The sequence below is a fragment of the Corvus cornix genome, chromosome 23 (assembly GCF_000738735.6).
Source record: "Corvus cornix cornix isolate S_Up_H32 chromosome 23, ASM73873v5, whole genome shotgun sequence".
In the NCBI taxonomy this organism is placed as follows: Eukaryota; Metazoa; Chordata; class Aves; order Passeriformes; family Corvidae; genus Corvus; species Corvus cornix.
Window position 1 is genome coordinate 7,237,552 of NC_046352.1, and position 288,358 is coordinate 7,525,909.

Here is a 288,358-nt window from a genome sequence, read left to right on the forward strand (position 1 = left end):
CAATGAAAAGTTGTACCCCTGCTCTCCATTTTGTCTCTTCTTGTTTGCCTGGGAATGCTCCACGTGTGGAATAAACCCTCATAGCTGGAACCCTGTACAAAAGACCCTTCTCATTTCTTTTCCACTGATCGCTGCACCACCTCGAGTGTGTGTCTACGCCTTCGTTTGGCCCCAGCACCGAAGCGACTCCCCCCCCCCCCGGCTGGGGACGCTTTTGGAAGGTCGCGGCATTTCACCATCACATTCCGCCTGCGGCAGGGTATTTTCCATAAAATTAAATGGTGAAGTGTCAGGTTCAGTCAAAGGTCAATCTCCCTGAGATGTTCTTTCTGCCAAGTTGATAGATGTCAGCAGATGAACAGCAGATGGGACCCGGTATGGGAAGGAGCAGAGATGCCTCATGCTGGACTTTCCCCTGAGGTTACTGGGAGATGACATGGAGCTGCTGGGGATGTCTGCATGAATGGGGAGCACAGATGGATAGCACCACCTCCTTACCTGCTTCCTTGGGGGGCTGGGCCTGCTGGCTACAACAGAGACATCCACCACTGTTGGGGTTTTAAGAGGTCTAGTTTTTTTCTGTTAAAGGAATTTTCCCCCATTCTGTTACTAAGACGATAAATCGCTGGGTACTTAAGAAACAAAGAGCTGGGGGTGGGGTGTGCCTGGCTACTCTTTTGTTTCACCTGGGTGTGGGGTCAGTTGGGTCTTGGCGTTTGGAGAGAGAGGAGCTGCTGGTTCTTTTTTTCGGCCATTTTTCTTTCTGCTAGAAACAACGCCGGGATCCCAAAGCCGCCTTCCCTGCCCCGCTGGAGGTCGGGCTGTGGCTGCCCTGCCCTGCTGCTGCTTTGAGCCTTCGCTACGCTGTAGCCGTGCTTGCCCTGCCTGCCTGACCTCTGGGGGGTTCCCCATTTGGATACATCTTATCTGTCCTCCCGGATTTGTGCTCGTGCCTGCCGCTCCAGCCTGCCGTTCCAGCCTGCTGTTCCCGAGGATCCAGCCAGACACCAGGATCGGCTGCCCAGCGGTTTGTGAAGCCTTTGTTCCATCCTTCCCCGGGATCCCGGGGCACCGGTGCCGCGTGCTCCCCGAGCTCGCTCCGGAGCGCCCCCTGCAGCCGCGGGGGAACCATCGCACCTGCCCTGCTCACCGGGAGCCGCCAGCGCCCCTGCCGGCTGCGAGCGGAACTGCACCCGAGGGGAAAGGGCCTGACAGCCGAGAAGGCTGGCACTGGGTTTGTGATTGTTTGCTGTTACTGCCATAGTTATTGTTGTTTGTTGGACTGGTTATACATATAATAGTAAAGAACTGTTATTCCTATTTTCCCACATCTTTGCCTAAAAGCCCTTGATTTCCAAATTATAGTAACTTGGAGGGAAAGGGGTTACATCTGCCATTCCAAGGGAGGCTCCTGCCTTCCTTAGCAGACACCTGTCTTTCAAACCAAGACAACCACTGATGTCCAAAGGGAAATGGATCCTACCACCTTGTACCAACATCATTTTCATGACTGTGACTGCAGGAACCCCCTTGTTACCTTGGTCACTACTGACAGCCTCAGGTGTCTCTCAGGCCTTGTAATAGACTGGATGTGCTAGCAGCCAAGAACTCGCAGCTGCCCTGTTTACACTGTGGAGCAGAGCAACCCACCTTCCTGCCAGGGCCCCGCTGACTTCTCTGCCAACAGCACAGAAAAGGGTTCCAGAGAAGGAAGGGGAAAGCAGGACCCCCTCCATACACTCCAGCTTGGATTTTCCTATCCCCATTTTCCCCTTCGATTTCTCTCACCTCTGCTCTAAAGAGGAGGTTTATTGTCTGCATCTTAAAAGGGGGAGATACAGTGATCCTTACGAATGCCTTCCAACCTGAGATACTTCCTTATTACACCATCCTAGTCCCTCATACAGTTCTCTTTTCAAAGATCTCACCCCTCCTTTCCCCTGAGTGCAATTATTTGCTCTCTCTCATCATCCCCCCATTACCCTTCAATAACTCCCCCAATACCCTATACCCCCACTCAGCAGACACTGAGGACCCTACCCCAACCCAGACCCCTGACCTCCATCAATGCCTCCAAGCCCATCATTCTCCTTCTAAACTAGTGATCCTCTGGGAGTGTTGTTGGGTACCGTTGGCCTCAGTGTTGGGTGGGATCATGTCTGGGGTGAGGCTGTCCCAGGGGCTTGATCCTATTGATAATGGGGTGGCAAAGCCCAACACAAAGGCCACAAGCTTATTTAGAAGAAGCAGCACCTAAAGGGGGAGAGTCCTTGAGCTGAGATGTGGGTGAGATGTTCAGTCTTCTGACATATTTAGAGGACTTTCATGGCTAGAGAGGTCTCCAAGGGAGACTGCTCTCCTGGTTATCTTAGCCAATGGCATGGGGCAGAAACAACAAGGCACCAGGCATGGCAGACCATGTTACTGATAACTCTATGGTAGTGCTCAGGAAGCCAGAAGGGAGCCTTGACTCATCCAAGATGTCTCCTGGCACCAGCACTGCAGTGCGCTATGGATTTGGCCCCACATGCCTCTGCTTTCTCAGCAGGGCGAACAAGGGATTAGTTCTTTTCACAGCACATCATGAGACTCGCCCACCTGTGTAAAGCATTTTGGACTCTCTGTGCTCACAGCACTGTTTTTAGTATTTAATGAATGAGTCTTACAGTCAGTTAGGTTGTTAGGCTCCATGTGAGGGATCCAGTTTTCTTTTCCTGTTTTTTTTGATGTTTTTCATCAGTGCTGCTCTAAAAGCTAACTGAGGTCACTGGAACTCCAAAAGAAAGCAATAAAAAGGCCCTAAGGAGGATGATGTTCCTTGAGGTGTCTTTGTTGCCAAGAGAAACAATGCAGGAACACAGTCTATGTTGAGAACGCTCCTTGGTAATTCAAATTATTTAAAAATACAACTTAGATCACTAAACTGAAATTAGAGCTCATCAGATTTATGTTTATTATATTTACATTTCTGTTGACAAATATGCAAGTTTTGAGGTAGCAGAAAGTCACCAAAGTAGTTAATGTAAAATGACGATAAAAATGTGGAATAGTGAAGCGGACTCCTGGGGCAGTCTAAAAAATATTCCACTTGACTTGAAATAAAGTGTTTGCCTTTGAAGTATTTGTTGAACTAGTTAAAAAACAGTGATGGGATGAGTTCCTACAAATGCTTAATAGCCCAAGTCTTCAGGAGAGACTGTGGTCTTCCTTTATTTATGAGAGGATGTCAATTTTTTCCATGTCAGATAAGATAGGGGCACTCTTCCTCTCCTAGCAGAAGTGATTTCCATATTTCTCGTTTTCTTTGAAACAGTAGTTTTTCATTTATCTTCTGTTAACAGAAATTTTCCTGAGCTCCCAGACCTTGTTGGTCAGCCCCCTCTACAATCACAGTTCTTGCAGGGCATCCTGGCAGTACATTTTAGCAAGTACCTTTTGGGGAAGGAGATAAAAAAACCCAACCACTTTCTCACAGAATGGAGGCAGACATGATTTTTGATGGCCTACTCTACCTGAGCCTTGTTGTAACCTGTCTTTATAAATCAAATACTTGTCAGGAAACACCGGAGTTCCGTGCCTATGGATAACATCAGTACGTTGCAGGAAATGCAGGTTGCTAGACACTCTAAAATGCAAAATACTCTCTATTAGTCATGCAAAGCCTCAGTCACTTACTGAAGTACACAGGGTTTCCCTTCCCAGCTCACGTCAGCAGAATTAAATGACAGCTTCTCAAACAGCAAAACTCTTCACAGGATGGCTGCTCTTGTCATACCATGGCAATTCCATCAGTTCATGGTCCTCTTCTGGCAGATTTAGCAGTCAAAAGCAAGTCATTAGTTGTACTAGCTCTAGTGAGATCATCAGTGTAACTGTATCAGCTTCCACTGGGCTTTACTGTGCCATCTTCTGACTCATGCTCTAGCTGGGCAGTGAACAAAGGCTGAAATCCCTTTTGCCCAGCTTTATCGCTTTGCATTTCAGAGTGTTTATTCTCTCTAAATCAAACCTGTTTGGCTCCCTGAGCACAGAACAGGTTTCACAGGGATATTAGGCTCACAGGAATGGGGAGAGATGTGAGCCATGCATGGTAGAATTTGCAGTCTTTATTTTTTATTTCAAAATCTGACAGATCCTGTCCCAAAGATGAGGTGGGAATAAAGTCTAATTTGTGAATCCTGTGGAGACTGTGACATAAAAAAGGTGCTGCCTGTGTATCACTGCAGGGGCTTGGTGGTCATGTATGCCTGGCAGTGGGAATGTAAGTAGGTAGAGAGATGCAAACCTACAGGCTTGTGTGCTGTTTTAGGGTATCTAAGTGTTAAAAGTAATTTAGCATTAAGTTACCACTAAAAATCCACCCTGAATATGATGAACTGCCATGACAAAGGAAAACAAGTTTTGATTTCTCTTGCCATGACAAATGAAAAACAACCTTTGAATTCTTTTGAACCCTTTGCTGGGTCTTAAGACCCTCATCAGAGTAAAATTCAAGAGCTCTAACAAGTGGTGCAGCTATGGGTCTGAGTATTTCAGAAACATTGGAGGCTGGTTCATAGAATTCTAGAATCCTAGAATCTATAGTTCCTCCAGGTTGCTAAGAAGTCATTAGTAGGGCCAAGCAAACTCACTTTCTGTGGATGGTCTGGAATTATGTTTGCTCTTCAGTGTAGGAAATCAGCTTATACCTCTAAGCACTTACTGTGTCTGAGTCTGACATGTTGATCTAATTTTTTTGCTCAAAGGTAGTAATGAAGACTAAACTCCAGGAACAACAACTTGCCTAGGGCTTTTCTTATCTGTACTGAAACTTCCAAGCTCAGTTTCCAAATCTGAGCTCTCAACATGATATTGCTAGAAAACTCAAGTTACCTGCACTAGGAACTTTGTTTTTCTTCTCCCATATATCTCATGTAATTCACACACTGATCTTTTTCTGAAATGTTCTGTGGTCTATATGCTTTGCACAATCCTGTTTATTCCAAGTTGGTCTCTACAGCTTGAATATATTCTACAGCAATTTAAAGCAATACAGGAAAATATTATTTTTGGCAGCAAGTTCTCCCAGTCTTTTCCCGGAAGACTCTGGCATCCTACACCTTGGTGAAGAGCCAGGAAGTTCAGTTAGGAAAAGCTTTGTATCATGCGAAGTGGTAGCTCTGAGAGAAGGTTTCATCCTCTCTGATCTACTTGAGCCTCCCACACCTCCTTGCCTCACCAGGCAGTGTTTTCACACACAGGCTGCTCTGGCAAAATAGCAGCCAAAGGCAATGGGCACACTTACAGAAAGGGAAAGTTTGAACAGGCAGAACCAAAAATAGACTTCCTTGAAGTAGCCAAACACAAGGGCAGAAGCCTATGGAGCATCTGGGGGTTCCATCAATGGAGGTGTACAAAACTTGACTGGGTCCTTAGTGACCTGCTTTTTCTTCCAAGCTAGCTCTGCTCAAAGCATCCATACTGGGACCCCGGTTGCAGTCTTGTTTCCAGCCCTGCCTCTGGCTCCACCTCCTTTTGTTCCTGTTTGAAATAGAGGGATGGACCTTGGACATCATTCGCCACTTGCCATGTCTGTGACAAAGGACCCTGTTACCAGTAGACAGCCCTGCCCACTGTGGTCAGACCCTGTTGGTAAGGGGATGGCTGGCCTGTGCTGGAGTCACCTTCTGCTCCTGGCATGCTGGCCCTCAGAAAGCAGCATCTTCTCCAAAACCTGCAGCAAGCAGGCAGCCCAGAACTATGAAATCTGGTGAAGTGTCTATCTTGGATGTTGGAAACAGAAGAAGAAAACCCATGCTACTGTCACACTCTGCTAGCTCAAATGGCGGGTGATTGTATCAAGACAAATAACCATTTATCCTTTTTTTTTTCAGGTTGCTTTTTCCAAATGTGTAGGAAATCGTATTCTAAATAAACTACATTGAAAGAATAACTAGATTTAAACACCTAAGTGAGGTTTCTGCAGAGAAAGTAGAAATCCCTGGTATTTTGAGTATGAAAAAATGAACTTTCTTCCCACTAGGCAGTTCCTGATGCCTCCTGCACTCATCAGCATTCTGGAGATTATCTTTGGGTTCATGCTCCCCTTTAACCACCAGAAAAAAGAAAGCCTTTGCAAACAAAAACCCCCTTATTGTACATGCTTTGTTCCAGTCCCTGCATCCTGGTTTGAAAGACAAGTGTCTGCCAGGGGAGGCGGGAACCTCCATTGGAATGGAAAATATGACCCCCTTCCCTCTGAATTGCTATAACTTTGAAATTATGGGGCTTTCAGGCAAAGATATGGGAAAAGGAATACCAGTTCTTTACTAGTGTATATATATATATTATGCCCAAAGCTGTGATGGCTCTTTTGAAGAACAGGAGGAACGTAGTGGCTGCTGTTGCCTAACTGTTGCATGTCCTTGTTCTTCCCTTTAGCACTTCTGCACGTCATTCATGGTTCCATCTTGGTTTTGATCTTCCTTATAGTCTGGCCTTCATCTTCCTGTCTCAAAATATTCTCTTTCATTTTCTGTGGGAGGAAGAGACTAGTCCATTCCTGTATGTGGAAGAATCAGATATAAGTTATTGAATCTATTTGCTTGCAGATTGCCAGCGTGATGGATTTTAAGGAGAGAAACGCCCAGTGTGTCAGGCTTTTGGAAGCCTTGGCTCCATAAACAAAGGTGAGAACCTTATGTTAATAATGCTGTCAGGTGAACTAAAGCCCTCCAGTACCTGCTCCAAAGCACTCTGTGATGCTGCCACTTCATTTTGTACCATATAAGTATTTGGTCTGTGCCAGACTGGAAGAAGATAATGCATAATGACTAACTGATAGTTTGTCTTTAGAACATCTTGAAGTGACTTGCCAAGACTGCCATGCTATAATCACTTCTCTAGCATTTCCCAGCCTTTAGTCAATAGCTTGCTCTTCCCCTTATACTGCACAGCAGGACATGGAAAATCAATCGTGTTTCTCAAGAAACTCACCTTGAGAGACAGAGCCCCAAGAGCTAACTCTGTCCAAGGTCTCTGTAATTTACAGACTTCATGACTAGAAAAAAGTGATGACAATTTATTTTCACTTGGCAGCAAAGTCATCAAATATCCTGTTGTTTCATCTTGTGGCCCATTGTCAAAGGGAAAACTAAGCATGGTTGTGGACCCATGGTTAGTGTGGAGCTGTTCAATATTTTCCATTGAAGAGACTCTCTGGAGAGGAGGGTTCTAACCCTGCTGCCCAGACAGCCCCCTTGTGCATATGCAAAGAGAGAGGCAGCATCTCTGGTCCTGGCATGAGGTATAGCTGGCCTTCCTAAAGCATCACATCACAACCTTAGTCCAAGGGACAGGGTGCCTCAAACAGTGCTTCAAGAACAAGCTGTAAGACCTCCAGAAAAGCTGACTTAGTGCCAGTGGTTCATTGGGTGGAAAATGCTCAGTAAGACTGGTTCTGAGTGCTACTGTAGGTGAAAGGAGCACGTTCTCAGTTGAGCACTTGTGTTTTGCATTCTGTGTCATTTCCCATTTTCTCCTTGCAAGGTTTCAACGTTCCTGTTTTACTAATGCAAATACCCACTCAAAGCACTCATTGAGTTGGCTTTAATGAGCACTTTAATGAGCTGCTGAAAATTCAGGATTGCATTTGAAATGCTAACAAAAATGCCTGTCACTTTATTCCACAAACCTTAAAGGACTGTTTAATAGGTCATGTAATCACAGAATGAAAGGACCTGGAAGGGACCAGTTGTAACAGTTTGCTTGGGACTTCTTCCAGTTGGGACCTCTTGACAGGCTAATTCATCTATGTGGCCACTCACTCAAATGACAAAGGAAGTCTTTCACATATCCAAGCCAAAACCAGTGATTTTTGACTTTACAGTCTTCAGACTAACTTTAAAAGTGTATATTTAACTGTAAGTGCTATTATCAAAATGCTCTGGATGATCAATCTTTCCCTAGGAAATTCATGATATCACCTCTGTAATCCATTTGAGAACTTCTTTGAGTATGCTTGTAAAATTCCAAGAAAGAAAATAAGAGAACCACCAAGGACACCATTAGTCCTCCAACTATCCTATTTTCTGAGCATCAAGTGCAATACATTGACCCAGTGAGTATGTGAATAGGAGGATTTATATGCAGGGAGGAGTAGGAGGGTGTCTCTACCAGTAAGGAATATGACTATGGAGGCAGTGAGTGGCTAAACAGGACATCAGTTGAATGGTACTTTGCAAAGAAAGGGAGCATCAATTCCCACCTCTGTGACAGCTTGGATGTCAATCTCTGAAGAATCACAGAAAAGTTTCACCTGGTGAAACAGAGTCATTTGAAAAGAAACTTCAATTCCCTTTTCCCCTGGACAAAGGCAAACAAACCTGACTAAAGTTATAAAATAAAAACTTTTTAAAGTTATATAATTTCCAACAAGGTAGCAGATCAGTCTCCAGACAGGTGCAAGAAAAACCCAATCAGTTAGCTGATAACATCTTCCTAAGCTTCTTCTGGGTAGAAGCTCTCCAGGATCCTACAGTCTCCAGAACTGCAGGTATTCCCTCCATCCAGTCCTTCTTTCATATGATCCTTTTCCGCTTGTGCTAGGAAAACACTTGTCTAGTCTTACAGAGCTGCTCTAGAAGTTTTAGCAACTGGCAGCTCTGCAGGACTGCTGAAATAGTCATCTGTTAGACATAATAAATGCTGACGCACCAGCAGTGGATCAAGGCTCTTTCCAACCTGGCTAAGAGGCTTTTGCCCTTTAGTGATTGAAGTGTGAATGGACTAGCAAGGCAATGAAGCAACCAGGTCTGGACAGGTGCAAAATACATACTGGTTCAGAGATTCGTAATAGAAATATGAATGGGAATGTCTTGTGTGTGTGAAAGCATCAGGAGAAAACCAGGGTAAGGACCATGCAATAAAACTGGTTAGCACTGGGAAAGTGTCATTTGTATAAAAAAATAAATGCAGATGAGTTCAGCAGAGCACATGCACTCCTACAGCAGATAGATGACAAGGTACCACAGATCAAATACACATTTTCTCTTCCTGTTATGCTGACTGGGAGAGAGATGCTGGTCAAAAGATCTAAAATGAGGAAGAACAAAGAAAGGGCAGCAACTTTGGCTGAGATACTGTCTTGGTTTAAGACAATTTACAGGGTGGAGCCTGGGAAATGAGTTTTAGTTTTATTTTAATTTAGTTTTAACCACTCTCCTTTCACCAATAAGGAGAGATAAATGAGAGAAGATGTTAAGTTAAAAAATGACAGTTTACTAAAAACTAAAACAGCAACAACCAAGATAACAGCAATAACAACTAGGCACAAAGGTACTGAATCCTGTGGACTCTCTGAGAACAGAGAAAACAAGATGGCAGAGAAGGCCTGCCCCCCTCACGGAAGCCTTTGCAGCCGACCACTGGGACCGTGCACAAGGGCAAGACGGGGAGAAGCTCCGGTCACCTCAGCCTTCCCCCTGCGGTGCCAGTTTGCCCAGAGCTGGTGTTGTCTAGGACAGCTCTGGACCTGAACTGTCAATGTCTCTGCTTGTTTTCAGCCAGCTGGACCCAGCTGGTATCAGCGCTGCAGTTCTGAGTCGCTGCTGCACTGGGGGGAAAGAGAACAGACTCACCGGGCACCAAAAGTTGCAGTCCTGGCTCCGGCAGCTCCAGCTCAGCACTGTGGCTGTGTATTGCGAAGTTCCTTCTGAAACAGTTTAGGATCATGGAATGCAGTTTCTCGGAGATCTGTGCCAGACAACCTGCCACGGAGCTCGGGGAGAAGCAAAACAGGGCTTCTGCCTCCCTCTGAGAACCTGCCCTAGGCAACTCTCTTGGCAGCCCGGTGAGAATGAAAGTGAGAGCTCTGTGTGCCTGTTCCCATCTTGTAAAGGGACCCCCCCAAGCCCCTGCCCCTACAAACCTGGGGTAAAACCCTACAGTCCTGCTTCTGGCCCCTGAGTCCTAAAGGGACAGTAACACAAACTGCAGGGATTGACATAGAAGAAATATGGAATACAATACACATTTTTGGGGTCAACCAGGACAGATACATGGAGAGTGGAGTCAGGACAATAACTCTTAAAGGGTCCTTTGTGTGGGCACTGTGTTAGTGAGGTTGCATGGCAGAAAATAGAGGCCCTTTCTTGGCTATAGTAGAAAGTTTATCATCTGAGAAATCTAGAGATGATCTGGAGTCTGGGGGTTGCCCCACAAGCCAGGCAAAGGGGATGCTCTGCCTCACTCTGGTGACACTACAGAGGCAACTTGTCCTGTCTTCCTGAGCATTGTCCTTGCACACTAAGGCTTATTTATGAAACACCTCTGGGGTTGGTCTCTCCTGTGGCCACAGGTACCAGCCTCCGACACCAGATTTTCTCAGCCTTCATGGATGGCACAGAGCAAATCTTGTGCTCTCTCATGCTTTGAGGACTCTTATTCAGGTGCTCCAAGGCACCCTGTTCTGGGCAGTGGAAGCATGTGCATAACAGGGTCTTTCACAGCATGGGAGTCTGAGTTTTTTGAACTACCCTATTTCCCTTGCATCAAGGCTTGGACTGGACACTTGAAATGGAAAACTAAGCAGCAAATTCTTACAGTTCCTGAAACAGAGATAAATGGTTCTGTTGGAACAGAGCCCCAGCATGACAAGTGGTTTTTTTCTGACATTTTGAAACAGAAGCTTCTCTTTTTGACATTTTCAAAAGTACGGCTTTCCCTCTCCCCCCAGTTTTTGTGTTCAAATTTTCAATTTAAAATTTTAATTAAAAATCAGTGTGAGTGGAAGGCAAACTGTGTCAACAAAAATGGACAAATATGCCTCCCTGTACATCCTTCCCACCCCACCACTCCTGCAGGAGGCAAATACTGTATTTCAGATAAACCAGAATATTTTCTGTTGGTCCCAAAAGAAAACATTCTGGTTTTCCAAATAAAATTAAATCAAATATTAATCATAATGAATGCTGAAGCCACAATATCTGCATTCCCTCCTGTGCACAAGCAGATGCTTCAGAGAAAAGTGCAGGAACCTCTTTATAGCAGTGGTGCCCCAGCTCTACAAGACCAAACCATCTCCTTTTGGGCTGAATCTTGAAAGGGAGGGTCTCTAAAGAGCAATATGCAGCTTATCCCCATGAGCTCCACACAGCTGCATCTAGAAATCCCAGGAATGTTTTGGTGCTCCAGAACTTCTCTATTTCTTCAAACTGGTCCTCTCCCTACAGCTCTGTACACTGAGCTGTATTATTCTTAATCCACAGATTAAAGAGCGCACTACATACAACTGTTTGCATTTGCCTGCTGCAAAATTTCTCAATTCTACCTGGACCCTGCCGTCCTGTACCCCCAGAGCATGGTCACTGAGCCCCTCTAGAAGAGGGTTGGGCTGGGTGAGAGAAGCTGAAGCACTCAGGGAAATACAGCCCCATTCACACTGTCAGGATAAGGACCAAGGTATCCAGAGTTCTCCAAGTGAGACTTTTTCCAGTAAAAATTTTGCTGGTTAACTCAGTGTCAGCTGAGTCTTGCAGAGAAGGTTTCTAGCAGAGGCGAGTCCTGTGATGCAGCATTGAGTCTATATTTGTGCACAGATAGGAAAGTTCACCCACTCTATGTATAGAAAACCTAAATGTGTCATGTGTGTTAACTACTTTTTCTGTATGTGCTCACATACCCGCTGTGACAAATTTAGGCTGCGCTACAGAGCCATCCCTTCTCCAAGACTCATGCTGATGTCTGGTTCCCACAGTGGCTGCATTCCACAAGAGAGAAGAACCAACACAATCATTCCCCAAAGTGTGTCTACAACTAACCCTACATCACCCTCTATGAGTCACCATCACCCAGATCTCATCACACAAAAGACCATTTTTGACTGTGTGGTCAATCCAAGCATCTAACTGAAAATTCACCCCAGATGAAAGTCCAGCAGAACTTTTAAGGTGATTTTAAACTTTTGAGTAAACCTGGAGTATTTTTCTCAAGCCATAATAAAAGTTCAGCTTTATATACTGGAGTTATTTAGCTCTTTCACTTACACGAAGTTCATATGTCTAAGCAAATGTTGAATATTTTCCTTTAGAAAATTTTTGCACCAAAAACTTTACCAGTTTGTCTTCTTCTGGTCTTAGGATTTAGCCTGCATATTAAATGTAAGTAATGAGATATTATGTAAAATATAAAATTTAATCACCCTAATGATAACTTAAACAATAAGCAGATTTAATAAACAACATTTCTTAAAGCCTAATTTCATAAGCATTCCAGTGATCAGTTTTAAGTAGCTTTTCCCTTTCAGCTATTCAGCCACGTGACCACGCTGCCTTCTCTGCAGTGCTGGTGTAGTGCAGTTGCACAATACTGAGGGATTTCTTTACAGATGGATTTGTGGTGCAGCCAAGGGAGAGGGGGTGTTGCACTGGCATTGCTGCCAAATACAATACTCCTGGAATGACACCTTGCTGTTCAGTGAAGGTGCTCCTGACCTGCAGGGTCCAGCAGGCACAAGTCTATGACTGAGACTGAGAGTGAAGGGCAATCTACCAAGAACCCTGTGAAAGGAGCAGAAGGTATATTCCCTTTGTGGAAAAGTGGAAAATGAACAAGAGACCCATGGGAAGGTCCCAAATGTAACAATATTGGACTGGAGATGACTCCAGTGGTCATCTCGCCCAGCCCAGCATGCTGTCTCCAGCAGCAGATGCCACCAGCAGGACATGTGTGAGCCTGGGCACCTCCACTACTCCCCACTCGGCCCTCCAGCAGCTGCAAGTGTGGGACTGAAGAACGGACATGCCTCCCTCATCCTCCAGCAGCCACTCAGGGACCTGTTTCCCAAGAATTTACCCAGTCCTTCTCTGGACCTGCTGCTATCAGCAGCTCCCACGGCAACCCAGGGCAGCTCACAACCTGACCTGATGCTACCAGAATTCCTTGGTTGTCTTAAACCCATCTTTAGTGAGTTTCTGAGAGCTTTCAGTCCTGGTACAGCAGGGCTGGGTGAGAAACTCATCTCTCACGCATCCCCTGCCTTGAGGATGTTGTGAACATTGATCACACTACCTTCCTCAACAGTCCCCTCTTCAAACTGGATCCCCCAACCTTTTTAGCTTTTCCTTGCTGTAGTGGGTTGAACCTGAGTTGATGGACAGACTGTTAGACCAATAACACTTCTAATTTACATATGTAAACCACATGGAAAGGCAAGAATTTCCTTTCGTTCTAGCTCATCTGCCAGAAGGTTGGGGGGGCCTCTGAGCCTCTGGGCCCTGCCGGGCCAGGCTGGGGCCCCTGCCCCCACCTTTCCCAATGCCGCAGCATGGACCCTGGGTCGCTGGGGTGGGGAGAACTATCCCAGGGCTGCAGGCAGCTAAAACCAGCCATGGACTTCTACACAGCTAAATTCATCCATCGTGGCTTCCTGGGACCGGTGGGTCCCTTTCCTCTCCACACGCAGAGCTGGCAGAGCCAACAGGAGCCGGCGTAGCCTCCTGTCTGCAGCCAGCGCACTTCGCGCTGAAGAAGGCACTGTGCAGCCAGCAGCACAAAAGGAGCGAGGCTTTCTCCACCGTAAAGCCTGAACAAGAACACTCTTCAACATGGCGGCTTCAGAGTCAGAGAGGAAGAGAAAGTGAGTCACGTGAGACGAAGCTGAGCATGGCGACGGGAGAAAAGAGGGCGGTGTCGTGTTTCTCACGCGTAGCTTAAAAACCTTCTTTCATGCCGTGAGAAACTGTAATATCACAAACTGTTTGTCTCTTTAATCTATTTGATGTACATGGGGGGGATGGAGAATTTCCACCCGGCCTTTAAAGATGTGAAGAGTGCCTATGCCAGGCTACATAGAAGCAGTGAAAGGCTTTTAGAGACTTATGAAGAAGAAAGCCTTTGTGTTCAGGCCAAAATAACTCCTTAAAAAGACTAATAAACCCATGTGATGGCCCATGTCTGGCAGTGTGAAGGAACTGCGAGATTTTTCATGGGACAGATATTTTTTTTCCATGGCAGCAAGTTTCTGGGCAGGTCTGCTGCTGGTAGCAGTTTGGGAGCCACGTGAAGCAGAAGAAACCCTTTTTTTTTCCTTAAGCATAAGAAAGAGACTTTTCAAGAACTACAACACTGACTAAAATCCCATGTTCTGTTATCCTTTGTGCGATTTGGGTAAAAGGAGGGGGTGCTGGAAGAGAGGGGAGGTTTGCTTTAATTTTTTGTTATTTCTTTTTGCTTTTAATTTTGTTAGTAATAAACTTTTACTTTGTACAGCAGCTATTTAAGTTTGAACCTGTTTTCCCTCCCAATTCTCTAGTTTTCCTCAATATTTTCTTATTTTCCCCTTAGGAAAATAACAAATTTTGGGTGCTTGACGCTTAGCTGCGTCAAACCTCAACACTTGGAAGGCAGCTTCTCTCTCTCCTACAGCAGTTTGCCTCACCATTTTTGTTGGTTTGCACAACATTTCGGAGGTCCTCACCATCCACCATCAGTGTCACATTAGACTACTCATAGAGCTTAAACACAGTTACTTGCATTTTGTTTTATGGTATTTGCAGTCATATCTCTTAAAGGTGCAAAAGTTTTAAATCTTTAATAACATAAAAGGACAAAGCAAGCTTTTGAAGTTGCTGATATAAGTGATCACCTTAACCTTACTGGTGTTGGAATGCAATTTTCCCACCTCAGAAAGAGTAGGTTTTGTCTGAGAATCATTCCTGATGTAGGAATGACTGAGTGTGGTCCCTTGTGTTGGGAAATTCAAACTAAAGAGTGTGTCTTTGGAGCATCCAGAAGAACTCTGGGGAATTCTGCACTACAGGGTTGGAGCAGTGAGAAACTCTTGCTGTCTGGTACAGGCAGGCACACAGTTTGTCACCCATGGTAAGTAGGGTGACTGCAGAATGTGGGAAGCAGCTATTTCTCCAAACAGTTCCAAAATTGAAAGATCGACAACAAACAAAGATGGCAAGTGCTACAGCTATGTGTTGGAAAATGAGCGGCTGCTCATCACAGAACACCTTGTTTATCTTCCTGTTCCCCTTGTCTCTAACAAGCCACAGTGCTTTGTTAAAACACTTGTATAATCATTCCCAAGCACATCTAGTTCACAGACTTTCCAAACAGCTGAGTTGGTATGCTAGATGTGGACTTGGGACAAATCTTGGACTTGAAAATACTAATTTATAACAAAAGAAACCCAGCCCTACACAAAACTGAACTGAACTTTCTGAGGGAAAGGGACTGTTACTTTAGCCAGACCCAGAATCAATGTCAACCAAATGCACTAGTTCTATAAATGATGATACTTGGAAAAACCTATCAAGAGCTATAAATAAAGTTCTGAAGCCTGTACTGGGGAATCAACATGCTTGGATGCCTCTCTGAAATGTCCCCACGCTGATGCACATAGGGACTAGAGAGGTGGAATCAGAGGGTGTGTGCAGCTACAGGGCCATGAATTCTTGGGATCATGTAGAGATCATGGGATGGCTCATATGCCTGGAGTGCTGCAATGGATGGACAGAAGCTCCCTAGGAAGGTGTCCTGGGAAACCTGAAAAATGGGTATTGTATTCCATACCTGTGTTACATCATATGCCCAAGGTTGTTACTGCCCCTTTAAAACCCAGGGCCAGGAATGGAATTGCAAGTGCCAGGGTCCCTTTCAAAGTCAGTGACACTCAGGCAGAGCCTCCTTATCTTTGTTTTTTTTTTTAATCTTTTGTTCTTGCCAGGCTGCCAAGAGAGTTGCTTCTCCTTCTACAAAAAATTACGCAATGAAAAGCCAGTGTCCATAAAGGAGACGGAGGAGTCCTGCATCTTTATTCAAATAAAGGGAGAGAGTCCACCACAGCACGTGCAAGCACAGATTTCTCTCGGGATTTCAGAGGGCACAGCCTCCTTTTGTCCTAAGCTCCCGGCTGTATGTTCCCCTTTTCCTTTCCCCATTGGCGGAGGTACTAGGAAGGTACAGCCTTCCTGAACCTCCTACCACATATCCCCCCTTGAACCTGTCATTTTACCCCAAAGTTTGGAAACTCAGGCATGTGCAGACCCACTTGTCTGTTTCAGGAGCCAAGCTGTCTGGGCTCTGCAACAAACCTGCTGCTTGAAATTAATAGAGACATCAAGACCCATTTCAAGGACGTTAGCACCCATACCTTCACCCACAGAATTGTTTGTAAAGACATCAGCACACGTCTTTCCTATCATCCAAGACAATGCAGAAGCCTTCTTTTGTTTCTTTCTAAGCTCCGTGCTTGGCACAGCTCTCCAAGAAACTACATCTCACAATCCTAAACTGTCTCAGGGCATATTCCACAAATACCTGTCTGCAGCCACAGCTGCTGCCACCAGTCAGGCAGGGTGGGAGCTGCCATTTTTGGTGCCCAGATTTGATGCCAAGATTTGGTGCCCTCGTCCAGTGCAGTAACAACATGGAACTGCAGTACTGACACCAACTGGGTCCAGCCGGATGAAAAAGAAGCAGAGAAATTGACACTGCAGGTTCGGAGCTGCCCCAGTTCCCAGCTGCAGCTGCCATTGTCAGTGGAGCTGAGGCTGCCAGGAGAGACCCTGTCGCATGACATGGAGCAAATGGCTCAAGGGGCATTTGGCTGGTTTTGGACCGAGGTTCCTTTTTGTTTTGTTCTTGTTCCCTGTTGATTGCTGTTTGGGGGAAGATGGAGTTTTTGTAATTGCAGATGTCTGGTTTCTGTGTTGTTTTTTCTCTCTTTGTTCTCTTTCTCCACACGTGGTCAGGAGAGGGGGGCCTCTCTGCCATCTTGCCTTTGTCCCTTGGAACACATGGTCATCTCCAGAGGCCGCCATCTTGGAGAGGGGTTTTCTCTGTTTTCTCTGTTCCTGGGGAGTCCATGGGATTCAGCACATCTGTATCTGGTGGTTATTACTCTTATTTTGATTGTTTCTGCTTTGTTTTTTACTAAACTGTTACTTTTTCACTTACATCTTCTCACATTCGTCTCTCCCTATTGGTGAAATTAGAGTAGTTAAAACTAAAAGGGAAGGTAACACATTTTGGAGAATTTCACTGTAAATTGTCTTAAACCAAGAGAGAAGGATAGGCCAGAAAGGTGAGGACAGGATGTGAGAGGAGTGGGAAGGCAAGGAGCTCTGCCTGAGGATGGGTCAGAAGCAAGTTGAGAGCTTATGAGTCAGGTTTAGTGACCAGAGCAACATGAGTACTGTAGTAGTGTCTGTTAGAGACCTTGTGATCGAAATGAAGTAGATGAGACCTTTGAGCAACTGGAAGAAGCCTCACATTTGCAGACCATGGTGGTCAGTTTTGAGGATTCCTCTGCAACCAATCTTGCACTCTCACCTTCTGCCCACACATGAAGAAGACACCCATGTTTCCCCCCATTTGGGATGAATGTCATAGAATCAAAGAATGGTTTGGGTTGAATAGAACTTTACAGAATATCTTGTTCCAACCCGCAACCATGGACACCGTCCACTATCCCAGGTTGCTCCAAGCCCCATCCAACCTGGCCTGGGACACTTCCAGGGATGGGGCAGCCACAGCTTCTCTGGGCAGCCTGTGCCAGGGCCTCCCCACCCTCCCAGGGAACAATTTCTTCCCAATATCCCATCTAACCCTGCCCTCTGGCAGTGGGAAGCCATTCCCCCTTGTCCTATCGCTCCAGGCCCTTGTCCAAAGTCCCTCTCCAGCTCTCTTGGAGCCCCTTTAGGCACTGGAAGGGGCTCTCCCTGGAGCCTTCTCTTCTCCAGGCTGAACAACCCCAGCTCTCTCAGTCTGTCTCTAAACTGAAGAGAGAGGGATTTGACGAGTGGACTGTTAGATGGATAAGAAAGGGATTAGATGATCACATCCAGATAGTTGTGGTCAATGGCTCAGAGTCCCAATGGATATCAGTGATGAGTGGTGTCCCTCAAGAGTCTGTACTGGGACCAGTGTTATTTAATATTTTCATTAATGGCATAGAAGGATCAAGTGCACCCTCAGCTAATTTGCAGATGACACCAAGATGAGGGGTCCAGGTGACACACTTGAATGATGGGAGGTACTTGGAAAAGCTTGAGAAGTGGCCCATGGGAATCTCATGAGGTTAATAAGACCAAGTGTTTGTGCTGCAGCTGGGTTGGGGCAATCCTTGGTAGCAGTCCAGGCCAGGGGATGAACTGATCCAGAGGGGCCCTGCTAAGAAGAACGTGCGGGTGCTGGTGGATGAGAGACTGGACATGAGCTGGCCATGTGTGCTGGGACCCAGAAACCAACTGTATTGTGGCTGCATTCCCAGCAGCACGGTAGCAGGGTGAGGGAAGTGGTTCTCTACTCCACTCAGGTGAGACCCCCACCTGCAGTGCTGCCTTCAGCACAAGGAAGACACAGACCTGTTGGAGCAAGTCCAAAGGAGCCTACCAAGTTGATTAGAGGAATGGAATACCTTTCTTACAAGAAAAAAAGATGAGAGAATTAGGATTGTTCAGCCTGGAAAAGAAAGGGCCTGGGCGTGACCTAATTGCGACCTTCCAGTACCTAAATGGAGCTGACAAGACAGAGGGACCTTTTACAAAAGAGCATGCAGTGACAGGGCAAGGGGGAAAGGATTCAAACTAAAAGAGAGTAGATTAGATATTAGGAGGAAATTCTTTGCCATGAGGATGGTAAGGCACTGGAACAGTTTGCCCAGAGAAGTTGTGGCTGCTGCATCCCTGGAAATCTTCAATGCTAGGCTGGATGGAGCTCTGAGCTAATCTGGTGTAGCAAAAGATGTTCCTGCCCATGACATGGGGGTAGGAACTAGGTGATCTTAAAGATCCCTTCTAGCACAAACCATTTGTCTTAGGTTACAATGTAAGATATAACCAAAAGTATGTATTCTATCACCATCTTCATCAGCTGTTAAAACCAGGTGGGGCAGGGTTCTTTATCTCTTGCATGACTCATCTCTGATAACTCCCTCCAGGAAGATATCTTCTATTAATAGGCCATCAAGTCTCACTGCATGACTCATAGAATGACATCATCCCATTGTGAGATGCTCCACCCAGGGGGAGGAATCAAGCATTTCTACCTGGATATAATCTGAGGTTTGGAACACCACAAGCATTTTACTGGATTCCCAGAGGATAAGAGCTATGTAACCACCACTGGACTTTCAGAGGAAGATCAGACCCTTCTACAGGATCGCCGCTTCAACGGAACCACATCAATCAATAGGACTGCAGTCACCATTTAATCGGACTGCTACCACCACCCTGACCAGCAGGGTGTCAGGTCATATCCTGACTCTGTCCGTTTAAGGCAGTGTTTTCTGCCTTCATTTTAATTTTACTATTAAATTGTCATTCTGACTTGGGATCTCCTGTTGGTTTGTTTTTAAACTAGCACACCATTCTATGATTCTTTGATTTTGTCTCCACGGCAGAGGGGCTCTAGCCCTCAGAGCATCTTAGTGGCTTCCTCTGGACCTGTTCCATCAGGTCCGTGTTTTTCTTGTGTTGGGGGCTGCAAAGCTGGATGCAGCACAGCAGGTACCAGGGTCTCTCATCTAAAATGCCTGAGCCTGCAAAAGCAAGTTGTGGTGCTGAAGGAAAGCAGGACAGTGAAGGGATGCAGCTACCAGAAGCTGCACTGCATGAAGTGTTCAGTAGAAAGACAGGAGAGGCTGGGCTGTCCCAGTGTGGAACGAGCTGTTGCACAAGTAATCCCAGTGCTGAGCAGGGAACAGAGCCAGTGGGGAGCAATCAGAGAGGGACAAAATGACCTGAAAAGATGCTGCATGGCTGGGAAGACCACGTGACGCACTGCCAACAGTCTGCTCATCCTCTCAGACAACTTTGGCAGGTGTTGCCCACCTCCCCATGCTGGCTGCTGGAATGGGAATTGTTCTGGACCTTGTGCAGACAAATACAGCAGCTGGGACGACATGAATGTGGCATGGACATGGCTCCCTCAAAAAGGAAATATTATCCCAGGAGATGGATTGGCACCGCCAGCTGCAGGAAAACCTGGTACAGGGCCTGCTTCAACTGCTAACTCACTGTCCTGCTCCCATGAAACCACATCCTGTGGGAGCCACTATGGACTTTCCTTCCTTGCACATGATAGACCTACATATCCCAGAGTCTGCCAACATTATTACAGAATGACTGGATCTTCCAGAGCTACAAACTGCCTGTCTGCTCCTATACTGCCAGGCAGATGGGCCTCTGATTGGATGTGAAGCATTCAGTCCCACTGAGGGTAACATAGCAGAATCTGACTTATTTGGTCATAGGATGTTCTCTGCTATGGTAGAGCTGGATCTCATATCAAAGATGTCTTATCTTGCATACAAACATGCTCACAGGCAGATAGGATCAATTAAAGACGTGAAACAGCTTGCAAATCAGCTGGCTCCCAGTCTCTTCCAGCAAGTGAATCAGAGCACATGGACTCAAGATTCTCAAGATTGCATCAGGCATCTCTAGAAAACACAGCAAGTGCAGGCTAAGTTCTGCCCAAGAAACTAACTGATAATGGGGATGAGTGCCACCACGTTTGTGCTGAAAAAGCTCCAAAACATGAGAAAAACAGGCTGTTTGATTGGGATTTTCAGGAGCAGGAGGCTTTGATCTCATTAACTATTTCATGTGCCTTCCTGACTTTTCAGTTCTGTGAAACAGCCTGGAACTTGCCTGCTCAGGCTGTTAGAAGGATATGAATTACTGTCTCCAGGTTTCTAAATACCAAATGTTCCACACTGAAGTGGGGAATGAAACACTGGAAGAGGAAGCCAGTGAGGGTGTGGAGGCTCCATTCTTGAAGACATTAAGCATGAAGGGCCCTCAACAGCCCGAATTAATTTGAAAACTAATCCACCTTCAAAGCTGGTCCTGCTTTAGGGAGGTTGGTCGGACCAGGTAGTTTCCGAAAGTCTTGTAATACCCATATTACTCTATAATTCTGCAATTTATAAAAAAATAACAAAGAAAACTATAATGAATTGGTCATTCAGGTTTGAATCAAAGTCTCAAGGGGTTGCATATGGACAAAGCTGTGATGGATGTTGCTTTGTAATTTTTTTCCCCAGTAGTTCTTGCCGAAAGCATTGCCATCACTCACTGTTCTGTGCCAGAGCCTTCTCCACACAGGCCCTTCCTCACACAGCTTCCTCAGTTAAAGATATATGCGGCTCCCTCCTCGTGAAATTTAGCATATTTGACAAAATGTTGGCTTGCACCTCTCCCACTGACAAGAAAACTCAGTTAGAACTGCCTTTTAAAAGTGATTTTTTCTGGCATACTGAAGAGTGATTAAAATACAACATTTCTGTAAGTTGGTCATTGTATAATTAGAAGTTTAAAGTCAATGTATTTTTAATATAACAGATGCCATTATCTCCACCTTTCTGTTGAACAGTAGGAGGAAGGCTACACAACTACAAGAAGAAAATAAATGGGTTTTCAAGAACGTTCAGTGAATTGGATGTTACAAATTTCCCCTGCATTACAGTAGCTCAAACTCCCTGCCAAGTCATGACAACTCTTGGGATAAAACAAGGACAGTTCCACATCCACAAGCTGCACATTTCTACATGTTTTGTGGTTCACAAAGAGGAGAAAATCCTGTGCTTGCCTGGTGGGATTTTTGCCCACCAGGGAGAGTACACTGAGTGCCAGAACTCCTTCCATTACCAGATCTTGCCTCGAGCCAATGCTGGTTTGCTTCCCATTGGTGCAGCATGATCTCCTCTTCCAAACCCAGAGCTGCCCCTCTCATCTGTCATTACCTAACAGTGTTCCAGTTTGGGCAAATTTAGAAATATATCCTCTGAGAGAAGGCACAACCACCCCTCCCCCACCAGGTTCGGGAAAAAATAAATTTTCCTCGAAGGAAAGTGAAGAAGATAAAACTATTTATTTAACAAACATATGGGAAGGAAAATAATGTTAGATGGTAAAATCTTTCGCTGTAGAGGAAAAAAACCTGGGAAAGTGTTCGAGTGTCCTCCCTTTGGTCTCCTCGGAGCTGGGGCTTGGGCCGGGGCCAGGCCCTCTGTCCCCGGTGGAAAGTCCTCCCGATGTGCTCTGATGTTACAGCAATCAAGCAGTCCAGTAGAAAAGGGGAAAAATCCGGAATTCCAGAGAAGGAAATCCAAAGTCCAACTCTCAGTCTCTCTCCGGAGAACAAGAAACTGAAAACAACTGGCCAAAAACTGACTGGAAAGCAGCAAGCTGGGTGCTTCCTCCCTCCCCTGCCCCAGCTGGGGAAAAAAAAACCTGCTATCTTTTTGTAACCTTGAACGAGCTGCAAACTGCTTTGAGAAAGTTTTGCTCAGTTTTTTTTCCTTCCCCCTTTCAGGCTCAGTTTAGAGGCATAGAAAGGCACAAAAATTAATTTCTGGGCATAGGCAGCGATATGGGATACACATCATAAGGTCACCCCAAGACATTGCACCAGCTCAATTGAGACATGGCCTTTGACACCCCATGGCTGTTGATGGACTAAGGTATTGCATTTAAATAAAGGGTCATCATTGATAAATACATGGGACAAGATAATTAAAATCAGACCCCACAATGGCTCAGGAATCATACTTCAGGCAAACCCAAAATTTTTCTAGTTAAAAGTATTTTGGTTTTTTACTTATTAAAATAATTTTTAAATTAGTTATTGAAGAAGTTCTGAAAAAAAAAGGGGTACAAGTGGCTTCACAGGTGTCCTGGTTCCAGCCAGAACAGGGTTGATTTTTGCAGCAGCCAGAAGAGGCATGGCTGGCACCCTGGGGTTATTCTATACCACCTCACGTCATTATGGATGAGGGTCAAGGCAGAAATGCCGCACCCAGGGGTGGGTTCTCCCCACGCGTCTGGGGCCCAGACTCTGCTGAGAGTACCTTGAGCAGGGCACAGGCCTGCTGCTATTACGACCCTATTTCCTTAGAGAATGACCATCCTATGCAGATCCCTGAAATAATGAATAAATTACTTAAACAGTGATTTCTTACAGCAATCACCACTCTGTACTTTATTTCTGGAGCACTTTAGAGCAGGGCTATTAATTTGGCCTTGTAAACTCAGCCAGAGTCATGATGGTAGAAACAGCTGAAATATTAATTAATTCTTCCACTGTCATTATGAAAGTTCCCCTTCCGCATTCAGAGCATGAGAAAGAAGCTCCCCTGGCCCGTGTTGGAGTGGGAACCCCCCTGTGGGACACTGCGGGACCTCACAGTACCCAGGAAGTGCTGTAATACTTTGAGGGCTCATTCTGCCCACGGGCCCCTGTGACAATGTGGGGTCACATGGAACCAATGAGCCCTTATGACACTGTGGGCCATTGTGACAGGACAATATGCAGTGGGTATGAGGCAGGGACGGGCCCTTCTGGTCAGGCCAGTGGTGGAGGGAGCAGTCAGGATAGCACTGGTTCCACACAGTGAGCCCTAGCATGAGAATCATTCACCTCTCTTGTACACTGTTATTTAATATTATTGCTATTTCTGATCGCTTCTTATTTAATTGCTGTCTCTGGTAAATTGTTCTTATCACAACCTGTGATCTTTACCTTTTGTGCTTCCAATTCTCCTCTCCATCCCACTGCAGGGGAAGGGAGATGAAGAACGGGTCTGAAGATGTGAGTGGTGGAATGTTTAGTGGGAACTCTAAATTGGGGAATACCATTCCTAAACTACAGGGGAGAAGTCTTCTCCACTAGAATAATGGTGAAGTACCTGTGGAGGAGGTGCAGGGAGCAGGCACCACCTCCAGAGCCCTATTTGATGGTCCTTCTGTTGACCACAGGGCTGTTACATCTAACTTGTCTGCACTGTGTAGGATGCTGTGGCACTAGGACCTTCTAGATGACCAGAATTAAATTTTTAATGGAATTATAGCTATGGGAAACAATCACAGCCATGCCTTCTATTCATTTCCTTCTCTATCAAGCTCATAGGCTGATGGTTTCAGAGATGCTCTGGAGTTTGATATTTAACTTGAGCCGATCATCCCTTTCTTACCTCTATACTGGCAAAGAAAGGGCTTGCTCCAGGAACACGTTTGTGCTGTACAGGCAATGTTTCCCATTGGCAGCAGAGTGAATCATGAAGATTTTGTATGAGTGAGGCTCTGATGCACCCTAGGTTTTGAGAGTATGTGCAGAACATATTTTAAATGCTACTAGCCAAAAACAACTGAGATGTAGAAATTTTTTTCCTAGCTGCTCTTGGAGGGAACCCCATGAAATGCATAAGCCTTTGTGGTTTGTCACTCCAAAGCCAGGCAGAGTAAACATCTTGATATAAGGCATCACTTTGATAGAGGTTTATCACACAGATACATGATTCTTTACGGGATCTGTTTCTCATACCTTATGAAGCAGGTGGGGTTAATCTCATAATTACCAGAAGGACACATTAACCCTGTCCTCCTGAGGGCTGCTGAGTTGACTGCTTTTGAATGTCCAAGTGACCCCCTCAGATATATTTTTTTCTGCTGACAATAAACAAGACCAGACCATCTCAGACAGACACAACCAGCCCATGGATGCCTGTGGTGAGACCTTCTCCTGCACTGCTTCTCAGGGTCACCAATAGGAACAGGATAAGGACTATCTGCACCAAAAGGAAAAGCTTCTGTGTCTGGTTCTGCTCTGGCTCTTGACTGCAGTGCTGAAGTGAGCTAAGACACTGAGATGGAGTGCTTCCAGCTGGTGACTCAGCTCTCCCACCCACCCTCCCAGGCAGGCAGCTGTGCTGCCACGGGCGTTTGTGCTGTGGTAGCAGCAGCCCAGCAAGGACCGAGCTCTCTCCACTATTTGTGAAGCATGTGGGTTTTGCTCTTTGGGAAGCATCTTTGAACCCATCTGTCAGAAAGAAAAATGAAGGATTGCCCTGTGAAAGTGATTCTTGTAGGACATTCTTCAAACTGGAAATAGCTTGTTCTGTCTGTGTTTGGGTAAGCTGATGAGAAGCAGGTAGAGGGAAAGCTGGGCCAAGTGTTTGCCTGGGAGGGTGGTCTGTAGTTGTGAGGAAGGACACTGTCATGGCCTGGCATCTCCCAGACAGAAAGTACAACCTGAACTGCTCTCGTTCTATGAGTTACCACATACTGTTCAGTCACCTCCATGTCCCAGTGACCTCAGATGTGCATTCTTTTTTTTTCCTTAACTCTCTGCCTTGAATTAACCATTTCTCACTTTTACCATTCTTTTCAAATTGTATTGTCCAGCATTAGAGTCCATTTGAGTTTGTCATTCTTCTGGACTATTTGAAAAGAGAAAAAAATGTTTACGTTCCAGAAGAAGCTATTTATTAATGTAGGTGTACTATGAGAGTAGTACATAATTTCTCCTCTCCCTCCCCCCCCCAGTATTTTCAAAAGCTCCATGGACAGGAAAAGGAAGGAGTAATAGTTGAGCAATTTTTCCCCAGCTCCGCTACAGATGGTCAGTACAGAAATTGAGATCTTTCATCTCGTGGAGGAACTGTTTTCAGCTAAATATCCTATTTTCAGTGGTTATCAGTTACTTTACCCCTTACCTGCATTTAACACTGTGTTGACTGGACAAGGAACAGCAGACACATTCCATGTTGTCCTCCATTTGTATGGCAGCTTTTCCTCTTCCAAGGACTATAGAGAAGCTCACAATCATGAGAGGCTTCTCACACTGAAGTCACAGGTTTTTGCTAAGAACAGTGGTTTGTGCTCCTTGAGATCCAGACTGGATCTAAAGCCTGGAAGAGCAGCCCCTTTCTTCTTCTGGGAGGACATTTACTTTTCTCACTGAAGATCTCTTCATCCTCTAGATTTTGACAAGTCAAATCCTGGGTTCAGTTTTGGGCCCATCACAACAAGAAAGATGCTGAGGGACTAGAGCATGTCCAGGGAAGGAATGGAGCTGGGGAAGGGTCTGGAGCACCATGAGTGGCTGAGGGACCTGGCAAGGGGCTCAGCCTGGAGAAAAGGAGACTCAGGGGGCACCTTCTCACTCTCCACAACTCCCTGAAAGGAGGGTGCAACCAGATGGGGATCAGGCTCTGCTCCCAGGTAACAAGCATCTGGACCAGAGGAAATGGCCTCAAGTTGTGACAAGGGATGTTTAGATTGGATATCCTATTTCTTATATTGGATATTGTATTTCTTCACTGAAAGGGTGGTAAAGCATTGGAGCAGGCTGCTCAGGGCAGTGGTGGAATCACCATCCCTGGAGGGACTTAAAAGTTGTGTGTATGTTGCACTTGGGGACATGGGTAAGTGATGGCCTTGGCAGTGCTGGGGCAACAGCTGGACTTAATCTTAGAATCATAGAAGCATGGAATCATTAATCTCCTCAAAGAGCAAATATTTAGGGTAAACCTCGAGCTGCAAATGCAAAAGTGTAACTAGCTTATTAGAAATTCGGTAAAATACAGAATAAAATCCCCTATCTTAGAGAACTCTCACAATGTGTTTTATTGCAGTGGGAACACTGCTGCCACTGCAGCAGCATTTTTGCAGCAGAGACCTGTCATATACCTGCAGTGCCATTTACAGGTTTTTTTAAGTCTTGCTCTAGTCCTAGTGGTAATGTAACACCAAACATGCTGGTTTGCATTTTCTTGCTAATTGCTCCTCAGAGAAAAGTTTTCAGAGGCAAGCACAGCTGATTTCTAGAGCTGGTGGCACAACCTGTCCATCCCCACAGCTCCTATTTGCTTTAACACATCTGAAGTGACAGCTCCCTGCCTGCTTGGGAGAGCGAACCCTTCACACCTAGCACAGAGGCACAGCCCTTGTCTAACAGCAAGGGTGTCTTGACTCTCCTCTGGTTCACATATCCATAGATTTCAGAGAAGCTGCAGCTGAGAATGTCTCTGGAGTTCCTCACACCAAAGATTTATCTCCATCCCCCCTGGGCAGCACACTGTGAAATAACCTGAAAAATTCCCGTTCTGGAACTGTGATTCCTTGAAACGGAGCAGTATTCTGGCACGGGCATGGCTAGTTATAGGCTGGGATTTCTGCATGACTATGTCAGAATCTCTGCTATAATTATAAAAAACATATTTCAGGAGAAGAGGATGCTGACAAAGCAATTTCTACAGGTCCTTCACTCTCTGGGCCATTATTATTTAATAATATTTAACAGCATTAATACCTTCATTAAGGACATAGATGAAGGGATCAAGTGCACCCTCGGCAAACAGGCAGATGATACCAAGCTTAGTGGTGTGGTTGACACACCTGAAGGATGGGATGTCATACAGAGGCACCAGGACAAGCCTGAGAAGTGGCCCATAGGAATCTCACAAGGTTTAACAAGGTCAAGCGCAAGGTGCTGCACCTAGGTCGGAGCAACCCCTGGTATCAGCCCAGGCTGGGGATGAACAGACCAAGAGCAGCCCTGGGGTGAAACACTTGGGGTGCTGGGGGGTGAGAGTTGGCCCTGCCCTGGCTGTGTGTGCTGGGATCCACAAGTCCCCCCTGTTCTGGGCTGATCCCCCAGCACTGGGCAGCAGGGGATGGGGTGGGGGGGGAAGAGGGGGGTGAGGGCCCATCTGCAGAGCTGCCTCCAGCACTGGGGCCCTGCACAGGAAGGATATGGAGCTGTAGGAGTGAGTCCAGAGGAGGCCACCAAATTGATTTGAGGGCTGGAGTACCTCTTCTATAAGTGAAGGCTGAGAGAATTGGGATTGTTCAGTCTGGAAAAGAAAAGGCTCTAAGGTCACCTAATTGCAGCCTTCTGATACCTGAAGGGAGCTGACAAGAAACATGGGGAGAGACTATTTACAAGAGCATGTAGTGACAGGGCAAGTGAGAATGGGTTCAAACTGAAACAAAGGAGGTTTAGATTAGATTTTAGGAAGAAATTCTTCCCTGTAAGGCCCTGGCACAAGTTGCCCAGAGAAACTGTGGCTGCCTGCGGATCACTGGAAGTGTCCAAGGCCAGGTTGGATGGGGCTTGGAACAACCTGGTCTAGTGGGAGGTGTCCCTTCCATATTTTCCTTCACAGTTCATTTGGGATCCAAACAAACAGGAATGCTGAGAGGTGACCCAGGAACCCCAAGGAGAGCTGGATGGAAGCTCTGTAGATCTGGGAAGGGTCTGACTAGCCAAAATGTTTAGAATATATAAGAAATAGTTAAATATAAAGTTATAAATATAAAAAGTCCTGCAGGCAGAAGTTCTAGAAATAATCACATTTAGGAACTGATTGGCAGGAGGGGCTGGCCCAGGTCCCATCAGCAAGGCCCCTCAAAAAACATCCTGGAAATGGGAACACTCAGAGAGACTGTGAAACTGAGACTGGAGATGTGTTTTGTACTTGTTTTCTTAATAACTTTTAGACCTGTAAGTCTGATCCAAAACACTACTGGAGCAGTATTTCTTGGTAAGACCTGCCTTTCTCAGATGTCGCAGTGTGGGCTGATGGTAAGGTGCTGCAACCTTCCTGAAAGCGTCTCCTCAGGAAGCTGCGCAGCAAGGCCACCACACACACACACCCCACAAGTTCCAAGCAAGCCGACAACAAAAGAGGCAGGAAGGGTCTTCATATGGGGTTCCATGGGAGGAGCTTATTCCAGCCATGCAAAGGGGTCCAGGGACAAAGAACCAGGAATCAGGGAAGAGTCCAGGATTATATACGGGGCAGGGAGAGCATCAGGGACCAATAATCTGAGGGCACAGGGGCAGCACATAGGTGGGGTTAGGGTATGGGAGCCAATAGAGAAACAGTGGGGGAGGGGCAAAAGGAAAAGGGCCAATGGGAGAACGGGGGAGGGAGAACTTTCTGGATCAGGGACATATAGGGTAGAAAAGGGGCAGGGAGGCCAATCAGGGAAACAGAACTAGGGTATATTAACATAATTAAACAAATGGGATCGCCTTCTTTAGTCTTCGCAACTGGGAGGTAGCAGGCTCAGAGCTTTTCCTCCAGGGGACCTTCGAGGTGTCTTGATTGGTAGGCCCACCAGCCTCCACACCCAGATGCAGCAAGTTAATGTGGAAAGTTGCACATAAGCAGGTTTGAAGAAGCAGTAGGGAAGGGAGCTCAGAAGAATACTTCCCAGAGTTTTGAAGAATGGAGTTTTGGTTTGCTCTCAGCTGAGATTTAGAAAAGCTTTTCCCCTGGTGGAGGCAACCCAGCACGCCTTCTGCAGAGAAACACTCATGCCTCCAGCTAAATTTCGAAAGGCCTGTGAGACAGGCATAGGCCTCATAAAATGCAGGGATAATACAATAATAAAAAATTTATTTTTGTGGGTTTGAAGGATGGGTGGCATGGACAAGTGGCCTGGACAAGTCTGCACAAGTACCCAGTCTCCCCTTACCATGTCTCCTCTGGTACTAATTCCCTCTGGTGGTAATTCACATTAGTACGTTTTCACTCCTCACTGCAAAGCTCTCCCAATCCCTATCCAACTGCAAAGTCAAATCAAGACACTGGTGTTAACTAAAAGCCCAAGAAATAGCACAACCAACAGACCAGGGGGTGATAATAGAAAACTAAGCAGACTTTTCCACTGTAGTTGACAACCAAGGAAGGTTTGGTCAGGTACTACCTTCAGAGGAGTTGTATAATTGGAAGGCATCGTATCTGTCACCTCAGCTTGCCTGGAATATTGCTCTTTGTGTGTAGAACAAGAAAAGCATTCTACAGAGTAACTGTTAAAATAACTGTTCAGCAGAGAGCAAGAAACTGGGCGTGTGGTGTGTACTTAAGAGCAAGAAATCTCTGTGCTGCAGATTTTGAGGGAGCAATGGAAAGTGCAAAGTATAAGCCAGTGTATCTTTAATTCCCTGAATAATACCAACGTGATATTCTTCAGGATGTAGAGTATGAAATACAGTAATTGTGTATAGAAGCCAGTAATACAGCACGTTCCAGTGAGGGAGATGTTAATGAGAGGGTTCAGATGGTTCCTCAAACTGAGGAATTGCTCCTGAACATTTAATACAGCTTCTCACACACCAGACAGCTACAGGAGCAGACAGGAGATTTTCACCTGAACCATTACATCTACAGTGAGAAGAAGCAAGCAGAAAGCAGTGAGATGGCATGTCCCAATGCCACTGGTGGGTGTGTTCTTTCTTCCCTCAGATCTCTCTCTTCTCAAATGAATTGTTCTTGCTATGGGACTGCTCCCTAAACTCCACTTTGGAGCCAAAGCAGCTCTAACCTTCCTATTCTGTCCCAGCAAAACCTGCTGCACTGAGCCTTGCCCTCCTGCTCCATACTCTTCTCTCCTCTTTTCATGAACCTTTCTGGAAACTGGAAGAAGTACATTCAGTTTGGGACAGCAGAGGAGGTGAGGGAAAGTCCAGTATGCCCTAGACCCAACGTCAGCTGAGGCACAGTGTGACAGCACTCGCCGTCCCTGCCCAGACAGAGGGCATGGGTGCAGCCAGCATCACAGCAGGGTCGCCCATGTGGTGATGGCTCTGCAAGGAAGCACAAAGCAGAGAAGACAACTGGTATGGCAGATACTATGAAAGTATTATCACCAATCAAACAGTGGTGTTTGTGTCACATCTGTTTGGAATCACAATGTTACTATGACATCAGGAAAAAGCTCATGTCCACGGGCATCACAGAGTTTCTAACTCAGAGCTGTGGTCCAGCTGTCTCCATGCCAAAATCCCCTTTGCTTTGATGGCTGCAGCTTCACTCAAGGGAAACTTCCACCAGGAATCTTTTGCATCCCATGGAAGGAGAGTGGAGTGGTTATATCTGAAGAAACTGTGACTGTGGCTCCTCTCACATGGGCAGGAAAGAGCAATGGATTGGGCTTTTTCTACCATAGAGTAAGAGTCTGGCAGAGGAAGAGGAGGAACAGGATGAAGGTCCAACCCACCAACACTCCAGGCTAAGCAGCACATTGGCACCCTGTGGTTGAAACTCCACAGTGGAGACTTGCTCACTGCCTTGCACTGTTTTCCTGTGGCCAATGTTTGCTGGTAGCTCTGGATCAGAAAGACTGGGAGAAGCCCATTTGAGGTGGCAGTCCTAGCTTGATCCTCTTTGCTGTGATGCAAAGGATGGTTGGTGGGCTGAGGCCCTGGGGGGATGTCCCTCCCTTTGGTGCACAGCCCCCAGAGGGCACATTAAAGTAGTGGTGCAAAGGCAGAGTTCCAAAGGAAGATGGCTGTTGGTTTTCCTGTCCTTCTGCAGGGGAGGTGCTGGGGTCAGAGGCACTCCGGAGGATGCCCCAGTTGCACTGTGGAAGTGGTGGATGAAACTGGTGGGGTTTGTCCAGCCCAGTGCTCCCTTTAGCAGCAAACTCACTGGAAGGTGCAGTTAGCCAAACCCAATGAGGATCAGATCAGTCCGTTCCTGGGAGACTACTTCTTTCTGGCTTTCCAGGGTGACTCATTCAGACGGCTGCAATGTGGAGGCTTAAACCAAGTGATGATGTAAATTCTGCTTCATGAGGAAGGCTAAAAAAAGCTGAAAAAGAAAGAGAGCAGAACAAGACAAAATAAGGAAGCAAAGAGGGTGTGACTTCTCCCACAGCAAGGACCATGAATTACAATCTTTCTCAGGGAGAGGTGCTCTCTACAGAGCAGTAACCAGCAATATGCCAATGTGCTCATTTTAAAGGAAAGACTACTGGTAAGCCCTGTTCCTAGCTAGAAGCAGAAATCAAAAGAGAAAAATGAAGCACCACTCTAATTTTCTCTACTTTGTGCAACTTGTAAGGAAACTTGCTGTGAGTGAAAGCACTTCTAAGAGGATCCTTCCATTGTGAGAGCAGAAGTATCTTCAGCCAGCCAGGTAGCCACAGAGGAGATTTCCTGCAGCACAGAAGATCCAAAAAGTTTTAATAGTGAACATTTTCTACTAATGTAGCATATAGCCCGTTGACATTGAATATGTATGACTGAAGCCTCAGTATTCCCACAGAGAGGGAGGGATGGCTGATACCTAAGCCCCGAGGCAACTGCAGTGCCATTTCAGCTCACCCATTTCTCAGAAGATTTTTCCATCAAGGCGGCTGCTTGCACAGCAAGTAGCAGAAGGAAGTAAAATAAATAGAAAATATCCTCTGGACATTTGCCTGGGGATGGTCCACCAGCTCTACTTTGCTTTGTGCATTTTGCCTTGCTTTTGGACAATATTCACCTGTAAGTGATCAGAGAACTGCTGGGTCAGGTTCAGCTCAGCAATTGCAATTCTCTGAGAGTAACATCTGCAGACCTTGTTCTGGATCACGGTCCCCTTGTGCTTAACCCTTAAGCCACGTGAAACAATGCAGTGCTTACCTTCATGAGTGTGCTTGAGCAAAGAGGAGAAATTCACATTCCAGAGGTCAGTGCTATGCCAAGCTGCAGTTCATCTCCCAACCGGGAAATAGGAAGAACAGATGGAGTATTCTGAGTTTGGAATTGGTCCGGGTTTGGATCTGCTTCTTTGTCTCCAGGGTCTCTGGAATTTTCCTGAAGGAGCAGCCCTTTACTCTGCTGGGTGCTGCTCTTCAAGGGCTGTGCAGAGCCAGCTGCCCATCACAGGGCATCAGGCCCTGTCTGAGAAGCTGTGGGCCAAGTGGTTCTATTTCAAAGGCAAACTACACAGTATCTGCTTCTTTATTTGACATTTAAATGTTATTATAATGCTTAGCTCTTTCTTTTCTGCCATGCTTAGAAGTTTCTGAAGTATTTTTACCCAGTGCTATGAAAATGAACAATGTCTTTCTTCATCTGTTGAACTTCACAAGCAATGCATTTATCTATTCCAGCTGTCTGCTAGAATTTTAAAAAGTAAATTACTAAATTCCTTAAGCACTAAAGCTCCATTGTGAACTGCCTCATTATGGATGGGGGCACTTGCTATACTTTTCAGGAAAAAATTGGATCAGACCCAGGGGAAACATCCAAAATACCTTCCTTTAATGACAATGACAGATACTGAAGCAATTATTTTGAAAGCATGGAATCTAAATATGATATTAAACTGAAAGTAGCTCCATGATTATAAGAAGGGAGATAATAATAGTAAAAGCCTCTCACTAACATCCCTGAACAATAGCAAGTAGCTCAGACTCGGATGCTGATATTTGATACAAATATAACACAAAGGTCAATAAGCAGTATGTTGTCCTTATGTCAACATCCACCTCACAATAAAAACAACCCGATTACTCTGACAGTCCCTTTTTTCAGTAACCTAAACAAAGCTGTGCCTATCTCTAGGTGCAAGGGCTCTAGATGCCAGACAGCCCCAGGACAGTGTCCCAGTGGAGTCAGAAGCTCTCTGCTGGGTGGCAGTGCCATGCCTGGAGGTGACTGCTACGGTTCTGGAGGGACAGTTGCTGCTGCCACAGGCTGGTCCTGCTGTGGCTGGGCATATGTTTTTCCTTTAGTTTGCTTTTGATGGAGGGAAATTCTAAAATATATTCTAATTACAGGCACATTTCTAAGCATGTGGAGAGATAGCACTCAGCTGAGTCTTGCAGCATGGACTGAGAGAGAGGACTGATAACCCTCATTTTTGTTGCATGTTCTTCTGTGAGACATCTAGTGATGCGGAAGCACCATTTCCTCCTCAGCTTCAGCAAAAGTCTGGGCAGCTCTGTAGTTCTGGGAAGAAGCCTGGGCTACCAGTGGTCTATGTGTAGCCACACATGAGCATTCACCCATTCACTCAGCCATGAGCAGATGGGTGGCTTTGTGCTGAGGAGTTGCAAGGAGCCCTGGGAGAAGCAACTTGTACTCTGATGGAGGGGACTCGGACCAACTGCACTGGTCAGCCCGGCAGTGTGGAACAGTCTGAGCTGTGCAGTAAGCTCTCCCATCAGTAATACAGTCAATGAGCAGCATCTACTCCCTATACTGAGGAGGACACAGAACCTAGAGCTTATTTCATCTGCAGGCAGATGTCCCCAGGGCTGATGAACGATGTCATTTTTGGCTGGAAAAGGAGCTCTGAATGGCAAAAGGTAAGGGTCTAAAGTTTATGTAGAGGAGTATTGCTGGGACTGAACGGGACCATCTGAAATGGACCATTGGGCCATGCACAAATATTCTCTCATTATTTTTAATCTCTTACTGGGGCAAACAGTTTCTGCAGTGAAGACTTCTAGAGGGGCTTTCCAGGCTGCCTTTTTGCTGTGTAACACAGTTCTGTGCTCGCTGCACAAGCTCTGGCGTGCCCTCGGTCAGAGAGAGTCCAGCTGCGTTACTTCTGTGCGTCGCAGAAGCGACTTTGGCATCAGGAAAAGTGCTGCTGGCTGAGCTCGCTGGCTTCTTTGCAGAGGAGACACGGCAGGAGCTGATGATATCGGCTCACGTTAGTTCGGAGATAAAGGAAGAGAGAGAGGGTTCTGGTCTGGCTTCCCACAGGTTTATTGTCAGAAGTTTAGCAACCAGAACATGGCAATGATCTTAATCTGGGATCCCGCCGAGAGGCTTTTCCCTCAGTTTTATAGGGGGTTTGAAAACCGCGGTGAAAGGGGAAAACAACCAATGGGTTACAAGCCAGGGGGAGGATACAATTCAACAAGAGCCACTGGGGGAAACCGAGAGGCGGGAGTTATAGCAGAGAACCAGTGAACAACCGAGTAATCAAGAATTTTCCCGAACCGGGGGAGGTGGCTTGTACCCGGGCACCGCCCAGGGGGTGCAGCTTAGGCTTTTGAGCCGCCCCTGGACCCACCCTCTGAGTCTCCCTCTTCAGGAAACTCGATCCAGGGGATGGGCTGGGATTGATTGGCATCTCGCTGCCCCAGCCCCACAGTGGACTGGGTCATAGCAACAGCTGTGTGTGTCTTAGTTGGCCTTGGTTAGATTCTGAAAGGAATTAGCAGTCACTAATTCCCTAGAGCCAGGAAAGCAGGTGAGCTACTGCTTTTTCATTGCATATTCTGTATGGCCATTGTTAACAAATTAGTTTCTATAAAGTTTTCTTATCATGTAGTCCTTCAACAGCATTTCAATTTTGTCAGGGCCTCACTCAGTCATGCTTCCCACTTAGGCAGTCTCTTAAGGACTAGTTAAGCTGTGCCTGGAAACAGCTGGAAGTAGGTACCAAAAGAAAAGCCAACTCCCTACATTTCACACCATTCTCCAGTGCTTTTTCCATTTTACCCCCTGAAACCCTTACATATCTTCAACATTGGCTTGTAAAATCATTCCCCTGGCACACTGATCAGAGCCCTCCCAGCTGGAGTGGGAATGAGCACAGTCTGCATGGAAGTACGAGATGGACTCTCTAAAAGACAGCAAAAGAGATGCTGAAAATCTGCATCCCATCCCATTGCTTAACCAGGCAGAGGATCTAGGGACAAAGGACATGGAAATGGTTGAGGTAATCTGTTTGTTCAGCCCAGAGAAGACAAAAAAAAGATCTCATGGTTACTTGCAGGCACCTAATGGAAGGGAAGGTGGAGACAGACTATACCCACAGGTGCACATAAAAGGACAAGAAGCAATGGACACAAGCTGCAACACTGGGTATTTCAAGGAGATAATAGGAGAAAAATTAATTGTGGAGATAGTCAACCAGTGGAACAGCAGCCCAAAGGAGTTGTGGGCTCCTGATCCTTCATTTGAAGCTCAGCTGGACCAGGACCTGCACAATCAATCTGCTTAGAGTGGGAGGTGGGTTCAGAGCCCTCCAGATGTTTCTTCCTGTTTCTTCTTTATGATCTATATTTCATCTGATCAGATGGGTTTTATCCTCTCCCTTCTTTCATCTTCTTTTTCCAGTGTTATTTTGGACAGGATTTGGACGAGCACAAATAGTTTATTTTCTTTACTGTTCAGTTTGCCCACAAAAAAACACAGTGAGACAATGCCAAAAGCAAGGAAAAGAAGATGGAGCAGAAGTAACAAAAATCCATTCAAAATTTTGGACCAATGAAAAAAAAAAAAGACAGAAATCAAAACATAATAGCCAATAAAAAGCTTAGAAACACAAATTTTCAAAAATTTAATGAGATTTTGGAAAAAATGTCAAAAATTTATTTTTTCTAAATGTACAAAATGGAAGTTATTTTAAGAGATTTTTCCCTCAGTGTTGTTTTCTCCATATGGTTTCTAATCTGTAATTACCTATAAATTCACAAAATATGAGGCATTATTTATTATATCTACACATTTGGTTTTTCTCCTGACTAGAAACGAGACTAATTCTTCTAGGTGAATAATGAACCAGAAGATCTTTCATTCCCAGGCTGATCCTTCTCTTTTTCTACTCCAGTTTTTTGCCACTGAGAAAAATCAAATGTATGATTTTGAAATATGCATTAAAGACATGAACATTCCATTTGTTTTGATTTTTTTATCTGTTTTATCTCCTTCCTCTGCTATGTGCTATAATCCTCTATAACATCTTGCTGGCTGCTTGCCAGTTGTGCTTCTCTGGGATGTGTCAATGGGCCACTGGGATCACTGGTAGTTTGCCTTCACAGGAACTGCTTCCACAGGGAGACAACATTTCCCTTGTCTTTTTCACCCCCTGGTATCATATGACTGTAGCTCTTTATGAACCTCCACCCTCATAAATTTTCAGGTCTCAGCTGGATGGGGCTTTGCATAACCTGGTCTATAGCTTCTAGGCTTCCCAGCTTTGAGCAGGAGATTGGACTACAGACCTCCAGGGACCTCATTCAGTTATCCTATGATTTGACTTGTGTTTCCATATACAGAGACTATTTCAGTCTCTGACATTTATGAAAATAACACGAGAGCTGAGACACCACCACCACAGAGGACACATTGCCGCTGTTTGCCCATGTGCCTTGTCGCATTGCTGGCACCATCCCGCATGCTGCAGCTCTTTACTGGAAAGCAGGGGAACATGCACTTCCCATGGACTGCTTTTACTCATAGCTTTGGATATTTGAATTTCTCTTAGCAAAATACATTGTTAAGAAAATAATGGGAGTTGACAGGGACAAGTGCGTTTTTAAAAATAAAATCAAAGTGTATTGTGCTTCAGTATTTTTCCTTGTTCTTCTCTTTACACACTTAACTTCATAATAGCCTGTAAGGCAAGGGAAGGATGGCAATGAACAGATACATATCTATCACTTTTAATCAAGAATACAAATATTTATTCAGTAGCCTTCCCATTAATGAGAGCCTGGGGCAGATAGACATTTCCTCCACAGATGATTTGCCACAACATCAGAGCTGAACATCAGCCTAAAATCCAAGATTCTTGGCTGTTGCATGCAGGGATCACTGTTGTCATGAAAATCCACCAATGCCAGAGGTTTCTGTCCAAAAACGAGACGGAGGAGTCCTTCAACTTTATTCGAATAAAGGGAGAGAGTCCACCAGGGCACGTGCAAGCACAGATTTCTCTCGGGATTTCAGAGGGTGCAGCCTCCTTTGATCCTAAGCTCCCGGCCGCATGTTGCCCTCTTCCTTTCCCCATCGGCTGAGGTACCAAGAAGGTACAGCCTTCCTGAACCGCCTACCACATATCCCCCCTTGAACCTGTCATTTTACCCCAAAGTTCAGAAGTTCAGGCTTGTGCAGACCATTGTCTATTTGAGGAGCCAAGCTGTCTGGGAGCTGCAACAAAGCTGCTGCCCAAAGTCAGCAGAGATATTAAGGCCCATTTCAAAGATGTTAACACCCATACCTTCACCCATCAAATTATTTGTAAAGACATTAGTATACATCTTTCCTATCACTGTCAAAAGAAAAAAATGTTGACTCAGCCTATTTACAGCCGTTTCCTTACCTCAGCTGTGACTGATAATTGCTTTATGAGCACCGAGCCAGATGATTGCTTTATGAGACCCAGCCAGTGCTGGACAAGGCAAAATACCCATGCTGTGCATGGACATGTCGCACAGGCTCTGGGTACTCGTCTCTGTCAGTTCTCAACATCTCTTTCTGAGTGAAACTCACAGAACACCCCGTGCAATTTCTGTCCCACTGGCAGTGGGGTGCAAAGGATGTCCTGTTCTATTCCTAGACGGTTTTACTTGAGAGGAAGCAGTAATTGATTGCAATTACAGTTGGTGGCAGTTTTAATTTAAAAATAGACCAATTCAGTGAATCATGAATGCCTTGTCCCCAATTCCCAGTGGTCTGCAGCCTTCCCCTTTGGCTCTGAGCAGCCAGAAAACAAGCACTGAATCCTCCTGTTAAGAAATACATCTGGTACAGGTTGCTCTGTGTGCAGCTGCAGTGCCGGCTGCAGATTGAGCTCTTCGTGGGAGCCCAAGCCAAGAGGCCGTGAACTGTCAATCCTTTACATAACAAAGAGCATGAAGACGGGTGACGCCAGCCAGGTGAGGGACACTGGGATACACAGCAGAAGCGGGGGACTCAGGAGGAAGACTGTGAAGATATAAAGGCCCAGGGGTGCTTTGATCGGGGTCCGTTCTCGAAGATACCAGCTCGGGCTGTTTTTGTGTTACTGCACCGTGAATAAATGACTTTATGGAACAAGACTTCTGAGACTCTGTCATAGCAAACCTGGGGTGGAACCGATGAAGAAATGTGGCCTGACTGTGAGTGTGGGGGGTGTGGGGAGTCAAGCAGGACCCATCGGGTCACTGGAGCTGCTTCTGCGAAGGAGCTGTGGTCCCAGCAGTGAAAGTACCTGGCATTGGGGGTGTGACAGCCAGAGAGTCTCAGGAATGGTCAGACTGGGAAGTTTCCTTAACACTATTAACCTGGAAACAAAAGCCTGTATATCTTGGGAGTTCAGTATGGACACAAGACCCGACAGTCCATCTTCCCCTCAGCAGTGTAAACACTAGGAAACCCACGTAAGACTCTCAGGGTACAGTACAGGACCGTGGTACAGCCCTGACAGAGACAACTATCATGAAAAATTAAAATGCTGTGTACTACTCATGTGCCAGCATCTTTATAGCTGTTAATACAGCTATACATGTAAAACTGTTAATACAGTTTTATTCATACAGAATAAAACAAAGTTCATTTCCCAAACCCTCTTTTTCCAAGTTGTTTGTTCTGATGAACGGAGTCTCTTTACAAGATCTGTGAAATGTAAGCATCACAGTTCCTGGTTCAAGTTCAAACCGTTTAAAATACTTTCCAGTTCTTTAATATCCACTTTCCAAGTGTGAACATGAGAACATGAGGACATGGAACCTTAGCTAGATGTGTTTCATAGAGTGTGACATATATCACTTTGTTCCTGGGATAACAGATGCAGGTCAAATGGAAAAGCTCATGTGAATTTCACTAGATGGTTGGGATCAAAATGAGCAATTCCTCATTGACAGTGTGACATATATGTTTTCATTGTGGCCAGTACAAAGAACTTTGATGTTGGTTGTCTTTGCCTCATAAGAATCAACTGGCAGTTGCAGTTAACAGAAATCACAGGAGAGGGGCCCTGTCAGGAGTTTGCTCATGAATGTGCTCTCCTGCCATTAATCATTCAAAGCTGTTGCTATGCCAAGCAGTCCTTGAACTCTCCTTCCCCTGCCTGCAGTGCTGCCATGGATTACAAGGCTTGTTACAGATTAGGACACTTGCAGCTTGCCTCTGAATCCAGATATCTGCTCCCAGTCACTCAGTGAGCTGGTCTACACCATTCTGTCCCTGCCACACTCCTGACACTTCCCAGAGCTGTAAGGAACTCACACCTTTGATTGCTTCTCTCCTTTATGACAACTGGAAAATTTCCAGTGAGACAGTGTAATGGGCAGGAGCTGCCACTCTCCTTAGGTTCTAGATGGAATTTCCCTTGCTATGCTTTTGTCTGTTGCCTTTTCACTGTGCACAGCTGAGAAGAGCCTGGCTTCATCTTCCTTAACCCCATTAGTTAACTGAAGATTGCAGTTGGATCCCCCTTATCTTTTCCAAAATGAACATGCCAGGTCCTTCAGTCTCTCCTCACACAATGTCTGGTGAGCTGTCTTCAGCCCTGATGTCAGGACCATACACACTGTCCAGAAAAATGCTTCACTAAGTCAGTAGGAGAGCAATGCTGATAGAGAATTCCTCTCTCCTGTGGAAGAAAATTAATGTCTGTGTATAACAATTTTTTTTTTTAAATGTGTAAATAAGACCTCGTGGAGTTCAGTGAGCACACACAACTTCTTGGGAGCTGGCTGCCTTTCTCAGCCATATTGTGCATAAATAATCGTGCATAATCATGCATAATCAGATGGTTAAAACAGACTCAAGGAACTCTGGGGAAAGCAACTGCCAAGCACTTTGAGGCTCTGCTACAAGTTACCTCAGCAGTTATAACAGAGGTTTTGTATTTTGATTATGTACCAATTTCTGAGCATTTTTGTATTTGATAGAGAGAAAGTAAAGAGAGGAGCCTCGAAAGAAGGAAGAATTGACTAGGCTTTTGGTCCTGATCCTTTGCAAGACTGAGAATAAAGCTTTAAAGCCAAAACACACCTTCTGTAGGGAAGCAGTGCCTGAAGAATTCTCCATATGTCAGTGTCTAAGTGTGAGGTTTGGAATGTGACAAAAACGTGGAATTCAGAGGAAAATGACTCATGTGGGGAAAAAAGTACTGTGAGTTTCCTTCTTTTTTGGAATGTCTGGTCTTTAATTAAGTTTTTGATGATAAAGTAAAAGTAAGGTGACATCAAATATCAAAAAGCAAAGAGAATTCCTGAACCAAAAGAAGGGACCTCACATGATGCATCTGTCTTCCTCAGCCAAAGTAAGTTTCTGTGACAAGAAGCCAGTACATTTTGTTGCCTCAAAAAAGAGCTGGTTGGTTAATCATGAGGGTAAACTTCAAGGAAGGTCCTGCTGGATAAATAGAAATAGATATAAATTGGCAGCGGGCAAAATTAGACTGAAAACTAGGAAGGTATTTTGTATTAGTGTTCTCCCCACAGTTTAACAGTGAGCAAAAGCAGTTTTGAGGTATTCACTATAGTACTCAGGATGACATCAGCCTCCTCTTCCCTTCTCCAGTCTGGGCTTGGCAAGATCTACAAAGAGAAAAAGCAGTATCTCTGTTCATGTAAGCAATAGATCTGACTGTGGTGCATTCACAGGGAGTGATGCTGCTGATGAGGAAGGAGCTATTTTTACTTGAACATCATCAAGGTGCAGCCATTTTAATGTCATTTCCCATCTTCTGAGGAGGATTTATTCAGGTGATGGTTTTCATGCTGAATTCACTGGAATTGCTCAGTCCACTGTCCCTCCCATATGCTGGACAGTGAGACTGGGATACTTTCCAGCTCTTGGAAAAGCTACAACCAGGGCAGCAAAATAATTCTAGTCTCAGAGGTTTTGTCTCTACTTGTGCGGGTGGTGCTGGTTTTCAGTGTAACACAGCAGTCTTTTACCAGAACCAATTAGTTTGTGCCTATGCACAGTCCTACAGAAGCCTTCATTACTGACTGTCACCTCTCCTGCCAGCTCAAACAAGTAAAAACACTCCTCCAGCATTTCTGGAAAAGTTAATCATCATCCTACTTCCCTGGGGAGTCACAGTAGGGGAAGCAACATCACCCCAATGTATTTGATATTGAACTAGATCAGACCAGAGGAGGGCTCAGACCACAGATTGTGGGCTCACTTTGGGACAACTGGGATAGCAAATACCCTTAAGAAGGCAAGCATCAATTGTGTCTTTGATGGCCTTCCAGCTACACCAAGGAAGGAAACTGTTTCCCACACTGTGAAAATAATAAGTTTTCAGCCTTTCTTCTGCAGCAAGGGAATAAAAACCTGAGCCCTGTGAAATCAGACACCCAGGAGATGCACTTCACCACCTTAGAGCAATCAACAGTCTGGTCGATATGGTAAGGCATTCACTCAGGATTCTGAGGAATGAGGTTTGTACGTGCCTGTAACCCTTACTCCACCACTCCCCAGCCTGGGGACCCAAGGCTCAGCTGCATCGTAACTTTGGCTCAGGCTGCTGGGGAAATGTTTAAGCTGTGAGCAACAGCAGTGAGAAATTCTGAGAGTCAAACATGATAGGAAACAAAATTAGAGGTAGGACTGCTGAGATGGGCTCAATTGAAAAAGGAAAAATGAAATCAGCCTTGTGAAAGTTAAATAAGTGGATTAAAGGAAGAAATCTACTAAAAGCTGTGTATGAAATCCAGACCTTCACCCAGGACCCTGCCTCAGAGAGCACCAAGTGGATGCAAATTGCCTGAGCTCCACTGATGTACAGCTTCAACATCTCCAATACAGGGATCTATAGACTGAACATCACCAACATACTGCGTAACTGTGCCAACCATGCCAATGCATCTATGGGGTTTTTTTCCCCTGGAGTTAGGCCAAAGAGTAGACTTGTTTCAAAGACTCCTTTATCTGTAGATCTGCCTGTCTTACTGGTGCACATCTGTACCAGCTCTGGGCCTGTGCACGAATTCTGTCTGTGCACCGGCCCCATCAAAAATGAAGATACTGTATCTCAAAAAAGAGTAGTTGCATTATTTTTCTAAGCAGGACATTCAACACAGGATATTAACTACAATACTGATTTTGACCTTATAAAGCATGAGAGAAATGAGCTATAGCTCTTATTAGAGAGTATCTGGAGGATCAAAGTCAGAGGGAGAAGAATTTTCTTTTTTTTTTTTAATATCTGAAGACCAGTCTGCACCCCAAATTTTTCTCTGATTTTCCCAGTCAGCCTAGGGAAAGCCACCAGACACTTCCTTTTTCTGCATGGAATCACTGTTTCTGAAAAAAAAAGACATCTGTGAAGCCCTGGCATGGGAGAACAACAACATTACAGCAACTTTACTAATTTTTTTCTGTTCTAGGAAGAATCTATTCCCTGCCTGTGGCACGCAAACTCCCTTCCCCTGACGAGGGACTGCAGGGTAGCAGCAGCTGTCTTGGGGTGGCCACAGACCCTAGACCAGCCTGCACTCTATTGCAAAGTTCTGCAAGGTTCCATGGAGTATCTCTACCCCAAGGGTAGAAATTTATTCCTCAGTTGGAGATATAAAAGAGCCAACGTCTTTCCTTTCACATTGTATCATATCAAATACATTCCCACCCACGAAACAACACCCACATTGTTTGGAGAGGCATCTTCAGACTTTCAGAGAAAACCTGTTGTAGCTACCCTTGTCTCAGTGGGAAATTCTGGAGGCTCAAAAGATTTACCATGTGTCCTCTCCCAGCCTGGAAGCGAAGTGATGCTGCAAGGAATTATTATTTCTTGTATAAGATTCACACCATGTGGCTGCAGTTTAAAAAGCTCCTATTTTCCTCTCAGTCTCAAGTGAGGCTTTAGCTTTATGATTTACACCATACTCAACCTCTTCGGGTTCAAAACCGTGTTCTAAATCCTACATTGCAGTGGAGAATAGATAAAATGCTGCTGTTCTGGAAGCAGCCAACTATTTGAGTTGTTGAAGTCGGGACAAAACCCTCTAAGATATTTGGAAAGAACATGCCTTTTTTGAGACTGAGTTGAGGGCAGCTACAGCAGACTTGAGCTCAGGGTCAAAAACCATTTACTGAGACACTGTGGTGGAGAGGGCAGAGCCTGGCTATCAACAGTATTAAGTGTGCAAAAATAATGAGATTATCTGTATTTTGAAACTAATCTAATATGTACATTAGCTGCCAGAGGAAAATGGAGATAGCTGGCAATGGCTAATTTACAATCTATTTAAGGCCAAATTATGCTGCAAAGGGGCTGTGGCTTAAGCATTGCTGTTTCAAGACCTTGGAATCTGAATTACTTTTATGTTAAAGTTTTGTCTAGTGTGAACATAGTTACTGCTTCTCCGAAAAAAAGAAAAAAAGAACATTAATTTCTCATTAGTGACTAAAACTGTTAAAACCCACTACCTGCATAGCTTAAAAATGCTGGAATTAACACTGGGTCTTTTAGGTTTGGATGCAGGAGGCTGTGCTGCGAGGGGGTGCAAGCCCCAGGTCGGAGCAAAGCTGAAGCAGCAGTTGAGTCAAGCCCATCCAGGGGAGCTCTGAACCGTCCTCTATCCTTGGCCATCGGCGGGGCCTCTCCCGCCACTCTGGTCATCACCGTTATCCTGAGAGTTGTTGATCCTCGAATCAAGTGGAACCACCCGAGGGTCTCCGACCCCGCAGTCTGCCATAGCCACGTTCCACGGCACCGGGGACAAGGCCCAGGCTGGCGCAGTGGGGTCCCGTGCAGGGAACTCCCCGGAGGGGGGTGCCACCCCTCCCCCCCACACATCGGGCAGCGCTGGCCCAGAGCCCACCCCCGAGCCGGGACTGTCCGCGCAGGCGGCCGCGGGGGGCTGGGGTCGGCGGCGCTGGCGGCGCGGGGACCCTTGTTGCCCTGACCCACGGGCGGGCAGAGCACCGAGCACCCCAACACCGAGCGAGCCGCTGCCGCCACACTGACGAACGGCTGGGCCCCCGCGACGCGGAGGAGCGGTGGAGCGGAGCAGAGGAGCAGAGGGGAGGGGAGGGGAGGGGAGGAGAGCGGAGGAGCGGGACGCGGAGGAGCACGACGCGCAGCGCGGGCGCGACGAGCCCGGCCGGGGCCGCCGGTATTTAGGGCGGACGCTGCCGTAGCCGGGCGAGAGTGGGACGGCGGGGATAGCGGGTGAGTGCTGGCGATGCCGGGGCGATGCCGACGGGGCGGGCTCCCGCTGGCGCTTGGCCGGGCCGGGCGGGGGGCGCCCGCGGGGTCCCTGGCTGAAGTTGGTTCTCGGGGACAGAGTGCTGGGGGCTTCGCCACGGCGGCCCCGGAGGAAGCCCAGGGACCCACCGGCGGAGGAGGGGGAACGGGAGGCGGGGGTCGGGAGCTGGAGGCCGGGGCCTGCGGGGGCATCGCCCCGGCATCACCCGGCATCGCCCCGGCTCTGCGGGCGCCGGTGGATGGGGCGGACAGAGCTCCCTCGGCGGCATCGCCCTGCGGTGCCGCGGAGAGCGGGGACCCCCGCAGCGCCGGACACGGGCGACACAGGATTACTGAATGGTTTGGGTGGGAAGGGACCTTTAGAGGTCACCTAGTCCATTCCCCCAGCCACGAGATGCATCTTCAACCAAATCAGGTTGGTCAGAGCCCCGTCCAACCTGACCTTGAATGTTTCGAGCCACAACCTCTCTGGGCAGTCTGTAATGACCCTTTATGCCGTGTATCTGGGAGGGAAGATCACAGGCGATTTAGAGCTTTAAATGCTTATTGCATGTCTCTTACCCCAGGTACAGGGTACTATCATGTAAATGAAGTGACCACTTTAGAAGTGTAATTTTATGTGGATTGCCCTGGCGAAAGCTTTTAGTTACTTTTAGTGTTGTCCCATTATTATCCCCCACTTTCCTGGTTTGTATTCCACGAGTGACACAGCTGCCTGGTTTTTTCTTCACTCCTGCTTCAGGTATGGTGGTGGCCAAAGGTGACCTCCAATTAGGTGCTAGCGCAAAGACAGGAGTTGCCACTGTAATATTGTACCCTTGGAATCCTCACCTGTCCATGTGTATGTACCTGCTTGGATGCAAACCAGGCTTTTCAGGACAAAATGCCCTATTTTCTCACGTGGAGCCAGTGGACCACCTGTCACCTGTTGCATCAACGATGAATGTGAGCCACTTTTGGGATGAGCTTTGGTCCTGCAGCAAAGAGCAGGACCCAGCCAAGAACAAGGACTGCCAGCATTGCAGACAGGTATTTCCAGTATACTGCAGGCAGCAAGGCATGAAACTTGAACATGGACTTCAAGGAGAATAATGTTTCCCCAGAGGGACGGTCCCTTTCCCAGTTGAGAGCCTGATGTAAACCCCAGAAAAAGAAACTGCCTTTGCAAAATTGAGTGGACAACTGACTTTAGAGAGGTGGGATTACTCTGCCAGTAATTGTAACTTCCTCCTTGCAGGGACTGCTGCCAATAGAGTGTTAAACAGATTATTCCAGAAAGCAATGGCTGGGATCTGTGAGGTTTCTCAAGGCAAATTTGCTTTTGCTTTTCATATTGTCTTTAAAGTTAAGGCAGCATCATAACAAAGGATTTAGGATATACATCATACATACTTCTCAAGTATTAAAATTAGCAAATATCAAACAATTTATTGTTTTCCATGTGCCTTGTAACATTTTCTGGTTTTCACATTTACCCCCAGATCTGGATGATCTCAGAGTAGCATTCTCACCAGTCATCACTCATTCATTTTCTTCTGATGTATCACACTTCTGATGGGCTGGGAATCAAGCACATGCAGTGCAAGCATGTGTAAGTAAATGGCAGAGAATAAGGAAATTTTTTAAAAAATCAAACTCGTGGTGTGAACACTGCTGGTTTGCAGCTTACTTAGAAATCTGGGAAATGTATTTCTTGAGTTGAGACATGTCAAAATGCAGGAAGATGTGAAAGGCCTGGCTACTTTTGGTGTCTTAACACAGAGTAAGCATGATGGTAGTGTCCTGTCCTCACCTAAATGCAGAACAAAACTTAGTGACAAGTAACACTCACTTCTGGCATGTACACAGCAGGGCAGTGCAGTTGCAGCCATTTGCCTGGATAGAACTGTCCTACATAGAGCTCTGAAGAAAACCATCCAGATATCAAAAGTCAGCATGAAAATTGACTGGTTTTTCCTCTGTCTTTTGAGTAAAGATTCCTTTCTGTCTCTTGGTGATGCACTCAGAGATACATGTAAAGGAAGACATCCCTTGGTGTGCACACAAGCCATAATCCACCCTCTGTGATCCCCAGAGGAGCAGTGCTGAACTCAGCCAAGATGTTCCTTCCTGCCTGCTCCCAGCCTGCCCATTACTGACCCTATATGAGCACAGAGGCATTGTGCAGAAGGAATTTAGGTATTTTACTGCCTCTGAGCTCCATGAAATTGGGATGGCTAGGGGAGTTTATTCTAAAACACAGAAAAAAATAACCAGCATCATGGCTGTAGAGACTGTGGTCAGAGCAACAACTGTTCAGCTTCTTTGCCGAGGCTGCTAGAGCTGAAGAGTCATATAGGGGAGTGCTACTTCATAGTGCCTTACAAACGTTCAGGGACTAAAGGAACAAGCATTGTATGTCAGGGAACCCTGTGTCTGCATCCTAGAAGGTGAAGCTGAAGGCAGAGGAGTATACCAAAGATCAGAGTGTAGCAAGAGAGGAGGGTAGAGAACTGTTAGGGAGCAATGCTTACAAAGCCAGAGGCATGTGGAAAATGCTTGTGGGACTGATGCCCTAGTCTGTCAAGAGAACATTCTGGTGCAGTGATCTTACCTGCCACAGTCATGGCGAGTTCATTCCTTGTGTTCATGCTCTGACATGGTGGAGGCTGGGGCCTCTGGTGTCCCAATGACATCCACTGACAGTTGTTGTAAGCAACCGTGTCATTCCTCACCACTCTCTTCTTGAAAGCAGTAAAAATTCTCAGTGTTCCTCATCCCATGTGGAACACCACAGCACCACAATGCTGAGTCTTGAGCTAGTTTGAGACCTGAACTGTGATGTTCTGCAAAACTTTCACTGTCTTGGTTTTTTGTTCATTTTGAATTGGCTATGTTTACACCATATTGCAGTCAAAAAGTTCTGGTTTTCACCATTTTACATGGGGTAGGCTTCTCTCATTCCCTTTACTTTCCTGGTGCTTCACTGGTTATAGGAAATCACACTCCAAAAAGATCATTTGACCTGTCCTTGTGACTTTCTGAGATGGAAATGTCACAGTGTCCCTAAGCAATACTTTTTTTCACTACTCTTACTATCTCCAAAATTTTCCTAATGGCTCAGTCTTTCTTGCTGTAGTTAAGTCCCTCTCCTTTCAGTGATATTAGTCACAGCCACAGGGAACAGACTATTCCTTCCTGTTCTGCAGGCTTTCATGCATAGAAAGACTGTTGAACATCTCCCTCAGCTGTGTTCTTTCAGCCCAGACATCCCTATTCCCATGCAGTTTATTCCCATACATTTTCTTTCCTGATGATTCGTGCTGCTTGCTTCTGATTTCTTTCTGTGTGGTCTGTATCTTCTTGGGAACAGTGCCCAAAGCTGAATGCAAGGCTGCCATTTGGCTTTGTCCAAAATGAACAGAACAAGATCTATTCAAGGCCTTATTCCTAGTTACACACTTGCCAAGGTGTTTGCTATTTTGCCCTGGTACAATGTCACTGGTTCTGCTGACAGTGCACAGTGGTCTTACACTGTGCAGAGCTGTTGCTGAGCTGGTTACTCTCCATCACACAACAGGGGAACTGCTCATTTCTACCTGAAATACATACCTTGCACTTGTTCTTAAACTCAACTTTAACCTTAATCCTCTTCCCTAGTGTTCTGGGCTGGAACCCCAGCAGTGTCATTCCACTGGATGGAACACACCATCTACTTCATCACCCAAACCATTACTGAAAGTACCAACTACTGGGCCTCCTCGTTCCTATCACAGTAAAATTGCTAGTAGAATTGTAGAATTGCATGGTAGAATATGTTTCATCCTGCTTGTGTCTAGGTAAAATTCCTGTGTGTTCCTTCACACACCACCTGCAGCTGGAAGCCATTCAGGCAGAAGTTGTTCCCAATTTTTTCCTGAATTGTCTTCAGGACAGAGGATAAGAGGATGCAGGATGCTTCTTCCAAGAAGTGTAAATCATGTTTCTGCAAAAGTTCATTTATTTACTGGGTGAGGAAGTGCTGCAGGAGAAGCCTACTGAAGCTCTCTCATCCTCACTGCTGGCAATTTGGTACACTCTTAATTTAGTGTCTGTAGTTAGACAGACCAATTATGATCTATGATCACAGCTTGTATTTTTAAGGCATACCTGTTTATGTAAGTGCAAGCATTAGCACGTCAACTAATGCCTTTCAAATCCCTCTGCATGCAACCCTGTAAGATCCTTTCTGGAAAAAATGTAATTCTTGACTTCGGGACTGGACAAAAAGGTCAGGCAAGGAATAATGGCCGAAGCATAAAAGTGAAACTTGGTGCATATGGATAGCCCTGAACAAACCTTAGTGGGCCACTGTGCTCATGGATAAAATCTCATGGGAGTGGCTGTGCATACTGAAACTGAATTCAGTAAAGCATCAATAGAAGAGCCACAGAGCACAGTGAAGTGTGGAACCAAGCAAGGATGATTTGGATGAGACTTTGCAAGAACTTTTTCTTCTTTGCAGGTATTTCTAGCATTTATCATTATAGATTCCAGCTGATTTTAAAAATTCCAAGGTTTTAGCACTAAGGACTCTGAATGCACTGTCCTTTTCCAGAGCACTCAGTGTGAGCCTTATTCCCATTGCTCCATTGGATGAATGCTAACTTAAGAATAAAGGTATTAAAACATCATTAAACACTTGGAAAAGTCTCCAAGCCTGAAAACAGTCTAGGGATACTCTGTGGGAGTTTGTAACAGAGATTCTCCATTCTTTCTAGTACTTCAGGGCAGGTACTTGGGAGACCCCAGCTGATCTCCTGTCCCTGCTCAAGCTCTCCTGCTGTCCACCACTGCTTTCAGACTTCAGGCAAGGCTGATAGGCTCAAGTTAGGCTTTTACATGCTCGGGTCACTCCAGATGTCCTTTTCAGAAACTGGAAAGAAATGGGCACCACTAAACAGCTTCTAGAACAGAGGGGAAATGGAGTCTGAGATGAACAGCCACTCAGATGTGCCCGATCAAAGTTTCTATATCACTTAGCTCAGCCAGATCAGAGTCAGTGTCATTCTGCTTGTTCCCAGATCCCACCTTGCAGGCTCTTGGACACAGTTGGCGCTGCAATCTCGCACCCCACTGTATTTCTTTGGCCCTTAAAATTCCACTGAATAATAATGGGAGACAAAACATGAGAAGGAAAAAGTTAATTGGAGATTTTGCATGGTGGACGTCTGTCATCAGAGACTTTATGGCTGAGAGCTAAGTGCTCCAGCCCCTGCTCCCTCCAAAGAACTTACTGGTAACATACTGTAGAGTCTGTTTATGCAATGTAATATTTGCCAGAATCACTGCCCATTAAATCCCAGACTTTCTTTTTGATAAGTAATATTTAGTTATAAGGTGTAACAGCAATTGTAACCTGGTCATTAACAATGGGTTGGATCGTTAATACATGTTGGCAGTGTATAAATAAAGGTAAGAGAGGAAAAGTACCAATAATTTCTTAAAAGCTGAGCAAAAATAGAAGGTGGGGAGAAGAGAGCAAAGGCATTAAACATTGCTAATATTTGCTTGCCAATTACTACAATTGCTTATTTAAAATGAGAAATGTTTTGCATACAGTTTCTCATATACGATGTTGTTCTCTATATCAAATGAACAAAATAGGCATGCCTGATTTACTTGGAAATAGTCACAATGATCCTAGCAGACTAGACATCTAGCCATGCTGCATGAGCCGTGCTGAACACTTGCAGTGTCAGGTATACTTTTCCAGAAATATGAACTCTACCAGCTCCCCTCACTGGCAGTGAAGAGAGATGCTCAGCCCTAAAGGGCCCAACTGCTGCCAGGCTTGACCAGAAATTCTGGTGCAAACAGAATTTACATAGACTATACCTTTGATTTTTCAGTGCAATACGCTATAGTGTTGCCTGGTTTTCTCCCAGGAGCTGCATTCTGTTTTGGTTATGATCTCTGGATGGGCAGATTCCTAGAGCTAATTCTAAATGTATTTCATGTGGTTTGAACAGGGCTTTTGTCTTCAAGTTGGACTCCATACCTACTCTATGATGCATGCTTGAGTCAATTGTCCTAAATATGCAAGAACTTATTCAAAACTTGCTCCCTCTTTTGAGTTCTGCTCTAAAATGGGCCTTCAGAGGGGTTCCTCTTGGCCAGAGTGCCACCTCCTGTCCTGCGGGGGGCCTTCTGGCCACCTGCTGTTGGATCTCACTGGAAGCAGCTTCAGCATGACAGAATAGACTTGGTCTATTCTGTGGATTCTACATTTAAATGAAAAGTGAGAATCAGGTACAAAATGAATTTTCAGTAGTTTGCTGAACTTTAGCTCTGTTCTCAGCCATCCCTTCACAATTCTCCAGCTTCAAAAGAAGAAAATTAATTCCCAAATTCCTCTAACTTCAGTGTGAACTTAAAGGAAATGTGCAACTTATTAAAGGACATTTTAAGTAATTTTCCTTTTTATTTTCTATTCTATTTAGTGAAAGAGTAAATTCTGTATTTTTATTTCAACATACCTATTTTTGTACATATTATTTATCCCGCTCCAGCCCAGCTCTGCAGGGGTGCATCGAAGCCTTCTCCTTGCAGTCCAGCATCCTTAGAAAGTGTGTCAGCTGCACCATGAAATTATGGTCTGCAGGAATTGCCCCACTCTCCAGTAATTGCTGTGCTCCAGAAGGGACAGAAATGTGTTGGGACTTTGTTTGCCCTTGGGACTGAGCACCTCTGGTAATCTGGGCAATCTCTGCAGCTCTGTGCCCAGAGCCCATATGATGACTTGATCCTAAGGAGCTCCTGGTGCCACCCAGCCTTCTCCTGCCTGTCAACGTACCTGCCTTGGCACACCTGGTGCTCAGTTTTTTCTCATAGAGACCCTCCCCTGCCACCTTGTCCTTGCTCACTAACTGCGGAGCTGGAACACAAAGCACTTTTTCCTAAGAAGTACCTGGTTTTAAGTGAGGACCCTGAACTGTGAAGCAGTGCCAGTGCTATCACTAACAGCTAAAGTGTGTTCTCTTCTCACATTGCACATGACTTTGCTTCACATTCCAGACCCTGAGCTAAGCTTTCTGCTAAGTTAAATAGCACTGCAATGTCTGGAATTGTCTCTCCATTGAAATGCTCTTTCCTGTGATTAAGTGCTGCTTGCTGTGGTTGTATCATCACTGTCACATATCTTCAGCCTAGGGTCACTCTATGCCTTGGTTTCTCATCCTCACTGCATGGATCTATATCTGCCCCATCTTCCCTTGACTGAGCAACTGGCACACGATTTGGTGCAGTAGTGTAGTAGGACAATCCACAGGGACAGTAGTCTGGATAAACTATTGGGGACAGTAGCATGGATAAACCAAGGACAGGTGTGCCCTCCTTTGCTCTGTGCTGTTCCTGACTGCTCTTTATCAAGTCTTGCCTGCAAGCGCCCAACACAACACTGTGGCTTGCTCCGGCTTGGCATTGTATGTCACTCCTGCTGTGCTGTGAAAACCTCCCTCTGGTTGGCTGTGACATCACCTTCAATTTATTTCAGGCACTTTGAAGTGAAAAAATACCCACAGTCCATGGCCAAGAGCACCCGGTGAAGCCCAAGGAAAGATGGACCAAGCACAGTGCTGATGCAGCCAAGGCACCTGAGAGGATTGCAGTCCTGTGAAGTGTGGGTGACAAACCTGCCATGCCCCGCCTGGCGGGGCCGGAGGGCTGTCGTGGGCCGATGCCTCCGAAGCTGCGCACACAGCTGCCTGCAGGCGGCACTGCTGCCACGTGCAGTGACCCAGCCGCGCGTGGCACACACAGGAGGCAATTATGCTATTTTATCTCGAGGTGATAACATCACCGGTATTAAGGAAGCTTCCCTATCTGACCATCCAGGAGCCACTCTGGCAGTCACTCTTGCACCACTGGGTGCTTCGCAGCTACACCCCCACACTCACACAGTCAGACCTGGTTTCCTCACCAGCTCAACACCAGGTTTCCCATGGCAGAGTCTCAAATGTCTTGAAGGAGCTATCATCTACAAGAGCTCAACCTGCAGCTGGCACTGCAGCTGAGCCCTGAGCTACTGGCATTAAGTGTATTCCTCAACAACCAGGTTCTGCCCAGTGCTCCTCATTCTCCAGAGACCATGTGCATCCTGCCCAGGCAGCATGTCCCTTTGCTTTCAGAAAACATGCTGGATGGCCACTTCCTAGTCCTGGGCTCTGGTGCTTCAGGATATATCATGTCTGTGCATTTGTGTTCTGCTTTTCTTAATAGGCAGTTATGTGTATGACCTCGTACTTGACTTAATTTAATGACTGCTTGTCATTTAATGTTATTTTTCTTCAGTATCTGTAGTTTACACAAACTTAATTTCTTTTTCTTTTTAACAGGAAAACAATTTACCTCTATTCATCATTCTTTTGTTGAGTAAAAGGCAACTTCATTGAAATACTAAATGATTTGGAATATGTTAATTTTGTCCAGATGGTAACTCTTCCTGAGTACATGATAAATACCTGACTTGGAACATTTGTGTAAAACACTGATTCTTTTCCTTTGGTGATCACATTAGAGGAAAATATCATTTATTTATAAAAATTAATTCAGTAACTCAATATATGTTTGGTTTCAGTACAACTTTCTCCCATTGTTGGGTTGCTTGTTTGCTGATATTTTGAAGATTTATAATTTATTTGAACTCCAGACTGCAAATACCATGTTCCACATCAGTTTATTTTTTCCCTACAGTGACTGCAAGCTGGTGGAAGCAATAGAACTACTAATAGGCTTGTTCATGTACAGGTGGGTGGGTGAGGTGCAGTTCATTTTAGTTCACGTTGCTAGAATTGTTGTAACAGAGAGAAAAAGCTGATACAATATATGGGAAAGGCTTGATATCCCTTTTTTCAGTAACTGAAATCAAGGTTGGATCTGGCTTTGGTTTTTAGGTAATCCAGTCATTGTCTTTAATAGTGCTAATAAGTCTGTCTGGTGGTTTTGGTTTAGATTTTCTCCTGTGTGGGATGTGTGATCAGCCCAGCATTCAGGTAAGAGATTTCTTAGACTCTAAAAGTGAGAGCTCTGAAATGAGCTGTTACTGTGTCAGAGAGTTAAAGGGATGGTAAAGGTATGGAAAGAAAAAGATAAAGGAAATTCCTTACAGAGAAACGAGATTAACTTCAGCATCCCTATTCACTAAAGGGAAATTGGGGGATATTTACAAGTGGAACCTTTATTTCTGACCAAAGGGAACAACAAAAAAATTTTACTATCAGACAGTGCTCAGCTAGAGAGTTTGATGCAACTTGAAGCACAATGGTAGCAGCAGCTGGGGTCAGCCTCTACTTCAACCCCCTTTGTACCTGCCAACTGCAAGACAACCACTACATTGCTACTTCCCAAAGAGATCTGGGCAATTGCTGAGCTATAACCTGACATCTGTACCTATAGCCAGTTGGCAGAAATTACAACTATGTATTACTGTACACATAGTAAATATGGTGATTTGGGTAACAGTCAAAGTTCAGACTTCAGTAAAGTAAGTTATGCTTCACCAATCTGTTAAGTTAATTAAGAAAAGCTGGTGAGTATATGGAGTGAGTGAAGTCCAACTTATACAATTACTTAGACTCTCAAGAGACTTTGAGTGATTTGGACAGCCCACAAATAGTGTGGTGATGACATCTGACGATGAAACAAAGCTCTTTGGAGTATTAAAGACAAGGACTGACTGTGCAGAGTTGCAAAGAGCCTTAGTTAAAAAGTGGTAGAAGGAATACAATACTCACAACTGAGCAGACAGGGGAAAAAAGCTGATATTACCACTCCAGGTATTTGGAATTACATTAATTGGAACTGCTTTGTGGAAATGTAAGATCAGTGCTGTGCAATGATTCAAAAAGCAAAGTACTTCTCAGAAATCATTAGGAAATAAACTGGGAACAGAAAACACCATTATGCTGGAGTATAAATCTATGGTGTATCCATATCAACAGCTGTTTGGGGTTCTGGTCTCTCTCTCCAAAAAAAGGTATCGGTGTTGGGAAAGCATCAGAAAAAGGCAAAAGGGTTGAGCTGAATGTATGGACCATTGCCAGAGAGTGGTGACTGGATTTGATGGACTTCGGTCACTATAAACAGTTTTATGTTAAAAAATTCTTATAAATTGAACCTTTGCTCAGTATCACAAAATGGCCATTAGGAAAGGATTTTCCCTTCCTGGAAAAAAAAAAAAAATCAAGAAACTAATAGTCTAGTGTGAAATACAGGACTTTTCTATGTCCCCTTATTGGAAAAGTACACCTCAAAAGACAAAGCATGTCTGAAAATGTGACTCACAGAAGGTGATTGTGTGTAAAAAAATCAAACACACCAAACTGAAAAGTGTTGATTCTTGTATTAGGATTTAGGAGCTTAAGAGAGGCTGTTTGACTTCAGAGTGCTAATGTTTCATGTAGAATATATGCTCCTCTTGCTCCACAGATTCCTAACCAAGTTACTCTCCATTCTGTGTTGGATGGCATGAGTTGGTACCAGCGATGACTGAGAGAGGCACTTCTCTTCAATGGTTGGGAGGAGGCTGGCCTGGTGATTATCTTCTTGGAGAAGTTCAGTGTTTCTCCTTGTAGCCCTCATAGCACACTTCAAAGCCATTCATGACCCACATTCAGGATCTCTTTCAAGAAGGGTTGGGCTGGCATAATGTAAGTGAGATTCTGGTACTCATGGGTGAAAGTGAGTGAAAGGCCTGAAGGAAATCTGTCTTAGGATGTTTCCTTCAGGTTTGTGAAGACTTCAGGAAATCCAGTCCTGGTGAACCCAAGGAAAAACACGGAAAGCCTGTAGATTGCATACTGTGCTATAATGTGCACTAGTGCATTGGGGTCTGGTACCCAACACCTGACTTAAGCATTTGAAGACTAATTGTTGAAGGGAAAACCTGAATAGTCTGGAGAAATAAATGAAAATGGAGATCTGTACTTGAAGAAGTCTTGATTTGCAAATCTGGCAGAAATTATGTTTACAGAAGGAATCCAGAAGTACTGTTTTGTGTCTTAGGTACTCTACTAATAAAGTGTCCCTTGTAAATACCAAGAACATGACAGTCAGCAATTAGGGAGAAAAGGAAAATACTCTTGAGGGTAGCTTTATCCCAAGCAAAGGGGCATCAACTGCATGCCGAGATGTTTCTTTTCCATCTGTTATTCCAATTCCTTCAGTATTGATTTATTCAGCTTTGCAGAAGATTAGGTCAGGAAGGAGGTGTGAAAAAAAGATAATGAAGAGTGATTTAGTTTTCTTCAAGATGAAAAGCACCTAAATTCCCATCACTCTTTTCTGTTTTCATTGTACTGTTGTACTGTTTTCATTGCTGTACACCAGACTCATGTCTGGATGACATTTTGCTTTAACAATGATGTAATTGATGTGATGTGATGTGATGTGATGTGATGTGATGTGATGTGATGGAAAATCCTGCTTAGGAGACTACCTCATCTACTGTGTCAGCTGAAGTTTTCAACAAGTTCATATTTCTTCAGTGCTGGACCGAAGTATGAAAAATTCTATTTTATGAAGAAAAGTGAGCACCTTTCTTCATTGTTCCAGAAAGATTACACTGGAAAGTGAAATCAGAGCAGAGGATGACTCAGTACAACCATTCAGCACAGTTCTCTCTCCAGAGCTCAGCAAATAAATCATTGAATTTCACTGAAACACCTCTGTCTTGGGATGAAAGGACACTCTTAGGGCTGAAGATTTCACTGTCAGTCCTTCTGTCTGTTATAACTTTGGCAACAATCCTTGCAAATGTTTTTGTTGTTATTACAATTTTTCTGACTAGAAAGCTCCACACACCTGCGAATTACCTCATTGGCTCTTTGGCAGTGACTGATCTTTTAGTGTCTGTCCTCGTAATGCCTGTCAGCATTGCTTACACAGTCACCCATACGTGGGCCTTTGGCCAATTGCTGTGTGATATCTGGTTGTCATCAGACATCACGTGCTGCACAGCCTCCATCCTACACCTCTGTGTTATTGCACTGGACAGATACTGGGCTATCACAGATGCTTTGGAATACACCAAACGCCGGACTGCTGGCCGAGCAGCCCTCATGATTGCCGTGGTCTGGATGATATCTATTAGTATCTCTGTGCCACCGTTTTTCTGGAGGCAGGTGAAAGCTCATGAAGAAATTGCGAAGTGTACTGTAAACACCGATCAAATTTCCTACACAATTTATTCTACTTGTGGAGCTTTCTACATCCCAACTGTGCTCCTCCTGATATTGTATGGTAGAATTTATGTAGCAGCTCGATCCAGGATTCTGAAGCCACCCTCATTATATGGGAAACGTTTTACTACTGCACACCTGATTACTGGTTCTGCAGGGTCTTCCCTCTGCTCCATTAATGCTAGCCTCCATGAAGGGCATTCCCATTCAGGTGGATCCCCAATATTTATCAGTCATGTTAAAATAAAACTTGCAGATAGTGTGCTGGAAAGGAAAAGAATTTCTGCTGCAAGAGAAAGGAAAGCTACCAAAACTTTAGGCATTATTCTGGGAGCTTTCATTTTCTGCTGGCTGCCTTTTTTTGTTACATCCCTAGTCCTACCAATCTGCCAAGATGCCTGTTGGTTTCATCCCATCCTACTGGACTTTTTTACCTGGTTGGGTTACCTAAATTCGTTAATCAATCCAGTCATTTATACAGCTTTTAATGAAGAATTTAAACAGGCTTTCCAAAAACTAATACTTTTCAAAAAGTGTTCATCTTGAGACTCTCCTCTTGTGTAACTGACCCTTGTGCACTCTCACAGCCTACCTGAAACTTTCCATGCTTTTACTCCTAAGGAAAGGAGTGGTAATTGTCATCTCTGCTGCTACCCTGTTCTGTGCATGTAACTGCGAATTTCTTGCCAATTTGATACTTTCTGTTTGGGACTGTACATGCCATAGCAGAACTTGTCCATGGTCTCTGCAGTGATCATGTCTGTATATAAGATCAACAACCCATGAAATAAGCTTTGCAGCAAGGGAAGGTGTATGAACCAGGGAGCTGGTCTTGTGTGATGAGGTGACACATTATCCAGTTCTACCATGCTTTGTAGCCTAATGGGAGGAAATTGTGTGTGTATTTACAAGACCTTAGTATTTCTGCTGTATATTAACCATTTATGTAGGCTGAGAAAGTTTCTGGAGAGCAGGATCTGATACATATTTTCTATGGCATGTATCTTACCCATGTGAAGCTGATAAAACCTGTAACTTTTTCAGAAGATGTGTGACACAGCCTGACTATAATCAGCAGCACGGCAGAGAGGCATAGCACAGATACAAGTTATGTGGATATTTCACAAATGTTGCATTTGAAGCTATGCTTTTGGTGAACTGTAGAAAGAAGACAATTTATTTGAATTATTACACATTTTATCATGAATAGAAAAGCCAGTGCAGAAATACCACAAAATAAATAGTATGAAAATTATTGATCTTGTATTTCTGTCATTTAATTTTTTTGCATGCATAAACTGAAACAGGAGAATATAGTTAGTACCAGTGTGGAATGACTAGGACCTCATAAAATAGCCAGAAGGTTCACTCCTTGGTGACAAGATAGGGAAGTTAAAGAGGGGAGAATGAAGTGACACACCAAGGAAAACTTTCTTAGTAATTAAGGTTGTTGGGGTGGATGTGGCATCACTATCTCTGGAATTCTTTCAGTACCGGTCAAGCAAACTGCAGTCAAGGAATCATACTGTCAGGACCATCTGCTGGGGCTGCAGAGCAGGTCCCTTCTAACATGGGCTTCTCTGCCTCTGGGATTATTTCCCTGATTTGGCAGGTGGGAAGCTGGCACATGGAGGTCTTGGATGAAGTCTCAGACTTGGTGTGCTGAAGACAGCACACCAAGTGGTGCAGCCCAAATTTCATACAACATTTTAGTCTCTGGGCATTTTATGTCAGAACTGTGATGTCTACTGAATATGAGCCATGCATTGCTTTGAAAGTTACCCCATCATCCTTCTGACCGCCCTTCCATCTCTCAGCCTGCTCCAGTTCATCTCCACCATCCACTGCTGTGGCCATCCCAACACACTCCACCACAGCGCATGTCCACCACAGCGCATGTCCACCACAGCTTTCAGCCTCTCCTTTGCATTTGTAGCACAGCTTTGCAGCTTCTCCCAGTTGCTGGTGCCTCTGCTGAGGATGGACCATAAGTGATGCCCCAGGACGTGCTGCAGAGTCAGAAAGAGCAGTTGTGTGGTTATAGAACTGCAGGTCTCTCTCTCAACTGAGGGCATTTAAGGCTGCCCTGTTTGGGACATGGCTCCTCTACCCTCCCAAAACTGCACTGATATAGCTCTGTCAAACTTAAGAGATTTTGATGGTACCACTGCATGGCCATGTCCACACAGTCTGCTTCCAAAGTATGTGCAGACTGCCCACTGGCAGTGGAGGTTCTAGCCCGTGCTCACTCCTGAGCTGTGCTGGTGCATTGCCTGGGGACACGTGAGCTGACACAGGCCACAGCCCACAGGGGAAAGCCTGAACCATTAACCAGTGTAGACAACTGAATTCTTACACCCAAGACCAGTCCCTGGTACTGTTCAGTTTGCTGTTATAGCAGTATACAGCTTGGAGCTCCAGACTCCATTCTGGGCTGCCTGCATTCAGGCCACTCACAGTTGCTAGCACTGTGGGACAGACAGTATTGCACTACTTTACTGTCCAGTCTTTCTCTGGAGGTAGCTGAAGTATGGTGGCATCACAAAAGGTTAGTATAACCACCTCTACTAGAAAAATGGGATATACGGTCCCATATTGGGCCTGCAGCAGAGGATCTGTGTGACTACATGAATTTAGAGATACAACACCAGGATCCTGCAGGATCTTGTCACTCAAAGAACCATTTGTGGAGATTGGAGAAAACTCTTCCAGAGTAACATAGGACATTGCATAATCTACAACACTGTCATCTTCTAAATGAGACAGACGAACAGCCAATTCTTCCTCAGAAGTCATAGTGTGTTATTTTAGAATAATCATTTCTATCATGGTTGTTGGTGATACAGGTCTCCCTGGATAGTAGTGACCCATACCAGGTTTTGGTCAGCCATTGAGCTATGGCTTAAAGAGCAAATGTTTAAAGTTAGGCCTTATGCTCCTTGGTCCACATCACTTTGCATTGTCTACCAACTGGTAGAATTTGGAGGAGCCTTTCTGTTTGACATTTACACAGCAAGACAAGACTGCTTTTAAAAGGATCCAGCAGTCTGCCAGCAGTGGCTGAACCCAAGAACAAAGAGCACCCTAGAAGGTTTCCTGGAACTATATGTCATTAGATTTTGTATGAGAGTGCCCATATGACATGCCCTCACTCCCTCAGGAATCCTTTCCTGTCCTCCAGCAATTAAAGCTGGGAGACAGTCACCAGTCTGAAGAGTGCATAGTTTCAGAAGTCATGGGATTATCTCTGCAGACCTTTTTCTTTTGTTTTCTTTTGTTTTCTTCTTTTTTTTTTTCACTAAAGGCAAAGGTTTGGATATCTCTGAAGTTTTCACTCCTTTCCCCTGATACCTTTTTAATGCTGTCCATCCTGCCTGCACCCTGTGCTTTCTGGACGCCTTTGTCTATGGTGCTCTTCTGGCCTGAGGGGCTCAGGGTACAGGGAGAGTGTCACACAGCTCTAACTGCACAAACATATCTGTTTCAAGGCTTGAAAACAAAAGAAAAAGACCAAATTAAGGCGAAAGGATGAAGGACAAACCAAGTAAATTACAGAAAAGATCACAGAACACAGAATGAAGGTCTTGGTTCCTCAGGGACTTGAATAAGAGAATTAAACATGGTTTCTCTGCCTCCCTTCCAGCAGCACCAGCATAGGGCTGGTGATTTCTGCTTTGTACCAGCTTCTGCTGCAAGCTACAATCTAGCCTTCCCGCCATATGGCTTCATGCTGCCTGTGGCAGGGCTTGCCTTCAGCCAGGTCCCTTTTGAAGCACTGATTCTCTTCCTACCTCCTGTTTCACAACATCATGCTAGTAGTGAGCCCTTGGGTCACAGTGCTCCTGCAAAAACTTGGCAGCAAGACTGTCACTCAGTTGTCTAAATGATGCTGAATTTTGGCCCGCATTTCACTTAGGGAGCTTGTCCACAGTGTCGTTCAAGTGGCCTTATGCCTGGTTCTAACCTTGAAATCAGAGCTTGGAGCAGCTGATGCCACATCTCATTAGAAATACTGACACAGGCACTGAGAGCAAGTGTGTCAGTCCTTCCTCAGACTGGGGAACATGCAATACATAGAATCAGACTAATTCAGGTTGGAAGGGACCTTTCGACATCACTCATCCAAAATTCTACTCAAAGCAGGGCCATCAGAGATTTTCTCAGCCTTCCAAGAATAAGGTCGCAAAACCTTTCTGGGCAACCAGATCTAGTGCTTGACTGTCCTCATGGTGAAAAAGATTTTTCTTATATCTAGTCTGAGCAACTCTTTTTTTCAACTTATGTCTCCAACCAATAACTTCCTCCAGGCAAAACAGTCCCAGCTTTCTCAGCCTGTCTTTGTAGGGGAAAGTGTTCCACTCATCAACTTTGTGGTCTGCTCTGGACTTGCTCCAACAGTTCCATTCCTTTTTATGTTAGGGATTCCAGAACTGTATGCAGCACTCTGGGTGGGGTCTCACAAGAGCAGAGTAGAAGGGGAGAGCTCCCTCCTTTGACCTGCTGGCCATGCCCTTTCTGATGCAGCCCATTGGTTTCTGGGCTGGGAGCACTCAGTGCCAGCTCATGGTGAGTTTTTCATCAACCACCACCTCCAAGTTTTTCTCTGTAGGGCTGCTCAGTCACTTCTCCACCCAATCTATAGGTGTGAGTGAGATTGCTGCAACCCAGGTGCAGGACCTTGTACTTTGCTTTGTTGAACTTCATGAGGTTTGCATTGACCCTACCTCTCCAGCCTGTCCAGGTCCCTCTGGATGGCATCCCTTCCCTCCGGTGTGTTGACTGCACAACACAGCTCTGTGTCATCAGCAGATTCACTGAGGGTGCCATTTGATCCAACTGTCCATGTTGCCAACAAAAATACTGAACAGTATCATCCCAGACCTCTGAGGGACCTCACTCGTCACTGGTCTCCACATGGACAATGGGCCAGGGACCAAAAGTCTTTACCTGTGGCCATCCAGCCAGTTCTTTATCCATGGTGGTCTACCCATCAAATCCATGTCTCTCCAGTTTGGAGACAAGAATGTCATGCAAGACAGTGCCAAATGCTTTGCCTAAGTCCAGTTAGATCATGTCAGTTGCTCTGCCCATATACACCAGTGCTGTAGCCCCATGATAGAAGGTCACAATATTTGTCAGGCATGATTTCCCCTTTTTTAAGGCGTGTTGGCTGTGACCAATAACATCTTTGTTTTCCACGTGCTTTAGCATAGTTTCTAGCAGAATCTGCTCCATGATCTTGCCTGGCACAGATGTGAGACTGACACAGATGTGAGACTGACTGTTCTGTAGTTCCTGGAGTCTTTGCTTTCCCCTTTTTAACAATGGGGTTTGTATTTCCCCTTTTCCAATCATCAGGGACTTCATTGGACTGCCATGAAACCTGAAACCTTTTCACCCACCATCCTTCTTGTAACTCCTAGATCATAAGCTGACTTTCCCCAGCTCTATGATGGTTCCTAGCTTGAAATTGTTCCCCTATTTTTTGTCGTAGTTTAGGAATGGTATTCTCCAGTTTAGTACTTCCGCTAAAACCACATGCCACTTCCCCTCCTTGCTTCCATTTGGAGGCACAAAAGGCAAAGATCACAGGTTGAAAGAAGAACAATTTACTGGAAACAACAAAGAGATAAGAAAATGAACAAAAGCTTCTGACAATAAATAATACCAGACCATTCCATTCACTACGTTTACTCAACCAGAAGGAACCCCTTCTGCCTGGAAGAGAATCCCTTTCCCCCCACCCCCAGCAATGATGTGAGGTGGTGGTGAATAACATCTGGGCCCTAACCACACCCCTCCCAGCTACTGCAGAAAATGAATCCTGTCCTGGCCAAAACCAGGACATTATGCCCCCCTTGTTCTGTACTATCTACATCATGCTCAGATCTGACACCTTCTAACAATAGATAGATAGATAGATAGATAGATACAAAACCACAGGTATCATTTCCATAGTCAATAGCATCCCTCCAAGGTGTCTGTTGAGTTCATTTAGTCTATGGCTGTGGGTTCTATCAGTCCTAGATGTCTTCCAGGGCAGGAGAGCTGGTGTGCTGTTGGCTGGTTGCTGCATCAGGAATTCATGACTGGTGTATCTGGAGCACTCCATACTCATTGTCCATGGTAGTTACAGCACACAGTGTCATTCAGCAACCAATATTATATAATTCAACATTACAGACTGTTCTCACCCAAAATTCAAATCTCCTCGAGACCCACATCGTGTTTCCCTGTCCCTCTGCATTACCCACCAAGTGCATCCAGGTCACTGAGCAAAAAACAGTCTCACAGATGGGTTTGCCTTTGCTTGATGCAGAACTAATGCAAACTGTCTTCCCTAACACATTTCTAATATGCATCACAGGGACTTTATCTCCTTCTACACTGTGTAGAGGTTTTGTTTGGGCAAGGCCAGCTCGATTGGTAGAGCCTCTGGGGTTAACTAACCAGATGGCCTTCGCTAAATGTAGATCCCAATGTTTGCAGGTCCCACCACCCCCTTGCTTTCAGTGTGGTTTCTAACAGTCCACTGTACTGTTCAATTTTCCCAGAGACTGGTACCTGATAGGGAATGTGATACACCCACTCAATCCTGTGCTCTCCGACCCAGGTGTCTATGAGGCTGCTTTTGAAATGAGTCCCATTGTCTGACTCAATTCTTTCTGGGGTGCCATGCCACCACAGGACTTGCTTTTCAAGGCCCAGGTTGGTGTTCTGGGCAGTGCCGTGAGGCACAGGGTGCTTCTCCAGCCGTCCAGGGGTTGTTCCTGCCATTGTCAGCACATAGCACTTGCCTTGGAGGCTCTGTGGGAGTGTGATGTAATCGATCTGCCAGGCCTCCCCAGATTGATATTTCGACCATTGACACCCAGACCACAGAGGCTTTACTCTTTGGGCCCTGCTTGATCACAGCACGTTTCACAGCTATAGATAACCTGGGAGATGGTGTCTGTGGTTAAGTCCACTCCTTGATCACAAGCCTACCTATATGTTTCATCTCTTCCCTGATGATCTGAGGCATCTTGGGCCCACCAAGCCAGAAATGACTCACCCTTATGTTGCCAGTCCAGATCTACCTGAAAATTTTAATCTTGGCAGCCTGATACCCCTGTCCATTGTTGTGATGTTCTTCAGTAGCATGATTCTTGGGTACGTGTGCATCCACATGACAGACTTTCACAGCCATCTTCCCTACCCAGACAGCAATGTCTTGCCACATGTTGGCAGCCCAGATGGGTTTCCCTCTGCACTGCCAATTGGTCTTTTTTCATTGTTCCACCCACCCCTGCAGAGCATTTGCCACCATCCATGAGTCAGTATAGAACGTAGAGCAATGGCCATTTCTCCCATTCAGCAATATCCAAAGCCAGCTAGACAGCTTTCAGCTCTGCAACCTGACTCAATCCACCTTGTCCCTCAACAGCTTTTCGCCACGTGGGACTCCATAGGGCAGCATTCCATTTTCAGTGTAGTCCTACATTAGGCAGGAACTGTCAGAAAAGAGGGTGCATTGCTTGTCATTTTCTGATAGCTGATTATATGGTGGGGCTCATCAGCATGTGTCAATTTTTCATCTTCCTCTGATGATGATAGTCCAAAAGGTTCACCTTTGGGCCAGTTTGTGATGACTTCCAAGATCCCTGGGCAATTCACCTGCTCAGTGTGAAACATAAAATTACAGATCATGGTCCTGGAAGGGCCTTTGAGAGGGCTAGTCCATTCCCATTGCTCTGCCTGTATCAACTATGCTTTTTTTCTCTTCCCGTATTTCCTACTCTTGAAGATTTCCAATGATAAACAGAATGCCAAAATGCAGCATAGGAAGATGATCCACCACTCTTCTTTGACACTGTTTAGGTCAAGAGAAAACAAAGTAGGCTCTTTATTTGATTAGATTTTAGGTTAATTTTAAAAGGCATATGGTCTAATATTACACTATTCTTATTAGTAAATATTTGATAGAGTGCCTCAGCAACTTATACTGGAAAAAGTAGTGATATGGAACTGGCAGATGAAAACACTTGCTAGGGATCATAAATTAAAGATAAATAACACCCACAGCCTCTGAGTTGAAAGGAGGAGTCACAGAGATCAATGTCCATATTTACTGTGTTTTACAATGCTCTGTGAATTGCAGTCCAGAGCACACAAATGCATTTCACAGAAGGTATGTGAGGGCTGTGTGATTTCTCAGTGCCTCTCCAGTGAAGCTCTTGCAATATTGAGCACAAAGGTAAGTTAAAACATGTTATGTTTGTATAGAAGTACATATTGATATGTCCAAGAAGAGAGTTATTTCAATGATAGTGTGAAATTTATTGAAAACAGAAGAAATAGCTAAATATAAGTCAAAGCATATGTGTTCACTGCAGCACCCTGCAATTAAATTCCAGTGCAGATTATTCCTACAACCAGGGAAGAGGACGAGTGTCAGCAATGAGGAGTCACCATGACTGAAGAGTGGCAGGACAATGAAAGTGGAACATGATCACTCCTCCCAGGGCAAACCTGAACCTTGCTATGTGAAAGAAAGATGGTCACTGAAAGCCTGTGGGTTGAAGCAATCCCACCATGCTCACCAATCTGAAAACAGTTCCTTGTGAGGAGAGTACTAAGGAACAAATGCTATATATGTAAGACTACTAAAGTATATGAAGCCCTACTGATGAACAGATCACATCTTTACAAACAAACGTGCCAAAAAGTCCTCTTACTGTTTTGTATATGTAATCAGTCTATGACCTGATGGAAATGTTTTTGCAGAACACACTTTATAACACAGTGTCAGAATGCTTTCATTGACAATTTGATTTTTACCACCCTGATATTCTAATGCAAAAGGTATTTTGATACTGTGAAGATAAGATGGTTTGTATTTTCCGGTCTATTCTGTAGCAGTTAATGATGGATAGACAATTTCAAATTTTGAACTACTATGGAAACTACTTCTCGGTACCCTGCTTTTCTTTTTTGGGTTTACAACTCCCTCTGCAGTAAACCTTGCAAGTCCTTGAATGAATGTCAAGAGAGACAGCTGTAGCAACGATTCCCATGCAATTTACATTATGACAATTTGGCTACAGGTGCTCAGCACCTCTTGTCACTCACAGGTGAGGAATTCCCAACAGCTTCAGCAAAATTCATCCAACTTTTCTGAATTCTTTTTCAGTACAGCCAAGATGATTCACTTGAAAACACCAATGACTACACACATATTCCATACACTTCTGGTCAGTAACACAGATTGTGCATTTAGATTTCATCACTAGTGAAACAGAAGGAAATGTGAAGTTAAGAGCCCTTTCTTCCAGATTTCCTCTACGTCATCTTTTTCGCACACACGCTACCTCCAGCAGTTGTGTTTCCAGCACCTGTTACTGAGGAGGAGGTCCTCTTCCCCAGACCTGACCTACAACATATTGCAATTGCTCTCCCCAGTTTGGTGTTTGGTTTGCAGACTTGCTGAGAGTGCAAGACAGCTCATTGTCCAGGTCATTAATAAAGACATTAATCACTACTGACCTATCAGCATGCATCCCTGATGGATGTCCCTAGGAACTAGTTGCCAGTTGGACTTCATATTGTTGATATAAGCCCTTCAGCCCAACCACCAAGCCACTTCTTCATTCCCTTCACACTCCACTTATCCAGTCCAAATAACAGTCTACTTGTAGTCCAATTTGCCTGTAAGTAGACTGTGGGGATCATGTCAAAAACCTTGATAAAGGCAATGCTACAAATCAATCAATACAATATCAAGTGCCTTCCTGTTGGCAACACATGCTGTTGTTTTTTTTGTAGAAAGTAACCAGGTTGGTCAGGTAAATCCCTGCTGGCTCTTCCCAGTCACTTCTTTGTCCTTCATGTGCTTGGAAATAGTTTCCAGGAGGATGTGCTATCCAGTCTTCCCAGTGACTTGAGTTGAGGCTGACCAACCAGCTGAGTATTGCCTGAATCCTCCTTCTTGCCATTCTTGATGACAGGTGTTTGTCTTTTTTCAATCACCAGGAATGTTTCCCAATCACCATCATCTTTCAAAGATGACGGAATCCAGTCTTGAAATTATATTGGCAAGCACCCTTGGCATCCTTAAATGCACCCCTTCTGGCCCCATGTGTAGACCTAATTCAGCTGACATTTTTAAGATGTCCGCTCCAGGAAGAGGTGAAACATCCCCTCAAACCAACTGACTTTAATGACATTACTTTTATTACTTAGGTTGCAAGACTGAAATGAGACTTGTGTAGAAGAAGCTGTAGTGGAGATGTCTGATACATTCAGACAAACCCTACTCAGAGTGTGTGTAAATCCTGTTTATTATTTCCAGCAACTGCCACTCCCCATCCTGGTGTTCTTCAGGTGTGTCAGATTCTGGCTCCTTATGAAGCTGGTGAAGATGACATGAAAACCCTTGGTTTGAGGAGATGGTGTTCTCACTGTACTGCCATAGTGATGCCTTTTCCTGGTCTTAAAATCAAGAGTCAAACACGGTTAGAAGGGGAAAAGGGATTTTACCTTGGTATTTATTTTAAGGAACCTTAGGTCCTGGCACTAATTCCAGGTTGAATGCACCGAAATGCACCCCACAATGCACCCCCAAAAGATCTTGTGTAACATTACAGGTCTTACTAAATAGCATATCTATCAAAGATTCCCCAAGGAGAGGCTCGAGTGAGCCCCCCTCCCCAAGGAGCCTTCCCCTGGATGGTTCTATCTTAGCTTACAGAATGTGTTCTGGAGAGGACCTTGGGGTCTGGGGCACACTATCTCTTACCTACAAAGCTTCTAAAATGTTTAGTCTCCTAGCTAAACAAACAAGTCCAAGAATGTAGGCAAAAAGCACTAAGAATACAGAGACTGTAAAAAGGTATAACAGGGGTATAAAAGAAAAGGCAAAAAATCTTCATGGCATCAATAGCATATGCTTTCTGACTGGGAGGAAGATGGCAGCAGTACAACCTAACCAGACATCAACCCATTTCTTATGTGGCTGTTTGCTTCTCAGTGCCTTTGTTACCATACCTTGACATGGCTGCAGGCTTCTGTGGGGGCTAATGGTAGCACCTTGTTGATTCTAGGAACAAGTAACAGTTATACACACAAAAGCCCAAACCCAACAAAACTTACATTGCCATGTAGACTGCTGATAATGATGTGAGACTAGCAAGCCATGCAGCACTTCTGTCCACACAAGCATGATTCTGTTTCTTTTTTCCTGCTTGCTATGTTTAATAATGTTCCTAAACTCTGTGTGGCATCTAGCACAACCAAGGCTCCAGCTCTGTCAGGAGATGTTAGAAATTAATTCAACAAATATCAGGATCTTATCATGACTCTGATCTTCTAAATACTTAAAACCTGAACACCTGGAATCAGTTAATAACAGGAGAATCTCCACTTCTACTTTGCAGAGAGAAGCAAGAATCACTAGCTTAGAAAACAGTGGGCTAATTCAACTCACTAGAGGCAGAGAAGTATTCACTCTGAGTTAGTTTTCTGACAGTTTGATAAACAGAACAAATCCCAGAACTGGTACAGAAGAATCAGCACATGCACACAAGTAGTTTTAGGAGGGACACACAACTGCATGTAGCAGCAGCAACAAGATCAACTCAGACACCTCACTTAAATTCACCATACAAATGGAGGGAGTACAGAATAGCAAGAACACCTGAAGAATCAGTTTGGGGACTTCATGAACTGGAAGATGACTCAGATAGACATTTTTAATAACCATTGAGAAATCTGCTCTCTGTGAATTTGACTAATCCCTTTTGAATCTCGTGCCTCTGGTGTTCGTGGCATCCTAAGCCATCCACTTCTCATGTTATCAAGGTGTGCATAAGATGCATGAATTACATTTATTTGTTTAAAGCTACTACACCCATATGGATCCTCTGTTGTCAGACACACTGACAGTTTGTGTTGTTTCCCCATATTATTTGTGATTTTATTGCGTTTGTCATGTCCCCTTGCCCATCATCTCTGGTCACACCTGCCCACATTACTTACACCCTGCTCCCTTGGAACTAAACAGCCTTTCTATCATATACTGTAAGAAGAGGAGGACACAACTCTCTAGTCATAGTCTTCCAGGCAGGAGGAGATCACCACTTCCCTCCCAGCTTTAACCTATCCTGCTATCTATATCTGCCCACAAGCAGAGTGGTCTTCTCCAGCCCACTCTAGGCAATGGCACACCACCAGCAGTTTAACCTCCAGTGTGCTTCCTCCTCTACTCCCCTGTGCCTCTGCCTCCTCTTCCTGTTCCAGCCTCTTTGTAGTTTTCCCTCTTCCTGGTCCCTTTTACTGTTCAGGGTGAGTTGGGCTTCCCTACTTTGCTCCCATCTTTCCTGCCAGTTGGACATTTTTTGTCCAGCACCTTCCCAGCCCAGAAATGAGCCGGAACTGCCTCCTCACATTGAAGCATCCCTCATTCCACTTGTCCCTTTCTGTAATTTTGTCTGCAGCTTCCATTGACTGCACTAAGTCCCCATCAATAAAAACATTAAAGAAAAAAAAATTGCTTTCTCTTAGAGCAGAGGAGCTTCCTTAGTTTTCTTTGAAATAATTTCCTTTCCCTGGACAGAAATTTCTAAGTCTCTAACCTCACATCACTAAGCTTTTTTCTTCGAAATACCAGCCTGGGCAGTAGCAGACCTTGTTGTCACAGCCGCTGTACCACCAGCAGCAGCCATGCTGCTTCCACATGACACAGAGCAGGCAGGGTGTCTCCCACTTGGATCCAGAGATCTGACATTTGTCATTCCCTGGGTTTCCATTCACTCTCTTCCTCACACTGCAGACCACACTTGGCAGCTGGTTCAGTTGCCACCTTGGTGAAGGGCTTCTTTCTCTCCCTTTATCAGCTCAGCTCAGTTTGTTTCCCCTCACTTCCCTCCATCACTCATGCTGGGTGGGTCAGGACTTTACCTCATGCCATGTGCTTTCCCTCCAGCAGCAGTCCGCTGTGCCAATGCTGCTGGCATCTGGTGGCACAGGAGGCTGAGGAGTGTCCCTCACAGTCCTTGGTGAGCATTTGCTCTTGTTTGCACTACTGCTTGATGAGGACTCACCAAAGCCTGAGGCATGGTTGCAATGTTTATCTCTTGGAAGGATGGGTGCTGAGTTTCCAAAACCCAAAGCAGGGTGCCAGCACCACTGGTAGAAAACTTTTTCCCCAGATGTCCCCATAATGGCTGCTAAATGGCTCATTGGGTGCCAGGAAAGATCCTGCACAGCCTGCTGCAGCCAGCAGACCACAATGACCAGATAGTATGATTCACCAAATGGATTCATGTAGATGGTATGAAGGATACACCAAGGAGAGGGCCTGCCATGGGGATACACAGTTCCTCTTCTGTCTGTTCTCATCTCATCCTCTCCTGTTGCCCCCCAGAGCCCAAGTCCATCTCAGGGATGGACTTCCATCTTTGTAATGATAGCAGTTAAACTATGAATACTTTCAGCTGTTTTCACTGTGGAAACCAATGTGGACAGCAGCAAGGGAGATTATGCCTGAGGAAGGATTCCAAACACTTTTCTAACATGTCTTCAGGTTCTTCTTTAGTCAGAGGAGGCACCATTGTGATCCCTGGCAGCCACTGACAGAACTTTCTTCTCCTGTTTGTTTCATGCTTTTTTGAAACACTTGGGTACCTTTGATGCCAATATCATGCTGCAGCAATGAGTTTCACCATAAACCATATAAAAAAGTATCCAAGCGCAGCCCCATTCCTCTCCCAACTCAGCAAATCCAAGAAGCACATGGAAGACACTAGGCTCTAATGTACATAACTACTGGCAAGCTTGGAGCACTTGCTGAAATAAAAAACTACCTTTTTAAAATTCCATTTCACCTCCCAGTTATACCCAAACACACAATTGCTAGATGCGTATCAAGAGCTGGCTTTGTATTAGCAAACCTCCCTCATACCAGTTTGGAAATTTGAAGTAGCATCTCTAAAGTGGAGAACCAAAAACCACCGAATGCTGTTGCACTGCAGAGCAGCACATGGAGCATGTCTCTACTGCTTGCACTCTGGTGCACAGGTGGTGTCAGGAAAAGGCAAATGCTTTCCCCAGTGAGAACGACTACATAGCCCTTCTCAGTTTGCCTGCAAGCAAGGTATTGTTCATTCTGTATCTTCCTGTGAGCTTGGATTTTAGCTGCAGCCTAGAGAACTCACTCAGAAGTGTGGACATTTCATTGAGAACAAGTGTATTTCAGGCTGTGCTATGGAAACAGGATTAAAGAGTGATATATAAACTCAGTATCACAGCAAGGAAAATACTTTATCAAAAGTGTGACAAACCAGACCACCTGACACTTGAAGCATCTTCCTTTGGCGTGGTCTGAAATAAAACAGTGTTGTAGAGACAACTTTGGCTAAGAACTAGCCAAAGGGGACAATAGGTTCCGAGCCTGTCACGTTTCGCTGCCTGGCCGGGAGGCTGGAATTGCTCACTGGCCTCTGACCATGTCTGCTGTGGACTCAGCTGGGCAAGGGCAGCGCGATGATGTACAGAGCACCGTGTCACTTGCCCGGTCAGCAGTCCCGGGGCTCTGCTTACCGCTCAGGTACACCGGGAGCGACTTTTCCGGGTTAGAGTTGCAGGGGGTGTCTCTTGTCTCTGATCCCATCTCGGCATCCCCAGGCTTCAGATACCAGAGGTGGAACCAACCACACCTAGATTGACCACCAAGTCCCAAACTCTCCAAGAGATGGCACTAAAGGGGGGATGCGACGGGAGAGGAAGACAAAACCTCGCTGTTCTACCTGGCGCGGGCCTCTGCCCTGTTTTTAAAGAGCCGGGACCGGCACTGCCCGCCCCGACACCAAAGCCCCGAGGCAACAGTAGCCCCGGGCCAGGGCTAGAGAAGGCGTGGTGTGACGGGCTCTGGAGCACGAACCCACCGTCAAACCAGCCAGCGCCTGCGCTACGCAGCGTTCACGACACCCAACCCCGCCCAGTTCCTCCCTGGGGCCCTTCGGAAAATTTCCCCGCCCTGCCCCAAGCGCCTTCCGACCCCCCCAAAATGGCGGCCGGTCCCTCCCCGCCCTCTCCAGGGCCGTGAAATTGCACCGCGGCCGGGCCGGGCCGGGCCACCAGCTCCCGCCCCACTCCCGCTGACGTCAAGCACCGCCCGGTACCGCGTCCCTCCCCTCATTGTCAGCGCCCGCATCCGCCGCCCGAGTCCCGGAGCCCCTCGCGGGCTGCGGCTGTCCAAGCCCGGGCTGGGAGGGAGGGAAGCCTGGCCGCTCCTGCTGCCTAGGTAGGCAGAGGTGGGCGATGAAGGGGTGAAGGGCGGGGGGTGCCGCAGATCGGCGGGGCGGGGAGGAATTTGAGGCATCCGCTTTGTCTTTGACCACCGCCGCCTTCCCGTCCCTTCCCGTGCGGGCGAGCGGGTGCCTCAAGGCCGGGTTGCCCGCGGGTGGCGGCGGTGGCTGGGACCCCCTGTGGGCGACCTGGCCCTGAGGCGCCCGCCGGGGCCTCGGCTCCCGCTCGGAAATGGAGCCGCCGTCGGGCTCCTTCCGACGGGACCGGAACAGCCGCTTTCCTGAGCGGAGATCGGCTCCGTCCCCGCCCGGGAAGGGCACGGTCCCACCGGTCCTCGTTGTCGCGGGCTGCCCCTAAGGAAGGTCCTAAACCCATTGGCTGGGGCTTGGTGGAGTTGAGATTTTGGTGGTTTCCAGGCGCTTAAGGCATTTTCTGTGGATAACTATTTTTCTCCTTGCTGCAGCCACATGCTCCCTTTCCTGTTGCTTATTTTTCCTGAATTCCCCCTTCTTTGCCAGCCCGCCCACGTTTATAATATAATTAATAACGTTCTTTTATATATGTGCTTTTCTGATGCTCTGACTCTGTTAATCGCTTTAGTCTTCTTTGCTCCCCCGTCGTGAGGGAATTTATTGATGGAGCATTGTGAAACTTTTCTTTTCCTCTTTCGAAAATTTCTGAAACTTACCCCATTTGGCTTTGTCAGGTGTCCCATGTGAAGCCATTGGCACCGTAGACCTTTGCTGGTTGTCCTTGGTGATTGCGCTTTCATTGTAAATCTGCATTTTCCCCCCTTCTAATGCTACATCTGAAGCCTTTAAACCAATTAAATACAAGTTAAAGTGACCATCCCAAATAATCAGCACATTTGAGTTAGGTGCAGTGGGATTAGATTTTAATTGGTCCGTAAATTCTGTTAAAATGTTCAGCTGCTTTGTGCGTTGGGATCGTTGCTTATCAAGTCTCTCACCGAGAGCTGCTGGGGGTGGGTGAGCGCCGCAGTGATGAGAGTGGGAAGGGGGATTTTCACAACCTGGAATAGTCTGTGGCATTCCGTGTTTAGGGGAAAAAAATGCAGTAACTTACCACATGCCTACAGCCTCTTGGCAGAAGTATGCATCTGCTGACCTGCAGGACATTGAGGGGGGGCGTTGTTCCCCAGTGTTACAGTCTGTGCGAGTACAGAACCAACAGCTCTGTGCTCTGGTCAGTTTGTGCAGCCAGTAGCCAGCTGGCATATTTCAGCAGGGACAGCGTGCTCTGTGGCTGGTTTGTATCTGCGGCACTTGCAGAAGTGTAATTCCTCCATTGTATTGGCTCTGCAGCAGTAAGGACTGCACAAAACGGTCGTCACTGCCTGCCAGGCTGACACCCCCACCCTGGGGCTCCAGGAGGCCCGAGGGAGTGATAGTGGCGCAGGGGCCTGGCGTGCAAGACCCCTCCTGGGCGTGGGGCCCCCTTGCCAGCATCGAGCTTGGACGCCTGGGGCTGCTCAGGGCAGCCAGCCCTCTGTAACGCTGGAAGGAGGAGGAGGACATGGAGAGCTGATTGCTGTGTTTCTTTTGGACATGTGTCTGAAAGTTCCTGTGGGAAGAAATGAATTGAGGCAAGGGAGTGTGGGAGAAAAGCAGAATTTAAGCGAAGTCAGGTCCCCATTAACTAACCCCTGTGTCTCCTGGTCTGAGTAGTTCTTCAGCCTCAACTTCCTCATAATACTATGAAATGGTAAAGTTTCTGCACTCCTGGACAGGGCAATCTGACCGATGTTGACTTCTAGGAAGTAGAAATAAGTTACAACAGCATGGACTTTTCACCAGCCTTCTGGCTTTCTTTGTGTTCTGAAAATTGCCCAACTAAGTTACTGTTTTTCTTTATTTAATATGAGGCTAGGAATTGTAGGCAAAATAACTCTTGTTAAAAAAGAGAACTCTCAAATGTGGCTATTACAAGAAATGATAATATTTAAAAACCCGGTATGCCTTGCAGTCTAGACCACGTTATTTTGTATGTTCAAATGGGTTGGTGATTATATCTTTGAGCATGACCTTACCAGAGTATTGTTCCCAGACACTCTGAGGTTGTGCATGTCCTCCGTGAAACCTTTCCTTCCCCCTGTGGGCTGCAGCTGGTGAGGAACCAGAGGCCTCTTTCCTCATGGAAGTTTTTCAGGAAGTATGGCTGGCATTACTGAGCCAAATGACAAAAAAGGACAATTTCGATGCAATTGTTACACTAAAATGAAGCATATAATCTCTTTAGAAGGTAGTTTTGATTGGAAGATTTCCATGAGGGTGATGATTCGTAGCAGTAAGATGTTTTGCACTAATTAGTGGACAGCAGATCATGGGGGTCCTTAAAACGTGTTGGAATGGAGAACCTTTGTTGTGATGGTTATAGCATGGTTACTTACGTCTTCCTAAGTTGAAGGCCTGCTGTACACTTTTTGCCTTGGGTAATTGTTGTATTCACACATGTGAAGTAGAAAGCATGAATGTTTTCAAATACTTGGAGATAGCTGATGAGCAAGTGTTCTTTGCTAGCACTTCCTGCATTCCCAAAGCTGGTGGTTGGCTGTGTCCTTCCATACTTTTATTCTCTCTGCTTTCAGTGGGCTGAATCTTTGGAGGGCTTTAGTCCTTTAAAGTGATCTCCTCTTCCCTCCATAGCCACCAAAGGTGTGATTAATCTCCCTGTCCAAGCTCAGCTGTTTGCCAGGGTAACAGGGGCTGTCAGCCTTCTCCTGATGGCTACTGCAGCCACTCGCTGCACACATTGTGGACAGTCGCATCTCTCTGGATTTGAGGGTTTAGAGCTGGTGACAGAATCAGTTTGGTGGAAAACCCACAAACCATTTGCTCTTAACTGTCCAGATTTAGGAGCCTTCATAACCACCCTGACTGAGAAGGCATGCCAGGCATGCCATTCCTGTGAAGTCAGTGGGGTTTGGGTTGATTCAGCAGCCTGAAAACCAGTGCTTTTTGAAATGATCAAATATAAAGTGTGGCACTGGATGTTAGCCATCAGAATGTGGCAGTTTAGGCCTTAATGCTTTTGTGTCTCTGGTGGTGTCTTAGGTTTTGGCAGTGATGTTCCCTTGCTGAGGCCCTAATCTTGGCAGATAAGGGGTTGTAAGGATGCCTGAGCTCTGTGTTCTTTAACCCTCACCAGGGTGGAGTAAGATATGCAGGTGCAACACACAGCTTTACCTAAGTGTGACAGCAGCATGCACAGGAGCATGAATGCTATGCACAGGCAGTTTCTGTTTCCTTTTCTGTAAAAGAAAGCTGATTGTGGTGCTTTCTTGCAGTAGTTGTGTAGTGAATGTAACATTTGTATTCCTATTTGAATTTCTCATAGAAACACAGTCCAGAAAGGTGAATGCACCCTGTGAGTGATGGACTGGAAGGAGAGGGAGTGTTTAGAAAAAAAATTAGTTTTAATGTTATACTTAGCACTCAGCCTACTCCGCAGCCTTGTGTGCAATGAGAAGCTCTTCCCATAGTAGAGCCCTTTAGGATCCACACCAGTAACCCCAGGAATAAAATGGATCGTTTCTTTGCTGAGGAACAAAGTTGCCAATACACAAGTATAAGAACACATAAGCTGGTAAGTTTGTTTCTTTGTGACAGTGGGCGGATGAGAGCAGCTGCATGCTCTTGTCACGTTGGAGGAGAGACAGGAATTTTCACATCCTCTCCAGTCACTGATCTGGGAAGCGCTACATCAGTGCAGGTGGGCACTGTGCCTGGAAGAGGTGGGTTTGCCTTTCCTCTTGTCCTTACTGCTTTCTCCTCCAAGTGCCTTTTCTAGCCCTACCCCAGCTGACAAAAACCCCATGCAGCCATGTTCAGGGAGTTGATCTGGGTGAAAATTAACCATCAGCATCTCCCTCACTCCCTTTAGCCCTGCCTGTTTCCTAGCCTGGCTGGAGGGCTGCTTTACTCTGGCCAAGGGAGGGGAGCACGAGGCTAGAAGGAGGCAGGCGTGATGCAGGGCCACCTGAAAATGACTATAAAACTTAAGTTTGAGGATCTGGTCCAAAGTCTGTGAGGTCACTTGTGCAGTGATAGCATCCTTTGAGCACACTTAGTATTGCTGCCTGTGTTGAGATCTCTGTCACCACCATGCACCACCATCACAATGAGTTTGGACATGCTACCTTTGCAAAATTCCTGCCTGTGCAAAATGCTGCCCAGGTTTGGGCAGAGGAGTAGAGACATCATGTTTAGAGGACTTCGGTGGAAAATTTCCTACATTTATTAAGTCCCAATCTTTTTTGCCCTGTTTGTTAGAGCTTCATTGGATTGAGCAAACCTCAAATGTCTTCTTCGCAAAGTAACTTTAGAGTCCTATGATCTGGACTCTCAACAGCTGTATTGAACTTGGGCCAGCAAAGTGCACTGGTCTCACATGTGTAAATACTTTGTGTGAGCTGGAAACTTCTGTATGGCTGCTCCTTGGCCTGCTGCAGCATGATAGCTGTCATCCTGCCCTGCCCTGTCTGTCAGGGGACCAGCTGTCCACAACCCAGCCATGTCCACTATCTTCCCTTGGTGGCAGGCACAAGGCAGACTGGCCTGGTTCCATGGGCAAGTCCCACTTCTGGCAGGTGGGCTCCTGGGTGCTCTAGGATGAAGTAGTGGGAGACATGCACTGTCAAGTGGGGATACTTCCTCATCACTCCTCCTTGCTGTCTGCCCTGGTTTGTGAGGAATGTGGTGGTTTTGCTGCTTCAAGTCACAAAGGGGAAAGTGTAGGATTTAATGATCTTTAATCAGTACTGGGTGGACAAGCCCCTGCATTGTAAACATTTATAATTCTGAATTTACTTAGCTAATTGGTTTTTAAGTCATAGTTTGACCTGCTGTACTGCCCAGGCCATAGTATCAAACCTTACTTAGTATTGAATTAACTCATTAACTCAGCCGGTTTTGAGGTTTGTGATTTCAACTTGCAAACTTGATGCCTGGAGGGGGGGGAAGGGGGCATTGATCTAAATAAGATTTTTTTGCCACAAAACCCCATGTTTCTTGCTTGGATTTGTGATTGTTTGGCTCAGAAGTAGTAGGACAGATTTTATTCAGACCCCTTGCGAATAGTGTTGTGGCTATCCTTAAGTGTGCACTGCATGCCTCTGAGAAAGCAGAGCAGCAGGAGATGAGAACCAAGGCTTTCTTTATCCTGGTAGGATTCAGCTTTGGTGGTTAATATTACAAAACCACTGGAACTTGGGGCTCATGTGTCAGGCTGCGAAGTAGGAGAGGAAAGCATCTGTGGCTGTAAGCAGCTGATGTCAGAGGGCTACCTGACATGTGTCATGGCACAGCAGTCCTGTGGGGCAGCTGAGGAAGGTGCCTTCTGGTGACACACATCACCTCTGCTCCAGGACAGCAGCTCTCCCACTCTGGGAGCCAGTGGGCAACATATAGCAGGTCATCCCATTGACTGGTTCCCATCTCCTCTGAGGGTGCAGGAGCAGGTGACAGCAAGTATCCTGCACTGGAAGTGCAAGTGCTAAGGTAGGTAAAGGTGCTGTGGGAGCAAAAGAAGGGAGCATGTTGTTGTGTGACACAGTAGGGCCTGTTTTCCTACTTCTCATGTAAGTGTTGCAGTGTTCTAATTGACCTCTAAAAATGGTAGCTTCATCCTAAGCTGAAAATTTCTTTCTACATGACTGATCATGATGAGCATAAGCTCAAGCAACCCTTTAATTAGCTCAAGAATGTTTCTCTTTACCTTGAATGCTTACTTTTCACATTTTCCTCTGTTGCTGCATGCAATGCAGTGCTTGCAGAAAGGTAACTCTGGACTGTGCAGCAAAGACTCCTGACAGCATGGCTCTGCTGCCTGGTGTCATCAGCCCTGCCACCCGTACTGCATGCCGCACAGCTCTGTACAGATGGGAGTGACAGCTTTTGCTGCAATGCTGCACCCTCGTTATGTGTTGCAGCAAAATCTGTCAGACTTTTTCACATTGATTATCGAAATTGCTTTAATTTAAATTGCTTTTATATGCATTATCTGGGTCTTAAGGTTCAGCACTGGCTTGTGTCTTTCCCACTGGATTGGTTTAAAAATCACAGGATATGTTTCCAAAGCTGAAAGGAGGCTGCAGAAGCTACAAGGTTGTGCTGATCATCTGATTCCACTGCAGCACTTTCAGCTGCTTGTGCCTTTGAGGTGCCTGTGCCTCACGTGGGAGTGCAGTGGGTTACTTTAAAGGGAAAATCTGATGAAACTTCTTCAAGAACTTGTTGTTACATGTGATATCTTAGTGGAATTTACCGGAATGGAAAGGAGAGTCCTGACCTAGGATCTGGAACAGAGCTGCAAAACCATTAATTTCTCAGGTAGTGTGAATCATTTGGAAATATGTCTGTTTTTGCTGGAAAACAATAATTCCTGGATGATAACAAATACCTGCTAGTACTGCTTTGTGGTGAGAATTTGAACTTGAAGCAATTGAGAATTCGTAATGAAGCCTCTCACTCTTTTGTCTGCATCCCATTCTGTATAGCTGCTCTTCAAGATTGTTTTTAATGTTGTTGAATGTGACTAATGTCTTTGTATAAAGGTATCCTGTGTTGATGTTTCTGTGTGAGTTTCGGCTGTTAGTATATTGTAAACTGCCTGCATATGCTCTAAAACTCTCTGGATGTTACCTTTTTGCATTGGGCAGAGCATAGGAACAAGAAGCACAGTTTGGAATAGGTCTTTTCCTTTTTTCTGTAATCGCTGTCAGAGGTGCTGTGAAGGGGAGAGCGAGTATCAGCAGTGCTTTGGGAAAGCTGTGAAATTGTGTGTTTGAAGGTGACTGCAGAACAATGGTGCAGTGGAGCATTACCAGCTGTGGAGGTGGGGAACTCTTTTCCAGCAGTGATGGGAAGATGGGGAGGCTCCCTGAAGTGTAGACTCTGCAGAGTGTAGACCACATAGGCTGCTGGTAGCTGGTATGTAAGAGCTGGGCTGAGAGGCTGGCTTGAGGTGCAGGCAGAGTGAAACAGCAACTGCTGAGTGCAAGGAAACAGCTGTGCCCTGCTGACTGCCTTGATTGCCAGGTGGCACTCCTCGGGCCTGGGTCACCTGCCCCTCATTTCCCTCCTCGAGCAGCAGGAGTGGCAAGCCCCATTCTCTAGCTTGCTTTCTCTGGCTGTCTTACAACAAAAACATGATCCCAAATCCTTACACACAGATCAACTCCATTCACTTTCCTCTGCTCCCTACACTTTGAGCTGATTTGCAGAGCAGGGTGGGTTTTTTCTTTTTTCTCTTTTCTTCTTTTTTTTTTCCTTCCTTTTTTCTTTTTTAGTAATCTCTGCCCTGTGTGCCTCTAGTGACTGCTGTGACTGCAGGAGCATGTGGCTGAGAGTTCAGCACAGTCCTTGCTTTGGAGCGCAGCTGTGTGTGAGCTGGTGGGGCACAAAGATCATCTCGCCTCTGCAAAAGCAAGAATGGCAGCAGCAAGCTGGACAGGCTTAGCGAAGCATTGGCAGCATGGCAGTGACTGCATGTGAGGCAGATCAAGAGAAGGTTGTTCTCTTCTGTTCAGTACTGGTGAGATGGTGTCTGAAGCGTCGTGAGATTCAGGTGGATATTTCACTAGACCAGGTTGCCTAAAGCCCCATTCAACTTGACCTTGGTCACTTCCAGGGATGGGGCATCCACAGCTTCTTTGGGCAGCTTGTGCCAGTGACTTACCACCTTCACAGGGAAGAATTTCTTCCTAATATCTAGTCTTAACCTACTCTCTTTTAGTTTGAAACCATTGCCCACATCCCATCACTACAGTGCTTAGTAAAAAGTCTCTCTGTGTCTTTCTTATAAACCCTCCTTATATATTGAAATTATTTATATTTAAATATTGAAATATATTTATATATTGAAAGGCCACTGTAAGGTCTCCCCAGACTGAAGAACCCCAACTCTCTCAGCTCTTCTTCACAGAAGTATTACAGCCCTTGGACCTTTTTTTGTGGCCTCTTGTGAACCTGCTGTAGTCTTTCTGAGGATGCCAGGACTCCAGATGCAGTGCTCCAGGTGGGGTCTCATGAGAACAGAGCAGGAGAAACACTTCCCTTGACCTGCTGGCCATAATTTTTTTGGTGCAGCCAAGGACACTGCTGGCTTTCTAGGCTGCAAGCACACATTGCTGGGTCATGTCCAATTTTTTGTCCACCAGTACCCACAAGTCTATCTCTGCAGGGCTGCTCTCAATCCATTTATCTGCCAGTCTGGACTGATGCTGGGAATTGCCCTATTCCAGGTGCAGAAGTTGCAGCATGGTAAATTCTGACTGAACATAAAGGAAAATAATTTTCTTCTTGAGATTGTTCTGAGAGGAAACAGGGCCTGAGGGGTTGGGGGATTTCTGACGCTGGAGATTTTCACAACTTAATGCAGTCCTGAGCAACCTGCTCCAGTTTTGGATCCTAAGCCCGTTTGAAATTGGAGCTGCACTGGGGTTAACTTCATCCCCTTACTGCCAAGTAAGATGAGAGAGAAAATGTGAATTTCCTACTCTTTCTCTCCTCTGTAGAAAGGAGGAGCATGGTGGGGGAAGCAGTGTGGTCCTGTCTTAGTACAGCCACGCCAGTCCTTCCTTCCTATGAAACATCCTTCCTTCCTTCAGTCCAGGGAGTACAAGGGGAAAAAGGACATGTAAATAACAATGCAAGTGAGCACAGTTAGACAGCCATGCCCTGGAAGAGTGCTGGAGGGGATCCTCTGATGCCATTTTTGCCTTACGCTCTATTTCTCACTCTCCACTTCTTAAACATGCTGCAAGAAAATCATATCTTGCCCTCTTAGCTCTGATCTTCATTTAGGATAATATTCAGATAAATTAATGCTTGGCGGTAAGCCTGCAGGTTTCATCATTAGCATCTTGTGTAATGCTTGCAGGAATACATGTGTTCCAAGAGCAGTAGAATTTGTCTGTTGCCCATTAGTTGACAACCTTGGTTAACCAGTGGACTTAAAAGCAAATGCAGGCTGCCCTGTAGAACTGCCTCTTTCTTGTTAATACAAGGTATTTCAAGATGGTTAGTTTTTTAGCAGCATGAAGTGGAGGATTTGGAACAAAGCTTTCATGATTGTCGTGAGTTGAGTGCCGTCTTTAACCCTTTCATGCCCTATGGACAAGAGGCTGGTGGGAGATGGAAGAACTTTGAAGTTGGTGTTGTTATTCAGCCTTTTCTGTGGAAGAAGTATGGCTCAGGACCTTCCTGATGGAAATCCTGTCCCACACCTTTTATTCCAAAGAGCTTTTTAGCTGCCTCCTGAAGGAGGCAGCTGGATGCTGAGGATGATCTCTCTGAGAAGTTACGGCTGTTCTGCTGTTTCAGTGCCCCCCCCCGCCCCAGTCAAAGGAGACACTTTATCCCCAAGCACTGAGGAGACACTTTTCCCCGAGCAAATGGGGAATTACTGTGGCCCATTTTTGGAAAGAAGGAGCAGAGGCCAGGTATCCCTCCACTATCTCTTTCTGCATCCCAACAGTGACTGCTGAATGTCCCAGCCAGTTACCAGATCTTGGACCTCTAGGTTATGGAGAATATCAGATGCCCTCGCAGCTCTTCTCAGAGCAGAGTCTGTAGCGCAGGGCATGCAGCTGGTCTCTGCCTGCTAGGGCAATGAGGTGCCCTCACCTTTATGTCCTGCTTGCCCTCGTCCTGGCACAATGCTGTATGTCTGTGTGTGAAATGCCTGTTGTCATTTTGAGAGGCTCAGCCTGCAAGTGAACATATTCCAGCCATAAATTCATCAAGGCTTCCAAGTGGGCAGTTTTCAGTGGCACAGCTGCCCAGTGTCATAACACCATCTTGGCAGCTTGTCTTGGAGTCTCCCCATTGTCCATGGCGTGTTAATTTTGAGGTTAAAGTCCCCACAGCTACAAGCATGCTCTCACAAAGGCAGCATGTTCCTTAAAAGATCCAGACTGTGATCTGTTGTAAATGTTATTTTATTTACTTCTTTGTTACCTGAGGGTATTTTCAGCAATAAACTGAACACAAAGACTACTGTTAGGATCTTCCAATCCACCCAGCTGTCCTCAGTGAGCAAATCACATTTAAGAGTGATTTATAAGTCATTTATAAGTTCCTGAATACCTCCTTTCATTTGCCTTCTCACTTCCCAGTGAACAAAAAAGCTGCAGGTTGGGAGCTCAAAGGGAAGAAAAAAAGCCAGTTGTTATAAGGGAGTCCAAGATCACAATTAGTATTTTTGGTACAGCCAGGGGACAGAGTTACCAACTGTTTGTATTGGGCCACCTTGAAGGATCTAGAGATTACTGATGGTGTGTTGGTTAGCCAGCCAGCTTTCATTTACCTGGGCAAGTGGTTGTGAGATGCTGTACTCGTGGTCTGCCTAGTTCACATGATTTTGGGGAGAAATCACCCAGGCTTTGGCTGCACTGCCTGTGAGTCAGTGCCTGTGGTGCGTGGGTACCATGCTAATGGAAGGGCGTCCTGCTGAAGCATCATGCCTCGTCTTGCCTGCCTGCTGTCCTGGATGCTTGCTCAGTTCAGCTGTTGCTCCCACAGGGCAACCAAGTGGCTCTGGAAGAGACCCTTAGCTGGTGGTGGCACCTTGGTTTGGTAACAGCACCCAGTGTCTTGCTTCAGAGTGTGTAGATTTCATGAATTGCAGCCGAAAGGTTTGCCTCAAGCTGGAAGCATGCTGCTGGTGTAACCCAAGCCGCCAGCCTTTATGCCAGAGGCATTTGAAATGGCCGACAGATTCCTCCTGGGCTTTTCATGACAGTGATGTTAACCCTCCTGTTCCCCAGGCAGCTGAGCTGAGGTATGCTGCTAGTCTCTCCCACATCTCTAACAAATGCTTGTTCCAAAAGCTGCCGAGTGGCACAGCTGCAGTGAGCTCCAGCACACGCTTGAGCTGCTGCAGTGCTGCCCTGCCAACGTGCCTGCATGCCAGACACTGCAGCTCCCCTAACACGCAGCCCTACCACCAGGAGTTTACAGTTCAAGTCTAAACCCTGGTTTGCTCCAAGAGCAGCAGCAGTGGCACCTGTAACCTGAATCAGATTCCTTGGCTTCCTCAGGGGCCCCTCCACAAGTCTAATTGCAGACTTTGTTCAGCTCTGTGCATTTAGGCTGCAAGCACAGGGCAGGCCAGACTGCAGAGCATGCCTGCAGAAGTACTTCCATCCATCTGTCCCAGGGTAGGGTCCTGAAAAAGTGCCAGCAATTTAATCTTCTGCATCTGCACTAAGCAGGGCAAGTGGTGGATTTGCATGGGGGAAGCTGTGTCAGGTGTTAGCCAGGCAAGGGCAATCTTCTTGCAGATGAACCAAGGGGAACAACAGCTTGCCCTGAAGAGGGATCCCCTCAGTAAGAGCAACTCTACAGAGACTTGGGGTAAAACTTCTACTGATTTGGGAGATTTGTGATTATCATGTTTCTTTCTAGTGGTAGGGCTGTTCTGTTCAATGGGTGGATAGCAATGCTAATGATTTATAAAGTGGACCTACAAGACAGAAGTTAAAACTGGGCTTATGCTTGAATATTGAATTTGTTATCAGAGTAATTAGTCCTAGATTTCTGCTTAGAATTTTTGAGTTAAAGGGCTGTTAGTAAAGATTAATGGAAAATTAAAATCTAGACACGAAATATGAATGATGATTTTTATTTCAAGTCACATTTTATTTCCTTGTGCTACCATGCCATCAATCTGAGGGTCTGTGCAGTACCTGCTGGACCTGCTCAGAACAAAATCCTGTGTGCACGGAGCAGAAGGAAGTGCAGGGCAAGGTGTGCAAAGAGGACAGGGCACCTTTCCTGAAATGGAGCTAAAGTTGACTGTGTAAGCTGTTCCCAAAAGATGTTCCCTAAGGAGTGGGGACAATCCTAATCCATGGGTCACTGTCATCAGTGCTGCTTTATGTTTGTACAGTTCTTTGCATGGCTTGGCCTGGATCTTCCCAGACATCTTCTGGGGATGGCTCAGAAGTTAAGCAAGGTCTGTCATGTTTGGAGGCAAACCAGGTTTAAAAGGGCAGGGGTTGTTCCATGCCAGATGGCCTTGGCACAGAGGACAGACCTAAACCAGGCTCATGTACTGATACACGTGTACCCTAATGTTCGTTTTGGTCACTGATGACAGTGCAATCTCCAAGGCGCCATTCATCCACCTGGCCTTAACAAACTGGGATCAGGTGATCTGACAGTGCTACCCTCTTATATTTTTGTCTGTGGGGGATGCCTGAACATTTTTATATTGAATATACAGCTCTAGCAGACTACATTTTGGGTACACAGGTACTATCCAAGGAGATGGACTTCAAGCAGAGAGCTAAGCTAGGTTCTTTCCTCAAACCATACAAAGGTAGGTCTGGGTAGGGTCTTGAGGTCAGGCAGCTGGATTTCCCAGCATAGGAGAGCTGGGAGAGATGCCAAGGGGCTGCCCTGCTCACCTTTTCAGCGTCCTGTGATGGTGTGGCACAGCAGCTCTGCTGAGCACTTGGTGCTGAGTTTGTGCTCCATGCTGCAGGTGGCTGAGCCCTGCCTACAAGTGGGCTGTGAGTGGGACTTGGGAGTGAGCCAGCGCAGGCAGCTTGTGAGGAGAGCTGTGCCTCTGAGTACCTGTGACACTGTAGTTGCATCTTCAGCGCAGCACAGAGCTGCCTGCTGATGATGACTGATTCTTGGATAGCATGTCGATGGCCCAGTGATCCCTTTGTGTGGTCATATACTTCAGAGTGCAAACCAATAGCCAAGACCTGAAGACACTATCATGGCAGCAAGATCATCAGGAAAACAGAAATTACTTTACCTGCTGTGTACAGCTCTTAATGTGTCCACAGCATAACTTGCCACCTTCACACAAGATAGTCTTGTACATAGGTAAGAGAAAACTCTTACCTCTGCTTTCTGCTGTCAGTCCTCCTGTTCTCTGTCAAAATCCTTAATAAAGTCTTCCTTATGTCTGCTGCTTCTTCAGCTATTGAGTGTGACTCCATTTAACAACAGTTAGTTACCAGCAGCCATGAATTTGAATGTTGCAGTTCTTTCTCCATTTTCACAAACTTATGTTCTTCATACTTCAGACTCTACCTTTGTCTTTAGAGATGACAACCTCCTTAACCTGGGATCAGTCTCCTTTATCAGAGTTTAAGCTAGTTAGGATTATATGTTGCTCTTGATGATGAGCAGTCTTGTTCATTAAGGCTGGCACAAAACTCCCTGCTTAAAATAAGAAAAAAAAAGTTGAAAATTGGATTGTTAAATAATCTGTTGACAGCTCTGTCTTGGGTTGTGACAGGAGGTCAGAATATTCCTGCTGTGAAATTGTGTGTTGCTGCCTCCTTGCAGGGCCTCCACCTTCAGGCAAGTGTTGAGCCAAAGCACTTCTGAAACAGCAGATGCTGAACAACATGGAAGCAAGTATGAGCCGCCTGTGTCCAGCCCACAGCACATATTCAAACAGCCTAGCTGTGCACAGTCTTTTTGGGATTTAAAACACCGAGGACAGGAGTAGGTCACCTCAGTCACCTTGTGTGTTAGCTTTGGGATCAGAGGATTTAGCAGCAGACCTGGATGTTGGGTGTGCTTTGGCTTCACCTTGTAGCTCTGCTGCCTCCGGGAGTGTGCTGAGGGCTGATGTGGATGAGATGAACCCATTCTTTACTTGCTGTTGCGCAATGTGGTATCCAAGGTTTTTACGTCTTGTTGAAGTCATAAAGCAAAGCACAGTTGCTGCTACCCCTGGCCTGTTATCCATGAGGAGCCACTGTATGTGGTGTCCATGGCTGCCATAATTCTGGTTTCACCTAACTCCTACAAATCTAGATGGGTTTGACTTTCCTACACAAGGCCATTTTGTTTGTCCTGGATCAGACCACAAGTGTATCTAGCCCAGTATTTTTCCAGTGGCCAAGAGCAAGGCCCTAAGGAAGAGAGCAGAAACAGGGAAAAATTGCGGTAAGTCTGTTTTGTTTTAAGTTTCTCTGTGCTGTCTCAGTCTCCATCCTGGTGTGGCACAGGGACTTACAGAGTTGGATGTGGCTTCTGTACATTTACTAACCCTCCAAAAATGTCTGTTACTTTATATATTTGCCCCAAACCCATGGAAACTTCTAGTGTCCACAGTGTCCTGTGGCAGAGTCCAGCAGCTTATCTGCATGCCGTGAGGAGCAGCATCTCTCCATGTTTGTTGTGACTGCACAGAGGGAACAATTGATCATATCCGTTTTCTCCAAACTAATAATAATTTTATAGTTCTGTCATATTCTTCCTGAGTAATTTAATTTTTCGTGTTTGTAAGGGTATTTCTCGTCAGAAATCATACTTAAGATCATCTTTGTTGCTTATCTGTTCTAGCTGGCAGCAGAGGCTGAGATGGGACTGGAATTGCAAACAGCCTTGGAGATGCTGGCATGCCATGGGTTGATACACTGGCAAATTAATGTTCTCTTCTTGTGTTGCACTTATTTACTAGTAACTCATAGTATTAGACCTGGTTTTTGACCACTGTGGAACAATGAGCTGATAGTTTCCTGAATGGTTGAGGTAAGCTGAAAGCTTGTTATTTTACTTGTAAAATTAAGATGGTTTATTCCATGTCTGTAATTTAATGCTGATCTGATACTGAATGTCATCTGTCATTTCCCTGGTGAGACTTAGAAGGTCCTTCCATAGATTTTCAGAGCCTTTGCCTCTATAACTCAGCTAAGAGTGTCCTCGACTGCTTTCACTAATGTGGTAGATTACCGTGTAGATGTAGGGAGGCAGCGAGGGCAGTTCCCGCATTGCCAGAGTCATGTGTGGGCATTAGCTCTTTCAAGAAGCTGTGAGTTCAAAGCTGAAGTGCAAATTCAAAAAGCTTTCTTCTAAAATGCTTATGTAGGTGGGAACTAATAAGAGCTCTGACATTGTTTTCCTTAAGAAAGGCACCTGGCAGCTGTGGGCAATCAGACGTGTCACTGATGGAGAAAATGGTGCCTTCTTCTGCTTCTGCCTTCTGTGTTCCTGTGCTTCTCACTTTCACTCTTGTTCATACCTTGTACTACTTTGTGCTGGGACAAACATTTTTCTGTCCACTATTTCTTACCTTAATAAGGTTAGTTTTAACCTAGATAAATCCTGCATGAGTGCTTGGGATAGGGGTGTGTGAGTGTGCATAGCAAGAGGGAATATGCAGCTGGGAATAACATCTAGCTCAGCCAGCACATACTGCTCCAGAGCTGCAGTGTCAGGACAGTTTGGGACATCCTTGAACAAGTGGCAACAGACTCTTTAAATGACTGAAGCAGAGCAAAGCATGGGATTCCAGCTTGCAACACAAGCAAGGAAACTTGGGTTTTCATCAGAGCAGGGACCTCAGGAAAGAGAGCTTATAAACCTTATAACAGATGGGCAACAGAAGAAAGAGGACCTGTGAGAATCTTTGAACAAATACTATCAAAAGGTAGAGTATCAGTGATTGGGGCATGGACCCAGACCGGGCAGGGAATCTGAATCATTTCTTCAAAGGAATGAGCTGGTTTTATACACTTTTCTAAGGCGCAGTATTTCCTTACATGGTAATCCTCACTATGTGATCTATCCTGTGTTGCCACATCAGCAACACACTTCCTTCTATGGGATGATCACTCGCTGTTCACCCCTCCTTCAGCTCCTGGGAGGCTCCTCTCCATAGGGGTCTGCCGTGTGACACCTCCTCCCCCGGGTCCGGTGGAGACAAGCTTCTCTGTGCTGCCATGTGCTCTTTTGTGCTGCCATGTGCCTCTGCAGGCAGGTTTTACAGCTTGTAACTCAACTTTATTCCATCTCTTCCCACGGTAGACTAGCTCAAAAAACCTGAACAGTGCCAGCTTCCAGCTTCTTTCTAGAGTATTATCATATGGTCTCAGGGCCAGAGAGCCACTGCTCTGGCAACAGATTTATTTTGGTGGGATGTCCAAAACATGTTGAAAATAGACCATAGAAAAGAGCTGTGCAGCACTGCACCAGTCAGGGCTGCTGGGGAAGCCCAGTAGTGGTGGGTTGGGGTTCAGTGATGCCCTGTAGCCTTTTTAGGATGAATCAAATACACTGCTTTCGGAGTTGCTCCCTGACAGAAACGGGCAGCCTGGGCCCCTGCACTTTAGGGTGATTGGCAAAGCTGCTTTCTTCTGAAATGCAGTTAAACTGTGAGAACAGCAGCCTTGGTGGGCCAAGAGGAAATACAACTGGGGCATGGAGTACACGCTCTTACATTGGACACCGTAGCTAGGGCTGCATGGGTAGGGATGAAAGGTGCATCCCATTGTTTGCACTGTTGAATAGCACACTGGGAGGTGTTACGTGGTTGTTTTCTGCTTAAGATCCCCACGTGGGTTTGCCTTGCAGCCACATTGCTGCCTTGGCCTTAAGACACTGGTGCAGGTGTTCTGGGGCCTGTAGGCTTCCTTTTCCCAAAGGTCTGCTCTGTCTCAGCTTTTGAGATTTGCTGGAAGTTCTCTGAATTGCGTTTCTCTGCCCAAGCTGGGCAGGCACCCACACACAGGCTGGTTGCCGGCCTGTCCTTTCATTTCTGTCCAAGGCAGAAAATGGATGGATTGGGAACTGCAGCAGTCCAGGACAGGCAGTAGCTATGGCAACTCCCCAAGCTGTTCCTGTGATAGCTGTAAGGGAGCTGAAAAGCTTTCCTTTTAGCACTTACAAACTTCATTGAATTAATTCTTCCAGGGAGAAAGTCCAAGAGTAGCCAGTTGTCTGTGCTACAGAGTTCATGAGCTCATTTTTTTGGGAAGACCTCTGGGGCAATCCCAGTTTTCTGCAGGGTTTGTAGGGGTCTGCATGGAAACCTCTGAGTGGCTGAGCCAGTCTTTTAGCCAGAAAAACTCACAGCAATCAAAGGAGCGTTCCTGCAAAGCTGATTTGGACGTCCTACTCTGTTAGGAGAGTGGAATGTGCCCTGTATCAGACAGGATGCAGAGAAACACACAATAGTCTGTAATTTTCATGCCAACAGGGATGTGTTTGTAGCCATGTGGCTCTTGGGTATAACATTAGGAAGAATGTGAAAGTTGGAGCTGCCTATGCCTAATGAGCAAAATGATTCAGAGATGGTTATGAGTGCTTGAAATTAATAAGATTAAGTGTATTGTACCAGGCAGGCCTTTCCCAGCTCTGTAGATGTTGTTGGATGAAAAGCTGTGTGGGTTTATGCTTTTGGGTGTGTAGCCAGTTTGCAGTGTGGTACTTGTCAGATATGCAGTGTTAGTCTTGGTTCACCTGGACAGGTGTTTGTGACAGGACAATAAAAGGACCCAAGAAGATAATAAGAGCTCTGCTGGATGAGGGCAATGGCTGGAAATGGACTCCTAGAAAGGAGGAGAGGGGTAGGGAAGTGTGCAACCATGCTGATCAAAGGATTCTCCCAACCTCCAAGTTTTGTCTCAAGTGGCCTTGCTGAACTAGGAGTGGGTTCCTGTCCCTGTGTGAATGACCTTGAGGGATTTTTCTTCCACGAATGTATCTAATTGCTGCTTTATGAACCTGTGAGGACTTCTAGCTTTCATAACATTGTGCAGCAAGGAGTTCGCTAGTGTACCACTACATACAAGCAGAAGTAGGGCACTGAACAGAGTGAGCCCAACCAGAGACAAGCAGAAGGTAACAGGATGGGGCAAGGGGGTGAAAACACCGTCAGGAACTCAGATTGATGTTACTGGCCCAGCCTTCAGCACAAACGTGACAGAAGAGGGTGGAGGGAATAGTGTTGTGCTTGAAAGGTAAGATTTATGGTGGCCAGATGAAGAAGGTAGAAGAGCAAGTTCAGGAGTCAAGCTTATTAAAGTGATAGTGTGGAAGGTAAGTCTGAGAAGAGCTTTTACTATATGCTAAATATCTGGGAATAATGGCAGTTTGAGAAGCATAGAAGATGCAGTGATGCAGGAGAGAAGAAAAGGAACAGAGGAGAAGGCAGTGTAGGTCTGACAGAGGTGCCTGTCTCCTCAGCATCCTAGCTGTATCAATAGCCCAAACCAGATGTTGGAGAGGAACATGAAAATAATGAATATGAGTTTCCCTATTGTCTGCTTCCAGGGACTTCCTGAGTCATAGAACTTTGGGTTCTTTGCATTCAGTAATCTTTGAAATATTATTTCATTCATTTTTCTAACAATTTTCTGGATCTTGCTTGCTCTGAATCTTCCCTGTATCTTTTCAATTAGTCTGGGGCTTTCAGCTAGCCCGTGGGTGGCTCAGCTACCTTCACGATAGCACATATTATGGGGCTGAAGTGATGGTGACAGCCATGGCCCCTGAAGCTTTTTCAGTGCTGAGCTTGATGGAGATGGGAGGGAGGGATGGAGAGTGAAGGATGTTGGAGACCTCTGTGTGCAGTAATTGTTACAAAAGCACCACTGAGCTGGGGCTGCTTTTCCCATGCCATCTGCAGGATGCTGCCAAGTTTGTGACTCGCTGAAGAGATGCTTGCATAGTGTTTGTGAAATCAAATGTGACAGTAAAATCTGTTTCTGAGGACAGTACAAGTGGCAGCATGGGAAGAAATAAAACATCTTTCTCAGCTTTGATTCCAGTGTAGGATGGCACATAGGAGTAGCATGCTCAGGGGCTTTGAAAGTATCAATCAATTTCTGATCAAGAGCTCCAGAGCATGGGTAACATCTTCCTTGCCATGGGACTCCCAGGGCAAGGATGCCACTAGCAGCCCTCTCTTTGGCACTTGTGCAGGTTAACTAGGTTAACGTTCTGTATTGCTGAAAGGAAGATGCTGCACTTAGTCAGCAAATGCGCAGACCTGGTCTCAGTGAGCCCTTCCAGTGAGAGTCAAGCAGTGATTTCAAAAGGGGACCCAGAAGAGAGTGGCTTTGTAGAGGAAAGCAAAATCTCTGCTGTGCTGTGCACAGTAAAGCACAACTGCTCAAACCGCAGTGCTACTCAAAGCATCTGCTGTGAGCAACTGTGGGTGCCTTTATGTTCTGCTGCTTTTGCATTGTCCCTGCCAGCTCCATGTATAAAACTCGTTTCATATTGCAAGGAGAAGAGCAGTGCTGTGGAGTTCTCTGGGTGATCGGAGTGTTGAAGTAGGGTCAGTGTGACTCAGTGATGCACCAGATCCTCTCCTGCATCTGCAGAGCCTGCTGCAGTGTCTCACATTGCTGTGGATGCTATTTGGTGTCATAATTTGAGTTTCCTTGAAAGTTGTGGTTGCTGTGGTTATTTTTGGCTGCTGTCTCATTATTTCACATGTCTCTGTCTCATACTGTATTAGTCAATAGTCAATCCACTTCCAGATTGCTGAGCATTTTTCTGACTTTTAGAATTTCCTCTCCCACTAGATGCAGACATTTCTGGGACAGTTCATCCTTCAAAATATGTGCATCCCCAAAAATCACTTGGCATTCTGCCTTTGTGTTCAGTGGGGCCAGGGAGCCCCCGTCCCAATCCCATGTAAGCAAATACATCATCTGCCTTTTCAGCTGTCCCAGGAGGTTGTTAGATGCCTGCAGGTGGCATGCAGGGTTGATGTCACATAGGGGACTTTGGCTCTTGTTTAGTCTATCTTGTTTTATATCCTTTTTCTTTTCTTGAGTGTTTTTCTGCTGTTCTTGTGACTATGTGTCATTGTGTTAAGTCAAGAGCCAGGTGCTGGAAAGAGCTTGCAAAAGGCAAAATCATATTAAGAAAAACTTTCCTTCCTTCCCTCTTTAACTGACTGAAAGCTCTGGCCACAGTATTGCCATTTGCTGCAATTTGTGACACCCGTGTCCTTTTTCTATATAGATGGCAGAGAAATTTTACTTTACAAATGAAGAATGACATGCTGGACTCCTCCCAGACCATTTCACCCTGGCACAGGAAAGAAAAGTCCCACTGATGCTCTCACTACAATGAGCTGTGATACAAGCATGATTCATCAGCAGCGTTACTGTATGTGAGCGTGACATGTTCACGCTCCTTTGCATATGTATGCAATGCCAGAAGCCTTTTAATTAAAACTGCAGGTGTATGTGCACATGGGGCAGAATCCAACCAATACGCCTAACCTATACTTCAGGTGGAAAAGTATGCCTTAGAACAGAAGCATAGTTTCATCAGCTTCTTCTTGACCTGCTTGGCCATTGGGGACTGCTCAGAGGAATTTCCTTGCTACCACAGGTTTTGCTGATGTACATCCACAGAGCTGTCCTCATGGCTGAAGTGACTGTCAGCCACCTAATGCAATTTGAATACATAGTCTAGAGACCTGCGTTGCCTAAGGCTCCCTTTCCCTGGATGCGTCCAAACACTCCTAGCATTGTGTTCAGTGCAAAATACAGTTCCCATGGATATTCTGAGTAATAATTTAGCAGAAAATAGAACAGAGGGGATCTAAGTTCACCCCAGCATTTGAGGAAGTGGAGGGAGTAGTACCAGATATATGCTCCATCCATAAGAGCATGGACAACAGCCCTGCTCCAGTCCTCACCTGAAACTGGACCACCTGTCAGCTAAGGAATGCAAACCTCAGCCTATGTGGTTTCACAATGAAGAGGATCCCAAGGACTCGAACTCCAGTGAGGCAAATTGCTTTTCTATTCTCTGATTTTAGGTGTGCTTGAATCTATTGCTTTTCTATTGCCTGTAATGAGTGCTACTCCAGAGTCTAAGTGAATCCCTGGTGACTTCGAGAGCAAACAAATAAATCAGTAAAAAGAGGCTGCAGACTAAGCCATTAATAATTCTCATTCGTCTTTAGGACTGAGTAAAGCCAAATGTATCATATTTGATATCCCCCCCATCAATGAGGGATGTTGCATTATCAGTATAAAAGTGCAAGCAAAAAGATTAAAAAACCCAAAGATTAAATGCAAAATGTGCTTGTGAGAGGTATCAGTGTCTCCTAGTACTCAACAGACATTTAGGGCAGCTGGCTGCATTTTTATCTTTACATAACAGAGAGCACAGTAGGAGTCGGTTCCAACAGTTATTTTCCCTCATGAGTGTTTTGGGGACATCCTGAAACCAAGAGCTGTGGGTGCTTGTGGGACTCATCCCAACAACCAAATCAGAGCAAGGAAGATGATGTGTAGGGTAAGATGCTTCTGTGCATCTGGAGAGGCCTAAGGAACTCTGTCAGAGATGATGTGAGTAGGTCTCAGGTAGTAGTTATTTAATCACTGTTCCTGAAATAGATGATTCTTATCTCCCAATCCATAAAGTGTTTAGCTAACACTAACTGTTTCTAGCTGGAGGCTTTTTCCCTCTGTTCACAGCTGTGAACTGACTGTGTGTATTTTGTGCAGGCAAGATCAAGGGGAAGTTACATCCAATGGTGCTGCTAAAGAAACATTTTCGTAAAATTGTAGGTAACGAGCAAAAGTGGGTGTGCAGAAAAAATTAAACTAAGAACACGAAGGGTAGTTGAGAGTTAAGACTCTAGTAAATGTCTTGAACACTGAATTCTCACAGCTGTTTAACAGGATGCTGTAGCCAAAACCATGCAAAGTCAGAAGAGCCCTCAAAGGCAGTCTGTCTTAAACAGTGGGAGCAGGCAATTGATAATGCCAAATATAAATGTAGTTACGAGATACTCACACTTGTTGAGGAAGATCAGAAAACCCAATGACAAATCTGTGGGGAAAAGTAGAATCAGAATGAGTCATTTAAATAGTGAATCCTGGTAAATTCACTGTAGTGTTTGGTACTACATTACTGCTTTGAATTGGTTAAAATGTGTGAAATTGGGGTTTGACTCCATGTGCTCTAATAACGAACCTTTTAGATCAGACAGAATCTTTTTTCCCTGTAGGTAGTTACTGGCCACATATTTTGCCTTGGTATTTTATTTGAGTAACAGGTAGTTGGAGACTCCTCTGGCTTCCTACATACCTCATTTGAAGAACATTCTTTCAAGAACTGAAATCCAAAGGGATGCTATTGTGCCTCTTGGCTTAATGCAGGATTGCCCTTGTTGTTGAGGTGAAATCAGGTCTTAAAGTTTTAAAGAGTAAAGAAGCACACCTGACTGCTTTTCTGAGCTTTTCCAAAACTTGCTTTCAGTTCATGTTCTTGATGCATGGCCCCTGGAGAAAGAGTGGCATTGTCCCTGAGGGAGACAACTGCCATCTAGATACCTGTGCCTGAGCCCATGCCTGGGCTCCCTTTGTTGCCACTGGGGGAGGAGTTCTCTTCCTGTGGAAAGGCCTGTTTCCCTGGCAAGGTCAGGTGAAGACAGCTGAGCATATTTTTCTCTTTGAATCTAGAAGACTCTAGAGCATTCTGTAGGTATCTCTATATTAAGCAAAGTGAGATGCATCAGTCTTGGGTATATAAATATACAGTCCAGTACCACATACAAAATAATGTTATCCCTACTGTTGTACTTAGTATTTCCTCTGGTACAGCTAAGAGGAGCTGCCCTTGAGCTGCAGGAGTGCATCAGCTGCTGCTATGATCATTGAGCCTTTTCAGTGTGTTCAGGAATACAGCCTGCCAGAGTCCTTCATCAGACTTCACTGGTGACTCAGATTACATTTGCCACTGCCACAGTTTACTTGTTATTTATGAAAATTATCATCCTTTTTTCTTCCTGTGGTTTTTCTTGTTTTGGTTTGGTTTGTTGGTTGGTTGCTTGGTTTTGGGTGGGTTTATTTTATTGTTGTTTGTGGGGTTTTAAGTGTGGTTTTTTGGTGGGTTTGGGGTTTTTGTTTGGTTTTTGTTTTGTTTTGGATTTTTTGTTGGCTTGGGTTTTTGATTTTTTTTTTTTTTTTTTCCAAAAATTGTAGGGTAGACATAGGCTGAGAACTGCTCACTTTTCCAAAAGAGAGAGAAAGAGAGAAAAATATGAAGTCCATACATCTATATCAGATTGTTCAGTACATTTACAAGCTTTATCAGATTTATTTAAGAACTCCTGTTTAAATATCCACCAACAATATTAATTAGTGTTAGTAATTGTCCCAGTGTTTGAATCCTGTACTATTCCTTCTGATACTTTGATATCATTGACAGACTGGAGAAGAAGAGTCATGAGCAGCCAGAGTAGTTTAGGTTGGAAGTCCCCTTGAGTTCTCTGGTCCAAGCCCTAACTCAAATCATGACCTCAAAGCAGTCACTACCTAAGATAATATTTTGTGTTGGCCAATTCCCCTCAATCTTACGAATGTGCGCTTTATTTGTAATACTAATTTGATCTGGTTTTGTCTCTAAGCACTAGGGTTACTTCTGGCTATGCCAGGAAGTTAAAGGGCCTTCAGCTAGGAGGCTTGTTGTAGATTATTTCTCATATTGTTTGTAGAAGATGTTGCTTTACATCTCCTTCTCCTTATTAAACTAGTTAGATTGAGCCTCTTTCCTCTCTGGCAGTAAATCATGTCAGTGAGGGAGGTGCTGGGAAGTTGCAGAGCCATCTCTGGTACAGCTTTGAATACCTCCATGGTCAGAGGTCCCACAGCCTGTCTGGACTGTGTGGCAGTGTTAGACCAATGCCACATCCAACACCACACACCAGCCCTGTGCAGGTCTGTCTCCATCATGTTCTGGCTGTTGGGGAGGAGGTTGCTGTCACTTCCCAGCCAGTAGCTGGTGCTGGGTTAACCATGAACTCCCAGGTCAGATGCCTGGTAGGGACAGCGCTTTGTTTTCAGAGCACTGTGAAGCTGTTTGCTGTGGCCTTTCCTGTGCTGGTCAAGTGACATTTCTCATGGGGTTCTGCTGGGGTCTGAGCAGCCTTTCCTGCCTGCAGGCAGCTGCAGTGGCCTTGACTATGTGGACAGCATGAGGGAAGGTGGTCCAGGAGCCATGGTGGTAAGGGAGGGGACAGGCATGTGGCCAAGGCTGGGTGTACTGCTGTGCACAGGATGCCAAGGTTCCTCTCCAGGTACTGTTTGCGGTGCTCCTTTCAGGGGCTGGAAGAGCCTGAGACCAATCACGCAGGATGGTGGTTCCCCCACAGTGCAGGAGGTCCTTCAGGAGATGGGTCACAGGGTGCCCAGTGTGCACCAGGAAGGGCCCTCGTGGCATGCACGGCAGGTGCCTGTCCGCAGCCCAGGCTCCCCTGCCTGCCTGGAAATGGATCACCTCCAGCCCTCCTACCTCCCTTACTGGCCCTGTCTCCTCCCCACATCCTGCTCATCACTTCTTGGCACTGTGCAATAGGAAACTGCTGAGTGTTTCCTCTGCAGAGAGCTCCACAAAAATTCTGGAGGACAAGTCCTGTGCCAGAACAGACTGCCTGAGCAAGGATGCAGATCAAAGAGCTGCAGTCACCCTCCCTCCACTCAGGTTTGCAGTAGCCCTCACATGCTTTGGGCCGTGCCTCAGGCCCTGGACAGGAAGGCCCAGGACAGGACGGTGCTAATGCTGAGTGCCAGAGGGGGACTTCAGATCCTCCCAGTGGCCATTCTGGTCTGCCCAGGGGCCCCTTCCTGCTCCTCCCTCAAAGCACAGAGGGGCTGTTAAAAAATACCCTGTCAGCTCTGAACTGAGGTGGGAAGAGTTCACACTGAGTGTGTCAGAGTGCACTGATGTGTTCTAATCTCTGCTCATGCTCAGCAGCAGCAAGGAGAGGCGTAAGCAACTGCTGATCTCCTGGGTGGGTGAGTGGGTGGCAGCTGAGGGCAACAACAGCTTTTGAAATGGGAGGGAGAAACTTGAAACTCTGCTGGTAGAGTGTCCTTGGGATGTGACTACAGCCCGGGTAAAAATTTCTGCTGAGCAGCCTGAGATGCTGGAGAAATACTGGCAGTGTCAAATGGCAGCAGCTTCCAGTCCCCTCCATCTGCAAGCTAGCGTGGGAGGCTGGCCCCATCCTCAGTGGTTACCATATGGCTGGGGTTTGCCTTTTCCTAATTCTGTGTATGGTTCCTGAATCTTCATCACTAAGGTGTCTTCAGGAGATTGGTGCAGTGCTGGAAAGAGAGGTGTCTGCTGCGTAGGCATGTCCGTGTACAGGGACCTGAGTGCTGCATGAGAGTGACCCTCTACAGCCTGGGATCTCATACATGAGCAGCTGCACTGACTGTGGAGCACTGAGTGAGGATCCACTGGTGGTGCAGAAACCACCTGTGCAGACCACCAGACCACCTCCCTCCACCAGGAGGACGCTTCCTGCCCTCAGCTACAGGGACCAGGCTGCTTTTGGAAATCCTGTATAACCAAAGTAAATGGACTGTGGCTCTTCTCTGCAATTTCCTTTCACCTAATTTAGTACTCAGAAATGTGTTTAATTAAAAAGTTGTTTATATAAACGTTTATAGTTTAACTTAAACAGTGAATATATTCTGAGCTCTTATATTGATTTTGAGCCTTCTTTCTTTCAGGGTGAGATTGCCTCCACTCAAAGCAACAATAACATACCGGAAATACGCAAAGTATATACCGTTCACCCAGACTAAGAAAAGCTTTTTTCTAAAAGGAATAAAATAGCCATGGCAGAATGTACAGGTTACAAGGAAACCTCAAATCGGCACCTACGTTTCAAATTGCAGAGCCTTAGTCGCCGCCTTGATGAACTGGAGGAAGCAACTAAAAATCTGCAGAAGGCAGAGGATGAACTGCTTGACCTCCAGGACAAAGTTATCCAGGCAGAAGGCAGCAACTCCAGCATGCTGGCTGACATTGAAGCCCTGCGGAAAAGAGTGCTGAAGATTGAAGGCAAGGATGAAGAAATTAGGAAGGCTGAAGAGCTTTGCAGATTAATGAAAGAAAAACTTGAAGAGGAGGAGAGCCTCACTCGAGATCTGAAGTCAGAAATTGAACTCCTTCAGAGGAGAATGGCAGAGCTGGAGAAGCTGGAGGAGGCCTTCAGCAGGAGCAAGAATGACTGTACACAGCTGTGTCTTAGCCTCAATGAAGAAAAGAACTTGACCAAAAAGATATCTACAGAATTAGAAATACTTAGAGTGAAAGTGAAAGAACTGGAATCATCTGAGGACAGGCTGGATAAAAGTGAGCAGACCTTAACAGGTGAGTTAGAAAAGCTGAAATCCTTAGCCCTGAGCTTCATCACGGAAAGAAAACATTTTAACGAAAGAGAAAAGCAAAATGAAAAAATAATCCAGGAGCTAACACAGAAACTAGAACAAAACAATAAACTAAATAGGGCAGATCAAACTAGAAATGCATCCAACTTGCTAGAAAGGTCATCCAACAATCTCCTGGACAGAAATGATATGAGAATTGAAGATGACTTGAATTCTGCACTGCCTTCTAAGGAGACCAGGAGGAAGGGAAGTGTGGATTACTTGAAACATGTAGAAAATGAATCCAGGAATAAATCAGAAAACCAAAAGAATAAAAACCAGGAAGACAACAAAGTGAAAGATCTCACCCAAGAAATTGAGAAACTTAAAACTCAGATCAAACATTTTGAATCTTTAGAAGAAGAACTTAAAAAAGTGAGAGCCAAAAATAATGATCTGCAAGACAGTTACTTGAGTGAGCAGAATAAAAACAAACTCTTAACAGGTCAGCTAGAAGAAATAAAAATGCAAATAAAGAAACAGAAAGATCTGGAGAATGGAGAAGTTGAAAATGAAGATACAAGCTTTTCTAGCAGGGGAAAACATGACCGACCTAAATACAGAGGTGTCATGACTGATTTGACAGCTGCTAAGCACAAGCCAAGGGAGCTCTCACCGCAGCAACGCCGGGAAAGAGCACGGAACAGAGACTTCTCTGTCAGTAATGACAGTTACAGCCATGGTGGTAAGCAGGTACCCAGTCCAAACTTAATGAACAGAAAAGCAGGGAAAGCATCTGGTGCATCTGCGTTTTCAGACACTGCTGTCACAGATACAAGAAGACTGGAAGAGAAACCTTTAGTTTCCACTATTTCTTCTGGTCAGAAGGAAGGCTGCATCATGCAGAATGAGGGGAAGAGATCCAAAGAGCAGCCATCTGTCCTCAGCCGATATCCTCCTGCTGCACAAGAGCAGAGGTCTTGGAAAACACCTTCCAAACCTGTTGGTGACACAGGCCTGAGATCCAAGGCTGAAAAGCCATCTCAGGTGCTCCGTGGCAACTGCCAAAATGGTGATGACACACGGGATGAAAAGTCAAGCAAAGGAGAATCAATGGCTTCTTTGGCTGAGAAGCTGAAAACAAGTCAGGCTGAAGTTGCTGACTGCTTGGAGGACATGCAGCTTGCAAAGGGTAACCACACCTCTGCCAATGGCATGGCTTCAGCATACAGGTACCACATGTCCTCCAACGTGTCAGTCTCAGACTCGGCTGGCTCTAAAGTAGAAGCAGCGAGCACTTTTGCTGCATCACACAGACAGCCCTCAGAGGGGAGGGCTAAAAGGGCAGCAGTCTCCCAGGAAAAAGAAACTGCAGACACGTCACTTGAAAGTGTGAAGCTTTCAATGCTAACAAAGTGTTCCCATCACTCCAGGAGTCAGGAAGACATTCTGCAGATTCTCACAGGTCTTGATAAAGAAGACACAGAACAGTCTTCAAATTCAGCAACAGATCATGTAAAGATGGGTTTAAAAACTGACTCCAAAACCATCCAGAGTAACCAGGAAAAACTTAATTTAGATGAAGAATCAGGAAGAGGTAAAAAACCAACCACTCAGACAGATTCTGAGGCAAGAAAGAAAGTCAGTTCCAAGCAGTTCTCCAATTCTAGGGGAGTTTTTAGAGCATCACTTTTTGAAAATGACAAAAAAACTGTGAATGATGAAGACTCTACCCTGTGCATAAAACCATCAGATGCCAGCACTGGAGGATTGAAATCCAGAAGGTCATTCAGCCCAAGAGAAGCTCTAAGATCAAAAGCCATCATTAAGCCTGCAATTGTTGAGAAGGATATGAAGGCAGTCATGGGAGGGACTGTTTCAGAGGCAGAGTCAGAAAAACAGAAATCTGTTTTTAAAATGGTAACAAATAAAATGACAAGCAGTATCACAATCTTTCCTTCTGAGCCAACAGCTCCAAGGACAACTGCAGATATAGCAGCAAAGGAAAGGCATGTTACCACCAGCAACATCAGAGTTGCTTCAAATGAGCCTTCACCATCAATAACAAACAATCTCCCTTCACCCTTTGAGATCTCAATTAATAAAAGTGCTCTGAAATTATCTGAGACAGATAGAAGTGGAGAGGCAGCACCGAGGAGTAAAGCCGAAACAGTGGTCTCCAGAAGCAGCATTATGCTAAAGACTTCTGAACTCGTGGAGAGGAACAGTGAGACACCTTTGGAGACAATCAGCTGGAAGGGCCATGGCTCGTCAGATGCAGGTTCATCCGAAACAAAGCATGTCACTGTGAGAAGTTCCTGGAGAACAAGACAAGGACCACATTCCCTGGAGGACTCTCAAACCAAAGTGGAGAAAAGTGCAGCTTGCAGTGCCACAAACTTGTGTAGGTCCTCAGTGGACCTTTTGGAAGTGGAAGGGAATAGTTTGAAAACAGACTCCCTGGAGCAGACTTCATCAAGGACAAGTGCCACAGCTAATTCTTGGAGTGCCCCTGAACTGGGGTCCCGAAGGACCAAAAGTAATTTAAGTGCATCTGAACTGCTAACACGCAGGAACTATGCAAGTAATCCTACAGCAGCTGCTGCTTGGCAGCGGACCACACTACCTGTAAGTATCCTGTATTCAACACTCTTTCAGTTGATGAGGTTTTCTGAGTTGCCTGGTAGTTGTAGGATGCATGATTTGAAATTCTTACAGCTTATTTTCTAAGTGCTGTCTCTCCCAGCTCCTGCTATCTTCCTTCAGTGAATTCACAATTCACAGCACCCACAACCTTCTCATATGTGAATTACCAGATTTAGCCTTATTGAAATGAGATCCATCTGCTTGGGTCTTGTAAGGCCATATGAATAACTACATAGTAGCATCAGAGAAGACATAGTCATGGCTTAAGCAGGATGTGGTATGCTTTTCAGAGTGACTTTGTGTGGCACTTCAAATTTGGAGTAGCAATGAAAAAATGATGGAAATGAACAGATTTGCGTGGGGCTGTGCCTGAGGCAGAATTGTAGCTCTAATGGCAGTTGTAGAGATAGATAGAGCTCTTTTTGGTAAGAGTTTCATGGTTTCCTCATGTGAAACTAGACTGGTCTGGAAATGCTTCCTGGGCATCTCCTAAACAGATGGATGGTGGCTGGTAACACAAGGCTGCTCCCTCCTTGCTCTGTGTCAATATTTCACCTGAAAAGGAGCAAGAGCCACAAGGACAGCTGTCCTCTTTTCCTGTTCCTTTGACTGGTACCAGTGAGGGGAGTCCCTCAAAGCAGTGACACATGCTGACAACTGGTCTGGTGAGATGTGCTTGCCACTGGAGCTGCAGGCTCTGGCAGATTTCAAGTGAACTCAGTGGCAGCACATACCCTTGTGGCCATTAAACCCCACACTGGTTCGTGCTGCAGCTCCTGCCTCTGCTATTAATTTAGCACTACTTCGAGCAGCTGCTGCTATTGTGAGTCTGCAGGAGGAACCAGGCTGGATAATCTGACAGGGCTGGTGGCAGAGGGGATAGGTTCATAACTGAATGTAGTGGTTTGGCCCAAAATACTCATTACTGTTTATCTTCTGTGAGATAAGAATTAGGAGAAACGCAAAGCAGGCACCAAACTTGAAAGAATATAAAGAAGTTTATTAACAGACCTAAAAGAAGAAAAAAAAAATTTTACCACCTTCAGAACTCTCCTCCTCCCCCCACCTTCCTCCCTTCTCCCACTGACAATGTGAAAAGACAACCCTTAAGATGTTCAGTCTGTTACCACTTCCATAATAACCTTGTTCAGTCCATTTAGAAAGAGAAGTCTCTTCTTGCTCGTGCTATGAAAACAGTATCACAACGAGACAGCCGCCCACTTCCAAATATTGTTCAGTCCATTTAGGAAGAGGAGTCTCTCTGCCCGCATGTGAGTCCCTTCCCCCGACTTGCAGCTTTTCCCACAACTGCTTTCGAGGGTCCGCTCTTGAAGTTTTGTGGGGTACAATTTTAAGGTTGAGCCGTTCAGAAGCAAAAACAGAGGCCCTTCTCCTTCCCTGGGAGCAAAAGGTCTTCCTCATCTTCATTGTTAGGACTATCTCTGGGAGCATCTCTAGGAACTGAGGTTTTCTCCTTTCCCGTTTGGAGCAAAAGTCCTCATCTGGTCCATCTCTAGGAACTGAGGTTTTCTCCTTTCCCGTTTGGAGCAAAAGTCCTCATCTGGTTCATCTCTCCCTGTCCAAACTTCTCATGAAATTACAGCTGCGTCAGCATCTGCCTATCTCGGCGCAGGTGCTTTTGCTTACGAGTTGAACACTCCACCCCCCATATCTTCATGAAATTACAACAGGATACTCTGATATATCATAGCTTCACAACAGACTTTCAGCTTTAAGCATCTCCTCTCTCTCTTCCCTCAGGTTTTCAGCTCTTCACAGCACTAAAAGGGTTAATCTCACCTCAGCCTTGCAGCTGGAATGTCCCTTATCGCTGTTGGTTACCTGACCTCTGCCGGACAGAGGTGCAGACAGAGGTGCGGCTTTTGCTGAAATCTTGGCCGCAGTGGAGAGGGGGTGGTTCCGAGCCGCTCTGGCTGCCCACAGCCCTGTTGGGGGGGTCATCCTGGAGCCATGGCCTGGCCCGAGCAGGGCCTGGGCCAGGTCCGCTGGCCCCCGCATTGGACCTGCAGCCACCTGTCCCAGCGCCGGAAACGAGAGAGAGCTTGGGGGGGAGTTTGTCTGTTCTTAAGTGTGGATCACAGAGGCGGCCATAACTTTAAGTGGCTTAAAGAATTGTCCATATTCAAACTGGCCAGCTGATAGGTTCTATCAGGTCCCAGAGGAAGCTGTAAGCACCCCTTAGCAAGGACATCCCTTCCGGGACTATGCTTGCTAACCTATGACACTGAATGACTTCGGCATTGACAAAGATGAACTGGTGGAGATAGGCAAAGAGTTCGACATTTTCAAATCTTCTCTTCCACTTCTCTGGCTATGAGAAGCACAGAAGAATTTGCACTTAACTTTGCAGAGAGTGTGTTGCCTGGTGTTAGAAAGTACAGGCTGGCCTTCCAGCTACATTTGGAAACTGAGGATACATTCCCTCCCTGGCCAGGGTGGGTCACAGGCAATCTGTACTGCTCATTCATGAATCCAAGCAGAGCTGATACGATTGAAGTTGTCCTTCTGCGTAACAGCAGTTTATGTGCTTGGGAAATGAGAGATCCATTCCTAGGGTGTCCTTTATCCCAGGAGTTTCAATTCACAGTACCCACAACCTTGACTTTCACAACTGAAGCAGTCTCTGCTTACAACTGAGTTCATGTGTGGTTGGTTGCAGAGCCTTAAACAGTGGGCACTCAAGGATTTCTTTTCAGTCTTCCTCCTGGCAGCCCACCCAGGGCTGAGTGTAGCTCTGTAGTGTGTTCTGCAGGTGCTTTCCAGGTTGCTGTCAGATCAAAGTTGCCAGCTGTGCAGTGTACCTTCACAGCAGCTGAAGTGTACCTGACTGAGCAACCTGAGCTCTGCGTGGTCAACCCAAGTATATCCAGGGTTAGCTGGCTTCCAGCCTTGCCTGTGTCAGGAGAGCATATGAACTAACCATATGGTTAGTTCACACAGAACTGAGTTCGGGATCTCTCTGTGCATCATACTTTGCAATAAAATCACTCTTGGCACCACTCAGGCACAAACCTGACTTCTTGGTCATAGGTTGTGTACTTTTAGTTTGTAAATGAGGAGTATGACGTTAACCTGAAAGACTGCAGATACACAGATGTACTAGATACAGCAAATTGTATGCAACTTAAATTGTTGTATATGCCCTTGGAAAAAAGCCCTTTGAAGGGTATCTTCAAGCTTATAATATGCCTCGTATCGCAGCAGCTTGTTTCTGCTGGGATTTGTGTTTCAGTTAAAGATGTAGCTATTTTCTCTGGCAGAGCACTGGGCACTGAGCTGTCCTGTGAAGGTATCACTGTCACCTCTTTCCAGCTCCACTATCCACAGTCGGACATTGCCTTAAGAATCTTATTTGGGAAACACAGGATCCATGCTGTTTTTGCCAAAATCCATCTTTCTCTCTTCCATTGCAACCTTTCCTTTGTGTATTGCTGATGCGGGCAAATGTGTCTAATGAAGCTACAGGAGGTATCGACTCTTTGTAATGCAGCTCTATGCTGCAGAAGCAGCAGCTCGTTGGAATGCTGCTTTGGGAGTCCCAGGGAGCAGGAGCTGCTGATGCATGAGTGGGTGTTGCAGCCTGGGGACCAGCTCCCTCTGCTGCTGGCAGTCAGCCTTCTCGTGCTCCCTAAAGACCTGAGGCAGTGCAAGACCTCGAGCAGTCATTCTGTTAGGGTTCGTGTTCCGCATAGTGAAATCTGTATTTCTCTGGTGTGATGTTTGTTGAAAATTAGTGCAAATGTGCTGGCAGGCAGGGAGTAGATGAGCAGCAGCAATGTCAGATGAATGCATGGTTTTCTTATGCCTCTGACATTAATGTGACTGGAGCTGGGCTGTCCACTGGGCTGTCCGCTGCATAAATTTGGCAAAATCCTAAATGTTTGTCTTCAAGGGAAGCCATCATCCCTTCTTGTGATGGGCGCATTTGCTGGAGAAGTCTCCCAGGCAGTGTCCAGGGTTGTGCTGCCTCTTGCCTCTTTTCTCTCTTGCTTTGTGTGGTGCCTAAATTTGGGCATCTCTGGTGGGTTGATCCTCGCTGGATGCCAGGCTCCCACCAAAGCCCCTCTCTATCACTCCCCTCCATAACTGGACAGGAGAGAGAAAATAGAATGAAAGGTATCATGAGTGGAGATAAAGGCAGGGAGAGATCACTCACACATTACTGTCACCAGCAAGATGATAGACTGGACTCGGTGAAATCAATGGAATTTATTACCAGTCAAAATCAGAGCAGGATAGGATAACAAAAAGTAAAACAAATCTTAACAAACACCTTCCCCCTACCCCTCCCTCCTTCCAGTCTCTACCTCTTCACCCCCAGCAGTGCAGGGAGACAGGAATGGAGGTTGTGGTCTGTTCATAACATGTTGTTTCTGCTGCTGCTCAGGGAGAGGAGTCCTTCCTCTGCTTCAGCAGGGGATCCCTCCCACAGGAGACAGTTCTCCATGAACTCCAGTGTGAGTCGTCCCTATGGGCTATGGTTCTTTGTGAACTGCTTTGACATGGGTCACTTTTCCATGGGGTGCAGTCCCTCAGGAACAGGCTGCTCCAGTGTGGGTCCCCCAAGGGGTCACAAATCCTTCCAGTAAACCTGCTCCAGTGTGGGCTCTCTCTTTCCATGGGCCTGCAGGTCCCTGCCAGGAGCCTGTTCCAGAATGGTCTTCCCACAGGGTCACAGCTTTCTTTGGGGATCCACTTGCATGTGGGGCTCCTCCACAGGCTGCAGGTGGGTTTCAGTACTCCTGTGGACCTCCACAGGCTGCAGGGCACAGCCTGCTTCACCATGATCTTTACCACAGGCTGCAGGGGAATCTCAGCTCTGGCTCCTGGAACTCTTGCCTCACCTTGATGTCTGCAGAGCTGTTCCTTTCATATATTCTCACTTCTCTCTTCCCTTGCCACAATTACTTCTGTGCAATAACTTTTTTCCTTCTTAGTATGTTATCACAGAGATGCTGCTACCTTATCTGATTGTGTCAGCCTTGGCCAGTGGCAGGTCCATTTCAGAGCCGGCTGGCATTGGCTCTGAGGGATATGGAGGAAGTTTCTAGCAGCTTCTCACAGAAGGTAGCTTCCCCCACTCCCTACCAAAATCTTGCCATGCAAACCCAATTACAGTATCTATCACCAGTATCTATCACCATTTCACTCCCTCTGACTCCACACAGGCTTTTACTTAAGCAGTCAGCCACACGATATCAGTGGTTTCATCTTTCCTCAGTAATTTTGTCCAAGGGATCTGTTCTGTTTTGTGACTGTGCAGCCATAACTTGGGTTAAAATTACTGGATGGTTTTTGAGAAAAAATCTTTATGAAATAGCACATAAATAAGGCCATGCCAGAGCTGACCTGATGGTTTAAGCCCCTCCCTCCTTGCTAATGGGATCAAGCCCGCACCTTACACTGCAACCTGGGACGGACTCCAGTTCGTGACACCCCAGTGCTATTCCAGACCCTTCATAGACCCTGGATCCCAACCCTTTTTGTTTTCCTTCGTGCAGGATGAAAGCAAGGATTTTGTGTCCAGTTCCAGAAGGAAGCAGTACGGATCTTCTGAGTACCTCTTACAGGCTGACACTTCGGGGAGAAGGATAGCCACCAAGGTAGAGCTGCAGGACCCTGAATCCAACTTCCCTGCACCACCAGGTCTCCAGGGAGAGGAGCAGGTATGTGAGGGAAGGGTGTTACAAGGCAAGAAGCCAATATCTGAACTGACCTCCCAGTAACCTAACTTAGAGAAGTTGTCCAAAAAGTCTCCATTCTTGTAGGAGAAATCAAGTCTGAAGTTAGCACTTCCTAGGGGTGGGGTGGCTGCTGTATTTTCTGTTACAAACTTGTTTGCTTTATGGCTAAGAATATTCTCTGAGAACTAAGAGGCACTGCATCTAGTCATCCTCTGGTACATGAATGAATCAGGGATGGAAAAATAATTTGGAGAGACAAAAGCAGAGTCCCTGCTTCAGCTGGCAGCTGTACTACCAGAGTGTTTCTCTGCTGCTACACCCCTGCTGCTCTGCCCCTAAAACACATCTTTCTGGACACACTAAGGAGTGGAAAATGGCCTACATTATAATCATTATGACTTACTGCTTGAAATATGAAAAAAAATGTGTATTTCAGCCTCTTCACAGGGGGTTTCCTTCTGACGGTATAGGGGTCTAGGCAGACTTCTCAGGTGTACAGTCATGCTTAAGTCTGTACAAAAGACTTTCTTTTTTTCCTGGAATTCTCTCTTGGCCTGTTCAGCTGCCCAAAGCAAAGTGCATCTTTACATTTGTGGATCATCCATAGCAGGAGATATCTAAGACCCCAAACCTGTCACCAGTGTATTTCACTGGACATTGCTGAATCTTGCTATGAGAACAGCAGGACTGCAGGGAGGCAGCTGAGTTGCCCTACAGAGTCATACCTTATGGTGAGTGGTACAAAATTAAGATCCCAGAGGGCCATGGTCCCAGTTGAGCTTTACAGACTGGTGTTTAAGGAAAGGTAGTGTTTGCAGCAGAGAGTAGTGAACTGACACTGTCCTTTTTGGTAGCTGAGGAAAGAGGCAACCCAGCAATACTCTGTGTGGTCATCAAAAGGTATAACCCACAATTACATTCATCTGACCAGGTGCAGACTCCTGTATCTGAGGCTGTGCTGTGCTTCCTTTGCACAGACTGGGTCAACAGCAAATAAAAACTTTGGTAAAGTCATCCCCGTAACATGCAGACCATCATTTGGGTCTTCTGTCTTGCCCAGACCTCCACCGACTGTAGCAGGAGCTTGAATGTGACACAAGGTGTGCTCCAGCTCCTCTGTTGTCAGGTGTTTCTCACTTCCAAGACTCAGATGCTGTGTGTGGAGATGGGTACATTACAACATGAAAAAAGCTTACAGCCTCAGCCTACATGAGGCAGGGGCCAGGTCCCTTTGCTTTGGGCTTACTCCCAGCTGAGAGAGCCTCTGTCTTCCAAACTCATCCTGTCACTGCTCTCCCCCACCCCACCATGGGACTGTAATCCTGGTGGGATTTGGGATGGTTGCCAAGGGCAATTGCATTCCTTGTCTGCAGGGCAGAAATGCTCCAGGGACAGCTGCGGGGCATGGGCAGTCTGTGATCTTGCGGGTTGTCTCTTACAGGGTGCTTCCCGGGCCTGCCGGACATCTCGGAGATGAGCTGCATTCCCTTCTTCTCAGTGAACATGGTGAAGCAAGAGGCAGGATAGTACCAAGCTCACGGGCATCACACCTGTTTGTAACCTCTCCAGAGGCTTCAACTAGCCTGAAACCAGTTTTGTAATGCGATTTGAAAGGTACAGGAGCTTTACCAGTGAATTCTTTTTCATTATTGCTGAAGAGGCAGCTGCAGAGACTTTGCTCAGGGGACTCCCACTTGTCATCTCTGTACCTGCAATCTTAATCTTCCCTGTAGGATGATAGGTCTGTCTCCATATGGAAACTCTGACTACCTAGTCTCTCTGAACAATGGTACTCCTTGGACAAGAGAGAGCTTCTTGTTATTCACTTGCATTCACACAAGATCCCAGCAGTGTCCCTGTGACTACATCCACCAGCCCATGACAGCTGTCCACCACAATTGAAAGCTTTCAATTCATATGGAGAGCTTGCATTCTCCTAATACACCCTTGTTGGCTGGGGTAGTGGTCACCTCAGTACCTGTGTTTCCAGCACCCTTTGTCTCTAGGCAAGCGGAGACTGTTCCCCACTAGTTACTTTACACATTGAGAGGGAAGGAGAGCAGAAAATGTTGTTTAGAAGGAGTTGCTTCCCTATCACTGTCAGTCTCTGCAACAAGCTTTGCATATCTATTCATCACCAGTTGAGATCACCAAGAAGTCATCCACTGAGCCAAACCAACACAGCAGCAACACCTCCTGCTGCCTGGGACCAGGGTGTCATTTACCCAAAGCTTTATGTGTGTCACACTCTGAAGACAACAATTCTGTGGCTTGTGCAAGGCAGTTGAGCCCTAAGAGAAAAAGAAACAAGTGCTTTTCCTCATAGACAAGCAGAATGTCCTTGTTCCTTCCCAAAACAGGGTGGAGACAGATGCACTGGACCCTAAGCTGATCTACAGTAGCCTTGATCTGTGCTTCATCCCCCATCTGCCATGTCTGGAACCCAGGTATGGTCAGAGACTGCTTCAAACACAGAGGTGTTTGTCCCCATCAGTGTTGTCGGGCAGACATGGTCCCCACAGCTCCAGGAGGTGCTCAGGTGCTGGAGCAGCATCTGTCCTGAGCAAGGTGATTGCACAGACAGGACTTGGACAGTCCTTCCTTTCCATCTCATGCCCCAGCTGCTGGGCTGGCCCCTACACAAACACCACTGACTCCCCCCAGTGTTTCCTGCTGCCTGTCCCTCTCTGCAGTGGGACAAAGATAATGCTCTAGACAGAAAAGGTCCCTGATCTGTTTCAGAGGTGCTGTGGGAAGAGCTGCACTCCAATAGCTTTCATGTCTGAGTTGCACCCCACACTTGTTCCCATATCCCACCTCCAGAGGAGCAGCTACCACAGCCATCTGACTGCCTGTACTTCACCTTCCTGTGCCGTAGCTCCTCCCTGGTCTGGGAAATATACCCCTCAATTCTGAGAAGAAAATGAATTTAAAAAAAAATAGAGCTGGTTGCAAAATACCTGTGAAAACATTTATATAAAAGGGATATGTTTCAGTGACATGATTATTTTTTTTATAAAAATTGTTTGGAGGAAGGGAAAAATTATTTTTGAAAAAAAGTGTTTCTTTTTGAAATTTTAAAGATGTTTGCCCAAGTGTATATTTTTAGCCCTTCATTTTATTCTTTGACGTGTCATGACATATGTGTCAACTTGCATAACAAGATAAAAAGATAATGCTTTTAAATTAGTACTGAGTGGAAGCTCTAATAATCTTTAAATTATATTAAAATAAATTGTATCAGCTGCTCTCTCTTACCATTGACATAGCAGTGCTAGTAGAATGAGATAATGGGGAAAAAATTTTAAACTCAAACTCCAAATGAAAAATGAAAGAAAGTGAAATTCCAAAGCTAAATTCAGTCTTCTGAACTGCCTCCCCCTGCCCCATGTTTATCAGGAAGGATTGGAAATCCTTGTGGATTGTGCAGTCTGAAACTACAGTGGATGTAACAGTCCTGTGCAATGGCTGTATCCTTCCTGAGCATCGTGCTCTGCTCAGCACTCACTGTATGTCAGGTTCACCGCCACCATGCAAAACCAGATGGATTGCCTGAGCAGCAGCAACGTCCCTTGCCCCCGTGTGCCCTGCTCCCTGCCCACAGCAGATCTGGCCCCATAGCCTTCCCAGCAGTGCCCAGCTCAGCACTGCTCTGTGGGGCTGCTGACCCTGCCCACCACATGGTGCTGTCTCTGCCCCCCTTCTTTTTGTGTGCCCTTCCAAACTTAATCTGCTGCCTCAGCTTTAAGGCCCAAATGCCTTACGCAGTACCTGCTTGCTTAACCTGGGAGCAGCTGGGAGGCATCTTGGCATGTACCTGCCTCTTCACATGTCACAGGGATTCCCTGTGCACATTCCCAAACCTGCTGCTAAGCAGCTCTCCAGCTGTATAACCTGTACCAGTCGCAGTTGCTGTGGGAGGACCACTGCTGGGCATTGCTGTTCCACGTCCAGAAACCCAGCATGTTGTGGGGCTCCCCCTGCCCTAGGTCACTGCTGCCCAGGACTTGCGGCTTGTACAAACTGCTGGACAGCACATACATACCGAGGAGGACAAGGATCACTTCAGGCACTGACTGAATGTCTTTCCTCACAGTCCCAGCCCCATCCTGCTGCAGGACATGGGCCCACATACCACAGGACGTCCCTACACATCCACCAGCTTTCTCCTTCTCACGTTGTTGGCATGGATGTGGCTTAGCATGGTGCTCCCAAAGAACCTTCTAAGGGAAGTGGTTTCAGTCCTGGCAAGGAAATCTCTGCCATCCTTGTGATTCAACATTTGGGGTGAACGCAGGCTTCCCTGTGCCTACCCACAAAACACTGGCTTACCCCATCAGCTTTTCAATCCCACTGCTCACTCCAAAAACACAGCCTCATGTCTGAAGTGCAAGGGAAGAACCACCAGCAGCAATAGCTGTTGGGTTTTCTCCTTCTGTCAGTCGGGACCAGGATTTGCCTGAGCAACCGGAGGGCTTTACCCTGCTGCTCAGCTGGCTTAGCTCCAGCTATTGCCCCAGCAACACAGCGCTGCTGGCACTGTCTGCTGTCTTCAGGTGCTTCTCACAGATGATGTCTCTCCTTTCTCCAGCTGCCTCAGTTATTTGTTCAATATTTTACAGTAGAACTCCTGCTCTAGACTCAGTTTCACTGCTTGTAAATACTGGACACAGATGTCACTTGGTAACTGCACACTGGTTGTTTTTACTGTAGCTGAGACTAAATCTGAGAAAGAAAACCTTACCTAGATGGAAAGGGGCCATGCCCTCTAGTCAATGAGTGCAATAGGAGCTGATTGTATTATTAACCTTATAGCAATGACTTCAGGAAACACAATGTGTTTACTCAAATTGCACAATTTTTGGAACAGCTGTAAAATAGAGTATATGTGTAAATATTGCCATCACTGAAGAAGTATTTGTAATTTTAGCATATAAATATAACAGGCTTCTCAGTAGGCTTGATGATGCATAAGGCCATGCATCGAGCCCTTGGGTAATTCCAAAGTTGTAAATGTATTTGCTGTACAGAGGAAGTGTGTCAGTGTATGCTGGTCCCAAGGAACCCCAGCTGCTGGTCCCTTTTGGAGAGCCAGTGCTTTCCCCAGATGGGCTGGCTCCAGTCTGAGGGGCCAGCAGCTCGCTGCTTCATGGAATGGCTTCCTTCATGTCTGGAAACACTTCTGCAGCCTGCAGAGCTGCCTCTCCAGCTCCTTGGGAGGTGTGAGGGTAACAGCTTGGGCACGCGCCCAGTGGTGCTCTGCAGTGTAGCCCCGTGGCCCTCCTGCGGACAGGACCTCCAGCAAGGGAAAAGGGCAGGAAGCACAGGGCAGAGCAATGTGCCTTGGTGCTTCAAGAGACACTTGACACAAGCAATTTCCTAGCTACAGATGGAAGCAATAGTCACATTGGTGTCATCTCTAACATAGTAGACCTCATCTTTGCCACCCTTGCACACTGTTGAAGCAATCAGGCGCTGCTCTAGGCCAGCCTCCCGCAGGCTGTGCTGCGTGCAACAGAACACGAAGCCATTGTTCGCAGATGCCTCCAGTGATCAGAACCCAAGGCCCAAAGGATCATCCTCCTGGGCTGCCCTACATGCAGTGCTGGCTCCTGCTTTGGGGAAGCAGCATTCCAGGCTGCATGGAATGTATTTTTAAGAGAATAAATCTATTTTTTTGTATTTGTGAACATATATTTGGGTGGGGCAGCTTAGTTAGAAGACAAATAATGCAAGAAATCTTTTCATAATCACAGGTTCATCCAAGTTAAGCAGATTTTCCAGGGTTGCAGTATTGCCTTTTTCCCTAAAATAAACTTTGTGTCCAATAGAGCTATCAGCAGTATTCCACCCTCTTAAAACTTGCCCTGTCTCAGCATGCTGAGTAGAGGAAAGCCAGCGCTTTCCTTCCGAGGCTGCCCATGCAGTGGATACAGATGGTGCTCACCTCTTTCCAGTGACACAGTGCTCTTAGTCTGCATGCCAAATGTAAACACACACTTACCTGCATGTCTCTCCTGACTCAAACATTGTCAGTGCTACACTATATAACCAATAAACACTTTTTTTACATGGGTGTGATGTGGTGTTTACAGCTGAGCCCTGTTTACAGCAGCGCCCAATTGCTTGGGAGTGCTGCTGCCCCTGGGAGAGGCACTGAGGCAGCAGTGTGTGTGTGTGTGTGTGTGTGTGTGTGTGTGTGTGTGTGTGTGTGTGTGTGTTTGCATGTGCGTGTGCCTGCACGCTGCAGGATGGATTCAGTGCTGGAGCTGAGCACCTTGCACTTTGTTGAGTTCTGCCTTTGTTGAGACAGATCTCACACACCCATTCCAGGCTGCTTTTTAGGCAGGGATTGTGCATACACAGCACATCAAGTTGTACACAGCCACTCTCCACTGAGGCTAGCTGAGCTGGACATGGCATTGCTGAGAATGGGGGGAGGAAGGGCATTACTACAGAGTGAAACAAGTCACCACTTGGTTAGAGTTCTTTCACTCTGCAGTATTTATGTAATGGAACCAGGATACATTGGTCACCTCCCGGACAATGCTGGAGGATACAGAGGCAGTAAAAGTGACAAAGTCTCCTTCATGGTTTCCAGCTGTTTGCAATATGCAGGTAGTTAACACAGATACAATTAGCAGCTGTCACATACAGGATGAGCCTCTGTGACTATAATTTGAAATACATTGATTTTCAAGGGGTGCACCACATTTTATAGAAAAAATTCTTTGCCTTGTATCTGGTTTATTCTGGTTGCAAAACTGGACATGTTTTCAGAAGCTTTATAAAATGCATTATTATTATGGATGGACAGTTTAGGAGTCATCTGTAGCTGTCACTTGAGCTGCTGCTCCCTGGGTAGAGCTCATTAATGCAAGGTGAAGTCCTACAGAGACACCATCTGTTAAATATTTGTCTAAGAAAATTAAATTTGGCTTAGCTGAGCCCTTTCTGTCCCAGCTCACACAGGCAGCTACTGAACATCATTAAAGAGGTAGTTGTTTACCTGTAGCTATAACACTGCTGTGGCTGGCCTGCTAAGAGCAGCGGAGATCTGTAAATGTGTCAGTGGTGTTATTCTCCAAAGCTGCCACATCTGCTTTAAGTCTATTCCATGCAAACAGCTCTAGCCCATACCAGAGGGTTTCTTTGCATTGTGATTCAAGACCAGGCTCACCACTGCTACATGGGGACAATGTAGGATGTGTATTGGACCAGTGGTCACCCACCATGGCATTGCTGCTTAATAGCCAGAAAACCTCACTTTTTCCAAAACCTTTTTTTTTACTCTGATCTTTTTGATCAGTCACATATGCTTGCTTCAGTGGGTTTAGGTAGTCCTCCTGTTGCCTACAGATATACCCCCACTACTCCAGCTGCAAACCTCTTTGCTTCAGTCGCACCTGTGAGAAGGCTGCTGCTGTAAATCATCTTTATTGATGAGATGTTGAGCCAGACCTTGTGTGTTGCCCATGCCCAGCTCGTCAGTGCCTCCTGCCCTGGGTTCCTGATTAGCTGCTCACAGAAGGTCAAGCAGTGTTGCACATTTACCTCCAGAATCACATGCAGAGCTGCAGAGGCAGCTGGCAGCTCCCATTCACTCTGATTCCTGACCTTGTAAACAGCTGCTCAACACCATTACCACCACCCCAATCTGAACATGCCTAATCTTCAGAGCCCTGTAGAGAGGCAGGGAATGCCCAGCAGCTCTGGAGCCAGTCCCACTGACCTCTGGATGCTTTTAGTGTGCAGCATTGCTTCTCACTGGCACAGGGCAGACTGCCTGCCTGTATCCAGTCCCTCGTGTTCCCAGCAGCCTTCCTTGTGTCAGCTTCCTGGTGTTCTTATCATTGTTATCATCAGTAACATGCTTTTCAATCCAAGGGTCTGAAACCCAGACTCACTTCCCTTGCTTTCAGCAGTCGCATAGATGAACATACACAATTGTTTTCAAGTTCTTGTAGCAGAGGCTTACAAAATTGCGACAAATAATAAATCCAAATTATTCCCAGTCCAAATATTGATTCCAACCACCATCCTATGTGTTCTGAAGCTTCCTGCCACCTCCTCTGCTGGTTTCTTGGAATGCATTCCCACCACTTGTGGGACATGGACCCTTTCTCAAAGACGGGCCATAGAGAGGGCAAAGACAAATTACAGGCTAATCCCAAAACAGGTGGATATAATCGAGAATACAGGTGTCTGTCAGGGCAGGCCTATGCTATGTGAAGGGTTCTAGGAGCAGTGGATGTTTGCCATGAGCATGGACAAAGAGAGTCACCAGTTCTGGTGCAGGTTAAGGTAGAAGGTCACAGCCAGACAGCATTACCGCACCAGGAGCCAGCTCTGTGCTGATTTTCTTTCCGGGCAGAAAGATACAACCATAACAAAGGCATTTTACTTATGTTGCTACATCTGATGGCAGGTCTAAAGCAGGGATTTTCCAGGCTGGGCATGTCCTATCATTCCTCTCATCCCAGCTAGCATTGTGGGTTCTCCTGGCCCCTGTTAAGTTTTAAGGACAAGCATTGGCATTCCAGTTACATGTCCTGGGATGATTGTTTCCGTCTCCTTTGGGGTGTTTAACACACCACGAGGCATTCAGTGGTTTCATGTACTGCAACAAGTGGTCAGCAGTATACCACCAGGCACTACACACAGAGTTCACCTCAGGATACTGGAACACGGTTCAGTACCTTCCAACTTGAGCCCATCTCTGTCAGCAGATAGAAATAGCATCCTGTATCCCACACTGAGCTGCTGTTTACCACACCTGGTGACCAGCTACAGCTAATATGGGCATAGTCCTTCCCCAGCTCCTTCAACTGCCCAACTAAGCTGTTATATTGTTTCTAAGTTCAAGAGCTAATAACACATTAACATCTTGTACAAAAATAAGTGAGAGGTCCTCTGCTGATTTAGGGGTAGGTGAACCCCTTCTTTTAGGGTAAGGTTAAATTCATTTGGGCAAATCATTTGGGCTACTATTCTCTTTGCTACCACATTGTCATTAGGTCCTGGCTGTTGATGGCAGCCAGTACTGTCACCAGCAAGAGCATTAGGGCAACCCACAGCTCCCTGTCCTGTAAGAAAACAAAACCAGGCCTCAAACCTTCGAAACTGGGTTCAGAGTTAATCCATCGGGCATTAATGGGGTGGCTCTTCCCACTACCCTCTAGGGCTTGCCAGGACTCAAAAGCCTCTGGGGTTTGCAGGATCACAGACACAAAGACAGTAGACGGTGGTTTCAACAGGATGGGTTGTCCCACGTGTGTTACCAATGGGAATTGACCCCTTTGATTATCAGGTATGGAGGTGTCACCTGTCAGCAGCCCAGTAGGACAAAACTCTGCTGGGGAAATTATGAGAACCCAAAGATTTCAGTTATTGGCAATGATGTCTGGATGTCAGAAACACAAATCCCAACTGTGACACAGGACATCAGCATGACCTTTGACTAGGCCATTGTCTCACTCTGCTGTACTGCTGCTTGCCTGCTAGCCTGTCAAATTCTAGTAAACTCCCCGTATGAGAGCTCTGTGCCACCTTCACAACCATGAGTCTCTTTTCCCCAGGCAGCCAGAGCTGAGTTCAGGTGAACAGACATTTTTTGGCTACACCCATTATCTCCACTATATTTAAAGCTTTTCTTTGACAGTGTAATTCCTAATTCTCCACCTGCTTTTTATTTGGGCCCCTGTATCAATTCGAAATTCTAAGCATATTCACAGGGATGCTTGTGACATTCCTTATCAGCAGACTATTGGCAAAAATTCACAAAATAGATCAGGCAGCCTGAACCTCAGACTTCAGCTTCCCTTTCTTTTAACTCCTTCAGGTCCTGTCACAAAGATGCAAAAGGGTTAACGGCACATGGCTGGAAGAAGTGTCAACCCTGTCCTTCTGGCCCCTCATTGTTCCTTCTAACAGCTCTGCCCCTTGCCTGTAGGGCGTGTAAATTCAGTCAGGTGCTCCCAGTGCTTGGGCCTTTCCTGAGGGAGGGATCGTTCCTCCCCTGGGTGGGCTTCATCAGCTCTGACTCATCGAGGTGAGGCTGTTAGGAGCTGGGGACTTGCTCAGGGAGAGGTTTCCCACTGGCCTGTTGGGACCTCCTATTCTGCCAGCCCCACTGCCCATACCAGCCCTCTGACCTGTGGGTAACTGGGCTGTGCATCATCTGCCCAAGTCAGGGAAAGTGTGGGTGGAGGCCAAGTGGTTTGCTGATCATACTGTATGGCCTTGAATCCTTTCCCATGTCCAGCAGCCCTCTAACAAGAGATTTAAGGTGGTTGGGGTCCACTGGTATGGCTGTGGCACTCTTTTGTCCCCCTGCTGCCAGCTCCAGTACAGCTCTCACTTTAACAGTAACAGGCTCTCCTCTTTCCTTGCAGTCCTCATCCCCAGCCCAGTATGTTACTCAAGACATTATTCACTGGTCACTCTCTGGTCTGTCACTCAAAAACATTTCTGGACATTTCTGCAAAATCCACTCACTTCATCACTTAACATCTGATCTTACCCCCAGCAGCCTCCAAACTCTCCGAAGAAACATTCCATTTGTTTCCCCATGTCTGTGTGGGCATTTAGCCCACTGCTGACCAAATCCTGGTCCCACCCCTGGGGCTGCACAGATGGATGGGTGCCATAGGGATCCATGGACCATCCCATCTTAAGGGGTTGCACATCCCTTTCCTCCAGTTTAATCTCCTTCCAAACTATTTTTCAGGATCTGCCCAGGTGTTCCCATTCCACTCCTTGGGCTCTGCACCTGTGATTAATTTCATGATTTGGACAAAGCTGTGTTTTGTTGCTGGTGCCAGCACAATTTCCATCTTTTGTTCTAACAGATGTCTGCTCTCTTTCTCTTTTCAGTTCTCATTTAACACCTCTATCTCCAGCTGCTTCTTCAAGCTCCCCTGTGCCTGCATGATGCATGCCCGGGGATGCACATACAGCTCCTCTGCTTCTCCTATCTCCTTTGTTTCTTCGACATTATCTATTCTATATGATGCTGTGGGGGTCAAAACCCTTCTCCTTCAGCCTTTCCATTTCCAGAAGAGAGGCCCAGCACTGCCTCTATAAGAATTTGCAGCTGGCAAATTGGCAGGACATCAATAAAGATTTGTACAGGCTTACAAAACTGAGACAAATGATATAGTCAAACAAGACTTACTTTATAAACCAGTTAAACTAAATAAACCAATTAAAGCTCTGCCAACATTTGAATACAGATTCATTATGTCCAGTGGAATTCATATGATCTAAGAATGCTGAAGATATTACAAGGGTAACCCAGAACATGCTTTCACTCTCCCAAGCAGGCTACTGTCCTCGAGGGGCTCCTCTGGGCTGCATCCCAACCCCTGCGAAGTCCCCCAGCTGCTTTGCTATTGCTCTGAGAGCTGACTCAACTGGCAGGGCTTCACCTATAGCCCAGTCTGATCTGTGGTCAGATCTGATCATCTTAACCCTCCCAGACCGGGGTCAGACTTTCTGCCCCACACCACAACTGCCACACATGTGATAGGAGTCAGCTGGCACAGGGACTGTAAGCACCACACACCTGAAGCCAGCCACAACACAGCTGGTCAGTGGCAGGCATTGCTGGGAGAACTCAGTTCCTGCCGGACCAGCTGCACACTGCGCTCAACTTGAACCGGAATTCTGTGCAGTGTCATCAGGTTATGAAAACAAGGCTTAAGGATATGCAAACTCTTCAGTCCCCAAAGACTGTTCCACACTGTGCAAAGCTCACAGATGGCACCAAGTCAGGCACAGCAGCCACAGTTATTTCCCCTCCAAAACACCAAATAAAGCAGTTGTGTTCTTATCAGGTGGTAGCCTTGACTCCACAGGGAAGGGAAGGCCTGTTCCTTCTCAGCCCGCTACAGATTCAATCCAGCATCTGACAGGCCTCAGAAGCCTGGGTGAAGTGAGGGGGAAGGGTGGAGGACACTGACCTGCTGAAACAGTCAAGGCACAAGCAGGAACACAGCCTGGGCAGGAGGAAACAAATGAAAATATCAGAGGCTGAGGCTTTGCCATTACAGAGCTCAGCTGGGAGAATCACCTAACCTGGTCCAAGGCCTCTCTCGACTCACCTGCATGACCTCAGTTCCCAGCCACTCTTACGCCAAGAAGCATCAGGTAGCTCTTGCTGACAGACCATGGCCTCCCTATAACATGGAAACAAAGGCAAACACATCCCTCCAGCCCAAGGACCTCCCAATGGGCCAGACAAATACCTTCCATTGTCCTTAGCAATGCTTGTGTACTCAGGCACATGGGACTACCCTTCCCTTCTTTAAAAGCCCACCCCGGCAGCATGAGCCCTTTACTTCGGCAGCTGCTGTCAGAGAACATGCCCAACACGAACCCTTACTGATCCTGACTGGGGCCCAGCACTTCTCTCACCTTGGGCAATGCCTCTGCATACCTGGGGCTAATCACCGCCATCATGGTGCTGGGGAGAATAAACCAATATCCCTCTGACAAGGACAGACACAGGGTAAATCTTGGCATGTTGGCCTGTATCAAGAACAGTGTACCCAGCAGGGCCAGGGAAGGGACTCTGCCCCTGCACTCGGCCTTGGTGAGGCCACACCATGAGTACTGTGATCAGTTCTGGGCCCCTCACTTCCAAAAGGACATTTAGGTGCTGGAGCGTGAGCAGAGAAGGACAACAAGGCTTGTGAAGGCTCTAGAAAAACATGTCTTATGAAGAACTGGATTTGTTTAGCCTAGAGGAGGCTCAGGGGGATGACATCGCTCTCTACAACTCCCCAAGAGGTTGTAGTGAGGTGGGTGCTGGTCTCATCTGCTGTGCCTGCAGTGAGAGGACAGGAGGAAATGGCCTTAAGCTGAGACAGTGGAGATTCAGATGAAGTATTAGAAAAAATGTTCTCACTGTCAGGCACTGGAAAGAACTGCCCAAGGAGGTGGTGGAAGCACCACCCCTGGAGGTGTTCAAGAGGCATCGGGATCTGGCGCTGGGTGATGTTTTAGTGACTATGGGGTTACAGTGGCAGTGCTGGGTGGACAGTAGGGCTGGATGATGTTCCAGGTCTCTTCCAACTTTAATGTTTCTGTGAGTCTAAGCAATGAGATAAAACAAGGTAAGCTGAACATGACTCCTGGAAGGAGGTGAGGCTCAGACAAGACCACCCCTTACTGTTTCCTTCATGACATCTGCACTAGCTCCATGTTCTCAGGAGTTTTTCCAAGTGCTATCAGGCCTACCAAGACCTTACCAACTGCAGCCATTCCCATCCCAGACCAGATTCCAGGACGTCCTTTCAGGAGCAGCCTGGCTATCCTGCCTCTTCAAATGGTCTGGCTACCTCCGTAACTGGTGAGCTGCCAATAAATGGAGTTTCGTTTTCCTCAAAAGCTGCAGCATCTCAGCTGCTTCCAACAACAGGTAGTCTGCACACTTCAGCCATGAGGACCTGCAGGTCACACCCACCTGAATACCCTGAAACCCAAGTAAGCGATGTTCTAAATCCTTACCACTTCAACAGCCATGTTCCTTCCTGTGCTGACCCAAAACAAGCACAGGGTACTGCAGAGATAGGGAGATTGTGGCCCCTCTGGGCAGAGGGGCACACAGGAAACATCAGAGGGGGTGTGCAGTGCAAGGCTTAATGAAGGCAAATGGAGCACATGGAGTACTGCATCCATACTCAACTGCATCCTGCACCACTGACAGCTATAGAAAATGCTGGCTTCTGTTGTTGAGCACAGATTCAGGAGTTAGATACAGCCAGTGTAGCTGCAGTGATACCTGCTCAAACTTACCTCAGACCATGCAGAAGTGGCCTGACACTTGTCTGGAAAAGATGACTTTGGCTACATTAAAGTGAGGACTGTTTTATTTTCCAGTGGGACTGAAGTGCTTTTAAGAGTTTGACACTTTGCTAGAGCACACAGGATTTCATGACAGAGACAGCACCATCAGGAATTCTGCTAACCACTCCACAGATATGGAGACTCACATTGCACAGCACCCCACTTCTCAGATCCTCTTCTCATCTTAGTCAGAGAAGCCAAGAGCAGCTCAGTTGTTGCTGGATTTTAAAGGTCTGACGCATCTCTCATCCTGGAACAGGATTTCTCTGGAGAGCTGTGCTGATGGGCTTTTACGCGAACATAAGGCAGGGACTCTTGACTTTCAAATTACTCTCTATCTACTCTGTCACCCCCAGACACTCCTCCTCCATGCCCTACTGGACTTTCAAGTCCTGCCCCCCTTCAGTGGCATTTCTCTGACCAACCATCACAAAACTTTCTTGTCCCTGGAAGGCACAAAGATGAGTGGAGTTCTCATCAAGGACTCAAGTAGCAACATTTGCAAAGTTAAGAGACCTGGGGAACATAACACTGATTCAAATGGATTTGGGATAAAGGCTCTCCCCATGGCACCAAATCCAACTACTTCCAATGGGTTTAGTCCTTGACACCTCCAATCTGTCTCATTCCCAGCCCAATATCCCTGCCACATCAGAACCTCCCCTTTCTCATAGCTTGTTAAAAGGACTGGCTATCGAAATACCCCCTCACAGACCTCAACATCTAAGGAGAAAACAACCAGAAGACAACAGACATGGTGAGGAGGATGAATGGTCTCCAGCTGCGAAGAAGGATACACAAGAAAACAGTAGAAGGAACAATGACAGAGGATGGAGAGTCTGGCCAAAGGCAACAAAGCCAGAAACAAGCCAGGTCTGCAGTCGTGCTCGAGTGTGTGTATTTTCTTCAGGAAGAAGCAAGGGCAATGTAATTGGAGAGGGACAGGCATGGAACAAGAGGAGGCACCAGTCCTCTGGTGAAGGTGCAAAGAACAGAAGGTGCAAAGACAGAAGGAAGTTGGGACAGACTGCACATATGAAGACATGGGGTCAGAGAGTGAGAACAGAAGCAGCGAAAAGCAATAAAGTCCGTGTGAACAGAGACCATGGATAGGTGAGACAGACATAAACTGCAGAAACAGGATGAGAAAAGTTCAAAGAAATAAGTCTAATGCTAATAGGGAAAGGAAGAGAGGGAGAAAATAACTAAATGCTTACATAAAACTGCTCTGTGCAATGAAAGGCAGGCTCTATGTGCTGAATTATAAGGTGACTAGGTGGAAAAGCAGCCAAACCAAAGTTATTTTCAGAAGCATAATGGCAGCTGCAACATCATTCCATCAGCCTGGCAGAAACAAAGCCAAGAGGTAAAGAGTACACTCCTACACTGAGCAAAGAAATAGGTCCTTCAGCTAACTTACTGTCTAGGCAACTCTGTTTCTATATAAACAAGTACTAATATTTTTTCTTTTGTTGAAAGTATTTAATAAAACAGTATGCTTAGCATACTCAGTAATACCAGGTTACTCTCTACAGCAGGATGCAGATGATGTAGCAGCCAATGGACCATTTGGGAGAGGTGTGATTTGCTGTTACTGGTAGGCAAACAGTTGCCCCAAATTCTTGAATGCCAGACAGGACTAGAATTGATCAAAAATATTACTCTTCAAAACAAAACCATAAAAAAACCCCCACAAAGTTTACATACATTCTACACTAAGCTACTATTCGTAGCAACCAACTTCTAGAGGTCCTTGTGCAATTACCAAATTGTAAATATGCACATAGGTAGAAAAACCCCCCAAACCCCCTAAAAAACCTTCCAGCTATTTTGACTTTCAAGAAGTATCTGCAGAGTCAAAGTCCCTGACCAGCTTTGCAGTAAAGGATTCTGTTTACACTGTCCCTTCAAATAGCTCTAAGATTTTGTAAAAGGCTGCCAAGCCAAAGGTTTGGCAAGCTTCTGTAAGGCCATTCTCAGACAAGCATTGTACAGTAACTCAGGGCCCTCTCAGCAGACACTGCTACAAACTACTTGAGTATCTCCATCCCAGGGTCCACAACAGCAGCACTGTGGGCTTCACACTCCTCTTCTGATGCCTCCTGCTTCCCTCACATGCTGGCAGCCTGCTGGGGGGGCACGCCTGGCGTGGGCTGCCGTGGCAGTGTGTACATGGCCCCCAGGAACTGGTCTGCGATGCGGCCGGCTTCCCTCAGGCCGCTCAGCAATGCGCCGTGGACAGTCGCAGGGTAGTTGCGAATGGTGTGTTCACCCGCAAAGAACAGGCGAGGAATGGGCTGGGGAGCAAAGAACACTGTCAGGGTTTGCTCATGTTTTTTCAGATTCTGCAGCAAATGATACTTTAAGAATATTAAAAGTCCTCTAAGCACACCACAATCTCCATCATCATAAAGGTGGTGCACATTAAGAAAGTCCATATTGAACTTATTTTAACCTGTGTACAAATTACCAATAAAATAAAGCTCTATTCAATAAGCAATGTTTGCAGAGCCAGAGAAGCAGAAGAGGGTTATGTCCCAGCTGTATCGAAACAGCATTTATAAGCTGTAACCGTAACTCTACAGACAAACTGTCAAACGTGTCAAACACTGTCAACGTGTTTAGGAAGAATAATTTCTGATCCTGGAACATGAACTCTAGCATAGTAAACAAACAGAAAGTTCAATAATTCACTTAAATCAGCAGACTCTCTTTAAACTGAGACCTAAAACAACTACCCACACAATCATAAAAAGTGGGAGAAAAACAAATGTTCATGTATTACATTCTGCAGGGAATAATTTTATTCATAGCTGTGTGTACTAATGACTTGTATCATTAGAACAAGAACTCAAATAAAGCCAAAGCCACACAGCCTTTACTGGCAGTGCTTTCAAGAGTGGCTGCTGCTCTCAAACTTAATTCCCTCACCATGATCTGGAGATGACTCTTACCTTCATTGTGTTGGCCCCCCATTTGGGAAGAGACCTTTTGAGTCCTGTTCTTCTCATTCTGGCCTTTACCCTCTTTCAAATCACTACAACTCACTTACATATGGCAATGGACAACAAAAACATGGAGTATGAAACACAGGTATAACATTAAATACTCTGTTCAGACATAACCAAACTGGCTTTCTGAATAAAAACGCTCTTTTTTTAGCAAACAAATGACACCAAACCTCTGATGACAGAACTCATGGATGAAAAAATAATTCTTTTACAGGTTTTAATCATTCATCATAAGATGCCAGTGTCTAAACTTCTGTTTAGATATGTATGGAAATTACTCAGAAAAATCATTCTGTTTTGAGGTTTTTCTAAAAATAACTGGGGCATTTCTCACCTGCGGAGCACCTGGAATGGCTGGCCCTGGAGTAATCGGCTGAGCCATCAAATCATAGTCATTTCCAGAGGATCCAGCTGCTACATAGGAGTACGATCCCCGGGCCCACGGGTCAGCACGCCAGCGGGACACCACAGTCTCTTTAGGCTGAGACAAGACAGGAGCTTCAGTTGTTGAGACAGTGCAAATTCTACAGTTTATGACAAATACAAACAATGCAAATAGCAACGATATAAGGAAGAAGTGTTAATGATGGAACTCCACATTCATATTCTATGATAACACATACTAAGGTAAATCTTTGATGGCAATTCCTTAAGTCTTTCCAATATATTACTAGACCGTCCTGCATGTAGATCCTCAACTGGAACTCAGACTTTGTATAGCTGCATACGCCCGCTGTGTGTGTACTGTTTCCTCTGTTTCTTCTCCCATTATCAACATGACGACAACGCACTCTTCCTACTCCTTCAGCCCGAGCTGCTGCCTGTACTGACCTGGGGCACAGCGCTGCTGCCAAATATGCCTTTGAGAATGGCAAGGCACCGACCAACAATGACATCATCACTGATATTCTCCATGATCCCTGCTGCTTCTCCTGCTACCAAGGCCAACAAAATTGGTGCTGTGGGGGGGGCGGGTAGGAGAGAGAAAAAACAATTGAATTATTGAAATTGAACATTTTGATAACACAAGTTGGACTTGGATAGACACGGCTGTGCAGTTAAGCCATGAGGTTAGATACTACACAAATCCAACAAAAGTAGTCCTAAATTTTCCACCATCATGTCCATATAACAAAAAGAAAATGAATTTATATATGCCATGGTACTATTAAGAATTATAAAGAGAACTGATGTATTAAAAAGTAAATAAAAACATCAGGAAGTACAGCATGCAGAAGAGACAGAAGATTTTTTCAGTGAAGACATTGCTTATTTGACATAGGAGCATCCACCGGGATTTAAGAGCCAACCATGCTACATTTCAGGGAATTCAGTACCTTCCAAACCATCTAATTTAGGTATGATTAACATTAGCAGAGCAGTTAAGTTACCAGTATAAGTACTTCCTTCATGCAAATATCTAGACTTCTCCATTGCCAATGCACATTCACATTAAATAACCTCAACGGAGTGAAAACGATGAACAGTAGAACAATTTCCAGAAAAACAGCAATTCTGAGAAGAATTCAGAAGTAAAATGGACAGATATCAAGTAACTCAGCTGTCATGAGACAGCCATTTCTAAGAGCATTAATATAATTTACCATACACACAAAATAGATGTTGTTTTCCCTCTAGCCAGCTGTGGTAAGAGTAAGCTCTCATTTCTGGCAGTCACAAAGACAAGGAAAATTTAGGTAAGTATTGCAGAACTACCAAAATAACCCAAGGGCAAGAAACAGGCAAGTGACTCAGACCTCAGCACAGTTAATGAAAACTCTTACAGTTGATCTTTCTCCTGCTGGAGATATTTAAGAACTCTTAAATTTATCAAAGAAAATACTACAGCTACAAATCAATGTCAAGCATGTTGAAATAGAAAATAAAAGTCCCTGCTAAAAATCTGGCTTAAACTTTTGTACAAATTTCCAAAGTGATTAGTGAATTTGTTCTATCCTGGTATGCATGGAAATCATGTGTACATGGATGGTGTACATTCCTATAAAGTCCTTAAAGACAATGGGGTGAAGTTCAGCTTCAAATATTCAGGCTGGAAGACCCAATAAAATAGTCTGGTTAAAAACAACAGCCTTTAAAATTCTGAAGAAGCTAGATTAGTAAGAGTTGTTACTACACACATAATTACACTACTCAAGACACAATTAAGACACAAATATGCAGAATTAAAGGCATTTTATTAGAGAAAAAGATACAGGATGGCTCCTGTAGTTTAACTCCATTTTCTAAAAGATTAAGGCCAGTCTTTCAAACAATTGAAGGAACAAACAAAAAACTGATTTCCTATCATCCATAGACATTGGGAAATTCTTTTGTCATTTCAGCATCAATTTTTTCCTCATTTGCTATCCTTGATACAATAAGATCCCTGAACTTCCCAGCAACTGTTCAGTAAATGTATTTTTTCTTGATGGAACAACTGCACAATCAAAATGCAGCTTCCAGTGAATTTCTTAGTGAAAACATGTATTTAGACAACCCCAAAAATATTTTTATGGAAATCCAGCCTTTTTTGTTAGCATTTATCTAGATCTGAAAATGTTATCGAGTCACCTGGATTAGTTCATGATGGTAACAAAAAGGCAGGAGCCTGGAGCAGAAAAGTGACTATTTTGCTACGCAAATACCCAAGTGCTGCTGAGAAAAGCTTCTTGTACAATAAGCATGTGCCACTGCTCCCCAAAAAATTCTCTCCTTGAGGCAGTGATGTTTACTAAGCCTTGATACCAAACAGCAAGCAGAGAACATGGTTTAGCCGGAGATCAGTAACCACAGAGATATGACGAAAATGAGGTCCTTTCTCTATCTCATCTCTAGGAAAAACAGAGTAGTCAGGCAAGAAAACAGACTGAAATGACACTGAACTTCCAGAAAACACTGAGCATTTCTGCCAGGCGTTCCTCCACCCTGAGGACAGAGTTTCTCCACCTTCATGGGTACGACAACAATCCAACAGTGTGGTGGAGCAAGAGGCACCAGCAGCACTGGGGCAGCTGCTCCAGTCCAGGCTCAGTGTTCCTGAGCCAACAGGTCTTAACAGCAATCATTACCCTTGGGCTAGACTGAAACCACTGAGAGGACTCCTGTCTGAGCTATAACAGGTCATCCAGTATGGACACATGCAGTCTCTTCACCTGATCCATTCCTCCCCATATCTTTAAACACTTCTCAGAGGTCAACTGGTCTCTGCCAGCCCAAGAACTTTTACAGAACTCCCATAGAGTTCACGCAGACATACCTCTGGTTCTTTTGTTTCTGTATTAATAACTTCTTCAACCTATTCAGTTTACAAAGTCTCTCCCAAAATACTATGGCTACAGAAATAGACTATGACAGCAATAAACAGCAGCTACACAAGTTCAGTCAGGTCTACACCCAACTATCCATGAGAAATGGTAATTGTTGTTTTCGATTTCAGCCATCTGACTTGTGCTTCAACATAAGGTTTTACTGCATTTCTGCTTCATTTCTACCTGCTCTGCCTCTTTTCATGACAAGGAAGGCTTAGAATTTAGCATGTGAAGCTGATTTGTACATGACATGATCTTTCCATCTAAACCAAAACCACGACACTACTTGTTAACTATATAATAGAGCCATCATAAAGCCACAAAAGCCACATGAACAGCCTTGCTATCCAAGGCTCATTACTTGTATTTCTCCAGTAAAATCTTACCAAACATTTTAATAATTCAATAGCCTAGAAAGGCACTTCCCTTGGACAGCAATTTTTTCCATTTAACAGAGAAACCTGGCCTGCTTATGACAGAATGGAAGAAAGCCCACTGGTCATCTGCAAAACAAGTAACTCATTTAATAATGCTCCTTATATATACACTTTTTCGTCTGGTAAATGGCAGTAACAAAACCAGTATACTTACTGCAGAGATCTCCTGACAATCTATTGTGGCAGCACCAGCTACAGATAAACCAAAACTCCTAATGGCAAAGTCCTGCTGTAGAAACATGCAGTGCAGTACCTTTTGGCTACTTAAGCGTTTTCCGAAAAGGAGTTCTATAATTGCCTGTCAGTCTGAGACCCAGTCTACAGTCACAGCCACTTTACTGCTTAAAACAAGAACCAAGGCCATTCATTCAATGAACTGGAAACCCCACAACTTGCTTTTCCTCTAGGGCACAATGCAGCTTACATGTGGATGGGCCTACAGCTCATCAAGCTGGAACAGCACTGCTCAGCAAGAGGAACAAAGGAATCACAAAGCCTCCTGTCTGCTCCACTGAAACCCTGGTGTTGAATACTCTAAAGGCTGCACTGTACTCCCCAAGAAATCACAGACTATGTCAAGTTGGAAGGGAGTCCCAAGGATCATCGAGTCCAACTCCTGGCCCTGCACAGGACCATCCCCAAGAGTCACACCACATGGCTGAGAGCATTATCCCAATTCTTCTTGAACTATGTCAGGCTTAGTGCTGTAACCACTGCCCTTGGGAGCACGTTCCAGTGCCCAACCACCCTCTGGGGGAAAACCTTTTTCTATTATCTAATCTAAACCTCCCCTGATACAACTTCATTCCCTTAGGTCCTGTCACTGGTCACCACAGAGGAGAGATCAGTGTGCCCCTCCTCCTCCTCTCTCAAGGAAGTTGTAACTGCAAGAAGTCTTCCCCTTACTCTCCTCTTCTCCAGGCTGAACAGACCACGTGGCCTCAGCTGCTCCTCATACAGCTTCCCCTCAAGGCCCGTTGCCATCTTTGTTGCCTTCCTTTGGACACTCTCTGGTAGTTTAATGTCTTTCTTATATGGTGACAACCAAAACTGCCAATACTTTTCAAGCTGAGGCCACAGTGCAGAGCAGAGCAGGACAATCCCCTTCCTGGCCCTGCAACAATGCTGTGCCTAATGGCCCTCAGGTCGCTTTCTGTGGCACTGCTTTGCAGCATCTCATTCCCCACTCTGTCCGTACACCCAGGGTTGAGCCATCCCAGGTGCAGAATTGGGCACCTTCCCTTGTTCTGCACTCAGCCGCTTAAGAAAATACACAAGTGAATAGCACCTCTTACATCTGAAAAAATTACATTTCACACTTTGGTGTGAAATCCAGGGTAGCAAAGTCACAAGAAAGGAGTTGAGGTCACAGATGAAAGGAGCTCATCTACGAGTTACCAAATCATCCCAGACTAGACAGACAGCCCCAAGAGGTCTGGCTTCAAACTGTCGGTTCATCTCGGAAAACAACCAGGAAGCTGAGGTTTTGAAAACTAAGACTAAATTGGGTGCCAGACCCATTGGCACAAGAGCTTAGTGAGAGCAGAAGAGCTCAAACAATGTTCCAAGTGGCCAGAGAGAAACTCAATTTCACATACACTTATGAACTAAGAAATGGCTTTCAGTTCAGAAATGCTGCAAAGACAAATCTCCCTTTTCTTGGAGAACTCAATGCATCCTCCTGACAAAGTAGACAGTAGATAATTAAGACAACACTGAAAATTAAGTACTTTCAGAATTATCAGCGCAACTAAACAGACGTTTAATGGAAGCAACCAGGATAACATGGAGAGGTCACAGGACAACTCCACCAAGGTGCAAGAAAATAAAGTAGCTACAAAAGTGCAAGTGTTACAGTAGCTAAGTAGTAATGCAATTCAACAGGCACAGCCTGGAATCCAGCACTCACACTTACCTATGTGCTGCCCTAACCTACTACAGAACTGTCTGCAGTCAGTGCTGTTCTCTGCTTCCATTTGTCTTCCTAAAAATACTATCTTCTTATCATATCCATATGTGAACACTAACAGCATTAATTTTTTTTTTTTTCCTAGATCTGAAACTATACAAATAAGACACTGGCAAAAGCAGACATGTACCACAGCTACCTTTGTACAGGTTCCAAAAGAGGAAAAGTTCTCCTCTGCTTGCAGTAGTGCTCCCAACATGGCCAAACAAATTGACACTTGGATCCCAGAAGACACGATCAAAACACAACACAACCTAGAAAGAAAGAGTATCAACACTTAGGAAGAGCACAGGGAAGAAATAAAAATAAAGACAATTACACTCATTGATGTTCATCACTGGACAGAACATGAAAGGGAAATGTGGTGAATATATAGTGCATATACATAATACAGAGGTGTATGACTACAGCTGCCTTCCCACAGGTTAGTGTGCTCTCAGAGTTTACCAATTTTCTGGTTAACAAGTTCCATCAGACCTACTTCTGCAATTTAATTCTTTTAAACCTGTGAGGGAAATCAACAAGAGGCCTTTACACTTCCTCAGACAATTTTCATCATCAAACCCTAGCAAAACAGCTGTGGAAAAGGCATTCTTCCTCTCCTCCACCAGACATATTTCACCCACATTTCAGATTCTATCTATGACAACTTCTGGCCTACTGCAGTTTCCCCAGTGACATTGTACCTTGTTCAGGTTGCCAAATCCCATACGCTGCACTGCAGAAGTTTTCCACTCAGGCAGAGGTGGCACAAACTGAACTGCTGGAGGCTGCTGTTTCAGCACTCCCAAGGGCAGAGTGCACAGTACAGCATCACACTTATAAATGAAGGTCTGGCTGGTAGATCGGGTATTTACAGCTATTACTTCACAGCCTGGAAAGGGGAGAGAAAAACAGTTTAACAGAGCAGGAGGCAAGAGCACTGGATTAAAAATTAAAGAAATTACTATAACCACATTAGAAAATACTTTGTTTATGGAGACAGCTTTACACTAACAATAACAACTTGTAGGCAAGTTGTTACTGGCCATTTAGCTCTATTCCAGAAAACACAATTAAGGTAGCATCTGAAAATGGCCTTACTAGGATGAGCCTAAAGGTTCATCCAGGTCAGTATTTAAATATATCCATAAATAAACAACAAGTAGAGAGTGAGCCTCTCATTACATTGCTCTCCCAGCTGACAGTTTCCCAAGCCCAGTGTTTTGAAGAACAACAAAAAGATATATTCCTTCCATTACATTCATTTATACTTCTAATACCAGGTCCTGTGGCACCAAGCCTTAAGCAGTTCCAGATCTCTTACTCCAAATGCTTCAATCAATGAAGTAAATAAGTAAAGAGAATAACGTGATCAGTAAATACAACTGAAAAAGATTGTGTCAAATGAGTCACAGAAATTATCAAAAAATATTCAAGATTAATAAATCTCTAACAACTACTTACACAATCCCAGTAAGAAACATGGCTGTTTATTTAACCCCAAACACATAATGGGAGGGGTTTTACAATATCCTCACACCTGCTTTCAGAAGCACTGAAGTCTATTTTCTATGCTCATACTCCCTCAAAGCAGTTTCCTGGAGGGTTCATGTACCTGATGCTGTATAGCGAACCTGTCGAACCGCTGTGTTTAACTTAATATCCAACCCTTCTGCTAAGGCTACCGGCACACAGGAATATCCATTCCTCACAGTCAAGTGACTGCCTGTGAATTCAAAGTCATCATCCTAAAATGAAGAGGCACAAAAAGCATGCATTCATAATGAAGTCCCCATAGTCAATAGAAAATAATCAACAACTCTACACAATGGCAGAAAATATTTTAAAAAAATTTTTTTTAGAGAGTCAAATAAATGTGAAATTTCTTCTGATTTTTAGTCAAGTAATAAGTATGGAAACTTTCAGCAGACAGTGCCGATAGAGATTGTTTTGGCACTAACAAAAAGCTGTCTGGAATTTCATTATTGAATAATAATCACATAAGAATTCAGTACCTGCACAAAAGCAGACACACGTAACAGTTAGAAACTCTTAACACTGACGAACTTTAATGAGAATGAATTAAACATGGTTCAAGTTTTTAGTGGATTGCTGAGTAATGACTACCTACCTGGTCCCAGTGCTTCAGTGAAAGCGTAGAAAGGGGTGTAGCATTAGCAAATTCTAGGTTTGCAAAATGCCAGTCGAGTATTTGCCTGTCTCTTGATGACAAATAAACATCACTAGAAAAAACAAATGTAACACGAAGATATTTAGTTTGTTAGAACAAGATATTGTGAACGCATTGCTTCTGAAAATTTCTTCCCAAGTGATTTTTGAGTCTCTCCTTAGTGCAGAAATAAAAGCATTAAAAAACAACACAAACAGATTCTGTTTCCAACATCTGGACGTCTCTCATGAAAACTGAGTATCAAAACCCAGCAAATTCAGATTTTTAAAGCAGAGTTCAGGGAAGCTAAAAACTTCAGAAATAAAAAAAGGTTACATAAATAATGGTTAAAGTAGCACGCATAAGGACAACAACAAAAACCTAGTAAAATTGCACAGAATAATAATATTCTGCCAATAAAAGTAGAATTGTATGCTATCATTACTGACAGGTATTTAAGACCTTAAATGCCTTTTGAGATCAGGCACTGATTACTGCCAGGATTTCTACAGAATCACCCTAGCTCAGAACCACCTTTTCTGTTTGAGTCATTTCTAAAAATGAGCAAGGTGAGTTCTAAAGCTGAGGGAGCTCAAACTCCGTGCTTGTACCTTTCTCACCCCTTGAGTTCCCATAATAAAAGCATACCATAGCAATTTTGAAACTCGGGAAAAGTAGTAAAATAACTGCTTTACTAAGTATTTCTCTTTTTAGTTTGTATCTTTACCTTGGTGGATTGGCTTCAAGTTCTTGTAATTTCTCTTCCAGCTTTCCTTGTGTTTCTGCCAATTCATCATACTCCTATTAAGATTAAAAGCTAATATTAACACCAGTTTACATGTAAAAGGACTTTGAAGACATCATGTAGCATCAGACTGGGCCTAGTCTCAAGAGAAATCACTAGAAAATTCATGGATTTAGTGGAAGCTAAATCGAGTTTGTTATTTTTTTCAACATTTAATCCAGCATATTTTGCTCTTCTGCTCTGTGTATATACAGAGCTCTATGTCACACTGCAGAAAAGATTAGTTTGGTGATATTTCAGGAATTTAGACACTTGGAACTGAAGAACATAAGGGTCCATTACACTCCTGATATTTTAAGGGTTCCTATGGTACTGAGAGCTTCATATTCCACAAACTGTTTATTCTATTCTTTTCTCTCTTTAAAGTTTATAGCTAATATTGAACATGGAAATTTCCAAAGCAGAATAAATCATACATAAAAAGCAAAGACATGATCTAATTCAAGCTTCTTCCTGATTTTAAAAAATATAAGTAAAACTAGGTATAAAGGCAACAGCCATTCTTCCCTCAAGGCACAATAATTTGGAGTGTCCAATAAAAGCAACAGGAGCACAAAGCTGTTCACTGGTTACAAAATAGAAGAGCCGCTACTTTTGTATACATACATACACATACACACACACACACAGAGCTTCCAAATAAAGGTATACATCCTCTGTTGAGCAAGTAGCTGAAAAATGATTCTTGGTTCTACCTGACCTGGGTTAGCATCCAGGTCCGTCACCATCATAGATACAACAGTTTTTACGGTTTCCTTTTTAAGGCACATCTCTACATTAAGATATTCCCAGAGAAGGGAAGTAACTCTGCTTGTCAAGACAGAGCTCTATACATGATAATCTTTGGATACAAAGAAGTCTTTATTCAAGAAACCACCTTTATTTATCTTAGAGAAAAGGTATCTCTCTTCAAATGCAGATTTTATTTCTAGACTCTTGTGAAATTCAGCTGTATTAAAGACCAAATCTGACATAAAAATTCATCTTCAAAACATTACATGCTGTCTGACACGAGCCAGCAGACTTACGTAAAACTGAGCTTAGTACTCTCTAGCTAAAAGTTCTCAAAGGACCTATGAGTGTTACAACCCACAGTTACTGTCAATCACATTCTCTTGAAAGCACTGGATCACAGCGAGAGATGTGGAAAACATTTACATTGGCTAATTTTATCTGGCTGCTGAAATCCTGAGAAAACAGACTAACATACTATATGTATGTCATCCTTTACCTTGCAAAGTGCAGTCAGATCTCTGTGCTTGCTTTTCACAAGGAACTCTGCTGTAATATCCCGAGGTGGCTTCACTTCTGATGCTTCCTTATACTGCTGATGAAGTTCTTTAATCTTCTCCTTTAAATTCACCATCTTTTAAGATAGAGCAGGAAAAAGAAGAAAGAAAGAAGAAAAAAAATGAGGAAAAGCAGATTTCAACAAGTTACTGTGTAAACTGGATATTCACCTCAAACTATGCCATTACACTAAAGAGATTTCCTGGTTTTGGCAGGTATCACTTATATGCAATTCTACCTCCAAGAAACCAGAGTAAATACCACCAATCCTCAAACAACAAAAACTGTTGGCTGAAACCCAACATCACTGATTTCTTACTATGTTCCAAATAATTTGAGAGCTGTTCACAAATGTTTTTAATTTGAGAAACTTCCATAGAAAAGTAAAGATGTCGTTTACCATGAGCAAAAATAATGGAAGTAGGCCTAATCCACTGTTTCTGTACTACAAATCAGATGTGAAGACAGTAAACATTTTTAAATAGCTCCCCAAAAGCCTCAGCCAATATCAGCATCTCTAAGGGAACCAATGAAACATCACCGTTAATCATCATGTCTGTCCTCTTCTTTTCCTGTATTATGTTTTAGGGTTTTCTGCCTAATCAATTTTTCTCCTCCTCAAGCAGGAGACACCTTTGTCCTAACAGGGTTTCTAAGTAGGTCTTAAGCAAAGAGCTATTTTAAGAACAGCATTAATAGCAACTTTCTGGTATTTTTCTTTGGACATTTTTGTGCATTTTGCCACTTTCTGAGGAACACAATGCTCATCATCTTGTTCTAAATGTCACCATCTGACCTTGTTAAGAAGATCTTTCAATTCCTCCTGTGTTTTCACAATTTTTTTCCAGTGCTCAATCTGCTCATCCTTCACATGCTTCTCCTGCAATCTGGAAAAGGTGAGAAGTGAGAGTCAGCTCAACATAAAATCCTTGTGTTGATGTCATGAAGATTTTTTGCCTTTTCTTTTATACCCGTTATACCTTTTTGCAACTTCTGTATTCTTAGTGCTTTTGCCTACATTCTTGGACTTGTCTGTCAAGCTAAGAGACTGAACATTTCAGAAGCTTCGTAGCCAGGGATCAGTGTGTCCCAGACCCCAAGGTCCTCTCCAGAACACATTCTGTAAACCAAGATAGAACCATTCAGGGGAAGGTTTCTTGGGGAGGGGGGCTCACTTGAGCCTCTCATTGGGGAATCTTTGATAGATCTGCTAATTAGTAAAACCTATAATGTTATACCCGATCTTTTGGGGCACTCTCAGTGGGGTGCATTTCAATGCATATGACCTGGACATGTGCACCTAAGGATCCTTAAAATAAATACCAAGGTAAAATCCCTTTTCCCCTTCTAACTGTGCATGACTCTTGATTTTAAGACCAGGAAAAGGCATCAGTGTTAATGAGAAAACTTATTATCACAATCTAATTAATGGAATGCAATAAAATCACATCATGGGATATTTTAGTAAATTCTTGTATGGCAATTAGAAAATGAATGCAAGTTTCTGTACATAAGGGATATGTGACCAGATAAAATATGAGTCTGAAGTTACCTGCTATTAAAGGCCATTACAATTGCCATTAGCTTTCAAGTAGCGTTAGTGCGCTATATGCACACCAATCGCACTGAGTCACTGTAGCAATGATTTCCAGGAAACTTTCAAGAAGAGAGGTTTGCTACTTTTAACTATCTGTGAGATCAAGCAGCTGTTTTAAGAGAGTAAGCAGCTGCTTACCTATAGGAACACCACAATTGTTTCAGGTATCTTTTGGAAATTCATCCACAAAATGGGAAGGTCTACCAAAAAGAGAGAAGTCACTTACTGTATGACAACCTCCAGAGCCTGACCTAGAGAGACAGGCTTATTATTGAGAACATTAAAATCCAGCTGATGACTGAGATAGGATGTGGCTTCCAGCAAACGATTAAATTCTTGCTCCACCATTTCATCTTTCTCTTTGGGAACCTAGGAGACAAAAGAACAAACATTGTTCTTAACCTATTCATAAATAATACAGTTGCTGAGAATAGCCCTTGCAAAAAAAATTTTAATACCTTTAGCTCTCTCAAATGGTCAGACGCCAAGGTCTGTACAACACAATGTCACACTTTGCCAGGATGGGCACAAGAAGAGCTGTCAAACCACGATCACAGACTCCTCTTGCAAGAGAAAACCAAACTGCTTTATGGGCTCCTAAGATTTCCGTACCGAAAAGGAAGGTGTGTTCATCAAAGCTAGAGAAGCTTGCCAAAAGGCTCTGACAGAAGGATGGCTCTACACAATCACAAGGCTTTAGAAGGCTTGGCATAGTTCAGCGAAGTAGACAGGCAGTAATTTATCTTCTGGAATGATCACTGTGACTAAGAACTAACAATCCAGCTTTTCTAGGATGAAGGCAGAAACACTGCAGGACATGTACGGAATGGTAGTATTTTACTGTACTGATGATACTCAGTTAAATAGTGATTATCATCTCACTAAATAATTAAATAGTGAGTGCTGCCAGTATGAAAATACCTGTTACATGATGAGAGCTCAAGTGCTGGAATGAGCAAACCTTACATCTGTTAAGCCACGCATGGGTTAAACAAAGAAGAGAGAGAAACACTGATGCGTGTAAGGGAAAAAATCATCATGAGGAAAAGAAAAAACTATTTGCTTCAGAAAGACAGGGAAAGCTCTTGGATGGCTGCTAAACAGAACGAAAATAACTTGAGAGGTGTTGTTAACAGTGCTAAGCCTATCCCTATGACTTGATCAGATGGCTCTTTTCCAATTATTATTCAACCCTAACTCAAAGGATACCCCGCGTTAAGTGGCAAGTATCTCATCGTCTAATTACAACTCCTCTTTGACTTTGCAGCTGGCCACTCATTCTTGTGCCAGTGGTTACCTTCAAACTCTGTAGGTCTTTCTTCTCTGGCATTTTCCCAGACTGAAACACTGAAGTTCACAATTAACAGCTGTATTTCATCTCTGGGTATATACCGTAAGTGTTATAAGCCAACTTGTCTACCAGCCTGTACTAAGATGTTGATTCTCCCACTATTTTTGCAGTGAAATGTCTTAGAAGCCCTGTACTGTTCTGCAGGCAGCATCTCACTGGAGACTTAAGGCACCATGAAATCAATCTCCCTATTTCTGATGCATCTCTGACAGAATTTTAAGAATGAAGGTAACTCCCCCACCCCCTGGCAGCCAAAGACTGCTGATGCTACTCACCAACTCTGCAATCCATGCAAGGTTCTCCTACTTTCTTAATTATTCGTTCAATTCTCTTATCATTCAAAGTTATGAGGTCTCAAAAATGAATGATCTCTTTTTTGACACAACTATATTGTGTATTAAGTCCACCACTTATTTCTCAAAATCATGTGGTTTTAAAACATTATTAAAGTTTTGCAATACTGTAAGTTCAGAGGTTGGAATATTGTATGCAACAGCACTATAAAAGACACAGATTATAAGATGACTGGAGCACATATCTAAAGATTATGAGGGTATTTCAAGCTATCCCTACACTTATCTTCAGTCTTGTCCAATCTACAATTTCAAGATATAGATGCATGTTTACATTTCTGCTCATTTGTGAAAAATTGAGTATCTGCCCCAATGCAATCATATTGATCACTCTGATTTAATACTGCTCCCCTTCAAGATTAAAGCTGAAACTTCCTCTTCAGCCAGATCTGTACTTAAGACGCCGCTCCTCTCTGGTAGTTGCTGCCAGTCAATATTTGATAACAATTATGTAACTCCATAGCTATGTAACAATATAACTTGAACCTGTTGTGTCCAAAAACATGTGGGTGTGATTCTAGGTAGAACACGTATTTCACAATTATGAGACTATTTTCCTATGTGTACCAGCAGAAACCTTCAACAAGGCTACTGAGCATAGCAGAGGCATAAGGGAAGCTTCAAATGGCAGTTCCTAAATGTAAACTCTTTTGTCGCATACCCATGATACACCCACTGCTGACTTAACTTTGGCATTCTAGTACCACATCTGAACACCAGGACCTACTTTAACAGCATGGGTCCACACTACTGTGACCTTTTGGTTTTTTTAATTATGAAAACAGAAGAGCTGGAAATTAAAAGGCCTGATCCAAATGACTTTGTTTCTAGTACACTTTCATACAGTCTATCCATGGATAAGTGATTCTGCCTCTGAAGAGAAGACCCTGGTGATGGACAGAGTGATGCTGCAGCTTCTGGCTTAAGTCAAAGCCCTGTCTGTGTGGGCCATGATCTGGTATACGTCCCCAGTAGTGGTCTCTGTGGGAAACAGGACTTGCTACTACTAAGCACTGCCTTAAGGCTAAACAGAGATGCTCCACAGAGTCCACACAGGGTAGGCTCCACAGAATGATTAGATTTCAAAGTTCTTCTCTAGATGAAGGAAGTGTAGGATAGCTCCCCTGACTAAAATTAGATCTCCTGTTTCAAGAAACCAATGGCAATCACTTTTATCATTTAAGCAGTGTCTTCCAAGCTCCAGCGTAAGCATCTATGATTGCACCACAATCCATCTGTGGTAAGTGAAGTAGCACTGCCCAAGCATGCAGAGGTGGCATTAGGCAAACCAGAAGTCAGCCAAGGCTGAAACTGAGACGCTGCACGTGAAAGGCTGAGAAATGGCCCTCTCTCCATGTGCAGTGGTGGCTGAAGACCAAGCCTACAGACTGCTGCTGAACCTAATGGTAATGGATAGAGAAAAGGTTAAAGCACAAAATTCATTTTTGCCCCAGTCTTTATGGGCAACATTTGCTCTCAGGCCTCCCCAATCTCTTCTCCTCAGTATATTCTCAACAAGTTGGGGGAATGTGCTAACAAAAACCTGATAAAATTCAAAGGCTAAACTTTGAAACTGCAATGGAATAGCCCCATGCATCAGGACAGACTAAGGACTGACTCCTGGGTATCAGGATGAAAAGGATCTAAGGATTCTGGTGGAAAAGAAATTGAAGATGGTATTACAAATGCACGCTTCCCTGCAATGTGAAGTTAGAATGAAGAAAAGGAAGAGAAATAACATTTTTATATTCACATTGCACAACTCTTCAAAGCTGGTATCTGTGTCTCATGCAGAAACTTTGGCAGATGTACAGGCAGCAGAGCTTCCCAAAAACTACTCAGAACTTCTAAATTTTTGAAGGAAACCAACTCAACACAAATGAAGGATCTGAAATTTGCAATCATTAACTGTCTGTCCTAGATGCAGGGAATTTGATTCCATCTTCACTTCTTCATTGAGAAGGCTTTCTTTATTAGGTAACACCATGGCAAAGACTACAATAATAACCACAGCTGTAGTAATTGAATGTACTGAACTGCTCATTCTGAGTTCATCATACAGTTGTGAGTAGCAAGAAGAGATTTATACCCTCACTGCAAAGCTCAACAATGAGGACGGACACTCAGCGCAGAACCTGTACTTTGCCCTTCAGTAAAATGCAGAGTGGAGCAAAAGACAGACTGGCAGTAACAGTTAACTAAGGAAAAGACACTTGTGTAGATGTGAAAAGTAGTCAAGATAGCAGCCAAGATATGAAGGACATCCAATTGTCACTTGCTCCTAGACTTCTAGATGCATTCCCTGCTTCAGGTGTCTGAATTATTACCTCGTGTATATTCTTTTCCAAGGGATCTTTGATACTTCCTAGCATGGCTGGGAAATTTGTTAATTTAAAAGCTACAACTTGCCTGCTGTCAAGGACCATGAATTTTGTCAAAACAAAGTGGGAAGGTTTTGAGGAGCTCCCAGATGGGAGAGGAGAAACATAGCAGTGCAGAGGCTAACACATTACATGCAGGACTGGCTTCACAACATGGGAGCAGACTGTCTACTGTAGAATTGTCTACAATGCCTTGGTAATTTTTCCTGAGTTTATTACAGCATCCTATTGACTCATGCGCTAAGAGGAGCTGCAGCTGCCAGGTTACAAACAAGTTTGAGCCAAGGATCACTATTCCAGGCCTCTAGCAAGAAGCCCAGTATCCTCACCTATCTTCTTTCAGAAGTTACTCTTTGTACCACGGTTTAAGATCCATCAGGTAGGACTTTTAGTCAATACATGTGTGAGATTCAGTGTTAAACTAGGATCTATCATTTCTATCTCTAATAGCACTCGACACTAGAGCAGAGAGAAACAAAGCCAATTAGGTTTGTGAATTGCAGCTCTAGATTATTATTGCAGAGCTGTTGTATGCATTCAACCAGTTAGCATTGGTTAGTCAATCCTTTAAAAACCAGCAGCAAAGTACAGCAGCCAGAATGATTTGTTTTGGGGAAAAGGAGTACCAGCAAGAACAGAAGCTAGAGTGCCAGCACAGCAGATAATTGTTTCAAAGAGCAAGACAGATGACCGTCTAAGGAAAAGCAGTAATGAATTTGGGAAAAACAAACAGGAACTTGGTTTCCACAAACCTCTGAAATGCAGAGGTAAAAACTCACATGGAAAGAGCAGGTTTTAGAGGAATATGTGCAGGTATGCTACAATATTACTAAAATGCCTAAAAAGGGACAGACACTTTCCTTCTTCCCTCTCTCTGAAAGCCATCTGATGCTAGACCAATAGGCTGGCAACAAACATACTTGAGATATCACTTCTTTTTTAGAAGGATCATGGAAACAGTATCAGACTTACAGCTTGTCCATTCGCTTCATAAAGTGGACATTTTTGTTTGATCTTTGCCAATTCCATATTAACTTGTTTGCTGACCACAGCCATGGGATTTCCTCCTGGAAAAGATTTTATATAGTTAACAGAGACTCCTGTAAAATTTGTCTGCAATTAAACAAAAAAACTCCACATTTAAAGCAATTTCAGAGACTAAAACACCAACTTCAGTGAATGCATTCCAGTGACCTAGTGTAACACTGCCAAAGGTCTGCACCTCACAGTGATTCCTGCAATGAGGACATGGAAAAAAAATCTGCCCATCAAAACTTCAAGGACAGGACGATTATAGGGTGATTATACAAGCAGAGCCCTAGAGTGGCAGCAATCTTACTATGATTGAGAGTTTATAGCTGTAAACACATCTGCAAGCAGAGTGTTTGAAAAGTCATGGAAAGCTCTCAAAGCTGCACAGTAACAGGAGCTATAGTCCAAGCATAGTGACATGGAAATGAAACCAAAATAATTCAGTTCCTAAAAACTTAGTGGAACTCCAACAAGTGACACTAGTGAATACAAGTTGTGAAGATGAACCCCAGACAGCAACTGTACCTGGAAGCTGTATAACTAAAATTAGAAAACAATTGAGGAGACTCCATGTAGAACAACAAGAAAGGCAGAAAGCACCAACTTTAAGCATCCCAAATCCCTAAATATCAAACTGAGGACAGCACAGGAAAGGAAAAGAACGGACACAAGTGGGAAATGGTATAGAGCAAAGGCAATACAGGCTTACTCCACAAAATTAACTTTGGGAAAAGTTTTTCAGGACTAGCTTCCCAATGTTCTCTGATTCTGCAACTCAAGCAAATGCAGTGTGTTTGTTCAAAATAGAGGGGGAAGTTCAGCCACCTTCCTGTCTTTAGAGAGGTGACTGAAAAAGCAGAACAGAGTTTTAAAGTAGGTCTAAATAAGTTCATGTTTCTAGTTCAACAACCTACTAAAAATTATAGTTCTTTCACGGTTTAGTATTAAAACCAGAAAAGATCCCATTACTTCAGTCTTTTGCCTTCTCAAACCCACAAGATCAACTCCTTCAGTATCCTTCCCTCTTCTCTTCCAGATTCAGAAATACGAAAGATGCCTTTCAAACCATCTCCATCCCTACACAAATCTTTCTTTCTTTCTTCATAGCATATGCTGCCTCATTCAAGACAAAGGGTAGATTGTTTTGGAAAGGAAACACCTATCACGAACAAGTGATCATTCATGGCTGAGGTTTGAGACCATCTTAGGAACCTGAATGTCCACAAATCCATGAGACCTGATGAGACTCATCTGCAGGTCCTGAGGGGGCTGGCAGTGGACACACTGGGGAAAAGGGATGCCATCCAGAGGGACCTGGACAGGCTGGAGAGGTGGCCGATGCAAACCTCATGAAGTTCAACAAAGCAAAGTACAAGGTCCTGCACCTGGGTTGCAGCAATCTCACTCACACCTATAGATTGGGTGGAGAAGTGATTGAGCAGCCCTACAGAGAAAAACTTGGGGGTGGTGGTTGATGAAAAACTCACCATGAGCTGGCACTGAGTGCTCCCAGCCCAGAAACCAATGGGCTGCATCAGAAGGGGCATGGCCAGCAGGTCAAAGGAGGGAGTTCTCCCCCTCTACTCTGGTCCCGTGGGACCCCACCCAGAGTGCTGCACACAGCTCTGGCATCTCCAACATAAAAAGGAAATGGAACTGTTGGAGCAAGTCCAGAGGAGGCCAAAAAGTTGATAAGAGGAGTGGAACACTTTCCCCTACAAAGACAGGCTGAGAAAGCTGGGACTGTTCTGCCTGGAGAAGAGAAGGTTATGTGGAGACTTCAAAGCAACTTTCCAGTATCTGAAGGGGTCCTACAGGGAAGCCAGAGAGGGACTCCTTGTCAGAAACAGTATTGATAGGACAAGGAGTCCCTTCCAACCCTTAAGATTCTATGATTCTATAATTAAACATAAAAATATGATAGTCTTTCACTAGTCATTGTTCTTCCATGACTCTGCAAATTCAGTTGTCTGGAACCAGTTTCTGTATGCAATTTAATAAGACTAATCACGAGAGACACAAAATTAAGGCAGCCAGTAAAAAAAGGGATTTATTATAGGTTTTACAATATTTCATCATTTCACTACATTGCTGAAGGATATTCCACACTCAACACCTGCCCATCTTCTTAGCAGAGTAACCACGTCAGTAACTGATGCCATCCCATGAAACAGTAATAAATAGGAAGAAATTTGGCTTGTTTGCCATTATTTTTACAACTATTTTTGAAATCACTTGGAGAAAGTACTTTTGAGATTTAAACTCTGAAGAAGGTCCTTCTCTTTAGAATGGCTCTTTCTTTAAAATGGCATTTCCCCTCCTCCCTTGTTTTCCCCTGTAAATTGAAAGAACACATTCTGTCTCTTTAGGGTCTCTCCCATCATATAGCTTTGCTATTTATGAAAACTACTAACTGCCAAAAAGGTTGAATGAGAACACACACTTTTTAAGAGTTAAAAATACCCAATTGTTTTGGCCATGAAAGGAAATTGCATTAAGGTTTCACAGTTAGAGCATTATGCCCCTCAATTTTCCTCCCCGGTCCTTTTGATTTTGAAAAACTCACCAAGTCCTGTTACCACCATTGCTCCTAGATCTGCAACGTAGTTCCCTTTGCGAAAGGTAGCAACTCTTCCTCCTACTCGGTCCTTTTAAAAGCACAAAATATTAACCTCCAGTTACATTCAGTAAGACATCTCACTGAAATATAATCACTGAAACTTCTACAAAACACGGTGCCAGTATTCTCTTAAATGAAGGTTCAATAAACCGAACATACACTTTGCCAAAAACCTCTGCAAATGAACTCAATCACACTTAATTTGCCTAAGTTAAGGAATAAAATGTTTAAGTTGCATTTTAAAAAGGAGAAGAAAAAAGGAAAGAAATAGAAAAAAAGATGCCTAATCTGATTTGGGCAGATTAAAGTATTTCTACAGTAGGATCCACTGTGATTCCGAAGCCAATCCCTTCATTGTCCATGGACAAATTTAATTATGTATTAGATTTCCTCCTCCCCCTGAGGCCTAAAGATTTTTAGCTTTTTATATATTTTTCATATATTTGTAACTTTAGTTATAACTTCTAGTACTTTTCCTGCCCTCTCCCACAGTTTAACAAACTCTTAATAATACATTCTTGAAATTCTGTTTAGTCTTCCCTTTAGTCTAGCAAGGACACTTTGTTTTGCACCATATATCACAGACACAATAAAGTGCAGGGCTAAAAGATCAGGAGGAAGGGCTTCAACAGGGCAGAGCCTGGGGGAAAATTACCTAACCAACTACTCTTCTAGATTTGCTAGGTATACTAATTTGCTAGGTATACTAATCAACTAACCTTATAAAATTGTGGAAATACTGTACCATGTGTGCATATTGTGCACCTTGAAGGCCTTTCAGTTAAAGATTTGATTTTATGTTATCATTTTAACACTCTTTGGAAAAGTTTTGTGTTCTATTCCAGGCAACACCCCTGCCTCCTACCACTAAAGCCAACAGCTATATAGGAAATAATTCAGCTGTGCTATCAAGAAGATAACCATGAATCAGCAGTCCATTTTAGACGCACAAAAAAAACTTTTCATTATTGTCAGAGATTACTAAAGATGACAATTACTTCCCTACCACTGCAAACTTCATAAAAAAAAAAAAGTCACCTTTCCCTATTCTCATCCAATTAGCAGGACAGTATCAGAGAAAAATACTGGTTACAATTAGGCAAAGATCCCAGCCAGCGATCAATTCACATAAAAATGCAAAGTTTGATTTTTAATAATTAAGCCAGCAGTTCAGAAGCATGTAAACTAATAGTCTGAAAGCTACAGAAAATCAGTGGAAGCAAAGAAACAACTATCACCTGAATTACAGAATAATGCAAAAAAACACCAAGCAGCCTTAAAACCAAAAAAATACAGCCTACTCAAGAGAAGCCTAGAGAATAATTGCTGAAAAATATTGTGCATTATTTTAAAATAGCCTCTTGCCAGCTGTACATACTAGTTATAATCATGATGCACAGAACAAAAGCCAGGTTACAGCTAATTAATTCCAGCTGCAGAAATACCCTAACCAACCCCAAAACCCAACCAAGCAAACAATAAGAAAACCCAATATATTCAGGTGAGCAAGAGTCTCCTAAACCATTAGACTGTTGCACTGCTGCAGTGGTGTGGAACCTGGGAAACAGCAGCAAGAGCAGTAGCAAAATTAAGAGCCTGAAACGCTATTCTAACAAAAAAATTAAAGCAGATTATCTTAAACTGTGCTAGAAAAGTGTCAGAAGCAAACATACAAACAAAACAAAGCCAGGGAGTAAAACATAAGATAAGGTCCAATTGGTCAATGAATTTAAAATAATATGTATCAAGCTATTCTCAACTGAGTAGATTATATGAAAAAAACTTCAATTAAAAAAAAAAGGAGAGATTCCGCTTTGGGTTGAATATGAAGAATACCTTATTCCTGAACAAACAAGCAGCTAGTTCACATACCACAAAATGTAGCACTAATTTTGAAGTCTCTGTTCAGCACACAGTAATAAAGAATTAATCCAGGCTTAAAATCCCACCTGATGTTGTGCGGCAGCTCCAAGCCATGATTATATTTAACAAGCAAGTTCTCAAAAAATGGACTTGCATTCTGCTTTCTGGTGAAACCAATTTCTAACCATGAAAGAAGGTCATTCTAAGCAGTTCCTGGTGTAAGCACACAACACTAGCCCCTGACTATCCAGCCCACACCTGAGAAAGCATCAGCCAGCTCCCAGCAAGAACAGATCCACTCAGTTCCTTGTGAGACAGGTTCAGTATCAGCAATCCATCCTGACTGCCGGGAACACCACAAACGCTTACCCACCCTGAGCATGCTGCTGGGACACAGCCCTGTTCTAGTACTGAATAGGGTTACTGGTTAAGGTGCCGTATAGAAGTAAAATAGCACATAAATTCTTACTCTGGCTTCCAGAACTGTGACATCCATTCCAAAACTCTGCAACTGGCGAGCTGCTGCCAACCCAGAGACTCCAGAACCAATAATGATCACCTTTCCTGTCTTCTTGGCTAAGGAAAGAAGAAAATCACCTACAGTGGTCCTTTATATGTGCAGTACTAAATTGCAGTCACGTTAAAGTTGGGTTTAAGAGATACCAAGAACAAAAAGCAGCTTCCTTTTCGTGAGTAGTTCTGACAGAACAAACTCTTTAACAAAAAGAAAACTGAAGTAATTCTGAAAGTAACGCTTGATAATTTTTCTTAATAAGACACGTACAAGGAAAATACACTAGCAGTACATCTGGAACAAGGAAGAAAACAGGAGAAAAAATGCTTCCAGACAACTGTCTGAAGAAGAAAGCCATTTATATTAATTACTGTGGACAAAGTATCATAGTTTTATTTTTTTCATCCCAGCAGACTAAAATGTAGAAAGGGTAGAGAAGTTCACTTGCAAAACTCAAGAAACACATAAGCATGTAACAGATCTAAGAACAATATTGTGTTTCTGACTTTTGTTATTCAAATGAGGAACCAAGATAACTCATTAAAAAGCGACAGTCTACATTTAGAATTATCTACAGAAGATTTGCCAACGTTTTTCCTCTCAAAGCGATTTATGTAAATACATGGCTTCTCTATGCCAAAATAAAACACATTAACATCAATAGCCAGATAGCTTTCCAGCCTTCTTCCATTTTCTTAGCACTGCAATTCTAAAAAAGAGCACTCAAAAGCTGTCCTAAGAAATCACGGAACAGTAAAACAAAACTTCAATTAGAAACAATGTCCAAGTTCCTTACTTGGAAGGGGCTTCACTCTTTTGTAGATCCCAAAGTTGATCAGCCCATGACGCTCCAGGTAGCTGTGAACCCTATGAACGAGCACTGTGTCACCTGAAAGAATATGTAAAGTTTCAAAATTATTCTGCATGCTCAGCAGCATATATGTACTGAGGGCATATTCACAGCAGCAATCCAGTCAAGTCCCACTAAACACATCCCTTCCTACAGCTCTGCAGCCCTCCTCATCTTCCTGAGGATGCCTGAGGCTAATTTTCTGAAAAACACCCATGCTGTACTGCAGTTTTGAATCCTGCCGGAAAAGCTGTACAGGACATTACATGCTTATAATCTAGTGCAGAAGAACACCTTTCCTGAAACTGACTGCAAAATCCCAAGATCGTGACACAGAACTGTGATGTGATTTGCCAGCATTATGCAAATTCTTACTGTAGTACTGAATTCTCATTTTTCTTTTTAAAAGCACAATAATTCACTATTTTGCAATCCCTGACAGTGTATTTGCATTCATTTCACCACTATTTTCATCTTCAACTTTTTTTTTTATGGCTCCCCTCCACCTTTTTCCAGGTTATTAGGATCTTGTTTGAGAAGTGTGGAATGGTCTCCATTTGCAAGCAGTAACTCCTCACTCTTTTACTGCCTTCTTACATCACATCCAGTTGAAGTCTTATGCAACTTCTTAATGCCTCCCAAAAAACATATGATTAATAATGTTTCACAGCTAAAAACCACCAAGAAGCTGTAGCAAACCTTAAAAGCTGCACATGAATTAACCCTACTGTAACAATCCATCTTTTCAGCTGCTTTTATGAATCCTGCTAGTGGTATCTCTTTACCAGACAAATGAACTCTAACAAATCTGAACCATAAATATAATGCAACACCCCAGTCGGTACACGACCACTCATGGAGCTCCACTAACAAAGGACTCATCTGAAGCAGCTTCTCCCCAATCAAGAATGAAGGAAAAAAGCAATGATACATACAGTACAGTTTTGGCAATGAAAACCTTGACTTACTATTATAAGGTGCTTCTAATTGTTGGATAGTTGCTTCAAACGTCAGCTGAATCTTTGGGTTATCCAACCAGAGCTGCAGCTGTATTTAAACAAACAATACAACACATCATATTAAGCAATACAAAAGAGGTGTTTTCCAGGTGTGTGTTTGCTACCAAATACTGTCAGGAGATGAAATCCCCTAATTAATTAAACTTTGGCAGGACTACCCTAGCCACACTGAACGTTGCCTTCTGGTGTTCCTTAAGGTGTAATACAATCTGTTTGAAATTCTCACACCATTTCAAATAAGTGGAAATGCACCAAGGTAGCACAAAGATGCATGAATCTGGCAACATCAGCCAGCATCGTCTTTTTGTCATCATATTTCATGTTTCCATAAAAGCTACAGCAGTATTTTGTCATGTTACAAGGTTTATTATCTCCAACATTTAATGATCCAATCCATCTTCACCAATATAAGACACTACCACGGACTACACTGGCCACATATACACAAAAAAGCGTATTTACAGGACAGTTACAGTTCAAAAATCAAGCAGGAAGAACTGTCTGTGATATGTTAGTAGGCCAATTCATACTAGAAAAGAACTGTTTTACCAACAGAAGTCCTACTTTGTAGCACAGAGGCAGGAGTTAATAAATAATTTTACTGTTCCATGCCTAGATCTAGGTCATACATAGCATCTCCACACCATTTTACATTCCATAATTAGACATCTATTTGGGTATCTGTCTAGAGTTGCACTACTGAGCTTCACAGTTCCTCACAGATAGCAAATTAAAGGGGAAATCCTACAACTATAATGAATAGGAATGATTAACAAAAAAATTCCTTATAATTTGGGAGGCTATTTGAGGAAAAATGGCTAATTAAGAGGCTGCACACTGCAGTTTGCAGTTCTGCTGAGCACTGGGTTGATATCAGCTGTTCCATAGTCTCTGCTATCCTCACTGGAAGAGATCCTCTCACAAGCCTTCCTCAAACAGGATTCCTGCTCAGGAACTTGGAGAAGTTCCTCTGTAGTGAATAAGGCCCACAGACCAGCAGTGCTGCTTTTCCCTGCAAATATCTCTCTCCAGTAATTTCTTAGTTCCAGTGGAGGGCTTTTCTGCTTCTAACACATTTGTAAAAGGATTACTCACTATTCATTTTGTGCAAATTGTTTTCCAAACTTTTTGGCATGATCTGGCCTGTTTTTACACATCTCATGACTTCCCAAAAGTTGGAACTTGAGTCAAGAGGAAAATTTTACAGGAGTAGCAGAAGTCACGCTCTTAGCATTAAGATAAATTTTTAATAACTTCTTTTAAGTTATTAAGCACTGGGTGTTACCATGGTCAATACCCTGCAATGTTTTGTGATCATCTTTAGTCTGTGAAAAAATGGAGTGGTACCTAAGGTGTTTTGTCCCTTAACTATGGTAACACAGCAATTTTCAAAATATTTCTTGCTTTCCTACTGTTAATTTTTCTAACATGACTTCAGTATTCCAAAATACTCTTTTCAAAATACAGGAGAAAGTCTTGATCCCTGAATATTGTAAATACACTAGAGATTCTTTATGCTGCTCACAGCACTGCTTTGATCGAGAACTGGATAGCACATTTCTTAACAACTTAAGAGCATGACAGGATGCCAGAAATGAAACCTCATTTTCTCAAAAACAAAAATTCCACCAATTGCTAGACATGGTAACTGCCAAAAAGTCTCAGCAAGGTATACAAATTCCCTACCCTTTTTTCACCAATACTTTTACAACAAACTTACAGTGCGGTTCCTGATGTACAAAAACACCTTCTGAGTCTGCTGTGGCCCACTGATTATATCAGGGAAGCAGGCAGCTTCTTGAGATGTCATACGGTCATGTGGAAGTCTACTCTGGAAAGCTGCACCCTCCACACCTACAATAAAAAGACAAGTAGTCTACAGGCACTGCAAAGGAACACTACCCTTCCTAGCAAGTTCATTCAGCCATGAGACGATATGGTGGCCAATTTCATGTGATGCTTTTATTTAGTCCTTTTATTTACTTCTGCAAGACATACAGGTTTCCAAGTCAACAGTTCTTTGAATTACAGGTATCATCTAGAGATAATGAAAAAGCTACACTACAGGGGAGATAAACAAAAACCCCCAAAAAACAAAGCCTGAAAAATAAGTGGGGCAGGGGCACATATCAATATATTATATATAACATATATATACACACACACACACACACACACACATATATAGTGTCAATAAAACGTAAGTATTTTAGATGTTGTCCTTAATTTGTGGGGTTTCCAGTTTATAACAGAATCGGAAAAATGTTTCAGAACCTGTTCAAAGCCATAATATCTGTAATATATAAGCACAGCGTCTACCATCCCCTCTCACCTGCTTCTCAAAGTTTAATTTGCATAGACCTTCTCCAGCTAGAGGAACCCACCTTAAACTCTCATTTTGCATATTTGATATATTTACAGCAGGCAGTGCAATGAAATACAATCACACTTATGCATTTCTTGTGCTCCCTTCCCAAGTGCTGCCTCCAAAAAACAGATTTCTTACTTTTCTTTTTAAATGCTCCATATGTAAAAGACTGATGCTGAACCCATACAGGAGAGGTTTTCTCTATGGAAAGCCTTCATTCATACAGGAACTTGCATTTCTACCAATTCACACACTGGCAGTGATGTAACTACATTTCTGTACCCTGCTTTCCTCAGTCTCTGTACTATAGATAAAGTGACAAACTAAGACACAGCTGCATCAAGTGCTACAGTACAAGTAGAGTGCAGAAAGCAAATCCTGCAGGCATAGAGAGCAAAACAAAGTACTGAGATGTGAAATACAGCAAGAATAATATAAATCTCCCATGTCCTAGAAGTGACTTTGAACAGGACAGAGGACAAGGCATTCAATCTAGAAAGATAGAAGCTAATACATCCCATGGGCAAAAAACCCCACAAGTAACACAGTGAGATTAAGATCATTTGCTGAAACTGGAATTGTTCAAAAGATTACAATAAATAGCAAAGTAAATATAAGCTTGCAGTGTGTTACACTAACCAAGACAACCGTTTAAGAGTTTGAAGTTCATGTACAGCAGTACATGTCACTGTACCAGACAGAGGAATTCTCTGCTTTTAATTCTGGTGCCACCACACACCCCTTTAACTTCCAAGCATTTTTACTTCCCAAAGGTGCTGAAAAAAATCTAGGAAGGAAATGGTTGTGAAACTAACAAAAAAACCTCAAACCAAAACAAAACCCCCCAAATCAAACCAACCAAAAAAACCCCACACAAAACCCCCAATCAACCAAAAAAACCCAGAACGACAAAAGAAGAAAACCTAACCTCAAACAAACAACAAAAAAACAACCAACCAAAAAAAACCCACAACCAAAAATTCATTCACAAGTAAGGATCAAAATATCTGTGATGACTCAAGGTAAAGAAAACTGTCTGTAATCATTTACACAATTTTTACAACATGAATAAATCAGTAACAGAAGCTACAGAGCATTGCAAGCAAAATAAAATTAACCATAGGAGAAGCTGACACACCCACAATGTTTCCTGCACTAATAATTCAGTTGTGGAATAGAAACCCACAGCTCTACTACAACTTTAGTTTCTCCAGCAATAACCATTCCCCAAGCCTTCTGCTGTCCCTCCATCTAACACTGGCCCAAGTGTGCCAACATCTGTGTAGGAATGCATATGCTCAGCTAGGAATTCTGTAAAACTGGCCATGGAAATCAAACCAGTTACCAGTTCTCTGATACTTTACTAATGCTAACAATCTTAATTAAGGTTCTAGATCCTCAAGTGCTAGCAAAAAGCTCAGCAGCACAATTTTCAGAGAATAGCCAGTTAAAGACCTGAAACGCTGAACCTGACTCCCTCTTACAGGTTTGTGCTAAAAGAATTGTGCTCCTCCAGGTACCTGCTAAAAAGCCATGTAGTCATCAAATACCAGCAAACTCTCAGATGTGTGGATTTAAGGCAACTCAGCAGTTTATCGAAAAGCTTTGGGATTTATTTCTTCAAACTGAGCAGCCAGAGGACATGGTGCTGCTAACGGTTTTGGAAAGAACTCCCAAGGTGGGTTGAGTTGTGGGGGCTTTTAAGGCCATATATCTTTTGTGGCAATACCCAAACTTTAAAACTAGAATGACAGAATAGCTCCAGATGAGCACAGGTGTTCAGGAGGAAAGAAAAAAGCTAATAAAACAACCCACAAGAGCATCCAATACAAGAATTTAGAAAAAGCATAGTTATTAATAGCAAAGATACCATTTTTATTTGACCAACCACTGGAAGATCTTATAAGAACTAGATGTCCTTGCACTTCTGCAACAACACAGCTCAAATGTAAATGGATTTGGATTTCAGGCTGACTAAATCCCATTTCACACCCTTACTGCTTGTATTTCATGAAAGCCACAGATTACAGGGATTATCAGTTCAAAACTACATGGTTCTCCTTGGGGCAGGCAACTGAAGGAATGGTTCTGCCTAGACTGGATTATCAGCTCCTCTTCACACACATTTGTGCACACACACTTGCCCATTTCCTGACATTCACCATTAGCAACTAATTGGCTGAAGTTTTGATTATATCCTTCCCCACAGAAGAAATCCTGAGGGATGCTGCTCATTTAAAGACTTACTAAAACATCTGCAGATGAACACACTGAAAGGTTTCTGGCTGTTGAACTGGACAGTTGTTAGAGAATACTGTCAGCATATAATACAAAATGCAAAATATGCAGAATTTCCAATCAGCCAATGCCTGCCTAAAAATGAAATAGGCAATGCATCCTTAAGCCCATCAACCATGATAGACAGCAGTTCCATGCAAGTGGTAACATCCAAAACAGTATTCAGCTCCCTTACTTACAACAGCAAAGGATGCGCTCTTAGATGAGTATCTCGAAGTTCTATTTGCTTCAAAAAGAGCAACTTGGAGGTACAGAATAGGTTCTGGAGCCTTTGACTCTTTTGTTGAAAACCCTAATCCTGAAGTGAGAGCAAAAGCAGCAGAGTTGGAGGAAGATTTTAAGTAGTACTCCAAGTACTTAAGAGTAAAGACATCAATCCTGTGAACGAAGCAGTGAGTACTGCCAGCAGCAGTACCAAGGCCAAATGGCGAATGCAATTCACAATCCAGTCCACTGAGCAACAGACTGTGAATCTGCCCAGCAGGCAATCTCCTGGGCTAAGTGCTGGCACACAGGTCAAACACAAAGCTTTTCAAAAGACAGAAATGAGCAAAAAGGTACTCCATGCTATGTTTCTTCAGCAGATTATAAAAAAAGGGTATACTGTTCTAAAGCCCAGGGCTCAGTGTGTCAATCTAGGTGATACAAACTGGCTAGGTAAGAAACAGCTTTTTGTAAACTTAGACTCCTCTGAACATGGAGAGGAGTGGAGGGATGAGAGATCGGCCTGAGGCATTTCAACACAGATTAGCTAGTGCCCTTTTCCGCAGTTGTTACAGACCTCAACTGAAATCTGAATAACCCACACTTTTTAAACAGGTGGGTACACAACTCCTGCATCTCTTGCTAAATTCGGGACAACCACACCCATGCGCACTTGCAAGCATCAATCCCTAACTTGGCGGCTCTTGCTACTCAGTGGCAAGCATCAAACGCCACCCTCACCTGATGCTTGGCCGTCTCCATACCCTCCAGAACTGTCGTCTTGAAGTCCTCCTGCTTGCCCTGTGGAAGGAAAGAGGAGAACTCAGGGACCTTACTCCATAAGTTAAACCATACTGGACATAAAGGCCGGGCAGTTGGCGTTTTAGATATTAAATTTCACCAACTAACTAAACCCATTTGCTGAGAATCCCATCTTCTGGAACCTAGGTTCAGGGCACCAAAAAATTACATTCTAAAGTGTTATCCATGTTACTGGAACGCTTTACATCAGATTTTATGGGAAATAAAGAAGTACACCATATGTAGCATTCCTGGTGGCTAAATACTTATGATCTGGTGGATGGATACCATCAGATTCTATGGATCTCAAACCCTAAGAATTTGATAACCTTGCCTTTGGTGCTCCCAAGTCTCCCCATATCCCAAGGGGACAGTTTAAAGCATTTTGAAAAGCCTCTCATGCTCAAAATAGGAGCGCCTTTTTTTTTTTTTTTGCCATAAACCCTTCCTTTAAGCTTGATGCTAGAACATTTCTTGAAAGGCTCAGACCACTTACTTTGGCTTCAGTACCCTTGATGCGCCATCAGTGTTCTAACACACTTAAGATTGCCTTTGAAGCCAAATACACGTCATATCATTGATCAGCGATGTGATCAATACCCAGCACTGAAAGACATCAGTCTTTCAACATTCCCAGTGATGGAAATACGAGGAAAGGCTAAGTATTCATCCAAAAGTTCTGAAGAAGTCTCAGAATTACCTTAGCCTGCATGTAAGTCCTAAACAGGACTGCAATACAAGCAGCAACAGAGCACATTGAGAAGAGAGATGAGTACAGCTGCAGTGTCTGCGGAAACAATGCCATTACACACCTCACACACTGCTCACTTCACAGGAGACACTAGCTCTGAGTTGAGCTCATGAGCAATATTCTTCCACAATCAGAGGTTTGCCTGAAGTCCTGTCACCTGCAGAGCTCAGGAAGCCATGGCACACTTCAGAGATGGCCCAGTGCTGTTCAGCTGGCTCCTGCTGTACCAAGGCTCCTTCAAACCGCACACTTCAACAGTCAGCAAGTCCAAACCAACATGCACTGAAACACACTGCAATAGTCACTGGAATGGAACAGCCACTTCCTAGAACACAACTGTTCAGGTGTAATCTCCAAACAGGTAAGAGCAAGGTCTAACCTGAGGCTAAACACACAATTGTTAATACTCTTTAGAGTCTGGGTGGACAGTTTTGCCAGACTGTAATTTAAGGCTCTTAGGGGATACACTAACTGAGAAGAATTTCATCTGAACTACAGATTTAACCCCTAAAGCAAGACATAGAAAGTTAAACAAATGTTTCCATACTATGCTAAATTGGATTAATCTAGAATGTCAAAACACTAAACATCTACAGATAAAACAAAATAGGAACTGAAACAAGACAGACATTTTCACTCAGTACAGCAGAGGAGCAATAGTTAGTACTTGTACAAAATCAGTCTGCCAGCAGGGAAGTGAAAAACTCACAGAGAGACTGTGACAAATAATTGTATTTTGACAGCCCTCACAAGACCCAAATTATGGTTCTGTGAATAAACACATCTGAAGCAGCAAGATAAAATTCTTTAATTGATCTACATTGCAAGTACCTTATATTGCTGGGAACATTTCAAGACCTGCTTCCATTCTGGGAGAGACTAACACCACTGAAACATAAATATTTACACTCAAGCATAGGCCATTAATTTGCAATAAAAGTTTCACCAGTGTCTTCCCCAAGTTAAGAAATTAAGAAGATTCTGACATCAGTCTGTGGTATTCATAATCCCTGAATTAACACTGACAATGAGCAGAGGGGGAAAAATTGCTCTCGGATTACTTACAGAAAGAAATCTTTATCTTCCTCTTCTCATCACTATTACTGATTGCTTGGACACAATTCTAAATGCTGCTCAGTCTGAGCAGAGAAGTGTGTAAACAAGGCCTGCTAGTGAAGATTGCCTCTCCTTCCCTGAAAGGAAGGTTCTAGTTTTAAAGGAACTAGCAGCAAGCAAACCGCTGATCCATGTTAACATCAAACTATTGCAGCTCAACAGAACATGTGCGAGGAGCAGAATCTGCTCAAAGTCTCAACACAACAGAACAACAGACCATGAGCTGAAGAGCAATCAGGAAGAAGGTCCACAAAGGAATCTACTTCATATAATTATCCACTGTCTCAGAATTAAGAATAGCAGCGCACAAGTATCACAGAGTACTGAACTTATTTAGGAAAACAGACAAGTCAGATAAAATAAAGAGACAAAGCACCACTCAGTTTGACTATTCCCTTTATGTTAATCTTGATCATATTCAGTTCATTGGAAAACTGCACCTAAAAATATAGGATTACCACGAAGTAAGAATACTGACAATACTAAAAGCCCAGGAGCTAGTAAAGAAAATCTTCTGTAGTTCTAAACATGAAAATCTAATTTGGTGAGGAAAAACAAAACAAAGATCCTTAGAGGAAAAAAAAACACAAAAGAAGCAAGCTCTTTGATTCCAAAAGGGATACTGGCAAACAAGAACACAAATGTCATCACTCAGCACCGAAAGGGAGTTTGGAAGCTTTTTGCTATTAGACAGTATTCCTCAACTAAAAAGAGAAGAGATACTCTAAGGAAATTATCTTAACCATTAAATACTGTCACACCTTTTAAAGCTGCTCTGCAATAGCATGCAGTATATCTTGTAAATCCAGACTGTAATAGCCAAAACACTTGGAATTCCCCACAGCTGAACACATTAATGGAACCTACTCAGAGAAGACCACCATTTTGCTGTCACCTGAAGTGTGACACTTAATAATCCCCTTCACTGTAAGCTTTCTGTGGGGACAGGCTAATGAAATACCAGACACTGGCACCAGGACATTTTTAAGTTGCACAATCAGGCTTTTCAATTTAAAAGCTGTAATGCGGCAGCTTTATGCCTCTACTGCAGTACCTCAATTTTTACAGGCTTAAAACACAGAAAGGAATTTTTTAAGGTCTGCAATGAGAATAAATCAACAGAAATACACAAGCTAACTAAAATTTTCCTAGATTTTCAGTATGCAATCCTACTCTAGTATTACTGTCCAATTTAGTATTTCTTATTGAACACTTCAATTTTTCCTTCAAAGTGACAGAGAGAGAAAAAACCTCAATTATAAACACTACTTTTATATACAGCAGACTCCATGCCGCCTCCTCCTAAAGGGTAGCTGAATTAGAAGTTTCAATGCACTTTTAACAGCCAGCATAAGATGACCTGATGTTCTTGATGCCTATATTAATAAAGACAAAAATAGAGAGATCCACAAACATATATAGTCTCAGAAACCTTTCAAATTACAGCAAGATTAGCTATGGAATAACAACTTGAAATTTGTCTTCTTTCTACTTTACTGCTTCACGCATATCACAGAATTTCTAGGAATAGAGAAATTATACGATGACCCAAAATCTACTCATTTCTAGGCAGCTAGATACAGCCTGTTTGAAAATTGATTGTATTTAGATTGCTAAAAGATAGTGCTCGCAAAATAACTCTTTAACAGGCTGTTGTGTGTATAGAATAGCATGACTCATCACTGCTGATGTTCCATGTTTCTTCCTTCATGGGATAAAACCTGTTCCACTGTACTTCACTGATTATGCCTCCAGCTGATTTCAATAATCATTCTTAGAGGCACAAAATGGAATCTGAGAGAAATAAAAAATGCATTAATATTAGGTCTCAAGGATTAAACACAATGTGTAAGCTAAATTAAATAGTAAGCTTAAAATATCTGCTTAATTACACCTATTAAAATTCCATTTTTGCTACATCAGCTACAACTGGAGTGGCAGGATTTTTATCACTGCAAGTATTTCAGTCAAGCATATGAGCTATAGTATTCCTCTATCAAGGCAGGAGCCAACAGCTGTGACAAGGAGAGGTTACAATGGCAAATCCTAAGAGATAAAACACACCCATAGCTTTTAATACCTTTTCTGCAACTGAAGGTAGGTATCCCCAAGTTAACATCAGTGCTATGCCTACATTCTCAAACCTGCCAGCCAGAAATAAAACTAAGATAACTGAAGACTAAGTGACTCACATAAGTGATGAACCTGCAAAGATTCAACTACTAGATTTCAGCTCGTCTAAAACCAACTAGTAGACACGTTATCTCATTAAATCTCTTGACTCCGAACTTTGCAAAAGCATGACCTTCTATACAGCTGAGTGATACCCCACCAACAGATCTCACTAATGGTGGTAATTGTAAACACAATGGAGGTAAAGAATAGGGTACTGCTACTACTACATATTTCAAAAGCTGCCTCCTGAACAAGACTAACCAAAAAACTTCTCAATGTAAAGTGAAGCTCTGTCAAAGGTAATAAGGAAAGCACTAAAATTTAAGCAAACCATATCCAACCAGAACTTAAGATTAGAGTCATAGTTTAAAGCCACAGGAATCACAGTAGATTAATCTGTTCTTCTGCATAACAAACCCCCCATAAACCCAACCTCTTCTTTCTCCAAGGAATAAGTGAATGTTCGTACACAAGCAGGTGTGGCAGCAGAGAGCCAGAGAGGCTATTCTGGTCAATAAGCTTCCAAAGACAAGTCAATAAGGATCATGAGAATATAGCACAAGAGGTTTGGCTTCATTTGGAATTAGATTAATGCATATTCCTATCTTTACCGGGCTGTTCTGTGTTTCCCCCCCACCTTCCACACACGGGGCCACCAAATAAAACACTGTGGAACAATTATTCAAAATCAGATTGAAACCAGACATGGGATTCATGATGCCACACCCGGCCCTACCTAATTTCTGTTAACAAACCAGATAAATAGTGTCAGAGGAGAAGGTCTCTCTTCACTCACCAGACGGTTCCTCTGGCTCACTTTCATTCTCTTCTTCTGCAGGAGCCGGTGGAGGTGGTGGGGGTAGTTTTTTCTCTTTCTCAGCTTTAGCATTTCTCTCTTCTTCAGAGTAATACTCATCTTCTGACAGGTTTGCAAGACTCTCATCCATCTCTCTATACTCCACCTGTAAAAAGCACAACAGAACATAAACACACTGAAAATGTCTGTAAGTCATGCTACTAACATTAATGTTGCAAGTAACAAAATTGCTTACAGTTTAAAGAAAAGGCTTGAGTTACCTTATGCTGAGTCTTACCACAGATACCATGTTATAAAATGCAACAAAGCTTAACAAGTTCCAAATGCTTTTGCCTCAACCTAAAAAAAAAAAAATCTTCAGCACCCTATAGTAGGAACTTTCTACTCACATCAAGCCCAGTTTATGTGTATTTGTTATATTATCATTTAACCTCTCCGGTTTTCTTCCCTTCCTTCCCTGCCAAACTCAGGGATAACCAGCAGCCTGTATGTCCACTCCATATGTTCAAACTTGAATTTCATCAGCTAAGCACAGATAACCAGAAGTATACACAAGATTTCCTGTGGAAATCCCACCTGTGTCCTGTATGGTCTCCTGCTTACTGGGAATCTTGCGCTGGTACAGAGGCTCACGGCTGCTTCCTCTCCAGAATGGTCAACACAAGAAACATCCCTTTCCCTCATCCTCCCCCAATCTTTATTGCCGTATATGTTTTGTTCTGTTCTCCAGTAAAAATGAATAAAATTACCAGCCAAACCCACACCCGACTCCAATTTAAAGGAACATGGAAACCCCAAGAACTAGCCTGGAAGGGCTGCATCTCATACTGCTTAGCCAATCAAGCTTTAATCCAGTAAGAAAGCTTTGTACACTGGTGTTGAATTTCCCCACTGATTGGAAAGGAAAAAAGCACTTCTCAATATGCAGCCATGGGAAAAATAAAAAGAAAGCAGCTAGTGACCCTCCCACATCCGACAGGTCAGCTTCCCCCAGGAAATGACAAAAACAGCTCTGGATTTCTCACCAAAAGAACAAAAAATCTTTCACAGTCGAAGTTCAGTCACTAAGAAGGGGCAATAATGGGCACAATTCAAAGTAGCTTTGGGAAGCCTGCGTACAGGAAACCCTGGATTCTTCAAGACATTAACATACTCCATGATCTGCTATCTTTTAAATATTTACATTCCACAATGTCCAGCATATTCAGTTTTTCACACTGTTGCACCTCCAGGACCTTCTGTGAACTCCCACTCTGAAGCAAGTTAACAGTGACCACTCAGCACATCCATAGATTACCACAGGTATTTGAAGCCACACACACACTACTTCTGTCCAAAGGCCCTCTGAAGTCTCCCATTCCCTTTGAGCTGCCACAATTTTCAAAGAACAATCAAGTCCAATAAAAAACCCTAAGCTTTTCCCTAGATTTATTTTCAACCTAGATACCCTCCCAAACTAAGTTCACACCACACAAATTCATGGGAAGGTCTCATGCTGGCCTGAATGCTCAAGGGGACAGATGGTGCACAAGAGACGAATGCCCTTTGCAGATAGATACTGTCAGTGCAAAGAAACATCACCAACACACAATCCACATAGAGCACTAATTCCTACTTGTCAACAGGCCACTATAAAGCAGGAATGCTGCCTCTGAAGATTACAGAATGGTCTGGACTAGAAGGGACATTCAAACCCATCTCACTCCACCCACCCTGCTATGGGCAGGGACACCTTTCACTAGACCAGGTTGCTCCAAGCCCTGTCCAACGTGTCCATGAACACTTCCAGGGATGAGGCAGTCACAGCTTCTCTGAGCAAGATGTCCAAGGGCCTCAACACCCTCATTGTAAAAAATGCCTTATGTCCAGTCTACATCTACCTTATTTTGATTTACAAGATGCACCACTGACCTACCCAACAGGTCCTGCGTGCGAAGGACCAGTCCAGTTATCACATCATACAACAGCTCTGAAGAGCCACATTCAATGCTACAAGACAGAACAGTTCCAAAAAGTAATTTTAGCTTCCATGTCAAACACCCCAACCCCGGGCACAGCCAAGATCTTCAATATCTTCTGAAACAAGGTTCCAAGAAAAAGTTTCACGTAAAAAGGGTAATATTCTCATATATTCAGAACAACAGATAAAAATTACATACTACAGACCCAAACTGTTGGAGACGCTTTACAGCCTTCATATTTCATTGCTAAATCTCACCCTTACACAGCCTTGACTTAGCTCTCCAGTGCCAATGGAGGGAAGGTGAGGAACGCTGGACTGGGTGTGGCCATCACCTTCACAGTCTTGCAAAACCAGCATCATCCCATGTACATGAGCCTCGAGAGGCTGCATCCTTATATCATAGTAACAGACGAATTTGCTGATAAAATGTAAGCTCATGAGCGCTCCAATACACTGCCATGGATTTGGAGTGTTTTTACTGCTCGGTAACGGGTCAGGAACCGCGAAATTCCTGAACAGCTGCAAACACCTCTCCTTTATGACAGGACACGAGTCCTCCCCAGAGCCCGCGAAGGTGAGCTAGGACAACAGGGAATCTTGATCTTAACCTTAAGACAATGTGGCTTCCTGGGCGCCCGCGTGTTCGTCCTTTGCACTCACGACACCGCAGCCCCAGCTCCCAGGCATACTCCCCGCCCCCTTCGGCACGGCCCGATCCCATGCTGAGCCCCAAGCCCCGGCAGGGCCGGGGCCCGGGACGCCCTGAGGAAGAGCTGGCCCGAACAGGGCCGGGGCCTGCCGATTCGAGCACGTCGCGCACGAGGCGCCAGCGGGGCCCGCAACCAGACCGTCCCACACCTACTTTGGCTCGCTTGCGGCGGCTGGTCCTGCGGCCCTCGGGGGTCTCGGCGATGCCGGTGGTTTCGGCGCCGGGCGCAGGGGTGGCCCCGGCAGCCGACGGCTCGGACACACCGCCCGGAGGCGAGGCCCGCGGCGGCTCCTTCTTGCGGGGCGTGCGCTCCGAAGCCCCGCCGCTATCCGAAGAGGAGCCCAGGGCCCCGGCGGCGGCGGGCGGGGGCACCGGCGCCTCTGGCCCGGCCTCGCCGCCCGCCGCCGCCTCCGCGCCCTTCTTGCCGCCCGCCAGCATCGCCCCGGCCGCACAAAGGAACCGCCCGGGGGGCTGCGGCCCCAGCTCTGACGTCACATCCGTGCCGCCGCGCGCGCGCACCGAGGCGCTCGTGCCGGCTCTGCCGGGCAGCCCCGGAGGCAGCAGGGGGCGCTGCACGGCGGCGGGCGGGTCCTGAGCGCGCAGCGCCGCCTGGAGCTCGTGGATCGTCCTTGTGCCCGCGCCCGACCCGCGGAGCCGCCACCGGTTCCGATCCCGCGGCCCTCGCTCGCCTCCATCGGACCCTGAGCGAGCACATGCCTCGCACATCGCTCGCGGCCATCACAAGCGGACCCCGCACACACAGCTTTCCCACTGATCCCCAGCCTGCACACCTGACCCACGTACACAGCAGCAGGACCTGCTGGAAACTGAGAGCAGTAAGGAGCCCTGTGGCCATAACAGTCCTGCGTGAACAAATGGAGGCCCTTGAAACGCGTTGAAAGGGAGACGTTTATGCCTATTTCATCACAGAATGGTTTGGATTGGAAGGGACCTTAAAGCTCATCTTAAAGCATGGGCAAGGACACCTTCCACTATCCCAGGTTGCTCCAAGCCTATCCAACCTGGCCTTGGACACTTTCAGGGATGGGCAGTCACAGCTTCTCTGGGGCAACCTGTGCCCGTTGTTCCTCAGTAAAGGATTTCTTTATAATATCTGATCTAAATCTACCTTCCTTCAGCTTAAAGCCATCCCTCCCTGTCCTGTCATTCCAGGCTCTTGTCAAAAGTCCCTCTCAGCTCTCTTGGAGCCCCTTTAGGCCCTGGAAAGGGCTCTAAGGTCTCCCTGGAGCCTTCCCTTCTTCAGGTGAACACACCCAGCTCTCCAGGCCTGTCTCCAGAGCAGAGGGGCTCCAGCACTTGGAACATCTCTGTGGCCTCCTTTAGACTCATTCCAACAGGCCTATGTCGCTCTTATATTGGGGATGCCAGAGCTGGATGCAGCTCTGCAGATGGGGTCTCATCCTAGTGGAGCAAAGGGATAGAATCCCCTCCCTTGTCCTGCCCATGCTGCTGGGGATCAGCCCAGGGCCCTTGGGTCTCTGGGCTGCCAGCACACATTACCAAGACACATCAAGCTTCATTTTCACAAACGATTCAATTTTAGTCCTTCTGTCACCTTTCAAGGTCTGGGACTTTTCCTCAGCATGTCTTCTTCCCAGGTTTCTACTTAGACCAGCAGAAAAAGCTGGTAAGGTAGGAAATAGGAAGTTGAAGCTCCAGCCTTTGGATAGGACACAAATGATCAATGCCCAGCAGTCCCACAGATGCCTGGGAGGAGCATACTGCCAGAGATGTTCTGCTCTGGGTTCCCTTGTCTTGAGTATCTGAAGAGTATTTGCTAAAGGTAATAGAAAATTATATGCACACTTGCTAATTTTCTTGCCTCTCTCCTTAAAACTGGTCATTAGCAGACCTACTTCGGCTTGAAGCTGGTACTGGCTTATCACATGGCTGTATAGACACTGTAAGAGTATTTAGGTACCTGGGAAGGCAGAAGTTGCGCAGGAAGACTTAGGGGTAATTTTGACCGTTCTTAGGGAGACAGGAAGCAACTACAGGATGTAGAAGGTCTGCAAGATGTCGCTGATGCACTCCAGATGGCCCGTAGTAATGTGGGCAGGTAAAAGGTCAGCAGCACGCTCTGACAAACAACTGCAGTGCTGAGAAGCAACTGGAGCAGAATGGAACCAACTCTGAAACCTTGTTCAGTAGTTATATATGAAATCCAGCTAGAAGAACTGCAGAGATAACTAAACAGTGATAGGGGAGAAAAGGAAGTAACAGGCAATTGCTGTAAGAACACTATCTTCGCCTGTAAGCTAAGTATTTTAAGTATTTCATGCTTCCATAGAAACTAGCATTTCCTTCATCTTCCCACTTTAATCTCCTTTTGTTTGCATTTACCCAAATTTCTGAAATGGCCAGAAAATTCTTTTTTGCATACAATTTTTATCTAATGGATGAGACAAATGGTTTTCTCAAAGCACACATAACATGTTTTCCATAGCTTTACACCAGCCAATGTCTCATTCAAAACTTGACACATTTATCCTTCTGAATTGACAGATTTAAGTTAATGCTTTTATTTTTGAGGGCCTTTTATTAAATACAGTTAACATGACAAATATAGGCTCTCCATGTTTGTAAAAGTGTCTCCTAAATCCGTATCTATACTTTAGCTCCATATTTGCTGGGGTATAAACACAATTAGAATAAGGCGCACAAAGGGCTTTCAAGCAACATCTTGTTTCACCCAAGACATCATTGTGCCCATCATCTTATAAGGCATTTTTCCCTATGATCAGAAAAACAAATGTAAGCTAACAATAAAACATATGAGAGTATTCTGACATGTGAAACAATGACAATTTGCTTCAATGATTTCTCTCTTTGTACAGAGCTGAGCAGAACTTTTTCATTTACTGCAGATAGGAAATCTGATTTTTATATGGAGTATGTGTATTCAGGCTGGTTCAAAACATTTGTATGCACATGAAAACTTATATCTTACTTTTAATTTTACTTCAACAAAAGTAAATATAATCCCATTTTTCATCAGAAAGTCTGAGATAATCAATGCCGAAGCCATTTCCACATTTACCCATTTTGTTCTTTAGTAACTGATGTGGGCAAACTGTTTCCTGGGCTTTTCATATGTAAGAATTTTTATATATAAGAACAGTGATGAAGAATACTACTATTTCAGCTGGATTCATATTAATGAAAAACCCTCAATGGAATGGAGGATAAGCCCCCTCAGAATGAAAGCATGGCTCTGATACACTGGCTGAGCAACTGGACATTTCCATATACACAAAAAATCTAGGCAAAGTACAACAGAAATGGAGGAACTGAGATGTGGAAAAAAGGAGAACAAGAGAGAATTAGCAATTTTCTCCAACACGTGGGTCCAGTCCTGATTCCCTGTAACATCCTTCCCACACCCCCAGCAGCACCATGGGCAATAGGAGCCCACTATAATGCTACTAAATACCACCTAGTGCTCATTTTCAAGGAAGACATGGTACATTTCCTCAGCTATAATTCATCCTTCTTCCCACACTTCAGAAAAAGAGGGTTTTATTAAGTAGCATTTTTCATTATGACAGACATGAATGCAGGAGAAAAGCCTGCAGCTGCATTCAGCTTTTTAAAACACACTGGCAAGTACAACTATCATTACACAGTAAATCAAGTCACCCAAAGCCTCTTCACTGTGAAGAGGGTGAGACTGGGAAGCTTCACAGAATGCTGAGAATAGAAAAAGGACCAAAAGCAATGTTCAAGGCATACATAAACTGAAGTAAAAGGTGCTTTGAAGTCTATACTTGTTTTCGTCCCTTTAAAAGTCTATACTATGATATGGAAATAAAAGTCAGTGTGTGGGTGGGGGGGAAGGTCTTCACCCAGCACTTTTTCTAAATTAAGTTCCACGGTTTTGTTTTTGTTAAAAATAAGTCATTTATAATTTAATACCTGTTTCAGGATACTCAGATCTGTGGTGCTGTTAACAGTGCACTAATTTGCATTATCCATTTAAAAAAAACTAAAAAGCCGCTCTGAACTTTGCTTCTGAGATGGAAGCACTGTCTCTGAACCAGCAATCATTGCTGTCACTCTTGCTTTGCATCTTTCAAGGCCTGAAGTCTTTCTAAAAGGGGTGGGTGGGAGTAATGCCACATTGAAAAGATCCAGTCAGAAACAGGGAATCCTAAATTATCTTTGTTTAGCTTGATCAAAGCAGAATATAGGTCTTTAGCCTTCCCAAGTTCCTTGGCAAATGCATCTGCTTGAAACTCAAATCGTCGGCTTAATACAGTCAAACAAAATGAGAGAACCTGTGGAGAGAAATGTATTAAAAATTATTTTAAAATTCAGCTATCTGCAAATCCCTTCAGTGCCAGTAAATACCACCATATCTAGTTTCCCGCATCCCACACATCACTGTGGCTGCAGACTGATCTCACTAAGCTTTATCCAAGCCATACCTCAAACTGGGAGTCCTACCCAACATGCAGCACTAAGCCAGATTATCAAAATGAGGCACCCAATACAGCCCCTAGAAACTTCAAACTTCCCCTGACAAAACAGAATCATTACTTAAATAGGATGATACTTCAGTGTCATTACCTCATTGTAAGGTGAAAAAATGAACTGGAAAATAATCATCAAGCCTATCAGGGTAGGTTGGGTGTCATAGAAACCAAATGCAGCAAAGAGTTCTTTTTGACCAATTAGCACAGCAAACAAGAAGAAGCAAAGGAAGGAATTCATCTAGAGAAAAGAAAAAACATTCTTAATTAAGATAAGTCATTACATAACCTCACATTACAGATTTGCACAGGGATGCCACTGTAAATAAACAAGTAGATTACTTTTGAACTAATATACAGAGAGGAACAAACAGCTGGTCTTTACCTGCTTCTGAAACGCAACAGTAAAAGAACCACTATTTTCTGTCAGTGAAAAAAAAAAAAAGTAATGAAGGGAAATGAAAAAGCAAGAAGAGAAGCAAGGAGGGAGAACAGGGTAGAACCCATTTCCTTGGAATTAAGCATAGGTTCTAAAAAGTTTAAAGCCAAACAAAATGTGTCTGTGCTGTGTTGTACTTCTATTCCTGGAAACAATCTATGCTTCCATCTAAGCTGTGCAGCACTGTGTACAAGCACCGTGCTTGCCTGGCTTTTCAGAGCCAAGAGGCAGGACCATGTGTTACCAAGTTTTCTAGAGGGGGAGATTAGTACCTTTTCAAGCTAAGTGGTTGTTTGGTCTTTTTAGAGTAATATGGAAGGTGCCAGAATACTGTTTGTTATTGAAACACACAGAACAGAAAAGAAGGATGGCTGTGATAGCAAACAACCAACAGAAAAAGTGTAAGATTTTGCAGAAGAATTTGTGAAAATTTCTGAAGTTGAGGATAAAGTCTATCACAGCAAAACAGTAATATCTAGAAAATGTATCCAAAGACAAATTACATGAGCTAAGTGGCAAAAACAGTGTACTAGTTACTAGCTAGCAGGGATCAATGCTAATACAAGAAATTGGGAAGTAATTGCCTTAAAGCAAAAAGCAGAAAGGGCCTCACTGAAACATTCAGCTGCACAGGTAAGAAAAAGCCAGTATGGAAGCAGTTTCCTTAACAGGAGCTTAACAGTGATGTTTACAGCCTGAAAAGCTTGTGAATAGCCTTTGAAAAAGAACAGAACAGCATTCCTGGAACAGTGCACACATCTCAAGAAAGACATGATTTACTAAGCAAGCTCACAGATGACACAAAACTGGGAGGAGCTGTTGACTCCATGGAAGCCAGGGAGGCCCTGCAGAGAGACCTCAACCAATTAGAGGGCTGGGCAATCACCAGCCATGTGAAGTTCAACAAGGCAAAGTGCCGGATTCTGCACATGGGATGGGGCAACCCTGGATGTACGGACAGAGTGGGGAATGAGATGGAAAGCAGCACCAAGGAAAGGGACCTGGAGGTCCTCCTGGCTGATGGCCAGCTGGATCTGCAGTGCCCTAGCAGCCTGGGAGACATCAGGGACAGCACTGCAGGCTGGGCCAGGAAGGGGATTGTCCTGCTCTGCTCTGGGCTGAGCAGCCTCAGCTTGAATATTGTGAGCAGATTTGGTCACCACAATATAAGAAAGACATTAAACTATTAGAGAGCATCCAAAGGAAGGCAACAAAGATGTTGATGGGCCTTGAGGGGAAGCTGTATGAGGAGCAACTGAGGCCACGTGGTCTGTTCAGCCTGGAGAAGAGGAGAGTAAGGGGAAGACTTCTTGCAGTTACAACTTCCTTGAGAGAGGAAGAGGAGGGGCACACTGATCTCTCCTCTGTGGTGACCAGTGACAGGACCCGAGGGAATGGCCTGAAGTTGTATCAGGGGAGGTTTAGATTAGATAATAGAAAAAGGTTCTTCATCCAGAGAGTGGAAGGGCACTGGAATGAGCTCCCTTGAGAAGTGATCACAGCACTATGCCTGACAGAATTCAGAAAGCATTTAGACAATGCTCTCAGCCACATGGTGTGGCTCTTGGGGATAGTCCTGTGCAGGGCAGGGAGATGGACTTGTGAGATCCCTTCCAAATCAGGATATTCTGTGGTTCTATGATGAAATTACAGAAGGTATGCAGGAGGGCAGCTCAGACAAACAAAACAGAAAAGGCTGAGAACTTGGAGAAAAGAAGCATGAGTGATACCTAGAACAACACAGATCTGTAACAAAGCAATTACATATTTCTACAGAGATTGCTTCATTGTTCACCCCCATTTGGGCATGCACCAAAATCAGAACAATGAAGTTATTCACCAATGTACAAGGTAAGAGAATAAAATATAAGTAAGTACAAATACCCTCCTATATCAGATTTCCTAATCCTCAGTCACATTTCTTGTCAGCTCTTAAAGGAATGAGGATGACAGATGCTCTCAGACACATGCTGCAAAGCTTTCTCAGAGGTAATAACAAAAACCTATGCAGGCTGGGAGTTGGGATGCATCCAGTCCTAGCCTAGCACAGGGATGGAAACAGACCATCAGAAAAGGCTGTGAGATTAAATAAGTGTTAAAAAGCAAGATATATGTGTCTCAACTTGCCTTGGTTCCAGCCAGGACAGGATCAATTTTTGCAGTAGCCAGGAAGGGCCATGGCCAGGACATGGAGGTTATTCTGTACCACCTCACGTCATTGCTGGGGGGCAGGGAGGCTCTTCCAAGGAGAAGGGGTTCCTTCCAGTTGAGAAAACTTGGCAATGGGAGCCACCTGTTACTGTCTATTACCAGAGTTATTTTTTCCCATGTCTTTCCTCGTACCCTCTGTCATCAGTATTGTTGTTACTGTTCATTTTCTTATCTCACTGCTGTTTCCAGTAAATTGTCCTTATCTCAACCTGTGATCTTTGCCTTTTGTGCCTCCAATTCTCCTCTCCATTCCACCACAGCAGGGAGGGGAAGGGGAAAAGTGGGGGAGCAAGAGAGTAGTTTTGAAGTCTTGGAGGCACTGAATTGGGGAGCAACATTCCTAAACCACCACAGCCTTATTTAGTGCCTGTGTGGCATGAAGGGTTGACATAAGAACAGATCTACCTAGACCGAGTTGGAAACACATTTGAATTAAAGATTCGCTGTATTAGGTAAGGAGCCACTGATCACAATGTTGCTTGGTCTGTTCATGTGAGTGTGGTCCTAACCCTGTATGTATTCCCCTTAATGCACCATGTGCTCCTCGTGATGATTATTTTTTAGTGAGGGGAGAGGGATCAGCATTGCTCTGTTGATGTACTGTGTGATATCAGTTTATGACATGATACCATCAAGGGCATCAAGAGATTTGGGATGTGTATTCAGTGTTTCTCTCCTACCCTTACCTCAGGTGCTGCTTTTGAGAGGCCATTAATAAGGGTACTGAGCCTGTGGGGCAAGCAGAGGATGATTTTCCCCAGCTTTCCAGCCCCTTTTTGTCCTTCAGGCCTTTTAAAACACCATTTGAGAATTCTGAAGTCCCCTTGGATGTTAGGAAAAGCATGCTCTGGCTGATAGATCTGCCAGGCGTCTTCAGTACGGTCCACACCATGTTCAAGAGTTGGGACGGAGTTTTCTAGGAAGGTTATTCAGAGGTCTGCCCAAAGCATGGACAGTCATGAGTAGCACAGAATATGGGGGGAAATGAGCCAGTTTTGGGGGAAATTCTCTGCTCCAGTGGTTTGGGAGTTCTCCCCTGAACAACTACAGGACCCTGATAAAGTGACAGAACAATTGCAAAGCAAAGCTGCAGCAACTCCTGAGAGGAGCAACTTATTGCAGTATGCTGGGTCCTGGCTACTATTTATCAGACACTGCTCATCACTAGACAGTACCCTCAGAGGGAGGAGGAGGAAAGCAGAGCAACAGCCACTGTGGCCACTCAAACTGCAGCTGAACCAGAAGAACACCCCGTGCCAGTAGCAGTCATCTCTATACAGAAGAAGAAATACAAGACCAAATCAGTTTGCCTAGTGAGGGATGAAGAGAAAGCAGGGCCCTCAAAACAGGAAGGAGAGGCAAAGCCAGAGATAATCCCTATACCTGGGTGAGCTGCAAGATACGTAAAAAAGATTTCAGCCACTGGTTGTGTGAGCCCCTGGTGGCCCAGCTCCTCCAGTGCTGGAATATCACAGCCGATGATGTGAAACTAGAGGGTAGTGAAGCCCAGCAACTGGCATCCCTGTCCCAGGATGTGGGCATTAACAAGGGGATTGGGAAGAGGACAGAGACTCTCAACCTCTGTAGGCAACTCCTGTCAAGCATGAGGGAAAGGTACCCCTTCTAGGATGATCTATTAGTGCACCAAGGCAAGTGGAACACCATAGAGAAAGGTTTCCAGTATCTGAGAGCTGTGCTGGAGGTACTCTATAAGGCTTTAAGTAACAAGCAGTCCCCTGTAGATCCAGATGAGGTCCAGTGTACACAATCCACGGAGTGGAAGTTTTTAGGGAGCATGCCATCGCCGTATGCCAACTCATTGACTTGGATGTCAATGAAAGAAGGAGAACAAAACAGTGCTTCACATGACTACCTGACTCTGGCAATATGATGATCTTTTTCCTCTCTACCAATCTGCACCTTGGCTGCGGAAAGACTGTCCAAGACTTCAAACAGACTTGAACAACTTGAGCAAGTTAAAGAGGAAATGTCCCATGTCCCACCAGCACGGACCAGAGTCTCTTCTATTGGGAGCAGCTGCCCCCTCTGCTCAAGAGAGAGGGTACACACCGTGAGGAAAGCTGTGGTTTTACCTGTGTGACAATGGAGACGACACAAAGTGGGATGGAAAACCCACCTGTGCCCTAGCAGCAAGAGTACGTGAGTTGAGAGGTAGAACAACCACTGCAGGAAATTCTACAAGGATAAAAGCTGCTCCAGCTTCCAGTGGGAAGCTCCTCAGACAAAACAGAATAGCTGATGTTACTTCCAATCCTCTTGAAGGGACCTCCAGTTTATATTTACAAGAGGTGACCAATGAGTACTATGACCAAGATTAAAAGGGCCCTGGCTCCAGCCAGGTGGAGGAAAGGGACAATCGGATCTACTGGACTCTCTGGATCCAATGGCCTGGCACATCAGACCCGAAAGAGTACAAGGCTTTAGTTGACACCAGGGCATCTTGATGCCATCAAGATACCTAGGGGCAGAATCTGTCTCTCTTTCTGGGGTGACAGGGGGATCCCAACAGCTGAAGTGTGCCTAACTGGGAATGAATGGCAAAATCCCCCCATTGTGACTGGTTCAGAGATCCTGTTCATCCTGGGAAAAATGACCTCAGGAGATGGTATTTCCAGGACCCAGAAGGGCGTCATTGGCCTTTCAGGATAACTGCTGTACAGACAGAGGAAATTTGACAGATGAATCCCTTGCCTGATCTCTCACAGGACCTTTCTGCTGTGGGACTGCTGAGTGTCAAAGAACAACAGCTACCAATCGCTACCACAACAGTGCATCGTCGATAATACTGCACCAACTGGGACTCCATGCCACCGTCCATGAGACGATTCATGGAGAGCCAGAGACTTCTCATCAAGACTCGTTCATCCTTCAGTAGCCCCATGTGGCTTGTGCGTAAGTCCATCAGAGAGTGGAGACTGACAGTGGACTATCGTGGCCTGAACGAAGTCATGCCACCATTGAGTGCTGCTGTGCCAGACATGCTGGAACTTCAGTATGAGCTGGAGTCCAGGGCAGCAGAGTGGTGCCACCATCAAAATTGCTAATGTGCTCTTCTCCATTCCTCTGGCAGCAGAGTGCAGGCCACAGTTTGCTTTCACCTGGAGGGGTGTCCGGTACTGGAACTGCCTGCCCCAAGGGAGGAAACACAGCCCAACTATTTGCCATGGACTGATCTAGACTGGGAAGGGTTGGATCTGAACTAGCAACATAAGGGTGAGTCATTTCTGGCTTGGTGGACCCAAGATGCCTCAGATCATCAGGGAAGAGATGAAACAAACAGGTGGGCTCGTGATCAAGGAGTGGACTTAACCATGGACACCATCTCCCAGGTTATCTATAGCTGTGAAACATGCTGTGATCAAGCAGGGCCCAAAGGGTAAAGCCTCTGTGGTCTGGGTGTCAATGGTCGAAATATCAATCTGGGGAGGCCTGGCAGATCGATTACATCACATTCCCACAGAGCCTCCAAGGCAAGTGCTATGTGCTGACAATGGCAGGAACAACCCCTGGACGGCTGGAGAAGCACCCTGTGCCTCACGGCACTGCCCAGAACACCAACCTGGGCCTTGAAAAGCAAGTCCTGTGGTGGCATGGCACCCCAGAAAGAATTGAGTCAGACAACGGGACTCATTTCAAAAGCAGCCTCATAGACACCTGGGTCGGAGAGCACAGGATTGAGTGGGTGTATCACATTCCCTATCAGGTACCAGTCTCTGGGAAAATTGAACAGTACAGTGGACTGTTAGAAACCACACTGAAAGCAAGGGGTGGTGGGACCTGCAAACATTGGGATCTACATTTAGCGAAGGCCATCTGGTTAGTTAACCCCAGAGGCTCTACCAATTGAGCTGGCCCTGCTCAACAGCCTACATAGCATAGATGGGGATAAAGTCTCTTGGTGCATATTAGAAATGTGTTAGGGAAGACAGTTTGCATTAGTTCTGCATCAAGCAAAGGCAAACCCATCTGTGAGACTGTTTTTTGCTCAGTGACCTGGATGCACTTGGTGGGTAATGCAAAAGGATGCTATGCAGGGCCAGGAGTTAGACTTGGTGATCATTGTGCGTCCCTTCCAACTTGGCTTATTCTGTGATTCTGTGAAACATGATGTGTACCTCAAGGGGATTTGATTTTTGGGTGAACAGTCTATAATGTTGAATTATACAATACTGTTTGCTCAATGACACTGCCACTGTGTGCCATAACTACCATGACCAATGAGTATGGAGTATGTCAGATACACAAGCCGTGAGCTCCTGACGCAGCTTGCAACCAGCCAACAGCACACCAGCCCTGCTGTCCTGGAAGACATCTAGGACCGATAGAACCCACAGCCATGGACTAAATGAACTCAACAGACACCTTGGAGGTACAGTCACCAACTATGGAAATGATAGCTGCACTTGTGTGTGTATATATCCACACACATATATCTAAGTATATATATAGTTGGAAGGTGTAGGATCTGGGCATGTCATAGACGATACCGAATAAGGGGGGGCTAATGCCCTGGTTCTGGCCAAGACAGAGTTAATTTTTGCAGTACACATGAGGGGCCATGGCCAGGACAAGGAGGTTATTCTATACCACCTCCCATCATTGCTGGAGACAGGGAGAGGAAAGGCTTTCCCAGGGAGAAGGGGTTTCTACCAGTTGAGAAAACATGGCAGAGGGAGCTGTCCAGTATTGTCTACTGTACAGTTGTTTTTTTCTGTACGAATCCTTTATTTTCTTGCACCCACTGTCATCAGTATTGTTGCTGTTACTGTTTGTTTTCTTATCGCATTGCTGTTCTTATCTCAACTAGTGAGTGATCTTTGCATTTTATGCCTCCAATTCTCCTCTTCAATCTGCGACAGAGAGGAGGGGAAGGGGAAAAGTGGGGGAGTGAGAGAGTGGTTTTGGAAGTCTTGGTGGGGGCACTGAATTGGGGAGTACCATTCCTAAACCATGACACAACTTCAGAAGGCTGCTCAGATGAATTAAAACGGCAGTAGACATGCTTTCTGAGATGCTTACTACCAACCAGATGAAGCAAGGGAGGGAACAGAAAGGCCAGTATATGTTCATTGTAGATAGAGCAAAGAAAAAAACCCAAACTTTCTGTCACAGAGCGTAAGTATATCAGGTGAATGTACACTGACAAATCTGAAAGAGGGCATTTGGAAACAGCTATAATTACAGATGTTCCAGGAAAAAAAAAACAGTTTATCATAACTTACCTGGCTGATGATTATATTTTTGACAGTATGACCTAGTTTCCAGTGACCCAATTCATGACCGAGTACAGCCAGAACTTCTTCATTTTTACATCCTTGTTTCTTATTCTGAGGGAATAACAAAACAGAAGTATTATCAGGTATATCTGAACACAACCAAATAAATTTCTTACTCATTTGTTTTTTCCTTGGTCATTTAAGTATCCCTAGATCAGACCATTCCCTTCCAACAGCAGAAACACACATATAATTTCTTGCTGAGCCTTTTTCATGAAGATACTTACAAAAATAGAATCTTTTAAGTTTAAGAAGATTTCTACTATGAGGTGGTTTTCTTATTTCTATGTATGCAGACATGCTGATGCAAACCTGAAAGAACACTGAAGATCTGTCTTCCAAACACTCTCCTACCATCCCTCCTTCTCATCCTGTTTATTTACTCAAGCAAAGCATTACACTGGAAGCAGGTATTCAGAGCTCCAGACTTTCAGAGGAAAATTGAGAGCAAAGCCCTGTTCCTACTTCCTTCAACACTCAACATGTAGCCTTCCTCCCAAGGCGGTACTGTTCCTTTAAAAAGGAACTGTCCTCTTCAAAAAGCCCTATGACATGCCTTAAAGCTATAGTTAGGAAGGACAACTGCACGTTCAAAGATCCATTAGCAAGTCAGAAGCAAACACAAAGGCTGAAGAACCTGTTGAAATGGAACACAGACTCTCATTATGACTAGATCAGGTGAGCTCAACATCCCCTCCTCTCACCACCCACTCCTGCAGTTTTGACAAACAAAACTCTAGGAACCACTAACATTCTGTCAAGGAACAGAAGCTGGACTGAATAACAGTCTAGACATTGATCTAACCTTAGGCTGCACGAGGCCATTTGTTTTTCTCAGAATTATTTCTTCAGGTTTTTCAGAAAATATTCCATTAGCTTTAGTCATTTCCATATTCTTCTGAGGCCACAACAGCTGTTTCAGCAGACTCATGATGTGCACCTGCACATCAAAGGAGAGGCCAGTGCCAGGCCACCATCCTGTTCTGGGTATGAGAGGATGCACATGTGCGATCTGTTTGTGCGGTGTGCCTCCTGCACCAAAAACTCTGCATGCAGTAAAAGGCACACAAATGACACACTGAGAATTAAAAGTATTTCCTTCAAAGGGAAGCTTTGATGTGGCAGTCCCAGGAGAAGAAGATGAGCTAAAACCCTGAACAGGTCCCTTATTCAAACAATTATAAGGAAGGTCTAGTTTTCACATGCAGGGAACTAATGTTTTGCTAAAGCCCCTGCAGATTTTTACAGTCTCTGGTGCTATCTGCACAACTCAGCCCCAGAAATTCCAATTAGCAAATCAGGCATACTTTGGTGTTGAAATCCTTAGGGTTTGGGTTTTAGCAACTTACTCAGGACCTTTAAAACACATTAGAAAACACACGGGAATATCTCACCAAGAAGTTAATATAAATAACACAATGAAAAACAAACTCACTTTGGTTTTAGACTTTGTTTCTTCATTCTCACCATCTTCTCCTTCTGCTGGTTCTTTGTTCAAAGCAGAATAGTCTTCCAGGAGTGTGTCAAAGAGTACTATCCGCTTATTCTTGAAGAATCCATAGAAATAAGCATTGCTGTGGGAAGAACGCTTAGAACCTGATGGGGAAAATTCAAACACCATGATCTGAATAATCCCATGCACTGAAGCCTGTAAGGTATGGCAAAGACCAGATTCTTCCAGAGGAATTCTCAAAGTCCCCAAATGAACAGCAGACAAACTCAAGCACATCTGTTTGCAAGCTGAAGCATATTCTAAAATCTAATGATGACTCCAATAGAGAAATGTTGCAGGTAATCACTAAAAGCATAAGAGCAGTCTTGAACACCTAGTGTCCAAGAAGAAAAGCAAATTCTATTGCAATTTCAGATTTAGAGTAGAAAGAGCATTCTGCATTGACACTGCTGCAGGCAAAGAACCTGTGCCAAATTATGCAGAATTCTTTCAAATGTGCCAGCAAAGATGAATGTAAACAGATAAATATGAAGACTTTAGAAACAGATAAGGAGAAGAGATGGACTACAGATAACACAGTCCTGCAATACTATTTTGTTTGCAATAGGCCATTTTTTACAGCTACCTTTATCGAGATCAGGTCAGTCATGGACTGTTTCTACCGTCAATACACCTAGGGCCAAGAAACTTATCTCTTTCCATGGAATGTGGACAGTTTCAGTTGATTTAAAAGCTTATTTTTCCTTATAGACAGAAGTTGTAGCAACATCACGACTGAAGGATGTCTCCATGAGAGCAGATGTGGATTCCCCTGAGTTTTTTGCAGCAAAGGATAAGTTGGAAGGCATTTGCCTTAAAACACTTAGTATAAATGAATGAACTGCATAAACCCCTTAGGGCACAAATATCCATTGATTGATTTGAAGCCAACCTGTAGATGGTCTTTGTGACCTTCAGCACCAAACCACGACAGATTAACAGAGGAAGGGACTGGTCAGAGTATGACGCCTCAGCACCTGGTCCCTGCCCAGTGAAGAAATCTGAACGCCTACAGAATAGCAAGGTTTCCTTTCTGTGTGTAATAAAAATCTTCATCTTTCACTAAACATTGGTAGAGAAGGAACCCTTGTAATCTGCCTCTTACAGAATGAAGCCTGAAAGTAAAGGACTTAGTTGCACATTTTACCAAGAATTCAGTTCTGGAGCAGGAAGAGCCAAGACAGAGTGCAGAAAAACACCAGTAAAAAATGTTCCCACATTCAGTCCCCCATGCCAAAAGGGAATGGTGCTGGCTCAACACTCTTAAGAATGCTACAGAAAAAAGGGGGGGAGTGGGACAGTATTTGGAGCTTTAGCAGCCTCCACTGCAGCTCCCTGCACTTAAGCAGACATGCTGCAGAAGCCAACACAGGACACTGCACAGGGGCTGCAGTACCAACAACTGGTTCATGGCACTTTTACCATTGTTAAAAGCTGGGATACTGACAGCAATACATTTGGGAAAACCGTACCTGTTTAGCAAACCCCTGCACTGACTCTCAAGCTTGAAAAGCTTTAGCTCGGCTTGAAAAGAGAAGCATTTCATGTGCCCCAAGTGTATCAGTGGTTCTGAGCAGCACTGAGGCAGAACACTGGCAGGACTTGACCAGTCCAAAGTTTTGAGTCACAGCTTCTAGGCTAGATAAAGCCTTCACCACCCTCTCCAACAGCAAACTTCTATCATTTTAGGTCTTTATGCCATCTCATACTGCTTTCACAACGTCAATAAAAAACACCTCTGAGCCTCACAGTTGGGACACAAAACCAAAACAAAATTTGGGAAAGCCCCTGCAATCAAATTCAGACAGGAGCAAAATAAGTAACAGTGGAAATGTCAAACAGTAAAGTACTCCATGAACATGGAATTGAAGTGACATGGCAGCTGGCATGCTCCATGTTATATTCCATAACCTGAGAAATTCAGTATTAGAAAGTGAAAAGAATTTGTCTAAAGTAGGTGTGAGACCATCCAGCTACAGCATAAGAAACCATCCCCGTGAAATAGGTATTTTTAATTTTCAAGACTTTTTCAACTGTTTTACCAAGGACTTTGAGACAATTAAGGCTAAACTGAAATTCGAAAAATTAAAAAGCTATTTTCTTTGTTTCACAGTTCTAAAATTGTAATCTTAACTACTTCTGTGCTCCCTGACTTGACCAACCTGCGTATTTCCATTCCACAGACCCAGGACAATGCTTCCAACCAGAGGCTGAGTTCAGGCTGTGCACTGAGCTTCAGGAAAAAGACCAGGAAAATGCTACAGACATTGGCAAGTATTGCAGTATCTGAGCAATGCAAGCAACTACCCTACTACGGCATCCACAATCAATGCTAAAACCCCACATATTTAAAATTACAAAGCCTTTTTATTTAAAAAAAACAAAACAAAACCTCACCTTCAACAACATACACCTTAGTCAATGGGAAGTCAATGCTCTTTGCCATTGTTTCAATTTGTTGCTTGAGCTCTCCCTCCGGAAGTGGAATGAATTTATCAAACAAAGGTGCAATATAGTCTGCATAGATTGTAACAAGCACCTGCAAACACATGTGGATATTAAGAACAGGCCATGCAAACGTGTTTAGTACTAAAGGTGGAGCAAAAAGTTCAAAAAGAGGGCATAATTTCAGAAAAAACACTTGATAAAGCAGAGTCCTGTATGAAGTGGGATCTATGGCCAGGCTCTCTATGGGCTGCTTTGTCTGGTGGCCAGTCCACAGTTCAGCAACAGGATGGGGCAGGTGCCGGTGCACAAACCACCTACACGCTTCAGCAAAACTGGTGTGAACAGCACAGAAGACAAGGCCTCTGGGTAGCTGGGAGCAGGGAGCTCATCAGTGACAGGCTGTCACTTCCATGTACTTCACCAATCCTGGAAAGCTCTGAAGTGTTTCATACTCAGCTGCAGAGATGAAGGAACCAGGAGATAGAAGAAGTGGGACTAATTCCTGCTAACTTGCAAAGCAACTGTCTAAAGAGAGGCAAGAAATTTCACGTCCCCTGTCTTCTTTCCATTTCCCAGCTGTTGGCAGGGCCAAGGCAGTTGACTGTCTGATGCCTCTGGTTCCACAATGACTAACAGCCTTGACCCAAAAACATCACTGCAGTGCACCTGCATCTCTTTAAGCTGGCATCAGCTGCGGCCCAGTTGAGAAAGCCAGAACTAGAATAATGTGATGGAAAGGACAGCTCAACTTCCTTTCCTCATACTCTGGATCTTCACAAAATTATTTTTATTTATTTATTTTAAAAGTTTAAATTCTGCTTAGTGAAAAAGGAACAGGACATGAGAGGCAAATGGACATCAACATTAACTTCAAAATTATCTTGATACGTTTTATTTCACTGAAAACACGTACCTGGACTTTTGACAGTGCGTGCACCGTTGAAAAAGTCCAATGAAATAGAAAATCAGAAAAACTAACTTTTGTGAAGTCACAGCAAGTGAGGGCATCAATATGAAACACCAGTTATTTTTGTTGCTGTCATTTTAGAGGCTTAAACCTCTGCAGATATTTTGCAGAAGGTGTAGGAGGGTATTTCATAGAACAGAAACCAGCTTTTCATTCCAGACTAGTGTTTCAGACCATATAGCATGTGGGGACTAATTATAAGGTTTTATCTCAGATCTTTCTGTAATGCCTTGGTATCAGCAGGCACAACAGACTAGTAGGAAGATGCAACTCTGATTACAGAGTTATGGAACTGGAATTTTTCCCTAAACCAGACTCTAAAGGGTAAATCTAATACCCCTTTGGATGATTTTGCATGTCAGAGGCTGTTCAAACACATAAAGGCCTGAAACCCTATAAAGTTGCAGTTGCAACACTATGAAGTTGAGGTGGCACACACCAATTGTCTAGGCATGCACTTAACCCTCAGGGGTGGAGGGGGCCCAGAGGAAAAGAATAAGCCAAGAATGCTAAGTATTCTTTCAGTACAGAAGTTTGCAGCTCTGTCAAGATGTTTTATTTTCTACCTTTTGTTGTGTAAAAGACAGACAAAACCTGTTATATCAGGTTCTAAAATATATCTGTAGCACCTCAGGACAAAATCTATGTGGACAGCTAAATGGGAAGCTGCAGGCAGAGCAAAAATAAAGTACTAGTTTGTAATAGGAAAGTGAGAGAGAGAAATGTGGCTTCAGCTGCATATGTTCTGGTTCTCACCTTGAAATTTAGTGCTTGGTACTACTCACCTACATCTTTCTACTCAACCTGCTTGTTAAAGACTACAAAAGGGGCATTCAGAAAGTTTCTCATATGAGATCATGCAATATTTTTTACAATCTATATTTTAAGAAAAGATAGCAAGAATAAATACAGTCAATGACTGGTATAAAGGAAGATAAATAAAAAATCTTTTCACTTTCAGTGTACAAATGAGGGCAGGCCATTTCAGAAAATCCTGTATCTTTCATCACTTATTTTAAAATTCCAACTTAATCCTTCTATGAAAAACCAAGTTTTTAAAGCTTTTAAGATGAAACACTTAACATATGAACTGGATATCACATAAAGAACTAATATCCAATTTTGCAAATAATAAGGCTACACTGGAAAAGTTGTAAGTATGAACTGTTTCACACAGATTGAGAGAGAAATAGCTCAAATGATGAGTTAGGATTTAAGAGTATGCTGCTGATCAAAGCTTGCAAGAAAAAAAACAGCTCTTTAAGAACTGTTGTCTGAACAAATCTTTCTGTTATAGTAATTTCAATACATGTGACCTGGCATTTTTGACACCTAACACTGTGATTTTTCAAAATGCATTCAAAAACAAACAAACAAAAAACCAAAACCAAACAAAAACAAAAAAACCCCAACCAAACGAACAAAAAAAAGGGAATATGTTACAGCATAAGGACACCCGGACTAGAAAAAGCAGGAGCCAGCATAACAAAACAACAGAAACATTGTATAATTAAGCCAACAAACAAAAGCTTGAAATAATTCAAAGTAGCAATCTTAAACTGAATTTACCACCTAAGAGGGGCACTTCTGCTACTGCACTGTTGTCATCAAGCTTTGAGTTAATGGCCATATAGAAATCTACTAACCCACACATATTTTTCTTCAGTTACATGTTAAGCATCAGTGAAGCAAAAATGCTAGTAAGCAACAAATACAATTCAGATAATGAGATCTGTATCCCATAAAAACAGCATTATGAAAAAGCTTGCAGTCATGACTTAAAATGAGCCACAATTCCTTCCACGTTGTCATATCTGAGAAAATCAATGCAGCTATCAGATTATGCAAGTGGAAAATCAGATTTTCCTGTGTTAATTGCAGTGGCCTCCCACACAGCATTATCATCACATTTTTGTACAGATGTAGCCAGCCAGTGCCTCTGCTTTAGAGAGAAACCTGACAAATCAGAAGTCCAAGAAAGCTATAGAGGTGATCTGAATCTAGCAGCAGGGAGAAGATAAAGATAAAAAGCAACACTTACTTAAGTCATGAATAAGAAACTTAAGACAGAAAACTATCATGACTTCCTATACAAATATTCCTTAAAATTTTCTTGATAGTGCACTCCAACCCAGAAGTCTGAACTTCAGCTGAGAATTAGGGATTGACTGACCCATATTTACTGTTGGGCTAACATGGCACGTTTTATTACATCACTGTAACATAGCCATTTACTCTTTTACTTGTTAAAGTGTTTTTTTAATCTAAAAATGAATGACTATATACAATGGTACTTGTGTAATTTCTACCTTGGGTGAGCACTGGTTTGTATATTGAGGAAAAAGGCAGTTGAGCACTATGCTGAAAGAGACAAAAAATACAGCCCTCAGAGTAACAATAGAAAGTATCAAATACTTATGATATAGATAAAACGTCATTTTACATAAACCCTAAACACATCAGCTACAATTCAGTGTATGAAAGCAGCTATATAAGCAGAACAATGAAACATTGCTACTTCTCTTAATACCAAGCAATGCACTGAGACCTGTGCAGTAACCTACAAGAAATGCCCAATGGAAACACCACTAATGAAAGCACAATCTGCTTTGCCTTGCCAATCTGCTGGCACTTGCCCTTGTGCCCTTTCTGTATTTAAGAGAAAGGAAAACCTATTACCGCATACTGCTGTATTTCCAGTACTTATTCTAAAGCTTTTTCAGTGCTTATCTTTCAATTGATGAAGACACTCCAGTATTAAATAGATTAAATATATATGACATTAACGTCATATATATTTATCAAATATATATGAGCTATTATTCCTAAACAAGTACATTGAGAGCAAGACACCCTGTTAAAGTTTGTAGATATTAAAATTCACAAGAGATTTAGATTTTTCTTCTTTTCCTTTCAGCTGGGTTCAGCATGCTGAGCCATGCCAGTAAGCTGGAACCTGGAAGAAACCCAAACATCTCGTACTCACCAAGGAAACAACTAATGTGAAGAGCCAGGCATAGATAAAGAAGTAGTCTCCCCCTATTTTAATAATGTAAAGCAGAAGGGATGTCACTGGCAACAGAATACACTGAGTCACAACAAACTTCTTGACAGCATCCTTAAAAAAAAATCCCAGCGTCTGCAAAGAAAGGATAAATTGTATCAGTAATATGTCAATGTAAATATTAACATGCCATTCTGGTTAGTGAACTGATCCCTTCAGTTAAGACAAATGGCAAAACAGCAATGCCAGTGTCATAAGAAAATCAGAGTCAGTCAAAAAGGAGCTTTTCTAGCAGCTCCATACAACCACATGGACTCAAGCCCATGCAGATACACTCTTCCTTAGTAAGGCCTGACCCAAAGCATCCTTTTGCGTTGCACATTCATTAAAGGAGGAAGACAAAATTTAAGCTTATCTGTCCCTTACTTCCTTTACCAATCTATATCCCACACATTATGGATTCTTAGAAAATAAGAAACTCTCAAAGAAGCACTGCTACTGAAAATGTTTTCTCTTTCATTAAACAGCTGCCCCAGTTTGTCTTAACTTTCGGTTACCACTAAGCTAATTATCCTAACTGGAAATATATAGAAATCCTATTACAGATTTTCAGCAATACCTTGGGCATTTTACTCCAAGCTTCCACTGACATGCAGTTACTACCAAATAGCTATCTCAGGCTTTAAAAGTATCATAACTTTAACAGAAGCAATAGAAATTTCAAAGACCTCTATCTGAATGATCTGATCTAGTGACTCTGCAACACAATTAAGATACCCATCAAGCTCTAAAGGATTAGTATGTAAAGATCTTTCAAACAAGGCTGTACTGAAAAGGTCTGAAAGAAAAACAGGTCAACTACAATCCGTTTAGCTCGTATTTTCATTTTAAATCTCTCTTTACTTCCAGCTCCACAATCTAGGAGGAGTAGAGCTAGCAAATTGCATGGTGTCTTTCATCTTTGGTGAGTCTCTTGCTTCCTAAGGCAAATGTGACTTTGAGAAAAATCCTCATTTTCAGCAAGCAACTCCTACAGAAGGAAGAGTCTATTTGAAGATCAGCTAAGAATCATTGCTAGGAATTCCAAAGTCTGGGCCAGTACCAGGTGTGAATTTGGCTTATTCACTAAGGGGCCCAGACCATCAGTCTGAAATGGAAGGTGGAGATATGACTGTTTGTAAGACATCCGGTACCTAAGACATGGACTCAGCCTTTAGCTCTCAGTATGATGACCACTGCCAGGAAAAAACCCTTGTAAAAGACCATGAGGTAGCTCAGTCAAGCATTTTATTTCTATGGGTGTCAGTAGCACATCTTCATTTGCTTGTTTGATTAGGCACTGACAACAGTGAAGCATGCAGAGAGCACAGCTCTTGGGAGTAAATGTTCCGATACACCCAGAATACTGCTTACCTTGCCTAAAGCAACAATGAAACCACATGGATTCTGCAAGCTCTCAAGGCACTTTTAAAGAAGCCCAAGCTATTAAGTGCAGTATTTGACACTTTCCTTCTGCAGAAAGGCAGGGCCTGATCAAGTCAGGTTCTCCATCCATCAGCTACTGTGCTGATTGGCTCTAATTCTACAGTCTTTGGACTTCTGTGTGCTGGACATGAAGGGCTTGCAGATTCCGCACCAATACAGAACTCACTCCTCACTAAGGTAGGAGAAGCAATCAAGGTGTAGGCCTGATGTAACTACTAAGGACTGATATGAGAGACAAGAGCGAGAGATGGCATTTGATGTGTGTTTAAGGATTCAGAATGTCAAAAGGATGGCTAGGCTAGGCCAGGGCATAAGCACATTGCAAGAATTAGGACTCTGCCAGCCTTTACAATTTTTGGGGACTGCAGAACAGAAGTGATAGCCAGAGAACAACCAAAATACTTTAAACATATATTGCCTGTGGAGAAAAGACTGATTGACTCATGCTCTGGAAACACAGGAACATTCCTTCCTTCCTTGCTAGGAGCAGGACGCTAGCCTGGCAGTGTGCTCACTGTCAAGTCTGCAGAAGGGATTAGGATCCCCAGGACTGTATCTCAGAACCACCTGGGACATGAATGGGCACCCTCAATCTGACAGTGAGGATCTCCTCGCTTGTGAGAAAAAAGTGACACACAGGTTTTTAGAATCACGAGGTTTTTACACAAGACTAGAGAGCTAAATGGAGTTCTGAGTTGGTCACAAGCTCAAGGTTTATGACTAATTAGGACAATCTTCAGATTTCCTTCTCAAGGCCTGGAGCAGGAGCTGCTATTGACACAGTATTGAAATATCAGAGGTGGGGGGACACACAGCCAAACCAGCCTTGTCGTTTTCTGGGAACACACAGATTTAACAGCAAAACTGTGCAGTGAGAATTTTCATAGTTGGTCTTTCCTGGAAGGAAAACAGTATGCCATTAAATAAATTGATGTGAATCAAAATAATACCAGATGTGTCAGGATCTACACATTTCTGTTTTAAAGGGTGCAAACTAGATCACTGCACTTAAAGCCCTTTTTATTACTTACTTCCTTTCTTGTTTATAAAAAGGAATAAGAAGCATCAATGTATCAATCTACCAGGAACATAAGGAGTTCAGAAACAAACTGATTTCACTTCTTTAGTCTTCCCACCTCCATAGAGACTGGAAGATGAAATTGGCAAATAGAATCTCTACTGATATTAAAATGAACCACATTTGCTACCCATCTAAATTTCATTCTAATGCAAAAAAACCAAACAAACAAACCAGCCAAACAACAACTTCCTAGTAGACTTGGAACAGAAAGTACTGTAGACAACACCAGCTGGCTCCAAAAGCAGAAAACAAATCTTATGCTCTGGCATGAAATGGCTAATGATGGGCCCCAGATTGAGGTTCTTCTCTCAGAAAGAATATCTCATCTCATGAGAAACTGATGCTGACACAGGTGAAACCAAGTTGGTAAAAGCAATTAAGAAAACCAGAGCTGATATTATATGGGTACCCAACACAGGTACAAATGAAGAGCTGAATTCTCCAATCTAGTAAAGACTGATTTAAGAAATCAGTAAGTGAAACAAAATGAGAAGGAAAGTAATTTCTTGGTTTCCTTTCACCTGGGCATTGATCATAAATCAGGAGTGCCCCTATCAAGCAAATGATCCAAACTTCTCAGGAAAGGCAGATGGAGGGTTCATCCAAAAATGAACAGCTGAGGCATGAAACATTCTTTGTCCCACCCCTAGAACACACATCTCTATGCTCAGAGGCATGGGCTCACACAGCCTGCTGCTGCATGGGCACTCCTGCAACAGCCACTGATAAAACTGATTCTTATGCAGTGTGAGTAGAAATGTCCCTAAAACTAATGATCTTTGGCACAGATATGGACAGACCAGTCTACCTAACCAATCTGAACCCATCAGGTCAGCACAAGTGCTCTCTGCAATACCTGTTGATTGAAGCCATGTTTCTCTTCTATGACAAATGTATTATACAAACTCCATGGGAGACCAGTCACTGCACTGAAGAGTGTTGCAAGCAGTAGAAATACCAATGACTGAACAATCTGAAAAACAAAACAAAAGAAAACCACCTGATATTTACTGACCCATACTAACAAATATTCTGGATGTTAAAAATGGCTTTTAGGTCAGTGACTTAACTGAAACCAGTTAGAAGATGATGCTAGATAAATTCACAGAATTAACTTTTTCATGATGATTAGATTATTGCTCACTATAATAGCTTACTAAGGATTTGGAACACAAATTTGGATACATGCTTCATCCACGGCACAAAGGCAACATAAGCAGTAGCCTCAAACTTCTTACCCTTTTAGTGCGCAGGTAGATCAATTCTAGTACCAGTAAAAAGAAAACACCCAAATAAAGAACTCCCAAAAACCCAGCCCACCACCTCATTTGATTCAAGCAGATACCAGACTTTGCTTTTAACATATAAGGCTGTTTTAATTAGTAAACTAATTTAAAAGCAAGCTAATTTACTGTTACCTGTTCTCAGAATCACACAGTCATTGTGGGCACCAGAAAATATCTGTTCTTTTTACTATATTATAGGTTAGCTACATCTCACTTTTAACTAAACACCAACTTAAAAATTAAAATTATTATTGCAGTAGGGACCAAATACTTTCACAGAAATTTAAGGCCTACTTACCTCATATTCTGGTCCAAACCCAGCACGACCAGAGATCTGACCAGACAGTTTCCAGAGAAAAGGAATTCCTCCACAGAGGAGAATCATCTTGAAAACAAAACCACATACCACAGAGGCAGTATGAAACACACTGTCATCTTAGTCTACTAAAATTTCAGCATGGTAAGAACCTTTAAGGGTGAATAAGACAAGTTTTATAATTAGCTTTTTGCCACCCCTCTGATCTTAACAGTGATAAAACAAGCCTGGAATATCTGGCAATAGTTAATTTTTACTTTACAGAAGTAGAGAGAAGGTAATTTCTTTTTTTCCTGTGAAATACTAGCATATTTCCAAGCCTATTTTCTGTAGACTTTGCTGCTATATTGGCTCAGACATAAGGTATATTTTCAGAAGATCTACGTATACATATACCCATATACATACATATATCCATACTGCAGCCTCTTGTCTTGAAGAGAAGCCACCCTCCTCTCCCAGAGCAGAGGTTCACCTGTGTTCCCTGCCCAGAGAAAAGCCCCAATTTCATTTTCACTACTGGAGCCGTTATAGCCATTTTGAAGAAAGCTTCATGGTCTCCTCCTTGTGCCTGCTCCCAATGTCTCCTGACATACTGGCTGCCAAGGAACAGGGAGTGAACATTTGGGATACACCACCATCAAAGAAACGCCCAAGCTAGAGCTACTGAAGCAAGAGCTCACTGCAGCTCACGGCCAGGCCTGGCAGCATTTCTTATCAGCTCAACTTGTAAATATTTCATGTTTGCCTTCTTAGCAAGTGATGCATCCACTATATATATATAAATCACTTTTCAAGTAAGCAGCCTTCCAATACTGATAATGCCAGGGGGTTATTTATTTATTTTGAAAAGGCTTACTCTTACAACCTAATTGTTAGGGTGCATTTTCAGTGTCAGCAGGAGATGGAAAGGATCAAAGCAAGTGTGGTGGTTTTAAAAGCTCAGCATAGAAATTAAAGCCATTTAAACTGTACCCTTTCAATAGTGGAGGGGAACAAGAAAAAAACCCAACTCAGAGTGATTATACATTAGAGTCACAATTTACTAAAGAAAACAGCAGTAAACACAACACTAAAAAAAAAAAAACAACCTGTACAAAAGAGAGAACTGGTTTAACCAGCAAAGACAAGATATTGCCCGGTCCCCCCTAGGGCAAAAACAAGATGGCAGAGGACCTCGGCGCTAGACCTTTTGGGTTGAGAAAACAAAGAACAATGTGAATAAACACAACAGTATCAATAAAAGAGGGCACAAAAGAGAGTGTTCCACCCACAACAGTATTTACCACCAAACAAACAAAATTGCTTCCTGAAGACAGACGTTGTTTCCACACAAAAGCAAAACGGTGGCTGTCCAGTACACTGCCTGCCACGCTACACCCAGGAGAACAAAGGCAGCACACCGGAGAGGATCTTGCCGCTCAACAACCTCCCCCCAGCCTGGAAACAACGGAAAATGAACTAAACAAAACCTGAAGAGCTAGTTTTAATAAGGAACTATGCTGACAAGCTGCTCACTCCATGCCACTTGGCAGGCCTTGGGTCCCACTACATCTCTCCATGGGCGGCAGTACCAGGGGCAGCACGGCGCGGTCTCAGGCACAATCCCTCTCCCCGGTGGCTGCGCAATCCGGGGCGGCTCCGACCTGCGGTGCAGCGGCTCCTTCTATCCGAGGTGGCAGCGATGGCAGGTGGCAGTGGCCTTGCGGGTATTGCAGGAACCCCGGCCCTGCACTCTCTCCTCTCACAAGCCCCAGACAAAAAGAACCACGACCCTTCCACTTCATCTTTCCTGATGAAAACCATCCCCTCTTCCAACATGACATGGTGGTATTGAATACTCAACACTGAAGCTCCACTCTCCTTGTTTTGTAACCGTAAGAGCAAGTTTGTTCCTCCTCTACAGACTACCTGTAGGTTTTAGACCTGACAGTCCCAGAAGTATCACCCTCAACAAAGATAGCTATTAGCATGTTGTTGATACTAATTAGTTAAAAAGAAACCCAAATCATTAATGGCTGAAATAAAGCATTCTAGTAATTCTAACACAGCATCTCCCCTTCAATTAATTTGCTGGGTTAATGAATCATACTTCAACCTATTAAAGGCAAAAGCTTGCAAAACTGGCATTCAGTTTCATCAACTTTGGCCACAATAGCCTCTTTCAAGTTCAGGCAGTTCCCAAAGCCAATAAAGAATGTATTTTATGCTCAAAAAAAGTGACAAACCCAGACAGCGAAGGCCACCTCACTTCAGACGGAATCTGATAAACGCAGGACAGATTCTGAGAAATAGAAAGACACACCTCAGCATCACATACAGGAACAATAACTCACCATCACAGACATGTAGAAAAGCTGTACATACCCTACACAAGGGCTATATCCACTTTGCAGAATATAGTCATAGAAACTTTAGGTTGGAAAATCACTCTAAGATCATTGAGTCCAAACCAGCACTGCCAAGCCCACCACTGACCCACGTCCCATTCGCATATTTTTTAAATCCCTCCAGGACTCCACCTGGGCCCTGGGCAGACTGGAGAAATTTCTCATCCCAGATAAATCTCCCCTGGAGGAGGGTTTAACTTGAGACTGTTTCCCCTTATTCTCTGTTCCAGTGCTTGGCCACCCTTTCAGTGAAGAAATATAATATCCAATCTAAACCTCCTCTATCACAACTTGAGGCCATTTCCTCTGGTGCAGTCGCTTGTCACCTGGGAGAAGAAGAGACTGGCCCCCTACATGCCAGGATGCCCCCAGTTTTCTTGGCCACCTGTGCACATGCCAGCTCATGTTCATGAGCATCCCCAGGTCCTTACCTGCTGGGCCACTTTCCAGCCACTCTGCCCCCAGTATGGAGCACTGCCTGGAGCTGTTGTAACCCAAGGGCAGGATGTGGAAACAGACTGCTCCAAAACTTCTTTATTCAGGCCAGTACTCAAATAATTAGCTCGAAGCTTTAACTCACATATTCCACAGTTTTTCACTTAGCTTTTGTACATCAGCATCACTGCAACACAATCAATTCATTAATGGCGGCAGCAGTTTGAGACATACCTATTTTCTAGCTATCACCATCACAGCTGAAACAGTGGAACAACATACAAACAAAGATGCCTGTTGGCTTAGTAACTGACTTTGGCTGCTGCTTAGAAATCAACAGCATAGTCTGGATTCAGTGGCTCAGGTGTGGAAGACAGCTGGATGCACTAATTTCATTAATAAATCAATCAGCTGCTAAAATCATTGTGGATTTGTTATTACAGAAACAGGGATGGAACAGAAAGAAAATGTCACAAAAGAAAGCTAAAGCTATGCTTTTCCTACACAGGCAAGCACAATCACCCAATGGTTTGGGTAAGAAAGAACCTCTAAATACCACAGAATGGTTTGGGTGGGAAGGGACTTTAAGGATCACCTTGTTCCAATCCCCCTGCCACAGGGAGGGATACTTTCCACCAGACCAGGCTGCCCCAAGCTGCATCCAACTTGAACACTTCCAGGGATAAGGCAGCCACAGCTTCTCTGGGTAGTCTGTGCCAGGGCCTCACCACCTTCACAGGAAAGAATTTCTTCCCTATAAGCTAATGCTGTCCTCTGTCTGTTGTGATGCCATCCCTCCTTGTCCTGTCGCTCCAGGCCCTTGTTCAAAGACCCTCTCCAGCTCTCTTGGAACCCCTTTAGGTACTGCAAGGGACTCTAAGGCCTCGCCATGATGTCCAGGCGTTAGAAAGAAAAATTACTTGTTTGTAGAAATGCCTTGTTAAAGTCTAGGGGCTTGATATGCATTAATGATCTCAGCCCCAGGGAAACATTACCAAAGCTTGGGCAGAAGGATGTACACAGGAGAGAATGCTGAATTTCTGAACCACTAGGACATTTGGCAGAATCCCCAAGTTAAGATGAAACCAAGAAAGCTAATCAGCTCTGACTGGGTAACAGGTAATTCCAGCAGGGGCAGATTACAACCAGTGACTCATGGACCACCGACCCAAGAAACCCATTGACTCACAAGAGAAAGACTGAGAATTAGCATGAGAAGCAAAAGAATAATTTAATCAACAGAAGGTAGAATACTAATTAATAAAAGAACTATGTAAATTTTAGTTAATGAACCACAATTTTGTTTGCTAATATGTATAAATGGTGTAAAGTTTGGATGATTGAAGAGACAGCCTTTTGTGGGTTACCACCAGCTCCCAATAACCCCAACTATCTTAGCCTGTCTTTGAAGGTGAGGCACTCTAGCCCTCTGACCATTTCTTGCAGCCTCCTCTGGATCCACTCTGACAGGTCCATGTCTTTCATGCACAGGAGACCCCACAGCTGGAGGCAGCACTGCAAGTGGGGTCTTCACCTTAGTGAAGCAGAGGGGCAGATTCGCCCTGCTGCCCATGCTGCTGGGGATCGGCCCAGCACACGGTTGGCTCTCTGGGCTGCAATCACACATTGCCAACTCATGTCCAATTTTTCATCTATCAGGACCCTGAAGTCCCTCTCTACAAGGCTGCCTTCAATCTACTCATCCCTCAGCCTGCGCTGGTGCTGTGGATTGAACTGAGACAGGTGCAGGACTTTGCACCTGGCCTTGTTGAACTCCGTGACGTTTACACAAGCCCATTCCTTCAGCCTATCAAGGTCACCCTGGACAGCATCTGTCCCTCCTGCCCATCTGCTGCCCCACTGAGCCTGGTGTCAGCTGCAAACCTGCCAAGGGTACTGTAGCAGGTTCGGTTTGTAACCGGGCAGAAGCACCAATTTAGTGTAGTGGTTTGGTCCAAAATACTCATTACTATTTACCTTCTGTGAGATAAGAACTAGGAGAAAAGCAAAGCAGGCACCAAACTTGAAAGAATATAAAGTGGTTTATTAACAGACCTAAAAGAGGGAAAAAGGAAAAATAAAATCATACCACACCTTCAGAACTCTTCTCCGCCCCCCACCTTTCTCCCTTCTCCCACTGACAATGTAAAAAAGACAACCCTTGAGATGTTCAATCTGTTTACCATTTCCATAATAGCCTTGTTCAGTCCATTTAGGAAGAGGAGTCTCTCTTGCTCATACTATGGAGACATTATCACGAGACAGCCACCTGGGTTGGTTCTCTGCTTGCATCATGTGAGAGTCCCCCTCCCACGACTTGCAGCTTTTCCTGTAACTGCTTTCAAGGGTCCACTCTTGAGCTACTGGGGTGCAATTTTAAGGTTGAGCCGTCCAGAAACAAAAGTTCTCTTCACCATCTCTGGGAGCATTTCATCTCTAAGAATAGAGGTCCTCCTCCTTCCCTGGGAGCAAAGGGTCCTCCTCATCTTCATCTCTAGGACTATCTCTGGGAGCATCTCTAGGAACTGAGGTCTTCTCCTTTTCCATTTGGAGCAAAAGTCCTCATCACTTCCATCTCTCCCTGTTCAAACTTCTCATCAAATTACAGCTGCGTCAGCATCTGCCTATCTCAGCGCAGGTGCTTTTGCTCACAAGTACAAGTTGAACACTCCAGCCCCCATGCCTTCATGAAATTACAATGGGTACTCTGATACCTCACAGCTTCACAACAGAATTTCAGCTTTAAGCATCTCCTCTTTCTCCTCCCTCAGGTTTTCAGCTCTTCACAGCACTAAAAGGGTTAATCTCACCTCGGCCTTGCAGCTGGAATTTCGATTATCGCTGTTGGTCACATGACCTTTGCCGGGCATCGGTGGGCAGCTTCAGCTGAATCTTGGCCGAACTGGAGAGGGGGAGCCGGGCCATTCCATCTGCATATAGCAGGGCTGTGGCGGGGGCTGTGGGTGGAACAGGGCCCATCGGCCCCAGGATGGCTGTGGTCCAGCCCGGCCTGGCCCGAGCAGGGCCTGGGGCGGGCCCGCCGGGTCCCCATATGGGGCCCTGCAGCCACCTGTCCCAGCGCCTGAAACGAGAGAGGGCTCTGCCCGGGGTTTGTCTATTCTTAAGTGTGGATCACAGAGGTGGTCAAAATTCTAAGTGGCTTAAAAATTGTCCATATTCAAACTAGCCAGCCAATAGGTTCTGTCAGGTCACAGAGGAAGATGTAAGCACCTCTTTGCAAGAAAATCACTTCTGGGACTATGCCTGCTAACCCATGACAGGTACACTCAGTCCCACTGAAGATATTAAACAGCATTCACCCAGATGTGGACCCTTGAGGGCCACCACTGCTTTCCACTCGGAAACTGAACCATTTGCTTTATCTCTTTGTATGCAGCTATCCAGACAGTTCTTTATTCATCTAACAGTCCATCTGGCAAACTCATATCTCTCTTACTTAGTAGCTACAATGTTTTGGGCAACCATAACAACAGTAGGCCCAGAAGAAGATAAACACAGACTACTGATTCAAGTCTTTGAATAGCATGGCGCTAAATTCAGTGGCAAAAAATGCTCATTCCAATCATGTATATTTTCTTTAGAAACAACAAAGGAACCTGCTTTGGCTAAAGTTCTTGAAATCAAGAAAAAGCTTCAGAACCTTTTGACTCATTGCACTTGCTAGGTGGTTCCAGCTCACCTTACCCACCAACTCACCACCAGAGAGAACCTCTGATTTCCAAATGAAATACTGCCTCTCAAGTCAGTCAGAAACATAAAAGCTCTTCAAACTCATATAAAAATTGTCTCGAGTTCTACTGAGCATACCGAAAATCCCAACAAGAAGAATATAACAGATTGCACTGACAAAACATCCTTCTTACAAGTTTACAGTTACATGACCAACTCTATTTTACAATCCTATTTTCATTACATTTTATAACTGACATTTATGCTTGCTTAAGTTCATTGTGAAGTAGGATATTTCAATTTACTTTGCAATGCCAGGCACTTCAGGATTCCTTTTTGTGGTACTGATGAGCAATGGTATTTCAGTAGTGCGTTAGAAGAGGTTTCTCTTCTCCTAAGACTGTAATTCACACACATAAATAATTTGTTCTAACTAACGGTTCTGTTTTTTCAAATATGTGAACATTACTTGCCCAGTGTAATTCTTCTTATACTTCAGAAGTATCCATTGGTACACTCCCTGTTCTCACAGGCTGCTCATTTTACCTTCTACTTAAATTTTATCTAAAAATGAAAGTAGTTGCATTCCTCCAAACACAGGGAAGGGTCTGTATTTTAACAATTTAAAATAACTCTCCTGCTGCTTATTAATTTTGCAACAGAAACTATAATAGAACATAATTAAAACGTAAGGTAACACTGTAGTTGCGCAGTATGACTCAGCACTGCAGAAAGAAATTACATACTTTCTGCATAATTACTTCTTTTTGTGTAGCAAATACAGCCACAAACAAAAACAGACTATAAATGTCAGTGTTCGCCACAAGACATCAGAATGCCAATGGTGTAGCTGCATGGGACCACTAAGAACCACAGTATTTCAGTTTGAGTACATGAAAAATAACATATGAAAGGTACTTACAGTGCCCTCAACCTCTGAATAGAGGCCTGACCAAAAGCTGAAAGTACTTTTGTCTAGCTGATAGAGACGAGACTTTTCAAATGTTTCTGAGTCCATGATCTGTCCCAGTTCCTGTGGTACATGTGTTGTTGTTCTATACACCCGCCTCTGAAAAATTGAAGACAAAACTTAAAGTCTACATCTAATATTTTAAAGGAGATAAGTAAGAATGAAAAGTAGCACATAAAATGATCCCATGGGCCACCACAGAAAGTTAAAAGAAAAAAAAAAAGGAAAAACAACACACAAAGGAACAAATATTCCTGAATTCCTGTTTTCTCTCAAGTTCTAAATATAAAACTGAAGCATAATTATTATGTTGTAACCAGGAACTGATTTGCTGGCTAAATGACTTATTTAGAATAGCTCAAATACAGATCACACAAACTGATTTTTCCACAGGATGTGACTTACTGCACCGGAGTTAACGACTGAGCTGTTTTGAAACCGAACACCAGATCCTCCGTGCGAGCCATGTGACTTCACCAGAATACATACCTACTGAGTTGCTGCACAAACGAGGTGCTATTTCATTTTAAGTATAGAACTTGTCACTTAAGCATTTTTAACGACTAAAAGTCTTTTCCCTCTGCTGTCTTGTTTCAGTATATTTACCTGTTCTCAAAGGAAAAACTCCTACCCTTTGTCACTTCGAAACACATTCTCCCCTGTCCGGGGCACCAGGCTGCAGTGTCCCTGATCCCAGGGCTCAAAGGAGCTGGCAGCACCGCTTCCTGACCTCCGCGGCGCTCCCCACCCCGCTGGGTCTGGCAGGGACGGGTGCGCGCGGATGCTCCGCGTTCCTGGGGCTGGAAACACCCCGGTGTGTGGCTGCTGCTAAACCTGCCAGGTGGGCAGGCTGGGGGTGGAGATGCGGCTGGCAGGCGACAGCCGGGACCTGACCGAAGAGACCCTCCGTCCTCTATGTCGTATTTATTCTATAATAAGAAGAGAGCGCTGGAATGTGCCTTTCCAGGGTGGCTATCACTCGGAGGCTGCCCAGACATCGCCTGCTCGGGGAGGCGGTGAGCGACGGCCTGTGCAGCTCTTGCGGCGCCTCCCTCCTCTTTCCTTCACCTGTTAAAACTGTCGTTATTTCAAGTCACGCATTTCCTCATTTTTGCTCATACCGCTCTCTCTCAGCTGTCCCGGGGAGGAGGACCGAGCTGCTGGGAGTGCTCAGATGCCGGTGACCCTACCGCACTCACCCAACTCGCCGCTGTGAGTACTCCCACCACCCGCTACAGCGCGCTGAGGCCGCGCCCCGGGACAGGGCCGAGCCCACCCCAGGCAGGCGACAGGCCCCGCGTCGCTCAGCTCCGGCCCCGGCCACCCTCCACGTGAGGCAGGGCCGGGCCGGGCCGGGCCCGGCACAACCCCGGCCCACCAGCAGCCGCCCCCGCCAGAGCTGCACCGCCCTGCCGGTGCGCCAGGAAGGCCTCCCAGAGGTAGACGGCCCACGAGAAGACCAGGACGGAGCAGAAGATGCGGCGCTCGGCCGGCAGCTCTGCCCACAGGTCGCCGGGCAGCGCCATGGCCTCTCCACCCGCCGCACGCTGCAGCGCCGCCTGGCGGCCGGAGGAGCCGGGGGCGGGGCGGTGCTGAGGGGCGGCCGGGCGGGCTCCGTGTGGGCGCCGTGGGCTGTGGGATAGGCTCGGGCTCAGCTCTGCCCGGCACGACTCCGCTTGGCTCCGCCCGGCACGGCTTGGGCTTGGCTCGGCCACCCCAGTCAGGCGCCCGCAGGGCTGGGACGAGGCGTGTGCGGGGCAGCATGGCGAGGATCTAGGCAGAAGTTTAAATTACTTTTCTTCAGTATAATTTACTGAGACTGTGCATATAAGGCCTCGCTAGAACTTGTTCAAAACCTTTTACAGAAACACTAAGAGAAGTACAAAAATTAACACTGACTACTTGCTGATTTATTTAAAGCCAAAATGCCCACTTCAGATTTGGTCGGTGTAATGCTCCATGAAGACAGCACAGTGCTGCTGAAATCCAGAGCTCGCCCAGCAGCACTGCGGACAAGAGTGCTATGCAGAGCACGGGGACTGCATAATCTGACAAAGATGCAGTAAGAGGGGTGTTAACGTTTAGCCACTTCTAGATATGGCATTTTAGTATCATCTAATTTCTACCAGTCTAAAGTATAACAGAACATGTCTTTGGATTTTTAAGTCATTAACTTAAAATAATGCCAACTTAATTTTCTCATTATCTATCAGTTACCTTTTTTTAACTATTTAGAAGAATGACCTGTCAAATATATTGAAGCCCAGTGTTTTCTGTAACCTGATATATCCCTGCAGAAGAACAGGCTAGATGAGGAAGCACTGCTCCCTGTGAGCCCTGCTACTGGCCGGCACTTTTCTCCTTTTACAGAGGAAGCTCTAGAAATTCATCCAAGAGGGCCACACCAGAAGCCTGGTGTGCACTGCACTGGATCCTGACTAATCCCTTACCTACTTCCTTTTCTATAACTTTAAATCTTACAACATTTTCAAGAAAAGCAACAGCTCTCCTATCCCACCTCACTCCCTGCAAACTCATGTGAGCATAGGGAATACTGCTGTGGGGAGTCGGGAGAGCTGAAGGGCTGAAGGGCACCAGCTGTAAACTGTAGGGGGGAGACCAGGCTTAGCACCTGCCAGGGCCAGGCCAAGCCAAGGTGGTTTCAATTCAGCCTCCTCTGCTTTCCGCCATAACCATGCTCAGATTCTGGACACGGTATGTGAGGACTTAACTGGAAATTGAATTTCTCTCAATTAATTCACTGCAGCCAAGATTCAGAATCAGCATCATAAAATTTGAAGACCTTGCACAAGAAAAGACAACCAGAAAAACAACATGCAAGAAAAACCTGGCTCTGCTGAGAGTCCTGATAGAAAGACAGAAGTCAGTCTGGAAGGTCTCTCTTTGTAAAGGTGTTTACAGTTTTTTACTACCCATGGGAACACAGCAGGGCACCCCACAGCCTTGGGGAATTTAGGTATGCACAACCAATAAACACGTTTTTGTCCTGTAAAATCCACACACTTGTAGACAACAATTTTAAAAATGGAAGCAACATTCCCTATGAACTGTGTTTTCTGAGGTATCTGCTCTTCACATTAATAATTCTTTTTTTGGAAATCAATGCAATGGTGTTCCTTTACTGCAGAACAAAATGTTTCTCCTGCACGCTTGAAAGCAAGAAGCTGGAAATGTTACATCATTGTAAGACAAATTCTGGTAGCAATTGGGAGGGAAAATTATGGCCTACCTCATGGCATGAAAACAGAAATAGACAGTGAAAACTCTTCAAACCTTTACCCTTTTGTGGCCTCCTTCTCTAATACCCATCTGTGCCAGGCAACTAGATCAGATAAAAAAGCCCAAGAAGAAATTGGGATAAAGATGTAGATTCATGCTGTACAGTTTTGATGGTGTGACACCTATTACCTCACTGAGACAGTAGTGGATTTTGTAGATGATGGAGTTCAAAGACTGAAACACACTGTCAGTCTCTGAAATGGGCAAGATACAATTTTTGTAAAGTGCTGTATTGGTATCTTTCAACTGAAGTACCAACACCCTGAACCCACATTACTAAAAGTCCTGACAGTGCATGGGGTGCCACATCACCACAGGATAATGCCTCCAAGCTGCTTTTGTGCAGCCCAAAGCGACTCAACCATTTTCTAAATGAAACTCTTGGATTGAGGAGTGTTGCAGAACTTGTCTCCATACCTGGCAGACAGAAATGGTGTCTGTCCGTCTTGTCCTGTGGTATATCCCAGCCTATGGAAATAGCAGTAACTGAACAGCAGGAGCCTACTCAACAGGCTCAGTATCACCAGAGGTGCAGTGGGTACCAGTCTGCCCAGCATGCATTGTGCAGTCTGCACTGTGTGTGGTTTGCAGGCACACAGTAACTCATTTGGTAAAAGCAGATTCGCATTTGAGGAAGTGAGTTTCACATGCAACTTGTTTTGTGGGATTAAAGAATTGTTACAGAATTAATGTGCAATATGCAAAATTGTTTATACATCAAATGGCAGGATTAAATTTTTAATAGAAAAACTGAGCTCGTAAGCTTAATACACAGCTAAAGCAGATTAGGATTGTATAAGGGTAATTTTGCATCATTTGCAGAGTTCTTTCATGGCAAGTTTGCAGCAGAACTTATATGAACAGCATACAGTAAATGCAAACTTAAAGTCACAGATTTATAATGAAGCAGAACAGCTTCAGCCATGCCAAGCAGAAACTCTTTTGTTCCTTATTTCTGGACAACTTACGTGGTACCAGAATCTGTCTAATAATTAATTCACAAACTCCATGAGGTTGTTCACTGGGAATGATGTATGAAGTCTAAAGGAATCAATAAAAACCTCTCTAAAAGGTTTTCTTGTGTACATAGGTAAAAAGATCACACTGAACTGTTACCCCAGGTAAACAAATTTCCACCTGTCAGCCTAGTGCCAACTGTCCAATGGAAGCAGAAAGCAAAACCTCTGTGTTTAAGAGCCTTCAGGTCTGCAAACCTACTGTAACTAGTCAAAAACTATATATTAAAAAAAAATCTGTACATTTACATTATTTGTAACATAATACCTTAAATAGTCTATTTACCAAAATCTGCATCTACATCATAAAGCAGCACCTTGGGAATAAATTCCATTTTTAATTTTTAAATTTTCTTCTGGTTCCTGGCTGGTGTAAACAAGCAGTACTACGTTTCAAATTTCTTAAGAAAACCAAGTCATACCCACGTCGCTCAGGACAGCTTCAGGTTCTGGCACAGAGCAGATTGCCCTTCATGTGTGCTCAGGGATGAAGTGGCTGCCATCATCCTACGTGACACAATTGTCTCAGGAACACACAATTTTGTTACCTTCAAGGAGGACTCTGCCAGCCTCAGGAATCATCAGAAAACTGTCTCCTGCCTTTTACGCTTGCAAATAGTTGCTTTGGTGGAATGTCTCTCTGCTGTTCTCCATGTAGAAAGTCCTTTCATGGACTCTCACAAGTCAGGTAATGTATCACCACATTCAGTATTGGTCTTGCATATAATCATTATTATTTTTCTGACTATACTCACCACATTTTAAATTGTAGGAAGCCATCAATGACATCAAAACTACTTTTTAAAAGATTTGGGTTATTTTTAGGACTACACAAAGCCGAAGTTTGCACACTGCCTGTGTCTCACCACTTCCCTGGTCTGGGGCATATGTAAACATATCTTCAATCTCATTTCATCCTGCATTCTCATCCGATTTCCCTTATTCAAAGCTAAGTATTTTACACATTTGAATTCTTTAATATTGTCATATGTGAAGCTGGTTATCTAGTGGAAATACAGCTGCTTGACCTGAAACTGAAGCCTCCAAACCTCAAGGAATTTACTCTTCAGGCTGACCACAAAGGGACAGTTTGTTTTGTGGGATACTCAAACCCCAAGAGGGTACCAGGGTCTCTCTTGGCCAACACCTGAAGCAGTCATCACATGTCTATTAAGCTTGCTGTTAAACTCTTCTCCTGTTTTGAGATCTTGAAGATTTAAGTATGTTAAAACATGACTCAAACTTGACATTAAAAGGTACTTCATTATTTTAGAGAGAGAAATTACTTTGGAACACACTGAAGGGTGTCTGACCCTGTAGCAATATTTAACCTTTTGACACAACTTACTTCCATTTTTAGAACTTTGTGAGAAGATTGATGCACTATATTTCTTCCATTACAAGAAGCTTATAGTTTAGAGAGAGGAAATTACATGAAAAGCTAGGCAGTAAACTACACTTCTCTTGCTTGGTGTATGATTTTTAACCTAACTTTTAAGGATGCCCAAATAACTTTCTTTTTCTAGATGTAGTATAGAGATGCCATTTCTGCCTAGTTTTGGTCATACCACAGTTCACTAGACAGCTGATAGCTGCCATCATTCCTGCACCCAGCCACTACTCATGCTCTGTTTCAAACATTTCCCACAGCTTTTTCCATTTCCTTTCCACTGCTGCTTTTCAGATCACAGTTTAAAAACCCAGAAGCCCCAACAATACCCAAGCCCTCAATCAGTAAGAAGCTGTGATTGCTGCTTGCTCATTAGAATCCCCATGGAGATGGGGAAATATCCCCTAGAGGGGACAGCGATTCTGGGCCTCATGATGTAGCCATGTATGGCAAGAAACGCGACACAGAACAAGAAACAGAGCTTAAAATATTAGCTGACTCTTCTCGTGAATCTTCCTGCTAGGTTTCATCCATTGTCAAAAAAGCTAACTGGGGAACCCTAAATGTATACTGGTACTTTCATGTGACACAACCTGCTTGGAAGCCTGGCAAGACTCATCACACACTCAGGTGGTGCCAGACAGTCTCAGAAAGCACCCTCCACCTTTAAAGGAACAAGGACTTTCTCATGCGTAAGTGCTTTCTGCCTGTACTAATTATAGTTCTTTCAAGTCTGAAAAAAGCACGGAGAATGTTGTAAAATAAAATGTAATACTTTACTTTTCTGTATCTATTTCATCAGTCTGATAAATTATCTACAAATGCATAAAACTTAAGCAACATTGTCCAATGCACTCAGAATGGTCCCAAACTCAATTACAAGTAGAGCACATTAAAGATTTACTGTACAGTAAACAAATGGGTGAAAAACTGTAATTTATTGAAACTCATAACTCAAAAAATATAAGATGCTGTAGTGTACAATATGTTACACAAAGCACCCTGGGGTGCACATTCAAGTCAAGTAATAACTCCATCACCCCCCAAACCCTGGTACCCCAGTACTTGTTCCATATACAATCATGCACATTTACTCTTCAAGAGGAAGCCCCCAGTATTCTGATGTGTTAAATAGCACCAAAATCAGCATTGTTCATTGAAGAAAATGGGGAGCTAAATTAACTTGTCCATTACTTTTGACAGATATTATACATTCATGGAATAAACAGTCAAAACTAACCTAAAAAGTGTGTACTGTAACAATTACTGTTCTAATTTGAAGTTCTCCCCGTACAGCAGTAGTGGAGGCTATCTGCTCTAAGCAAAGCTACTTATGTACTTCCTACACACAGCTCATCTGCTTTTTTTGTTGGAAATAAATCTATGAGAGGTGTGGAAAACTTGGATCTTTCAAGAACAACTACTGGTCGTAAGTAATGCAGCTGTTTTAAGGCAAGGTCTCCACAGTCCGTTAGGGCCTTGTCCAAGATTGCCCTCAGATTTTCTAAAGAAGGGGCAGTTGAAGACTCTGACAGCAATGGCTGGATTTCTGTTAGCTGCCCAGGATTATTCGGGGTTATGATTACATTTTTGTCACTTACAAAGTTGTTTACTGGTGTATCCCCTTGACTGTCTCCCTCTTTTTGCAACACTTCATCTACTGACAACTGCTCAGGAGACTCCCATTCTACTACCTCATCACAATCATCATCATCACCATCATCATCATCATCATCATCATCTTTTCCCTCACTTTCCTGAATAAATTTTAAAAATGAAGACTCAAATCCCATTGGTTTATAGGTCTTTAAATCAAATGGTTTGGACACAGGAGGCTTTTGAAATTTGTCTTTTGTAGCACAAAGTACATTTCTTTTTGCATTCTGATTAACTGCACTATGTGGACATCCTTCTGGGTCTTTCTCTCTTGGCAACTCTAATTGTAAACTGGAGAAGCAAGAGCTGTTCTCTCTTTCACTACTTTCAGAAAAATCTTCAGTTTTAGACTTAGTTGTCTCCCTGGTGTTAGGCTCTTCAAAACAGGTGTTCTTTGAACTGTGGTTATATTTTAAAGTGCCTGAATACGCAAAGGCACTGGCATCAAAATTCACACTACTCGGGGGAAATTGTTTTTGGTCTTCATTACTCACATCTGAAGGATCACAGACAGGGTTTGGAACAAGGGGTTTGTCGCTTTCCTGCACAGACTCAGAATTAGCCGATTTATCCTCGTTAACTTCTACACCTTTTTTATCCAAGTCTGAAGCTGTGTCAGAGCAAGACTGCTTTTCAATCATGATGCCACATTTAACACAAAGAACAAGTTTCTGAAGGCGCTGCTCAATGTACATGTTGGTCATCTGGTGTGTGCGCTTGTAGTGCCTCACTATGCTGCTTTCCAGTTTGACAACAGACAGGCACCCCTGGACCATGCAGGGGTACTGTGTCTGGTTAGACTTCTCTTTGCACATTTGTAGGGCTTCCTCTTTTGTTTTGAAATTCAGCAAATGCTTTTCTCTACTTCTGCTAATTCTTTTAGCTTTTTCTTTTAATTGCTTCCCATTCTGCTTGCTTGTGTCAAAGCTGTCTTTCAAATAATTTTGCTCATTTTTATTTTTATCTTCATTATCTTCCTCTTCTTTCTGATTTCCAAAGAGACTATCATAATATTCACTGTGTTTGAAATATACGTGTTGAGAATAGTTACTGTAATTTGTGAAAATTCGATTGCAGCCATTGAGGTCACAATGGATTTCAAAATCTTTGTTTAATTTTTCTTCATTGGCATGTTCTTCTATTAGATGCTGTTTAAGCTTATTAAATGTATAAAATACAGCAGGGCAGTGGGCTTGGTTGCAAGCAAATCTGGCAGACTCAGCTTCAGAAAGCAGTTTTTGATCCTCTAAGATTTCATTGTGGAAGTCACTACAATGTTTAGCAAGAGCTTTAGAACACAGAAAACGCTTACCACAGTCTTTGTGTTTGCATGCAAATATTTTTTTACATTTGACAAGCTCCCTTTTTGTTCTTGCTTTGTCCTTTTCTAAGCAGAGCTGTTCCTTATTATACTGGTGAACAGTTCTGTAATGGCGAATCAAACCTTTCTGGTTTGTGAATGCCGAGTTGCAGCTTTTATGTATACAATGAAATGGTTTGTGGTACTTATGCAATATGTAACATAAGTTTCCTTTAGTAACTGTTCTTTTGCTTCCTCTTCCCTGTCTTGCTTCCAGTTCTTCCCTATGACTGTCCAGAGAAGTTATGTTAGATGTTTTTCTTGTTATGTCATTGTCTGTCTCTTCATTGGACTCCAAATCAGTCTCAGAACAGCAGTCATCCTTTTTTGGGTGACACAGCTGTTCAGAGTCCGAATGTCCAGGGAACCCAACGCTGTTCACACAGGCAGGCACTGGAGCAGTGCTATTCTTATGCCCTCTGTCCTCTGTACATAAACCTACATGATCAAATTTTTCATTAGGACACACTTTGTGAGCCACCCTCTCACAGCCAATTTGATGTTTGTTTCTATAGTGAATTCGAAGATGTGTTTTTCTTGTAAACGATCTTTGGCAAATATGACACTTGAATGGTGAATACCGATGCTGGAACATATTTAGCTGAAGAACCATTTCCTTTGAATAGTTATGCTTTTTAACGTAATGCATTAAGAGAGCTTCTCTAGTCACAAACTCAAATGTACATCCTTGACATTCACAGAAAAATGGTTTAGCTGCCAGTTGAGTAAGGTACTGGCTGGGTAAATTATCTTGTTGCTCTTGAAGCTGACATTTTGAGGTAGTTTCATCAACTGTCTCAGGGCACTTGGCATCCCTAGATGAATAGCCCAGAAAAGGTTTCTGTCTTGAAGAATTCTGAATGTTAACATTTTTTAAGCTTAGATGTTTCAAGCCTAACATTAGCTCCACCATGTTATCTTCAATATTTGGTTCTTTACAACTGTCATAAAAAGATGTTTCGGGGGAAGAAGGACAAGTTTCCTCCCTCAGGCTACTGCTTCCTTTAACATCTACAGCACAACACACACTTTCTGGAGAGTCAGCATTTGTATCAGAATTATGACCTAACTCTGTACTCATGTCTGTAGGGGATTTACTGTCCTGAGCATCACTCAACAGATCGAGAAAGTATTTAGCTTTCATTTCCATATTTCTTTTACCTTTAAAGTTGTATGGATGGGCCCTTCGAAGGTGTTTTTGCAGACTTCTGGAATTTTTGTGGGTCGAACAGCAGCCTTCAAAACCACAGGGAAGGTTTTTTTCATCAAAGCAAACTGCCACATTGGAACACTGTTGTTTCACATCTGCTGGATGGAAGATTCCTTCCTGGGACACAACAAAACCTGGAACTGACTGGTTGTGAGCCACTGCTCCAAGCAGCCGAGGAGATGTCTGACCTTGGCTAACTGCAGCATCTGTCCTGTGCTCCCCACAGTGCAGGCTGCAATTACTTTCACTGTTTAGATCTTCACTGTCAGAGAGAGATTCTTCCTTCATCTGTGGAATTTCCTGAGAGCCTGAGGGATCCAAGTTATCATTCAGATTGGAATTTTCAGATCGTTCAAGCAACTGAGACTCTGGAAGATAACTGGATTTGTCTTCTGAAACGGATCCTTCAAGGTTCAGCGTTTGCTTCCCTTCCCCATTTGATACTTGGATATCATGTGCTGCAAGGTGATTCTGAAATTCAGTTTTTGAATAATAAAACTTTTTGCAACCAAAGTAGTTGCAGGTATATGATGCATCTCTGAAGTGTTGTGCTTCGTGATGGTAAAGCTGCCCTAAGTCACTGAAAACAATATTACAGCCATTTAGCTCACATTTATACCGAAGATCATCGTGTGTTTGTTTGTGATTGAGAAGCTCATTAACTGACCCAAACCTAGCGTAACAGTCCATAGACACACACATGTAAGGCTGAGGCCCGCAGTGCACACGCTCGTGCTCCCGCAAGTGGAAGGATGTCATGAAGTGCCGGCGGCAGAAAGCACACTTCTCCCTCCTGTTTTTCATATCCAAGTAGTGTTTTGCATTCTCATCGTTGTTTTGATGTTCAGCTTTCAGATGTACACTTAAGTACTTAAACTGTTTAAATACTCTAGAACAATCTGTCCCAGGACATGGGTAGATGTCTCTATCTTGCAGCTGGCAATTTTCCAATTGGCTGAATGTAACATATTCCTGTGTGTCATCGTCAAAGCTTTCAGGGAGCTGTGGCTGGTGTGACCTTTCTGGAAACACTGGGGGTGGGCTGCTGGAAGCTGTTGCCTTTTGCGGTGATCTCTCTTTTTTCAGAATTATTTTCTTTTTAGGTCTGTGTGTTCTACTAGGTGGCATTTTAACATGTTCCATTACATGTGGTACAAAAAATTCCTTTCTCTTGAACTTTTTTGTGCAAACAGGACATGTATAAATACCATCTTCCATGTGCATCTTAGAATGATGCAGTATTCTGGCCTCTATACACTCCCTTTTGCAGAGCACACAAAAAAACTTGTATTGAAGCCATCTCTGATATCTTTCTGAAGAACCAATTGGTTTTTTTACTCTTGCTTTTTCCTTAGGGTGGTTCATTGTGTCTTTCCCATCATAATATTTGTGTTCTTTTGTCTCATCATAGTCACTAAAGAAAGTTTCTAACATGTCGGTTTCATTGAGTGACATATGACAACCTGCATCATCCTCAGAATCAGAAGCTACCTTCCCTAATAGTTTAAGACAATGCCGCTTTAAAGTCTTCCAGTCCCAAAATTCAGGATCAAATGGCCAATATGCTTTCAAAGCTAACAACAGTTCACAGCGGAGTGAATTTGGAACCAGTGCATTTTCTTCATCAAATTTTTGGTCTGGCTGCATATAGAGCTCTTCCAACGCATTAAATCCACTCAAAGTTGGCTCAAGTAAGAATTCTGTGAGCTGACAAGCTCTTCTAACTTCAAGGTCTTCTGGTAAAAGGCATGCAATTGTTTTACACACTGATGTCTTCATTTCGTCACTCCCATTGGACCTGATCTGAAGGGCTCTCACACATAACAAAACAGACACGGCAAGTCCCGCTTCCTCTGCCTGTTTGCAGAAAACAGAAAAACAAAAAAACCAGTCACAAAACAAATGTTATTCTTCTCTGATAAATACATTCTTTCTAGGAAGAAAACATGCAATGAGAGCATCCAACAGACAACACCCCATTCCAAATGTATTCAGGTTCCTGAGCATTAAGTGCCTGAGTCACAGAGCACCCTCTAAGGAACTGCAGTTTATCTTACACTGCGACATTACACCAGGAACCTCTTCTGCTTTTCATGTGATGGGAACCACTGCACACTTAGTGTGCACTCTGGAGGAGTCATGCAAACTAGTTTAGGCATGAGATGTTGCAAAACACTTTTCTAACTCCTCTCTCTCTTAACTTAGTGACTCTCAACCATAACTAAGCCAGATTTCTAAAAGAGAATGGTGTAAATCTTCCATGTGCATTCTTCCTGCAGCATCCACCCAGGATATTAATTTAGAATATGAAGTACTGTGTAATAAGGAAATTTATGTAAATTCACACCTTGAAACAAAATAACGTTCAGCAGTATATGCAGTACCATAGCAGAAATGATTCTTGATGAACATAACTACCATTTCACTTCCAAACACTTTCTGCGGAGTCTGTGCAACTCTGAGGTGCTGCTCAGCAGCATGGGGAAGATGTCTACATTAATCACATGCTAATTTAAAATATGGTATATTCCAAATTCTACATGGACAAATTGAAGGCTACCTTGTTCCAAAAGTGTATTTTTCAGCATAAAGAATCTAAATGCATGAAGTAACTATTTAGCCATTATTAGTAAAGATAAGTAGCACTGAAGATACTTATGAATAACTTAGCCGACATGTGCCTACCACAACTACACCTGTACCAGCCCAGACTGTAACGATCCAAAATAACTACAAACAAGTTAACAGAATTAGCAAGCTTTTATACTCAGCATTCACAGCCCACCAGACATCATGCCATGCTTCTTTAATTCAGTAAGAGTTAGAACCTATTTCTCCAGAAGAAATTTTAGTATGGTTTAGCATGAAACACAGAAAAACCTGGTATATAGTTACCAATGTATTATGATTTACAGATAAAGTATACATTCACGCACGTCTTAAAATTAGAAATAGGCCAACTCTACAGAAACTAGGACCAAACACGTCTCTCTGCAGTCCTTGGCAGAACAGAGTTCTGGACTCTGTGATAGGTGAAGAGGACAATCATGCAATCCTTCTGACCCTACTCTGACTCTAAACCAGGGCTCTGGCACTTGCCCTGCTCTTGTCACATCACACTTGGCAACTCACTTGGGTCAGAGTATTAACTCCAGCCAGTGAAAGAGACTCCCAGGCAGAAAAAATTGGAGAGAAATGTAACTGAAAAAAGGAATCCTGTATGTTTTATCCATAATCTATCCTAACTCTGAATAAACTCATGACCATGTCAGAATGCAAAGGGATAATCAAACTGTAGAGTTAATTGGAACATTCATAAACCTGAAGTTCATGTGGCTAATTCTAATCTATGTGTGCAAAACTAGGCTGTTTTTCAGGAAGAAACATTGGAAAACCTATGGGAATGGGGATGTTCCTAAGGAAAAATCCCATATCTAATTTAAGGTCCATGATCCATGTTGTACTGCTATTGAAAGTTTAAATCCTGTCAGCTAGCTTCTTTTTCCCCCCCAATAAAGTGTGCCTGAATAATTTTCATTCTTCATTGCCCTCCACAAATTTACTCTCATATACCAGAAACAGGAAATTTCCGCACAACCAACTGCAAGAGCCAGTGCAGCCATTGAAGGCAGACAGAGATATGCCACTGAACAGACAGCCAGGGGAGGCCAAGCTATCCTGCAGTTCTGCTCACAAGGAGCATGCTGGGATCAACTAGGGTCTTTCCATTAGTCCGTAAACAGAGATGATGAGTAAAAAAAATAAAAACATATTTTTTGCCTTTCTGTGATTTTCTAAAGACAGGCTTCAGAATAGAAGGTAGAAATACAGATGTGATTGTACCACACGTTTTGAGGAAGAGGTATTTTCTTAGAATACAAAAATATGAGACATTTAAGTCAAGTCTTCACCTCTTAGAGATGCTGTGGAAAATTCTCATGTGCCTAGCTTCTGAACAAGCAGCAGATTAAAACACAGCTATGCTTTGTTTGCAAAATCCTGTCATACTGTACTTACAAAGCAACAAACCTACCCCTCCACATTGCCTGAAGGTCACTTCATGGGATCAAGCCAAAACCAAAACTACAATGGCAGGCACTTTCCAGAGATTTTTACTAGTACGTTATTAGGCACTTAATCAGAAAGTATGAATAATGAAATAAGCGATATTTTTTTTCAGTTTAATCTAATTATTTAAAAAAATAATAAATTCATGTAAACAGCTCTGGCTGTGTCCAAAGACTCAGGACTGTATCTTACTTACTTCAGACTGTATGACTCTTATCAAGAAAAAGAGATGCTGTAGTGTCTTGGCAATGATGCCAAACTGACGACATCTCTCCAAAAAGGAGTCTAAAGAAGGATCTATTCTTCTCTGCAGCTTGCTCCAGAAAAGTGTCAGTTCCCTGCGAAGAGTTGAAAGCAGAATGTAAGAACATTGCAGATACACACAATTTGTGCAGCCACAGTGTGTCAGTTCAGAGCTGATGCCAAGAAAAATGTGTTATTCAAGGACAGCACACTCTTCAATTAGGTCCTGATCTCCAAGTGTCACCAAAGAGAACTGTTCCTATGCCCTACTCCACCACCAGCTCAAACCCCAGTGTATCTCCTGATATTTACTGGGGAAAGACACTGGCACTGGGATTCATCTCACTTAACGGACACATCTATAGCTGCACAGACTTCCTTTCTAGACAAGAAAAACAGTCCCACACTTCCGGAGTCTTTACCTCTCACATAGAAATTTAAAATGGGTAAGATGAATCATAACAGAAAGTTGCCACTTCTCTTCCAATAAACAAGCAGTTTAGCTGCTGACACCTGTAGCCAGGTGATGTGGCTGCCATTAAAAGGGCCTCTTACAGAGCCACCCTTTGCAAAGCATCATGTAAAGGATCTGTAAGCTGAAGGCTGTCTGCTGTCTCTGTGCTGTTATGTGCTTTTCCACATGAGAGCACAAAGCCATTCTATTAAGCAATTTATTATACCCAAGGCAGCACAGCCACTTAAGGATACAACCTGTCACTTGCTGTTGTTCTGCCAGTACATGGACAGTCCAAAAGTAACAGAACCATAGGATCTGTATCTTTTGTATCACTTGAAAAAACTTTTCTTCTCTTCCTTTGGTAAACTTCACCTTTACTGACATATCCACTGTGTACATCAACTACACGTAGAGGCTTCTGACTGCAAGGTCAGTCACAGTTTTGAGAACCAACCATCAAGAAAATACATCCAGGACCAAACACCAGCGAGATTCTTCCTCTGAATTACTGCAATCCTACTCTCAAATGCTAAGCCTAGGGAAAGGTCCTGTCCTGGATCAGACCAGGGATATCATTTTATTGCACAAAAAATGGACAATGTTTACTGGTAAGTTTTGGGGCAGTTTTGTTTGGAATTTTTTGTCTGCTTTATTTATAGGCCTAAAAATGTAATTAACAGCCTTTCATAGCCAGAAAGAGACAGCTGAGAAGTCAGACAGACAGGCCTATAGAAATTACATAGAAATTACCACATAAGCAGTGTAACTCAAGATGTTAAAATTTTAAATGCTAAAACAGAACCAGAGAAAAGGGAAAAAAAAAAAAAAAAAAAAAAAAAAGGGAGACACCCAGAGTATTGGTAGTGTTTTCTACTGCCCTTTAACCCCTAAAAACTGAAAAAATGTAAAATTTAATTGAACATCAGGATGATTAACATGGAAGAACTGCATGAAGGGAAGCTTAGGCAAGGAAAGCACAGAATATATCACAGAATATGCAGAGTTGGAAGGGACCCACAAGGATCATCGAGTCCAACTCCTGGCCCTGCACAGGACCATCGCCAAGAGTCACACCAATGTGGCTGAGAGTGTTGTCCAAAAACTTCTTGAATTCTGTCAGGCTTAGTGCTGTAACCACCGCCCTTGGGAGCCTGTTCCAGTGCCTAACCACCCTCTGGGTGAAGAACCTTTTTCTAACATCTAATCTAAACCTCCTCTGACACAACTTTATGCCATTCTTTTGGCTCCTTGTCACTGGTCACCATAGAGAAGAGATCTGTGTCTGCCCCTCCTCTTCCCCTCATGAGGAACCTGTATACTGCAAGTATGAAAAAAAATTTAATTCAGCATTACCACAACAAAAGAAATTTGAAATACAGTTTATCACTCATTTTGTATGTTTATTTAATACATTTATGTAGTTGGGAGCTGGGAGAACAGCAAGAAAAAGGCTTCACTCTGGATAACCTCTTATTCCCAAGACTTTTTGGCAGAGAACTAAGTTTTCAGTACTCGTCCTGTTCTCTCTTTGTACCACCTTTCCTGCAAAGCTGAAGTATGTTGCTGGAACGCATCCTTAAGGATGATGATGTAGAAGTATTCCTCAGCTAATCTTCACACATGAAGAAAAGCAAAAAAGGACAATTCCAAGCATTTGGGCAATTTTCCATTTCAAAATTGATGTGAGGCAGTGCTGAGAACAGAAGCATCTCCAGACAGACAGCTTTTTAGTAATACTTAGAAATAAAAAAAAAAATTAAAGCTTACTAACATACCAGACCAGAGAGAATTTTCTTAAGTTGTGCTTAGCTCCAGTTAACACTTAAGGCTGCTTGTGCTAATGGTAAATGTAGATTATTTTATGGACTGATGAATTGCCTGGCTCCCTGGAGACTGCAGTCATCAGCTTGCTCAGAACCACTGCCCAGAGCAGCACTACTTCTGTGACAAAGTTCCAAATTCAGATGGCATCTTCAGTCTTAAAAGCAGTATTACATAACATTTTATGAATCTCAGCAAGAACCAGTGTAAAATTTTCCAACTTTGGTGAGGAATAACATATACAAACCTAAGTTTGCTTTCATCTTCAGCTGGGAGATAAAGCTTGACACCAAGAGCTCAAACTCACAGACCTTTACTGATCTCCTGGAGGTACCTACTTGAGGCTCCAGGATGAGCTGAGCTAAGCTATTGAAACAGCTTAACCTCTCCAAATATGCAAGAATCACAGTCAGAAATTTGTGCCAGGCTGGGGAGCTACCACTGCACCATCAGGGAGATGGTGGAACACAGAAGACAGGAGCGAAGGGAGGTAGATTTTCCCTTCCTAAATTAAGAGTGATGTTACAGCTGAAGAGGTTTAACACCTTCCAGAAGCCCCAGTGTTGCACCTTCCCTGGAACTTGTCTGACCACTGGGTAATCAGCACTAATCTGCAGAATGCTATCTAGTTTTGGCTGGATAAGATAATGTGCTTACTACAGGTTAGAAGGGTCAGTCAGGACAACAAATAAGGCACCAAAACAGGGCTAGAATGGACCTTCTGCTCTCCAGCAGTAGCAAACTGTCAGGATTGGTTTAAGTATGAGTATGGTACCAAAGCTTCAGTTTTATCACTACACAATCCAAAACAAGAGAGTGCCAAACACATTTTTCCTTCACACTTGCAGGTCACAGCTGTCCAACAGGTCTTTTCCTTTGTTTTAACCAGAATACTTTCAATTTGCATAATTTATACTGGTTCTCTCTGACACTGCATAAACCAAGATTTGGAACAGAACAAGGGGAATGGGAGGACTCGCTGGCAGCCAGCAGGACTGCCCTGGCCAGCAGCATCTGTGACAGGCCAGCCAGGAGCTAGCAGAGAATCTTTCATCAACATACTGCTACTCTAAAGATCAAGAGGGACATGACTGCAGGAAACCAGTAATTTAAGGATTCTCTAGATGACCGGAACATTTCCAAGTACACAGAAATGCTAGGGCTTGCCTGTTGACCCTAATCCGTAACAGTACAAAGGGAAGCTGACCTGCAAATGACTCTGTACCAGACAGTCTTGGTTTTTCTTACTCTCTGCTCTCCTCTCAAAGATCTCAGGTAAATGTTTTAGCCACCATTCAGCCCTGGTCAATCAAATTACATAATACACCAGAAGTATACTACGAAAGATAATTAAAGCTTAAATCATTTATTGACTTGAGACACCATTATGCAGGTTTATGATTAAATACAAAAAAATTACATTTTCTTATAGCAATCAAAATCCAAAAGGTGTTAATGGCATTGCTAGAAAAACTTTTAAGTAGAATCCAAATCAGCAGATCAAGCAGAGTAAAATAACTGTTCAACTACAACCCTTTTTGAACCAGACAGGACCTTCTTTGAAGTTGTCCTGGGTAACCCCCAAAAAGGTGTATTACGTATCTTGTATTCAGTATCTGTGCTACAACAGTCTGCCCCAAATTGTTACTCTCTCTTTAAGACCTGGCATCTGGAAATAAAACCACGGAGGTTAGGGCTGCCAGGTCCTTTTAAAGTTGGGGTTGCTCTCACAGAAGCTCTCTTTCCTTTTTGTTCTTGTGGGGAAGCTGGGACAGCACAAGGCAGAAGCCTTCTTTTATTCCTCTCTGGGCTCTGGAGGGAGTTGCTTCAGGTAGGTCTCTGCGTAGCAACAGTAGCAACCCAAGAAGTTGCATTTTGCAATCCAAAACTGTTTCAGAGTGAATGCCATAAATACCCGTCTCCAGTGCAGAGCCAGAGCCAGTCAGGGCTGGGCCACCATTCTTTGGTGCTTGATGAGTCTGTTTTCTTCCCCCACCACCTACTTATTGGGGCAGTGACCCAAGACAGCAGCGATGACACCAGTGGACTCCAGCGAGTGACAGGAGGAGGCAGCAAAGGGCAGAACTGACCTCACACACACACGCACTGCCGCAATGGCCAAAAGGAAGCTCTGGAGGCCGACACTGCACATCCAGAGCTTCCCAGGCAAAACCAGCAATTACCACCTGCCACCAAAACTGCTTCATAAACTCCTACCTTCCCAGTTTTTTGTTCCAGGGGGAAGGTTGAGCCAAGCAGGGTTTGTCTGGTATCTTTGCCCTTTTCTCTCCACACGGGGTGGTCTGTGGAGGGCGCCATCTTGAGGGAGGGGTTTCTCTGCCATTTGGTTTCTCTTTTGTTCCCTGGAAGTCTGGGATTCAGCAACTTTGTATCTAGTGATTATTAGTGTCATTTTGTTATTTACTGTTATTTTGTATTTGTTGATGTTTCCTTTTTTAAGTAAACTGTTATTATTTCACTTTTATCTTCTTGCATTCATCTGTCCTTATTGGTGAAAGAGGAAGTGGTTAAAAACAAAAGGGCAGGTAATTAATTTTGGAGTGTCCACCCTTTAAATTGTCTTAAATGAAGACAAAAGTGAATTAAGCAATTTCTGCCCCTTTAAAACCAGCAGCTGGTCACAGAAAGAAGAATGTCTCAGTTTATGTATTCAACTTAACTCATTATTTTAAGTGTATATTTATGTTGTATTTAAGCCTATAGAATGGCTTGCAAGCATCTGCTAGCATGCCATTCCTCTACATTAGCTTTAGCTGCAGGATGATACTAAATATCCATACTGCAGTGAGTCCATCTTCACATTTCCTGTCTTTCCAGCCTGCTCTGGCATTTGTCATGCTTTCGATGGAGCTTAGTTTACCAGTGCAGAGAATATTACCTTATCTCTTTTCCAGAGTACTGCTCAAAATCAGCCCTACAGTGAGTGCCATAGTTTGTATGGAGCAGAGCTCCTCATTTTTGTTAGCCATAATGCATGCCCACTACATCTGTAACATGAAATATCATGGAATATCAGTCAAGCTGGCTGATCTGACAAAAGCAATCCTCCAAATTAAAAGTTTTATGTCATATCAGCCACTTGAATTCATCAACTTTGTGGCTAAATAAATGTTGGATCTACATCTGCCCCCAGGAACACAGGTGGAGGTCAGCAAAAAGGCCACTCCATTGAACATTGCCCCAACAGCAAGGCATCCTGACTTATTTTAAAATAGATTTATAGTCTCAGAGTGAGAAAGCAGTCTGATGGTCAAGAAGTATTACACCAGTTTCACAGTACAGGAGTCCATCAGAAGGTGAACTTCTTCCATCTGTGCTCCAGCATCCTGGAAGCTTTGCTCTTCAGTTGGTCCAGATGGCATTGGCTCTGTCCAATGCTGTTGTACAAGGACTGCTAGGTACAGTACTAGAACTTCAATTTATACATCTATACAATGTCAGCATTACAATTAGACAGAAGACTTCATTCTCCCATCTCATCCCCAGGAAAGGTAGCTGGAACTTGAGAAGTCTGTCAGGATGGCAGCAGAGGGGGCGTGCTATGCATGGACAGGGCAGCACAGTTTGACCCAGCACCTTTCCTCAGAACGACTGAAAACAATGTAGACATAATGATGTGACACAAACCTGCTAACCTTCTGTAAGTAGGGACATACTTATGTGCTGGACTGCACTACCATTTTTATTTTCAAGCCTTCACTGCCTGTCACCTAGGCTAGCCAAGTTTAAAGCTGATGTGCAAGTTGCATGTTACAGTTGCACGATGTTTCGGGTAGCATTAGCCTCAGGTAGGCCTCATCTGGGAGTCAGACTGACACGGAGCTGAGTAATCTACACATCTGAGTTAGAGCTACAGGACCTGAAAATTGCATCCCAATGCTAAAGAGTTTCAGTTCAGACTTCATACTGCAAGCGAAAAAATCTACCCACATTTGTTGTCACAAAAAAGAAATGTTATTCTGTAACAATAGGTGCTACATCCTCAAGCCTGTTCCCCAGTCCCAACAGTCTGACAACACAAAGTCCGACCCTCTTCGTTTGCACCCTAGGGATACAGCTCTTAGAATGGAATATCTTCTTGGACAAAAGCAAGTAATATAACTTACCCTAGAAGAATGTTAGTTGTTGTTTGTTTCTGTCTTTGAAAAGAGAACATGGGGGTGACTCTAGCCTTGTACCTCTTTGGACACAATTCTACTCTAATCTCTAATGACAAAATTCTATAGTGAAAAACATCCTCTAGAACTTCAAGTGTGGTGAACTCTCCTGAGTCTTCCAAAAGGTTAATTTCTTTCTACAAGGTATGCTTTGCTCAAAAAGACATTTCTGGCCTTTTTGTACAGGATGACTGGACTAGACTGAACTGTCAATCATCCTGCAGACACTGAAGTGCTGTAGAAACTTTTTTAAATGGCTTTAAATTATGGAGTAAATGAACAATGCCATAGCTAACCAAATCCAAATTCCCAATATATTCTCGAAATGTCTGGCCACGTAATCCCCATGTTTATCCAGACGGGGATTTAAATGGGAGAAAACTACATATTTAGCCATGCCTTGAAAGCCAAAACTACAAACCCATTTTCTGAAGGACAGAAACCAGCTCCTCTGCTTTGGCTCTACAAGTTTACCACTGCTGAAACAGAGGTGCAGAAGATTCTGTATCTCCAGCCAGTTAAGGGGGCAGAGTTTTACTGTCACAATCAGGCCAAAATCTAGTACTACAATTCTTGGAGTTACAGAAATTATAAAAATATAAAAAGGCTCTTGGGGGGAAAGTGGGGAGAAGTTGTTACAGGCTGTTGCCTCTGCTCATTCCTAGTACTGACATCGCTGTGGAATGGGTGAAAAAAATGCACCAGACTTTCATGGGGCCAAGTATTCCCAAGGGAGGAACAGACTGACAACATACACTTTGTGGAAGCACAAAGCTAGGGGTTTAATATCAAGCCTGAGAGCACTGACCCACCACTGATAGATCTACTACCCCACAGAAGTATTAGTGTTCATGCCAATAATGTGAGTGCTGTTTCACTTGTAAATTGTTTAAACATTACTTTTGTCTAACTGCCCTATTAGCATAGCAACTTGTGACAAAATAAGTAATTATCTAGAAAGTGCTTCAGTCTGATGCACTTCTCAAGTAAAGGATAAATCCACCTTTTCTATATATTTTTGTACTATATTAGCTCAATTCTAGGCAGCAAGGAACCGTTAGCAGAAGCAGCAATACTTATACTTACCAAGAGCAATACACATTTGCTGTTTGAAGCTGATGAGTAAGATACGTTGTACAAAGAATAAATGCAGTGTTTTCTTGTCCCTCAGATTCCAGATTACATATGATGTCCAGTACTTCTTTGCAATCCACCTTTGCAATCTTTAAAGAAAAAGAAAATTAAAAAGAAAAGGCTAACTTTATTCTCAGTATGTTTACTAAAGAAATGCACATTTACTGTATCAAAGCCTAACAAATGCACAAACAAAACGTCTCCCATACCATGCCACACCTTTCAGCTACAAAACAGTATGAGCAGTTCACCTGTTAAGTTCTGATCCCTTCTCAATATTAGTTTTCTTTGGGACAACCTTCCATTTTTGGCAGCTTAGCTAAATACTTGCATGCAGGCAACCATCTGTCTAGAGCTTCCCATTCTGTCTCTCTGCACTTACAGGATTCTTGTGTTGCTTTTGAAAATTAGAACCAAGGTCCAAAAAGATCAAGAGTTCTGAAAAAGCTGGCCTCTTGTTCTCTTCATCCCTAGGCACTGATTCTGACCAACCACATTTCAAAACATGATGTTAGAAACAAAAGTGTTTGGAGTAGTGTGCTGATTTTAGCTGGGGTAGAGTTAATCTTCTTCCTAGTGGCTGATATGGGGCTGCATTTGGGATTTCTGCTGCACACAGGGTTGGTAATACAGAGATGTTTTTGCTATTGCTGAGCAGCGCTTAAACAGAGCCAAGGAAGCTGGGAGTGCACAGGAAGTTGGAAGGAGAAACAGCCAGGAGAGGTGACCCCAGCCGACCAAAGGGATATTCCAGACCATGACATCATGCTCATTTTATACAGTGACAGGAAGAAGGAGGAAGGGAAGGGCATTGAGAGAGATGGCATTTGTCTTCCCAAGTCTCCGTTATGCATGATTGTGCCTTGCTCTCCTGGAGATGCCTGCTCATGGGTAGCAGTGAATTAATTCCTGGTTTTGCTTTGCTTGTGTGCGTGGCTTTTGCTTCACCTATTACACTGTTTCTACCTCTACCTACAAGTTTTCTCACTTGTACCCTTCCACTTCAGTCCCTGGTACTGCTGGTAGGGGAACTGAGTGAGCAGCTACAAGGGGCCTGGGTTTAGCTAGGGTTAAACCAGGGCAAGGAAAAGAATCCCAAAGAAGTTCTGGAGCATCTATTTAAGGTAGTACATATCCGTGTATCAAACCAGGGTCTCAGCTTGGATATAAGCCACAAACAGCAATTATGAAGAGCTTTTACTATTAAGACAACACTAGGTTTTAACACATTTTTCCACTGGATCTATTCCACTTCACAGAACAGACTGTGTTCTAGCAATATGTACTTTGAACAGCTGTTGATATCATAAACATTTCAAACTTCTTGTTCATCACAAAAGACAATGACAGAGAACAAATAACAGGAAGTTAAACTGATTTTTGCAGACATCTCATTCAGCAGGAAGAGCAGAAGCAGGGATATTAACCCAGTTTCCCATTCAGGCTTGACACTGGAGTTCATTGAGCAATGTCAACATTTTCTAGGGTCCACTGACTTTTGGTGTTCAGCTTGAGACCCAGAACTGACCTCCTGCAGCAGACATTTCTAGAGCAATTCACAAAATGCAAGGGCTTGCAGATATGTCAGTTTTGCATGTATTAAAGTAAAATACAGCAGATTTTGGGGGGGGGGGGGGGGGGGTGAAGGGGGGAAGTTATCACTAACTCACCCCCGGCAAGAGAGAAACCTCAGAAAATTATTTAAGAGACAATGCTTTGCTGTCTAAGAGAACAGACATCATTGATCCTTGCATGTCAAAGATTGTAAGCCCATACAGTATCTGTAAATCAAGCGTCACCTCCAGCAGGCAGGGGAGGGTTGAGAAGCAAGCCCATACCAATAGCCACATGACAGAATTGTGAAGATGTTGATCACTGCCCAGGAGAGAAAGGGGCTCTTGTAAGTAACAGGACAGTGCTGCACACCATCTCCCCCCAACATTCCTTGCCAGCAGCACCTTTCTTACGCTGTCATCAACCTTTGGTACCTACAGCCACACAGGCCTTGCAGCTTGGGTGGGAAGTCTAAGTCTGACAGCTGGGCAACTCCAGCCTTCTCACAAGTCTCTCTTCACTCAGCTATTCCTATTCTTCACAGATAACAATTTCAATCAGTATATTTTAGAAGGCAAATTTAAAAAGCTAAAATTTAAATTTAAAGCTAAGTGACACAAACTTCTGTGTTTGATAATTTCCACAATTATACACTGCCATCTCCTCAATACTACAGCAAATATTCTTAAATACTGCAGAGGCTGCCTGCAGCAGTGTGATAGAATTCTGATCTTTCAAGTCTTGGGTTTTAGAAACGCAAATATTGTCAGTGCATGTAAGTATGGGACAAGTTTCCTTCACAGATCTGAAGGCAACGTGGCAGGCTACCTGTGAGCTACTCGGCCAGACATTACTTGACAGAGACCACGCTCATCACCAGTTCCATTAAAACAACAATCACTGAACACCACTACTACTGTTTTAAAAACTACAAAATTAAAACCTATTTACTAGGGTTTCTGAGGCTACAGAATTATACATCCCGTATTCTTAACAGTCATCAGTTATTCCTCAATCAGACTTAGGCTGTAACAAGACCCAGAACTTCTGTTGTGCACTGGACCAGCAGGCACACCACCAGCTCCAGCACAAACACAGCCTGGCACTTGGAGAAACCTACAGCTACACAGTACATCAGAGCCATTCTCCCCCCATAGAAATTTGATTCTTTTTGGACAAAGTCACTTGCATTCAGGACATTAACTACTGAGTAAGCAACAAGGCAAGTGGTTTCAAGTCCCATTTACCTCAATCTTGGTCAATGATAATCCATCTCATTTCAGCTCCTGGGGTTTTTGCTTTTTGTTTGTGAGATCTTTTTTGCTGGGAGATTGCTTGTGAGATTTTTTTTTAATATTTAAGACAAGAAGTCCAAATGCACATCTTGCAATCATCCAACATATCCAGTCAGTCACTTAAGTGACAAACCAGACATTTATTGAAGTCTACTAAACCTGAAATGCTGACCACTGTTATTCTGTTATAAACCCAACTAGAACAACAACTCATTGAAAGCTGGAAGACTACAGAATGAACACTGCTAAGATGTTTTAAATCAGAATTGTTGAAAAATGATGCCATCCCCCCCATGTTCTATTAACAAGCATGCCAGTTTATTCCTCAAAGTTATTCCAAAGAACATACAACCATGTAAGATTTAACTTGTCTTTGTTTTCTACGTTACCTTAGTTTGAAGGAAAAGTTGTGGCATTACAGTGATATTTTATTTTTTATGTCATCATAAAAATTTCCTACCACTAACCTAAGGCTTCTACCATTTTTTAGTAGGACACCATGTCGATACTCTTTATTTGGAGAAGGCCTCCAAAAGATGACTGCTTGTTTCACAACTGAATTTTTTATGAATGGGATAAGGGGCATTTGCTTAAATTGACTCCCTGAAGAGCTTTACTCGCTGACTTTGGATCAGTCTTTCCCAAAGGAATTCCAAATTAAACAAAACCTACTTTGACAATATAAGGAAGCTCCTCTGTGTTCCAGCAAACACTCACACTAACATTCGACAGAAATGACCAGTTACAATTCAAACTCTCAATATGGCTTTAATTTTAACTGGTTGTTGCATTTCAAAATCCTTTTTTATTGTTACATGTGGCTGGCACTAGTCTTGCAGAGAAAACCATCATAGACCATAGAAAATTTGGGGCTTCATGCTTTTGCAATAGTAAATCACTATGTAAGAGAACTGCTTGAATTAGCATTTTAATTGGTTCAATAAATTGGCAAATTCAAGCCAAACATTGGAAGTCTGACATGATCCTTAATTCTACTTTCTACATTCACACAGAGCAGCAGTGAACAAACAATTCTAGAGTTATATTTCTTGTTACATGTGTGCCTCAGAATCAATTCAAGGTACCAGGAAGCACCAGAAAGGCAGGGAACAACTTCATATGCAGTATGTAATATATACACACACCCACATAGACGTATGTTATACACAGACATACATATACATGTATTTACATACCTCTACAGATGTACGCACATACAGATATGTAGATACACTTGTGTGTGTATATATATGCTCTTGCTTATAGATATAAATAGAAGTCGTTTAATTTGTAGGAGCTCAGCAATTTAACTTCCACACCTGCCTTAGCCCAACCACATCCAATTCTTGGAAAGGGATGACCACACATTGTCTAATCTTCCAAAACAAATTCTTTCTCTTCAATCCTCCCCAAACTATCTTCATTCCTATTCAAGCTTTCTGTAATATTTACTTTCTTAGTGAAGCCCTGTTCCTCTACCTACCCCATCCTACTCTGAACTTCAAATTTCACTTAACTTTTGCTCCTTTTATTACAGTTTATTCCCTCTTGCCCCTGGTGGGGTTTTGGTTATTGCTATCTATCATTCCCCAACAGCTGCCATTCTTTGAACTCTTATTTTTTCATTTTTCACCTTTTCCCATCCCTTTTTCCCACTTCTCATTACACCTGACAACCTTCTACCTGAGGAAGATAATAGGTAACATGATGATACAACACATTCCTTGCCTCTTAAAACAAAGGTGTAAATGAAAGTGTTTTAGAAGTCTCAGACTTCAGCAATTCTGTAAGGGTGCCAACTATACAACACCTGAGACCAAGCATGCAAAGAAACATGCCATGCAAATCTTCATACTGCCAGCTATTAAAGTTAATTTTCTGGCACTGGAACACCACTGACTTTATACTTTTCACAGTTTTGGCTACAGCTCCAGTTAAGTCAATAAACTGTACCGCTTTAAGACACTGCTTTGATGCTTTGTGGCTTCATTTCCCCATAAAAAGTTTAATTCAGCAATTAACTTGATTCAATTTATCAGTGTTCCAGCTTTTATACTTGACTGGCAAGAAAAGACTGTTTTGAGTATCAAGGTAAAACAGCTACAGCTACACTTCTCAACCCTCAAATTAAACAGAAAATGGAACAGAATTTAATGTGATTTCTCTAGCATTCCTCATTAGCAGCCAATCCAATCAGAGAACATGCTCTAAGCTACCATCAACTCCAAAGTTTTCAATGCACGGATCATGTCTGCAGTGAGCTGTTAAATACATTCTCTGCTCCTACAGCACTCTGAGGGGAATCTGGCTCAAAGTGCAGACTGAAGAATCACCTATGCAAATATTTATTTTTCACAAGAAGTATTTTAAGGAACGGTTTTTAAAATAGTTTACATGTACAACAAGATCACTCTGCCACTCATGCAGGAAGTGCAGACATGATGAGAGTTGCTTTTTTTTTTTTTTTTGTATCTCAAGCTTCCCCTGGTTTCACTGAGGCTTATTCAAAATGTCCAAGTCTCACACTTAAAACTATACCAAATACATACAAGTGAGACTGATCCCATAACAGGTGTGTGACATCAGGAGGCAATAGAGGCAAGAGTCAGCTGTGCTACAGCAGTTATGTGTGAACACAAATCATTGCTATGGTTGTTACTGTAACAGGAAGACTGCCAAAAACAAGTTTAGAGTTCAGGAAGAACAACTCTAAAATGTGTTTTGTTTGTTTCATGATTTCTTTTTCTTAAAACTTTTCTTAGGTCAGGACGACTACATGAGAAGTAATTGCTCTGGTACCAGTGCTGGAGTCAGAAAAGACAGTTTTCCAATTGTATTTTGCTTACTAATGGAACTAAAGTTATAATTTTTAATCTTTCAAACACATCTAATCAAGCATACATACATACTTATCCACAGCAGCAGTTCACACAAAAGTTCTTTTCCATTGCAGTCTGCAATACATCATTCCTCTTTTGGAACTCTGCAACAGTTTCACTCTTCAGCTTCAGTTCTTAGTATTACATAAATAAATTCTAAAATGCTTCATAAATATAGATATATATTAAAAAGGGACTATCGGTTACTAACCTCCTTAATGGAGTCTTCATTAGGCAGCATTGAACACACACATGTGATGTAGGCTTGGCGAAAAGATGAAACGTTTGCAATTTCTGGAGAATCTGCACACAATTTCGACAAGAAAGTGGCTTGGGGGATGCAGTTTGACTTCATCAGGTGTTTTATTCGCATCTGCAGAAAGGAAGGCCCTTCTCGTGTAATCAATTTATTAGCTAGGAAAAGAAAAAATCCTTTGAGAATAGACCAGTTTACAGGCGACACTTAAATGAAATTGTCTCACTGAATTCACACTTATTTACAAATTTGTGTACAGTCACTGTTCCTAGGAAACTCTAGGCATGATTGCAAGTGACAGCAATGGACTGTCTTCTCCCAAACTCTGTAGGAAGAGAATGCTGGGCTACAGAAAACAGATGACACAGCCACCCCCACCATGTCCCCCGCAAAAGATAGCACCATTAAGATGTACGCCACAGCAATGGCTAAAGGATACTGATCACACCAGACAGACACCAGTAGTTTAACTAAAGTTCAGAATCATCACCTTTTAACTGTAGCTTTATATTCCAAAAATCAAAAAACATTTCAAGGCAATCATTATATGCTTTTCAACTGGAAAGTTTTCCACCCAAGCTGTTAAAACCCCATGTAATGCCAAAATACGTAAAATGAAGTTGAGGGTGAAAATATTATCTTTGTGGTACTTTTGAAGAATTGTGTTTAAGACATGCTAGGCTTACGCTCTTAAACAAGCAGATACAAGTAATCATTATGAGACTTGATGAACTAATTCAATAGTAAAAATCCCACTTCAGATTACTTTTGTAAATAGCTAGCAAAATTTACTTATTTGGATTAAATACCTCACAGATTTAGTTTAATTCTCTTCCCAGGTGTTTATCATAGAAACAGAATCCAGTTGGAAGGCACCGGCAAGTCCTGCTCCTCTCCTCAAAGGACTACTTCAAATTAAACTGCATGACTAAGAGCATTGGCCAAATGCTCCCTGAACTCTGGCAGGTTTGGTGCTGTGACCACTTTTTTGGGGAGTTTGTTCCAGTATCCAACCACCCTTGGGGTGAAGAACGTTTTCCTAATGTCTAACCTGTGGTTACCCTGACACAGCTTCATTCCAAGACTCCTGTCTTGCTGCTGGTCACCAGAGAGAGGAGATCAGCACCTCCTCCTCATAGCCTTCTTGAGGAAGGTGGAGACTGTGATGCAATCACCCTTCAGCATTCTCTTCTCCAGGCTCAACAGGCCAAGCAACCTCAGCTGCTCCTCAAGGCCTCTCCCCACCTTGGTCACAATCTAGTAGTCTGATGTCCTTCCTGTACTGAAGCACTCAAAACTCCTCAACTCAAAACAGGACTCGAGGTGAAGCTACCTCAGCACAGAGAAGAGCTGGGTAGTCACCGCCCCCTCAACTGGCTGGTGATGCTGTGCCTGATGCACCCCAGGACACAGTTGGCCCCTGTGGCTGCCAGGGCGTACTGCTTACTCATATTCAAGTTGCCATCAACCCAAACCCTCCAGATCTCTTTCCACAGGGCTGCTTCCCATCTCCTAGTTTGTCCATATAAGCAGGATTACCGTGTCCCAGGTAGAGAATTCATTACTTACTCTTGTTAAATTTCATATGGTTGGCGACTGCCCAGCTCTCTGGTCTATCTGGATCTCTCTATAAGGCCTCTGCTCTCAAAGGAGATCACAGATCCTCCTAACATTGTATCATCAGCAAATTTATTTCATGTACATTCAACTTCTGGACCAAGATAATTTATGAAGACACTAAAGAAACCCTACCAGTGACTACTGGTCACCAGCCTAACATAATCTCATTTACAATAACCCTTTGCACCTGACCTTTCAGCTCACTTCTCATCCAACATACAATGGATTTATCAAGCTGTCTCCTGGACATTTAATCCAGGGATGCTGTGAGAGACAGCATCAAAAGCTTTGATAAAGTACATGTGCTTTGCCTTGGCTGGTTGTCGTGGTTTGACACTGGCCAAATGCCAGGCACCCATGAAAGTTGCTCACCCATCCTTCCCCTGCTACAGCTGGGCAGAGGAGAGAAAAATATAATGAAGGCTTCATGAGTTAGCGCCACGAAAAACAAGGAGAAAACACTCCAAGGGCAAAACAGGCTCAACTTAGAGGTACAGAGCAATTTATTATTAACAAAATCAGAGGAGGATAATGAGAAGTAAAATAAGCCCTTAGAAACACCTTTTCTTCTCCCAATCCCTCCCCCCTTCCCACCAATAGCACAGGGAAACAGAGCATGGGAGTTTTGGTCAGTTTGTCACCCAAGGTTTTTCTTCCACTGCTCAGGGAGAGGAGTCCTTCCCCTGCTGTGCCGTGGGGTCCCTCCCATGGGAGACAGTTCTCCGCGAATTTCTCCAGCATGGTTCCAATCTCATGAGCAGCAGTCCTGTCAAAACTGCTGCAGTGTGAGCCCCTCCAATGGGCAAACAGCCCCCCCAAAACTGCTGTGGCATGGGTCACTCTTTCACGGGGTGCAGTCCTCCAAGGGCAGGCTGCTCCAGCTTGAAAGCAGGGGCCCCCTCTCTCCACTGGGTCTCCCACTGGATCACTGCCTCACACAGATATCCACCCACTTCAGCGTGAGGACCTCCCCCATTGGGCTGTGGATGGATCTCTGCATTCCCCGTGGATCCCCATGGGCTGCAGGTAGACAACCTGCTTTACCATGGTCATCACCACGGCCTGCAGAGGAATCTTGGCTCTGGCACCTGGAGCACCTCCTCCCCCCTCCTTTTCCACTGATCTTGGTGTTTCCATGTTGTTTCCCTCACATGTTCTCATCTCCTCATCTTCTCTAGCTGGAATTCAAATTACCCCCACTGTGTTTTGATTTTCTTCTTAAATATGTTATCACAGAGACATTACCACCATGTCTAATTGGCCCAGGCTTAGCCAGAGGCATGTCCATCTTCAGAGCCATCAGGGAATGGCTCTGCCAGACATGGTGGAAACTTCTAGGAGCTTCTCACAGAAGCCACCTCCATGGCCCCCCCACTACCAAGAACCAGGCCATGCAAAACCAACCAATGATGAAATCGTGCTTCAGAACAGCTGTGGTGCTATTTCCAGCTTAACATAAACATCTACAAAAAGCCTTGATAAAAGTCTCCAGATCTGTGTATCATTCAAAAGACTCTTGCAAATTAAGAGAGACTATTCAACACATTCTTATACTACATGTAGTAATGCATATGAACCAAGGAACAAACTGGCTGATGAAATGTAAAAAAAAACCATGGAAATGCATGAGACATTCTGATAGAACACATACTAGAATGGTGTTCTGCAGAAACTGTAGTCAGTCAGTTAACTTTGGTGCCTGCAAATGACTCTGGCTTAGTCAAAAAAGAATGCTTGCTTTAGACTAACAACTTAATGAAAATATTTCTATTCAATGGCTCTTCCACTATATTAGCATCTTATTATTACTATGCAAGATGGATAGTTAGCAAACCAATGGTATATAAATTTCTGAAAGAGAGGATTGCATATAACACAGAACAAGAAAGTTTTCATGCTTTCTGCACTTAAATAATTGCCCAAATAGAACAGTGTGTTCTAACAGACGCTACACTAGTTGGCAGAAAACTCACAATGTGCACCTGAACAGAAAATTCATTTCAGGCTGTGGTGGTGTATTCCCCCTCCCACACTCCTTTCCAGGCTGCAGAGTGATTGAGATTTTTTGAGTGATCTCAAGCACACTCATTCGGGACACAGGCATCAGGTACCTACCACGTGCCTGTAGTGAAACTTACTTGTATTCTACAGGAGTCAGCTCAGTGGTCCATTAGAGAATCATTTTAAGATTTAAGTCTATGGTAATGGTTTCTGTTTTTCATAGGAAAAATCTCTGAGCATTAAACTCTTGACCCAGTGACACTTCACATTAAAGGAACTTCAATGGTTAAAGCAAAAAGAACTGCCTGACCAAGAGGCAGCCTGCAGTAACATCTCCAGTTGCTAGGAAATAAGCCTCCTCTCTTCCTTAAAAATTGCATCTGTATGACACTGTGCTTGAATAGTTATCAAGGAAAGCTAACAGTGCTTCAATATAGGTATTTGATGTAAGAGACTGCTACCACAACACAATGGCCAGGAGACCACTACTAAGGGAAAACTCCCAGAAAGCTGGCTTACCCAGTATCAGATCAGTCACCTCTCCAAGTGGAAAACTGCTTTTCATGGTCCTAGAAGGAATGGGGTTTAGTGCCCACAAGCAATTCAAAGCAATTCTGTAAGTGCCTCTTTCTATACCTCTTGGCTCACAGAATACTTTTTTTTTTTTCAGGTCCATAAGAGGAATAAAATACTCTTTTTACCTCCTCTAAGAATTATTTAGATTCTTCTTGATTACATAGCTAGACATGCACATGGCAACTCCTTAAATGAAGTTTTACTGACATGTCAGTCAGCTAGTTAAGACATGGGAAATATTTTAAGAGTACCTACACTCAGCCAAATTAAACACTTTCAGTTTAACAGTTACACTTTTATCTTCCAGCACAAATGAGAGAAACTTCGATGAAGGTTGACTCTCTGCCAGTATGCACAAGAGTCTCAACTTGCTGCAGTCTTTCAGAGTACTCAGTAAGCACATGCTCCCCAAGGGTGGCAGGTCTGTGCCCTCGGGCCAATTCCTTCATACCTGAGGGAGTGTGTAGTGAACTCTGCAAAGGAGGCAAATGACAAACTGAGCTCCTCTGTCATGCAGATGTAAGTGATTATGGTAGGAGCAACATTCAGAAATTAGTCACTAGTCAGACATCTGTCTTAGCACTTAGCTTTATTCTAAAGTGGAAAGTTTCCTCTTTTCCTGAAAAAGGAACAAAACCTGAGGAACAGACATCAAACTGAGAAGAGCTGTTTTCCCTCAGAGAACCTAATTTTGTACTCAATCCTAAATCTGTTACATTTCCATACATGTCCATGAACAGACTTTCTTGTTCCTTTTCTTCCTAGATCTCCTGCTGTTATGTGTTCTGTCACAGTGTTCTATGAAACATCTCAAGACTAAAACAGCTTGCTATAAAAATCAGTGCTGATACCCTGCAACCCTTCCCTCTTCCAAACCCTTTAGCGAAAAGGGCAGTGCAGTTTCAAACTCTACACATATCTTAGGAGCTTTCTTAAGCCAGGACCAAAAAGTAAGGATAAGAGACTCCCCCCTCACCCAAAACACTTGCAGTAAAAGATAATTTAAGTTACACCAGAATATTGTGAATACAACCTTTATAAAGCATGGGTGGCACTAGAGCATGAGAAGACTGTGGTCACTATGATAAACATTCAAGAGAAACAGCATCTTGGGTGAGCATTTCTGCAGAAAATCCCTGTGGAACAGGACAATAGGACAATGTGCTGAAGCGCACTAACAAATGTTAAGTATGTACAACTGACACTGAGGTCTGTATACTATACAACAGCAGTGTGTTGGACAGTTATCCCAGCTTTCCTATAAACCAACTCTCATCCCGACAGACATACTAAGTTGTTGGTATTCATCTGTTGCACTCAGCAACAAGCTCACCCCAATCTCCTTGTTTCAGGATATGTTTGTTAAGACAAAGGGCGGAGGGGGGAAAGTCTTGGAATCAGAGTATTAAAGCTAGCTGCCTGAGGCCTGTGCCTGAGGCACAGAACTATGTGGGATGTCATAACTGCTGAACAGCATCAATTATGGTCACGTCAGGATGCTGGTATCATCTAGTCACCTAAAAGGCCTAAGTTGAAATTATTTTTTTTAATGGCCCTTTCCTCAAGCAAATATTAATGCCCCAAACAACCATCCTCAGCCAGCTGACAGTAAAAATCAGGAACCATCAACCTAGCACACAGCAGTGCAATTTATAAAAGCTATAGAAGCAGCAGACAGAACCCAAGCTGCTATGAAACTTTTGCTGGAACAAATTTGGTAAATCATATTTATATTCGATGTCAGTTCCTTTTCCAGGCCAGTGCATTAAAAAAAAAACAAAAAACAAACAAAAAAACCATTAAGAACTGTAAACAAGAAAGGCAGGAACCTGACACACCTTCAGGATTGTTCACTCAAGTAAGCATCTGATGATCATTAACGGGAACTACCAGTTCACAAAACAGCTCCAGCTATGTTGGAAAACATATTAGTTTAAAAATTTTTTATATATGACTTTAGCCATATATATCTTTGCCCCAGGGGAAGGAAACTGAAGCTTCTTTCCAGGGCACTCTTTCTCTAGGTGAGGCCTGATGGGCTTAGCATTTCCACAGACTGGAAATGGGAGTAGCTCCAACAAGATAAGGCCATCTAAAGAACATCAACAGAACATCAGCAGCCATCTACGGAACATCTACTCCAGACTCTGCCTCTGGCAGAATTGGAGACATCTCCTCTGGAAAAGAGGGATAAGAAAATCAAGGAATGAAGATCTAATTAACATCAGAAGCGAAGAAATCCAGATCCAATAGGAGACCAAATACTGAGAACTATACAACTTGAGACCAATGAACACTGACCCAATTAGCTTCTATGAGTTTTGACTGTGTAAGAGATCTGAAAAATCTAGTAAAGGTCATGTGTCATGGAATAATTCTCTCTGCACACCCGGGCTATGTGTGGATGAGATGATTTCTGTGGTACATCCTGGCCAGAGAATAAAGTAATGCCTTGACTCTCTAACATTAAAAATGTTGTTGGGAGGGTTTTTTGTTTTTCTCGCCATTTCGGTGACAGCTAGGCAAACTGAGCAACTCTCACATCTGGCTTACCAGTGACTCACGGCAGCAAAAAGTAGGAATGCTTTTCAGGTACTCATCACAAAAACCCAAAAAGCGTGAAATACAAACTATTCAAAGAAACTAAGCTTCAGACAACTGAAAAAAGACACTCTGTGAAGCTGCTGTTGTATTGTAGGATAAAATGGCAGTTTGACTAAGGCAACTGAAAATCCATTGCACTGGAGCTCCTTCCACAGTCCCTACTCCCACGCCTAACAGCAGAACTACCATCCCTTCTGGGACCTGCAGGAAGTACATTTTGATTCCTCCTATTTGTATCAAATGGAGCCTACTACTAGCACAGAACATCATACAGATCAAAGAAGTGACACAAGTGAAAGAAGGAAGACAAACCTCGTAACTCATCAGTGACTTACAATCTACTACAGAAACTAGCTTTTACTTCATATGATTCTGAAGGTAAAAAAGGATTAAGTTGATTTAGTAGACATCTAGAGATAGTTGCTTAATACCAGCTCCAACCATGTCCTATATGAGGCCAAGAGACTAATTCCAGCTGCTCAGACGGAGTTTCTGCAAGAGAAATAAAATCACAGCAGCATTTGACTGCCTGGCATAGAGAAAAGACAGGACTGAACAAAGAAAAGGAAGTAAAATAAAACCAAGATTTTACTAATCATAACCCATGGTATAATACAGCTTCATGGATCAGTTCGTATGTCAGCAGTAACTTCTATAGTCACTAAATCACATTTGTCTGATGATGTCAATAAGATAAACCAGTTACATTATCAGCACAATCTAGGAGTCAAAATATTTTCCATGCCGTAATATACCATAATGGCATAGAGAGCAGGATTTCTTTAAGTTTTCATTTTGCCTTGTACCAGAGCATAGGGTAACAAGTCTGGCACATAAATCTTGCCTTCTGAGAAAAAAGAAAATTTTACCTATGGCCTCAATCTACTTAGAATCATACAGTATCTTGAGGTACAAGGGACCCATAAGGATTACGAGCCCAACTCCCTGCTCCTCACAGGACTGCTTCTCTTCTGCTGCATAACAATATGCATTATTTTGACTTCTTTGAAATGTTATTGGATAGCTGGCAACAGCTACAGGAGACTGAACTTTATGCACTTTGTTGTCTTTCACAGTCTTATGTTCTTTCCTACAACTCGCTGCAAATCTTCAATACCTCTTCACTATACTCTTAGTCTTCCAAAAGGCTAACAAAACCAAAAAACACCAAATAAAACCCCTTCCATCCCACGTAATGTAATGGCACTAAATTATTTAACTACTGAAGCATTACTTTATAGTATGTATAGCTATTAAATATTGTGATTCCCTGCCACTGTTGTCTGCAGGGACAGTGCGAAGAACGACACAGAATTCAAGTCCAGGATAAATGGCATTATTGGGTGCTTGACCATACACCTCCCAGAGTGATTGGCTGAATGCTACAATGCCTATTTCAAAATATTTTCTTCAGTGAACCAAAACAATATCCACTGCATTCTCACAACACCCTGCACCTGCAAATAGTTTACAAAATAGCAAACTGTCTCTCAGCTAGTTTGCAGGAGAATGGAGATTTTCACAAGAGACTGTAAAAGGTGGAAAATTTTTCCGCTAGCCTCTTCAGCATCTACAATTCCCCATCTCCCTATTTTCCCATTTCCACTACTAATAATGCTACTACTATCTACCACTTTCACAGTACTTGCTGCAAGCCAAAGGAGTAGAGCAGAACAGGACAGCACTCTCACATAGTGCTCTCCTTGTCTTTCTACATGTCTGATACCACACTGAGCTCTGCTAGTATTTACTGTTCCCTGCACTGTTAGTTGAAAACACTCAAGCAATATGTAAACCATCCTGCTTCGGTGCTAAGAAGACACACTCAGCTCAGAAAGATCATCTAGCTATGTCTAAGCAGCTATGCTGTGTGTCCACAGGCCACAAGGATGACACTTTTCTCAGTTTATCTGCTCTTTGATACCCTGAAAGCAAGCAAAAAACCAAACTAAGCTTGCTGAGATTGCCACAAATGCAAGACACACGGTAGAAGCAACATTTTAAGCAGATATTCAACTTCTCAGAAGTTCCCTTTACTTAAAATGTCTAACACTTCACTTGAGAAATGTGCTTTTTCCAGATTTGTCTAATACAGGATTCCGGAATCACATTCAGACTTTTTAGGGATGCCTGTGGACTATTCCAGACTACCTGAAAATGCACCTGTGCAGAAGAGCTCCAATGAATGTCACAGAATCAACTGTGTTGGAAAAGACCTTTTAGATCATCAAGTCCAACCTATGACCTAACACTACCTTATCAACTAAACCATGGCACTGAGCATCACATCCAGTCTGTTTTTAAACACCTCCAGGGACAGTGACTCCACCACCTCCCTGGGCAGACCACCCCAGTGCCCAATCACTCCTTCTGCAAAGAATTTTTTCCCAATGTCCAGCCCAAACTTCCCCACGTGCAGCTTAAGACTCTGTCCTCATGGCCTCCCAGTGGTTGCCTGGGAGAGGAGGTTGACCCCTACCTGACTACAACCTCCTTTCAGGGAGGTGTAGAGTGTGATCAGGTCTCCCCCGAGCCTCCTTTTTTCCAGGCTAAACAACCCCAGCTCCCTCAGCCGCTCCTCCTTCACTAGCCTTGCTGCCCTTCTCTGGACATGTTTGAACATCACGACATCGTTCCTAAAGGATCCCCTTCGTGGGGGGCCCAGAACTGGACACAATACTCAAGGTGCAGCCCAACCACTGCCAAGTACAGTGCCAGAAGCACTATCCTAGTACTGCTAGCCACATTATTTCTGATACAGACCAAGATGCCACTGGTTTTCTTGTCCACATGGACCCACTGCTGGCTCATGTTCAGTCAGCTGTCAACCAGTGCCCCCAGGTCCCTTTCTGCCTGGCCGCTGTCCAGCCACTCTGTCCCTAGCCTGCAGTGCTGCAGGGGGGTTTTGTGGCCAAAGTGTAGGACCCAGCACTTGGACTCACTAAACCTCATATTGCTGGATTCAGCATATCGATCCAACCTGTCCAGATCCCTCTGCAGAGCTCTCCTACCCTCCAACAGATTGACGCTCACATGCAGCTTGGTGTCATCTGCAAATTTGCAGATGGTGGACTCAATCTCCTCATCCAGATCATCAACAAAGCTATTTAACAGGACTGGGCCCAACACTGACCCCTAGGGGACACTGCTAGTGACTGGCTGGAGCACCATTCATCAGCATTCTCTGAGCCCCGCTGTCCAGTCAGTTCCTAACTCAAAGAACACCCGCCCAAGCTGTGGGCTGACAGCTTTTCCAGGAGTATGCTATGGGAGACGGTGTCAAAGGCCTTGCTGAAGCCCACGTAGGCAACATCCACAGCCTTCCCTGCATCAACCAAGCAGGTCACCTGGCCATAAAAGGAGATCAGGTCACTCAGGCAGGACCTGCCCCTCCTAGACCCATGCTGGCTGGGTCTGATCCCCTGGGTGTCCTGTATCGCCTGTCCATGTGATCATACTCAGGATGCTCTGTTCCATAACCTTGCCAGGCACTGAGGTCAGGCTGTGTCTTGGGGTGACTTTATGATGTGTATCTCATATCGCTGCCCTATGCCCAGAAATTAATTTTTGTGCCTTTCTATGCCTTTAAGCCGAGCCTGAGAGGGGGAAGGAAAAACTGAGCAAAACTTTTTCAAAGCAGTTTGCAGCTTGTTCAAGGTCACACAGAGATAGCAACTTTTTTTTTCAGCTGTGGCAGGAGAGCAAGAGGGAAGGGAAGCACCCAGCTTGCTTTTCTTTCCAGTTGGCTTTTGGCAATTTTTTTTTTCCTCAGCTCCTTTTCCTTCAGAAAGTTGAACTTTTGTTTTCCTGGGACTTTGGTTTTTCTTCCTTTTCTCTCTGCTGGACTGTTTCAACATCATAATACATTGGGAGGACTTTCCACCGAGGCCTTGGCCCTGGAGGTGGGCCCACCTCCTCATCCCAACTCCAAGGAGGGGGAGAGAGAGATCTGCAGAAGGACTCTGAAATTTTCCCAGGTTTCTCTCAGCAGATTGAGAGGTTTTATTATTTAACATAATTATCTTTTTCCTGTGTGTTTGTTAAATAAATAGTTTTTATCTCTTTCACTTTCCTTTGAGGAAAATTTATTTACTCCCGAACCTGGTGGGGGAGGGGTGGTTGTGACCTGCCTTCTCTCAGAGGATATATTTCTAAATTTGGCCAAACCGGAACAGGCTGACAGGCCTGGAGGTTCCTGGATCCTCCTTCTGGCCGTTCTTGTGAATGGGTGTCACATCAGCCAGCTTACAGGCACCTGGGACCTTCCCAGTGAGCCAGGACTGATGATAAATGATGGAGAGCAGCTGGGTGAGCTCTTCTGACAGCTCCCTCATCACCTCAGGATGGATCCCACCTGGTCCCACAGACTTGTGAGCATCTAAGTGGCTCAGCAGGTCTCTAATTGCTTTTTCTGGATTACAGGGAGGGGCTATTCTGCTCCCCATCCCCATCTACCAGTTCAGGAGACCAGCTGTCCTGAGAACGACCTGTCTTTCTGTCTTTCTGTTGAAAACTGAGGGAAAGAAGGAGTTAAGTACCTCAGCCTTTTCCTCATCTTTAGTTACTATATTCCCCCCGCATCCAATAAAGAATGGAGGTTGTCCTTGCCCCTCCTTGTGCCATTAACATATGTATAAAAACATTTTTTATTATCCTTCACAGAAGTAGCCAGATTAAATTCTAATTGGGCTTTTGCCTGTCTAATTTTCTTCCTACATGACCTAGCAACATCCTTAAACATTTCCTGAATTATCTGCCTCTCTTTCCAAAGGTGATACACCCTCTTTTTCCCCTTAGTTCCTTCAAAAGCTCCTTGCCCATTCAGGTCAGTTGTCTTCCCCACTAGCTCATCTTTTGGCATATAGGGATACAGTCTGCTCCTGCACCTTCAAGATTTCTTTCCTGAAGGATGTCCATCCTTCCTGGACCCCTTGTTTTTTAAGGGTTGTTTCCCAAGGTACTCTCTGAATCAGTCTCTCAAACAGGCCAAAGTCCACCCTCCAGAAGTCCAGAGCAGAAGTTTTGTTAATGCCCGTCCTCATTTCACCAAATATTGAGAACTCTTATTTCATGGTCACTGTACCCCAAACGGCCTCCAACCACAACATCTCCCACCAGCTCTTCTCTGTAAACAGCAGATCTAGTGGAACTCCATCCCTAGCAGGCTTGCTCACCAGCTCTGATAAGGAGCTATCCTCCACACACTCTAAGAACCTCCTAAACTGCCTCTGCTCTGCTGTGTTGAGTTCCCAGCAGATATCTGGCAGGCTAAAGTCTCATACAAGAACAGGGGCTGGTGATCTTGAAACATCCTCCAGCTGCTTGTAGAACAATAAATCTACCTCTTCATCCTGGCTGGCTGGTCTATAACAGACTAGACTCCCACCAGGACGTCAGCCTTGTTGGCCTTCCCTGACTCTTCCCATAGGCACTTGATCTTACTGTCAAGAGCCTCCCTAATATACAGGGCCACCTCTCCACCTCTTCTCCCTCCCCTGTCTCTTCTGAGGAGCTTGTAGCCAACCATTGCAGCGCTCCTGTCATGCAAGTCATCTCACCACATTTCCATGATGGCAACTACATCAAAGCTCTCCTTCTGTACCATGGCTTCCAGCTCCTTTTGTTTGTTACCCATTGTCCTGGTTTAAAGGACAGGTGTCTGCCAAGGAAGGCAGTAACCTCCCCTGGAATGGAAAATATGACCCCCTTCCCTCCAAACTATTATAACCTTGAAATTATGGGGCCTTCAGGCAAAGATATGGGAAAAGGAATGAAATGTTTTAGTAGTGTGTATGTGTGTGTGTATATATATGTATAACAAGGCAAACAAGCAACAACAGCAGCAACAACAAACAGAAACAGACACCCAGTAGCAACCTTCTCTCAGCAGTCAAGCACTTTTCCCTTCGGTGTAGTTACGGTCACAGCCGGCAGGGGCGCTGTTCGCTCCCGGCCAGGTTGGGCAGGTGTGATGGCTCCCCCGCGGCTGCAGGGGGCGCTGTGGCGCGAGCTTGGTCATCTCTCTCCATGCAGTAATGGCAGGTGAGCTGGCAGAAGAGATGAAAAAGAGGCTTCCTTTGCAAACCCACAGGGGCAGCTGGTCCCAGTGCCCCTCCGGATGGTGAGATGGGCTGTAGCAGGGATTTCGGAGCAGCAGGCTGGAATGGCAGAGGCAAGCGGACCCCAGGGTGGCAAACAAAATGTAGCAGAAACTCCGTGGCCATAGCAGGAGCCAGAGGGGATCCGGCAGACACAAAAACCCTGAAGTAGCAGCAGAAAACAGCGAGGCTGGACAGCGGCAGCCGGGCTCCTGCAAAAAGCCGGGAGATGCTCCCTTGGAGGGCTGGGGAGGGTGTCAGGGTCCCGGGTTTTCCCCTGAAGCACCTGAGCAGATGGTGAGGGTCCTTTCCAGTGAGATCGGGTGTTAATAAGGTCCCAGTTCAACAGCTGCTCTTAGGAGCAAAGCCTCACCCACAGTAAGGAAGAAGTAGTAAAGGACAAAACTCCACGGTGGCAGCAAATTCTCCCCGGCAGCAACAGCGCTGTCTCCTCCAGTTCCGAGAGCAAGAGAAAGCTAAGAGCTGAGCCCAGTCCCTCACCTCTCAGCCAAAATCTCATGGTATCTCCACACTTCCCAAGAGAAAGCCCCTGAGCTAAGAGACTGTAGCCAGCTGCACCCTTCCCCTCACCTTAGCCACTTCTTTTGTCTCTCGTAAGTATCCTCATTACCATCTCTTAGGCAACAAATAGGAGAAAATTACCTGAAAGAAGATTATCCTAACCTCCAAAACCCATGCTGCATGCATTAGTGTACATGCACTTTAGCAGTGCTGCTGATTCAACCCTGACTCTGGCTTACCACACTTGGGCTCATCTCTGGAGAGCCTGGTTTCATCCTGTTCTCCCTTCAAACTTAGTTTAAAGCCCTCTCAGTCAGCCCTGCCAACTCATGGACTAGAATCCTTTTGCCCTTGTTATATAGATGGAACTCATCCGATTCTAGCAGGCCAGGTGGCATAAAACTTGCCCCATGATCAAAACACCCAAAATTCTGCTGATGGCACCAGCCCTTAAGCCATTCATTGATAACATGGGTTCTCCTGTTGCTTTCATAATTCATCTCTGCTACTAAAGAAACCAAGCAGAACACTATTACAATATCCCGCAGTGGCAGGGAGGAGAAGAGAGATCCAGCAGGCAGGAATTGTGCAGCAAGATTAATTTATTTAATTATTTTACAAACTCTTTTATAGACTCTTTTCTTCATAGTCTAATTGGACAAAGGATCAGCCACCCCCTGGGGCGATTGGCTAAAATCCTAAAACATCCATTGTCAAAATTTTTTTCTACTGTACCATAAACAAAGCTCTGCAAGGTCGCAGGTGTTCATAGTTTATAGAACTCTGCTAATATCTTCTGAGAGAGAAAAGTATCTCACGGGACTGGAAAGAAGCAAGAAAGATTCTTGCTAGCAGCAATATTGTATCCACAGAACACCACCTGCACTCCTGCCCCATCAACCAACTGAGCCAGACCCTTGAAGTTCCTTTTAATTACCCTGGTGCCCTTCTTGTTGACCTGACCACTGCCACCCTGAACAACCAGCAGTGGGTAAAGGTATCCTGTTGCCTTTGCTTGCATCCAATGAGGATGAGGACAACTCTTCTGAGCATCTATTCAGATCTAGCTAAATAGACAAATATGTACAAAATAATGACCTCTAAGAAATCAATAGTTTCAGGTTGCCAAGTGATCTCAGAAATGGACACCTACATACTGCCCAATTCAGCACAGTCAGAGATGTGTCAAACAATCAGTTTGTCAGCAAAAACTTCAAACAAAATTTAAAGCCAAAGCACTTAAACTATTCTGTCCTATTCCTGATGAAGTCAACAAGCAGTCTGACCTATATCAAAGGTCATTCCACGCTGAAACAAAAATGCATAGCAGCAATCAATAATATAGGCGCTGCTAAAATGAGCCACATGGGTAAGAAGCAAATTAATCTATAATGGAGTCCACACAGATGCATATAAGGACATCAATCCTACTGGAATTCACTCCAGTCCTACAGAACAGCTCTTGGCCTGCCGCATGTAAAGGAGTTTGCAAAGCCAGCTAACCCTTAACCCTTCCTGGTACACAACTTTTCAAGTAAGGAACTCTTCAACAGATGGAAGTTTCCAGGAATATGGGCCAATTTTGAAATGGAAGTCCTTTTAAGCAGAAATACACTTAGAGCAGTAACTGTTCAACTGGATGGCCTACCACCACTGCCAATGAAAAACTCCAAGGCAAGATGTTAGTACAGAATGCAATTCTTTTCAAGATCTGCTGGAGATGGGATTAAATGCTGTTTGCAGTTGTCTTAGTTTCTTTGGCCAAGGATGAGAGGTGGGCAGAGCCTGGAACCATATGAGCCTAGGCTATTATTCTATTACTCCCACTTCATCACTGGGGTGCAAAAGTAAAGGATTCTCACTTCTGGGAAGAAGGGGGCATGGCTTTGGGGGGAGGAACAAGGGAACGTGCAGAGGAACCGCCACCACTCTTGTTCCTTTCTTCCAAGGGAAGAAAGGAAATGGAATGGTGGGATGGCTCCAGTCCTGCCAGACAGGTTTGTCCATCACTGTTTTCATTGTCTCAGGCTTGGGAAAGGAATATGAGTGAGGATAATTTGTCCACCATTGTTTCTTTTTTCATTGTCCGGGGCTTGGGGAAAAGACATAAGGTGTGCTGACACTGCCTTTTTAATTGTCTTGAGAGGTGCAGTGGTGTGGTCTTTGGTCCTGCTGAGTTTCTTAGAGAGCATTTTTGCATGTAATCACCTTCTTTTATAAACTGTTGTTATTGGTATTGTTGTTGTCACTGTTCATTTTCTTATCTCATTGCTGTTTTCAAGTTCTTATTTCAACTCTGCCTTTGTCTCCCTCTCACCAGAGGGATCGGGGAAAAGGGAGGTGAATGGGGCTTAATGTTTCCAGCTGAGTTTAAACCACAACAACAGTTCAAATGTTTACTGGGTTTGTAAGTGCACCCAATTCCAGCCTGCCATATCCTCCTGCCTATGGAGGCTGTTAATGCCATTCAGTTCCGTGGATGGAATTCCAGTATCTTTTTGTTCTCCTTTAATTTTTAAGACAATATTTTAAACTCTTCTTTCCTTCTATATTATTTTTAACTTTAGACTACCAGAGGTAAACTGCAGTCTAGTGCACTGTTAATGAAAGACATAAAATACCTACAAGCACTTAATGGTAGCACAAATGGGAAAAAAATTCAGAGTAAAGGAAGAATTTAACAGAAGACATTAGAAAGACTATATTACATAAAGTGACACTAGCACCTTCTTCTCCTCACCTCCCAAAAGTTTCTGATTCAAGATCTTATTTCCATAGTCTAAACACAAAGTGCTTCCCAGCCTAGAGTTAATAATACTCCACACTGCCGTCCCACATGAATCTTTTAAGCCTCTGAAAAGTGTGGACATACTCAATTCCTCCCTGTAAAGCATTCAGGAAAACATTTAAAAGCACAGTTATGAGAAACAAACCACCTCAGGAAGAAAAATTTCTATATTTTTATGATGAAAAAAGAAATAATTCTTAAATGGAGTTTCAAAATATTCAAATTGATGGATAGTACAGCCCAAGCAGAGATGCATTGGTGGTATTATTCAAAATGCCAGTGAGACAGTTTCATAATAATTATTATTTACCAATATATGAATACTACTGCACAGTACAATTTAAAATGCAACTCTTTTCTGACTTCAAATCACTGCTTACTCACCAAAACTGCACCAAGTAATTTCTGAACAACCACACATCATCTCTAAAAACACGCTCTTACCTTCCTCAGTTTCTACTGGTTGCTGGGATAGAACTTTAAGAAGAACTGGATTTTTCCATACCCCTTCCCTTGTGATATCCACCAATATTTGGAGGTTGTTATTCCCAAATTCCAGTAAAGCATCATGTGAATCCTATAAAATGTAAAAAAAAAGTCATTAAAAGTCTTAGCTAAAAATAAAGCCAATGTAATTTTATATTATCTATCCTAATATTTCACTATATTCTAATACTTTCACACTATTCCTCTCAGTCATTACTGCTTTGACAAGTTTTCATTGGGATTTTAGTAGTTCCATGTACTTTCACTTCTCTAATCCTACAGCAAAACTTTCCCATTTCAGATTACTGAGTTGACCGAAATGGCTTAAATCCAAAAGCTTATTCTGCAGTTGTAACTCTTCTGCAATTTTTACATTTCTCCATGTACGTGTGTATATAAAAAAAAAAAAAAAAAAAAACAAAAACCAAGAATTGTATAAAAGACAAAGGATGATTTTGTATCAAAGCATATAATGCTATTGAAGAACTAGGAAGACAAAGTAGTTTTCAAAATAAGTAACAAAATGGTAAGAGTCTAAAATTGTACATTTAGTATTAACACTAAAGATGAGCCGGTCAATTCACTTTGAGAATCATGAAAGACATCAGTCACTAGTTGGAGAATGCCATGGGAGATTTCATCATTAAGATGAAAACATCCTTCTACTGGATATGAAGATGCTATTTTCTTAGAAACTAATCTATGTCCAGTGCATTTACTCTAAGATCCAGGGGTTTCTGATCCTAACAGATTTGTTGCTGTGAAGCCTCATCCAGAGACTCTCCACAATCAGCAGGCCTCCAGGTGAAGTTCACTCACGAAACCTCTATACACAGCACACTGCTCAGAGTGATCAGGGCCCTACCACTTTGAATTCTGGAAATCTGAGGACTAAAGGAGGAATTAAAAAAAGACATTACACATGGGAAGAATCTAGAGTCTAACACAGAAGAGAAAGCAGCTTCAAACAAATTCCAGGCATTTCATGTCCCTAGTAGGAAAACAGATGTAGGATGACTTGAACTCAAAGAACTAAAATATCACCTTTCAGAATTTCCTAACACTGACAAATAAAGCCAACTAACTGTAAGCAATTTGTGGCTACACCTTCAGTAAAAATGCTTCTCACAGCAGATCTGAAGTTCAATACGGGGCAATGCCCCCTAGTTCCAGTGAGCTAAGTTTCAAGCTGTTCATATTTGTTAAAAATCTTTAACCTCAGGCTTACTTTTGATAGCCTCTGTTGTATCCTTCAGATATACTGGAATCAATTCTGTGTTCTGAATTATCAGAATTAAATGGAGCTAGTGCTCCATGAGCATAACCAAAGAACTTTGTATCATGGGCTATCGAAAGACACCAATGAACCACTTTCCACAGTGCAACACACAAGACATGTTTAAGTCTGTGAGTTACCTTCTACAGCCAAGGGAATCTGCTATGAAAATGACCAACATTTTTCCATTAACCATTCACAAGAAAGAGCATCTTTGCATTTAACGATTAGATGTCTTTTAATAAACCAGATACTGATGTGCAATATCCAATATCAGATGTCATTTCAGACCATCTTCACTATTTTGACACAATAGTCTATTTCCTTTCTAATACCGCAGCAAACTGTACTGCACAAATCTCTGCACAAGAGAACTTGAATTTTAACTCTTGGGCAAAGCATCTCCCCACTAAGGAGTGAGGTTTTATTCACAGTAAAAGACTCATGACAGGAAAACTACATTCTTACAGTGAAGGGTTCATTTACATTGATCCACAACTCTCTCAAGTTTCTTGAAGGACTCCTCTGGATTATCTATGAAACCATCCTATCAGATACGGTACTTAATAAATCCCAAATTAAAGTGAATCATAGTCAACACAGGGTTCTTCTCTCCTCACTCCCTGATTACATGTGTCTGCTCCAAGTACCCCATAGCATATTTGTGTATTGTATGTAATAAACTCAAGTACTAGAGCACCACTGAACTCTATGTCCAGCAGCAAGTTTATACAGATCCATTTTGTTCTCTGGACAGTCTGTCAGTCTCTACAACAGAAAATTATGTGTATGAACCTCTTTAGAGAGCCTGTGCGTAACTTTAGGGCATTCTTTCACTAAGCTGAGAATACAGGCAAAGTTAGAATCATTCCCAGCAAATACCAAGTGAATATTCCAACAATCCAAACGGGACCACAAAAACATGTAGACACTCCTACAAAGCTCATTATAGCAGACAACTTACTGCTTGTTCATCTAGCACACAATGAATTGTGAAATTTTAGAGGGACAGCAAGAACACTGGGTAGTGTTCTGCAGCACAAGGTGTTAAGTATCTGGAGGGGATCTCAGAAGCAGCATAGGGAAGTCAAGTAAAAGTACGGCGTATTTTCTGTGTTTCTGTGTAAGCTGATAAGGTAGCACCCAAATGTACCCCTGATGCTAGAAATGGGTATTACTGTATTCCATAGCTAGGCCAATCTTCCTATGCTAGTCAGGACATTAAAGTAACATAATGTCCAGACTCACCTTTAAACAAACAGCATTTCCAGCTATAACCAGTCTTTACTGTAATAGGCCAAAGGGGAAAGGAAACAAACCAAGCTATCAGCTGTCATTGTTAAAGTCCTTTCTACACATTCACAATCTTCAGCTAATCTTCACAATTAGCCTCCATGTCTCATAAAGTCTGGTGTTTGACAGGGACTTGGATGTGGGATATTGCAGAGAAGTTGTCGAGGCTTGCTCTAAGACTATTATCGCTTGCTGCTTGCACACCTGGACACAAATCATACCACACTCTGAGGAAACACAAAGCTCTAGAGGCCAAGCTGACAGACACGTGGATCTCTCCGGTTTTCTTCACTTGGCCGACAAAAGGATGGACCAATAAAAGCTTGAGAAGAGCTAAACAGGACATCGAGTAACAGAAGACACTAGGGAGGCTGAGGTACTCTATAACTTTGCCTCAAATTTTCCTGTCAAGGTATGCACTCTGGCCTTCCTGGTCCCTGTCAACAGGGGCAGAGCTGGACGTGGGGAAGAGGCATGAACCAGCATGCCAGAGAACATCTTAATCACATTAGCATCCATGGTATCAAACAGAAGCCAAGGATGTAGATGGACATTATGGATATCACTGCAAGTCCAGTACAAGGCTCTGTAAGGTCATAGTCACTGGGGAAAGCTTTCTAGCAACTTGAAGAAATCACCAAGAGTAAGAAATCCTGGGGAACTACAGGCCAGTCAGCCTGTCCCGAGAAAGAACATGGGACAAATTCTCCTGGAAACTACATCCAGCAATCTGACTACCTTCTGTTGTGATAAGCTACAGATGACATAAGTCATACTTGGCAAGGCTTCTGACAATCTCCCATAGTATCTTTGAAACCAAATTGTTAAAATAAGGAAAAGTGGACAAAATACAGGTGAAAACACCAGCTCAAAAGCCAGACTTAAAAGGCTTGTGACAAACTACAAAACCCAACTGGCAGCTGTCTCCCACTAGCACTTCTCAGGGTCAACAGTGAGCTGGTATTTTTAACACATTTATTGTCTGAATAATGGGACAAAGCACATTCATTCTCTGCCAGCCCACAGGTGAGACAGAACCTGAAGAGCAGCTGACACTGTTGGGCAGGCAGCCATTAAGACATCCAACAGGCTGCAGAACATCGCTGACAGGTACTCAGTGAAGCTCAACACATGCAAATGCAAGTGCTGCATATGGTACAACCCCAAGTATCAGAACAGGTTGGTGGCTAGGTTCCAGTTTGGCATCACAGGTCTCTAGGGTCTTCCATTTAAGTATAGGTCAACAGTGAGCTCTTACTGCAAACAAGGCTAGCTATGTTGAACAGTCTCGAACAGAGCATAATCAAGAGATTCCTGAAAACTTGAAATTCCACTGCAGTACAACACCTAGTTTGCAACTGTCCTGTACAATTCATTTGCCATAGTGATGCATGTCCAGCAAAGACCACCACCTTTAGAAGAGAGGGTGAAAAGGAAAATCTTAGAGCTGTCTTTATCTTCACTATATTGCCAGAAGTTCGTTGGAGCTGTCCAGCGAGGGAGTCATGTGAAATTCTGTGTGTGTGCGGGAAGTGTTTCCATATGTAAACATTCTGATTTTTAAAGGACTAATGACAGTTTGTGCATTTTCCATTTCTTAAAGACAGCATTTGGTGGGGCAGGATCCTGAGCACCCTGATTTAAGAAAGCCCTCTTACTCTGAGTGAAGAGGTGAATCAGCACTCTTCGCTCAGAAAGTAACCGAGCTTTCTTCCAGTGACCTCATGACTCTGCCACAACAGAAAGCTTCAGAGAGCCGCAGATTCAACACACTGAAATTTCACTACGTCTGAAAGCACACTTTGTGGAAGTTAGTGCTTCTGCCCTACCATGAGTATTTTTGCAACTGCAAGAAAAAAAACAAACTAACACCAGAAGTGAGCAAAAGAGCACACATTAGGAGTTCTTTCCAAATGCAGAACTATAGTGCATACTTCCACCTTCTAAGAACCATAAAATTAGAAGTCTCATAGCCGAATGCAACAATCAAGCAGTTTTGATAACTTTAACAATCTCATCATCCATAGGAGTACCAAAGATTTTCTGTAGATATTGCCCCAAAGTTAATTTTATTTTTAGATAACTGTTGTAACTATGTTCCAGCTGTTAGCTCATAGCAACCTGCTAACTGAAATCATTAAAGATCACACTACTTCTAAAAATGATTAGAAAGAAAGTAAAACTAGTGAGTGAGTTATTGGTAAGACTACCTCAAAAATCAGGTGTTGGTATTGGTAGAGGAGCTAGTGCTAATTGGCAGATGCAAAGATAGCCAAGTAGGCTGCTTGCAATGACTGATTTCTGGCTTTGAGCCTGAAATGTTACTCACAAAGCTAAGTCATTTAATTTAGCTGGACCCTAAAGATGCAAGTGACTTCACATGCTCTTGACCAGAACTCAAACTGCTCTTAGCTAACAGCACTGAGAGATTGACACACAAAGGTTTCAGGCTGTGTTTAAGCGTTTGAGAACATCACTTAAGCAATCCTTAGGCTCACAGCTGTTCCTCCTCTCAAGTCTTTGCTTCCAGTGCAAGCTGGAACAGTGCACAAAACTCATCACAAAGACCCTCAGGGAAGAAGTGGGGTTTTTTTTGTTTTGTTTTGCTTTTTAAAATTAAAGCATGATCAATTCCCCAGTTTACACTGAGCTAAATGGCATGCCAATAGAATCAGCCAGGTGAATGACACCCAATGCTTAATACAATGCTACTGCCAAAAGATACTCAAGTTGTAGCCTCAGGACAGCTTTAAAAACATCACTGAAAAACAACAAACTGCTCTAACTTTGCATCCATGAAATATGTAACCACAGCCCAGTTTCTGTAACTGGCAGTTACTTCCTATGGGAAGTCTATAGATATTATTTTATCTTCAGTCTTGAGAATGATTAAGAAAACAGCTACAGGTGTGCATTTAGAAGAGATACTGGATCTTACCTAAAAAAAAAAAAAAAAAATCAATAGAAGCCCATTTTAACAACCTCTACTTTAGGCCTTTCCCAACTACATGTCACACAGCATTAAGTCTTTTCAACACAACAGGTTGCCAGAGCATCCAGTATGCATTCTCTTCCCTCACACTAACGTTACAGCCTTAACCTCTCTCAGTCTCAAGTGTAGATCAGGTCAAAGACTAACTCCAAAAACCCATCAGCATTTAAGAGCCTATGTGTTCAAACTTCACCTGGAAGACTGAACTCAATGAGCTTTACTGAGCTCTGCAAAGGTATTCAACATGGGTGTTATACCCTAGAAAGGGATGGAACTACGAATCAAAGCACTGAGAAGCTAGAAGCCACAGCCTCAGAAACAGCCAGAGCAGCCCACTTATTGCCATCACTACTGGAATGACATGGCTGACAAAAAAATTTTTTTAAAAATCATACAACCTGGACACAGGTGAGGTACTGCTACTGACAATACCACTGTCCCTCAGATTATGACATTCAGTAATCCAGATGTCCAACGTAAACAATGTCTTCCCAATAGCAACTGTTCCCTAATCTGAGGGCTTCAGGACATAGTACACAGCCAGCAGAGCCCAGTCCAATTATGAGGATCATTCACATTTCAGTAACTCTGTATTAAGGGCTGAAAGTACCTAAAAGATGAGAAAGAAGGGGCTTTTGATACGAGCAAACTGATTTGCTGCGTCAGCACTGTGCTTGAGATTCAAGGTGTCAATACCAAAATACCAAATATAAAATTCACCAACACACGTAGCATAAATAACTAACTATTGTCAGTACACTCCCCTTCCATTACAGTGCTTAGCTGAACCTCATTGGACCTGCTGAAGAATATAAAGCTAATATTAATGGGAATATTTGCAAAAATCTATTATGAATACATCAAAAGTCTTTGAAGAAATCTAATGCAACATTTACGTATACATATCTCATTAAGTTAGGACAACACCATAAACAGGTTCTAAAGAGCAGGACATAAAACATCTCATTCTAGATGAAGTTAGGAAAGAATAATACAGTAAGAGCCTATGGACAAAGTTCAAAAGAAAAGACAAGCCTTGAAACAGTTTACTGAAGACATCAGGACTTTTCAGTCCTGACAGTTTAAAGTGATCAGCATCTACCACAGCTTCACAAAAGTTTTTGGCTTATGCTCACACTAAACTCACAGTTTTTCTAAATAAAGCATTGATGCTCTTTTTAAGGCTTGAAGGGAACCCTGTTCCACAACCCACATTCAATACCCAGAATGACACATCCCTACTCCCACTAAAGACATCTTTGAATGCATAGTTTTACCTTCTTCACCTGACTAGATTATATCAATCCACACAGTACCTCTCCACTGAGCTCCTCCCTCAGGTTAACAGTTTACTTGTATCAAGAGCCCTGTTGTAATTCTGCCCCAATCCTTTCACTCATATTTTACAGCATTTCCCCACTTGTGTCTGCACCCCTTTGCTTGCTGCCACTGTATAAATCCATGCTGAGACTCCTGCCATACAATCTCATATCTTGTTTTCATTTTGCCAAGCTTCCGCTGATCTTGCTTAGGGATAAGGAAAACTACTCATGGGTGACTGCAGGACATAACTGCTGTTATTTATGATAACAGAACAAACAGGTTCAGACACCAAATAAAGATTTTGCCAGCATTTTGTATATAAGCTGGACATCAGTGACACTCCACTTTCAGGTCTAGGACAGTCCACATATCTTGGTGCTTTGAAATGCAAGCCCTCACTCACCTTTCACATTCCTGGGATGAAAATTTATTTGAAGTTTCACTGACTCCCATTATCTGCGTAGATTGTTACAGAGCAACAATTACTGCAGGCAGATCTGAAAAATACCTCCCATATTAGGGGTTATAGTCCTCAGAAGCCACACTTATCCATTTTGTTAGGAAAGCAATAAGCACGTTTATATCCATCAGTCTTGGGCATGTGCTAACATACTATTCTGAGGTGCTTTCCTACTGGATGCAGAGAGAGATCTGCACATTAACATGGTCACACACAGGCTTTAAACCTACAAGACAGCTGGTAAGTGATTCCTATCTGAAGGTCTCTATTGCCCTCCATATGACTAACGTCCTCCTTCTGTGGTGACAAGTGGGTTCCTACTGTATTCCCAGGCAGGGGACAAGGGTTCTCATTCTCATATTTCTGCCAGAGTGCTACTTCAAAATCTTATTAGAAACACCTGTTTGTGAAAGTCCACAAACCTCTTCAGCAAGGTTTCAGAAAACCACCATGTTTAACCAGTTCACTATCTGAACGATGAGGAGCATTAGATGCATGCTAAACCTGGAAGATGTAGCTTCAAAAAGTCACTACAAAAGCCAAGTATATATTACTACTCCTGGCAGCAGCACATCTTAAATTTTCCCTAGTTCTAAAAGTTGACATGAGAGATCTGAGCTTGCACCACTCTTTGCAGAACCCCAGAAGATAAGGGCTCATCTGTATGTCTCAAACATCAATAATGAGATGCTGAGGACCTAACCAAGGATTGCTGGTAATAACACACAAGGATTGTTCGTACTAACACACTGTGAGAAAGAACAAAATGTAGCTGGAGAAGGGGCCATGTGGACGTAGGTCAGCACTTTTCCGTGAAAAACATCTTTGTTCTTGTTCCTGGAGATAAGCACAATACAATCCAGCACAAGTTCAGGAATGAGATTGAGAAGTGGGGATGGATGGAGCAGGGGGAACAAGACCACCCAAGACCCCTGAAGCTCTGACCCATTTTCAGAGGGGTCTGAAAAACTGGACTGCACATGACTGCATAGCTAATTTGCATACAAAGTGAGAAACCTGTCTTCAGGGCAGGAAAACCTATCTATGAAAAGGTACCCCAAATAAGCCTGGGTGGGAGCTCCAGGATCCTGGACATCCCATCAGCTGGACCAACAGTGGAACCAGGACTGGTGATCTCTTTTTCTCTCTTGTTCTCTCTCTTCCTTCTTAGCTTAGCCCTTTATCCAACCTCCACTGCTGTGTGCTTATACTGTAGGTCAAGGACTAACATACCAATTTCCATGCCGAGCATGTAATTTACTAATAAAACTTTGTGAGTTTTTGTGCATCCTCTGACTTCTGTAGATCTTTAAGGCCACAAGCATTTATGAATCTTGGATGCTCTGTCCCTCTTAAGAGTGGGACATCACACTGTTCTACCACTACCACTGGAATTTAACAGTTCCCTTCCAACGTATTCAGCATAAATAGAGCCATCTCATCGGACTAAAAACCTGCTCTCTATTGACAGAAGTATCAAAGTTCAATCACTCGCTTCAAAATCCTGGAAATCACTCGCTTCAAAATCCTATGTTACATCATAGAAATTACTAAACTTGGTAACAAGAATTCTCCCTGCAGATCCCTCCAGTTAAAAGCTAGCAACTTTTAGAGCTGCACTGTAACTCTGCTATAATAAAAAAAGCCTGTATATGCCCTCCCATATTCTGAATATAAGAGAACATCTTGTTTCATGTCTAGGCCATCTCAGTTACAAATATATATGCCTTTTAGTGTATGATAAGATCACAAGGCTTAAGGGAGACCTTATCACCATGTTCCAGTATTTAATGGGTAGCTACAAAAAATGACAGATATCCCCTTTTTACAAGAATTCACATGGAAAAGACATGGGGTAATGGGTACAAGTTACTCCTGGGGAAATTCTGATTGGACAACCAAGGAAAATTTTTCACAATGAGAAGATTCAGCCACTGGAATAATCTCCCCACGGAAGTAGTGTATTCTCCAACATTGGACAATTTAAAGATTTAGCTGGGCAGGGTGATGGGCTATCTCGTCTAGACCCCGCCTTTGTCCAAGAAAGGCTGGACAAAGCTGTCCTTGAGGTACTTTCAACCTAATACTCTGTGATTCTGATTCACTCCTCTTTACCCTACAATGACTGTATTAGTAAATTAAAGAAGAGCTACTTTGGAAACAATAAGTTTCAACGTCTTGCACCAGCCCTAATACAAAAGATGAAACTGTGGCTGACCACTCTTATCTGTGGCATCCCCACAAACGAACAGGTTGAGAGCACAGACCCAGCCTTTGGCCAACAGCCAAACAGACGGCATAGCTGGGCATTGTCAAAACAAACTGATACACCTTCAAACCTGGCTCTGGAGTGCTGCAATGTCCATTGTGCTCTGTTACAGTCACTAAAGAAGTCACAGGACTTACGCACTCAAAATAAAGGACAAATCCTTGACACCACTAAGGCCACAGGATTTAAACTCTACCTACCGCATCTCTTTCTATTACCAGTTACATGCCACACCCAACTGTTTTTAGGGTTCCCATGATAATAAATATTCCATGGTATTTCAGGAAAAGGAATTTTCTCCACACCTGGAATCACACAAGCACAGACTATCTCTGTCTCTTCCACTACTAGCAGGACAACAAAGCTCTACTACATTGCTTCTCTCAGTTTAAAGTGACAGGTTTATTCATCTTCAGTCTACTGAAAAGTTTTCACACCTCCTGTTTCCTTGACTGCAGGCAAAACAAAAGTAGAAGCTCAGAACTAGCATCTTCAGAGCTAATGCAGCAGCATTGAAGCCTCAGAGACTGAGAAAATCCCCAGTCAAACGGGTATGAGGTCTTGTGATAAAGACAGCTGCAAGGTCTAAATTCACTTCCAACTATTTCCTGCTAAAGTCTTCACTTCAGTAACTTATAACTGAGATTAGCTTCCAACTTCACCAGTCAGTTAAAGCCAGAACAGGCAATAGCAGAAACAGAGAAGTCCCTGGTCCTGGAAGGGCCCATCAATATGAATACAGCAATACCACTCCTGTCTTTCACCTCCATGAGGAACGCCAGTTCTTGCAGACGCCTAGGTACTACCTCCAGACTAAAACCCAGAAAACATCTCTTCTTCCTACACATTCTACATTAGCCATCTTGATTTGAGTGTAGGAATGTAGTAGTATGAACTTATTTTAGCACCACCTCCAAAGAAACACTTCTAAGAACCACCTGGACTAAAGACCTGTCCTACCATTTCCATCCCTCTCAAATCAGGTAGACATTTACCTGCCACTCAGACCTCCACAATAGCTCTGTTATCATCAAAGTAATGCTTCAGAGCTGTTAAATCACTTCATTTAACTCTGTCTCTCACACAAATCATTAGATCAAGACTTACTAAGGTTCTCTTGCTTAAGTTGCCATCAACTGTGTGGTTATAAATATGCTGTTGGGCCTTAAGACTCCCAATGCAGTTGCCGCAGTTAGTCTTTTGCTGCTCAGAAATTCTTGCTGCCTAGGTAACAGCAATGCAGGACAAATGGAACTCAGGGGAAGGGTAGAAGAGAAGGAATACAAATGCAGCCTTTTTTTTTTAAATATGTAAATTGGAAAAAAGAAATTCAGAACACTTACCTGAATGGATTGATGGAATCCTAACCACACCTCATGTGGCAATTCACTTTCAGGAATTGAAAGCAGTAGCTCAAAACAACTCCTGGAAAAGCAAAAGGCAAGTAAACAAGCTACCTGAACACATTCTCTTGTTACATTAAATAACATTTGTGACACATAGTATTCAGATAAGCAATGACAGTAACACTGAAACATGTTCAATTCTGCAAATCAATTAAAGGCCTGGAAACAGCCTGTAAATCAGGCATGATTCATCATATGGAACTCCTTTTTACTACACACAAGCTCACTAATTTTAGATTGTAGCTACTCTTATCATACAAGATAATACATTCCATGTGGCTCAGGAACATTGCATCACAGAATTTCTGTTCTTTCTTCTCAAAGGAAACCTAATAACCATTCTAAATAAAGCTCACTGGAGTCCAGCACGGTCTCTGCCTCGAGGGAGAATGAAAGCCAGCTTCACCTAACAACATTTCAGCACTTTATATAAGAAAATAAAACTGAAAAACAGCTTGACAGAAGACACATGCATCAGCACAAAAATGGATCTGGACAAATTATGTCAGGAGAAGCATCTGCACCAAGAAACACCTTATGAGCCTTTGATACCAACTGTGGGAGCATTCCAATACCTACAGCACAAACAGCGACCTGCCATGGCAGGACTGCTGCCTATACTGTTCTCAAACAGGACCTATCCAACCTTGTAAGGGACACGTGGATTGCCTAAAACCCTACTGAACAATTAGACCCAGACAAACTAAAAGTGTTAACCGTGACACACTGTTCTAGAGATACACAAGACTTACACACAGCAGAAGTGTTTTCATAAATCACAACAATATAAGGAAAGAAAACTAATCTAGGACACCACCTATAAAAAAATCACTGAATCACTGCTATAAGCTACATCTACACTGTTAGATAGTTTCAACTCTTGCTAATTTTTCTTCAAAACATCCTCTCTCAAATATTAAATAAAAGAATGACAGGGCAACACATTCGGTCTTATGGTAGATAGATTAGATAGACAGACAGACACACAGGAGAACTGAGCTTAGGGAAGTAGAAGAGATGACCATAAAGCAAACATGAGTTTCAGATTTGCTTAGTACTCAAAAACAATGTCCATCTTCCTCCTGACTTCTGATAAATGCATTGAACAGTTACCAACCAAATGCTATGCCTACTCAGTTTTTAACCAGATTCAGCAGTCGTGTACATCAACAAGACCAAATGGATGAACACTGAATAAGTATCTGGCCATCCTTTTCACATTTCCCAAGTTTGAGTTCACTCCCAATCCTGGTTCCTTGAAACAGAGGTTTAGACCTGCAAAAGCTCTAAGCACTTTTATTAGATTGGCAAAAAATACAACAGCCTTCACCACTGTCATTCCATCATTATTCACATCATTAGGCATGAGACTGCTGATGATGAAAAAGCAGGCAACAGAACCACCAGATATTCCAACTGTCATAGGTTTCAACTTAATAAAATAATCACGACTTTGTTTTGCCTTGTACTCCAGCTTGGCAGTTAATTCACCAGCCCAAATGTTTAGACCCAGGTAGTTGCTAATACGCTATCAAAACCAACTTTACAAAACACCTGAAATCTATTTTAACATAAAAAACCCAAACCAAACAAAAAAAACCCTCACCAACAAAACAACAGCAAGAAAACTAACAAAAAATCCCAAACAAAAAACCAACAACAAACCAACCAACTAAAAAAATCCCTAAGCATGTGTCCCATTTTCATCCATGTCACACAAAGACTCTACACCCAGTAACACATTTGCAAACTTCATGGTCAATGTGCTTTTGTAAAGTCTTTTGATGCATGCCTCACTTTCAGACTTAGTCAATCAATCCTACCTATGTCCACTTTCAATTCCTAGCATAACTTTTTCTAGAACATTGCTTTTTCATATATATGATATTGGATATAATATGCTATAATATCATTGAACAAAATGACAAAGCAAGCTTTTAAACATCATTTTTCTAAACTTAAGCATTAAATTGCTACTTGTACAGTGAAAAAATCTGCAATTACAGTTTCAAAGCATTGTATATACAGAGTGAGGTAGTCTAGCAAGACAAGAAGATTTAATTCATGCCTCCAGAATTGTCTGTTGTAGTAACACAGGACTAATCTGAACCAAAAGGCAAAAGTTCTTTTGCTGCAAGTCCTCAAGTCTTCCTCAGGATCCCAACACAGAGCACTCTGGTCTGGAAGCCACTCCAAAAGAAGTCTGGAGCTCCAGATATATAAGCCACCACGTAAAACAACTTAGAGCACAATTGTAAAAGTAATACCCAAGATATTCCAATCACAATTTCCTTGGCAGAAAAATAATTAGAATTCTAAATCAATTAACTAAGTTTTTTTGTAAGAATTGATTCAAACACATAGCTGCATAAAAACTAGACAGCCTTCCCTACTGCCAAGAGGGACAACAGACTGTTTAGCTTAATTCTTTCTTTTGGTCCGTATTATACAATACTTTAAAACACACCTGTCACTGAAATCACATTTCCCTCTTTATTGTAATGCAACTAAATGAAGTTTACATGTCATGGCTAGGCCACAAATCAAAACACCAGGATCACGTCATGAAGTCAAGCCTTTCTAACCCTACTCTACCAGTACCACCACAATGCCTACCTATAAAAAACTCAATTCCGAACTTTAATCACAATTTTTGCAAATAAACTGTAATGGGTGCTTGAATTTTTACATTATTAGAAAAAATATTATTCATCTGAATAATATTTCAAAATATCTTTTTTGAAATTTCAACCTCAATTTCAAAATATCTTTTAGGAAGAGGTGTCCTAGACATGAATTTCTTTATTTTGGAACTAATAACTCTATGCAAAATTCAACATATTATTTGCATACAATTTTTCTGTAATCACTTTATACCTCATTCACAGAAAGTTTTAAAATTAAATTTTAAAAACTTTGAGAACTGTGTTCATCTTTAGATTGTATTAGAACACTTTTCCTATTCTAATCTTCTTAGAGACAGAAAGATGACTCATTAGACATTGGATTATCAGCAGGAATTGTTCACTTGTTGCCAGGAATTATCCCGTGCTTATTAGGAGTTGAATTAGCTCTTAATGATAGACAGCAGAGGGGTAAATGCAAGCTAGTGAATCAAACTGCAACAGTGTATTGGGCTGTATTAGGGATGAGAACTGCTTTATTAGACATAAAGCTAAGTGTTACGTGTGCCTGCTCACAGAGTGCTGTGGGAAGGAAGCACACTCTTCCTGGAAGCAACACCAGTTAGATTCCATAGGCACAACCAATAGGTGAGAGAGCTCCAAGCTTGAGGCAGACTGGTCTTACTGATTCAATACAGTTTTGCTACTTAAACCAGATGGCATTCAAATCTCCTTTCTCTTTTTATAATTGAAAAAAACCATACAAGCACCTTCTCAAAGTTGTAGAAATGGTAAGCTCCCTTTCAGTTCAGTGCCATCGCAGCACACAGGAGAGAGTGAAAAGCAGTCAAATCATAGTTAATGGCAAACACAACATGACTTATGACTAAGTATTTCTTCTTTTTGAACTTTAATATATTAATCTTAGTATCATATAAACCATTTTCAGATGGAAGTAAAATTTTCATACTGATGGTAACATGACACTTCCCCTCACAGCAGCCTCAGAAATAAAGCACTTGCAGAAGTTTGAGTGAACAACCAGCTTCAAGGGTCTCCTGAGATTCACAAGGATAGCCAGCTAACTAATGGTCAGTGAAAGACATCTCTGATATGGCTAATTCTTTATTAATTCTTCTACAGAGGCAATACCTTTGGTGAGGGGAATGCACTGTTCTTTGGGGCTGTGAGGATAACCTGTCCAAGTTCCACTTAAGCAAAGCAGGTATCACTTCATGGCCATGGTCAAAAAGAACATTCCTGTTTCCCCCCCACCCCCCACCTCCAATCGTTTGTCACATCTGTGATCTACAAGAGCCACCACTCCAAGCTCTCCTTTTGTTTCCTAATGTTAGGCAGTGGACCAACAATATCTCACAATGCATGAGCATCATGTTTCTTATGGGAGGTACAGTCCCTACATCATGTCAGCTGTACTGTGAACACACAAAGGACCTCAGCATGCAGCAGGGAAAAGCACAGTATACCGAGTTTTGCTGTTACTGGCTCACCCTGCTGAGAAGGATGCCAGGAGCAGGAAGTTCTTTTCCTCTTCTCAGGAAGAATGTTGGAAGGGAAGGAGGATTTCAATATGAAGTAGAGCACTTCTGCTTTGAAACAGCAAGTTTGCTCATTTCACTTCCAACTGAGGATCAAGTCTGAAAAAACAGTGTGTATGACAACCCAACTGTCTCCCCAAAAATCACAATTACATGGGAACAGTATGCCTTCGTGTCCCTAACTAGGTAACAGTCTTCCTCCCCCATGAAGCCTCAATTTTTATCTTTAATTCCCTGCTCTAACTTCTCTCTCACTCCCTTGGAAACTTATGAAAAAGAAAAATGTGGGAGAGTTAATTCAGTTATGCCATTTACCTCACCCTATCTTCCATCTCAGTCCTTGTATTTCTCATTCTTTAGATTCCTTTCAAATGTAATAGTTACAAGAAAGAAGAGATTCCAGCAAGTCAGCTTTTCTACTGTCCTCTAACACAAGGTTTTCTGAATATACAAGCTACAACAAACTCCTCACACTGAAAGCTGGAAGAAACCATACTAGCAAAAGCAAAATATTCTGATATTTCTCAAAAAGAGAAAAGCAATTTTGATACAGAAGTGGGATTTACACCCCAACGTATCTAACAGTGGCAAAAATATATAGAAAATATTCCAAGTAGAGATGCCTTGTTGCAAACAGACACTAACAGACAAACTTTTCATATTACGTAAATAGGAAACAATCAAATACACAAGCTAATTAATGATAACATGAGAAAGACAACAGTATTCTATCCTTAAGAGGACAGTTTGCAAAAACAATAAAGATACTTTGCCAAAAATGTGTATTACCTACCAGGTAAATGATTTAGCAGCTAAAGTCTTAGGTTTCCATAGTACAAACTTAAGACACACTTCTCCTGATTTCACATGCTTTCAAAAAACCCAAAACCACTCCTGGTTCACGTATTTCTCACAATTAAAAAGAAAATAATTCCAGGCATCATTTGGAGATACCTGGTTCTGAGCTTTCATTTATATTTCAAGTCAGTCCATCACAAAATTAAGCATTTGACCAAGGAGTTCACTGCTAAAGTTGTTCTTAAAGAGAATACCTGAGTTCAGACCACAAAACAAGAGACTGGCAACAAAAACAACCCAAAAAACAGGAACAGTCACAGAATCACTCTTATTCTATGATTATCTTCATATTCAACATTCTAGATCTTCACCCTCCCTCCTGAAATGAAACCTCACTAGCAAGGAATGACCAGCACATCACCTTATCCTTCTCAGGTTATACTGATTATACTCCAGTGTACATGAAAGCCCTCAGGCTACACTCTTCAATTACAAAAAGCTGCTTTGCACTTAAGACAGACTTTGAGGAACTACAAGTTATCCCAACTCAGCTGATGGACTGTAAAACAGTTCTCTATTCTGTTTCATGAATTGCTGTGCTTTAAGTCATGTCTAGTCTGCTTTGCAATCTTATAGCTCAACTCAGACTGCCATGAACACGAATCAGCATGTCCTTTTCAATAAGGGGCACGTTCAGAATGCCCCTGCACTAAAGGGGACAGAACACACAAAGCTGCAACTGCAGAGCAAGGGATACAGGTTTCTTAATCCATGCATGAAGGTCTAATATTGAAGCTTCTGTTTAATGAGCACTACACTAAGTTTCTTCTACAGAAAATACTTGCAGAATGTTTTAAGAATGAACAGAAAGAGCAGAACCTTCCTAATACCTACATGATTATCCAAATACAGAAGAACAAAGCCTTAGAACTTGTCCATGTTAATTAATTAAATGCTCAAATACATTTTTGTGGTATGATTAAAAATGTACCAAAGACATTTACTAGATGATAAATCGCAAATATAGTTGTCAAATTAAGCAATAAACTATTTCAACAGCTTGCCCTTTAATTTATAAAGTGCAGTCCTTTTTTAAACAAAAAAAAAATTAATATACCAACTTAAAACTTACAGCACTAGCCTGCCAAGTACCAAAAGAACATCTTCACATTCTGTAGTCAAGTAAGGTCTTGCATTAGCAAAGCTTTGGATGGAGATTCGATACACTTCCAAAAAAGGTAAAATATGTTCCGATGCACCCCGACTGCCAGCATACTGGAGCAGTGTCTGAAACAGAATGAGTTATCATTAGAAGTTTTTATAACACACTTTTGCTTAAAAACAAGTATCAATATACAATACCAAACACATACAATGGAATAATTCTGGAAGTGAGAAATTTTTACTCTGAAGGAGAATTTAAAGTGGCAGCTTTTTACCTCAACAGGAATTCTCCCTTTTACTGAAATATATTTTATTTACTTTATTGATACAGTTATCAGAATTTCTACTGGGGAGAAAGCTAGATGTAATTGGCAGAAATGTGAACTATTAAGCAGAAAATTCAGGGAGAAGTCCTACACTTAGCTCCTTTTGTACAACTACCATGGAGACAGAACCACGTATGTAACACTGGAATCTTTATTACTAGTGAGAATGCAGGAAAAATAGGAAGAAACTCAAGATTAAGAACATTACTACAGGTCTAGCATTTTAAAGATACATGCACTACCCACACAGCAAACATGAAGCCACCAGAAAGGGATACAAAATTCAGATCAGATCATTACATAGGCATATTTCAAATGCAAAATTACCCTAGATTTTACTCCTTGACCACAGCAATCCCACATTACCCGGACACAGTACTAAAGTAGCAATATAAACTCTAGCCAGTTTTAAGAGAAATCACATCAATAAAGGGACAACACTAGTATCTCCCAACCTTTTTAAAACTTACCTAGAGTAGCATACTATGCTCTGACAGGCTATGAAGCACAATTTGAGAGCAAGTAGGGCACTGAGCTGAGGACACCTTTGCTCTACTGACAGCTTGCTTCACAAATAACAGCCCTTCCCTGAACACCCCCCTACACCTCCAGAGCAGTGATGCTTCTATTCTTACCAGTTCCCTCTCCCATGTGGTACCCTCCGTAGACTAAACAAGGTAACAATCGTGATCAAAGCCAGCTGCAAAGAAAACAAAACCAATGAAAGAGGCTGTGCTTTTTGGAACCCTTAGGACCAAGACTGCATGGGAAAACAAGAGTTCAGAATAGAGTTCAGAGCTTCAGCCTACCATTCAAAACAAGTCAAATTGTCCTACAAGGATGGTGAGGCCGTATCAGTTTTCAAATCACTTCAAGTTGGGACTGACACAACAAACTTATTTTAACACCTTAAAGAAAACCCACATGATCATATGAGATGGTGAATGGATGGAGGACACTACTGAACAAACCCTCCTACGAGCTTGTTAAAACCAAATGCAGTCATAATAATGACCAAAAACTTCTAAGACAAAACCTACCCTCCAGCATAGCAAGAAATAAGTGGCCAGTATCCAATGTTACATCAGTGATATAACTATACTACACTAGTCCTAGCCTGAAAACAATGCAGACATCCTTTAGCCTAGCAGAATCATGCGTTATACTTAAGAAAGAGAAATCTATAAAAAATACCATCTAAGAATCAGTAATCCACTGTTTTGTGAATTGTTCTCTAACAATTCAGTAATAGAACTTCTGGGTGAATGGAAGTTACCAACTTTCCAAAAAACCCACATAATATTAATAGTTATAAAGACATAAGCGGGGGGGGGCGGTAATTGGAAGTTTGCAGAAATCATCCTTAAGCACAGCACAAGGATCATTAGCTGCAGAAGCGAATGGCACGTAATACCAGTCTTCAAGCTTATGTAACAGATTAATGAAGGATTTGATAATATAACTCAAATCATATATCGTTTTGTAGCACTAAATCACATTCAAAGACTGTCAAGCTGCAATCCCCAGAGGTAGTCAACTGATGACTATCATAAATCAGCTCTTTAGTAAAGCCAGCAGTAACAGTACCATTATAGAGACTACAGAAACAGATCAAACACACCAATCCTGGCACTTTTCTAAAAATACATCCATTAAAACCAATCTATTTAAAAAGCCAAATTTAGTACTCAATTATTTTGACAGACACTTTGATCATAAACTACCTGGTCTGTGTAAACCATAAAACACAGCAGAATACTTTCTAAAATTAGATCAATTTTCTAGTAAACACTGCACCCTTGCTCAAGCACAATCTGAGTACCAGCATCAAAGTCTTAAAGCTAACATTAGGAATTCACTGAGTAACCACTTAAGAAAAACTTCTTGACAAATACATGAACAATGGTTTCAGTGTAAAAAACAAGATTCACGGTGACAGACTTATTAATAGTTTAAACTTTGAGGACCTGTCGTTTTGAACATTATGATACTATTACTATTAGCATACTAACAAATAAGCCAAATGTAGTAACTGTATTAAAGAAATTCTTCAAATCCCTTCTGCTATTTCACAAGCAATATAAATAGTTGTTTAGTTGTCCACTATGGATTTCTCCTGGCAATCTATATAAAAGCTATTATGGAAAAACTATTAACTTGACAGAATTAGATAATCTACATGTTTAAGGGATTCTCAAGTAACAATTCAGAAGCAATTACTACCTTACAGTCTAATTACCAACGAGATATAAATACTGGTGTCTAAATACTGACCAGAGTATTCAAGCATTTAAATTCTGGTTAATACATGCCCACTTCATCCTATCCTCCTCTTTGACTCCAGTAACACATCTGATTGGCAAGTGGGCAAGAAGCGCACAGGCCACATCCACCTAACACATAACATACGGACTACCCTTGGCATTCCATACTGCACAGATTTTCATGTTCTGCAGTGACAGAACAGCTGCTTAGCTGCACTTCCTCAGAAATGTAATTCTTTTGCTCAGACTCAATTTAAAGACAAAGATCTCAAAGTTTCTTGACCTGTTGTTACAGCTTTGAGTCTCTGTTTAAGAAAAACACTTCCTCCTCTTCTTAACCGTATCTAATTGCACTCAATGCACCATCTTCAAAAACTTCAGAAAGCCAACAGCTGCTGGGCACTGGCAGATGGGATGCTTTGATGTCCTTCCTATTTATGACAGCACAGCCTCAAATACCCCCCCCTTAGTTGTTCTACCTGGCTGTTTGGGTACATGGGGCACTCCACAACAGATGTGTTTTTCCCAAAGTGAATGTACAAAGCATTCACGCCTGTACAATATAAAGTTGCAGTCAACCCATTATTGAGGCTTCAACAGTTTCTTTGTTTTGTTATCCTGGACAACAGTACTATTTCCCTGCTTGAAAATAGGGATCTTCAAGGAAATTGTGTCATCCACCATCATTCCTTGTAAGAGCTACGGGAAAACTGCACACAGCAGCACAAGTTTACATGTAATAAAACAGCATTCAGACAGGTCAAAGCATAGGAAATTTACTAATTTGGTTCACAGTTTGCCTGACACCCACTGTAATTTCCACAGCAAAACAGAGCACCTTCCAGGTCCCTGCCTCAGCTGTACTCACAGGATGGCAAACTAAAACATTTAAGCTCTCCTTATGTCAGCTATTTCCCAAAATCAAACTTAAGCCCAGATAAATTCAGCTTCTTTCTAGGCACATTCTGCTGTAGCTTAATAAGCTTATGACAAGGTATCAGTGGTACCCTCTAAGTAATTAATACAAAATTAAGTTGAGCCCCCTAAATTTCACTTGTGGGCAGACCTTAAGTGATCACAAACATCCCCTGTCAGGAGAAACCCAGACATAAAATTACATCCTACCCACAGTGGTCTGACTCCACAATGACATCACAAATTCATCCTTTGTTGAAGCTGCTGCAGGACAGACCAGCAGTTCCACGTCTCCCATTGCATCTCCTGGAGTACGGGCACAGCAACCTGAAAAGTCCCAGACTGATGGCAACTCAAAAACAATCTTTTCCATTTTTATCTGCGCTATCACAGTATTTTAAAACCAGACTACAATAACAGCACAAGGACCTAGAGGGCTACATTTTTTGTGGGACAGGGTTTGGGGTTTGTCATTGTGTGCTTTTTTTTTTTTTAGGTAGCAGAACTGTCTTTCAGCAAACTCCACTGATCAAGTATCTCTAAAGCTTCTTCTGTACCAAACTAATCTGGAAAACTGGATGCGTACACACACTGATCATCTTGACAACCACTATTAAGTGTTAGCTGAATATTTGCATTGATGTTCTGACACAATGTACACCACTGGAAACAATTTCAGCAAAACCTAAACATGGAAAGAGTCACACTTTGTAGGAGGCTCCATATCAATGCAAGGTCACAGATCTTCACCATATACTAAACTTGGGACGAATGCAGCAGTATGCAGCTGCACCCTGCACCTTGAGAAGAAAGAGTTTTGAAACCTAGTAAGTATACTTATTCTGTTGTTTCAGTAAGTGACGAGCTAAACATCCTCCCAGAATGGTATGGCAAAGCACGCAACCTGTGGATGCAAAATGGAAGACTGCGAAGGGTAACACCACTTATACATAATTTGTAACACGCCAGCAAGGTTTTTTTCCTGATTTTGCCATTCACCAGTCAAACACTACAGCTTTTTCAGCTAAGGTGCGGTAAACTAGCTTAGAAAACAGATTTTTATTTCTTACTTTAAAATCCACAATTTCTTCAGACTCAACAGGGATAACTCTGCAAGCCAGCATCATAACAATAATTTTTCAACCTCAGTGCTCACAGTAAATGATGCTATGACCATAGCAAAAGTAGTTAACCATTGGAAGAGTTTACTTAAGAAAGAGTTATCTCCATCACTGTGGCTTGAATCAAGATCAGCTCTTCTTCTGGACTTAAGGCCTCGATTCAGAAATTGGTGATCCTCCTCTGGGTTGCACTAAGCAAGGATTCAAGACAAGATATCCAAACCACAGCTAATTCAGTGACTTAAGGGCACTATAGGCCCCTAGAGGCCTGCAAGCACTCTTTGCACCCCACGGCAGATCTCAAACAAGACAGGAATACGCAGATTTAATCCCGAAACAAGTGAAACACAAGAAAACCGGACGCCTCGGAACCGAGCCAAAACTGCACCGAGAAAATGCGGTGGGCCCGCCTATCCCAGAGACCCACCCGAGGGCCACAGGATGTCCGGTCCAAAGCGATGCCAAAGCCCAAAGGCGAGCAGTCCCCTCGGCCCCAGCTCCGGGCTCGCAGCGCAAAGCCCACGGGGCGCCCTCGCAGGGCGTGCACAGCCCCGCTCGCCAGCCGGGCACGGTGCCGCGAGCCCTACGCACCGCCAGCTTCGGAAGAGCGAGCGCTCAGGACGGCAGTCCCGTGCTTGCCCCGGCCGCATCCTCGCTGCCCGCACCCGGCCTACAGCCCGCGCCGCGGCCCGCCACGCCCGGCTCCTACCTGGCAGAAGCCCCGGCAGTAGGCTCGGGACGAGGCCTCCGACACCTCCTGCTCACGCAGCTCAGCCTGCAGCTGCCAGAGGCGGGCGCGGAGCGACGACCACCACCCGCGGCACCTCAGGCCGCGCGCGCCGCCTCAGCCTCCGCGTCCGCCATCTGCACCCGGCCCTACGGCGCGTAGGCACCGGTCACGTGACCCCCGGACTGACATCATCGGTCCGGGACGAGGTCACGTGATACGCACACGTGACGTGTCGCCCTCCGCGCGCGCCGCCAGTCGGGGCAGGGAGCGGACGCGCCTTCTCAAGCCGCCCACGTGACGAGACGACTGCGCAGAGGGGGCGGGGCCGGCAGTCGCCGCAGCCCCTCCCGCCCGCGCCGCTGGAACCGATCTGCGTGCTGTGGGCTGTTGCGGCCTCTGGCGCTTCGGGATGAGGGCATCGGGACGGGTTGGGAGTTCCAGCCCCCTCTGTGCTAAAGGTGACTGCAGGGCTAGGGGACTTGACAGATAATAATGGGCGCCGGCCAGAGTCAACTTTTTAACTTAAATTGCCATTATTTTAATCTCCCGTTTAACAGCACGTTGTTGAAAGCAGAACGTTCGTGTCTCTAGGATAGCCCTGGAGAGGCTGTTGCCCAGACACGGGAACAGGGAGGATGGTAAATGGCTTTTACCAAGAATTTGCAGCGTGTCTGGTGACATGAGATGCTGGGCCCATGGGTTGGAAAGCAGTGTGTTGCCCTAAGTCCTCTGGGAAAGGTTGACCCGCTGGGACAAAAAAATGGGCAGGACTAGCAGCAGAGATTATGAAATCTCACAGAAAGTGATCAGAGACAGCCAGGCTTGCTTTTACCATGTCTGACTGAAAGGGAATACCTGAAAGCCGCACAGAAGTAGAGACTGAAATGGTGTGCAGTTGCCCGGAGCTCCCAGGTCAGAAATCTGCTGACAGGCATTTTGCCTGGCTTCATTTTTCTTCGGAATGAGGGGAGGTGAAGCCCTAGGGCTTTCTGAAGAGAAAAAGTAAACAAGCAGAAATTGCAAACAAAGCATTTTCCTTTGGTTCCGGTCTGGGTAGCTAAGAGGTGTGCTAGCTCCTTTTTTGGTTTGAGAATTGAAGTCAGGGAGGCCCCTGGCTTGTTTATGAGCACGTGGTTGGGGTTTCGGCCCTCCAGTGAGATAAGAATCTCCTTTGTGCTTTTCAAACTCTGACTTGCTAGGCATGAACAGTGGGAGGGAAGCACATCTATGGCCACATAGTAAGAATTACCTGGGTTTTTCCACCTTAATCTGCAAGGCAAATGAGAAAAGGAGAGTGACAAAGTTGGGAAGACCTTGGGTGAATTGAATGGAATCACCTAGGAAACTTCCTCTAGCTGTATGCACGATGTATGATTTCAGTTCACAGCTTTGTGGTGCAGAGCAAGTGGAGTCCTTTTGGACATTTGGAGAGATGGGTGAAAACTAAGAGTGGGTTAGGAATAGCAAAACTATCCTCCTGAAGGTTTTAAGCCAGTGGAGGCGTTAAGAGGTGTCCTAGGAAGGACAGAAGAGATATAAAATAAGAGCTTGGGCCACAGATCTGCCCCTAAGCTTTTGCACATCCCCATTATTATCCTACAAGTTATATGGTTCAGTAGTTTTCATGCTGGGAGAGGGTGTTTCCAATACCAGTCTAGGTTGCATGATAGGGTGAACAGCAAACAGTCTGTAAGTATGAGAAATCTGCTGGGGAGGGCTCTTGTTCCATCTCCAGAATAGACCCATACCCTTTTCCAAAATCTGGGCAAGTCCCCTCCTTGCACAATATGGGGCCTTGATTATAAGGAAAAACTTTTTAAATATGAGGATGGCCAAGGAGTGGAGTGCTAAAAAATTTGCTCAGTCTCTGCTGTTAGAGGTGTCCTCATGGCAGAGCCACAAAGCCAACAAAGAATGACTAGGACGCCAGACCATCTGGTAGAGCTGGCTAGCTTGTGATGGCCCCAAGGATCCCTGGGTAACATCAGTCCCTGGTTTGTTTCGCTCTCACACTGTGCTCAAAAGGGAACCCCAGCAGCCTGCCAGACACATTTGACTGAGCACATCACACTGTTGATTGGAGGCCACCATCACCTGCTGCCAGGCCCTCTGCATGCCAGCAGCTCCCCTGCCCATCACCACAAGGCTCTGGCAGAGAGCAGCCAACTGTGTGCTCCTGCAGCACAGACATCACACAGAACAGCTGCACTGCAGAGCTGACCTGGGAGCCAGTATGTGCAGCTTTGGGCCTCCTCTATCTTCCAGCAGCTATTAGGAACAGAGAGGGGAGGACAAATCCTTGTAAATAAGCCTCTTTTCCACCCATGCTCTCTGGTGCCTTTAACCTCCTCTCCTCTGCTCAGCTGGGTCCTGCTTCCCTGCTGAAAGGTGTCAGGGGCAGGGCCATGGGCTACGACTGACCGGGTTCGTGGCAGGACCTGGGGCAGGGCCCGAGACTGGGGCAGGGCAGGGGGAAAGGGGCTTGGCAGCCCTCCCCTGGCCAGCCGGGCTCCGTGCTGGTCACACGGGCAGGAAAAAAGGGGGCTGTGGGGACTGCTGGAGGTGATGATCGGCATTGCAGGGAGGGCGATCGTGGTTGACACGTTGGAATGTACGTCCGTACCTGGACTCGCTGGGGCTGGGAACCAGTTCCTTTCCAAACTGGAAACCTGTCAGAGGTGGGAACTCCCAGGGATCCATACTGGGAGCAATGCTGTTTAGTATCTTCCTAAGTGATCTGGATCATGATGTTGAAAATGATGTAACTTTCCTAATTCCTTTTTTTCTAATCAATGGTTTAAATTAACTTTTTAATTAATTCTTTAAATTAATCGTAAGCAGTGTATTAATCATAAGTAGTTAAGCAGTGTAGTTTTCCACTTCAGAGAACAGATAGCTAAGTTTCATTTCACAGGCTGTTATTGTTAGAGCTTGATTATTAGATCACTGAAACTTCGAGTTTTGCTAAACTAACCCTGATAAGCTTCAATGAATAAAGCCTGAGAGATTTAAAAGCTTGACACTTGGGATCCAAAATTTATGGCCCTCCAAGGGCATGTTGGTGTAACCAGAAGATAAAGAAGAGACTAGCAAAGATGATCCAACGTGTGCTGGTGTTTTGCCAGAAAACAAGGTCAGCACAAAAGACACAGATGCCAAATTTAAGGAATAAGTGTAATTTACTATAGTGCAAAACTGCAATGAATTACAAAGGATAAGCTAAGTAATGCACCTCATCATTACTACAAAAGATTGCCTGTAGTGATTAAGAAAGATACATCACCAGCTACCCTAATATTTTACCATCACCTAGATCTGCACATCAGCTGGGGAGCCCCAGTCACAGTGAAGGATTTGGAGAACCACTCCTGGTAACTGGGAAGTCCTGAGTGGTGTGCCCACCCATAGGCGAGGCATTCATTTTCGCTGCGAGAGGGCCCAGCTTTTATATTGTTAAGATAAATAAACAAGCTAACATAACTTCTCCTGTGGAAACATCTGGTTTCATCCTTCCCTTGGGTTCTTCCCAAAGCCTGGCCAGGGCTAAAGGAGGAACCAAGGGAGTTGGCTTTGAGCATACACCCCCAAACAAGGCCAGATATCTGATTTCATGGCCTTGTCTGGTTTCTAAATATGGAAAGGTAAATATATTCTTATCTCACCACATATTTTGCTAGTGATCATGCATATTTCGCTAATGAGCAGATACATATATTGAAGAGCGGACAGAACTCCACTACTAAATAAGTAGTAAAGTAGGTATGTTTATTTCCAGCTGGGACGCACGGGGGATCGCTCCTCCAAAGCCATGCGTGTCGACAGCTGCATTCAGCTCGGTATTTATTGGGTTACAAGTTCCATATTCATTAAGTTTCGCAACACGCCTATACATATTCATCACCTAGCCCCGCCCAGCCTCGCTTCGTATTATAATGAACCCAAAAGTCATTTACATCCGCGTTGCGCTTGCGTAGTGTGGTTTGGTGGCTTTGGTAGGGGTCTTCCGAGGGTCTTTTGATGAAGTCAGGAATCTTCATCATCCTGAACTTTTCACCTTTCTTCCCTATGCATGCTCTTTTGTACCCCTGGCCTGGGTTTAAGCTTCGAGACTGGTTTGAGCTAGTTTTGGGATGAGGCAGGATGTCTGTCTGAGACTCCCTCTGCCCTTATCAGTGGTCTCTTATCTTTTCTTCCTGCCCTGGTATGCTGACCAAGCTGGATGCATTGTTCCTAACAAACTAATTCTCCTGCTTCCCATCCCCCTGATTCAATATGGTAATGCTAATTATCATCCATATTCCATTAATGAGCAGATACTAATATAACGTTTGGTTGGAAGGTTCATCTAGAGGTCAACTTTGGCTCAGGGCCTGTTGTTCACACCTCAGTACTTCAGCTGGAGACTCCCTATCTGAGAAAAAGATGACAAAAGGGCTGAAAAATGTAGACTAATTAGCATGAGAAGTGAGAAATCAATAACCGACAGAGGAGAGAATATCAATTAATGAAGATAATGATGTAATTTAGAACCAATGAACATTAATTTCTTTGTTTGCTAAAAATGTATAAATAAGTGAAAAGTTTTGAAAGTGCTGTGTGTGGCTGGATTTATTTACTATGCACCCTGGCCTGAATAAAGTAACGCCTGCTTCCTAATACTAAAAAATAGAGTTAGGTGACGTATTCAGTGACAATTTTTGGCAACACAGGTGGGACTCTGTTTCTGATGCTCCATGGATTCATGGGATCAAGAGGACCTCCAGCATGCTCCGAAGGTTTTTCGAGGAGGTCCTTGATCCCCAGATCTGGTGAGTTCAGGGCAAGACCCCTGGGATTTTAGTAAGGCATTACTGAGGGTATAAAAGGTGTACCTAACCATAAGCTGTGACCAAGAATCCCTGCAGAAATTGACCTCTATAATATGATATAGTTGGGTTATAAAAATAATGATATAAATGTTAAAAAAAAGAGTGTGATATTTGGGTTATAAAAAGAAATCGCTAGTGATGATATAACTGGCTGTTTTCTATTAAAATATAATTGTAAAACCATATGAGTGAGTATCAAAGGGTGCGGGTTCAAGTCCCACCACCTAGTTGGAAAACTGTGTATGTGGTTAACGCCATGCACACTGTGGGTCCCAGTCCCACTTGCCTCCATATTAGTTGGACACAGTGCCATGAGCGCAGGAGCCACATTGTAGAGTGGTTTGCCAGCTGTCTGTGCTTATTAAACCCTATAAGTGTTAATGCCTGAAATGTAAAGTGTTTTGTGAGTCTTAGTATTATTGAGTCTGTCTGTTCTGGCCCATAGTATATATATAAAAAGAAAAATTGCTGTAAGAGTGTTAAGTGTAATTGGTTTTTTATTGTGTGAATTTTAAAGTGTTGGGTGTGTATAAAATGTTTCTTTTAATGAATGTAAATTGCTGATGTGGCTCCTAAGCTAGGACTGTGTGTTTAGAGCACTCTCTAGTGTCGGCACATCGATAAGTTACTGTTTTAGTTAATTATTGTGTCTGTTTAATCTTCAGTTATTTTAAATAAATACAAGGTCGGGATTTGTGTTAACTGTGGATTCAATACTAAAGTGGTTGTCAGCAAATTAGAGATCGGGTATCATAAGTGCCCAGAGTATCCATTAGAGTATCAAGGGGTTATAATATGGCTTTGCAGTTGATGTTATTTTGCCAAAAGAAAAGAGAAGTGAAATGGAAATACTTGGATTTGTTCTTTGAATTGAGAGTCACTTGGGACTTGAGAAAGAGGATGTTGAACTGTTGGTAGCTCCTGGAATGAGGAAGAGAGTAACTGACAGAGGAGTGGAAGGATTTTCAGCTTGGAAACCAATGAAAGTCTGATAGTAAGGACTTATCCCAAGAAAGCTATGATGGTATTTAAAATACCCCCGACTAGAAAGATAGGCCAGTGATATTTGGATCCATTGTTCCTAGAAATTTGAGTAAATTGTTAGCGAGCAGTGTGGAGCGTGTCCAATAGTCAGATGCAAAAGCTGTAGCTGTGTTAGTGGAACAAAGCCCAAAAAGGGCAGGGGGAACACTGCAGGGGAAAGACAAAAATGAAACCTGTTCAAGGAGTAGGAGACAGTAGATGATCATATTTCTTGCACTTAGCCTGGGTGGGATCCTAATAATTAGGTTCGATGGGAGTTATTAATGCATTATCAAAGACTGATTATATCTGTAATGAAGCATGCTATTCTAAAGGGGATTAACCTATTTAAATCATACCAGATAAAGCAAGAGAGGGAGGTATCACCCTCTGATTTCTATGATTAATGAAGACAGCTGGAAAGTATAGAGACTTGGATCCTGCTTTACAAGCAGTGAAATTAATGACTATAGGTGAAGCACAAAGAAAACTGGGGGAGTCATCCCTGGCTGACCCCTTGGTTACATTAATGCTGGGGAATGAGAAAATTGATTTCTAGTGGATACTGGAGTGGTGTATTTGGTTTTATGTACATGTAAAGGAAAATCTAGTGAGGAAACTATTAAATGCCTTTGGTGGCACTGGGGAGAGTGAAAATCTGCCATTTTTCCAACCTTTACAATTCAAGATAGGTAAACAGTGGTTAACACATCAATTTCTGTATATGCCTGAATGCATATTGCATTTGTTGGGAACGGATATTTTAAACAGTTTAATTAAACAAGCAATATTTGAAAATGGACAAATACAAGTATGCATTCCAGAAAGTAAAGCCCTGGAGGCCCAGATTTTTATGTTATTACAGCAACCAAATGGAACAGAAGGAATCCCAGAGAAGGTGAAGAATGCTGTCACTCTGACCACCAGAATTCCAGGGAAATCAAAAGCAGCAGAACCAGGAAGAATACAGGTGAAACCTTATGCCAGACCAGTAAGGCAGAAACAATATCCTTTACTGGATAGAAGAAAAATTAGAAGCTAGAAAAGGGTTTGAAGAACTAATTTCTAAATTTGTGCAACATGGATTACTAAGGGAATCTGAGTCCTACTGGTAAAGAAGGCACATACTAATGAATACAGGCTAGTCCAAAATCTCAGAGCTTTTAATAAAATCATGCGAGACCTACACCCCATGGTAGCAGATTCTTACACACTTTTAACCACAATTAAGGAATCTGATGAGCAGTCCACTCTTGTGGATAAGGATGCTCTCTTCTGCATACCCTTTGAAATGGAAAGTCAGCCCTTTGTCAAGGAATGAATGGGAGCTTCAGACAAGCCTTACCTTAGCCTCAGATTTTTGGCAACAGCTTAAATTTAAGAAACCACTGACATGCAAGTTCTAAGGATGGCAGATGACAAGTCTATTTATAAAATGAGTTATTTATTGAACAGAAAATAGATAACAGACAAAAGATCTTAATCAGAATTACTTACTACACAATATAAACCAAAAAGGATTACTAGTAGATTACATAAGACAGTGCTAAAATACCAAGGTAGCATTAAAGCTAGCAAAGGAAATAGTATTGATTAGCAGTCAAATGTTACTTACCACCAAAATGACAATAATGTACACAAAGTCCTTTCACTCAACCTCCAGAGTAACCTCATCCCTGCTCTGGGGAGAAACTCCACAAATCTCTAGGGAATGTGCTTTGTGAAAGCTTGGTGTAGCTTTCATAGTTTGTAAAGTGAGGTGTCTGTCGGTCAGAAATCCAGCCTATCTTTCCAGATCTCACTTCCACAGTAAGATGTTTATTGTCAGCTGGGAGTGTTAATCCCATGGCAACAAAATAACTCACTACAAGACAGCTTGTCCTATTTGAGTTATTTCACCAGTTAATAAGCAACAGATAAGCTCTTTTTGGGGGGTGAGATGCCCTGCTACACCCTTATTTGCCTTTGAATGGGAAAGTCTCTTGATGGGACTGTTTGTGAAACACAGGGTCTAGGTGCTTTTTTCCCTCCTAAAAGAATTGTCATCCTCCTTCAGGAGCCCACCATCAAAATTTGGACATTGCTTCCAATATTGAATATGTCTAAGGATTGCTCCCACACAAAAGCTGCCAGGACAGAAAGGGCTTGCTGGACTCTGCCTCCAGTAGACTGATGGTTATCTGCAGCACCAACAGTAGGATTAGATGTTTCCATTCTCAAGGAAAAGTACTGTTGTTCATAGTCAGCATCTCAGCTCCAACATTTGGAGACAGGCTCAAAAATTTAATATTTCCAGGGATTGCTCCAGCACAAGATGTGCCCAGACAGAAACATGTCCTTTTGTGAGAGACTAGAGGAGATTGATGTTTCAAGACTTTTTGGGGTGCATGTGTGTGGGAAAGGGGCAGGTCAGGCCTTGCCCTGGCAAGGCAATACACTGCCCTGTACACCCCAGACCTGTCTAGAGCCAGTATCCCAGCCTGGCAGTGGCTGCCAATGCCTGGCACACCAGAGGCAATGCTCTACACCTTGCCTCTGGAGGCCCTAACACAGTGCCTGAGTGGCTAAATGACTGGAAGTCCCACCTGGGGCAAGGGCTCAGGACGGCTAAGTGGCATTTAAGGCTAAACACGAGGCAAGCATATGTCTTAACCATACCTCATCTTGGAATTTTTGTTAGGTGGACACCACTGGAACACAGGAGTTGGTAGCTATATGTGTCCTTTTCTATATCTTTTCTGTCTTTCTCTTTCTTCTAATTCCCTCTTCTCAGAAATGTGAGTAACTTGAAATCAAAAGGGTTTACTAAGTTGAACGGGCCAAGTTAATGGTTTGAGAAGTGTTTTATGTTGATTGAATGCTGCTCTAAACCTTTTTCCTGAATCCCCTGATTTTCTGAAGCTCCCAGTAAAGTCTGTTTCTTTGTTCTGACCTCTTGAGAATATCTTGTTGGTATTTCTCCCGTGCATCTAACTCAGTGAACCACCATAAGCCCTTTTAAAAACCTTGTCAAGTTAGTTTTTTGTGGCCTTACACCCTTACATCCCATGGGCAGCCTATCAACTGCACCGGAAACAGTGGTGCTAGGTGCTTTCCTTCCTATTTATCATCATCGCTGGGGAGTCCAACACCTCAGATTGGATACCACCTCCAGTATTGAATACATAAAAGGATTGCTCCCATGTATAAGTTTTCAGGACAGAAAACTCTTGCTGGCCTTTACCTGCCCTTGGCAGCCTATCATCTGCACCACCAGCACTGGGAATATGTCTGTTACTTCCCAAGAAAAGGTCATTATTTTTCAGGTATCCACCTCTGATATTTCTCTTTGGGCTCTAAAATTGAATATATCTGACACAAAAGGTACAAGCACCAAAAGCTGTTGCTGCCCTTTACCTCCCATTGGCACCATATTATCTGCACCTGAAACACTGGGCCTAGGTACTTTCCTTCCCATATAAAAGGACCGTCAGCCTGTTTCGGGGACCACCACTGAAATTTGGATACTACCTCAAACAGTGAATACATACAAGGATTGCTCTCACATAAAAGCTTCTGTAGATACAAAAATGCTGCTAGCAAGGATTTTCTTGCTATTTTCTAAGTCCGTGAGAGACTTTTCTCTCTCACAGAAGAGGTAGCAGAGAATGTAAACAACCAAGCCACCTGCAACCTTGAAAAGTCCTTGTTTATGGTACAGTAGAAAAATATTTTGACAATGGATGTTTTAGGATTTTAGCCAATCACCCCCCAAGGGGTGGCTGATCCTTTGTCCAATTAGACTATGAAGAAAAAAGTCTATAAAAGAGTTTGTAAAATAATTAAATAAATCAATCTTGCTGCACAATTCCTGCCTGCTGGATCTCTCTCTCCTCCTCCTCCCTATGGCTGCGGGACACAGTGATATACCCTAGGGCCCAGGCCTCTGGTAATATTTGGGGATGCCCAACGTGATCTGCACTCTCTGACGTGTCCTGCACGCTGCGAGCCAAGACGAATTTCTCTAGAGGTACGCTGTTCCCCTTCCTCCCCGGGACCGGGAAGTCCGATAGGACTGAGAAATGGGAAACAGTGGCTCACAAACCGACGCTGTGGTACTGGTCTGGAAAGGTGTGTTCAGTATGATGCACACCTCCATTCCTGAAAACTCAGATCGGGAATTATTAGACTGGGCTACCTTAAAAGGGATTTCCATGGACAGAGATACTGCCCTGGACTTTGCCTTATGGCAGGAACTTGGCTGTGCTGTCCGACACGAGCTCCTGACTGGGAAGCCAGCAGCGTTAGAATTATATCAAACCTGGCATTCTTTATTTATTAGTTATTTATTCTGCTGACAGACCTTGACTATAGCAGCAGAGCTGGCTCGCCTATTTCGGTGATGAGTGACGGAGGAATGTCCGAGGGGGACCCCACTGACCGGGCTTCTGGGGCAAATGATGGTGGATTCGGAAACCCCCCCCCCCGGCTCCACAGGCAGAGCCTGTGCTGCCTCACCCTGCACAATCGCAGGACTCCATGGCCCCCAGGGACCCCGCGCCGGTAGAGGTGGCGGGTCGGGGGCAGCGGGAGGGTGCACAGCCTGCCTTGCTGCTCAGCTTGGCGGCGGCCACGGCTTATCCAGGGCCGCAAATTAGCAGCTTAGGAACTTGGACGCCCAGAGCGGCTCCTAGTTCGGTTGCGTATGCACCTGGATCTAACTTCTTAGCCGGCGTAGTGCCGGGCGAGACTGCGCCAAGACTGCCTGGGTGTGGTCCGCTGCCCTCCTTGGCGCTGGACTGTTCTGCGCAGTCGCAGAACCAAGCCATCGACCTTTTAATGCAGCATCTGCCTTTGCTGACAGAGTTACCAAACATATCCCAAAGGTTGGAGGACCTGTTTAGATTGCTACTGCAGTGGATGCCCGAGCCACCCTGCCATGCGGGGCGCGCCAAGCCCGCGCCGCCAGCACCACCCACGCCGCCCGCGGGAGCCGCGGCTCCAAACCAGGAAACGGCGTGGCCGGCGGCGCACCCAGAAGCAGCGCTGCCGCGGTAAAACCTGGAAGCGGCGGCGGCTGCGGAGCAGCAGCCGAGGGCAGCAGCGCCGAGCGCAGCTGGGGAGCGAGAAACAGGAGCAGAGACGAGTGCGGCGCCGAGCGCGGCTGCAGTGCAAGAGACAAGCGCGGTGCCGAGCACGGCTGTAGCCCCAGAGATGGCAGCAGCAGCTCCAGTACCGGCTCAGTTGGAACTGGCCGAGACGGCACCCTGTAAAGAAGCTGCTGTCCAAACTGTAGCGCAGCCAGCTGCAGTCTGTGCTGTCTGTTCTGGCTCTAGCGAACTTAGCCGAAGTGGCCCTCTCCATCTGTTTCTGTTCACTCCCAGCACCTCAGAGTTGCCTTTGCCTGATGATTCATCGTCAGGCAGTGAGGCAGATGAGGTTCTGGCCCCAGGTCGTCAGGCGGCTGTAGCCGCGCGGTGAAGAAAAAGGCTGCGCTGGTCTCGCCCCTGGACCTTTCAGTACTGCACGGTAACAGTGCGTCCAACCCACTACAGGCGCTTCTTAGAGTCAGTTAGGATGCGAGCATTGGAGGAGGGTGACTGGAGGTTATTGGAAACACTTGGAATGCCAAATAGATCTGAGGATTCTGGAGGTAACCGGGAAGCTGTTACACTTCATCCACAGGCTGTGCCAGAAGTTCAGGATGGTAGGGATTCCCCAAAAGGGGAGATCCAAGCTTTCCCAGTGTATAAGGCTCTCCCAAATCCAGGCAAGCATGATAAGCATGAGGTAATTGCTTGGAAAGTTGCCCAGGACCTCCAATCCAAGGTGGCACAATATGGGCTAGGTTCTGCTGAGGTTATGCAGATAATAAGGGTGATAAATACAGATTTGCTTTCTCCATTTGATATCAGACACTTAGGTCAAATTCTATTTCAACCTGTACAATTTACAGTTTTTGAGAAAACCTGGAGAAAGCTGGCCAACAAGGCTGCATTAGGGAATATGCAGCTCCCTGCTGCCGATCCTAGACGGACAGCAGGAATGGATGCTTTGATGGGGACTGGTCCCTTCTCTGATCCCAGTCTACAGGGTACCTTGTCCTCTAGCGTCCTGCAGCAATAGAGTTATCTTATAAAACAAAAAGGGGGAATTGTAGATACAAAAATGCTGCTAGCAAGGATTTTCTTGTTATTTTTCTAAGTCCGTGAGAGACTTTTCTCTCTCACAGAAGAGGTAGCAGAGAATGTAAACAACCAAGCCACCTGCAACCTTGAAAAGTCTTGTTTATGGTACAGTAGAAAAATATTTTGACAATGGATGTTTTAGGATTTTAGCCAATCACCCCCCAAGGGGTGGCTGGTCCTTTGTCCAATTAGACTATGAAGAAAAAAGTCTATAAAAGAGTTTGTAAAATAATTAAATAAATCAATCTTGCTGCACAATTCCTGCCTGCTGGATCTCTCTCTCCTCCTCCTCCCTATGGCTGCGGGACACAGTGATATACCCTAGGGCCCAGGCCTGCGGTAATACAGTGTTTTCTTTTACCTTTTTTCCCCCTGTCACGATCCGCTAATGCAAGCGGGGGTCGTGATGGTTCGTTTATCGATCTCAGAGTGTAAAAGGACACAAGAGATTTCAGTTTTAATCAAAACAGTGCACCTTTATTAAGTGCCCACAACCCAGTAATGCAATAGAAGAGAGTAAGAGAGAGAGAGAGAGAGAGAAACAAAGTAGAGAGGGGGAAAAAGAGGGGCAATAGCTACCAACGGACGAGACGAAGTCCTCGTGGTCTTCCGCCAAGAGATTCGTCTTCTTTCCGTGGGGAGATCTCCGACTCGGTTATTTTAGAAGGTCCCTTTATAGTCCTTTTCAGAAGCGAGGGGCAACTGGCCAAGAGGTTGGGGAATCTACAGCCATTGTTATGGGGTTCGTTGCTTTGGGAAACAGGTACAGGACAGACGTACAAGACAGGTGTACCGGAGAGGTGTACAGGACAGGTCGTTCCTTTCCGCTTCAGCGCAGTCCTTCCCGCCTGGGCAGCAAGAACGGCACAGTCCATTGTGACCTGCACTAATTTTCCTCAGGAATGCGTACCAGTTCCCAGTGGGCACACCCGTAGGCAACACTTGGCAGACAATCCCACCTCAGCCAGGCCAGGACTGCTGTGTTCAGTCTCTGTCTTCGGCGATGATCGTGAGGCAGATGAGGGATTTTCGGACCGTCTCTTACACCCCCTTTTCTTTAATTTCCATTAAATTGTTATTCTGACTTGGTGCCTCCCACTGGTTTGTTTTCAAACTAGTACAGAGGGAAAGGGGTTACATCTGCCATTCCAAGGGAGGCTTCTGCCTTCCTTAGCAGACACCTGTCTTTCAAACCAAGACACAAATCTCATGAATATTACATACTACATCTTAGGTCACACACCACTCTGCCGAGACCTATAATGGAAAGTAATGCAAGGCAGATGCCCTCACCATGACAATCACTATGCCACAAAAGTTAGGACAAGCAAAACTTTCTCATGATTTCTATCATAAAAATGCCCAAACACTAGCCAAACAATTCGATCTAATTTTGCCACAAACACGAGATGTAGTAAATACTTGCTCACAATGTCAACAGACTCTTTTCTTTGCCACAAATATTAAGTACAAACCCACAAGAATTGAAACCTTTGGCAAACAGATGTAACATACATATTGAACTTTGGAACTTTTAAACATGTCCATGTTTCCATTGACACCTTTTCAAGATTCATAGTAACAACAGTACACGAAGGTGAAAAATCAAGAAATGCCACCTGACATTGACTCTGTACCTTCACCATGATGAAAATGCCCCAACAGATAAAAACAGATAATGAATCCACATATACATCTCATAAAACACAAGAATTTTTCCACACTTGGGGTATCAAACACATTACAGAAATTGCCTATTCTCCAGCAGAACAAGCCACAGAATTAAAGGCACAGTATATATTGTAAAATATACTACAGAAACAAAAAGGGGGAATCCAATAGGTATGGTCCCTCAAGAGCAGCTTGACAAAACAACCTACGTTTTAAATTTTTTTAATCTCTCCACGAGCGATGACCTCACAGCACATCAAAGAGGTCTAGGTCAGACCGCTGATGGAGAAGGAGTTTACCCAGAAGTTACATACAAAGATGTGCATAGTGGTCAGTGGAAAGGTCCCGTTCCACTGTTAGCTTGGGGGAGAGGTTATGGATGTGTTTCTTTACCTACAGGACTATCCATATTGGGTCCCAGCGAGATACATCAAACCCAACCAAGGACAACAATGAATCTTGTCATCTTTCTTCTACTATACTGCCGTCAAGTGGCAGAAGGAAGAATCTACTGAACCCACGTCATTCAACCACTGATTTTTCACCCTCTGACTTGGAGTCCAAATCCCGCCCTCAGCGACAATGGAACAAAATGGGTAGGAGGAACTTGGCTTCCTCCCCTAGATCAGGATATTGTAGATACATACAGTATTAATGCTACTTTTGTTACTGATTTACCGCCTATATGCTTAACATGGACTCAAACAAGTGCCTCTTTTACCTTTACCTTGTGCTAACTTTTCATACAATTACATTAAATATTATGTACACTCAGAAACTGCAAGAAAATTGACTGCTATTACATTGCCGGCCATTCTGTCTACCTCCAACAAATCTGTGGATACCACTCCACCTCGTTTCCCCAAATGTCTTTTCACACCCATCTCCAATATACAGCATTTGGAATGGACATCATGTATAGGACAACAGCCACAACAACAATCTTTGCAGTATAAGAAGGTAATTGATTGGAAACCACATGGTATCCTTAAAGAAAGTGGGACCAATACAACTATCCTCCCAACCCAAAAGGCAAACCACAGTATTGTTTGGCATGCTAGTGGGATGGCCAGACCATTAATTTAGTGTTATTTTAAAAATCAGTCTCCTGTGCACAAACATTTATGGAAAATATTGTTACCTGCTTTTGGCAATAGGATATACCTATTATTAGTAAAATTAGATAAGAATGCTAGAATTGCTAATTTAACACTTCTAAAGGAACAATTACTAATGACTTATATTTCACACCCATATATTTTTGCTTTAGCTAATGATTTTTAGATAGATTATAAAATGGTTTGTATTTTTATCTGCTGACTCTTTAGTTTTCAAATCATGTATAACCTATGAAAATATATAGACATAACTATTCTGTCCTTCTTCCATTTAAAAGAAGATCTGAAATTTGAGTACCTGTAAATTGGACTTGAGAAAGACAAGATGGTCTTTCAAAATTAGCTTGAATAGTCCAAGAAGAAATCCAAATGAGTAAGAAATGAGATCACAAATTTCTGGGTTAGTTAATTTTTACTATTTTTTCTGCCATAATGCCATAACCACAGCTTCTGTGGCTGTTGCTGCCTTAACTTGTTCCATTCAAGCTGCCCATACCATAAGACAAGCTTTAACTGGTATCACAAAAGAATTACAAACACAACATTGATAAAGAAATAATGGCTAAATTAGACACTTTGAAAAGTGCTCTTTTATGGGTAAGCAAAAGAGTTGAAGCCCAAAAAACCTCATCTCTCCCTGCACTGTGATTGGGAACAGATCCATAATTATTTATGTGTCACTCTTCCAGGGAATGGCATAGAACAGAATTGGGAGACAATTAAAAGCTACCTCCAACTTTTTTTGCTTTTATCCCACTTTGATAAAATCTTACAACAAGATATTCAGTCACTTCACACTCAATTAAAAAAATCAACTCAAGACTTTACAAACTCTGGAAGGAAAGAAAGTGTTGACAGTTCTGAAAAATGATCTTTCTTGGCTCAATCTGAAAAATTGGTTTTCTAGAATAAATTAACGAATTTGGGTTTTTATTGGACTGGGTTGTCTGGCCATGATATCCTTTTTAAACTTCTGTCTTATCCTTTTAACATAATCAGAACTGTTAAAAGCACAAGACTGTTACAAGAAGCCTGCTGCAGCAAAAACCCTGAAAATCAGGGAAAAGAGCAAATTACACACAATCTGAAAACTAGAAAGGTGTCCTGTTTCTTTGAACCTTCAAACTTTGAGGAAAATAACTAGCTGTCAGGCTGACAGATTTATTACAGGCCTGTAACCGGGTTTTGTATGAACAACTGAACACAGATTCTCACACTAAAAGTATAAGTACTGTCTTAACTCTGCAATAAACAGATTCATTTGCTCTCCCATTCATATGCCACAAGGTGGGGGAGGCAACACAATACAATGGAGGGGTAGGAAATGTATGGCAAGGCAATGAGGTGTGGGCAGACCAAAGCAAGGGAGTGGTAGGCAAGACAAGGCAAGAGAGTTGAAGGTAAGGAAAGGGAAAGGAGGTGTAGGCCAGGGAAGGGAAGAGCATGTAAGGGTAGGCAAGGCAAGAGAGTCATAAATAAGGCAAGGCAAGGCCAGGCCCAGGTAGGTAATGAGAGGGAGAGGAAGGCAAAGCTAGACAAAGCCAGGAAAAGCAAGGGAGGGGCAGGCAAGGCAAGAAGGGAGGGAGAGGGAAGGCAAGGCACAACATGGGTAGGCAAGACAAAGCAAGGGAGGATTAGGCCAGACAATGTCAGGCAAGGGATGGCTATGCAAGTCAAGGCATGGGAGAAGAAGGCACCGCAAAGCAAGGGATGTGTAGGCAAGGCAAGGGAAGGCAAGGGAGCAGTAGATGAGGTAAGACCAGGCAAGGGAGAGGTATGCAAGGCAGGGTAAAGAATGGTTTGGCAAGGCAAAGTGGGCCAAGGGAGAGGAAGGCAAGGCAAGGCCAGGCAAGGCAATGAAGGGGTAGGCAAGGGAAGGCAAAGGAAGGGAAGCGGTAGACTAAGTAAGGCAAGGGAAGGGTTAGGCAAAACAGGGAAGGTAATGGTAGGCACGACAAGACAAGGAGAGGGAGGGACAGGAAAGAGAAGACAAGGCAATTCAAGAGAGTCCTAAGTAAGGCAAGGCAGGGGTAGGCAAGGGAAGGAATGGGCTGGCAAGGCAAGGGAATGGTATGCAAGGCAAGGGAATGGTATGTAAGGCAAGGCAATGAAGGGGCAGGGAAGGAAAGGCAAGGGAGGGTTTGGCAAGGCCTGTTCAAGGGAGAGCTTTGCATGGCCAGGGTTTGGTAGCAGGGGGGCTACAGGGGTGGCTTCCTTGAGAAGCTTTCAGAAGCTTTGCCCATGTCCAGTAGAAACAATACTAGCCAGCTCCAAGACAGATGCTGGCCAAAGCTGGGCCAATCAGAAATGATTGTAACACATGTGTCATAACATATTTAAGAAGAAAAAAGTTATGGTACAAATGTAATTGCAGAGAAGAGCAGGGTGAGAATATGAGAGGAACAGCTCTGCAGACACCAAGATCAGTGGAGAAGGAGAGGGAGGATATGCTCCAGGAACCAGAGCTGAGATTTCCCAGCAGCCTCGGATTAGGCAGCTGTGCCCTGCAGCCCATGGAGAACCACAAAGATGCATTGGTCCATTGGCAGCGCATTGAGAACTGATTTGTTAAATCTTGATATCCGCGGACAAAAGACCCTCTTACTAATTACAGTTGGAAAGTGCTATGTTTATTCAGGCACCGGCGGGTGGCATGGGAGTAACCTCCTAAAGACATGCCACCAAAGTACAAGGGTTTTCATTCTCTATTTATTACTCAAAGTTTTACATCTTTTACATGTAGATACAAAAATGCCACTAGCAAGGATTTTCTTGCTATTTTCTAAGTCCGTGAGAGACTTTTCTCTCTCACAGAAGAGGTAGCAGAGTTATGTAAACAACCAAGCCACCTGCAACCTTGAAAAGTCTTGTTTATGGTATAGTAGAAAAATATTTTGACAATGGATGTTTTAGGATTTTAGCCAATCACCCCCCCAAGGGGTGGCTGGTCCTTTGTCCAGGAGATGACTATGTAGACTATGAAGAAAAGAGTCTATAAAAGAGTTTGTAAAATAATTAAATAAATCAATCTTGCTGCACAATTCCTACCTGCTGGATCTTCTCTCCTCCTCCTCCTCCTCCCTTATGGCTGCGGGACACAGTGATATGCCCTAGGGCCCAGGCCTCTGGTAATATTTGGGGCTGCCCGATGTGATCTGAATTCTCTGACGTGTCCTGCACGCTGCGAGCCAAAGAACGAATTCCCTCTAGAGGTACCTGTTCCCCTTCCCCCCCCGGGACCGGAGGTCCAACGTGACTGAGAAATGGCAAACAGTGGCTCACAAACCGACGCTGTGGTACTGGTCTGGAAAGATGTGTTTAGTATAATGCACACCTCCATTCCTGAAAACTCAGATGGGAATTATTAGACTGGGCTACCTTAAAAGGGATTTCCATGGACGGAGATACTTGCCCTGGACTTTGCCTTATGGCAGGAACTTGGCTGTGCTGTCTGACACAAGCTCCCATCTGAGGATCCAGCAGCGTTAGAATTATATCAAACCTGGTGTTTGTTATTTATTCTGCTGACAGACCTTGACTATAGCAGCAGAGCTGGCTCGCCTATTTCGGTGATGAGTGACGGAGGAATGCCTGAGGGGGACCCCACTGACTGGGCTTCCAGGGCAAATGATGGTGGATCCGGAACACTCCCCCCGGCTCCACAGGCAGAGCCTGTGCCACCTCACCCTGCACAATCGCAGGACTCCACAGCCCCAGGGACCCAGGGACGGCAGAGGCGGGGGGGTCGGGGCAGCGGAGGGTGCACAGCCTGCCTTACCACTCAGCTTGGCGGCAGCCACGGCTTATCCAGGGCCACAAATTAGCAGCTTAGCGAATTGGACCCTGAGAGCGGCTCCTAGCCCGGTTGCGTATGCACCTGGATCTAACTTTTTAGCCGGCATAGCGCCGGGCATGCCCTTCTTGGCTCTGGACTGTTCTGCGCAGTCGCAGAACAGAGCCATCGACGTTTTAATACAGCATCTGCCTTTGCTGACAGAGTTACCGAACATATCCCGAAGGTGGAGGACCTGTTCAGCTTGCTACTGCAGCGATGCCAGAGCCACCCTGCCGCGGGGGCACCGGCCGCGCGCCAGCCGCCGCGCCGCCCGCAGGAGCGCCTCCAAACCAGGAAGCAGCGCGGCCAGCGGCAACCCAGAAGTAGCGCTGCCGCGGGAAAACCCGGAAGCGGCGCGGCTGCGGAGCGGGGCGGGGAGCAGCAGCAGCGGCAGGCCGCGCAAGCGCGGCGCGGGCACAGCGAGGGCAGCAGCGCCGAGCGCAGCTGCGGAGCAAGGGCCAAGTGCGGCGCCAGGCGCGGCTAGCCCCAGAGAGCAGGCAGCAGCTCCAGTACCGGTCGGTCGGGACTGGCCGAGACGACATCCCGTAAAGAGGCTGCTGCTCAAACTGCAGCGCAGCCAGCTGCAGTCTGTACTGTCTGTTCTGGCTCTAGCGAACTTAGCCAAAGTGCCCCTCTCCATCTTTCTGTTCACTCCCAGCACTCAGAGTTGCCTTTGCCTGATGATTCATCATCAGGCAGTGAGGCAGATGAGGTTCTGGCCCCAGGTCGTCAGGCGGCTGTAGCTGCGCGGCGAAGGAAAAGGCTGCGCCGGTCTCGCCCCTGGACCTTTCAGGACTGCACGGTAACAGTGCGTCCAACCCACTACAGTCGCTTCTTAGAGTCAGTTAAGATGCGAGCATTGGAGGAGGATGACTGGAGGCTATTGGAAACACTTGGAATGCCAAACAGATCTGAGGATTCTGGGGGTAACCGGGAAGCTGTTACACTTCATCCACAGGCTGTGCCAGAAGTTCAGGATGGTAGTGATTCCCCAAAAGGGGAGATCCAAGCTTTCCCAGTGTATAAGGCTCTCCCAAATTCAGGCGAGCTTGATAAGCATGAGGTAATTGCTTGGAAAGTTGCCCAGGACCTCCAATCCAAGGTGGCACAATATGGGCTAGGTTCTGCTGAGGTTATGCAGATAATAAGGGTGATAAATACAGATTTGCTTTCTCCATTTGATATCAGACACTTAGGTCAAATTCTATTTCAACCTGTACAATTTACAGTTTTTGAGAAAATCTGGAGAAAGCTGGCCAAAAGGCTGCATTAGGGAATATGCATCTCCCTGCTGCTGATCCTAGACGGACAGCAGGAATGGATGCTTTGATGGGGACTGGTCCCTTCTCTGATCCCAGTCTACAGGGTACCTTGTCCTCTAGCGTCCTGCAGCAAGCTCAACAGGTCGGCATGGCTGCCCTGTTGAAAACCATAGAGTTGTCTGCGCCCAGAAAGCGATATACTGAAATAGTTCAAGGGAAATCCGAGTCATTCCTCTCTTTTGTAGATAAAGTCGCTGCTTTTGGTTTGATTGAGGATGACGGGTTAAGACAGTTGTTGTTAAGGCAGTTAGTGAGAGATAATGCAAACGAGGAGTGCAGAAAAATCATAGATGCCTTACCAGGGGATCCTGAGGTAACAGACATGGTCGAAGCCTGCGCTAAGGTGGGATCTGGGAACCAGAAAAGGTCTGCTTTGGCTGCGTTCCTGCAGCCTGTTCACGCATCTTCTGGTCGTGAACCAAAGCAACCAAAACAGGCGAAAAAACGGAAGCGGCCTAAGCCGAGCCAAAAAGAGAACACACCGATCCCTCAGTGCAAGAGGTGTGGCAGGCCAGGGCATTGCTCGGACTATTGTAGATCCCTGACTCATGCCGATGGTCGGCCGTTGTCGGGAAACTTCCGCCGGGGTGCAAGGAGGGGGAATTGCTCTCCGATGCAGTCGCTCCCCCAGAGAGTGGCACAGGTACAGGCACAGGCCTACCCAGCCACCCTAGAGACGCACCAGGGATCAGACGCACCCAGGATCAGACGGTTTGACGTCCACACCGCAGCCGCAGTCGTCTTAGACTCTAGCGGTATTTATAAGGTTCCCTTGGATGCATATGGACCCTTAGCCCAGGGATCCAGTGCGATGCTGGTGGGAAAACCTGATGTTGCCCATCAAGGAATCTTAGTGCACTCAGGAGTTATTGATGCTGACTTTAAAGGTCAGATTTGCGCTATGGTCTCCACGCAAAAACCCCCTGTAACTATTCCTGAAAAGACCTGCCTTGCTAAATTAGTGCCTTTTAAGTCTTGTGTCCCCAGGATAGAACAACAAACTCACGAAGATAACGGCAGTGGATCTACGGGACTTCCGCAGGCCTTCTGGACTGCAGACATCTCTGACCTAAAGGCTCACAGGATGAATGTACCCCTGTACCTGCCAAACACCCATGACCACCCCCGGATTCAGCTTCAGATGGTTTGGATTGATAACAGGGTGCTTACATGGGTTAACTATCATCCTCCCCTCTACTGACTGGCCTCCCTCATGGGTCCTTTAGCCCCCTGTTGGGATCGGACCATTGCAGGGATTAGGGAGAAACGCACTATCAGAGCTTGAAGTGAACAGCTTTGTGGTGGTGAAGGACCTCAGAGGTATGTGATTAAGGCCTTATGTTGCTTAGCTACTCATTGCCCTCTTAACATCTTTGGGGATGGTGACGTGTTCGGGCGAAGTCATTGGGACGTACAATCGATTGGGGACAAATTTTTAGCAGGTGGTCCCTTGGTCCGCATAGAGGGCACACAGTATACCTCCACACTGGCCTTTGCGAGTGGTTTGATTAACACACCACAATCAGAGTCAGATTCTAGCTCCCGTTAGTGGCATTAAGGGCTACTTTTCATGGACTATTTCATGATTCTCTCACAGGAACCTTTGAATTTGGCTTACTGAAAGCTAATCTAGAAAAAAGCTTTGTATACAATTAATCACCTTACAGTACCACAAAATTCAAATAATCCTGTTATTCTGAATCATTTTCTCTCATTGCAGTCTGCAGGCGAGAGACATCTGCCCCGGGCAAAAGTCTGGGTGCGGAATTTACTCACTAACCAGTGGGAAGGCCTGCATGAGCTTATCGTTTGGGGTCGTGGGTATGCTTGCGTTTCCACAGATACTGGGGTACGGTGGCTACCTGCAAAATGCGTTCGCCCTGACCTACGGCACCAGAGGCAGAACAGGCAACCTCCAAATGATGACCAGAACGCCAACCATCCAAATGGCGACCAGAATGTAGATCATCAGCCTAATGACTCTTCTGATGATGACCAGGATGTCAACCATCAGGCAGATGGTCCTTCTACAAGCAGAGACTGGGATGGTCCTTCCACAAGCAGAGACTGAACTTTAAATTTCTTGTTATGGAGTCAGATAGTTAAAGCCTTAAGGACATATTTAGAATTAATAACTGATGTAGATTTCTATTTAGGATTAATAGTAGAGTTGTTATCTTATAAACAAACAAGGGGGCAATTGTAGATACAAAAATGCCACCTTAGCAAGGATTTTCTTGCTATTTTTCTAAGTCCGTGAGAGACTTTTCTCTCACGCAGAAGAAGTAGCAGAGTTATGTAAAACAACCAAGGCCACTGCAACCTTGAAAAGTCTTGTTTATGGTATAGTAGAAAAATATTTTGATAATGGATGTTTTAGGATTTTAGCCAATCACCTCCAAGGGGTGGCTGGTTTTTTGTCCAGGAGATGACTATGTAGACTATGAAGAAAAGAGTCTATAAAAGAGTTTGTAAAATAATTAAATAAATCAATCTTGCTGCACAATTCCTGCCTGCTGGATCTTCTCTCCTCCTCCTCCTCCTCCCTATGGCTGCGGGACACGGTGATATGCCCTAGGGCCCAGGCCTGTGGTAATATCTACATATGTACAACCCCAGCACCTCTCATCCTCCGCTTTGTATTAAAATGAGATCATTAGTCTTTCACACATGTGCAGTTTCTTTCCTGAATTGGGTCAGTGGTCTTGAATTGGGTCAGTGGTCCTGAAAGATGAAGTCAGGAATGTCTTCTTCACAGTGACCTTTTTACCTTCTTACTGTTGGCAGGCTTTCATGACCTCTTGGTGCAGCCCAAGATCTCCTACTTTTGATTAATTATGAAACCCAGATGCTGTTCTTGGTTCTATTAGTTTCAATTTGTTTTGATGACCATTCATTTATTCTGTTTCCTTCTATAAACAAAGCTTAAAACAAAATATAATGGCAAATACTACATCACTTAGCTCTAGCTTAGGCATCTACTAATCATTAACTTATTTTTTGTTTTTCTACTTTGTATCCTAATCAATACAAATTTCTTCTCACTCTTAGCTAAAATTTTAACCTTTTGGAACTTTGACTCAGACCCATGCTGGAGCAGGTGGATGCCTGAGAGTAAGCTGTAAACTTGTGGGAAATCTGTGCTGGAGCAGGCTGCTGGCAGGTACCTGCAGACCCATGGAGAGAAGAGCCCAGGCTAGAGCAGGAGTCTTGGTAGGACTTGTGACCCTGGGGGGGACCCACACTGGAGCAGGCTGTTCATGAAGGAATGCATGCTAAGGAAGAGTGACCCACATTGCTGTCGTTTGTGTAGAACTATTGCCCATTAGATGAGCTCACACTGGAGAAGTTCATGGAGAACAGACTCCCATGGGAGGGACCCTGTGCTGGAGCAGTGGAAGAACTTGTCTCCCAGAGCAGTGGCAGATACAATGTATGGACAACTGACTGTAATCCCCCTTCCCTGTCTCCTTGCACCGGAGGAGGGGGAAGGAAGTACAGCTGGGAGAGAGGAAGGGGTAGGGGAAGGTGGTTTTAAGGTCTTATTTTTAATTCTCATTATCCTCTTCTGATTTTATTAGTAATAAATGCAATTAATATCTGTAATTCGAGTCTGGTTTGATCATGAAAGTATTTGGTGAGTGATCTCTCTCTGTCCTTATCTCAACTCATGAACTATGTTTTCTCCCCACTTTCCATCGATGGAGGGGAGTCATAGAGAGGCTTTGGTGGGAGTCTGGCATCCAGCCAGGGTCATTCCACAACAGGTAGGCAGGGCAAGGCAAGGCAAAGAACAGCAAAGCAAAGCAAGGAATGGCAAGGCATGGCAATGGAGGGGCAGGTAAGGCAAGGCAAGAGAAGGGTAAGCAAAGGCAAGACAATTCAAGGGAGGGGTGGGTGTCATGGTTTGACACTGGCCAAATGCCAGGCACTCACAAAAAACCATTCACTCATTCTCCTCTGCTATAGCTGAGCAGAGGAGGGGGAAAAAACCAAAGGACTCATGAGTTGAGATTAGGGTTAGGAGAAAAACTCTAAGGGCAAAAGAGGCTCAAATTTAAAGGGATAAAGTAAATTTATTATTAACAGAGTCAGAGGAGGATAATGAGGAATAAAATAAGCCTTTAAAACACCTTTTTCCCCCCCAGCCTCTCCCTCCTTCCCACAAATAGCATAGGGAGACAGGGCGTGAGGGTTTTGGTCAGTTCTTTACTTGAAAATGTTTCTTCAGTCTGCTTGGGTTGGGGAGTTTCTTTTTTTTCTGCTATGCCGAGGGGTCTTTCCCACAAGAGACAGTTCTCTGTGAACTCCTCCAGTGTGGTTCTAATTTTCACAAGTAGCAGTCCTACCCAACCTGCTGTAACATGAGTCCCTCCCTTGGGCAAAACAGTATTTCCAAAACTGCATGTCATTTTAGACCATGGGGTGTAGTCTTTTAAGGATAAGCTGTTCTAGTTTGGAAACAAGGGCCCTCTTTCTCTATCTCTGGAAGCAAAAGCCCTCTCTGTTCAGGTCTCCCACTGGATTACAGCTTTTTTAACATTCACCCGCTCTGGTGTGAGCACTTACTAACCCTTAACTTACTTGCCTTACTAACCCTTACATGTTCTTGCTTTGCCTCGCCTTGCCAATCACCCCCTTGCCTTGGCTTTATTTTGCCTCTCACTTGCCTTGCCTTGCAGACCAATGCCTTGCTTTGCCTTTCCTACCCTTTCTTTGACTTATCTTACCAATCCCTCCATGTCTTTGCCTTGCCTTTTACTTTCTTGCCCCCCCTTTGCCTTGCCTAGCCTTCCCTTGCCATGCCTGACCTTTCTGTGGCCTTGCCTCACCCTGCCTACCAGTGGTCTTGCCTTGCCTACCTAGCCTTGCACTTCCTTGCCATGTCTGACCGTCCTTTGCCTTGCTGGCCCCTCCCATGCCCCATCTTTAATTAATTACCTATTCCTCCTTTGTCTTGCCTTGAGATTCCTACACCTCCCTTGCATTGCCTCGCCTTTCTTTGCCTATCTCTTGCTTGTCTTGCCTTGCAAACCCATTGGTTTCCCTGTCTTACCTACTAATCCTTGCCTTGCCTTGCTTACCATCCTTGCCTTGCCTGTTATCCCTTTTCTTGCCTTGCCCTGCCTAGCCCTCTCTTTCTTTGCCTTACCAACACCTACATGTCCTTGCTTTGCTCTTTCTATCTCTCTCTTCCCTTGCCTGACCCTCCGTTGCCTTGTCTTGCCTACACATGCTGCGTGCTTCTTCCCTTCTTTTTCTGTGCCTTCCACTCCCATGCCTATACGTGCCTGCCACTCTCTTGCCTGGCTTTGCCCTGCCTTGCCTGCTTCTCCTATGACTTGCATTGTCTTTCTTTCTCCTCCCTTACCTATCCTTACTATCCTTTGGTAGTAAGGGGTAGGCAAAGCAATGTAAAGTCAAGCAATGTAAGACAAAGCAAAGGCAAGGCCAAGAAAAAAAAGGATATGCAAGTAAAGGCATGGGATGGGTATGCAAGGCAATGCAAGGCAAGGGAGGTGTAGGCGGGGCAAGTCAAGTTAGGAGTAGTAAAAAGAAGGCAAGGGGAATGATAGGAAAGGCAAGCAAGGAGAGGGAGGGACAGGTAAGGTAAGGCAAAGCAAGAAGAGGGGTTGGCAAGACAAGACTAGGAAGTTATAGGCAAGGCAAGGCAGGGGTAGGAAAGGAAAGGCAACAGGTGTGTAGGCAAGAAAAGGCAAGGGAGGTGCAGGTATGGATAGGCATTGGAGTTTGAAGGCACAACAAAGGTGGGGGTAGGCAGGGAAATGCAAGGCATGTGAAGGCAAGACAAAGCATGGGAGGTGTAGGTAAGTCAAGGCAAGGGTGCAGTACATAAGGTAAGGCAAGGGAGGGGTAGAAACAGAAGGAAAGCATCTAGGCCCAATGTTTCACATGCATATGAAACCTGTCAACTGGCATAAAGACCAGCATCAGCTTTCTGGTTTTGCACCTCTGGTGTAGAAAACCCAATTTTTGATGGTTGGCTCCAAATTTCTGCTGTGAGGTGGAGGAAGTTAATTAGAGTACTTGTCCTTAGAAAGTAAAGGATGTAGTCCTGGTGTTCATTGATGATAAGGTATTGAGCAGATCATAAGGTTCCATGGGGATGTGAACCCCAGTGAGACATTTCTGTCCTGGCATCTTTTGTGTAGGAGCAATTCTTGCACATATTTGATATTGAAGGTGGTATCCAAATTTCCTGAAAGTGGGTGACTGTACTTTAACATGGGGAAGAACACAGCTAGGCCCAGTGCTTCAGGTGCAGATGATAGGGAACAGCAACCACAGGAGCAGCTTTCTATTCTGGCACATTTGGTGAGAGGGCAGTCCCCCGATGTTTTGCAATTATGAAGTTTATCATGGTTTGACAATGGCCAAATGCCAGGCACCTACAAAAGCCGCTCACTCACCTGCTCCTGCTACAGCTGGGCAGAGGAGAGAAAAATTTAATGAAGGTTTAAACAGTTGAGATCAGGACCAGGAGAAAACACTCCAAGGGCAAAACAGGCTCAACTTAGAGGTAAAAAGTGACTTTAATACTAACAAAATCAGAGGAGGATAATGAGAAGTAAAATAAGCCCTTAGAAGCACCTTTTCTTCTCCCAACCCCTCCCTCCTTCCCACCAACAATGCAAGGAGGCAGAGCATGGGAGTTTTGGTCAGTTTGTCACCCGAGGTTTTTCTTCCACTGCTCAGGGAGAGGAGTCCTTTCCCTGCTGTGCCATAGGGTCCCTATCATGGGCACAGCATGAGGGAGTTCTCTGTGAAGTTTTCTAGTGTGGTTCCAATCTCATGAGCAGCAGTCCTGCCAAAACTGCTGCAATGTGAATTCCCCCCACACAAAAACAGCCTTCCCAAAACTGCTGCGGCATGGGTCACTCTTTCACGGGGTGCAGTCCTCCAAGGGCAGGCTGCTCCAGCTTGGAAGCAGGGGCCCCCTCTCTCCACTGGACCTCCCACTGGATCACTGCCTCATGCAGGCATCCACCTGCTCCGGCGTAAGGACCTCCCCCATTGGGCTGCGGATGGATCTCTGCATCCCCTATGGATCCCCATGGGCTGCAGGTAGACAACCTGCTTTACCATGGTCATCACCACAGCCTGCAGAGGAATCTTGGCTCCAACACCTGGAGCACCTCCTCCCCCTCTTTTTCCACTGATCTTGGTGTTTCCATGTTGTTTCCCTCACATGTTCTCACCTCCTCCTCTTCTCTAGCTGGAATTAAAACTGCCCCCACATTTTGACTTCTTAAATATGTCATCACAGAGGCATTACCATCATCTCTAATTGGCCCAGGCTTGGCCAGCAGCATGTCCATTTTCAGAGCCATCAGGGACTGGTTCTGCTGGACATGACAGAAGCTTCCAGGAGCTTCTGACAGAAGCCATGTCTGTGGCTGCCCTGCTACCAAAAACCAGGCTGTGCAAAGCCAACACAGAGATGGTATCAAAATTTTTGAGCTAACCTTCTGGAAATTGATACTAGTGTTATAAAAGCACATAGTCCAAGTGTTTGTGCTGCGAATAATCAGGTGCTCAGGGACAGCAACACGTTTTTTAACCTGGCACCTTTTGTATAGGAGCAATCTCCCCATGTATTCGATTTGGCAGGTTGTCTCTACATTTCAGAGATGGTCTTCTGCAGTTTTTGGCAGTATATTTATTTTGGGCAATGTAAGCAGCTATCCCCAGTTTTGGTGTGCAGATTATATACTGCCTAGGGCAGGTAGTGCCCAGTAACAGTGTTCTGGCACATATGTATTGGTTAAATCCATGGATGTTTTCTATTTTGGAGGCAGGCATCACATTTCTTCTGAGATGTGGGGTTAAAATTCCTCACTGTGCAAAAGAAACAAATTTTGCATCCAAACATTGGGTGGTTTTGGGGAATTTAATTGCTTCTCCTAGTATAAAGTTCTGTAGGTTGAGAGCTGTTGAACCACTCTGGTGGGAATGTAAAAGCCAAGCTGTTGAAATTTTGTCCTGGTAACTTTCGTGTGTGAGCAGTCGGTGGTGGGGTTCGGTTTTGGATCCAGACTGATTATGACCATACATAGAGCTGAGAAGAAAAGCGCTGATACCAGGCTGTGTGGCACAGTTTAATAGGTGCAGTTGAAGGTGGAGCCAGCAAAAGCTTTCTCATTTGTTTTCATTTTCGTAGTTGGACTCTGCAAGAATGAAAATATTTAATAGACATATAATTGGGAAGGAGTTTCATATTGCTGTTTGAGTGTGGTGCAAATAAGAGTTTGCACATGGAACGGGAAGGTCAGCAAAACCTTTCTGTCCCCATGGGTTCCGTTTGAGAGCCGTGACCACACATTTCCACCTTTGGGGCGGCCCTTGCATTGTTTTGTGTGCACACAGCGCCATCTGGTGGAGTTTTTTAACGGGAACAGTGGAGAACAGCCACTGTGTACTTGAAAGTGAAGAAAATGTCTCTTGGGTATCCAAACGTGAGGATGCAAAGCTGAAAATGTCCTTAATTCTCTCCGAGAAAATGTGCCAGAACAGAAAGATTTCACTAAGCTGCCCTTCCAACTTGAATTAACAGGAGAATCAAGTGGCAGCTACATTTCCTTGCAGCGTGTAAACTGTGCACATAACCATGGTGGAAATGTATTTTTCTTCACTTGATCACGCAATTTCAGTCTCGCAGAGTCTGAAATGTCCATCTACATCTCTCACAGAAAAATGTGTCGGGAGAGAAGCAGTTCAGCAAAATGCTTCTGTCAAAACACGGTGGTGCCAAACATTTTCTTTCTCAGCTATTCGTATCATCGCATTTTGTCACTCTTGCAGTCCAAATCAAAAAGTTTGTGGCTACGTCTTACAGAGAAATGTGCCAGAAGAGAAAGCTTCCTCAGACCTTTCCTTTTTCATTTGAAAACTTGTATTCGCACAATAATCATGGAGTAGTCATCTTTCCCCTTGCAGCCTATGGACTACAGTTGCACCATGGTGCTCTGCACTTTCCCACTCACCTGTATGTACCACCAAACACATTCAGTCTAGCAGTCTGATACATTTTTCTCTGGGAAAAATGTTCCAGGTCACATACAGTTGCTCTAATTTCTGCTACACCTTGAAAGCTTTCATGAATGCACACACAATGCACTGGGGTTATGTATCTTTGTTCTATGTACCATCAGGTTTTTTTGACTCTGTCAGATCTTAGTTTTAAATATTAAAAGACCCAGAAGCTGCTTGCACGCAACATGTTTAAGAATGGAAGCCCACTCATGGCATTTACCTTAGCCTTTGTCAGGTGTATTCTGCGCAACGCCCAGTGTGCTCTTCACTTTTTCCTCAGCAATATGTGCGATCATACAGTGTCTCAAAGTGTCCATCTACACCTCTCACAGAGAAATGTGCGATGACAGAAGCAGTTGCTGGATTAGTCCATCTCCAAGGCTTTCAACAAACCACGACAATCTGAACCTATGCAAGACTGAGAGTGTGAAAAAGTGCAGACCATCACAGTGTGTGTGCAGT

The 288,358-nt window shown here is 43.9% G+C and overlaps 5 protein-coding genes and 1 long non-coding RNA gene across 21 annotated transcripts; 3 read left to right on the forward strand and 3 right to left on the reverse strand.

The window, feature by feature from the left end:
• The first annotated feature begins 44,288 nt into the window (after positions 1 to 44,288).
• Positions 44,289 to 57,901, forward strand: HTR1D (5-hydroxytryptamine receptor 1D). Of its 12 annotated transcripts, none has more exons than XM_039564660.1 (4): positions 44,289 to 44,413; positions 45,192 to 45,645; positions 53,420 to 53,460; positions 54,896 to 57,901. In XM_039564660.1, exon 4 carries the CDS (start codon positions 56,056 to 56,058, stop codon positions 57,190 to 57,192), a length of 1,137 nt encoding a protein of 378 aa, XP_039420594.1. In that variant the 5' UTR covers positions 44,289 to 44,413; positions 45,192 to 45,645; positions 53,420 to 53,460; positions 54,896 to 56,055; the 3' UTR covers positions 57,193 to 57,901. The 12 variants fall into 12 exon arrangements, with proteins under 12 accessions (XP_039420594.1, XP_039420596.1, XP_039420589.1 ...); XM_039564662.1 differs by having other exon boundaries at positions 45,192 to 45,478; XM_039564655.1 differs by having other exon boundaries at positions 45,192 to 53,460.
• Positions 57,902 to 71,737: 13,836 nt separating this feature from the next.
• On the forward strand, positions 71,738 to 112,273 carry LUZP1 (leucine zipper protein 1). Of its 4 annotated transcripts, none has more exons than XM_039564645.1 (5): positions 71,738 to 71,926; positions 86,271 to 86,459; positions 97,205 to 100,474; positions 106,015 to 106,179; positions 107,639 to 112,273. In XM_039564645.1, the coding sequence occupies exons 3-5, from the start codon at positions 97,313 to 97,315 to the stop codon at positions 107,672 to 107,674; spliced, it is 3,363 nt and encodes a 1,120-aa protein (XP_039420579.1). In that variant the 5' UTR covers positions 71,738 to 71,926; positions 86,271 to 86,459; positions 97,205 to 97,312; the 3' UTR covers positions 107,675 to 112,273. The 4 variants fall into 4 exon arrangements, with proteins under 4 accessions (XP_039420579.1, XP_039420578.1, XP_010411351.2 ...); XM_010413049.4 differs by lacking the exon at positions 71,738 to 71,926 and adding an exon at positions 78,044 to 78,281; XM_039564644.1 differs by lacking the exon at positions 86,271 to 86,459.
• Positions 112,274 to 115,445: 3,172 nt separating this feature from the next.
• KDM1A (lysine demethylase 1A) lies at positions 115,446 to 160,255 on the reverse strand. 2 transcript variants are annotated; one of them, XM_039564646.1, is made up of 20 exons: positions 159,956 to 160,255; positions 157,110 to 157,275; positions 152,212 to 152,271; positions 148,321 to 148,454; positions 146,550 to 146,628; positions 145,528 to 145,620; positions 144,687 to 144,793; positions 142,301 to 142,382; positions 139,675 to 139,769; positions 134,844 to 134,986; positions 133,817 to 133,907; positions 132,962 to 133,096; positions 131,653 to 131,726; positions 130,887 to 130,998; positions 130,371 to 130,503; positions 129,460 to 129,647; positions 128,913 to 129,027; positions 123,891 to 124,018; positions 123,394 to 123,540; positions 115,446 to 122,345 (listed from the first exon to the last, which is right to left on the reverse strand). In XM_039564646.1, exons 1-20 carry the CDS (start codon positions 160,238 to 160,240, stop codon positions 122,160 to 122,162), a joined length of 2,553 nt encoding a protein of 850 aa, XP_039420580.1. In that variant the 5' UTR covers positions 160,241 to 160,255; the 3' UTR covers positions 115,446 to 122,159. The 2 variants fall into 2 exon arrangements, with proteins under 2 accessions (XP_039420580.1, XP_039420581.1); XM_039564647.1 differs by lacking the exon at positions 152,212 to 152,271.
• A 2,062-nt stretch (positions 160,256 to 162,317) lies between these two features.
• On the reverse strand, positions 162,318 to 193,363 carry ZMPSTE24 (zinc metallopeptidase STE24). The gene is made up of 10 exons (XM_039564648.1): positions 193,216 to 193,363; positions 191,759 to 191,905; positions 184,304 to 184,390; positions 183,576 to 183,692; positions 180,136 to 180,288; positions 176,132 to 176,273; positions 173,678 to 173,838; positions 172,189 to 172,293; positions 164,393 to 164,536; positions 162,318 to 164,100 (listed from the first exon to the last, which is right to left on the reverse strand). The coding sequence occupies exons 1-10, from the start codon at positions 193,330 to 193,332 to the stop codon at positions 163,876 to 163,878; spliced, it is 1,398 nt and encodes a 465-aa protein (XP_039420582.1). The 5' UTR covers positions 193,333 to 193,363; the 3' UTR covers positions 162,318 to 163,875.
• Positions 193,364 to 198,431: 5,068 nt separating this feature from the next.
• RLF (RLF zinc finger) lies at positions 198,432 to 258,987 on the reverse strand. The gene is given in 10 exon segments (XM_039564643.1): positions 198,432 to 203,595; positions 206,003 to 206,144; positions 213,592 to 213,728; positions 219,579 to 219,781; positions 236,277 to 236,409; positions 247,275 to 247,356; positions 253,451 to 253,605; positions 258,818 to 258,916; positions 258,918 to 258,944; positions 258,946 to 258,987. Coding segments are annotated over 10 exon segments (5,757 nt in total). The 5' UTR covers positions 258,973 to 258,987; the 3' UTR covers positions 198,432 to 198,843.
• A 187-nt stretch (positions 258,988 to 259,174) lies between these two features.
• On the forward strand, positions 259,175 to 276,082 carry LOC120411220. The gene is made up of 3 exons (XR_005603606.1): positions 259,175 to 259,296; positions 263,548 to 263,646; positions 272,967 to 276,082. It is a non-coding gene; the product is annotated as an uncharacterized LOC120411220 (long non-coding RNA).
• Positions 276,083 to 288,358: the final 12,276 nt, after the last annotated feature.

What these genes read in the sequence shown, in the direction of transcription:
- HTR1D (XM_039564655.1), top strand. Translation starts at nt 56,056, where the DNA reads ATGACTCAGTACAACCATTCAGCACAGTTCTCTCTCCAGAGCTCAGCA.
- LUZP1 (XM_039564645.1), top strand. Translation starts at nt 97,313, where the DNA reads ATGGCAGAATGTACAGGTTACAAGGAAACCTCAAATCGGCACCTACGT. An exon ending in GGCAGCGGACCACACTACCT is followed by an intron (nt 100,475 to 106,014) that starts GTAAGTATCCTG and finishes TCCTTCGTGCAG; the next exon opens with GATGAAAGCAAGGATTTTGT. An exon ending in GTCTCCAGGGAGAGGAGCAG is followed by an intron (nt 106,180 to 107,638) that starts GTATGTGAGGGA and finishes TGTCTCTTACAG; the next exon opens with GGTGCTTCCCGGGCCTGCCG.
- KDM1A (XM_039564646.1), bottom strand. Translation starts at nt 160,240, where the DNA reads ATGCTGGCGGGCGGCAAGAAGGGCGCGGAGGCGGCGGCGGGCGGCGAG. An exon ending in GATTTGGCAACCTGAACAAG is followed by an intron (nt 129,028 to 129,459) that starts GTACAATGTCAC and finishes CTTTCTTTCTAG; the next exon opens with GTTGTGTTGTGTTTTGATCG. An exon ending in CTTTTGGAACCTGTACAAAG is followed by an intron (nt 124,019 to 128,912) that starts GTAGCTGTGGTA and finishes CCCCCCCCACAG; the next exon opens with CACCAATTTTGTTGGCCTTG.
- ZMPSTE24 (XM_039564648.1), bottom strand. Translation starts at nt 193,332, where the DNA reads ATGGCGCTGCCCGGCGACCTGTGGGCAGAGCTGCCGGCCGAGCGCCGC. An exon ending in ATTCAGAGGTTGAGGGCACT is followed by an intron (nt 184,391 to 191,758) that starts GTAAGTACCTTT and finishes TTTGTTTTCAAG; the next exon opens with ATGATTCTCCTCTGTGGAGG. An exon ending in AAACAAAGTCTAAAACCAAA is followed by an intron (nt 172,294 to 173,677) that starts GTGAGTTTGTTT and finishes TTATTCCCTCAG; the next exon opens with AATAAGAAACAAGGATGTAA.